General features: G+C 54.6%; 13 protein-coding genes, 3 long non-coding RNA genes and 1 other non-coding gene across 36 annotated transcripts; 9 read left to right on the forward strand and 8 right to left on the reverse strand.

The window, feature by feature from the left end:
• The first annotated feature begins 3,002 nt into the window (after window positions 1-3,002).
• Window positions 3,003-3,635, forward strand: LOC121658566. The gene is made up of 2 exons (XR_006014005.1): window positions 3,003-3,178; window positions 3,282-3,635. It is a non-coding gene; the product is annotated as an uncharacterized LOC121658566 (long non-coding RNA).
• Window positions 3,636-6,961: 3,326 nt separating this feature from the next.
• On the reverse strand, window positions 6,962-8,499 carry LOC121658565. Its single transcript, XR_006014004.1, has 2 exons — window positions 7,758-8,499; window positions 6,962-7,198 (listed from the first exon to the last, which is right to left on the reverse strand). It is a non-coding gene; the product is annotated as an uncharacterized LOC121658565 (long non-coding RNA).
• Window positions 8,500-31,220: 22,721 nt separating this feature from the next.
• Window positions 31,221-33,045, forward strand: ID3 (inhibitor of DNA binding 3, HLH protein). Its single transcript, XM_042015787.1, has 3 exons — window positions 31,221-31,753; window positions 31,944-32,015; window positions 32,498-33,045. The coding sequence occupies exons 1-2, from the start codon at window positions 31,433-31,435 to the stop codon at window positions 31,998-32,000; spliced, it is 378 nt and encodes a 125-aa protein (XP_041871721.1). The 5' UTR covers window positions 31,221-31,432; the 3' UTR covers window positions 32,001-32,015; window positions 32,498-33,045.
• Window positions 33,046-39,500: 6,455 nt separating this feature from the next.
• LOC121658643 (transcription factor E2F2-like) lies at window positions 39,501-48,067 on the forward strand. 2 transcript variants are annotated; one of them, XM_042015786.1, is made up of 6 exons: window positions 39,501-40,113; window positions 45,074-45,161; window positions 45,520-45,739; window positions 45,853-46,011; window positions 46,167-46,281; window positions 46,520-48,067. In XM_042015786.1, exons 1-6 carry the CDS (start codon window positions 39,832-39,834, stop codon window positions 47,003-47,005), a joined length of 1,350 nt encoding a protein of 449 aa, XP_041871720.1. In that variant the 5' UTR covers window positions 39,501-39,831; the 3' UTR covers window positions 47,006-48,067. The 2 variants fall into 2 exon arrangements, with proteins under 2 accessions (XP_041871720.1, XP_041871718.1); XM_042015784.1 differs by lacking the exon at window positions 39,501-40,113 and adding an exon at window positions 44,044-44,257.
• Window positions 48,068-50,284: 2,217 nt separating this feature from the next.
• Window positions 50,285-68,033, forward strand: ASAP3 (ArfGAP with SH3 domain, ankyrin repeat and PH domain 3). 3 transcript variants are annotated; one of them, XM_042015451.1, is made up of 26 exons: window positions 50,285-50,497; window positions 54,389-54,461; window positions 55,018-55,163; window positions 56,680-56,754; window positions 57,039-57,088; window positions 57,346-57,472; window positions 59,488-59,573; window positions 60,357-60,432; window positions 60,563-60,649; window positions 60,909-61,018; window positions 61,270-61,339; window positions 61,923-62,010; window positions 62,540-62,588; window positions 62,677-62,864; window positions 62,979-63,112; window positions 63,510-63,604; window positions 63,872-64,052; window positions 64,426-64,511; window positions 64,623-64,738; window positions 64,827-64,894; window positions 65,061-65,168; window positions 65,289-65,532; window positions 65,620-65,893; window positions 66,379-66,523; window positions 66,673-66,795; window positions 67,072-68,033. In XM_042015451.1, exons 1-26 carry the CDS (start codon window positions 50,375-50,377, stop codon window positions 67,144-67,146), a joined length of 2,997 nt encoding a protein of 998 aa, XP_041871385.1. In that variant the 5' UTR covers window positions 50,285-50,374; the 3' UTR covers window positions 67,147-68,033. The 3 variants fall into 3 exon arrangements, with proteins under 3 accessions (XP_041871385.1, XP_041871383.1, XP_041871384.1); XM_042015449.1 differs by having other exon boundaries at window positions 50,319-50,497; window positions 65,361-65,532; XM_042015450.1 differs by lacking the exons at window positions 50,285-50,497; window positions 54,389-54,461 and having other exon boundaries at window positions 55,140-55,163; window positions 59,469-59,573.
• A 965-nt stretch (window positions 68,034-68,998) lies between these two features.
• On the forward strand, window positions 68,999-75,820 carry TCEA3 (transcription elongation factor A3). 2 transcript variants are annotated; one of them, XM_042015452.1, is made up of 14 exons: window positions 68,999-69,203; window positions 70,672-70,734; window positions 70,811-70,931; window positions 71,254-71,419; window positions 71,683-71,751; window positions 71,954-72,022; window positions 72,149-72,223; window positions 72,494-72,571; window positions 72,690-72,844; window positions 73,139-73,195; window positions 74,072-74,226; window positions 74,721-74,867; window positions 74,952-75,023; window positions 75,161-75,820. In XM_042015452.1, the coding sequence occupies exons 1-14, from the start codon at window positions 69,135-69,137 to the stop codon at window positions 75,167-75,169; spliced, it is 1,305 nt and encodes a 434-aa protein (XP_041871386.1). In that variant the 5' UTR covers window positions 68,999-69,134; the 3' UTR covers window positions 75,170-75,820. The 2 variants fall into 2 exon arrangements, with proteins under 2 accessions (XP_041871386.1, XP_041871387.1); XM_042015453.1 differs by having other exon boundaries at window positions 69,000-69,203; window positions 70,826-70,931.
• A 15,170-nt stretch (window positions 75,821-90,990) lies between these two features.
• On the forward strand, window positions 90,991-103,771 carry OPRD1 (opioid receptor delta 1). Its single transcript, XM_042015808.1, has 3 exons — window positions 90,991-91,695; window positions 98,582-98,931; window positions 99,651-103,771. Exons 1-3 carry the CDS (start codon window positions 91,442-91,444, stop codon window positions 100,181-100,183), a joined length of 1,137 nt encoding a protein of 378 aa, XP_041871742.1. The 5' UTR covers window positions 90,991-91,441; the 3' UTR covers window positions 100,184-103,771.
• A 3,727-nt stretch (window positions 103,772-107,498) lies between these two features.
• Window positions 107,499-115,878, reverse strand: RCC1 (regulator of chromosome condensation 1). Of its 4 annotated transcripts, XM_042015804.1 has the most exons (11): window positions 115,849-115,878; window positions 115,492-115,550; window positions 112,622-112,699; window positions 112,332-112,519; window positions 111,601-111,780; window positions 111,423-111,519; window positions 110,720-110,842; window positions 110,375-110,530; window positions 110,008-110,127; window positions 109,461-109,613; window positions 107,499-108,904 (listed from the first exon to the last, which is right to left on the reverse strand). In XM_042015804.1, the coding sequence occupies exons 2-11, from the start codon at window positions 115,523-115,525 to the stop codon at window positions 108,729-108,731; spliced, it is 1,305 nt and encodes a 434-aa protein (XP_041871738.1). In that variant the 5' UTR covers window positions 115,526-115,550; window positions 115,849-115,878; the 3' UTR covers window positions 107,499-108,728. The 4 variants fall into 4 exon arrangements, with proteins under 4 accessions (XP_041871738.1, XP_041871741.1, XP_041871737.1 ...); XM_042015807.1 differs by lacking the exons at window positions 115,492-115,550; window positions 115,849-115,878 and adding an exon at window positions 113,283-113,370; XM_042015803.1 differs by lacking the exons at window positions 115,492-115,550; window positions 115,849-115,878 and adding an exon at window positions 113,076-113,229.
• PHACTR4 (phosphatase and actin regulator 4) lies at window positions 114,873-182,343 on the reverse strand. Of its 6 annotated transcripts, none has more exons than XM_042015797.1 (17): window positions 182,325-182,343; window positions 158,647-158,693; window positions 131,485-131,661; window positions 130,987-131,067; window positions 127,889-128,053; window positions 127,401-127,760; window positions 123,672-124,242; window positions 122,838-123,061; window positions 122,272-122,422; window positions 121,644-121,699; window positions 120,675-120,736; window positions 119,757-119,894; window positions 118,769-118,845; window positions 116,558-118,179; window positions 116,294-116,343; window positions 115,849-115,888; window positions 114,873-115,550 (listed from the first exon to the last, which is right to left on the reverse strand). In XM_042015797.1, the coding sequence occupies exons 2-14, from the start codon at window positions 158,660-158,662 to the stop codon at window positions 118,164-118,166; spliced, it is 2,094 nt and encodes a 697-aa protein (XP_041871731.1). In that variant the 5' UTR covers window positions 158,663-158,693; window positions 182,325-182,343; the 3' UTR covers window positions 114,873-115,550; window positions 115,849-115,888; window positions 116,294-116,343; window positions 116,558-118,163. The 6 variants fall into 6 exon arrangements, with proteins under 6 accessions (XP_041871731.1, XP_041871735.1, XP_041871734.1 ...); XM_042015801.1 differs by lacking the exon at window positions 182,325-182,343 and adding an exon at window positions 181,894-182,071; XM_042015800.1 differs by lacking the exon at window positions 182,325-182,343 and adding an exon at window positions 181,692-181,711.
• On the reverse strand, window positions 115,992-116,196 carry LOC121658661. Its single transcript, XR_006014020.1, has one exon. It is a non-coding gene; the product is annotated as a small nucleolar RNA SNORA73 family (small nucleolar RNA).
• Window positions 182,344-185,526: 3,183 nt separating the features above from the next.
• Window positions 185,527-212,694, reverse strand: LOC121658485 (sestrin-2-like). The gene is given in 21 exon segments (XM_042015444.1): window positions 185,527-186,568; window positions 186,647-186,791; window positions 187,207-187,397; window positions 188,159-188,179; window positions 188,181-188,275; window positions 188,445-188,595; window positions 189,344-189,553; window positions 189,831-190,013; window positions 190,381-190,575; window positions 190,714-190,898; window positions 190,901-190,947; window positions 191,374-191,438; window positions 201,629-201,730; window positions 202,187-202,322; window positions 207,367-207,498; window positions 208,255-208,341; window positions 208,743-208,900; window positions 209,816-209,968; window positions 210,535-210,589; window positions 211,395-211,459; window positions 212,577-212,694. Coding segments are annotated over 21 exon segments (2,544 nt in total). The 5' UTR covers window positions 212,658-212,694; the 3' UTR covers window positions 185,527-186,481.
• A 6,236-nt stretch (window positions 212,695-218,930) lies between these two features.
• LOC121658581 (digestive cysteine proteinase 1-like) lies at window positions 218,931-224,720 on the reverse strand. The gene is made up of 11 exons (XM_042015659.1): window positions 224,541-224,720; window positions 223,426-223,485; window positions 223,088-223,180; window positions 222,827-222,999; window positions 221,878-222,121; window positions 221,614-221,806; window positions 221,322-221,515; window positions 220,620-220,711; window positions 220,374-220,535; window positions 219,608-219,797; window positions 218,931-219,298 (listed from the first exon to the last, which is right to left on the reverse strand). Exons 1-11 carry the CDS (start codon window positions 224,590-224,592, stop codon window positions 219,111-219,113), a joined length of 1,641 nt encoding a protein of 546 aa, XP_041871593.1. The 5' UTR covers window positions 224,593-224,720; the 3' UTR covers window positions 218,931-219,110.
• Window positions 224,721-224,843: 123 nt separating this feature from the next.
• Window positions 224,844-234,428, forward strand: FGR (FGR proto-oncogene, Src family tyrosine kinase). Of its 8 annotated transcripts, XM_042015657.1 has the most exons (14): window positions 225,644-225,837; window positions 227,187-227,342; window positions 229,696-229,756; window positions 230,007-230,259; window positions 230,354-230,456; window positions 230,733-230,831; window positions 230,987-231,090; window positions 231,161-231,310; window positions 231,733-231,897; window positions 232,812-232,991; window positions 233,099-233,175; window positions 233,253-233,406; window positions 233,836-233,967; window positions 234,124-234,428. In XM_042015657.1, exons 4-14 carry the CDS (start codon window positions 230,019-230,021, stop codon window positions 234,330-234,332), a joined length of 1,614 nt encoding a protein of 537 aa, XP_041871591.1. In that variant the 5' UTR covers window positions 225,644-225,837; window positions 227,187-227,342; window positions 229,696-229,756; window positions 230,007-230,018; the 3' UTR covers window positions 234,333-234,428. The 8 variants fall into 8 exon arrangements, with proteins under 8 accessions (XP_041871592.1, XP_041871587.1, XP_041871591.1 ...); XM_042015658.1 differs by lacking the exons at window positions 225,644-225,837; window positions 227,187-227,342 and adding an exon at window positions 224,844-224,870; XM_042015652.1 differs by having other exon boundaries at window positions 229,696-230,259.
• Window positions 234,429-240,491: 6,063 nt separating this feature from the next.
• LOC121658442 lies at window positions 240,492-252,314 on the forward strand. The gene is made up of 4 exons (XM_042015358.1): window positions 240,492-240,722; window positions 241,217-241,337; window positions 242,114-242,533; window positions 252,227-252,314. Exons 1-4 carry the CDS (start codon window positions 240,575-240,577, stop codon window positions 252,312-252,314), a joined length of 777 nt encoding a protein of 258 aa, XP_041871292.1. The 5' UTR covers window positions 240,492-240,574.
• A 1,710-nt stretch (window positions 252,315-254,024) lies between these two features.
• Window positions 254,025-255,480, reverse strand: LOC121658634. Its single transcript, XR_006014018.1, has 2 exons — window positions 254,509-255,480; window positions 254,025-254,407 (listed from the first exon to the last, which is right to left on the reverse strand). It is a non-coding gene; the product is annotated as an uncharacterized LOC121658634 (long non-coding RNA).
• Window positions 255,481-255,528: 48 nt separating this feature from the next.
• On the reverse strand, window positions 255,529-257,769 carry LOC121658633. The gene is made up of 2 exons (XM_042015773.1): window positions 256,727-257,769; window positions 255,529-255,950 (listed from the first exon to the last, which is right to left on the reverse strand). Exons 1-2 carry the CDS (start codon window positions 257,330-257,332, stop codon window positions 255,843-255,845), a joined length of 714 nt encoding a protein of 237 aa, XP_041871707.1. The 5' UTR covers window positions 257,333-257,769; the 3' UTR covers window positions 255,529-255,842.
• On the forward strand, window positions 257,433-273,714 carry LOC121658443 (BLOC-1-related complex subunit 6-like). Its single transcript, XM_042015359.1, has 3 exons — window positions 257,433-257,603; window positions 257,694-257,815; window positions 273,198-273,714. Exons 1-3 carry the CDS (start codon window positions 257,433-257,435, stop codon window positions 273,712-273,714), a joined length of 810 nt encoding a protein of 269 aa, XP_041871293.1.
• The last annotated feature ends 2,367 nt before the right edge of the window (window positions 273,715-276,081 follow it).

Consider the following 276,081-nt stretch of genomic DNA (forward strand, 5'->3'; position numbering starts at 1 on the left):
GGGCCAGTCACGATGGGGTGTTTCTGCCACTCGTTCCCAGTTAAACTCACTTCAGCTTCCAGTACAGTCAGCTGCTGGGATCCTCCTGTCACCCCAGAAATAGAAATGGGTTCTGCTCCCACATACCTTGATGGCATCAGAGTACATTGAGCACCGGTGTCAACCAAAGCCGTGTATCTTTGTGGGTCAGATGTGCCAGGCCATCGGACCCACACAGTCCAAAAGACCCGATTCTCCCTTTCCTCTACCTGGCTAGAGGCAGGGCCCCTCTATTCCTGGTCATGTTGCATGTTGCTCCCTTCCGGTGAATACGTTCCTGAGGTCCCTTCAAGAGGATCGGTCATATTATCATTCTGGTACCGTCTGGAGTTCTGTGTGCGGGAGACTGGAGCAATGTTGACTCTAGATGCGCTTCTTGTGGTAGTTGTCCCTCTTTTTAGTTCACGTACCCGAGCTGCTAAGGAGGAGGTGGGTTTTCCATGCCACTTACTCATGTCTTCTCCATGTTCCTGAAGGAAAAACCAGAGGTTACCTCGTGGGGTGTATCCTCTCTCCCTGGTTGGGGGTCGCCGGCTCCTAATAGCAGAGACTCTTGTTGGTTCTGGTGGGATGTGGTAAATCTCTTCCTTAAGTTCCTTTTTCAGTTTCTGATGGCCTTCTTCAATCAAGCTCCGGACTTGCTCAGCCAAAAGACTTGTTTCCACGGATGAGACATGGGTGCGAAACGGGGCTGTGACGGTGTCCTCGTAAATCCTTAGTTTGTTCACCAAGACGCCCACCCTGTCCTCGCCTTCCCTCCATTGCAGCGTTGCCAGGTAACGGGAGTATATCTCTGGTCCAAGGCGTGCGAACCTCAGCCACATCTGTGACGTGCACTGGACACCATCTGGGCTCTTAGGAAATCTCTCATCTTCTGAGAAAATGATCTCCAGCACAGCCAATTCCCTCAGGCACCGGATACCTTGTTCCATTGTGCTCCATTTTCCTTGGTGCACCTGGAGGTCTTCTTTACAAAGGTACCTGTCCCTTACACTTGTAAGCAGTCGCCGCCAGAGGCTGAGGGTTTCTTGGGTTCTCCCGATCCCCTGGTCAATGACCACATCCCGGGACAGAGATCCCAGCTGCCTGGCCTCACTTCCGTCCAGAATGGTGTCATTGGCTGCAGCGTCCCAGATGCGGAGCAGCCAGGTCAGGATAGACTCGTTCGTCTGGCGGGTGAATTCCCTCCGCAGGTCTCGCAGCTCACCCAGGGATAGCGACCGAGTGATGATCTCTGGCTCTGCCTCTTCTGCTGGGTGCGAAGGTCCTGCTGCATCCTCGTCAGTCACTATGCGGACTGATTTGCTTTTTGATTTCTTCTTCTGCACGGGGGCAACTGCAATCGGTTTAGGCTGTTCTGGTTCAGTGATGGTTTGCGTGGGGACGCTGACAGTGCTTTTGGTTCCCTTCTCCTCTGTGTCAGTCTGCGTGGACATGGACGCTGTTGTCTTGTGTCTGGGTTCTTTCTCCTCTGTGTCAGTCTGCGTGGACATGGACGCTGTTGTCTTGCGTCTGGGTTCTTTCTCCTCTGTGTCAGTCTGCGTGGACATGGACGCTGTTGTTTTGCATTTGGTTTCTTTCTCCTCTGTGTCAGTCTGCGTAGACATGGACGCTGTTGTCTTGCATCTGGGTTCTTTCTCCTCGGTGACAGTCTGCGTGGACATGGACGCTGTTGCTTTGCATTTGGTTCCTTTCTCCTCTGTGTCAGTCTGTGTAGGCATGGTGTTTGTTGCTCTGCTCTTTTTCCCTCCCTCATCCTGAGGATGCTGTGCCATAGCTCTGATTCTAAGCATGGTGTACATGGTGCAGGCTGTACAGAGAAGACAAAGCAGAACTGACAGCAAGTTTATGCCGTCTTTGACATCCAGAGGGAATTCAATATTTTCAAAAACTGCTGTGCCTGGCCTGAAAGGCTGGAAGAAACCACTCTCTACTCCTCCCACCAGGGGCTGGGTGCGATTGTTGAGGAGATCCCAGACATAGGAGCCCAGACTAGGACAGCCAAACAAAACTGAGTATATACTCCGAATGGTATTCATCGCCTCACAGGTTATTATGCTGTAAACATAATAAACCATTAAAGCAATTCTCATACCATTCCCTGGTTTTAACAGGAGTAATACTACAGGCAGGTAGTTCCCCATGTGAGGAAAAATATAGAGAGCAAGATACAGTACCCACGTAGACAAGCTGAGCACCATGGTGAATAGGTTTCCGTTAACACAAAATTGTAATTCTGACTTTCTCTCAGAGCTGCCCCATGTTGGGCGCCAAATAATGTGCTAGTTTGAAAACAAACCAGTGGGAGGCACCAAGTCAGAATAACAATTTAATGGAAATTAAAGAAAAGGAGGAAAAAAAGGTAAAAGAAAACACTGTCAAACTGACAGAGTCAAGGTACAACCTGACACCCTGTTAGGCAGGGTGGTGGTAGCAGTCTGGTAGAATGGTGGCTGCAGTCCTCTGAAGCAGTGATCCTGTAGTGAAACAGTCTGCTCTTCCTCTGGAAGTCCAGTGGTGGCTGTGTAGCTCCTGTCCTCTGGAAATCCAGTGGGAAGCCCGGTGTCTCTGGTGTTCAGCCTCAGCTTATATCCACGATGGGACGCTTGGTTCCTCCCTCTGGGTGGAGCATCTCACAATGGGGTAACGAGTCATGAGGCAGAGTGTTGATTAGGCTCATTAACAGAAGATAGTCCGGAGGGAGTTATCTCTGAGTCAGGTGGCAGGACAATGATGGGCAATTAACAGCAAGATAGTCTGGGGGGAAGGAGGCAAGGAAACACTGCCCCACCTGATTTTAACAGCTGATGGGGATGGTAATAGAATACACTGCAACCCAGGACAGATCTCTGCTACAGCTTTTTCATGTTTAAGGCACTTAGCATCTATTTCTACTAAAAGTTAAAAATCTGTATTTCTATTTCATTTTGGTGTGGCTTCATGGATGTCAGCTTGTCCAAAGGTTTTAATTCACACCTAATGCTTTGGCTTCCCTCTGGGCCTGAGGGAACTTCTTTAACAAGAAGGTTAGAAACAAAGTTAGAAAGGTAAAAATGGGGAGAAAAACAAAGGTATAAAGTTTCAAAGTTACAAACAAAGGCAGAAAGGGACAAATCTAGAAAGTTAGAAACAAACAAAGGTAGAAAGTTAGAAAGGTAGCAACAAAAATGGTAGGAACGTAGAAAGGTAGAAAAGCAAAAATAGAGTTAGAAATGTAGAAAGTCAGAAAAGTAGAAACAAAGATAGAAAGTCAGAGATGTAGAAAGTTAGAAACTACCAAAGGTAAAAATGAACAAAGGTAAAAAGAGGGAAAACTTAGAAAGGTGGTACAAAGTCATAAAAGTAGAAACGAAAAAGGTAGAAAGGCAGAAGGTCAGAATGGTAGAAATGAACAAATGTAGAAAGGTAGAAAGGTAGAAACGCAGAAATGAACAAAGGTAGAAATGTAGAAAGTTAGAAATGAAGAAAGATGGAAAGACAGAAAGTTCAAATGGTAGAAACAAACAAACATGTCAAGTTAGAAATTGAGAAAGGTAGAAAGCAACAAAGGTAGAAAAATAGAAAGGTAGAGAGTCAGAACCAAACAAAGGTAGAAAGTTAAAAAGGTAGAAATGAACAAAGGGAGGAAGTTGGAGAGGCAGAAAGTGCAGAGGCTGGCAGCAGCCATCCCAGCCTTACCGAGAGCCCTGAGTGGGAGAGCAACTTGTTCCATTGATCTTCACTTTGCTAAGCGCCTTCTGCTCTCTCGGGAAAGATGCAGAGCAGGCAAATGGCTACAGGTAGGAGCACCAGGTGTGACTGTTCTTCCTTCACCTCCCAGAAAGCTGGGGGGTTTCATGTTTGAGTCAGTGGCCTAGAAGGGGCAGAAAGTCTGCCCTGACAAGTGTGTGGGCATGGATCTGTTTTGTCTTTCCCTGTGCCCATTCCCAAAACTCTCTTAAAACTTTCCCAAAATAGAAACGCAGAAATACTGGGGCTTGTGTAATAAAGAGAGATCCTGCCTGAAGAAACAGTGGTCTCTGTTTGGTTTTTTCCAAGCTGCTACAGAAACCAACAAAGGTAGAAAGGTAAAAATGAACAAAGGAAGGAAGGTGAAAAAGGCAGTTCAAAATCTGTTTATGGCCCCATGAAAAAGAAAGTTGCTTTGAGCTGAAAACCTAAGGAGGCTTTAGGCCCCTCCCTGCAGGCACAAATTCCCTCTCTCTGCTTCTTCTTTTTCTGGAGCTGCATTTTGGAGCAGCCCAAGCTCAGGGATCAATCAGGGAATAAAGAGGATTTTTTCCCTTCACCTCTGCTTCCCCAGTCTCCTGTGGCCAGGGACATTTAACAGCCCCCATTTAAAGAGCTCTGACCTGCAGACAGCAGGAAAAAGCTGCTTTTTCCTCTGCTGATCCTCAGATGTGTTTTCAGTCCCTGCTAGGTGACTCCCTAATTCCAGCCCTGTAACAAAAGGCCCATTTTAAACCCAATATTCCTATTTCAGGCAGAGCTGGGGGGATTTTTGCTGAACTTGAAGTTCCTGGAAGCCTTTGGCACTTTGCTTTCAGTGATCCTGGATCCAGCCCAGCAAGAGCTGCCCCAGATCTGGGGCAAGGTGGAAAGAAGGGAACAGATTAAGACCCTAATCTTGATTCCATCACGGATTTTTTCATCACCAGTCCTGGTGAATCACTTTCACTTTTATTATTCCTCCTGTCCCATTCTCCATCTGGGAGATAAGATCTTCTTCCCTGGGCTTTTTTTTAAATTTAAGGTAGATTGCCCTGACACCTTCTGAGGGAGGATGGATTGACAGCTGAATGGATTTTAGTAGATGAAACAGCTTTAAAAAGCCAGAAAAAATCTGTTTATGGCCCCATGAAAAAGAAAGTTGGTTTGAGCTGAAAACCTAAGGAGGCTTTAGGCTCTGTAAAGTCCTGAATTAATGAGAGTTTCTGTTCTATTCCTAATTTTCAAAGCTTTTGCTTTTAAAGACAAAGTCCATATTAATGTTTTGTTCCAGCCATTACCTGGCCTCGAAATCTGGGACCTCAGCCGTGCTGTTCCCTAACCCCAGGGATTACCCAGCCCTTCTTTCCCTTGCATCCTAAATACCACACAAAAAAAGGGCTGAAGGGCTCATTTCAATTTTCTCTGCAGTGGTTTTATCTCAAAACTTCCTCGAGTGTTTCTCCATTTCTCTTTGAATCCGGGGGCGAGGGGAGCAGCTCCTTTGGAGCTGTGATTTTCCCAGATTTCCCAGGCTTTACGGGAAGGGGAGGAACCCAAGCTCGTTTCCCTCAGTCAGGAATTTTGCTGTGGGAATTCAGCTGCTCTCCAGGCAGTTCTTCTGTCAAACCACTAATCAGCTCGGAAAAGTTGATTAATCCACATAGGGGCTGTGGAGAGAAGGATACAAAGGAACTTTTCCATCATTTTGGGGCTTGAAGAGGGACTGAATTTCCCTCAAAGCTGGGAAGGGCCTGAGGACGATAAAGCAAAGGAGCAGCTTCATCTCTCCCTGGCAGAGAGCTCTGGGCTCCATTATGGATACAAATCAATCCCAGCAGGATTTCAAAGGGTTTCTTTAGGATGTCAGGTCCCTCTTTATCAGATCCCTGCTGGGATTCAGGGCCTGCCTGGTCACGGGGTGCTTTGATAAGGGCTGGATTTAAATCCCAGATCTGAGAGCAGACATGAAAGTTCCCTGGGTTTCTAAGGGTTGAAAAGCTCGAGCTGGCTTCGCTGCAGAGCTGAAAAGTCAGGATAAGAGAGAGCAAGGAGTGGCCAGCAGGCTCAGGCTCCTGATCACGCCCCTGGGACCCATGGGATCCATAGGATCCGTGGCCTCTGGCACGCTGCTCCAGCACCCTGCAGGGTGACTGACAGCCGGGCAGGGGAAGGAGCCACCAGCAGCTCTGCGATGTGCACCATCATTCACCTTGCACGTGGCCTAAACAGCCACCAAGCACCGATGGACTGACTGAGCCGAAAATATCGGCGAGATCTCAGTTTGCACTCCAAATTCCCTGCAGCCTGTTCCCTTCCTGATCCATCCCTTGAAGCAGCAAGAGTGGAATTCCTCCCGTGGTTGCACTTTCCCTCCTGTTTTCCACTCAACAAGAAAAAGCAGCCACGTGAACAGGAGTAAAAGCCCCAAACCCACAAAAAAGCACACATTCTCAGCATCACTAATCCCTGCCAAATTGCCAGGAACCTTCCAAAACTACATCCAAGCTTGGAAACAGGGATCCAGTTGTTTGTTTAAGCAGCTATTGATCCAGTCTCTTCCAGCTAATTAAACTATTCACTATTTAAACTCATTAAACTGCTCATCCTGCTCCTGGCAGCCAGAGGTAAAGAAGAAATTGTGTCTAGATTAAATGGTGATGGTGAATGTGCCCATGCCAGTCCTTGGAGAGGTTGGAATTGCATCCCTGTTCCTCTGCTCTCTTTTCCTTCCTTTTTCCTGCAGTGATTCCCACCCGGATTCCTCAGCTCCAGCTCTCTGAGCAGCCTCACGGGGAGCATTTCATCCCCTTGGAGCCAACTCCATTTGTTGCATCCTTCATGCCTCAACCACCCCTAAAAGCAGGGAAGTGCTGATGGGCAGTGCAGCTGCTTCCACTCGGGAATGTTTCCAGTGGAACAGGGAGGGAATTCTGAGAAGCTTCCACCCACTGCACGTTATTGCTGGATAAAAGGTGAGGCAGCAAAGGATCAACAAAGGGAGATTTCAGCAAGACAAAGTCCAGACAGAGAGGCTGCAAGTGTTGCTGGGGCTGCTAAGCTGGGAAAACTGCAAGGTCAGGCTGTGGGAACATGGATTATACTGAGGTCTGGAACTGGTGTTGGGAACAGAGGGAGAAGGAGAAGGAGAAGGAGAAGGAGAAGGAGAAGGAGAAGGAGGAGAAAGGGCCCAAAGTAACTGCACAGCGAATTTCCTTACCATGAGCCAGGCTCATTCCCTGAGCTGACCGATATCTCTGAGCTCCCCTTCATGGCACAGCCCTGCCAGTAAAGAACAGAAGTTCCTGCCGCTCCCACTGGAATTCTGTAGCGTGCCTGGCATTCCATACGTTCTGCTGCCTGAGAATTCCTGCAGCCATCCTTGGGAAGAGCAGTTCACTGCCACAGGAGGAACAAGAGGAAAGCAGTTGCCACTCTCGGGTTCTGTGCTCTGTAAAAAGTAAAACCAGATCAAGATCAAAGCTCCATAAAGCTGGAACCATCTCCAGCCTCGGGACAGCCCTTCTGTGGGAAAAGCGTGGATGGGCAATTAGGAAGGAGATCATCATGCAAATGGGCAAGGGGGGGGAATTAAATTCTGCTGCTTTCTGATTGAGGCCTGCTTCAATTTGCAGCCTTTATAATATCAGTTTAATGGGACTTTTTGTGCTTTAAAGAGGTTTTTATTAACTGGGGGTTGTCCCTGCCTGGACTGAGGCACAGCACAATGAGTCTCCTGCCTCCTGAAGCCGTGTCATTATCCCAGCATCTGAAATTAAAAACCAGCACTCTGGGAAACCTCTCTACTCTGAGGAGAAGTGTGAGGAGTGTTTGGGTCTGTGGAGAGCCTGGAACAGCTCTGAGAGACACCAAACATCCTGTGGGTCCCAATGAACAGCAAAACATTCCAGCAGCTCCTTCCAACACTGCCCTTGTAGGGAACTCTGTCACCCCAGTGGGTATTTGTGGGAGTAAGGAAGAAATCCCACTGATGACCTCAGTGTGATCACCTCTGGTTCGTCTGGGGATAAATCTCCTTTATCCTTCTGGGAGAATAAAGGAATCCAATGCTGCCTTAATCCCCTGCTCCTTAGAGTCTGGATTTCCAGAATCCATCTCCTGGCCCAGCATGGGAAGGGTTGTCCAGCACTGGAACAGCTGCCCAGGGCAGTGGTGGAGTCACCAACCCTGGAAGTGCTCATAAAATACATGGATATGGCACTTGAGTGTTCATAAAATACATGGGGAAATACACAGATAAATATATGGATAATCCATGGATAAATATGTATGGATAAATACATGATACTTGAGGTCATGGGTTGATGTGACCATGGTGGTGGTTGATGTTTGGACTTGATGATGCTAAAGGCCTTTGCCAGCCTCAACAACCCCAGGATTCCATGATTTTCTGCCTTTTTCTCCTGCTCTGGGGCTGAGAAACTCCTTGAGCAGAGCAGCAGTGGGAGCAGGGAGCCACAGGCTGCACATCAGAGCTCTGCAGGCACTTTTAATCCACCTCTCTTCATGTTCATGGAAGATGGCACAGGAAATCTCTCAGCCCCAAAGCATCTCCCCAGCTCTGCACATCCAGGACAAATCCGAGGTGAATGATCCCCTCTAAGCTCCTTCCAGAGCCATTCCAGCGGCAATCAGAGGCAGCAGTTCCTAGAGAAACGGCTCCTATCCAATTTAGGAGCCTTCCCTTGGGGAGGAGACATCCATTTCCCCTTCTACCTGTCATTCTTCTTCATTTATATTATGACACACGTGGCAGGGGGTGGTGCCCAGGGTGGAGCCACATGACACCCACGGCAGGGGGCTGTGGCAGAGCCGCGTGATGTGGGCCAGGGGGGCAGCGACACATGGGTGGGGAGGTGGGAGCCTGTGACAAATGGGGGGGGGAGGGGGGTAGAGCTTAGGATGAGTGATAGGTATGGATAATAACAATTATGGCTAATTGTTATTATCCAACTATCTAATTCAATTTGTGCTCCAGCTGGGAGTAGCTATGTAATGATTAATCAATTCAATTAGTTACTCCCATGTGGAGCACTAATTAGGGAAACTATATACTATATATAAACAGAAGAAAAAATAATAGAGTCTACTGCTGCACCAAATTTTAATGCTCCCTGAGAGTAAAAATTTTATATGTAGAACTTTTTTTTTTTTTACTCCCAGGGAGCATTAAAAGTTCTACTGCTGCTTTTTTAAAATTTAAGCTATAAATAAAAATAAAGTTTATTTCTAACATAAAAGTTAGAAATAAAGTTAAAGAGAAAGAGGAAAGTAAAGCTAAAGAGTTAGAGGGAAAGAGAAAAGCAAAGCTAAAGAGTTAGAGAGAGAAAGTAAAGTTAGAGAGAAAGAGAAAAGTAGAGAAGCACAGGAATAAAGACAAACAGAGGAACAAAGAAACCATTAAAGAGAAAAATAGAGAAAGACAGAAACAGTTAAAGAGAAAAAGAGAGAGACAAAGCAATAAGGAGAAAGAGAGAAGCAAAGAAATGGAGTCAAACAAGGAAATAGTTAAAGAGAAATAGGAAAATAAACCTAGAGAGAAACATAATTGGAGAGAGTGAGAAGAAGAGAAACTGAGAGACAGAGGTAGAAACAGTGAGAAAAAGAAAGACACAGAAATAACAATAGACAGGGAAAAGTAAAGTGAGGAATAGACTAAAAAGTAAAGCAAAGCAAGAAATACAGTGAAAAAATGACTAAACCACACCAAAGAAAGACAGGCGCCGAAGGGGGGGGGGGGGGCCGGGGGGCCTGGATGTCTTCATTAGGGTTTATTCAACTTCATTGAATGGATTTTTGTATTTACACTCTAGCACAATATACAGAAACAACAATGTATACAAATAAAGTACAAATACAATCCATATACACACTGGTAAAAGTCCAATTTTCATACAGAGCAATACACGGAAATGCAGCAGCAAACACAAATACAGACCAATACAGAGCAACACAAGCCAAATACATATCAATACAATAGAACAATTTTTCTATTTCTGGAAAACTTGCTACATTTTGTTTTATTGTTAGAGGAAACCCAAAACAACAGCACCACAGGGAGAACATAACAGTCATCCACCACACACACCTCTTTCAGGTTCCACACAACCCCACCATTGCTCTCATCTCGACCACTCTCCTCACCCTGGCCCCTTGGGAACGGGGTTCCCTGGAGCCTCCAAATCATCCTGCCTGACAAAACCCCGGCCCCAGCACGGTCCGCACCCAAACTTTGGCAATGAACATCGCCTCGCAGACCAGCCGGGACTGAGGAAAAAAAAAACCCAGCCAGGGGGGAAGAAAAAAAAAAAAAAGCCCAGCTGGGATTTTTTTATTCTAAATTTAAAAATGTGTTGAAAAACCTGAAAGGCAAAAACCAAACACACAAGGTTAGAACCATTCCACACACACACTCTCACAGGCAGACACAACCACATCGGCAGACACAGCCTCTCACACACAGATACAGACAGTCACACGCTCTTCAGCTTACACGCTGACTGCAGCCATTCATCAAAACACTCCACCGATGAAGATACTTTGATACATCTTCCCTGGCTGCCACTCCTCGACGTCGAACCATAGATTCCAGGAAAAATCGGTAGCATCGGTGACCGTGGAGATCCAAAGCTGCCTCAGGACCTGCAGGAAAATGTGAAGCGGTCAGAGAGTGGCCCGTGGCTAGGAGTTATCCCCACACCAGGCCCATAAATTTTCTGCCCAAAACCCCATAGAAAATAGATGAACCCTTAAGTTTTATGACTGTTCTACCTAACTGTGACTCTACGTGCCAGGGCAGGGCGGCTCCGACCCTAAGCGGCACACGGACAGGCAGCGCCCCAAATTAAGGAAAGATGGCACAAGGGCTCGAGATGAGTCTCTGGAAGATTAATTCTCGAGTGCAATACACTTAGAGGCAATGGAACCTACTGAAATACTGCAGTCACGGAGGGAGGGTCCGATACCCTCCCTAGAGAAGTCCAAGGGAATGGTATGTGAAAAGAAGCCAGTACCAAAACTGAGAAGGAAGATGGATGAGAACATCTTGTGTACTTCCTCCGGTCTCAAGAAGTAAAAAGGTAAAGATGCCAGAATAAGCCCCATCTGGGAAAGTAGGCAAGTAGAGTACAGCCAATATGGCCCAGAACAATGCAAAAAAAAAATCACTGACATGCAACAAAGCCCTGTGACACAGAGGACAATGGACACTACAGAACAAAGACACAACCTACAGAACACAGACACAAGTTGAAACTGCCCAGCAGTTTCACCTGATGGACCCAAGATTCCTACTGCAAGATGAGCCAGAGGCTGATGATGCCAAAGGAAAGAAAGCTCTACAGTAATAGCACATGATGGCAAAACATAAGTCCTTACAAGAAGTTAGTACCAGAGCTGTTAAGAGGATGCTCAAGAAGCTCAGTAGGCCTAGAGAAGAAGGCAACAACGGCTAGGGGACCGGGGCGATCGCTCTGGACCCAAAGGCGAGCTCCTCAGGCAAAAAGATCCGCAATGACATCGAGACTCAGAGAAGGCCGATGACATGAAGCTCGTGAGAACACGGAGACGGGTCGGAACCGTCCTGCCCGGCAAAAGGTCAGGCGATGCTGAGGAGAAACCCTCTCCCTTTACTTCCAAGGGGCCTATCCCGCTACAGCCCTCTCCTCTAAGCTAACTTCAAATTGCCTCCTGCAATTCCAAAGGGTTTTCCCTTGTCCCCACCACCGGTCCCAACACCTAGCTTTTGGAAGACGAGCCGACAAAATCCATCCTCAATGGAAATGAACACACGGGCGCCATGGATGTTGATACAGTCCCCAGGGTCTGTTTCGGTGGCTGCAAAAATTCAGAAAAAAAATTCAGACCGCAATGAGACGTCCCAAAAGCGACCCCTTCCGCAAGGCCTCCCTCCCTCCTAAGGGCCGAGGCTCATCGCTTACCTGCCGCTTCCAAACTTCGGCTCCGCAGCTGCTCATGGTACCTAAGACAACAAAACAGAAAACATCACTGTGGCCCTCGAGAATATTAATCCCCGGGGGGTCCTCCGCACCTGTACCCCGGCTCACCTCAAATCTTCATCCGATTCCAGAGGCGGCCCGGAAAATACCTGCAAAGCAAAAAGGTACATGCTTAGCACACCGCCACATACCGCTCACCTATTACTTGCCCCACTTAAAGGCCAACTCACCTGATTGTCTCTATTTCTTGGCATGTCCAAGGCAGCAGCAACAGCACCTGCAAAGAAACAAAGCAAAAAAACGTCCTGAAAGACTTTGAAATCACAACCTCCCCCCTCCAATTAAAGTACACTGCACCTATACCTTAAGCTTGCACCCACCTGGCTGCCAGCATCCCAGACTGGGACATCTTGCCAGTGGACCACCTAAAATGCACAAAAAATAACAGATGCTTAGAGCTGCACCAGAAATTGATAACTGAGCAAGAAAAACTAGTTCAGTCCACCGGTCACTGCCTACCTCCCTCACTTGACCTTGATGGCTGAGATCTGGCTTGACCTCCTAAAAATCAAGACAAAGAACAATGCTGTAACACAGCCACCATTTACACTTGCCCCACAAACACAAATGGTGACTGACCTTCCTGTGGGAACCCCCTCACCCGGTCCAGGGCGCTCTGCCACAGATTTAATCCCTCCGCATCTGAAAGAAAGTTATGACAAAAGTCAAAGTGCTGCATGAGAACTTAACAGCTCCAGCCATCTTGTGTCAACCTAGGAATATCATCTAGAGGCCAAACTACAGCCTACATCACAAATTACACATTCCCAGGCCTTGTCCTATTACACCCATATGCCAGACCATGCAGCAGGGCAGAGCAGCTCCGGGCCAAATTCATGCAGACACCTGTGACACAGGCAAGGACAAAGGAGGGGATGCGATGAAGAGAAAACCCTCGGCGAGAAGAACGATTGCAAGGACCGAGAGAACGAGGAATGAGATGACCTAGGCAAGACCGACGGTGAGCCGACGAGGCTCGAAGAACCCTGGCAGAAGAAGGACTTATTCTGAGAACCACAAAGACGGATGCCCAAGAATCATACAGTCAGAACCCTCTACCACACTTCACATTCTGACAAGTCCTAATCCGCTATAATGGATCGTTGCGGCATACAGCTGTGAATACAGCTCAGAACAAGACCGTAAAAGACATCCAACTCGACGCTTCTAAAGAGAGATGCAATTCTGATGCGCCTCCAAGCTCTCGCATCAAAGGATCGATGGTATCGGCACCAGGCCGAGGAGCACCAAGAGCAGAGATGCTAAGAATAACACCCAGCATTTCCAATAAGCACCTCAAAGGGCTAAGGCAAAAGACCTGCAACAGCAGATGCCCAAAAGACACAGAACATACAATAGAAAAGTGACACACACTGGGACTGCTCTGCTCACCTCGGCATTGTGATCAAAAGTGAGACTTGCCCTTTAGGTGGCCTAAGGGGCTCGTTCCTGGACATTCCTGCCTTCAAAGCTGACTCAAAAATCCCTCCCGGCGAGGCCCGACCCGGCACCCTGCTTTCATCCCCTCTGTGGGTCGTAACCCTCGACTTATCTCTCGGACGTCCGGGATGTGAATCCGCCTCAGGTGCAAAATAAGGCTACCTCGCTGTCCGGGAAGTTCCTGCCATCGCCTAGTCGGCTACAATGAAGAAAACCAAACATCAGTACATGAACTTAGTGGCACGTCAGCCAAAGCCTGACAATTCTGCTACTCACCATCTCCTAAGAAGGCCGGGGTCCTCTGGCAGCACACTTCGGCCACGCTCTGAGGCAGACGCCATCATTGCGGGGTATGCCTGGGTTAAGAAGGGACAAGGTGCTGTGGAATTGCTTGAACTTGAGGGGACCCTCGCTCCTCCTGCCTCCCTCCCCGACTCGCCACAACTGCTCCGCCATTGCCAAAGGTCACCCGCAAGGCACCTTGGAACAGAAAATGTAAAGGCTTCATTGCAGAGTCCCATAACACTTTGGGAGGGCTCACAAGGGCAGCGAGCCGGCTCTGTCGGCCGGTTGGTGAGGGGATTTGGCATAATACAAGTGGACTGCCTAAAACACGCAAATGACAATGGCTACTTAAAGTTTAGAGTACCGGCACTCAGCACCCGAGCAATAACAACTTTTTCCTTCCACTGGTCACCACTTACCTCACTCACTTCACCTTGACTGCTGCTATCCAGCTTTACCTTCTAAAAATAAAGACAGAGAACAGTGCTATAACATAGCCATCATTTACGCTTGCCCAGCACAGACAAACAGTGACTGACCTTCCTGCAGGAACCCCCTCACCCGGTATGGGGTGCTCTGCCACAGATTTAATCCATCTGCATCTGAAAGAAAGTGATGACAAAAGTCAAAGGGATGCATGAGAATTTCACGGCTCCAACCATCTCATGTCAATCTAGGAATATCATCTAGAGCCCAGCTACAACCTACATTACAAATTTCAAGTCCCCAGGCCTTGTTCTATTACGCCTACATGCCAGACTATGCAGGAGGGCAGAGCAGCTCCGGGCCAAACCCGTGCAAGCACCCGTGACACAGGAGATGACAAATGAGGAGACATGACAAGGACAGAAAACTCTGCAAAAAGAACGACTGCAAGCACATCGAAGGGCTAAGGCAGAAGACACAAGACATCCAAAAGACACAGAACGTAACAATAGACAGGTGACAACACGCACCAGGATTGCTCTGCCCTGCGCACCTCGGCATTGTGATCAAAAGCAAGACTTTCACTTCATGGGGCCTAAGGGGCACCTTCTTGGGTATCCCCACCTCCAAAGCTGACTCAAAAATCTCAACTTGACACCCCGCTTTCACCCCTGCTGTGGATCGCAGGCCTCGACTTATCTCTAGGATGTTTGGGGACGTGAATCTGCCTCAGGTGCAAAAGAAGGCCACCTCGCCATACAAGAAGCTCCTACCACCACCGGGCTGTTGTCTCCTAGTCGGCTAAAATGAAGGAAACCAAACAAACATCAGTGCATAAGCTTAGTGGCACGCAGACCAAAACCAAAAATTCTGCTACTCACTATCTCCTAAGAAGGCCGGGGTCCTCAGGCCACATGCTTTGGTCGTACTCCGAGGCTGACACTGTCGTCGCAGGGTATACCTGGATTAAAAGGAGACAAGGTGAAGTGGCATTGCTGAAACTTGAGTGGACCCTCACTCCTCCTCCCTCTCTCCCTGACTCGCCGCAACTCCTCGGCCATTGCCGAAGGCTGCACAAAAAGGACCTTCGAATGGAAAAGGTGAAGACATCATCACAGAGTCCCATACTACTTCCAGAGGGCTCACGAGGGTGGCAAGCTGGGACTGTCGGCCAGTTGGTTGGGAGAATAAAAGCAGACTGCCTAAAACACAAATGACAATGGATGCCACAAGCTGTACCAGAACTCGGCGCCCAAGGAATAACAACTGCTTCTTTCCACCCGTCACTGCTTACCTTGCTCACTTCACCTTGACTGCTGCTATCCAGCTTTACCTCCTAAAAACAGAGACAAAGAACAACGCTCTAACACAGCCACCATTTACGCTTGCCCTGCAAACACAAACAGCAACTGACCTTCCTGCGGGAACCCCCTCACCCAGTCTGGGGTGCTCTGCCACAGATTTCATCCATCTGCATCTGCAAGAAAGTGATGACAAAAGTCAAAGTGCTGCATGAGAACTTAACAGCTCCAGCCATCTTGTGTCAACCTAGGAATACCATCTAGAGGTCAAACTACACCCTACATTACAAATTTCATGTCCCCAGGCCCTGTCCTATTACACCTATAGGCCAGACTATGCAGCAGGGCAGAGCAGCTCCAGGCCAAACCCATGCAGGCACCCGTGACACAGCAGATGATAAATGAGGAGAGAAAACTCTCGGTGAGAAGAGTGACCGCAAGCACATCGAAGGGCTAACGCAGAAGGCATGAGACACGAGATGCCCAAAGGACAGAGAATGCACAAGAGACAAGTGACATGACACGCACCGGGACTCCTCTGCTCTGCACACATCAGCATTGTAATCAAAAGTGAGACTTTCCCTTTATGGGGCCTAAGGGGCCCCTTCTTGGGTATCCCAACTCCATAGCTGACTCAAAAATCCCTCCCAGCAAGTCCCAACCCAGCACCCCGCTTTCATTCCCTCTCTGGGTCACAGCCATCAACTTGTCTCTCGGACAGCTGGAGATGCGAATCCGCCTCGGGTACAAAAGAAGACTGCCTCACCGTCTGGGAAGCTCCTCCCGTCGCTGGGCTGTCCTCTCTTAGTCGGCTACAATAAAGAAAACCAAAGAAACATCACTGCACAAACTTAGTGGCACCTCGGCTAAAACCCATCAATTCTGCCACTCACCGTCTCCTAAGAAGGCCGGGGTTCTCGGGCCAGACTCCGAAGCCAACGCTGTCAACGCAGGGTATACCTGAGTTAAGAGGAGACAAGGTGATGCAGCACTGCTGGAACTTGAGTGGACCCTTGTTCCTCCCTCCCTCCCCAACTCACTGCAACTGCTCAGCCATTGCCCAAGGCTACCCTGACAGCACTTTCACATGGAAAAGGTAAAGGCTTTGTCACAGAGTCCCATAACACTCCCAGAGGGCTCACGAGGGCGGCGAGCTGGGTCCATCAGCCAATCGGCAAGGGGGCTCAGCATAATACAAGGGGACTCCCTAAAACACAAATGACAATGGATGCTACGAGCTGTACCAGAATTTGACATCCAAGGAATAACAACTTTTCCTTTCCACCGGTCACCGCTTACCTCGCTCACTTCACCTTGACTGCTGCTATCCAGCTTTACCTCCTAAAAACAGAGACAAAGAACAACGCTCTAACACAGCCACCATTTACACTTGCCCTGCCAACACAAACGGCAACTGACCTTCCTGCGGGAACCCCCTCACCCAGTCTGGGGCGCTCTGCCACAGATTTCATCCGTCTGCATCTGAAAGAAAGTGATGACAAAAGTCAAAGTGCTGCATGAGAACTTAACAGCTCCAGCCATCTTGTGTCAAAATATCATCTAGAGGTCAAATTACACCCTACATTACAAATTTCAAGTCCCCAGGCCTCGTTCTATTACACCTATATGCCAGACTATGCAGCAGGACAGAGCAGCTCTGGGCCAAACCCATGTAGGCACCCATGACACAGCAGATGACAAACGAGGGGATGTAACGAGGAGAGAAAGCTCTCGGCAAAAAGCATGACCACAAGCACATTGAGGGGCTAAGGGAAAGATATAGGACACAAGATACCCAAAAGACACAGAATATACAATAGACAAGTGACACAACATGCACTGGGACTGCTCTGCCCTGTGCACCTCAGCATTGTGATCAAATGTGAGACTTTCCCTTTATGTGGGCTAAGGGGCCGCTTCTTGCATATCCCCGTCTCTAAAGCTGACTCAAAAATCCCTCCCGGTGAGCCCTGACTTGATACCCCACTTTCATCCCCTTGACTTATCTCTCGGACATCTGGGGATGTGAATCTGCCTCGGGTGCAAAAGAAGGCCGCCTTGCCGTCCTAGAAGCTCTTACCATCGCCGGGCTGTTGTCTCTTAGTCAGCTACAATAATGAAAACCAAACATCAGTACAGGAACTTAGGGGCACATCAGCCAAAACCCCGACAATTCTGCTACTCACCATCTCCTAAGAAGGCCCCGGTCCTCAGGCCGCACACTTTGGCTGCGCTCCGAGGCCGACGCCATCAACGCAGGATATACCTGGGTAAAGAGGAGATGAGGTGATGTGGCATTGCTGAAACTTGAGTGGACCCCTGCTCCTCCTCCCTCCCAGACTCGCAGCAACTCCTCGGCCATTGCTGAAGGCTACCTGGATGGTACCTTCACATGGAAAAGGTAAAGGATTCATGGCAGAGTCCCGTAATACTTCCGGAGGGCTCACGAGGGTGGCGAACCGGGTCCGTCATCCTGCCAGTGAGGGGGTTCGGAATAATACAAGTGGACCGCCTACAACACACAAATGAAAATGGATGCTTAGAGCTGTACCAGAACCTGGCACCCAAGGAATAACAACTTTTTCCTTCCACCGGTCACCACCTACCTTGCTTACTTGACCTTGACGGATAAGATCCAGCTTTACCTTCTAAAAATAAGGACAAAGAACAATGCTGTAACATAGCCACCATTTACACTCACCCCGCAAACACAAATGGTGACTGACCTTCCTGTGGGAACCCCCTCACCTGGTGCTCTGCCAAGAATTTAATCCATCTGCATCTGAAAGAAAGTTATGACAAAAGTCAAAGTGCTGCATAATAACTTCACAGCTCCAGCCATCCTGTGTCAATCTAGGAATATTGCCTAGAGCCCAAACTACACCCTACATCACAAATTTCAAAGCCTTGGGCCTTGTTCTCTTACACCTACATGCCAGACTATGCAGCAGGGCAGAGCAGCTCCGGGCCAAATACACATGACACGGAAATGACAAACAAGGAGATGCAATGAAGAGAGAAAACTCTTGGCAAGAAGAATGATCACAAGGACCGAGAGAATGCTGAGTGAGATGACCTAGGCAAGGCCGACGGTGAGCCGATGAGGCTCAAAGAACCCTGGCAGAAGAAGTGCTTATTCCAAGAACCACAAAGATGGATGCCTGAGAATCATACAGTCAGAACCCTCTACCACACTTCACATTCTGACAAGTCCTAATCCGCTCTAATGGATCATTGCGGTGCACAGCTGTGAATACAGCTCAGAACAATACCGTAAAAGACCTCTGACTCAACGCTTCCAAAGAGAGACACAATTCCGAGGCACATCCAAGCTTGTCAGTCAAAGGATTGATGGTACCAGCACCCGGCTGGGGAATGCAGAGATGCTAAGGATGACACCCGGCATTCCCGATAAGCTGGCCCCTCAAAGGGCTAAGATATAAGACACAAGATGCCCAAAAGACAAAAAACATGCAATACACAAGTGACATGACACGCACCAGGACTGCTCTGTCCGCCTCGGCATTGTGATCAAAAGTGAGACTTTCCCTTTTTGTGGGCTAAGGGGCCCCTTCTTGGACATCCCTGTCTCCAAAGCTGACTCAAAGATCCCTCTTGGCAAGTCCTGACCCAGCACCTTGCTTTCATCCCCTCTGTGGGTCATAACCCTCGACTTATCTCTCGGACATCTGGGGATGTGAATCTGCCTCGGGTGCAACAGAAGGCCACCTCGCTGTTTGGGAAGTTCCTCCTGTCTTGGTCAGCTACAATAATGAAAACCAAACATCAGTACACAAACTTAGTGGCACATCGGCCAAAACCCGACAATTCTGCTACTCACCATCTCCTAAGAAGGCCCCGGTCCTCAGGCTGCACGCTTTGGCCACGCTCCGAGGCCGACGCCATCATCACAGGATATACCTGGGTTAAGGTGAGACGAGGTGATGTGGCATTGCTGAAACTTGAGTGGACCCCCGCTTTTCCTCCCTCCCCGACTCACTGCAACTTCTCAGCCATTGCCAAAGGTTACCCAGACAGCACCTGCAAGTGGAAAAGGTAAAGGCTTCATGGCAGAGTCCTGTAATACTTCTGGAGGGCTCACAAGGCCGGCAAACCAGGTCCATCATCCTGTCGGTGAGGGGGTTCGGCGTAATACAAGTGGACCGCCTACAACACACAAATGACAGTGAATGCTTTAAGCTTAGAGTACCAGAACTTGGCACCCAAGGAATAACAACCATTTCAGTCCACCCATCACTGCTTACCTTGCTCACTTCACCTTGACAGCTGAGATCCAGCTTTACCTCCTAAAAATAAGGACAAAGAACAATGCTGTAACATAGCCACCATTTACAGTTGCCCCACAAACACAAATGGTGACTGACCTTCCTGTGGGAACCCCCTCACCCAGTCCAGGGCGCTCTGCCACGGATTTAACCCGTCTGCAGTTGAAAGAAAGTTATGACAAAAGTCAAAGGGCTGCATGATGACACAAGATGGCTGGAGTTGTTAATCTAGGAATATTACCTAGAGCCCAAATTACACCCTACATTACAAATTTCAAGCCCCTGGGCCTTGTTCTATTACACCTATATGCTGGACTATGCAGCAGGGCAGAGCAGCTCCAGGCCAAACCCATGCAGGCACCCGTGACACAGGAGATGACAAACGAAGAGACAAAACTCTCGGCGAGAAGAATAACCACAAGCACATCGAAGGGCTAAGGCAAAAGACCCGCAACACGAGATGCCCCAAAGATACGGAACGCACGATAGACAAGTGACACAACATCCACTAGGGCTGCTCTGCCCTGCGCACCTCGGCATTGTGATCAAATGCGAGACTTTCCCTTTATGGGGCCCTTCTTGGATATCCCCATCTCCAAAGCTGACTCAAAAATCCCTCCTGGCAAGTCCTAACCTGACACCCCGCTTTCATTCCCTCCATGGGTCATAGCCCTGGACTTATCTCTTGGATGTCTGGGGATGTGAATCTGCCTCAGGCGCAAAAGACGACCACCTCTTACCATCTGGGAAGTTCCTGCCAGGCTGTTTTCTCTTAGTCGGCCACAATAAAGAAAACCAAATATCAGTACATGAATTCAGTGGCACATTGGCCAAACCCCAACAATTCTGCTACTCACTATCTCCTAAGAGGGCCCGGGTCCTCGGGCCGCATGCTTTGGCCATGCTCCGAGGCCGACGCCATCAATGCAGGGTATACCTGGGTAAAGAGGAGATGCGGTGATGTGGCATTGCTGAAACTTGAGTGGACCCTCGCTCCTCCTCCCCCCTCCCTCCCCGATTTGCCACAACTCCTCAGCTGTTACTGAAGGCTACCCGGATGGCACTAATTATTAAATCTCTCCCAGGAATTTCCACTCCGCTACCCTACTATGATCCCGTCTCTGAGTCAAAGCCCCCAACTTATCTTTCGGATGGCAACATGAATCCTCTTTGGATGCAAAATGAGTTCTCCTTGGCAGGTCCTGTGATAGCTAGGTTAGCCTCTCAGTCAGCTAAGATAAAGAAAACTAAAATCAATGCCCAAGTTGAGCAGCATAGGGGCTAAGTCCCAGCAATTCAGCTACTCACCCTCTCTTAAGTGCACCCAGGTCCTCGAGTCTCTAGCTTTGTCCCGAGTCAAATGCTATGGCTGTTATTTCAGCACACGCCTGGGTTAGCAAGGGACAAACTTACATGGTGTTTCTATGAGCGTGGTACATGCATTTGTGTGCTTTAAGACATGTAAATGGATCTGGTGTACCTGAGGGAAAGCCTTGGGGGGCCCCAAATGGACACCTTTTTCCCCATCGTGCAGCTTTCAAAACCCCTCCTGGCACTTCCTAAACCGGTCACCCTGCTCACGCTCCCTCTCCTGGATGCGACCCACAGCTTACCTACCGGAAAGCTCAGTTTTGGATGTCATCTTCGACACAGGGCAAGTCCCTTTGATAACATGATGAATGTGCTGAATAAATTTGAAGCTTTGTACTCAATGCAACCTGGAAGTTATGATACTCCAAAAAAAAAAAAACCAAAAACAAAAACTACACCAAAATTATAAAAGCACCTTACCACCCTTGAACACTCAACCCAAAATCATGAGCTTAAATACTCCCTGTGTTGCATGCTATCCTCTTCATGGTGTCTTCAAAGCCTCTAGTGCTTTAAAGGTCAAAAGCATCTACTAGAGGAAGGAGGAGGGGGGAAAAAAAAAAAAAAAAAAAAAGGCAAAAAAAAAAAAAGCTGAGATAAGCTAAAAGACCCCCTTCACTGAAGTGAGAGGAGACCTCTTATCCCAGTCAACCCCAGAGAGTGAATAAATGGCTGCAGCAAAGGCTGGGGTTAATGTACCCCTGGCCAGGCCCGCCTCTATTTCCCACGATGCCCAGGAAAAGGGAGGAGGCAAATACCACAAGGTATAAAAGCCCTCAGAGGAGCTGCTGCTGTTTGGCTCCTCTGGCTGAAATTCAAGGCAAGTAAAGGGCTTAATAGAGAAGAAAACTCTTCAGAGAAATGATGATGCTTTTTTTTTTTGCCTTTACTTCGAGCTAAATGGCAGATAACTGGTAAGAAATAAGACTTTGTGTTTTGATAGTATAGCTAAGTTGGATAATTGGTTGTTAACTGGCATAGCTATTCTTTAGTGATTACTAAGTAGTATCCCATATGTGGCTAATTAGGGTGGAGAAGAATAGCAATGATACGAATGGTGTAACTCTCTTTGGGACATCTAATTAGGGCTATATGCATTATAAATAAAAATAAGAAAAATTATTAACAGACTCCTGGGTGGCGTTAGGTTATGTATGTCCCGGGCTTGCTCCTGTGTGATATTTGCTACTGGGGTGTGGGTAGGCGTGCCCTGAAATGCAGATTTAAACCCCTAAAATGCTCAAAAAGGGAGAGCTTCCTTCAACTGAACCCTTTAAAATGAGGGAACAGAGGGTCTTTACCTCTACTTAAAGTGATACAATGGCAAATAAATGGCTTCTCCTCTTTAATTTAACTCCCTAAAATATTGGAAAAAGATGGGGTTTTCCTCACTTTAAATCTCTTAAATGATGGAAAAAGGGGGATTTTCCCCTCAATTCAAATGCTTAAAAAGGAGGGACAACTGGACTTTGCCCTCAATTTAAGCCTTAGGTCAATGAAAATGGGGGGTGTAATTCAAACCCATAATATAGCATCATCAAGGTTTTCCCTTTCCATTTAAACTGAAAAATAGTGGAAAATGGGGATTCCCTGTCAGTTGATACCATTAAAAGCATAGAAAAGGCAGGGCTTCCTTTAATTGTTGCCATTAAAATTGCAAGGGAAGGGAATTCCCCCTCAATTTCAACACAGACAGTTATGGAAAAGGAATTTTTTTTCCTCAATTTAAGCCCCTTTTCTCCTCATCACCCCTTTCTTTTCTGGGGACTGTGGGGAGGGACCGACAAGATGAAAGGGGGGAGTTGAAAGTTTCTCCCTGGGACCCCACACGCTGCCCCGCCTGCTCAGGTGCTGCCCCTTGGCAACAAGGGCTTTTCCCTGGGCGTTTTCTTGAAGCGATGCTCCGTGGCCCCTGCTGGATGCTCCAACCATTGTTCCTGAGGGGACGCTCGGGATGCCCCCGGTGGCCCCTCTGGACCAGCAGCTCCGTACGCAGGTGTGCCCGGGTAACCCTCTGAAAGCGGCTGGTCGCGTCTGGAGCTGCCGCACCTCGGAGCGAGGGGTGAGGTGGAGAAAGGTCCTGCCGGTCGTTCCCTCCCCTACATGGCCCGCTGTCTGCTCCTGAACCACCAGGGTGGCCGGGCTTTCCTTTCCGTGGAAAAGAACTGGTCTTCTCATCCGGGTGCCCGTGGCCAAAACGGGGATCCTGCCTCCAAAATTCCCTATGTCCTAGGTTTATAACTACTGAGGAAATTGCCCACAGATTGTAAGCGATCACTGGTAATTTTTCCTCCACGATCATTACCGAATTGTGTTTCTGTTGAAGTGTTTGATGCTTCCCTTCGGGGGCCAGGGGTTTGACTGGGTTTTTTTATGGCTAATCGTGACAGGCTTAGACTGAACCCGAGTGCCCCTGTCGCTGGTCCACCCTGAACTTCAGTGAAATATTGATATAGTTTATAAATACTCCCTTTGCCTGCTACTCAATCTTTCCCTGTACATCCAGGAAGCAGGCTTACTCCATCCTTTTTTCTCAGCTGCAACTCTCCGGCCCAAATGCCTAACCCTAACCCTGTGGTTGTAGCTGGTGGGGGTTCTGGGGGGTCGGTAGGTTGGGGGGAACACACCCATGGGTGCTGTTTGGGGGAGGTGAGCCTGTGGTCTGCCACAGGGGAGGATATTGGGGGCTGAGCCTCGCTTGGTGATAGGGGGTGGACTGGGTGGAGCTGGGTGGTCCACGAGGCCCCTGGGGTTGCTGATTATTGTTGGGGCAGAGGCATGTGGCTGCAGTCCGGAGGCGGGGGAGCTGTGTCTGTGGAGGCCATGTCCATGTGTCCGTGTCTACGCGTTTGTGTGTCCATGTATGCCGTGTCTGTGTGTCCGTTTGTCTGCGGGTCCGCGTCCGTGTGTCCGTGGGCGCCGTCGGGCGGCGGCTGCAGTGCCGCGCTGTCCCACCAGGTGGCAGTGCCGGGCAGCAGCGGCGCAGCGAGTGCGTGCCTACACGGCACTTACGGTACGAGCTGTACATACGGTACGTGCGTGCGCACACAAAACATAGCACGTACCCGTCCAGGTGGGGGTGGCACACGGGGGCAGAAGGGATGAGTGTGGGCGTGTTCAGGGACATACAGGTCACCTACATACATGGACGGGGCCGTACGGCTTCCATATATACCCGTACGTGTATCCACAGGTGCTACATGCTGTGACCTCTGGCTCCCACACCCTTGCTGGGTGCTGGATGTTCCCCCAACTCCGTGGATGGGAGCACAGAGGGTGCCATCACATCTCCATATCACAGGCGCCGAGCCCGGCATGGGACTTGTCCCCAGTCCCGCAGCGGGGACACACACTGGGACATTTTTGTAGAAAGTGAAGTTCCCTGGGTCAACAGAGAGTGAAAAAATGAACTAAAAGCAGTGAGAAAGAGAGCACAGGTCAGCTTCTGGCACCTGGAACTACAGCTGCTGCGGCAGCCGGCTCTGTAGAGGGAGCTGGGGAGAGGAACAGGGGACAAGGGACCCTTGCCTTCAGCCTTGCACTCCAGCATCCTCGTCATACCAAAGAATAGTGCTGGACAGGGCATCTGTCGTGGGGTTTCATGGCAGGGGATGACTGGGATGGGGGTGCCCAAATGTAAGGCTTTGTGAGTTGTTCCCCCGGAACCCCTGCACCCCTCTCCCCGGCTGCTGGAGTCAGGGGATGGGATAAGGAGAGGAGCCAAAGGATGGAGAAAACCGGTGGAGACTGGGGCTGGACCACATCGTTCCAGGCCTGGATTTTGGCTTTCATTCCCAGCCAGAGGGTAGAAGCTGCTTTTAAGACCCTGAGTGGGGAAACCGAGGCAGGGACAGTCTCAGCACTGGGATTTGGGAACAGGGATCCCCAGTTTGGTGACTCCTCAGGGCTCCTTGGATTGCATGGCCACAGCTCCAGTGGATTTGGAGGAACACTGAGGGGATAAGCCCCATGTCCCCCCTTTCCTGCAGAGGCCTGCAGGGATGTGGCTTGAGGAGAGGAGATGAAAGAGCCCTTCCTCACCCTGCCACTGCCCCTCCTGTGGCATCTGCTCTGGGCGGATGGAAACTGTGTGTCAGAGGAAGTTGGGGGAGACACCCAGGTGTCTTCTCCCAGTGCCTGTGCCAAGCCCGACCTACCCTGTTCCCTGGCACACCTGGGATGAGTTGGGCCCATCCCCATGGAGTGGGTTCCCAGCAGAGGGAGGGCACAAGCCTCACCCCCTCACCTTTGCTCCCCACTCCTGCTTAAACCCGGCACGGCCACACAGCCCAAAGGCCACTGGGGGGAAACAAGCTGGGGAGCCCCATCCACAAACTACAGCACTGACACCGTCCCTGCCTCGGTTTCCTTACTCAGGGTCTGAAGAGTGGCTTCTCATCCCACACTGGGGCTGGAAAGGCACAATCTAGGACTGGAATTATTTGGTTCAGTCTGAACTTTCACCAGCATCCCAACCCCCTGGGGAGGCTTGGATCCCATTCTGAGATATTGGGGTGGCAGGAGCCAGATGAGTGGGGAGGTTAGAGAGGGGAGGTTGGGGAGGGAATGCTGGCAAGATATTTATACTGAGGGTACAGAGGGAGGGATCTGTGGGGCTCTTTGCTGAGCAAAGAAAATAACAATTTGGGCAGGTTTGAAAAGCGCCGAAACCACGACAGGAAACCCAAATTGTACAAATGCAGATGTGAGTGGAAAAAGCTCTTGAGCTGGTAGCTCCGGCTTTCACCTCCACTAAAAATAAACCTGCCTTATTAGGGGCAGATGGGGGCCGAGATAAAACATCTCTCCCCCCAACCCCGCCATGTTTTTCCATGGAGGAGTTGTTCCGTGTGATGCTGTGCAATGTGGCTTTCTGAGGGTAGTGGGGATGGATGGCTTGGCCAGGGGCTTATACTGGGTTTTGGAGAGGATCTGGGGTGTTTAAGGGTTTTGAGGGTGCGTGTCAGGTTTTCTGGAGAAGGGTTATTGGTGTGATTTAGGGCTGGGGAACGCAGGGTGGGGGCTGTGATGAGTTGTAACGGTCTCTGAGTGTAATAAGGCAGCCTGGCAAAGCCACATCCTGCAGCACAGCAGGACCTGCAGGGAGGAATTTGGGGTGCTGCGAAAGGGAGGGGGTGGGGGGGCGCTGCAGGGAGCAGCAAAATTCTTCCTGGGACCCCTGCATAACATAGGCTAGGCTCCTCTTCTCCATGTCTGTTTCCCCTCTTGGGACCGTGCCGGGGCTGCAGTACCCCACGTTTGGGGGGAGGCTGTGGCAAAGGCGGTGCCAGGTTTGGGTGCGCACTGCCCCCCTGCTGCCGCACCCCAGCCCTGGGAGGATATTGTGGGAGGTGGGAGTTGCTTTGCTGTCACGCTGGCAGTGGCAGCGGGGCCCTGGCTCCTCTGAGACAGCCCAGTGTCTCTGCACCTGCAGCAGCCAGGGGGGCAAGCAGGGTTGTTCACACCTGCAGCCTTTGCACCCCCAGCCCCATCTTCCTCCTCCTTTTGCAGGGATGCAACTTGGATGGATGCAATTTGGAGAGGGAGGAATCAAAAAGGTGGAGGGAAAATGGAGCAGAACAAGGGGTGGGGCTGAGCACCAAATTGTGAGTGTACCTACAGTAGTGGCACAGCACCTCAGCACCCACCCTGCTGGGGGCACCCATGTGGACTCCCCCCCCCTCACTGGGGCCTGGGTTATGGGGAACACGTGGCACGAGCAGATCATCAGTCTTGGGCGCCTTGGGGTAACATGAGGATGTGATGCTCCAGTTCCTCCAAAATACTGAGGGTGCCCCAAAAGGGTCACGGGAGGGAAGAGACCGCTCAGGGTGCAGATGGGACTCGGGGAGGCTGCTGCTGTGTCAGGGGTGGGGAGGGGAAGTGGGGGGCTCTGTCCAGCCTTGGGGGGAGGTGGTGAGAACGGTGGCCGGGGCAGGGGGGTCAGCGCAGGAAGCACCGGGGGTGGCCGCTGCTCCTGCCTCCCCCAGATGCTCCCGTGAGATAGGGCAGCAGGAAGCAGCTGTGGGGAATCCCAGTGCTGGGAACAGCTGCTACTGCCTGCTCAACACTGCCTGGGCCTGCGTGACCCCCAGCCCTGCTGTGTCCCCCCGCTCTGGGTAACTACCCGGAGACGTTCCGAGTGTCCCAGCCTCTCCTCCGCAGGGAATGGAGGTGTCCAGGGTTTGCCTTGAAGAAGCAGCTCTGACCCATCATGGGAATACGTGGTTCCTTCTGGCTCTGAAGGTGATGGAGACGTGGCTCTGCTCCTGACTGGGCTTCGTATGGGAGGAAATGCGGGGAAACTGAGATATAGGCAGTGACCGAGCAGCTTGGCCGCAGCCAATGCCATGGTTCCTGGTTCCCCTCCAGAGGGATGAGAGCGTTCCTCTCCCTCCCCTGAGTACTCTGGAACAAGGTAATGCCTCATGGGGTTCACTCTGGTCCCTAACGATCACCAGCAGGGAGTGTCCTGGGTGCTGCCTCCAGGCTGGGTTGGGATGGGACACTCAGGCCGAGGTGGGGTCCCTGGGGCTAATCCCCTGCACAAACAGCCGCACATTCCCCAGGGCCGGATCAAGTCTCCTGGTGACAGGGGTGGGGGGGCACCTCACTCCTGCTTTTTGGGTGCACATTTCCAGCGGTGCCACTCCGTTTCCCCCCCTAATTCTCTGCGATTTGTCTGCTCATCCAGCCCCGTTCGTGGCCCATTATGGAACCTCTGGCATTGTCTGGCTCTAGCCTGTGGTGGGTGAGGGGGGTAAACTGAGTCACAGAGCAGATGGGTGGCTGGGGCCGGGCTCCTTTCTGCGTGGGCTGCGGACGCTTCCGTCCGTCTGTCCATCCAAGTCTGCCAGCTCCAATTTATAATCCCCATTGATCCTGAAACACCCCAAATCTGGGACATCACAGCTCAAGATACGGGTGTTACTGTGGCTACAGGGAGGGTTTGCCAAACTTCACGGGGACCTTTCAGCACATTCTCTGTGTGACCAATGCCCCAGCACGAATTGGGGTGTTGAGAGAGCTGCCACCCAGTGTTCAGCAGGATCACCAAATGCCACTGGGACTGCCTCCCCATGCCAAACATGGCCTTGGGAATAAGGTGGGAAAGAGATCTCAGAGCCCTTTTAAGAAGCTAGAATCCCTTTTTTCCCATTGAGCATCCATCTAGATTTCTTCTCCGGCACCAAAACTCCCTCGGATCACTGCTGTGCCATGCCATGTGGGTGCCCAGTCTGCAGGGCTGGCTTGAAGCATCTCCAAAAATCAATGAATTAATCTCTGAGCTCTTGTTCGCATGTTGTGCTGAGCCGGGGCACAGCCAGCCAGGTCCCCCAGCTTCCCTTGCTCTTGAAGGATCCTGAGGGTCTCCAAAGATCCCTGGTAAGTGGGATTTATACCTCAGCCCCATCTGAAAGTGAATCCAGATGACTCCTGGGGAAGAACCCTTCCCTTTGTAGCTGCCTTGGGCACCCTGCCACATCTCTGTTCCTCCCCTCTCCCATCCAATTCCCTTCCCCACAGCCAGCGCTTCCAGGCAGCCTCCAGCTTCCAAAACTCACGAAATTCCCCCCAAAACGCTGGTGGTGTTTCCCTGGGACACAGGGACCCTCACGCTTGCCCTCCCTGCCCCGCAGCAGCCAGGCCGAATCTGGCCCTTTCCGCTCCATGTTACATCCTGCACATCCTGCCACCTGTACCGACTTATTTCAGGGAAAAAAAAAATCAACCCAAGCCCAAGCGGTAGATTATTTTGGGGTGGGGGGAAGGAGCTGCTTGTGAGCCACCCCCGCAAGTTGCGAGGACCTCTGCAGGTATTTGCTGTGTGGGCAAATCCCCTGGGATTTACAGCCCGTTCCCAGGAAAGGGGGGAAGGTGGTGGGGAGCAATGGCTGAGCTGTAGGGGGGTACATGGTCACCCCTCCCCCAGGGGACTTGGGGAAGCTTTGTATCATTTTGGGGTGCTTGCCGAGGTGGATAATCTCAGGTCTTGCTTTTTCTCCTACTTGTTTTAGTTTTCGTTTTAATAAAACACCCAGTGTGGGCCCTTTCACCATGAAATCATCATGCTCCAGAGCATTCCCACTCCCTTCCTCCCCCATTTTCTCTCCTCCACGCCGAGAAATCCGCTCCCCCTGCAGCCGCTGCGTGAAGACACCCCAAACCCAGAGCTGCCAGTGTGACAGCACCCTAAAAGCGACCCCCCAGGTCAAAAGTGACCCATCCGGGGGGGTGGGGGGTCGTGACACAAACTTGGGGTGATCGGATAAAAACATCCCTGTGCTCCCAGCCCTCTCACGCACTCGGGGTACCCAGGATTGGAATGAATCCCTCCGGAATATGGCGGCAGCGTGGCCGTGGTGGTGCGGGGGGGCGCGGGGGGAGGAGGTTGCCTTGGCCACGCATCCCTCTGTGAATGCATGACGTGCGCAGGGCTGGCGCCAGGCTGTCTGGGGCCGGGAGTTAGATCAACACAGCTGGAGGGCCCGGGCCACAGCTGGGCAAAGGCAGCGGGTCCCGCCGCCCAGGCAGAGCCTGTGGGAACCGCCGCCAACAAAACCCCCCTGCAAACAAAAGCTCCCCCCCGAGTCCCTCTGAAGCCTTTCAGGCGCCCCCAGCCGCCCCCCCATCCCTTGGGAAATGAGAGGGGGTGTATGGGAATAAGCAGAGGCTGTACGCTGCTGTTTTGTGTTGAGGGGAAGTCGTAAGAAGGATTCAGGTGGTGGTCTGAAAAGAGTTTTTAAATGTTTTGTAAGCATTTTTAAAATGTGCGTTAATTTCATTAAGTTTTACATTTATTATTTCTTTTTAAAAGATGTTTAATTATTTTTTAACTTTATTTTGTTCTTATTTTTTGGGGAGGGGGGTTTGGTTGTTGGCTCTTGCCCCAAAACAGGTTAATGAGAGCAATTATGCCTCTTCCCTAGCCGCCATCCTTTACACGGAGGTAGTTTCCCAGGAAATTCCTAATGGGGGGGGGGAGCGTTGGTTGGCAGAGAAAAGGTACAAAAATAATCCAACCTCAGAAAGCAACAGACCCCACATTCAAGGGTTTTTTGGGGGGGGGGCTGTTGAGCAGTTCGTGGCTTGGGGGAGATGTGGGGAGGAGGGGTGTCCTCCAGCCTGCAGTCCCCAGACCCCTTTGAGGGCGTGGAAATAAACCCCAGCACTACCGAACCGGGATTTGGGCAGATCTAGAATAAATCGCTGCCGTGGGCAGGAGTAATTTGGTCCAGGTGCCGGTACCCCCACCCCCCTGCACCCCTCATTAGCTGGGACCCCCGGGCCGAGCAGGGTCCCAGGGTGCCCTCCCCCTCTCAGCTGTAACATTCCCTTCCTGCACTTCCGTAACTAAGCCCCAATAACACCCCCCATAACTAAATCCCATAGAAGTCAATATTTGGGGCAGAGAGATTTTTCCCCTTGGGCTCATACAGATTCACAATCTGGGTGTTGTGGGGCTGTCACTTCTGCGGGACCCCTCCACGTGGCACCCGCTACAGTGACACCCACTTGGGGACCCCAGATTGCTCCAGCTTTGGGCTTTTTCTATGGGCGTTCTCTGATTCCGTAAGTTTTGAGGCAGCGATGGGTCGGGAGGGCAGTTTTCTTCATCCTCGCCCCCCCCCCCCCTCCCCCGCCCCCCCATCACTTCTACTGGGATAACCCCTTTGCCTATAAATCTCCTCTCCCCCCTCCAGAATAAAAAACCCTCCAGGCCTCTTGCAGGCGCTGACCTAAATCTGGTTTCTCCATCGTAACCTCAGTTTTACCGCAATTAATTTTTTTCTGCTGGTCACAAGATAATTCCTGACGCCAGAAAGTCTGGAGGTCAGATGAGAAGCGGATTGAGGAACAGGGCGGCACTAATTTCCTTAAAACAGGGAGGTGGGGAGGGGGGAAACCCCATCGTCCCGTCCAAAAATAGGGGGAATTCACTGCAAAAGGGGGGGGGGGGGGAAGACAGTTTGGGGGTGCTGGGGTTGGGGTGTCGAAGGGGTTTAGGGGAGGATAGTCCCCAAGAGGTTTGGGGGTCCGGCCATGGGGAGGGGGACCTGCGCGGTCGTGTCATCCCCCGTCGGGCCGCTCTGGCCATCAAGGGTCAGTTTGGGGGGCTGGGGGGAGCGGGAGGGCTGAGGTAGAGGGCGTTTAAGGCTTCATTTAGGTGTAGGGGCGGGGTTTGATGTTCATTCACGTTCGGGGGCGGGGTTTAGGGATTTGTTTACATAAAAGGGACGAGATTAATGGTTATTTTACACAAAAGTGGGTTATGTAGTTCATAATTTGCATGCAGTGGGCGCGGTCAAGTCGCGCTGCCTATATAAAGCCGGCGCGGGGCCCCGTCGCCTCCCCAGTCTGCCAGCGAGGTCCGAAGGTTTGGCGTGTGAGGTGTGGCAGTCAAGGCTCTCAAGAAGCTGCCCGCTTTGGCGGTGCTGGTGCTCGGAGGTCCCAGCAAGGCCCCCGGTGCCGCGATAGCCTCTGAGCCTCCTAGGCACCCCCCGTTCTGTATCTCCGGATCTGTTCTGAGCCCACCATGAAAGCTATCAGCCCGGTGCGCTCCGTCCGGAGCTGCTACGAGGCCGTTTGCTGCCTCTCGGAGCAGAGTTTGGCCATCGCCCGGGGCAGCCACAACAAGAGCCCGGCCTTGGAAGAGCCCATGAACTTGCTCTACGATATGAACGACTGCTATTCCAAATTGCGGGAGCTGGTGCCGGGCATCCCTCAAGGCACCAAGGTGAGCCAGGTGGAGATCCTGCAGCACGTCATAGACTACATTTTCGACCTCCAGATCGTGCTGGAGGAGGGGTCCAAGGGCCGCGACCCCTCCTCCGAGGCCACCCTACTCTCCCTCAAGGTAAGGGTTGCTTCGGGCTGGGGGGGGGGGATGGGTACGTCGATTTGGGGAGGGTGTGTTAGGTTGGAGGTGATAATACGTCGAGATATGGGGTTGCTGCAGGGTCCCCGAGTGTGTTGGTGCGGAATGGGGAGGAACGGGGACCAGCAGCCGCCGGGGTGATCTTAAGCCCTGTCCACTCTCTCCGCAGGCGGCTGAACTCGCCTCAGAGCTCCCCACCGAAGACGAGAGAAGTTTGTGTCACTAACGCCGCCGCCATCAGGTGAGTGTCGCCCCCAATCACCACCATCCACAGCCCGCTCCTCCCCATATGTCCGTACCCCAGGTGGCCTCCCGGGCCCCCCTCCCGCCCCTCAGCATCAAAATCCCCAGGGACCGATCCCCAGCAACCCATGCTCCCCTCTCCCCAATTCCCCCTCGCACCCCAATTTCCCACCACCCGCACCCCAGTCCACCTCCCCCAACCCACCACCGATACCGATCCCAATAACGCAAACGCGTGCTTCCTCTTTCTGCAATCCCCCCCCAAGTCTCCCACCTGCACTCCAGTCCCCCACCAGCACCAACCCACCCCCAGTATCCCCAACCGGGGGCCACATACCGGCCCCGAGCAACTTTGTTTCCCGGCTCCCACCCCCTCTTCCCAAATGTCCATCCCCAACCCCACTTATCACCACACTAATTACCACTATTATTCTTTTTCCTCCCTCCCCCTCTCTTCTCTCCTCTCCCGGTGCCAATTAGCAAACAGGCAGCGAGTGTCGGTTCCTGGTTCGTTATCAGCCGGAGGTAAATAGCAGCTTCCTCCGTGGCGCCGGGCTGTCTGTGACCTACCGGCCCCGGCATCGCCTCCCCCGGGCCCGGGCACCGCGAGCGGGGAGCGGCTGGTTCCGACCCCCCCAGCCTTCCACCGCCAGCATCCCACCCACGGAGCTCAGCATCCCAGCTTTGGACCCGAACTCACATGAGATATTTTTAATGATAGACTGACGATGAAGAGAAGGTTGTCTGTATATTTTTGGATTATAGCAGCGAGTCCTTTTTTTTTAAAGGTGTTTAATGGAATGGTGGGGTGGGGATTAGGGGGTTTTGGGGAGGGGGGGACAAACATCCTCGAGTATGAACCAAACTCTCTGGGGCCGCGGCCTCGTGTATTGTGGAGCTCTATACTAGAGTATCTTTTTGTACCTTTTGTGCAGGAAGGTGAATTTCTGCGAATGTGCCTTGTACTTGCTTTATAAACTTTTTATAAAAGTTACCATTTTTACATAATAAAAATCAGATCATTTTGATTTTTTTTCCCTCATCAGTGGGGTGGAGGGAGTTGGGGTGCACCCCTGGGTGGGAAAACAAACCCCTGGGGGGTGGGAGCCTCCCAAACTCTGATGGGAACTTCTAGGGTTACTGTAGGAATCTCCGTAATTGTGTAATAGCGTTGAAATGTCAGCTCAGGTATGGGAGGAATTAACCCTGGGCTGCCGGCTCCTGGCCGAGGTGGCTGCCAGCTATTTTGGGTGCTGCTGTGCTTATCTGATGTGGAAGGAGTGAAGACGGTGCTGAGCCCCGGGGACCATCTGGAGGTGTAGCTGGAGCCCTGAAAAGGACGGGAAAACATGCTTTTTCCACTTTTAGCCTTGTGAAAATGGGCTACTGGGTGCCCTGAGGTTGGACTTGAGCTTCTACCGGGCTGGAAGGGGTGATGCTGCTCCCCCAGGATACACCCCATAGGAGTAGAGGCGTTTCTGGGCTGCTTCTGCTGCCCCAGGTGATATCCAGAGAGCAGTCCCTGCCTGGCCTGTTCTCCCTGGGGTCAACACCCCAGGAAAGGGGTGTTTGGAGCAGAAATGCTTTTCCCTCCCCTTGGGTAATGCTGCGGTTTCCCTTTGGCCCGGGAGCAGATGTGACCCGCGGCTGGCTCAGCTGTGGAGCCAGATCATGCTCCCTGGGGAAGGTGCTGGCCTGCCTGGGATGAAGTTAAATTAACTTCACCCCCACCTGTAGCAGCATCCTCTTTATCCCCTGTAGCTGGGCTCTGGTTTTGCTGCCATGGGCTTGGCCAGGCATGATGTGGGTCCTGCCCTGTGGCGTTGGGGTGTTCCCAGGGTGCTCCAGCATCTAGGGGAGCTGGGTTAGGGACTGCAAAGTGGGAAAAGGAAGAAGAGGAGGGAGAAGACACGGGGGTCTTGGAGCACAGAGTGATACAAACCTTCCCCCACGCACACCTGCTTCAGCCTCTATCCCCAGGACAGCCAACAGGAGCTTGGGGTGCAGCTGGCACCTGCCAAATGCCCCCTGTCCATGGGCATTTCCACAGGGAAAAGCAGCATGCGGAGCTTCCAAAAAGCATCACCTGGTCCAACTGGATCACCAGCCCCTGGGAACTTTCCTCCCTCCTCCCAGCTCGGCGTCCCTGGGCTCCCCAGGGCAGGGTACCCTCAGGCACTCCCGGGTGGAGTGGGATGCAGCAACAGGGGCTGTCCAGGCACGGTGGGAGGCAGGTGATGGTGTCCCTCCGGAAACCACTGCATCTGGGAACGGAGCTGCTGTCATGCTGACAAGCTAAAAGTAGGCTTTTGCCATTTCCAATGGCTTTTGGCTCTGGAGGAAAAGGCAAAGGGTGGGTTAGGGGTGAGTGTCCCCACGTTCACCCCGGTGTCATGGTCCTCCAGCTGTGCCAGTGCTGATGTGCCAAAGGGATTTGAGTGGGACGGGTGGGAAAAGCACCCTGGGAATGAGCCAGGGGACGGGAATGTGTCTCGGTAGCTGGAAGGTGGGGCTTCTTGCAGTGTGAGCACTCCAGGTCCTAATGGGTCCCCCATCAGGGATGATGGTGGTGGAAATCCTGGACTCGTGGGAGCATTAATGAGCCTACTTTGGGGCTGGGGTTACTGGGAGAAGTGGGGCTAGGCACTGGTGGGGTGGGAGAAACCAGTCCTGCTGTGGCTTTTTGGACGGAAACAGCACTGGGGAGGTGGAGGGGGACTCCAGCCCCCGGGGAGTGGAGGTGACCCCTGTCCCGCCTCAGGGATGAGGGCAGGGGATTCCCGACGCCGGGGGCTGCGCCATTTGGCAGGGCGTAGGTTTGGCTCTAGCTCCCAGGAAGCCTCCCAGGGCCGTTACCTCCTCCCTCGTGGCGGATGGATCCCAGCACCTTGCCCGGAACAGCCACCCCGACATTCCCAGACTCTGGCACAAGCCTTGCTCAGACCCCACCGGCTCCCTGGACTGGGCTGTGGCTTGTTGCCAGTGCTTTCTTTGAAACCCCTGATTTAAAAATAAATTTTTTTAAAAAAGAAAAAAATAGGGAAACCCTCACAACTAAAAGTAACTGCTGGGGCTTGGATTTACCTCGGGGGATTGATGGGATTTACCCCGGGGGGAAGATTTACCCCATGCAGCAGATTTACCCTGGCTGTTGTGGGATGCCGATGCTTTCCAGGAAAACCCTGATTTAAAAAAAATTAAAAATAAAGAAAACGGGGAAAACACACAGCTAAAAATAGCCGCCGGGGCCGAGATTTACCTCGGGGGGAACAGCTGGAACGAGAAAAATGCTCCTGGCCGAGCAAGCCCGGCTTTACTTTTACCACCCCAGCTACACTGCAGGGGTGCAGAAAAGAGGGTGAGGAGGGCAAAAACGAACACAGGGGGGAATGGTGAAGGTCGAGCGCGGCCCCGCCGCGGTGCCGGTGGCCCCTGGGCTGGCTCGTTCGCCTCTTGGCAAGCGCCGGAGTCTGATGCAATCGCTGCGCTGACGGAGGCGGCGGTTCCCACCTGTATTTGCCATTGTGTGCCCGGAGCTGTTTGCAGGTGTTTGCTGGCGCCGCGCTGTCTGAGCCGCACTTCCCTCCACCTCCTCCTCCTCCTCCTCCACCTCCTCCTCCTCCTCCTCCCGCTGCTGCCCTGGCCAAGGCCTGGCCCCCCTCGGCCCCCCCGCCCGGCTCTCCGCCAGCCGCCGCTGACACAGATGCTGCGCGCACACGCGTGACCTTGGCCAGGCGCGCTCACGCGTGGAAGAAGGGGGTTCTGGCCGCTGACCGTGGGTGCATACACGCACATGTGTACTTACACACATGGCTACACCGACACGTGTGGTATGTGCATATTCACATGTGTGTGCATGTATGCACACACGGCTGTGTGCGTTTGCACACACCTGTGTGCACTTACACGCGTGTTTACAAACTGACACACGTCTGTGCATGCTCACACGTGCAGATACGCATGCACGACTGTGTTCAGTTGCAAACACCTATGTGCACTCCCACACGTGTATACAGACGCTGACACACGTGTCCGGGCACACTCACACGTGTGCATGCATTTACACCTGTGCCCATGTGTATTTACAACATGCCTCCAGGCACTGACACACGTCTGTGTCACACTTAAAATGCATGCACACTTACGTATGTGTGCATATATGCATGCATGCCTGTGTGCACTTAGACACCTATGTGTACTTACACACGTGCCTACACTGACATGTGTCTGTGCACACACACGCGTGCATGTATGCACAGGAGGGCTCATCCTACAAACCAACCTGTGTAGGGGCTCAGCACCCCCTTGGCTGGAACTCCCAGAGATGCTATGGAATTGGAGGAGGCTATTCCTGCCCCCTCCCCACCCCTATGGAGACTACCCTCTGTCGTGGAAGCCACCTCGCATGTTCCTGTCAGCCCTTGCCTTCCCTCTCCCACAGGTGACATCGGGGCTTTGTCCCATGGTGGGACAGAGGCTTCACACACGTCCCAAAATCTGCCGGGGACGATGTGGGGTGGAGCCGGAGCGGTGAGGGCTCCGCAGCCGCGGCTCGCTGCTGCCGTCTCCAGGGCAGAGGAAGAAGAGCCCGGCTCACCGGGAAGGTTCTCCCCTCGGGAAGAGCTGGGATTTCAGATTTCCTCTGCTGCAGCCTTGGAAACGACCAAGGCTTCCTCCGATGCCTACCCCGGGAAGAATTGGGATCTCCTCTGATGTTCCCCTTGGGAAGGACCAGGACCTTCTCTGGTGCCTTTCCAGAAAGGACTGGGACCTCCTCTGTTGCCCCCGTTCCAGGCACAGGGATGTGTGGCATTGGGCCGTGGGGGCTGCTGGCCACCTGTGCTTGCCTAGTGGCCCATCGCATGCTCTCGGGACAGTTGTTCCCCCCACTCTGGGCAGAGCCATAGGCCACCAGCACCCCTTGTACCCCCTCTCTCCTGGGAATGTTCCTGGGGGAGGAACATTAGGGGATGTGGTCTCATTTGGGGCCCACAGCCCAGCTTCAGCCCCCTGCTTCTGGGATATAGTCAACCTCCTCCTTGTGCTCCGCATCATGATGAGGTCCCTCATCTCCAAGCTGAATATCCAAAAGATTTTCCAGATCCTGAGGTAAGCGAGGGTGGGGGTGCTGTACCCCAAAGCCTCTGGTGGTGCCATCTTGGTCTGAGCAGAAATGCAGTGGCCCAGGTGTGGTGCCACTATCTCATGTGCTGAATCTGCACTGGGAAAAGCAACATCATTGCTTGTTCTTCACCATCACCTCTTCACCCTGGTTTGGGAGTGCAGTTCAGACCCTCCCAAGACCCTCGGGGGGAAGCTAGGAGGGGTCTCCTGGCTCCTCCCCCCCACCATGGCCAGCACAGTGATGGGATCTCTCATCTTGCCCCAGGGTGAGGGGGCTGGTCAAGGGGCTGGTTGGGATGCTTCAGGCCATCCACAAGGTCATCCCAGACCTCTGCAACATCACAGAACGAGATGATCTCTAAGGTCCTTTCCAATCCAAACCCCTCTGGCTTGTAGGGTGGAAGCTGGTGCATGGCCCACCCTTCTGGACACCTTGGTGTCACAGGAAGATACAAGTCTGTGTCTTCTGATATGGTAGAGGACTTTGCTGGTGGAAAGCCGTGGCTGGAAAGCCTGTAAAAGGCTAATTGAGCAAATATTAGGTAGCAGAAAGATGCCCTTGACTCCTCCCTCAGCTGTTCCTCAGCACAGCTGAGTGGGTGAGAGCCAATAAGTTTTCCCACCTTCTGGGTCAACCCTTACCCCAGTGAGGTCACACTGATGACATGTGGGGACATCACCTCTGCTTTGTCCAAACCGCAGGAGTTGAGGACACAACCTGCCAGGCCCTTGCCATACCCTTATGTCCTTATCCCAAGGGTCACCCGCTGGAGCGAGCCCGAGGCAGCCAGTCGACACAGATTTATCCACCCTGCCAGGCACGGCCTTCTCTTTGTGCACTGGGATGGAGACGGCAGTTGTCTTCCTCCCACAGAGGGGAAGAAGAAGGCCTAGGCGGGTTGATTTGCCAAGCTCAGCCACACTCCTGGCACAAGGGCCGCACCACCCAGCTGGGGTGGCATCACTGCTGCCAGGTCTTTTGTTCTGCCTCAAAGCTCTTGCACGGTGGGAGGCAAATGTCTATCCTGGATCCAAGGCTCCTGGCACATTTCTGGGCGTCCCTCCCAGCTGAGTCGGAGTCTGGAGGTCTGGTGTCCTTCCTCATCCGCAGCAGAGGCCATGCCCAGCATGTGTGTCCATCTGTCTGTATTCCAGGAGGCTTCTTTGCACAAAAGTCCATCTCTGCGCATGATTATCCTTATCCCAGACCTGGGCATGGAGTTGGCTCTTCCTGGAGAGGAGAATGATGGAGAGAAGAGCAATGAAGAGGAATGAATGGATGGAGGCAACCAGGTGATGGAGAGGAATCAGGGAACGGAGAGGAACCAGGGGATGGAGAAGAACCAGGGGATGGAGAGGAAGGACATGATGGAGAGGGACCAGGGGACGAAGAGGAACCAACCGCTGTGACTTGGTGGCCTCGGCAGGATTAAACCCTGGCTTGTCTCAGTGGCTGTGGTGGCCTTTTACTGGTGCCAGTGATGGTCAGAATTGCCCTCCCTCGGGTGTTTGCAATTGCCTCTGTGATTCCTGCTATTGCTGCACTCTGAAATATCCCATAGGCCAGCTTGGGTGCCCTTCATCCCCATCTTCTCCCTCCACTTTGCCAGAAAGACCTGATGCACTCCAAGGAGATGCGGGTGGGACGCATGGGGAACAATGGACAGCAGGTTGAATGAACTATGAGTGAACCAGGGGCCAAAACTCCTCATGCTGAGCCCCTCTGAGACCACTGCCCTCCCCCGACAGCACTGTCCCCTGTCTGCAGGGTGGGGAGGTGCCAGACAGCCTCTGACTGCTGGACCCCAAAATTTTGGTTTTAAATACATGCAGCCCCCTCTCCCCTGCCCTGGGTTGCTGTAACTGGGGATGGGGGAACGATGGGAAGGGTGGGATGAGGATGGGAAGATGAGGATTGGGCGTCGATGGAGATGACGATCAGGAATGCGGGATGAGGGGGTTGGACGGTCGAAGCCCCCAGGCTGGAGCCCACCAGATTAATTGGGGCCCGGCGCGCGCCGGTATCGTCTAAAAAATAAATAAATAGCGGAAAATGTGTGCTAGTCCCGATCCCCAACCCGAATGCCCTCCTCCCCCAAAACGAGCACCCCTCCCCCCAGCAAGTGGTCTCAGAAGGCCCCTCCCCGTATTTGCATAAATGACCCCGCCCTCCGCGGCCGCTTTAAGGCCCCTCCCGGCGCGGCGCCACCGGCCGCAGAGAGGGGGCGGGACCACGGCAGCGGCAGCCAATCAGCGCGCGGCATTTTCCGCGGGAAATCCGAATTTCGCGGCACGGGTTTTGGCGCTTAAAAAAAAAACCGGAAAAAAAAAAAAAAAAAAAAAAAGGAGCGCTCGGGGCCGGGCGCGATCGGGCGGGAGCGGAGCCGGGCGCGGGGGTCCCGGCCCAGGCGGGGCGGCGCTCCGGCCGCCCCGGCCCCATACGGCCCCAGTGCGGCCGATTTTTGGGGCCAAAAGCGATTTTTCCTACGGTTTTGGCGGCATCGCCGTCGCGTTCTTCTCTGCAGGTTTTTCAGGGGGAATTTGGGGACCGGCCGGTGGCATCGTCCGCCGGAACGCCTCCCCGCTCCCCCAAAATGCCACGGCTGAGATTGTGACCCCCTCCCGGCTACGGAATCGCGGGGTGCTCCTGCCCCCTCCCCCGGGCCGGGCTTCTCGGAAAGGACTTTGCAATGCTGCGGCTCCCCAGGGGAGTGTCCCCCGCCCCGGGGAGGGGGGGCACCGCCCTCCCGCACCCCCCTCCCCACCACCCGAAGAAGGCCATGTCGGTGATGGGCTCCTGTGATCCGGGGGCTTCCAGCTTGGGCAGCCCCCCGTTGTCCACCGGCTGTTTCTCCCAGGTCTACACGCCAGCGGCTGTCAGCGTTCCCGGTTCCCGGGGCGGGTCTTTCTGTGACACCCCCCAAGGCTCCGAGCTCAGGACCCTCTGCTCAGCCTCGGCGGGACGGCTGCCGGTAAGACGTCTGCATCCCATTTCTTCCTCGGGCATCGCTTCGGGGGCACGGGAGGCTGGGGGTCGTGCTGGGTGGGGAGCAAGGAGTGGGTGACCCCAGCATGTACAGCCCCCTCCCTTCCAAATTTTGCAGTTTATATTGGAGTTTGCACCCTCTAATGCGTCTTTCTGGGGGTGGGGGAGGGTGAAATCAGAAGTCGCAGTGAAATGGCTCAGATGTTTCTCAACTTCCCCTCGCCCCTGCGTGCCCGCGGCTCCGGCTTCCGCTTCTCGGCCTTTTTCGGCCTTTTTTCCTCTCTTCAGCTTGCAAAAAGTCCCGGTTGCGCCTCAAAACCCGGTCAGCAATCCCAGGCCCTTTGAGAAGCCCTTTTTGTGGTGGGGAAATGAGGAATGGGTACAGGCAGAGCTCCTGCCTCCTCTGGGTGGGGGGCAGCAGCCCTGTCCCCTGGCTCTCCCCACTTTAAAGCTGTGACCCCTGGGGTGACCCGTCACTCGGGAGGTGGGGGGACAAGGGACAGGGGTGCTACAGCGTCGCTTTCCAAGCTTGGTTTCTGCCCGTGGTTACAGTGGGACTCGCAATGGCTGTTTTTTGCGGGGAGGGTCTCATCCTCCGTGGACCACTCCAAGGTTTTGTAGCTCGGACCCTGATGCTGGGAGTTGTGCAGGGGCTTGTTGTCCCGTATCTCTGCCGCCAAGCCGCGGGGTCACGGCTGTGTTTACAAAGCCCAGCACTAAGCTACAAAGCTACCTCTAAACAGAGAAACTGAGGAGCAAGTCGAGTGCTGGTCCCGCGCCCAGTGTCAGGGCACACAGGAGACTCTGCCCAGCCTGTCCCTGCTCCCGGAGGGCCCCCTCCGAGTCCTCGGCCCGTCGGCCCCGCTGGCAGCTGGCATTTAATTCCTGCCTGCTCCAGCCTGGGCACACATCCAGCCCTCACTGTGAGCCTCTGTTCTCCCGGGTCCTGGGAGGGATCCCAGACCCCGCTAACACCGATTTAGTTTTCCCAAAGCTTGATTTATTTATTTATTCCAGCCCCCGCCCCCTCTTTCCCCAATCCCTGATGCTTGGTGCCCGCTGGGGACATTGCCGCGGCGGGGGGAGAGGGAGTGTCTTTGCTTCCCCCTTTATGCTGTGTCTGGGGGGCCGTTTGGAGTCCCATCCCGGGGGACTTCGGGACCACCTGTCTCCTCTCCAGCCTCTTTGTCTCTGAACCGAGTGAGATGCCACATCCTGCACTGCCGGGGGCTGTTGTTTAAGGAGACATCATCGTTGCTGCCCCTTCCCTTAAAAACACCCCACAAGACTCCCAGTACCATTTCCGTGGATCTGCAGAGCTGGTTTTGGGCTAATGGCCCCTTTGTCGTCATCATCATCATCATCATCACCCGCTCCAGGAGGTGCTCAGGGTACTCCTGAGCCATTGTGTGACAATGGCTTCCTTCCTGCCACTTGTGTGACACTTGGGGACACAAAGTCCTTGTCCTTCAGTGACACCTGGGATCAAGAGGTTTTGGCCTAATGGCCTCTTTGTCATCACCACCATCATCATCATCATCACCCACACAAGGAGATATTCCGGGTGCTCCTGCCCACAGTTGTCCCTTGAACAGGGTCTGGGGGGCTCATGTGACAACTGGGGACATGACGTGCTCCTCCATTCCCCTTGATGGATTGCGAGAGGCGTGTCCCCCCCCCCCATCCCCATCTCATTCCCTGATGCCACTATCCCATTCGCGGTGCTGAAGATACTATTTCCAGCCCCGGTGTGGCCCTTGCAGTCCTGACAGCTGGGGTTCCTGCTGCACACATCCTGTTCATGGCACAACCTTTGTGTGCAGAGCCGAGGGAATCAGATAATGAGCGTTTCCTCCCAATTCCCAAGCAGGGCAATTGCGGCCGCTCCCACCAGCTTTTTGCCACATGAGTGATCTGGGATCACACGGAGGAGCCTATCCCTCCACGGGAAAGAAAGATGGGTTGTCTCTCATGGTCCAAAAAAGCCTTACATTTACCATACTCTCCAATTTGAGAGTTCTGGAGTAGTTAAATGAGTTTTCCTCCATGGAAAATGTGTATTTTGGAGTGGTTTTAGCCCATGCCAATCCCATCGTCAGTGTTCGCCCATCTGTAGGGTCTGTGGAGTCTCTATAGGGGCTTAGGGCTATGCAAGAGCACTGAAGAGAGAGGTGTTTCTGCTGTGGGACCCCAGCTCCCCACCCTGAACAAGGGCGTCCAGAGTCCGCTGTGGTTCTGTACGAGCTGGCAGGGCTGAGATGGCTGTGCAAAGAGCACCCAAGAGTGGCAGCCCCTGTGGGTGCTGGGTTGGCGGGAGAACCTGCTCGGCAGTACCCCAGATTCTACAGGGGTGACGTAATCCCATCCCACCCTGATCCCATCAAAGGGTTTTCTGCATGAGCAGAAGGGGGGATTTTTGCGGGAGGGATAGGTGGGGAAGTGGTGATTGTGCTGCTGCCCTTGGAGGGGCTTTTTTGGCTATGGCTTTTAAAGCCACCAACTCCTCTCTACTGGGGAACATCTCCTGGGATGGGGCTCTTGGAGGGGGTGCAGATGTCGGCTGCACCTCAGAGTAGGGAGCAGTACCTGGGGTGAGGGTGCTGCCTTCCTCCTCAGCACAGGGTAGTCTCCCTGTCCCCCAAATCTGGGATCAGCCTCCATTCCCCTGTCCCCATCTCGTGCCCTACTAGCCCTCAGCCCCCCCAAGGCAGTGGGGGCTGCACCTAAGGGGTGCAGCAGCCCCTTGGCACAAGCAAGCAGCAGGATCCTGGAGTGCCCCTTGGCTCCCTGCGAGTTCCGAGTGCCCAACTCCAGGCGCTGCGTTCCCACGCCCCCGTGGGGGCGGTGGGGCTGGCAAAAGGGGGAGCTGGGGGGAGCCTCATAAAGGGCCGGGCAGAGCCCGGGCAAGCCCGGAGAAGGCAGCGAATGCTGTTGAAAGGGAAGGTTGGCAGGAGAAGCCCCCCGCGGGGGGGCTGAGGGATGCTCTGATGCTTGGGCTGGGCGCAGGGTGTAGCCCCTGGCGCCAGGGTTAGGCTCAGGGCTGCTTGGCAGGCAGAGCTGGCAGGGGGCCCAGGCTGCCCCCTCACTGCCTTACACCCCCCCGAAATTTTGGGGTCAAGCCTCATTTCCCACCCCCGCCATCATATCGGGGTGTAGATGGTGTGTTCCCACATCCTGGGGAGCCATGGCTGGGGGCTGGCAAGTGGCATGGGGTGGTTCTGCCATGTCTTGGGGGGGGTCTTTGGGTTCGTTCCCTGCTCCCCTACCTGCTCTGGTTCATCCCACCCCCCCTCAGTGCTGGCGGGGTGCTGGGAGCCCCTCGCTGTGCCCCACTCAGCTGTTGTGTGCCTAATCCTGCCCGGCTGGGGGGATGGCAGCTGGGTCACAGGAGGGAGCCCCTTGTCCATTGTCCCTTCCTGGTGGGTCCCAGAACTCAGGGTCCTGCCCCTGTCTGAGCCCACCAAGCCCCTACCCCCCAAAACTGCACCTGGGCGAGCAGGGGTCCCTCTTTATCTCCTCCTGCACATGGGGAGGGGAGATTCGGGGGGTTTGGAGGTGTCTGGAAACACCAGGACCTGCTGTGGGTTGCTCTGTGCCTCAGTTTCCCCGTTGCTTGGGGCAGGTGGGGTGCAGCTGACCTCCCCAACAGTGACGGGAACATACATTGGCCATGGCCATCCATGCCGGAGAAGCAAGGGATACCAGTTCGGGGGGGCAGGGTGTTGGCCCCCCTCCCGTGCTGGCAGATGGATGGGGTCTTATCTGAGGCAGGTGTTTCCCATGTGCTCGGAATTAACCATTATCATGCCGGCAGCTCCGGGGCAGATCTGGGGGCACGAGGCTGGGATTGGAGGCATGTTCACTGGGAAAAACCTGCTCGGGGAAGGGCGGGAGGGAACAGATTCCCACAGGAGCTCGGGACCAACCTGGCTCCCTGGGGGGGCGGAAAACAGCCCCTGGCGCCTCTCCCGCCAGCCCGCTCGTGTGGGAGCTACGCCGAGGTGCCCAGCCCTTCCCCGCAAAGTGCATTGTGCTCCCGAGGGAGCCGCCGTCGGAGCCGGCACAGGGACCTGGGCATCATGCGGGATGCGCTGGGGGGGACCCTGTGGGACAGCCCGGCCTGGGAGCAGGTACTGGGGGAGGTCGGGATGGGGCTGGGGGGCTGCTTTCTACTGCCGAACCGAAACACCCTGTGCGTGTTTGTGGGTGTGGAAGGGTCCTGGGGGATTTGTTTGCATTGGTGGGGGGGTTGGTGACACCCTCCAGTTCTCCTCTGAATTTACTCTGCTGGGTCCCTTCTGCCCAAGTGCTGCTCGGGGCTCCTTGGGCGGGATTTCAAGGAGCTGCTTGCCTTGGTGAGAGGACAGCAGGTGCAGGGATGTTTGTCTCCCCTCCCCTCACCCCAGTTTCCCTCCAGCTGGGTGCATGTGTCCAGGGCACCCAGGGGCCCCGGGGGGGCTGAACCCGGCTGGTCCCAGGTGTGCTGGTGGCAGCTGGGTGCCCTCGGCTGCCTCAACCATGACCCGGGTAGAAGGGGGGAAGTGAAATCCTGCACCCCCGTGAGCCAGCTGGCAGGATGGGAGGGTGAGGATCTGGCTTCGGAGCCACCGTGTTCCCAGGGGTCAGCCCCATTGAGCCCTGCCAGGAGCTGGGGGTGAGAGGAAATCCCGGTGGGTTGGTTCTCTGTGACTGCCGGGGTGGGCAGGAAGCCATGGGGCATGGGACCCCGCGTCTCCTCTCTGTCCGGTTCTCCCAGTGGCTTCTCACACTGCTTGGTGCTGCTGTGCCCCTTCCCAAAAGGGGTATTGCAACTGGATGAGCCTCTTGCAGGATTCCCCCACCCCAGGATGTGGCACCCAGGGCTCGGCTGATGACCCTGGGGGCTCTGGGGACCTCAGAGGGGTGTCTGGCTTGGCCACAATGCAGGGTTTTCTCTCGTGCTCCAGGCCAAGAGGAAGCTGGACCTGGAGGGCCCCGAATTTCGCACGCCCAAGGGGAAGGGCTGGACACTGGCACAGGTCCCCAGCCCCAGGAGTAAGTGATGGGGGGTGAGATGGGGCAGGGGAAGCTGGGGGGAGCAGACCCCACTTCTCTTCCCTCTTAGAACCATGTCCCCTCTAGCACTACCTCATGTCACCTTCATCCCACATCCTACACTAAGGAGAGGATGGGGGGAGTCTCTCATGTCCAGCCCAGTGATACCTCCATCCCATGGCCCTGGCTAAGGAGAGGATGGGGAGGTCTCTTGTCTCCAACCCTGTGTAACCTCTGTCCCACATCCCACACTAAAGAAAGGAAAATGTGGTCTTTCATGTCTAGCCCCATGTCACCTCCATCCCACATCCCAAACTAAGAAGAGGATGGGGGGGGGGGGTCTCTTGTTTCCCCACAGCCCCCAAGTCTCCTGGGGAGAAGACTCGCTACGACACCTCACTGGGGCTGCTCACCAAAAAATTCATCCGTTTGCTGAACGAGTCTCCCGACGGTGTTGTGGATCTGAACCGGGCTGCCGAGGTGCTGGAGGTCCAGAAACGTCGCATCTACGACATCACCAACGTGCTAGAGGGCATCCAGCTCATCCGCAAGAAATCCAAGAACCACATCCAGTGGATGTAAGTGGTGCTGGGCAGCTGAAAATGGGACACAGAGCAGGGTGGGGGACAGGTGGCTTGGGGACAACATAGGGTGTGCTGTGCCATCGCTCAGATGCCATCTCCATTGGCAGGGGGACAGGGATCTTTGAGGACACAGCGATGATGGTGAAGCAACAAATGCTGCGGGGGGAACTCGCCGAACTGGCTAGGACAGAGAGGACACTGGACCAGCTCATGCAGGACTGCGCCGTGCAGATCCGGCAGATGGCTGACAACGAGACCAACCAGAGATATCCTTGCTGAGGGAGATGGGAGGGAGGGCAGGGTCTTGGGGACCCCTTCTCCTCCCGTTGGATTCCCTTGGGCTTGGGGGGTGTTTGGAGGGATGCAGGGGTTGATGTCCTGCTTGCAGCTCCTCCTTTTCCTATGCCTCGTTCCTGTCCACGCTGGCATACGTCACTTACCAGGACCTCCGTGCCATCAGCAGCTTCCAGGAGCAGACGGTGATTGCCGTGAAGGCTCCCCCTGAGACGCAGCTGGAGGTGCCAGACTTCAGCCAGGTGTGTGTCGCTGCTGCTGGACCCATGCCACACTTGATGGGTCCCTCTGGGGCATCCCAAGGACACAGCCCAGCATGACCCTGGGTGGTTTCAGGGTGTCTCCACGGGGCTTTTTGACCCTGAGCTGGTCCTTCAAGAGTTGCAATGCCCCAACTGGATCCCTCATGGGTTGGGGGTAGTGGAGTGGGATATGGGTGACCTTCTGGGTGCCCCCCTGAGCCTTACTCTGCCCTCCCAGGAGAACTTCCAGCTCCACCTGAAGAGCACCAATGGCCCCATCGAGGTGTACCTCTGCCCGGAGGAGATCACGGACGAAAGCCCCACCAAGGACCACCCTGTCCCCTCTGCTGCCACCTCCCTGCAGGACCGCCCCGTACCCCTTTCCCCGCCAAACAGCTCCCCTTCAGCCTCACAGCCACCCCACACCGTCTCCCAGAGCTGGGGAGGCACAGGAACTCCTCTCTCAGCCCCATCTCTACCTCTCCCCATCCCGGGGGGACCCAGCTCACTGCTGGAGGTGGAGCCTGGGCTCCTGGGCTCCCCCGCCCACCTTCTACAGCAGACAGAGGACCAGCTGCCCTGCACCCCCTCCCACCTGGACTTGGGACCCTTCGTCACCTTCTCGCCCCCCCTGGAACAGGATGACTATCTCTGGGGGCTTGAGGACGAGGGTGTCACAGACCTCTTTGAGACATATGACCTGGGGGACCTGCTGAAGCACTGAGTGTCCCCCCAGTCCCCATTGCCTTTGTCCCCTCTGGCCACTTGTGTCCTGAGCACACGGGGTCTGTGTGGGGTGACTGGAGAGAGTGGGGTGTGTTGGGGAGTGCTGGGTTTTCTGAGGATGGGGGGGAGGGGGGGACTTGTGTTGCTCACCCAGTGTGGCTTCTCTGCACTCTCCTGGGTTGGTTGTCACCTCACTGGGCTCTGGGAGTGCCCTGGGATCCATCCGGGACCCATCCCAGCATCCCCCCATAAATCCATGGGGCACTGATGCTTCCCACCATAACCCCCCACCACCCTGGGGATGCTGGTGGACTGGGAGTGCCTTTAGGTGCCCCAGATGGGTTAGGGGCACCCCTGGGTGGCAGAGAAACCTCTGCCTAGAATGGCCTGTGTCATGTTTCAGGGTCACTCCAGTTGCTCCCCAGTTAAACTGGTTCTTCATGGTCATGACAGGTCATTTCCAGTGGCATTTTCCCCACCATGGCTGGAATATCCTTGAAAAAACATGCAGGCAGCAAAGCCAAAGTCACCTTTGGGTGAGGGAAGGATGAAGCTCATGTGGCTCTGGCAAATCCCTGGCCAGGACACGGAGCCGCATTCCCTGAGGGGCTGCAGCCCCTCCGTCCCAGTCCACACCAGCTCCCTCCAGCCTCTTGGAGCTACTGGTACTGGGAGTATCAAAACTGGAATGTACTGGGAAGAGGTATGTCTGGAGGAGGCAATGTATTGCAGAGAGGGGCTTGGAAAACAGCTTGGGACAAGCCCTGGGACACAGGGTGGGATAGGGCTTTTAATTGTGCCATTCTTTGTGAAATATCTGTAATTATTGCACTGTATTTATCTGCGTGCCACCCCCCCCCCCCCTTTGGTGTGGGCCTGGCAGGGCCGGGAGGGGTTGGATTTGTCAGTGGGTGTATTTAAGTTGTCCTTCCTTGGGTTGTTGGTGCTTCTGTAGGTTGGCTCAGAGATGGTGTGGGTGAGAGTGTGTTTTGGCCCGGAAAAACTTGCGGCGCTTGGTGTTTTCTGCCCAGGAGGGGTTGAAATAAAATAAAATTTTGGAGTTGTAAAGGGCTGTTTTCCTCTAAGCAGCAAAATGCTGGAATGGTTTGGGAGGAGGGAGGAGCTGGGCTGGTTTTGCTCCTGTTTTCAGGGTAAAATAGCCTGTTTTGCGGCTTTTTAACGGGCCAGCGTGCTCTGTAGGCACTTGTGGAGAAGGGGTTTGAGATGATGCTTTGGCTGGAGTGAGGAGAACAGGTCTGACCTGTTTGGTCTCTGATTGGTGATTTCCAGCCCAAATCTGGCTGGGATGAGCCTTTGCCTGAGCTAGAGCCCCTTCAACCAGAAGTGTGGGAAAAGCCCCAGGGCTGGGGGTCAGCTCCCTATGGATCTTGGGGCTGGACAGGCTTGTGCACCCCGATTTGGGGGCTGCAGAGAAAGATCCTGGAGGAGCTGTGTCCATATAAGGTCCTTCCCCATGTGTTACCTGTCATGCTGTGACCTGGGGATGCCACCACTGCTGGACACGCAGGTGGTCGGTGGTACCAGCTGATGTCCTGTGCCATGTGGTGGTGGGGGGTGGTACCCAGTGATGGCTGGTGGTACCTGATGTTCATTGGGACCGAGTGATACCCGGTGGTACTCAGTGACGTCTGATCGTACTTGGTGGTGCCTGGCGGTACCTGGTGATGTCTCGTACCTGGGATCATGGCACATGTTGGCGTGGCGTAGTTCGTCTGGTGGTGTGGAGGAAGAGGAGGAGGAGGAGGAGGAGAGCCCCGGGCCAGGAGAGCCGGGCGAGGGGCACAGAGTCCCCCTCCCCCGTGGGGATGAGTGTCCGGCAGCAACGGGGCTGTGTCCCCGGGCCGTTTGCCCCCGCAGTCCCCAGGCCAGCCAGGAGGTGGCAGGGCCACACCAGCCAAGGGACCGGAGGGACCCCTCGGGGCAGCTGAGAGAAGCGGGAGTATCGGGGGATGCCTGTCTGCTGAGGGGCTCTTATCCCAAATCCCTCCTGCTCCAGTCCTACCTGGGCTGCAGCCTTTTTAACCCTCTGTCTGCCAGAGCCCTGCCGACGAGATGTCCCGGGAGCTCGGCAGATGTTGAGTCCCCCCAAACTGGGGGAGGTCACCCCAAACCGAGGGCTTCCCTGCCTGCCGGTGCCTGAGGGGTGGAACCTTTCAAGCGTAGTCGTTCACCCAAGGCTTGTGATGGCTCCTCCTGTACCCCAGTCCCCCTCAGCATCCCAGTAACAGTGGGTTAGAGGAGGGCTTGGGCTGGCCCTGGTTAGGCGCAGACCTGAGTTTTAGTGAGCCCCACTCCTGGCTCAGTAAAAGGGTCAAGGGTCTGCCACCCCCTGATGCACCGTGGGTAAGGGATGCAAGGGGCATGGAGGGGGGTCTGCAAAGCCCCCTTGCACCATGTTGGCCTCTCTCATGGCAAACCAGCCCCAATGAGGCTGTTTGCCCCTTTCTGTTCCAGTTTGTCACCAGCCCCAGCCCTGTAGTGGGACGTACTCAGTGTCTGTTCAACCTCATTGCTTGGTCCTGGGGTGTCCAAGCTCCCTCATCCCCCGGGAAGAGCAAATAAGCAGGAATGGCGCACCAAATTCCGTTTAAAGGTGGGACGAATGAGGGGACAGCAGAGGGAGCAAAGAGGTCGCCTCCAGCGGGACAAAAAGCCAAGGGCTCCAGTAATTATCCCCTGTCCAAGGATTGTCCCCTCGGGGTCCTAGGAAGGGCAGGCTGGGGGTGACCTCCAGTTCAACCGGTGTTTGGGGCGGACTGGGCATCATTGTGGGTGTCTCCATCTCCTACCAAGATGGGGAGGGGTGGTTGCTGGGGGTCCCTGGAAGAGGTGGGTACTGGAATGCTGGGCTGAGGTGGGTTCCGGGCTGAGGTGGGTGCTGGGGTCCCTGAGTGCTTGGGAAAGGTGGGTGTTGGCGTCAGGGGCGTGCTGGTGCCTGGAGAATGTGGGTATTGGGGTTAGGGAGACGCTGGGTGCCTGGAAAAGGTGGGTGCCAGGTACCGAGGCAAGGCTGGGGGTGCAGATCCAACCAGACCCTAGGGTTTTCCCTTCGTCCTACCACAGCACGGGGGAACCCCCGCACCCCCCACGTCCCCTTACTCTGGGGGAGTACCGCGGCTCTTCGCCTTTAACGCGGGGACGGGCGGGGCCGCCGCGTGACGGCGGAGGGGCGGAGGGGCGGGAGCGGCTCCCGGTGCGGCGCGGGGCGCTGAGCCGGGCCGAGCCGGGCCGAGCCGGGCCGAGCCGGGCCGAGCCGGCACCCCGGGGCGCTCCGCAAGGGAGGCCCCCGCGCTCCCCCTGCCCCCTCCCGGTGCCCCCTCCCGGTGCCCCCCCTGCCCCCCGCACCATGCCCGAGCAGCTCAGCGTGGCCGAGTTCTTGGCCGTGACCGGCGAGGATCTCAGTTCCCCGGCCGCCGCCTTCGCTTCCAAGATGCAGAAGTGCCGGGCGGCCGTGGGGGCTCTGGAGGAGGTGAGCGGGGCCGGGGGGGGGGGGGGGGGGGGGGGTGCGCCGCGAAGCCAAGGTGGAAGGGCCGGGGCAGCCCGCCTGGGAGCGCCTCTGCGCCAATAGGTGCTAGTCCCTTGGTGCTTGTGCCTCCCTCCGGCTTCTGTTTTTTGAGGCCCACCCTTTCACCCCGAGACTGCGCTGGTCATCCTAAGTGGGTGGTTTGGGACCCTCGGGTGGGGGGAGGGGGGGGCGTTTGCATCTTCTGAGCAGCCCTAGCGTGGTTTTATGGGGGGCTAAGCCTGTGGAAATGGGCAAAGGCTTCTTTAAAGCCTGGTGTCCCCCGGGGCCAGGACATACCCCCCAGGACCCCGAAGCCAGGGCGGCCTATTTCCCTATTTCTAGGGCCAGGACATCGCCACCTGCCCCTTCTGGAGATCAAGGCATCCCTCCCCGGGGCCAGGGCATCCTTCTTTCCCACCGGGACCAGCACACCACCCCTGTCCCAGGGCCCAGGACATGTCCCCAGAGAATCAGCCCCACGTTTCCATCCACTATCGAGCTCCTGTGCTGGAGCCAGCCCCGATGGAATGTGGTGTCCCTGGGGGGTCTCCTCCTTGATTAAAGCCAGGGGAGTATTTTTAGCCTCCCCCCAAAATCCTCGGCAGCTTTCATGGGAAGGGCGGAGGTGGTGGGGTGCCTTCGTCCCCCTTCTCACGCCTGGAATAAAGGCAGTTTCCAGCTGGTCCTGTGGCCTTTGCCAACTCCTCTTAGCTCAGGAATGGCTTTGAAGGAGAGCCAGGGCTAGCAGGGAGTGGGGGGGCCCCAGGTGCCAGAGCTGCTGGGATACCTGGGGGCAGTGGGATGGGTGTCCTGGGCCTGGAAATCTGGGAACACACCATGGAGCATCCTGGTCCCCATCAGCACATGCTGGTCACTGCCATGGATCTTCCTCCCAGTCAGAAAGGGGGAGGCAGCTCCAGCCAGGAGGGAGTAGCAGGAATTTTGTTTGGCTGCTTGGAGAGGCTGTGGTTAAGGGACGCAGGGATGGGGGGGGAGACGCATCCCTTGGGAATGACAGGGGGGGTCTCTGGGATTGGCTTAGTAAAGCTGCAGCAAGCACGAGACGGAGCTGGGAATCATGACTGCTGTTGTATGTGCCATGGAGGGCACAGGGCTGAACCCCCTATCCCACTGGAGGCTCTGGGGAGGGGGCCAAACCACTGCCAGACCTTTGGCATCCTTATGTCCCAGCGCAAGGGTAGGAGGGAAATCCAACCAAACCAGCTCCACGCTATCCTTGGAGCCCCAACGGGTTGATAGCATGAGGCAAGGGGGATAATCAGTGGCAGATTTGGGGATCACTGGGGCATGGGAGAGACACTCTGTGACCAAACCGAGCCATGGTCTTTCCTGTTACCACCCCACGTCCTGGGTGGTGGCTTGGCGAGCAGGAGGGAGCGAAGGATGCCAGTCGTACTAGCAGCAGTCAGTGACTGCTGGGTGGGAAGGGATGACTGTATCTCATCAGGACCCTGGGACAGAGCATGGCCACACGCACCCAAGGTGGGAGCAGGTCCCAAATTGGGGGCAGGAGCGAGCAGGGAAAGGACTGGAGATTGCTGCTCAACATTGAGGAGACATCCTGATGTTGGCCGGAGCTACTGTGTGCCTCAGTTTACCTCCTGAGATTAAAGAGGGCTCTCCCCTCCCACGGGGTTTGTGTGACTTCAGAATCCTTGGGGCTGCTGTGGAGACAGAACCTGAGGTCTCTGGAGTGGGCTTGGAAGGTCAAATCCAGCCCTTGGTGGTTGGTGCTGGGTGCTGTTGGAGGAGAGGGGGAGTGCATGATCCTCGCATGTCAGAGGGGACTGGGCACCTCTGGGCTGGGGAAGGGTGACGTGGCAGAGGCTGCCAGCAGATGAGCTCCCGGGTCACCCTGTCACCAGGGCAGTGCCACATCTTGCTCCTGGCCTGGCAGCTTGGCACCCCGGCTCTGGCACCCATGGTGGCTCCTTTGCTGGATAGCACAAGCTGGCAGCGGCGGGGAAGGTAGAAGAATGGCCTCCATTGAGCATCCTGCCTGGGGTCCCCAGGCTGCGAGTCTGGCTAGCTGTGGTGCAGGTGTGCATTCATCCCTTCCTCCGTCCCATGGGGAATTCCTCCTGCTCCTGTCTCTGTTGTGCTCAGCTGCCCCCTGACCAGAAGCCCTTGAGCTGGGCCCGGGGGATGATGGGTGCCACCGCGGGCTCCAGACATCTCTGCCCTTCTGCTGCTGAGCAGCCAAGGCTCCTGTTCCCGGCAGCCAGCCTGGTACATCGGGGACGCAGCTGCAGGCAGCACCGGACAGTGATTCTCTCTGCATTTACCACCCACATACTTGTCTCTGCTTGCCCTGTGCCCACTGGTCGACTCGTGGACCCCTTCCTGAAAGCCCTTGTGTCCTTCCCTGGATCATCCCTGCTCTGTACCAGCCCTGCATTCTGCATCCTGCAGCTGTGAGCTGGCACCAGGATGAGCTGCTCTGTCCTGGGCACTTGAAGGAGTTTCTTCCCACACTTGACCAGTGGTGCTTTCAAAGCATCTCGTGCTGCCTCAGTTTCCCCTTCCCAAGATTCTGCCAGGGTTGCAAGCCTGGAGCATCCAGACATCCAGCCCTGGCTTCCCCCAGAGGCAGGGAATATCTCTGCTCTGGAGAGTTTGGTGCACCTGGATTTGACACAGAGAAGGGCCGTGGGGGGCTTTGGTGCACCCCTACGTTCTCCCCACCGTAGATGCATTGCAAGACTCCCCTGAGCAGGGGGTTTGGCTCCCACCTCAGCCCCAGTCCCCTCCCAGCCAGCTCATCCTGGCAGCATCCCATCCCACGAGGAGAGCAGTGCTGAAGCCAGGCTGACCCTGCTGTCAGGAAATCAGCCTTGACATAAGCCTGAAAACCTTCGACAGAGCTCAAGCAGAGAGAGAGTCTCTTTATTGTAATTCCTCCGAGGTTTCATCCCTGCCCTTTTTTGCTGTTCACGCCCTCTAAATATTTCCAGCCTGTTATCATGGCTCTGGTACCTGCAGCCAAGCCACCCTTAACCCTTTCCTGATGCTGGGGCTGGTGCGTGCTCAGATCCTCGGGCTGGGAGCACCCCAGCCCCCTGCCCTTGGGTTGAGTGGGGCTGAGTTTGTCGTAGTGCTTGGGTGGGGTAGAATTTGTCGTGGTGCTCAGTGGGCAAATCAGGGCTGTACAGGTAGGAAGAGATGGGGGGATGGGAAGAGCTCTAAACCAGAGCAGGATGTGGCCCATGGGGCTGCAGGGAGGCTCATGGTGTTGGGGACCATGGGTAAGACCCTGCATGAGCTGGGGGGGCTTTGAAAGCCACATTCCTCCTTGTGGGATTGTTGTGGTTTAGCACACAACCGGCACAAGGGTTTATGGGATTTAGGTCCCCATCAGCAGGAGGTGGGTCCTATCTTTGGCTCTGTGGGGAGCTGGGCACCCTCACACATCACGCCTGGTTCTGAGCCATGGGGATGGGCTGATGTGCTACGTGATGCTTCAACCCCTCCCTTGTTGAAAGTCCCTGCAAGCGCCAGCGAGGCATTTTCTGTGGTTAATAGAAGCTGCTGGGATCCAAAGAGCCTCTCACCTCCTGCTACTGTCTTGCTCAAACCCTCCTCCCTGGGGCCAGCCAAAGTCCTGCCTGGCAGCAAAGCCACGGGGACCACAGTCCTGGCAGGGGACCGGCTGGACGCTGTGGCTCCAGCATCCCCAGGATGCCTGCAGCTCCTTTCCCAGGCCTGGGAGCTTGGATGCTGCCCCACACATCTGCACAGCAGAGCTGCAGCCTTTCCAAGGGCCAGCTGGGCTGGGGGAGTGGCAGCCGTGCTTGGCTAATGAACTCCATTTGTTTTCTCTCTTTGCTTTTGCAGAGCCTGGATGGGGACCAAGCTGTGCTCCAGAGGATCAGGAAATATGTGAAAGCTATTCACATCTCTGGGCTCAGTGAGTTGGGCTCTGGGAGGTGATGGGCATTCGCAGAGCATGGGGCTGGGGGGGTTGTGATGGTCCCATCTTCCACCAACAATGGTCACACGGGTAGCAGGGTGGCCAAGGGTGCTGGTGAGCCTGGGGCTGCTTGCTACTTGGGTGCTACCAGCCAGCCAGCTGGGCAACATGCTAAGGTGCCAAAAATTGTCTTAAAATGATATAAAAAGGGAAATGGAGAGCCTTAGGAAGGTTGTTTTGGACATTCCAGTGCTGTCCTGCCGCAGGATCAGCCCAGCTTTGCTACAGAGGGATGGGGAGGTGGGCGCTGGCTGCTGATGGGACCTCATGATGTGACCTAGCAATGTACTTAGATGCCAAAAACTGTCTGAAATATATATAAAAAAGAAAATCGAGAACCTTAGGGAGGTTGTTTTGGGACACTGCTGCTGTCCTGCATCAGGATCAGCCCAGCTCTGTTACAAAGGGATGGAGAGATGGTGGGAGCTCACGGTGTGACCATGATGTGTCATGGCCATGACCCCGTGTCCCTCTCCGGTGTGTCCCCATACAGGCCACGTGGAGAACGAGGAGCAGTATAGCGAGGCCCTGGAGAACTTTGGCAACAACCACCTCTCCCAGAACAACCATGAGCTCTCCACCGGCTTCCTAAACCTGGCCGTCTTCACCCGCGAGGTCACTGCACTCTTCAAGAACCTGGTATGCTGTCCCAAATCTACTTGGATTTGGAATCCCCCACCAACCAGTGCAGCTCTCCTCCTTCCAGTTTAGCTGCCCTCCATCACATGCAGCAATTCCTACCTCCCACCCTGGGCTCAGAGACACATTCCCAGTGCTCTCAGACCATCTGATACCCCCGTTACTAGATTTATAGCTTGCTCCCAGCTCCCTGAGGCCATTGACACTGGGATCTGATGGGAAGCTGGGGCTGCTATTTTCATTTTTTCCCTTTTTTCTCGCTTTCTGTTTTTTTCTCACATCAATTGCATCTCTGATCTCGCTTGCCAAGAGTAAATCAAAGCCACGCTGGGCTGCACAGTGGGGCCATGGGGAGCAGGCAGAGGCAGCTGTGAGCCGAGCCACGAATGGCTCAGATGGAAAACTCAGCTCATGAATGGAGCTGGGTCCATGCATGCCCAGCAGCAAGTCCCTGGGCGGTCCCATGTGGCCCCCTCTTTGTTCACTTTCAAATCCCCCTCTCCAAAGGGTGTTTTTGGCCCCTGTCTCTGCTTAAGGAGGAAATTGATTTCTGCTGCCCTTCCCCCAGCAAGAATTTCAGATTTTTGGCGTCTTCCTCTTCCAGTTACCCCAATCTGGGCCTCCCTGCTCCTCCCCTTCCCCATCCTGGCTGTCATAGCCTGCTGGACTCCTGTGCTCCAGTAGGGCTCTGCAGAACTGTCCTGATGGAGGAGTTGGACAGCTCTGAGGGTCCCCACCTCCTGCCCCCCATGCTGCTGAGTGAGGTTCTGTGCCAAGACCCTCAACCAGATCCAAAAAGCTGTTTTTCCCCTCCTAGAGTCTCCCTGGTGCTGTCCCATTATCCCTGGTTTGGGGGTGGTCCTGTGCCCTGGGGCTGGGTTTCTTTCCAGGTGCTGCGGAGGACTAAAACCCTTTAAAAGAAATCTGGGTGCACTGGGGAGGTCCCATGGGGGTGCTGGAGCTGTTCTCACAGCTCTAAAATGGGGTGCTGCTCCATGGGGTGCACGGAGGGATGCCAGGACAGCAGTGGCCTCCCATGTCCCCACCTCATGGACCCCTGCCCAACACTGGTAGGGATGGTGGTGGCTGCGTTGCTGTCCCCAAACCCCAGCAAAGGGAGACATTTTGGGAAGCCCCTTTTGGGAAGCCCCTTTGACATGGGTGAGCTCTTTGTATCACAGGACCGTGGAGGGGCTGGTCGTGTCGCTGGGTGCTGGGGACAGGGGTGGGGATAGGGACGAAGTGCCAGTGGAGGGAGATAGCTTTGGTTTTGGCAGCTGTAGTGCTGATGTGGTTTGTGGGAAGGGCCACATTTGTCAGACATCTTGCAGCCAGCTCCAACAAGCCGCAGCCTGCCCTCTGCCAGGAGCCTGGATTCAGCCCTACTTCCAGCCTCTTTAACCCTTCCTGGGGCAGTGATAGAGTTGGGGGGAGGTCCCTGACACTGAGAAGGACCTGGAGCTCCAGCTTCCTGACTTCCCCCACCATGGGGTGACCCTATCTCTACCTTCTACAGGTGCAGAACCTGAATAACATCGTGTCCTTCCCCCTGGACAGCCTGTTGAAGGGGCAGCTGAAGGATGGCCGCCTGGTGAGTCCTGTTCCCAGGGTCACTCATTTGGCAACGTTCTGCAGCGAGACCCCTGGTATGTACTCAGCTCATGCCTGTGGCCAGGAGAAGGAAGGAGCCAGTACCAGGGGCTGGAAGGAAGCAGTGAGGGTTGGGAGTGACAGAAATAAGGGGTGAAGACCTGATAGGGACACCCCTCACCCCCAAGGGGTGCAGCAATGCAGAGCAAGACTCTCGGCCCCTTCAGTGCCACTGGCTCTTTCGCTTTCCCTGACAGCTGCCACCCCCTCTTTCCTTTGCCACAGGATTCAAAGAAGCAGATTGAAAAGGCCTGGAAGGATTATGAGACCAAAGTGTAAGGAACATGCTGCCTCTGGCAAAATCTACTTAATTCCACTCTGCACAAAGGTGTTTTGTCCCCGGGGTGGAGCCGGGCACTGATGGTGCCAGTTTGTCATGGGGCGGGTTCTGGTCCAGCTTTTCCCAAAGGGGAAAGGGAGAGGGGCTGGAGAGGGCCTGCAGATGTTGTTCCTGATCCCATCCCCACCGTAGCCTCCCACATGGGACACCCCTCAGAGCAAGGTCCCAACCCGCCGCCATCCCATTCCACAGGGGGAAGATGGAGAAGGAGAAGGAGCGAGCCCGCTTGGCTGGGGTCATCCAGGCCGAGCCAGCAGCCACGGAGGTGGCCGAGGACATGCAGAAGGAGCGGCGGCTCTTCCAGCTCCACATGTGCGAGGTGAGGGCTGTGCCAGGGGGATCGGGGACTGTTCCCCCCGGAACTGAGTCCCAGGGGGACGTGGGGGACCGCTCTGCTGAAAGTTGTGTAGGGCATCGGAGCCTGTCCCCATATTCAACACCGAAGCAGCCCCACCTGTGTGCTGTGGAGGACCCTTGCCTGTCCCCATCCCATTGTGTCCCTGCATGGTCCCAGCTCAGGGATCCCCATCCCATCCCCATATTGCGGGCCCTGTGGGATGCGGCTCCAAATGACACCCATGGTGCCCCACAATGGTGGCCTGGGGGTTCCTGCCATGTGCCCCCAGCCCCGCTCCTACCCCTTCCTTGGGTGGCGTTTGGGTAAAAAGTGAGCTTTTTGGCTAACATCCCTGAGGCTGGCTTTGTGGTTTTCCCCCATCCTCAAAACTGCTCCTGGCTTTGGTGAGGGGGTCACGAGTCACCCCAGATCCTTGGCAGTTCTGGGTCCTTGCAGTCCATGCTCAGGAGGTGACGTGGGAATAAGCGAAGGACGGAGACTCAATTTCAGAGCCCTACAGCAAGGAGGAGCCCAGCTGTCCTGGCTCCAGACACTCAGCAGCCTCATACACCTCAAGGGTGACAGAGCAGGGAACAAGTCCATAGTGGGTTGTTGCAGAGGTCTCCCATGTTCCCTACGGCCAGATCCCGGTGCTGCCCCATGCCCGCCCAGCAAAGAACAGGGGTTCTGGGGAGGAGGCTGCGCCTGCCTCAGAGCTGGGACCCAGCCAGATGAGTCACTCCCTTGAATAGCTCCACAGCACATGGAGAGGTGGGAGCTGGAGCAGGGCATGTGCACCCGTGTTTCTGCATGCATGAGAGCTGCTGCTGACCCTGGAAACGGGGGGGACAGTCCTTCTGGGGAGCTGGGGGCCATGTGATGCACATGAGTTTCTAGGAAAGTGGGTTTTGCTGCTTCCTGGGCTGGGAGCAGGGTCCTGTTTGACCCCATTGGGTGGTTGGGTCTCCCCGTCGTGGGCCATCTCACACCCTCAGGGCTATGGGAGCAGTCGGACGTGGGCCATGGGGTGCTGGGAGCATCCCTTTGTTCATGGGTCCCAGCCAGCACTGGCTGGGACACTCTGCTGCCACTGTCACTGTGGGATGTGGGTGGCAGGGCAGGGACATCCCATGCGAGCCAGGCACATGTGGCCTTTTCTAGGTGGGACATGGTTCAGGGGTACAGTCGTGCTCCCTGACATTGACTTGGCATCTCCAGCTTGCACGGAGCAGTTTAACAACCCTCCCCAGCCCACTGACCCCTCAGGGTGTCCAGAGTGCCTGGGGCATGGGAAGACTCCATTCCAGGAGCTCTGTTCCACCCTGGAAAGCCCCCAGAGCTCAGGGCTGCTTCCCCCCTTCCCTCACTCCCCACTCAATACCATTCCAGCAGCTGGAGAGGAGCTTGCAGGGGGAAAACTCTTCCCCTCCTTATTTTGCTTAGGGTGAGCGAGGCTCTGTGTCTATCCTTCCCTGCCTGCAGCTGATGGATGGGTTTGATGCATAAAGCTGAAATTCCCCATCCCACGGGGCATCTCAGCAGACCTCCGGTGCTGGTGTGCTGCAGGTGCTCACTTCTTAGAATCTGGTTTTTTGGGAATAAAAGGGCCATCTCTTAAAAAACATTTGGCCTTTTTTGTTGTGCTTTTTTTTTTCCTTCACAAGCTGCCTTGGAGTTTCGGTTATTTATTAACTCCAGAAGTAATGAGCAGCAGGAGGAGCATGCTTGGCTGGAAATCCTGGAGGCCTGCCTCAGTCCTTGAACTTTCCAGGTCTTGGAGGACTTCCAGAGCCAGGTTTTTTGAGGGTGGTCCCCAGCGAGCTGCCTTCAGATCCAACATCATGACTCGACTTCTTGAAACCCAGCCAGTGTTTTAACTTTCCTCCCCGTGCTGGGAAAGGAAGCAAGCGCTGGGCAGGCTTTTGCTCTTTCCTCTGGGATATTTTCAATTGGTCCTTGTCTCTTGTCACCTAACCAGGTGTCTTCTCCCCCTCCAGTACCTGCTAAAAGCCAGCGAGTCTCAGATGAAGCAGGGACCAGATGTCCTGCAGAGCCTCATCAAGTTTTTCCACGCTCAGCACAAGTAGGTGCCACCTTGGTCAAGATGGTTCATCCCTGGGGCTGGTTGTCACCCGTGGGTGACACGAGGGTCTGGGGTCTTCTACTCTCATCCCAGATCCATGAAGCTGTTGATGGAGATACTGGGCAGAGCCCATCACTTTCCAGTTTTCTCTGGGGAGTTGAAATGTGCTTTGTTGGCTAGAGGAGCTGTAAATGTGTCCATGGGGCTAGGGGAGGGACACTGGCTTGAGATATATCTGATGATTTGGTTTCTGGATGGATTTCCAGGGATGAGCTCAGCTGAGCAGCTCTGGCATTAGCCATGGGGCTCGTAACAAGGGTGTTTGGAGTGAGGATCACCATCCCCTTGTCTTTCCCGTTGCTCCGTGAGGCTGGAATAGCAGTGTGTGGGAGTCATCATCTCCTCCAGCTCTCAAGTGGGGAAACAGAGGCAGGTTGAGACAGTCACTCTGGTTAAAAGCATGTCTTTGACTGGGCCTGTGACCCAGGGACCCCCCAGATTGCAGCTTTTGGCAGCACTGCTCCCCAGTGAGTTGAGCTGGGATTGAACAAGAGGCCAATCCTGCATCCCAAACTCCCCAAATACTTGGGGTATCCAGACCCCATGGGCTGGGCTTGGCCTTTGCTGCGCTCTCTCCAGATCCCCGTAGCCAGGGAGCCACAAAGCAAGCGCAGCTTTCCAGGGAGGGGATCGCCATGATCTCCTGCCACATTTTCTCTAAAACCCCTCTTTTTTCCTCCATCCTCCCCATCTGCATCTTAATCACCCTCAACAAACACCCAGTTTCTTCCAAGACGGCTGGAAGGCTGCCCAGAACCTCTACCCCTTCATTGAGAAGCTCGCTGTGTCCCTCCACGCGGTAAGGCCTTCACACTGCCATCCAATGCCCCTCAGACATGTCTCCCAGGGTGCCACCCCCCTGTCCCCGTGCCAGCCCCTGAGAACACCTGCGCTCAGCGCAGCACTGAGGGCAGCTGCTCCCTTTCCAGCTCCACCAAGCACAGGAGGAGGAGGTGAAGCAGCTCACGCAGACCCGCGACTCCCTCCGCAACCTCCTGCAGCTGGAGAACAAGGAGGTGAGACCCCCAGGATGGGCAGGGTAGAGCTGAGAAGGAGCATGGGGAGGGTCCCCTAGGGTTAGTTCGGGGATGGGGAGCAGAAGGGAGAGGATAGCTGTGTTAACCTCTCCAGGGACCTGGTGACGTTTGGATGCTGTGAGGGCATGGGGGTGTCTGGCATCCTGCCAGGCACACGGCACCCACGTAAGGACAAGGTCGCTTGGGGCAGCAACCGCCTCTGTGCCTCTCACTTTGCTTTTTAATTGTCTTTTTTCAGGAAAACTTGAGCAGGAAGAACTCTGGTAGTGGCTACAGTATCCACCAGCACCAAGGCAACAAGCAGTACGGGTCGGAGAAGTCAGGATTCCTGTACAAGAAGAGCGATGGGTGAGGATGAGAGTTATCCTGGAGAGCTCCCGGCTTCAACCCAATGCTCATGTTAATGTTAATGCTCATGGGAGGCCCCAGAGCTGGAATCCAGCTCACAGGACATTTAGCGTTCTGTCAGTTAGAGAAAGCAAAACCCCATGTCCAGAACACCATGAGGCCTCTGCTGAGGGCTGCCATGGCTGGTTTGGGATGTGGATGTGGGTGATGGCAGCTGTGCAATCCTCACTCCTCCTCTTCCTCCTTCTCAGGATCCGCAAAGTGTGGCAGAAGAGGAAGTGTGGTGTGAAGTATGGCTGCCTGACCATCTCCCACAGCACGGTGGGGACCGTGGGGGCTGCAGCCCTGACCTTTCTTTGTGCACCCTTTGGGACTTGGTGTCCATTGGATTTCAGGTTTAGTTTTGCCCAAAGTGGTCACAAATCTGCCTGGCTTAAAATTCAATACAGGATGGGACTGGATGGTCTAAAGAAGGCCCCCCATGTCTGACAGGGGTCCAAAGGAGGTCCCCCATGTCTGATAGGGGTCCATGGGAGAGGAGGGTGGGCTTGGTTGGGGCAGTGAGATGGATGATGAGGGTCCAGACAAGCCCAAAGGGGATGGGGCTGGTTGGGAGGAGAGGGATGCCCCCTGGTGTTGGAGGCTGGAAACTGCAGCAGGAACAGAGGGACATCTTGGATCCATGATCTCCTGCAAAGTGTTCCTGTTCTTCTAAAATGGGTCAGACAGGGTCCTGTGGGAAGAGATGGGATGTCTCAATCGTTACAGGGTCTGATTTGCATGGTTATCCCAAGAGAAACCATCTGCGGTGGTGGTTGTACCACCACAGTTTCCATTGGAGAGGGTGATGCCCATCCCATCCCTTCCTGGTCCTTTAACCCACGTCGGTCCTCTCACCCTGCAGATAAACCGTCCCCCTGTGAAGCTGAACCTTCTCACCTGCCAGGTGCGGCCCCATGCCGAGGAGAAGAAATGCTTTGACCTGGTGACACGTGAGTGCCTGCGGCGAGGTGCTGTGGCTGGGGTGAGGTGTTTGACCTGGAGGTGGAGGCTGTGGTGGGACCTCTCCCTTTTTGGAGTGGGTTTTCCCTCTGAAACACTTTGGCACCCTCTTGAAATGCTTTTAGTCTTGTTCTGGGTGTCTTCCTGGCTGTCTTTGCAGATGAAGGACTGATCTCTCCAAGGGGATCTAGAAAGCTGAGACAAAAAGAGGGTGTGACAAGGCTCAGGTGATGGAAGAGTGATGCGCAGTGATTTAACTTGGAATTAAGCAGCTCCTTTGAAGAGATTTCAGCTGATTCCTGCTGTCCTGGGCATCCCTAGATCATAGAACACTAGAATGGTTTGGGTTGGAAGCAACCTTAAAGATTGTCTTGCTCCACCCCCCCACCATGGGCAGGGACACCTTCCACTAGACCAGATTGCTCCAAGCTCTGTCCAAGCTGGCTTGAACAATTCAAGGGATGTTGCAGACACAGCTTCTCCCCTTTCACCTTCTCTCCCCTCTCCCCATCCCTGCAGACAACAGGACGTATCACTTCCAAGCGGAGGATGAGCAGGAGTGTGTTGTGTAAGTGCCACAGCCCATCCCTCCTCCTTGACGTGCCAGATCCTGCTCTGCCTTCCCCATCCTCCTCTTCCTCCTCCGTCCTGCCCAGGTGGGTCTCAGTGCTGCAGAACAGCAAGGACGAAGCCCTGAGCAATGCCTTCAAGGGGGATGGGGGCGGTGGCGGGGCGGCGGCAGGCACCGGGGTGGACGGCAGCGTGCAGGAGCTCACCAGGTTGGTCATCAGCGAGGTGAAGAACATGCCAGGAAACAAGCAGTGCTGTGACTGTGGCGCCCCAGGTATGTTACGGCCTGGGGTGTCCCCCTGCCCTGGGTGTGGGTCAGCTGTCATGGGGGTCACAGCATCTTGGGAGGCTGGGTGTGGTGCTGAGGCCCTCGCCGCTCCCACTGCAGATCCCACATGGCTCTCTACCAACCTTGGCATCCTGACGTGCATCGAGTGCTCGGGTATCCATCGGGAGCTGGGTGTGCATTATTCCCGTATCCAGTCCCTCACTCTGGATGTTCTCAGCACCTCTGAGCTGCTGGTAAGCTGCTCCCTGAGTCTGGAGGTCTCCTGGCCCCGGGAATCACCCTCTGCATCTCCCAAACCTCCTGGGACACAGGGTTCATTCCTTCTCCTCCATCCCATCTGTCTCCAGTTTGCTCCAGGGCTCGCAAACTTGCCTCAGTTTCCCCAGCACAGTGATCTGGGCAAGGGAGGCTCTGCAAAGCCATTTGCTGAGCAGGGGGCTGCTGGCAGCTCCGCAGGATTTTCTCCCTCCTAAAACAGATTTCCCTTGCCCCAAGAGAGCATCATCCTGGCAGAGATGCTGCTCTGGGAAAGTCCTGGGTGGATCCAATGGATTCCTTCCTTCTGGGATGGGATCTGGCTGGAGCAGGGTGAGTGTGGAGGGCTCGTGTCTCTCTGTTCTCTCTCCCTAGCTGGCTGTTAGCATCGGGAACACTCGCTTCAATGAGATCATGGAGGCCACGCTACCCACACAGGACTGTCCCAAGCCCTTGGCCAGCAGTAATATGTGAGTCGGGGACTTGGGTGTGCTGGGAAGAAGAGGAGGAGGCGGAATTGGAGTGCATGGTGTGTGCCCTGTCCTTGTCCCCATGCTGCCACTGCCCATAGGCTCTAAGACAGCCCTGGGATGAGGCATCCTGGTGTCACTGCCAGATTGTGGTGGGGATCTGCACCTCTTTGGAGGTTTACCCTTGATCCTGAGGCTTGAGGAGGAGGCAGGAGCACAGGGCTCCACCCCTCAGCTCCATGCCCATCCAAGCCCCCCTTCCGGCAGGGCTGCACGCAAGGAATATATCATGGCCAAGTACATGGAGCGACGCTACGTGCAGAAAAGCGGCCGGGACAACCCCCACAGCCTCTGGGAAGCCATTCGAGCCCGTGACCTCTTGGCCCTTCTCCAGGCCTTTGCCGAGGGGCATGACCTGACCAAGCCCCTGGCCAGCCCTGAGGGTCAGGTGAGCCCTGCAGGGAATGGATTTTCCCTCTCTGGGTGCCTGTGCTCAGGGTTTTCCTGGGGTTTGGGCAGGGGTGTGCTGGTGGGAAGATGAGCATCCTCAGGTCCAGCTTTCTTCTCTCCTACTTGTAGAAGATGAAGCATTGTTGAGGCCAGCTCTCCTCTCCCTTCCATATCTTGGGAGATGAAGCATCCTTGGGTTCAGCTCTCCTTTCCCTTCCATCTCGGGGGAGATGAGCATACATGTGTCCAGCACTCCTTTTCTCTCCATTCAGAGAGGAAGATGAGCATTCTTGGATCTGGTACTTCTTTTCACTTCTTCCTGAGGAAGATGAGCATTCTCAGGGTCATCTCTCCCTCCCATCTCTTGGCAGGATGCAGGCGAGCTGGCACTGCACGTGGCCGTGCGCCATGCCGACAGATCATCCCTTCCCTTGGTGGACTTCATCATCCAGAATGGGTGTGTCCCCAAGTGCTCCCGGTGTTCCCTGCCCCTCTCCCTCACGGGAGGAATGTACAAGATGCTTGTGTGTTCTCGAGCCTTGACTTTCCTGCTGTTGGCCTTGCACAGGGGAACACTGGACCGGGTGACACAGGACGGGAACACGGCCTTGCACTATGGTGCGCTCTACAACCAGCCCAACTGCCTCAAGCTGCTCCTGAAGGGCAAAGCTGCCTTCACCATAGGTGTGAGGTTGGGATGGGGGTTTTGGTGTTCTTCGGTGGGATGGTAGGGCTGAAACCTGGATTTTTCCCCCTTTTGTCCCTTGGGCAGTGAACACGGCAGGCGAGACGGCTCTGGACGTGGCGAGGAGGCTGAAGCACAGTGAGTGTGAGGAGCTGGTAAGTGGGATGGAGGAATGGGAGAGAAGCTCAGCATGGGGAGAGGGGACCAAAGCGCCTGAGGAGGGCTGGCATGAAGGTGGGGGGCTTCTGGGATGTGTCCCTCCAGTGCCCTATGGGCTGCCCCATCCTGAGATTCCGCTGACCTGCCCCATCCCTCTGGCAGCTGGAGCAGGTGCAAGCAGGGAAGCTCTCCCTGCAAATCCATGTGGATTATGACTGGGAGCCCCCATCAGAGTTCCCCTATGACAGCGAGGATGAGCTGGAGGAGAAGGTACCTGTGGGATGGTGGTGGGGGCCCTCCACATCCCCAGTGAGGGGGCTGGGAGAGTGCAGACCCTTTTGGGGGGCTGGTGGCAGCGGGACATCCCTGGAGCTGTGTGTGTACCCCCAGGTGAGCCCCCTCCAGCGCTCCTTCAAGGGCACGTCACCACTGCCCGCCAACCCACTGCCCGCCTGCCCCCAGACCCGCTGGAGCTGCATGGGGATGGACATCACCAACAAGACCTACGAGAGCATCCTGGTGCCCTCACGCCCTGCACCCCGCCGGGCCCACAGCGAGGAGATCCCCCCGCCGTTGCCCCTCAAAAACCCTACGCGGGGTAGCTCTCGCCCCAAACCCAGCCACAGCCCCACCGGTAAGCCGGAGTGGGGGGTCATCATGGTGGGGCTGTGCCTTCCCCTGAAGACCAAGTTTATTGTCCCCATTGCATGTGTTCCCCCAGAGCGCCCTGAACTGCCCCGGCAGGCGTCAGAGCCCCACTTCTCTGGGGCAACAGAGGCACTGGCACCACGCAGCCTGCCTTGTGCCAGCAGCACGGGTGCCCTGGATGGCACCCCCAGCACCTGCAGCCCCACTGAGAGCCAGCGGGCAGCGTACTGGGAGACCCGCTCCGAGACGGACACTAGCAGCAGTCGGCGGGGGCCAGAGCTGAGTCCCCCACCCGGGCAGCTCCTGCCAGGCAACCTGGCCCCCGACATCCCCCCTGTCAAGTTCAGGTAGGGACCCTGCTCCAGACAGGGGTTGCACTTGGTGTTGGGGGGCCATTGCATGGTGCTGGTGGGTTGGCTTCAACCCCTGCCACCCCCACGGGCATGGGGAATCCCTGTGGAGCAAAGGGGTCCCCACCCTCTGGGGTCTCCAGAGAAGTTGGTGGTGACCCTGGGATGCAGGAGGAGACAAGGGCAGCTGAGGGGATGCTGGGTTGTCCTTGGAGATAATGATGCAGATTATTTGGGAGGACACCAAGATCCTCTGCAAGTTACCATATATATTTTTTCTTTCTTGGGGAAACTGTGGTGGGATGGGCTCATTTGAGGGAGTTTGGGTGCTGGGGACCTTTTCCGTCAGCATCCGGGGGCTGTGGGTGGGATCCAGGTCCCATGGAGGAAGCCCTGACCCCCCGAGACCTCGCAGGAAGGAGGACAGGGCGGAGGAAGGCACCTGCAGAGGGGGGTGACACTGTTCCCCATGTCACCCACAGCTCAGAGAGCACCCGCTCGTACCGGCGCATCAGCGGCATGGTGGGCAAAGTGGGGTTGGCCGGGTCCCCCCAGAGCCCTGGTGGCCCCGAGGACCCTGCTCTCAGCAAGGTGCCCCCTGTGCCCATGCCCAGGAGATTTGCTCCGGTAGGTGCAAATCCTCCTCTCTGCATCCCCAAGCATCCCAGCTCCTCTTATCATGGGGTGGCAGACGGAATGATCGGGGGTTGTATCCCTGTTGCTGCCCTTTGGGTGGCCTTGGGGGGTTCTGTCACCCCCTTTTCATCCCATTTCAGGCCAAGGGGAGGCAGAAGCGGGTGAAAGCAGTGGCTGACTGCAAGGGGGACAAGGCGCGAGATCTGACCTTCTCCAAGGGGGAGGTCATCGTGGTGACACGAGAGGAGGACGAGCAGATCTGGGTGAGTCACCATGGCACGGACAGGTGCTGGGATCCAAATCCTGGTCCTTTTCCCACTCCGGTTCTCTTCTGAAGGAGGCTGAGTTCTTCTGGGGGGGCATGGATGGGGGACTCTTGCCCCATGTGTGCATGGAGGACAGCTGGGAGGGCTCCACTGATGTGTCACCACAGCTTTGCCTCTCTAAGTCCCTGTTGGAATTGGGCAGGGGAGAAGTTTTGGGGCTGATATCTCAAGATAAGACTCCCACCCTCCTGAACCCTCTTTCTGCACCCCCAGGTCGGCTTCATCGAGGGCGATGGCTCCCGCACCGGCGTCTTCCCTGCCAGCTTCGTCCACCTCTTGCAAGACTGACCGGGTGGGGGTGGCCCATTTGTCACTGTCCCATTGGCTGGGACTAGAGGCAGCTCCCTGCTGGGGACTTGCTAGAGCCAGGCCACAAGGGACATGTGCCCAGGATCCTGGCATGGGACCACTGCTCTCCAAGGGGGCCCAGAGACCCCCTGCATTGGGAAAACCATCCATGGATGGTGGCGGTGGGGAGCTGAGGGGCAGAGAACAGACATGCTCGCTGCACTGGTGGGCTGAGGTTTCTGTGCCAGCCCCTGCTCCCACTGCTCTTCTGTCCTTCCTGTGGACTCTGCCCATCCCTTGGGTTTTCTTCTTCCTTCTCTGCAAGGAATTTGGGATGGGGGAGCTGTATTCGGTGTCCCCTACCCTCTGCCAGGTAGTCATGAAGCATCCTCCTCATCCTGGGGGCAGCCATGGACCCCCAGCCTCCTTCTGTACCCCAACTGTGAAGCCTTTGGGATAGGCAAGAAATGGGGGGGCGGGGGGGGAGTGGGGTGTGTTTGTGTCCATCCCCCACCCTGGCTTCCAGGAGCGGCCTGGACTGGTGGGGCTTGGGGATGCTCCAAAGCTTCTCCAAAACTGGTATCAAAATGCCATTCCCTGATTTGGAAGGGGATGGATGTTTCAGGTGGTACCACAGGGCCCCTGCCACGTCCTTCATCTGGGATGGGTGCTGGATCGCCGCCCCGGCACTGGGCGGGGCTCTCAGATGGGCTTTTGCAGCTTTTTCTAGGACCAGCATATGCCTGTACCAGTGTCCTTTGTGACTCGCCTGCCTCTATACCCCCTCAACTTACCCCTCTCATTTCTGTGTCAAATGTTTCATCTCAAAAAAGTCCTTTTTTTAATGTTTTCTGTCTCCAATTTATAATAAACCATCATTTTTTTAAGCACCTGGGAGTGTGTGGGGGGCACAGCCCCTGCCCTGGGACCCAGCCCACAGCCCCTGGCAGTCTGCAGCATGGTGATGCTGCTGCTTTGTGTCCCTGAGGCTCCCAGTCACTGGCATCTGTGATCACCCTTGGGGCAGCCATGTGGGGCTGGGCTGGTACATGGGCATCTTCCCAGTGTGCTGGGATGGATCCAGAGCAGGATGCTTGTCCTACAGCCACCCCTTTTGGGTGCTGGAGCAGGGACAAGCAAGAATGGCAAGGTTGTTGTCACCTACACATCCCACTGGCCTGTGCCCCATTGCTGCCCATCCAGCCAGGCCTGAGGGGCTCCTGGCTCCCACCTCAGGCAGGCACACCATCAGCCAGCAAGGCTCTGCTGTGCTTCAAAGACTGCAGGACATGTTGGCATGTCATTTGTCATCGCACAATCATGGAATGTTGGAAGGGGCCTTAAAGATCATTCCTTCCATCCCCTGCCGTAGTGGGAACACCTTCCACTAGACCAGGTTGCTCCAAGCCTGTCCAACCTGACCTTGGACGTTTCCAGGGATGGGGTATTCAATGTATGGAGTACTCCAGTATAAGAGCTATTCCTATATACTGGAATCCCACGTATATTGGAATATTCCAATACATGGAGGATAAAAATTATTCCCCCGGGGTCTTGCTGCTGCAGGACACCAACTTTGGGAAGAACAGAGCTTGCGACACACTGCACTGGACCCGTGCCCCCCAGGATTCCCTGTCTAAGCCATCCCGATGGCACAGCCCCATCCCGGGCCCCGTCCCTCGGCACGCCGGGCTCCCCGTGGCCGCCACAGCCGCGTGTCCCGGAGCGCCCCGACGCGCACCTCCCCCGCTCCTGCAATCGTGGCTCTCGGCTATATTTAGCCCTCCCCCGTGCTATTTCGCTTTCCTGGCAGGAGTTTATAACTGGCCGGGACAGCCCCACCTCCTTTCTGCTTTCTCTCCCTTCCCTTCCCTTTCCCCCTTCTCCCCTCCTCTCTGCTCCCTCCCACCCGGCTGCCCAGGGCCCCCCATGCCAGCAGTGCCCAGCTGTGCCCGCAGCCACCATCCTGCTCCGCTGGAGCCCCCGGCATGGGGCCCGCTGAGGAGCTGGTCCGGATTGCCAAGAAATTGGATAAGATGGTGGCCAGGAAGAGCACGGTAAGGTGGCCGAGCTCCTCGGGGCATGTGTGCATATTTACACACATATGTATTTTCACATGTGCATATTTACACACATGCTTATTTACATGCATGTTTGAGTGTTGTTGCGCGGCTTGGGAAAAGGAGGGGGTTTGCTCTTCACACCCCTCATGTTGTCCCTGGAGGGGCTGAGTGGGTTTAAGGGGTGCTGCCTATGTCCCCCAAGCCCAGCCTCAGGACATCATAGTCAGCACCCAGGGGATTTAATTTTGCCTCTAATTTGGGGCTCTCCTGCACCCCGTTGCTCCCAGACATTGGGATTTGGGGATGGGGGGGCGGGTTTGTCCCATGGGTGGCAGCTCTAGACACCGCTCGGCAGTGCCGGACTGTGCGCAACAGGTGTTTGGCCCCCGGCCTGTCCACCAACACCCCATCAGTGCCAGGGCCAGAGGCTCGTATACAAGCAAGGAAAAGCTCTGGGGTGGGGGACATAACACCCCCAACGCCCCCAGCACAGCTGTGCCTGTTGCACAAGTGCTGCAAAGGGAGGGGAGGGCATCAGTTGCTGCTTCATGGGTGGTTTTGGTAGCTGTGTGCTGGGGGAAGCTGGGATCCAGCCCTGCCGCCCTTGTGCCAAGTGAGAATCCATCCGGGGATCCTGGTGAGCCAGTTACATGTGCCAAGCCCAGCCCTCAGAGTTAATATTTGACCGTTTCCACTGGCCTTTGCCCCGACAAGGTGCAGGCTCCTGGCTGGGGGGCAGCACTGCTGTCTCCCTGGATCTGGTGGCATTTTGGGATGCCAGTGCTTGGTATCAAACCAGATCCCATGGCTCTGCTTGCTGCCAGGAATTACCCAGGGGTCAAGGGACAGGGGTGCTCCACAGCTTTCCTGCTGCACTTTGGGATGGGACAGAGCCAGGATCCAGCTAGAGCACGGGAATGTCCCTGCACCCATCAAACCAGGGGGGTCTGATCCAGCCCCTCAAGGTGGGACTCCATGGAGCTGGGTCCCAGTGGCGGGGGATACCTGGGAGCTGGTGTCTGCTGCTGGGGCTCTAAATATACCAAGGACGAGGAGGAGGAAGAGAGGGAGGAGGAGGAAGGCTCCATGCTGGACTATCTTTAGCCCAGCTGCCGCCGCAGGATGCAATGCTGGGGCTTGTGTCCCATGGACCTTCACACTCCTGGGTGGAGGACACTGGGGTGTCCCCCAGCTCTCCCTAGCTCCCACCAGCCCAGGTTTTTCTTGTGGATGGGGTTTTCCCAAGTTTTAAGAAAAGCTTCTGCTACCCAGCTGGAGATGTGACCTGGTGCTGGGATGGTCCAGCAGGATTTGGGTGTGGGACTTTTCTGTCCGTGTGTTGACACAGAGGGTCAGGCATTCCCAGGGAGCAGCCCAGGGCTGCTTTGGGTTCTCCTGTCATGCCTTTCCTGGTGTTGCCTGGAGCCTCCTCAAGGGCTCCTGTGGCTTCTCCCTGCTGCAGGAAGGGGCACTGGATCTGCTCAAATCCCTCACCGGCTACACCATGACCATCCAGCTGCTCCAGGTGAGGGGGTTTGGGTGGGGGGACACCCCATGGGGTAGTTCATCCTGTGTCCTGTGCCAGCCAGCACATCCCTAAGGACGTGTGTACCCAGACCACACGGATCGGAGTGGCTGTGAACTCAGTGCGGAAACACTGCTCAGATGAAGAGGTGGTGGCCTCAGCCAAAATCCTCATCAAAAACTGGAAGCGGCTTCTGGGTGAGTGATGCCGGGGGAAGGCAAGAACCCCCAAAAGCCTCAATCCTCCCTGGGCCATCCCCGCACCTCAAGCCCCAATGCTTTCTGGGGGGATGGAGTGGGATCAGTCCAGAGCTGGGATGTGCAGACTCCCATAACCTGTAACCCAGATGCATGGGTTTGGATTTTCCAAGGGCTTGTTTTCACTCTGGGATAGAGTGGTGTAAATCAGCGTGTGCCCCACCAAGGGCTGAGCATCTCCACAATCATTCCCCACCCCAGGATGCAGCTCTGCAGGTACCCTGTCCTGGTTTGGGCTGTGACACCCAAATCCTTCCCCCAGAGTCTACCACCACAAAGAAGGAGAAGGACTCAGATGGGAAGAAGGAGAAGGACACAGATGGAGACAGGGAGAAGAAGAAGGGGCTGGATGTTTCCAGCTGCCCCAGTGAAGGGCTGAAGCACGGCAAGGATACGGCTGAGAAGCACAGGGAGAAGCACAAGGAGAGGTGAGGGCTCCTGCCTGCTGTCGGGGGGCACGAGATCAATGAGACCAACCTCTGCTTGGTCCTTAAGAATTTATCCATCTCTGTCTACCCATGGATGCTGGCAGCACCTCTGGAGACCAAACTGCCTCTGGGACAGCACCAGGGCAGTTTTTGGAGGAGGGAGAAGTGGCAGTTTTTTATTTTCCCTTCTCTAAAGCTAATTATTCCTTGGATGAGGTCCGTTTGGACAGTGCTCATCTGACCCCTGCTCTCTCTGTCCCTAGGAAGCCCAGCAAGCCTGACTCTCATGCCACTGCCACCCAGGGCCACTCTGCCGATTCCAACCTGGAGAGGTACCTGCCAAAGGCTGCCCTGACCCTCACGCCAGGCTGTGCCAGGCACTGCCAGCCCAGGAGAGGCTTTGCTGGCAGCCTGGGGATGGTGGGCTTAGGGAAGGGGAATGCAGATGGACAGACTCCAGCTCACAGACTCCAGCCAGAGTATGCTGGGGTTGCTGAGAGCTTCTCTCCCTTCCTTTGGGCCTCCGTGGTGAAGAGAGTCCAGTGATGGCCAGAGCCCCATTGCGTCCTCCAAGAAATCACCTCTGGATGGCAAGAAAGAGAGGTGGGTGCTGGGCTGGGTGAAGATGGGAGAGGCCAGACCCCAGCCCCTCACTGGACTGTGGTTGGGGGTGTGGACCCACCATCTGGTCCCAATCACTGCCCTCTGACATGGGGTTTGTCCTGCCAGGAGAGCCTCTGCTGACTCCAGGTCGTCAACCATCTCCTCCTCTTCCTCCCCACAGAAGAGACTGTCAGGGGAGAGGTAAGGAGGGGGTGTCCCTGGGCAGCCTGGGGATGCTTCTAGGGCCCCCTTGGGGATGCCCTGACCGTGGAGGGGGTGAGAAGAAGTGGCTGGGAGCCCTGATCCTGCCACAGCACTGGGATATTCCCTGGGAGAAGCAAATCCTCCCCTGGGGAGATTCCTGTTAGCTCCCAAGCGCTCTCATCGATGTGCTGGTTTCTGAGGTCCTGCCACCACTCCCTGCCCCCTCTCTGGTGTCATCCCCACTGTCCCGTTCTGTGCCACTCCCAGGAGAGCCTCTGTGGGCACCAGCCTCTCTCCAGCTCCCACTGGCTCCCAGAGAAACTCCGGTGACAGCAAGGAGGAAAGGTAGGAGAGAGGAGGAAAGGTAGGAGAGACCCACTCCATTTCCAAGGGACCCCGGCAGGTCCCTGTGGCTGTGCCAGGACCCTGCCACCTGCCCGTCCCTCTCCATGTGCCCCTGCAGAGCCAACAGCAGCAAGGCCAAACCTGAGATGCCACGAACCCCCACCAGCCCTTCCTTCTCTCCCAGCCCCTGCTTCCTGGCCCCCTGCTATCTCACGGGGGACTCGGTGCGGGACAAATGCATCGAGATGCTGACGGCTGCACTCCGCATGGATGGTGAGCAGTTCTGGGGGTGCTGGACCCCAGACTGGGCTGTCTCTCCTATGGGACAGTCCTAGCGGGAGCATTCAGCCCCAAAAGGAAAGAAAAGGAGGTTGGTAGGGTCTCTGATAAGGGGGATGGACATGAGAATGCATCTTTGTAAGGTTCCAGATGGATAAAAATAGGTATTTTAGGGATGGAGTGTCTGGGGCGAGTACAGTGGGAGAGGTGAGATTTTTTGGAGGAGGTACAGTGAGACCTGGCTGGTTTCACACCTGAAAGTCACCCCTTAACCTCTCTACCCTTTAGATGACTACAAGGAGTTCAGTGTCAACTGCGAGAAGATGGCATCGGAGATTGAAGACCATATCCTTTGGGGGGCTAGGGGTCCCCAGGCTCCATCTGCGGGGGGGGGGGGGGCGTATGTGGGCTCAAGAGTGGTACTGGGGACCGGACAGGGTGACAGGGACAAGGACAGACGGTGACAGGCTCTGCTGTGCTCGTTGCCTGCAGAGGGAGCCCAGACCACAGTTAGAGGATGCTGAGGCTGAGGCTGGAGCTGATGCTGAGCAAAGCATCCCCTGAGCACCCGCCTTAGTGCGGGGGTCTGTGTGTTCCCCCCAGGCCCCTCTGGTCGGGGACCTGCCTTCATTCCCGGGGAAATAAATCCAAACCCAGCCAAAGCTTTTTCCTTGAGCCTGCTGTAGGTGCCTGTATCTCCTGCCAGACCCAGTCTGTCACAACATCCAGGCTGTGCCATGCTGGCAGGGATGGAGCCACTTTTGCCTACCCCCAGCTCAAGGCTTGAGGTTCTCCTGGCAGCCCCCTGAGACTGGAACCAACCCCAGGGTGGTTCCCCTCCTGGGTGCACTTTTTGGTGCATCCCAGACTCTGTGCCCAAAGCTGCTACATCAACCTGTCCATATCCCTGTTCTTTGGGAGGAGGGAGTAGACCGAGTCCTCTGCACCGTGAACTTTTGTCCCAGCACAGGGCTTGGTGACAGTCCCTGAGGTGACAGCCTCACCTGGATGTTAGACATTCCAAGGCAATGCAAAGTCATTTTCCTCTCCACATCTCAAGCTGTGCTTCATCCTCCTAAAGCCAAGGATGAGGACGCTTCCCACAGGGAGGAAAAGCCCCACTGAGATCAGCCACCTCCACATGACCATTGGCCCTGGTGACAGCACCACCCAAGCTGGCATCTCCTCACCTTGCCCCCTTGATTCCTTGACAGACCCCACATATCTTCCAGGAGCTGAAGAGCACAGACATGAAGTATCGCAACCGGGTGCGGAGCAGGATCAGCAACCTGAAGGACCCCAAGAACCCTGGTCTGCGGAGGAACGTGCTGTGCGGGGCCATTGAGCCTGGCCTCATCGCCCGCATGACTGCTGAGGTGGGAAGTGAGGTGGTGGTGCCCATGGATCTCATCCATGCTGCCTCCGTGCTGCCCAAGTGCTGGGTCTGGTGCTGTCCACAGTGGGGTTGTCCCAGCGCGTCCCCGTCCCACCCCGGTGCCGGATGAGGCACAGAGAGCATTGGGAGAAAGCTGGCAGCACTGCCAGGTCCCCTCAGAGCCCTACAGACCCCCAGCGCATCACAGATCTGGCTGTGGGATGTCACACTGGCAGGAATCAGGCTGGAGAGTCCCCATTTGTCCTCCTCAACCAGGGTCCACAAATCAGGGTCCTCAGAAGCCCAGTTTCAGGGAGACAGATCCCTGGAGGTAGCAGTTTTAGTTTGAGGATGGAGTGATTTTTTTGCCTGGGTGGGTCTGAGCCCTCCAGCAAACAGAGAACAGGATTAATCCTGGTTTGGGAGAGGATGGGGTACTTGGCTGTGAGCAGAGCCATGGCCACACTGACCCATCCGGGCCAATGCTGGTGGCAGGAGATGGCCAGTGATGAGCTGAAGAAGCTGCGGAATGCCATGACCCAGGAGGCCATCCGGGAGCACCAGATGGCCAAGACAGGCGGCACCGTCACCGACCTCTTCCAGTGCGGCAAATGCAGGAAGAAGAACTGCACGTACAACCAGGTCAGGCCTGGTCCCCAGGGGACCCTGGTTTGGGGCACACCAGAAGGGTCTCTGCTGAGCTGGTGTGCTGCTGCTCCACCCCAGGTACAGACGCGCAGCGCCGACGAGCCCATGACAACATTCGTGCTGTGCAACGAGTGTGGGAACCGCTGGAAGGTCTGTAACCATCTGGGGAGAGGCTCTGGGCAACCCGACCCTTTCCTAGCCTTCAGAGGTGGCAGAGCCCCCTGAAGTCGGGCTTTGGGGACTGGGTGAGGGCTCACCACCTGCCCTGGGCTCTGCTTCTCCTGCAGTTCTGCTGACGCTGCCGGCGATTGGGCTGGAGGGAACGTGGTGCAAGACAAGATGCTGTGACACCATACTGGGCAGCTGGGGTGGGGAGGAGGGTGGCAGGGTGGCACCAGTCCCTAAACCCCAGCTCTTTGTTCCCTTGCATTGGGCTCCCTCGAACATCCTGGGGAGCCGGCCTCCTGCGAAGTCAAGTTGGCTCGAGAAGGTCCATGCGAATTCAGTGGTTCTTCCCTGCAAATACCTGCCCTTTGATTGGGGTGTGCTGGGATCCCACTGGGATCAGACTCATTCCTGGAAAGGGAGACTGGTACGACCTGGGCAGCATGTCCTTCCCTGAGAGAAATCTGGACTTGGATGATTTGGGAGCAGGAGAGACATTGCCCCATGGACATGGGGCTATGCCTGGGAGCTGAGGGTGGGAGAGGGCCAGGTTTTAACCCAAACACTTTCTTCCTCACCTAAGTGCACACAGAGGGAGGACATGGAGGGGACAGGATGGTTGCTCCAGATGCTGTTGGGATGCCGCCGTGTCCCTCTGCTCTGTGACAAATGGACCATCATCCTGGCTTCAAGGCACTGTGTCCCAGAAAAAATAGGAAGGATGGCAGGGAGAGGAGTGAGGAAAAACCCCTCCAGCCAGAGTAATAAAGGTGTGAACTATCTCTGCAGCACAGACTGTTTCCTAAGGTGGGTCTGGGACCTCTGTCTCAAGTTTATAGCTCCCCAGCTCGAGCCTCCAGGTCCTCCAAGATCCCTCACCAAATTCCGACACGTATCTCAAATCCATCAGCCCCAGCCTGGGATATAATCATGGCTTGATGCTCATCTGTCACCTGACTGGTGATTAAAGACCTTAAGGCTGGAACAGTTCCCTGGCTTGGTCTGGATGCTGCAGGCTGCCCCATGGCAGGGCAGAACTTCCACCAACGGCTGGAAGGATTTTCCAGGTACAAGGCATCAGGGACCAGCTGGGAGACATCCCTTTGGCTACAGGAGTTCTGGGATGGAGCCTTGTGGCACCAAGCCCATCCCTCGTTACCACCAGCCTCTTCCAGTGGCAGTGAGGTCTGATGGGGACACCGGAAGGTCATGGTGACCATGGGTGACCATGGATGGGGGTGAGGGTGCTGTTCTCATGCTTGTGTGAGCCAAAGTGTGAGAGCAGAGAAGGATGGTGAAGCTGTTAATTAACCTATCATTAATGTTTTAATCTTGGGCTGAGGTGTGAATTTTTTCACAGGCAGTGCCATTTGCAGCCAGACTTGGGTGCTAAACCCTCTGTGTTTGGGGATCCTCACCACCCCTGAGCCCCCTGAGAGAGCTCTCTGGGCTGTGGTGCTCGTTAGAATGCTGAAGTGATTAATGAGCCTCCAAGGCAATTATTTATGCTTGTGACAGTGCGTGTGGCTGCAATTAAGGAATATAGCGGATTGTAGGGGATGAATAAAACATCAGTGTGACCTTGAGCTGTGAGGGGAGCACAGCAAGGGCAGGACTGGGACTCCCAGCTGCCCCCAGGATGCCTCAGGGCACGTTTGCCTGGGACAAGGTTGAAACGGGGGGATTTGGATCTATATTTTTTTGCAGTTCAGTCTAATAAAAGTGTTTAAGTGATACCAGAGGGAGCCGGACTCCACACATGTTACGATGGATCTCCTAGCATCCCTCTGTGTCCTTCTGTCCCCCTGTGGATGTCCCCAGAGAAAATGTCACCCTCTGCCCCCTCCCCAGGTTCCCTGGGAAATCCCAGAGGAGGAAGGGGAGAGGCCAACTGGGGAGCTGGGAGAGCAGAGGCTCCACTGACATCCATGAAAGGGTGTCCCCCCCGCACCCAGGGAGAGCTTTTCCACTTGCCTGGGCTGGAGGAACTTATGGTCCTGAGGAATGCTCCAGCCTCTGGAGGGGTGCAGTGTGTGTCCCCCTGCAGCACAGTGGGTGCCACTGGGGCAGGGGACAGTGAGGGGCTCTCTGGTATGCAGCTCTTTACAGGCTCCATTCCCCAGGCTGAGCCTCTGACCTGCTCCACAGGAAGGGCACAGACACGTGTGTGTGTGTGTGTGTGTGTGTGTGTGTGTGTATTTAAAAAATCCACTTCCCAAACTTTCAGTCCCAAACTGGGGACTGAGCCCCCCAGGATATCCTGCCATCCCCTCCCCACCCCTCAGCTCCAGAGGTCCCTGGAGCTTTCCCCTCTCTCCTCCCCAAATGATGGTCCCCTCCTCCCCTCCACATCCCCCAGCCTGGCGAGGAAGAGGAGCAGGGAAGATCCCTTGCAGCTGCCCCTCCTGCCAGCACTCAGCTCTCTCTTGAACTTTGGGGAAGTGGGCACTTCAGTTCTCATTTCTCATCAGTGCTGGAGAGGTGGAACCATGGCTGCACCAGCAAATGCTAATACTGGTTCTCCCCTGCTTTCTGCAGGCAGGAGGTTCAGACAAGAGCCCTCAGGGCCTCTGTCACAGCTCCAGCCCCACCTGGGGCTGGTCGTGACCATGCAACGATGGAGAGGCCCTTACGGTCCCTGCCAGGGGTTGATTTACCCACCCTGAAGCTCCAGGTTTGGATGCTCCAAAGCTTCACCAGAGGTTGGTGCCCTCCCTGCCTCTCCCTGCCTGTCTCTGCACGAATCACAGAATCATTTCAGTTGGAAAAGACCCCCAAGATCATTGAGTCCAACTGCACTCCCACTACTGCCAAGCCTGCCACTGACCCCCTGTCCCCAGTGCCACATCGACACATCTTTTAAATCCCTCCAGGGATGGTGACTCCAATGAGATGCTCAGTCTTCTATCTGATGGAGTTTTTATACTCAACCTCCAACCTGCAACACTTTAAATAACCCCACAGAGTGTCCAACCCCAGCCAGGCTTCCCCGTGAGAGGACAGCCACTACAGATGCCACCAGACCATATCCCTTCCCCAGGGACTGCCCTCAGCCACCTCAGGGACACCCTGTTCCACAGAATCTGGCACATGGCCAGTTTTACTTTGCAATCCTGGCTTGCCCAGGGGTCACCCCCCCCATACTCCAGGCCCCCCCGGCTGGCCCACGGCACAGGGCTTGGCGGCGGCCCTTCTCCCCCGCATTTTTCCAGCCTTGAGAAAAAAATCAGCACTTTGCTGTTCTGTGGTTTCCTTGGCAACCCCATTTCCCCATTCTCTCACTTTATGCATCTATAACTCCCCTGGCCCCGGTCACCAACCCCCAAAGCACAGTGGCAGGACTCTGTGCACAGGGATGGAGCGGAAGGTGGCGTATCCTGTCCATCACCAGGATGGCTGATCCTGGAGGGACCCTCAGCCAGGGATTCCCAAGCACTTGGGCTTCTTGGAAAGGAAGTAGCTGGTGGTGGTTCGTGTCTCTGAACTGAATTAAAGCAGTTTTGGAGCCGGTCTTTACCTCTCTGTGTGGGTCCCAGTGCTCCTGCTGTGCACAGGTTGCCCTGAGCAGCTGTGGCTGCCCCATCCCTGCAGGTGTCCAAGGCCAGCTTGGACAGGGCTTGGAGCAACCTGGGGTAGTGGAAGGTGTCCCTGCCCGTGGCAAGGGGTGGAACTGGATGAGCTTTAAGGTCCCTTCCAACCCAAACCATTCCATGATTCCATGACTGGCAGCCTCTGTGACAAACTGAGCAGATTCCCCTGCCCATTCCCATGCTTACTTCCAATCAACAGGTAATGATCCCTTAGGCACAGGCGCTCGCTGCCTCCTCAGATCTCAAACCCACATGCAATATTTATCTGGTGAAAGCCACAGGCTCTCAACATGACTCACTTTGCTGTAGTCAGTAGAGAGGATTCAGATCTCCTGGGAAAACTACCCATCACTCCCACCTCCACATCATGACTGCTCTCACAGGTGATGTCATGGGGTGATGCTCAGCATGGTGGGCACAGGGCAAGGAGACAGCCCTGCTTCCTTTAGAAAGCAGGAAAACACAGCACTGGGTGGTTTAGGGGAGGCAGAAATGATGCAGAGGGTGCTGTAGGGGTCGGGGGTAGTCCAGAAAACTCCCTGTCCCTTGGTGACCTGGGAAAGGTGCCCGATGTGCCTCCCAATACTTGGACTCCAACAGCTCTTCCCCAAATCCCAGAAGGCTGGTCAGTACCCCAAAAGCCAAGCAGATCCTGCACCAGCCTGGGACTTGATGTTAAGTGAAGGCAAGAGCTTAGAGAACCTAAATTTTTTAGGGAAACCTCAGCTGCTGCACTTACTTTGAGCTGTGGCTCAGCCAAAGCCTTCCAAACTCCGAGCTTTTTATTCAGCTTTTTGTTTTAATAAACCCCTAAGCATTGGTTTTCCTAAGCACAAGGTGCTGCCTCTGCTACAGGAGCAGGGGAAGATGGGGGATGCAGGACTTTGGGTCTGGATTCCTTAGGGGCGGTTGTCAAAGGATGCAGTGGAGTGGTGGTCTCGAAACACCTGGAGGAACCAGGCAGGGGTATCTGGCAGGACACTCCAGGCTCTGAATGACACACAAACAACACTGAAATAGGAGGAAAAAACTGCTGAGCCTCCCAGTTCTGGTTCCAGGCCCAGGCTGGGATACAAATGGAATTTCCTTTCTCTTTCATTGTTCTGCCTTGATGTGAGTGATTCAACTGCTTTGGAGCAGCTCTGAAAAAATTAGTGATTGCCCAGGACAGCCACATGATCCAGCGTGGATCTTCAAGCAAGCCAAAATACTCTGAGCAAAGCCATGGATTTGAGCTGACTGGGTATTTGCTTTGGTGTGTTTTTCCTGAAAAAAAAAAAAGGAAAATCAGTTTTCATCTGCAGTGTTTGCAGTCCATTGGAAGGAAATGATTTGTCAAGGTGTATGGCTGTGATTCTGCAGCCCAGGCACTGTGATGATTAAAAGCATCAAATGAGCCCAAACTGGACCCAGGCCTTTATTTCTAAAGTGAAATGTGTTGCATGGAAAATTACAGAGTATACTTTTCCTAAAGAAAAACCCTGTGCCCTTTTGTTTCCTGGCCAGAGAGGTTTGCTGAGTCTGCAGAGCACTTTGATCTCAGCCTTCCTAAGATCACAGTGCTTGTCTTTAGCTGAATAGGCAGAGAACTGAGCAAAGATCCCCCATTAAAAGCAAAAATGTCTCCACGAAATACAATTTTTCCTCACTTTCAGCTGGAATCATGCACACTCTTCCCTCTTACAGACAGGATGGAGGAGACACCAGGGAAAAACTCCAATAAATGCTGTAAAACCCCCCAACTCCCTCAAACCGCACAAATTCCCATCCCCTGTGCTTCCCACATCAGTAGGTTGACCTAAATATTGCAGAGAAAAAAAAACACGTTGGCTTTTTTGCCTGACACTTTTTTTCCTCCCTGCCAGGAGCTCTCGGGCGCTCGGCAATTAGGAGCCGCAGATTAATCTTGAGTGATTTAATGAAGTGCCGGGTGGCTGGAGGACAGAGCTGGTGAGCAGGGAGGGTTTGCTCTACAGATTAACATGGTTTAGGACAGGTTTAGTGCAGGTAGAGCACCCAAGGTGATGGGAAGAGGAGGGGCCTGGGGGGCTCAATGGGATATTCAGGCTCATCCCCATTCCATGATCCTCTGCATCCAAAGGCGTGGACTGGGCAGGGCTTGTGTTGCAGAGGAAAAATGTTCTTTGCACATTTTCTAACCCTGATTTGCTTGTAATGTCCCCAAGGTATCTTTCCACCTGCTTTGCACCAGCCCAGAGTCTTCCAGCCCCATGTCAATTATTTATTGGGGAAAAATGCCCCAGGAGGGCAGGTTGGACAGGTCCCAAGCTCTTCCCCCAGCCATATCTGTGTCCCCTTCCACAGTCACAGAATCACAGAGTTGTTAGAGTGTGAGGGGACCTTAAAAGCTCATCCAGTTCCACCCCCTGCCATGGCAGGGACACCTTTTGCTAGACCAGGTTGCTCCAAGCCCTGTCCAAGCTGGCCTTGGACACTTGCAGGGATGGGGCAGCCACAGCTGCTCTGGGCACCCTGTGCCAGGGCCTCCCCCCCCTCACAGGGAAGGATTTCTTCCCAATATCCCATCTAACCCTGCCCTCTGGCTGTGGAAAGCCATTCCCCCTTGTCCTGTCACTCCAGACCCTTGTAAATAGTCCCTCTCCACCTTTCTTGTCAGCTCCTTCAGGCACTGGAAGGCCACAGTTAGGTGACCTCAAAGCCTCTTTTCCAGGCTGAACAATCCCAACTGTCTCAGCTCTTTGCCTTTTCTCCAAGGTCCCCGGAAGCCGAGGGCCACATTCTTCCAACAAACCGCCTTGTCTTTCCAAAATGGGGATATAAATAGCTCGTCCTGTAACGATGCCATTACCCAGGAGCTGTGCCACCGCCGGCCACTCGCAGCAAGCCCATTACCCACAGCAGCCAATTTATTCCCGACTCTGGTAGGGTCAGCAACCATCAGGGAAGCAAATGCTAATTAATAGCACTGTGCAGAGCAGCCTGCCTGGGCATGGCATGTAATTAGTGAACCAACTGCACCCGCCACAGTGCTGGGGCTGTGGGGAAAGGGGCGACAGAGCAGCCATGGAGGAGGCACCTGCTGCAGCTCCTGGCTGTAACTCAGGATGAGGGCACTAATTGCACTGGGAGATGCGTGTCATGCTGCCATCAGCGAGGCTGTGACACTCCATGTGTCCTCGCATCCCTCTGATCCCTACACCACCCTCCCTGGTTCAGCACCCATCCCTGCTGCTCCCTCAACGTGCTCCCTCTGCCCAGCCATTTTGCAGGTAAATGTGACATTTCCTCGTGGCAGAAGAGATGTTTGGAATGTAAAAACTCCTGGCGGTGGGAGATGCAGAGCCCAGGGAGGAATCGTGCTAATGCCCTGACATCTCTGCCGTGGTGAGTCATCCAGGCCCTCCGAGGGCTGTGCTTGGATACGGAGAAGGTAGAAGCACAAGGCAAGAGGAAAAATTGCTTCGCTCAGAAGACGTCTTGGTTACAGCAAGGAATAGAAATTGTCCCTTTGGCACCTACCCCCAGCTCTGGTCCCACAGCCTCAGGAAAAAGGGGATGTTGTTCTGTTGGGTGGGCAAGAAGGGCCTCATTTATGAGAGAAATGGGAACGCTTAGCCTAGAACACTCTAGTTGTTAATGGAGTGCAATTATTAGTAGAAGGGAGGAGGATGGGTCTTTCCATCAGGCTGATGGGAAAAATCCACTCTGGGATTGGGAATTAGGTTGGACCATCACCTTGAAGGTGGTTACAGGCAAACACTGCCTTCCTTCATCCCTGGCAACATTGCTGCTCCAGTGCTCCCAGTCATCCTGCCACATCCATATGGATGTGTTGCTTCTCAGTGGGGACAGGAGGGCAGCTCCTGGGAACTGTGGCCACCCCCAAACAAGTTTTGCTCCCTACTGTGCCATGGGAGGGCAAGCCAAGAAGGGCAAGTTAAAAACCCAAAAAATAAAAAAAAATCCTTTAAATCAACAAAATTTTATCTAAGCCAACACCTCCCTGAGCCAGGGCTGCTCCTGACGTGGCTCTGCCTCTGCCAAACCTGACAGCAGGAAGGGATTTACACATCAAACATCCTCTCCCTCAAACTGCTGAAGCTGAAACCTTGAGAGAGAGGAAAAAATCTGTTTCCAGCTGTTTTCCTCTCCATATAAGCAAGTATCTATTGGCAGAGCATTTCCTTCTGCCTAAGGCTTTCATTGGACATCAGTTATTTAATATTGCTCTTTTAAATCCTTGTGTTTGGCTCCCAGCTGCTTCACCCATCTTGGAGCAGGGATGTTGGCACTTTGTGTTTAGAAAATATATATCTATATTTAGATAGGCAGACAGATAGCTGTGGAAGAAGAGCTGTTCCAATCATTAAATCACCACTTTCAATTTTTCCTTATTACTAGTCTTCATTTAACCACAGGCCGGGCTGGCCAAGTGCTCCTTGGGGACAGCCCAGCTGAGCCCAGCAGGTTTGCAGCTCTAAAAGGGGTCTTAAGAAAAAAAAAATTACCTCAATCTGATAATCAGAGAGGAAATCTTCCCTGAAAATGTCTTCCCAAAGCAGAGGCATTCAGGAAGGAAACAATGACGTGGCTGGAGTCTGCCCTGGCTTCCTGCTAGGCAGGAAGAGTGGGAGAGGGTGGGAGGAAGATCCAGCACGTGTACAAGATACAGGGGGTGAAAGAGGGGGTTTTGTGCCTTTCAGAAGAAGAAAGAAAAGAGGGAGAGAAATCACCTTCTCTGATCAGCTGTCTGAGGTTCTGCAGGCTGGAGAGGCTGGAGGAGGAGGAGCTGCCTTTGAAGCTGGGAGAGGCTGAGCACAGCAGCCTTTGCTGTCGCTACTCCTCTTCCTCCAGCTCTTTCCTGTTCCCTGTCCTCATCCTGGATTGGGAGCCCAACCCCAGGATGGGCAAAGCATCCAACACTGGGGTGTCAGTGGCGCTCTCGTGGCAGGGTACAAACAGAGCCAGAGATTTCCTCTAAGACCCAGCACTGCTGGGTTTCAACTCCTTTTCCTGATGCCTCTTGCTTTTCCCTGGGTAACACCATGACCATGGAAGAGCTGTGCCATCCCACCCGCCCTCCAGAGGCTCCCAGTGCTGGTTGATGGACTGGAAACGCTGGCAGAGTTTCTGCCCCATGGCTTGGCATTGCCCCTGGCAGCAGGGAGGGAAGCAGGTGGCCGTCTTGGAAAAATACAGCATTGGGCAGCCACCATCTGTGTCCCTGTGGATGGAGGGCATGCTGCCCTCCCTGGGTGCTCTCCTAGGAGCAGCCAGGACAGACGGGAGCAGGCACCTGATGGTATCATGCTGGGAACTGAAGCAAAGCAAGATCCCCAGTGCTGATAAAGGGCTGGAGGAGGAATCCCTGGAGGCAGCTGCATCAGGGGCGGCATCACCAGGAATGCCCATCACCAACAAACAAGTGATGCTGTTGGCTTTTCTGCTGGAGATCCAGCTCAGACAAGTCAGGGATGAGCTGGGTGTAAAGCAGGCAGCTGGTGACCAAAGAGCTTTGCTCTGTCTCTGGCCACAGCTGCATCCAGCCTGGCTCTGGCCGATCTCAGCTCCTGAGCCCTTCAGAGCTTGATCAAACTGTCAAGGAAAAATCCTGAGGATTACTGAGCTTTTTGGAATGAGCCCTGCCCCAGTGCTGAGCCGTCCATCACACCTCCTGACATCCAGGACCAAAGCCATGCAGGTGAGGGATGCTGCAGCCAGATTCCCTGAACAACTCCTGCCTTCAGGACCTGCTGAGCATCTTCAAAACCTCCCAGGATCCTGTCGTAAACCTGAGCATCACTTCGGGACCTGCTGACTGTGAGCCCACACTGTGAGGGGACACGCTGGTCCCTGTGCTGCCCCACAGCCAGGCAGCTGCCCCGCCCAAACCAAGCACAGGATATGGAGAGCTCCAAGATAACCAGGAAAGAGCCTTAATCACATGTTTAAAACACCCTGTAACCACTACTGCTCCCATGCCATTGCTTCCCTGGCCTCCACATCTTGGGTCCTGGCAGAGAATGACTGGCACAAAAACAAAAAGCTGGTGGGAGCTGACGCTCTTTCTGCAGTGCCTGATGCCTCCAGATCCGAATCGGTCAAATCTCAATCCTTCAGCCCCAAACCAAAACTGATTCAAACCTTCCTGTGATTTTCCACCAAGTTTCCACTGAAAGGAGGTTTCCTGTCCTCTCCCAGCCCCAAACCAAATCACCCCACGGACTTTTGCAGGAGCATGAAGAAGTGGAGGGAAGACCCGGGGTCTGAGTCCAGAGCAAGAGGCACATAAGCTGCGCTCTCCGATTTGGCACAGTTAGAGAGAAGCAGGATTGCAGCTGACCTGGATTCCCAACATCAAAGACAAGACCCGCTATCTCCCCAACATCTCCAGAGCCCTCCAAGGAGGTCAATCAAAAAGCTGAACAGCCACGTATCCATCCCATCCTGGCACTGGCACCCAGGCCTGCGGGTGATGGCAGGACCATCCCCCCTGCTCTGTGGCTTGGAGCTAAAAAGCTGCAGAAAATGTAACACTTACATGCTGAGAAGGAAACCTGTCTCCTCCACGAACAGGATGGTTGAAGGTGGCCCGAGGGGTTTAACCCCCATCTGGCATGGGTCTAACCCCCATCGTGCTGGTACAGTAACAGACACTGGCAAATCTCCTGTCAGACTCACAGGAGACAGACAAACAGACCTTAACCCTTGGGAAACCCAGCCCTACCACTCCTCTCTGTCCCGTGGTAGTGCTACATGTGTGTCTGTCCATGTGCACAGGGTCCTTGGCCCCCCATCATGTCACGACCAGCCCCAGGCACCAGGACACATGGTCCCCATGTCTCAGTCTCAAAGGACCTGCTCCCAGGAAAACCCAGCCCCTCGGTGAGCCCAGGGGTCACATTGACACCAATTCCTTCCACCAGCAGCAAAAAGCTTTATTTTTGCAGCCCAGCTCTGTCTGGGAGCAGCATCCCGCCCTGGATCCCCCCCTTCCCACGATGGTTCATTTATGAGATGACTCACAGGCTGTTAATGCTCCCGACGCGCATCGGATGGAAGCAGCGCTGCCACCTCTGAGCGCCAGCTGAGGGGGGCACAGTTCAGGCTTCCAGCTCCCCAAAATCCAGGGAGACACTGCCAGTTCCCAATCAGGGCTCCACTGTCAGACAAAGGCAGCACAGAGGGGGGCAGTGGGGTGGTGAAAACACCTAAATAAGCAACAATCAGGGGAAAAGGCTCCCGTGGGTATTGAGTTCCCTGGGGATGGGGTGTGATGCCCGTCCTTCCTTTGCTGCCAGCACAGCCTGGTGCCCACGAGCCATTCGCTATTGGTGTCCCCGTCCCTGTCACTGCCACGAGGCCAGGCACAAGCCTGAGTGAAGGAAAAGGGCTCATTAACCCCTCCAAATAAATAACCATCTTTTTGGAGGCATTTTTCATGGAAAAGGATGAACCAGCAGATGCATTCACCCTGTATTTGTAAGGAGCCCCGCTGCCCCCAGCCTTGGGTAGGAGCAGCGGGCATGGGGCAGGCTGGCACTGTCACCAGCTCAAGCCCAGCAGTGGGACAGCTCCTTTCATGTCCCAATAACATCTCAGGGATGGCATCACCCTCAAGAGATCACCGACCTCTGGGAGAGGGATTGTTTCCTGCAAGGGGGTGAGCAGAGATTTTTCCATCCAGCCTCTGGACTCAACCCAGACTCTGGCCATCGCAGTGTGCAAACACCCTGCCCTCAGAGACAGCCTCTCCACACACAATGCTGAGGAAATAAAGCTGCAAACCCCCCACCTCACATGCAGCCACGCAGAATGGTGAGGCAGAGAAGGATCTCATCTAATTTTAACTCCCCTGACGGATGGGCTTTGTTCTTTGCAACAGCTGCCCCGCAAGGTATGAAAACACTCAGATATGTTGACATGGGAAAACAAAACACACAAATCAGCCCATTTTCCTCTTCAAGGCCGATTTATCTGGAGCTGTCAGTGGAGGAAGGGAAAGTGATGAGCCCTGGGGAGATGGGGGAGCAGCCTGGACTTGCAGCTCGGTGGTTACCAGTGCAGTTGGGCTGATGCTCATCAAGCACCTGGTCCATTCTCTCCCAAGCCCCAAAACAGCTCAGTTCTACAGAAAACAAAGTGACGTTTTCTGCTGCAATTCCCCAAGATTCTGCACATGTCCTGGCTCATCCTTAAAAATGAGGGGAGCTAGATGCCAATGCCCCTCCCCCCCCCCCCAAAGTGGTTCACCACAAGCTGAGCTCCATCCTGGTGCCCCCATCGTGCTGACTACTTGGTTTTCTGAGTTGAGATGGGTGGGATCAGACCCTGGAGAATGGTGACAGCAGCTCAGGGGGAGGAGGGGAGGCTGGTAAATCCCTCTGCAAGGGTTGGTGCATCACTTCTATAAGGGGAAGGATGGAAGGATGGCAGGATAGAAGGATGGATGGATGGATGGATGGATGGATGGATGGATGGACGGATGGATGGTGCAAACACAGCCCTGCTCTTTTCACATGTTGTTTTCTGGGAGGTGCACCACTTGCCTGGATTTCCAGCTTTGTGGGAGCCTACATGCCATCTCCAGTTTCCCATCTTTGACCTGGAAAATCCCATCCGCTCAGCCTGATGAGGCTCCACCTTTTTGCACTGGCTCTGCTCTGCCCAGGTCTCCCAGGTTAGCCCAGATCTCTCCCACACCATGATCCCTCTCCCAGTTCCTGTTACACATCCTCCTATGGACAACACTGGGACCAGGATGCAGCACTGATGGTGGCATTTCAGCCAAACCCCATCCCCAGGATTGATTGCAGATGCTGAGCTCCAGGTTGCGCAGTATTTGCTCTAAAAACAAAACCCTGCACAAAAAAAATCCTGCTTGTGTAGCATTGGGAGGCAAGAGAGCAGCACAGGGACTGCAAGGGAAGCAGGAGAGCCCACGGTCTGACACTGAGGGCTGCTCCTCTTGCCAAAAAGCACCCTCACCCCAACTGAAAGCCAATGCACCTGGTGTTCCCAGCACTGCTTCTTCAGACTTGGGGCAAAAATCCATTAAAAATGGAACACTTTCGTCCCTGGAAGTGTCCAAGGCCTGGCTGGGTGGAGCTTGGAGCAACCTGGTCTAGTGGCAGGGAGTGGAATTAGATGGGTTTTAAGGTCCCTTCCCACCTAAATCATTCCGTGATTCTATGAAGATAGACACTATGGAGGGGGAATAAGAAATGGAGTTTCCCCTCTCTGCATCACAACTCTGAAATGTCACAGGCAGGACTCAAGCTGGCTGCCAAACTGGAAATTATATCAAATTATCAAAATAGTTTTAGATATTTGTATTTTAGATATCTGTATATTTCTATCATAGTTCTATACCTGGCAGAGCTGCCCTGGCTCCCACCTCAGCACAGGACACAGCCGTCCCAGCGCCATCAGAGCTCCAGTGCAAGGCTCTCCCTAACAGTATCACGGCAAGGTGAGGGGCACTTAGAGAGTCTCAGCGTCCTTCTGAATTCCCAAAAATATTCATGGAGAACTCATCTCCCCTGTTTCCTCCTCCATTAACCTCCAGAGATTGCCATGGATTTTGACTGGAGTCCCGTCAGAGCAGATTCACAGCACATGCACATTATTTTTATGTCCATTTTAATTAAAACAAATAAATTCCAGAGAAGAGGGTCTTCTCACCGTGAAATACACTGTCAAGTTTGCAGCTTCTGAGTAAATCAAAGCACTGCCATTAGTGGCTCCAGCTGTAAATCCCCTTGGATGGACCTCAGCTCAGCAAGCAAAGGAGCAACATGAATTGTGCTCCTCGACAGCCTCAGCATTGCTCTCACCACCTCAGTTTGATATATTATTTCTTTTTCAGGGTGTGGGGGAGAAATTAAGAGCTAAGGCATTGCCACAGAGAATTTCCTAAGAGAAGCAATCCTTGCAGGAGAGCAGGACTTGATCCAAGACCACAGAATCACAAAGTGGTTTAGACTGGAAGGGAGCTTAAAGCTCATCCAGTTCCAACCCCTGCCATGAGTGGGGACACCTTCCACTATCCCTGGCTGCTCCAAGCTCCATCCACCCTGGCCTTGGAGACTTCCAAGGATGGGGCAGCCACAGCTTCTCTGGGCACCCTGCGCCAGGGCCTCGCCACCCTCCCAGGGAAGATAAAGTGGCATCGATCAAACTCAGGATGCAGACAGAATTCCCAGCACCAGTTCTGGGGGTCAGGACCTGCCAGACCCACCAGGCTCCATACACTGCAACAGGGTGATGGTCTCCCCTCCAACATGCCTCCTCTGCCTCAGTTTCCCCAATTTTGAGAACTCCATCTATGGCAGCAGCTGGAGCAGCAATAGCTGAGAGCAGGCAGATGAACACAGAAGCCCTTTAAAGATTTTCCATTTGCTTTATGTGTCCACTGCGTTTATTTTTAACATTCCAGCTGAAAAAAATTTATAAAGAAATGCTGTAGCTGAGCTGAGAGGACGTGTTTGCTGGAACCTGCCAGGATGATGAGCCTTTTGCAGATAACCCATTGGAAAAGGGTCAGTGTGAGGGCTCTGGCCATGCCGGGAGCCAAGTGAAGGGATGAGTTCTCTTCCAGAGAGCTCCTCAGCCACGCTAAAAGCTATTTTACACTCCCCAACCTGATGTTTCCTTCCCGCTGGGAGAGATCAGCAGCCGGCCTGAGTCAGTGCTGGGCACAGCAGATACTCAACACCTTGCTCTGGGTCTGGGACACTGTTTTCAGCCAGGAAGGTGTTTAAATCCTGTATTCTGGACCACACACAGATGCAGGACATCCCCCTCTGTCCTGCCTGGGCTTGTAAAACCATTGCAGGAAGGGGAACACCCTCCAGGTAAGGAGACTGATGCATCTGAAACGCACGACCAAGATACTCTTATTAAATCTATCCCTGTGCTCCCAATTCCTGCCTTTACCCATCCCACCAGCCCTGTGGGACAAAGCCAGGACCATGGCCACCTCACACCATGAGGACAGAAACCCACAGCACATTGTTCCTGCCTCCCTGCTCAGGGGCCCTGGAGCTGGTTACCATCTGAACCACGGGATGAATGAAAAGCCATTAATTCCCTCCTGGGCGTTTTTATGAGGCTCTTGACGAAATGTCTGGATGCTTCAGCACTGCAGGAGTTTGATGCTGGCAGAGCTCTGCGCAGACTGAATACCCCATCTCCAGGATTGAACAAGCTGCTGGCCTCTCCGCCATGTCCTGTGTCCCCTGCTCAGTCCCTCTGGAGCCAAATGTACCCAAAATTGTAGCAAATCATCCTCTCTCTCTGAGCCACTTCTGTCCCAGGGCACAGGACAATGAATTAATCCATTCCCAAAGCAAATAGGAGCTGGGGACACCCCAAATGTGGGTACCCACAGCCTCCACATCCAGTGGGGCTCCAGGAAAAATAAGGCTCCTGCCTCTCAGCTTTGCAGACCCTGAAAAGGGGGAGCCTTGCCAGAGGAAGGTGGTCCTGCCCCATGGCTGGCAAGGATCCTTGGAAAGGGGAGGGTGACCCTCAACATCCCACAAAGCCCAGCTCTGCTAAGCAGGTGCTGCTGCTGGGTCTGTGTTTGCATCTTCACTCTGCAGCATCTCCCTAAATCCCTTAGCCTGCAGCAGCATTTCTCTTAAGCCCCCCCGGAATCCTCTTCAGCACCACCCCCAGCATCCCTACTTATTCCCTCCCAAGAATTCCTCCTAAATCCCCCCAACATTGCTCCCCAAATCCCTCCTCAGCATTCCCGCATCTTTCTCCCCCCAGCACCCTGTCAATTCCTTCCCTCATCCCACAATATCCCTCTTGAATTGCCCTGCAACGTCCTCCCAAGACATTCTCAGCACCCCCAAACCCATCCAGCACCCTCTAACCCGACAACACATGGTGGGGAGAGTGAAGGAGAGGAAGAAAAAGCAGAGGGCAAGGGGGAACTGGAGACACCCCGGCTTTGCTTTGTGGACAAGGGGGCTGTTTGTCCCCCTGCTTTCTTACAGACAAAGAAAACCCAAAACAGTCGTAGCGCCGGGATCGATCGCACTTCCCCTCCAGTTCGGGAACCCCCAAATGCTCGGGGCCGCCCCCGAAGCCTTTGCCGGCTCCGGGGATGGGCGACAGGCAGGGACGGGGGGGAGGCAGGAACCGGGAGGAGCTGGGGGGAGAGACAGGGATTGGGGGTTGGTAAGACAAGCAGGGAGGGGAGGTAGAGGCAGGCATGGGGGAGAGGGGGTGCAGGTAAGGAACTGGGTGCTAGGAAAGGAGGCAGCGACTGGGGAGAGCGCGGGTCAGGCAGGGGCTGAGAAGACAAGAACCGGGAAGGAAGGCTGGCAGGGATGGGGAGAGAGAGCGACAGGCTTGGGGGAGGGGAGGGGAGGGCAGGGGAGGGGGGGGCGCAAGGAGGGATCTGTGGGGGAGGACGGGAGGAATGGAAGCATGGGACGAGGCAGGCAGGGATGGGGGGAAAAAGGGACCCTGGAGGGAAGACAAGGACCTGCCAAGTGTGGAAAGGCAGGCAGGGTTCGAGGTGGAGGAAGGCGGGGACGGGGGGGACAGGTAGGGAGCAAGGGGGAGAATAGCAGGCAGGGATCTGGGGAGCAGGCAGGGAGAGGGAGGGGTGCAGGCGGGGGGGGGGCTGGGGGCGGGCGGGCGAGCAGGGCCGCCCCCAGCCCCACGTGGCGTGGGGGACACGCGGGTTTATAAAGCGTTCCCGGCCCGCGCGGGTGCGGGAGGCGGCGGCGTCACCGGCCGGGAGCGGGGCTCGAACCCGCAGCGCTCGGATGCGCCCGGCGGTTCCAGCGGGGCCACGGCCGCCCGCGGGCCATGGAGCTGCCTACGGATGTGACCATGGATGTGCCCGCGGAACTGCCATCCGTGCTGCCCACGGCCGCTGCCACCCCCTGGGGCAACGGCACCGCCTGGGTCCCCCTGCCCGAACACGGGGTCAACGACACGGGCCCGCAGCGGGCCAAGAACGCTACATCCATCCTCATCGCCATCGTCATCACTGCGCTCTACTCCGTGGTGTGCGTGGTGGGGCTGCTGGGCAACGTCCTGGTCATGTACGGCATCGTCAGGTGAGAGCTGGGCACCCCGGCCGCTGCCCACGAGGGGTGGGGTGTGTGCAGGGAGCGAGGGGGCACTTGGGGTGAGTGGGCACCCAAGTGCGAGAGCACCGATGGAGCCAAGGTGTGCCAGGGGTGAGCGTGCAGCACATGGAAGGTGTGGGATGTAGCACTGAGTGAGTGTGCACCAGGAGTGGGTGTGCACCAGGATCGTCTGTGCACCAGGAGGGAGTTTGCACTAAGAGAAAGTGTGCCCAGGAGTGAGTGTGTGCCGTGTGCCAACCAGCAGAAGTAAGTGTGCACCAGGTAAGAGTCTGCACTGGGTGTGAGTTTGCCCCAGGTGTGAGTGTGCTCCGAGAGTGAGCCGGCAGCAGGAGCAGGGTTGGGTATGCATCGGCTGCTTGTGCCCAGGCAGCATCGAGCCGGGCGTGATGTGTGTGGAGCAGTGCGTGTGCAAGCTGTGCAAGTGAGGGAGGGCAGGGAGGGGCCGCAGGTGCTGGGCGAGGGGTGAGAGCAGAGGCCATGTGTGCTTGGAGCAGCTCGGGTGGTGCAAGGGAGCTGTGTTTGGGGGGCACGGACAGACACAAGCGGGTGCCCCTTGTCTTTTGTGAGGAAGAGAAGCCGCAGGGCTGGTCACGCTGCGGGCTGGGAGCTGCCCTGTTTGCAGGGTGGGTCCAGACCCCCGCCTCAGCCAGGGGCTGGTGGGTTCCCACTGCTGCCACCCCACTCCATCAGTGGGAATTACCCACCCAGCCCATTCCCAGTTCCTCCTTGTGCCGGCACCTCCTGCAGCTGCCTGACGTCTGTTTTTCTCTAGCAAAGAGCAGAAACTGCATGGCCCAGCCCCATCTCCCACAACAGCTGAGCTGTCCTCTGGTCCCCTTAATGTGGGAGAGACCCACTTGGGCTCCATCCAAGACCTTGGCACCTGTGGTGAGGCTTTCCCTGGGCAGAGAGGGGGTCTGCGGGATCTCTGCACCCCAAGACAAGCAATGTGACCCAAATATCCCCCATTTTAAAGATGGGGCATGGCAAGATGCTGCTGTATCCAGCCTGGCACTTGTGCTAAGGTACAAAATCTCATCAGTCCCTTTGTGTGAGACACTGGTTGGTCCTGCCTGGATAAGATGGGTTGACATGAAAAATGGGACTGATGCCTTTTCCTGGTCTTAAAATCAAGAGTCATACACGGTTAGAAGGGAAAAGGGATTTTACCTTGGTATTTATTTTAAGGATCCTCAGGTGCACACGTCCGGGTCAAATGCACCAAAATGCACACTGCAAAATGCACCCCTAAAAGATCTGGTATAACATAGATTTTACTAATTAGCATATCTATCAGAAATTCCCTAATGAGAGGCTCGAGTGAGCCCCCCTCCCCAAGGAGCCTTCCCCTGGATGGTTCTATCTTGGTTTACAGAATGTGTTCTGGAGAGGACCTTGGGCTCTGGGGCACACTGATCCCCAGCTACAAAGCTTCTAAAATGTTTAGTCTCTCAGCTTGACAAACAAGTCCAAGAATGGAGGCAAAAAGCACTAAGAATACAGAAGTTGTAAAAAAGATATAACAGGGGTATACAAGAAAAGGCAAAAAAATCTTCATGGCATCAGGGCCATGAAGTCAAATCTTGCAGAGCACAGGAGCAGTGCCAGCAGTGAGGGCTGACAGAGCCCCTCCACAGCCCTGCCAGCAGCAAAGGATGGAGCTGTACTCGCAGTCACACTCTGTGAGGGCACAGACCCCTACACCTCCCGCCTGGCAAGAGGGAGCAGAAGGGTCTCACTGCGTGCCTGGGCTTCGCAGCCACCCCCTCTGCACTGGAGGGGGCTTGATCCTGGTGGCCCAGAACTTGTGGGGTAATCCCAATTCCCATTGCTAATCCCAATTCCCATTGCCTCAGGTGGTGCTGTAACCCCAGCTTGGCCAAAACCCTGGAACCAAACCAGAGCTGGTGGCTGGATTTAAACAAACCCCCCAGAATTCACATTTTTTTAACCATTTCCACCCTCCTTTCCCCATGCCTTTCAGTCCATAGCTATTGTTACAGGAGGTCAGCACAGCCCGGCACTGTCTGTGCACAAATAATTATGGTGACTCACCGGAGGGAAGGAAACCATCCTGAAACGTGTCCATGAGCCACCCCGGAGTGCTCATCACCCTGGTATCAGGCTCTGCTGTCCCTGCTCCCCATTCTCTGCAGGGCTCTGCTGTGTGTTTTTAACCATCCAAGAGGGTGGGCAATGGGGAAGGGGATGGGGGAGTCACTCACGGACCCGACCTGACCCCTAATGGGATTTTTCATCCACTCAAAGTGGCATTAAAAATGAGCCCTGGTCTGAAAAAGCAAATGGAGGTAATTGCAGCAGAGACAGATGCCATGAGTGATGTCAGGGTGAGGGATGAGTGTTCTTAGACCCCCTCCAGGTGGTTCTGCTCAGAGAGGAGGGGGAAGGCATTTTAAAGAGAGTGATTTCATGTGCAAACAACATCCTCCCTATTATACTCCCTGCATAACCACACATTAGCCAGGCTTTAGCAAGCCTGACAGATCCACAGATCCCATCACCACAGCTTCTGGCCCCCATTTTCCAGCTGATGATGGAATTAAGCACAGAATCACAGAGTGATTTGGGTTGGAAGTGACCTTATAGACCATCTTGTTCCACTATCCTGCCATAGGCAGGGGTGCTTTCCACTAGACCAGGTGGCTCCAAGCCCTATCCAAGCTGGCCTTGAACACTTCCAGGGATGGGCAATATCTCCCATGAAATGAGCAAATATCCTCCTCCAAGCTCCTGGAACAGGAGGGGCTGCGGAGACATGTGCCTTCGCCCCTTCCATGGCCAGAGCCACATGGAGTTTCCCAGGGGTCCTTGTCAGAGTTCCTCCATGTCGTCAGGGTTTAGGCCAGGACTAGGGGAGACCTGTGTCCATGCAAGAAAGGACTGTGAGATGGGATTGGCTCGGATTTGGACATCACTGCCAGGGAGATTCTGGGTGTTTGCCTTGTGGTCTTCTCCCAGAGCCACCTCCCAGTGCCCTTGGGATCCAGGCAGTCTGCAAGAACAGCTGGAGCACATCCTAGGGGTCAGGGACCTCAGGGACTACACTGAGTTTGCCACGAAGTCCATGAGTGCCAGGAGCTGGCAAATGCAGACACAGGACCCTGGTGCGTAGCTCTGTGAATGGGCACACCGCGAGCCGAGCACAGCCAAACCGCAAATAAATCCCTCTCCAGAGGAGCCAAACCCACCCGCACAGCACATCCAGCACCCACCCCACCTCAGCTCTGACCAGCACTGCCATTGCCACTGCATTCTCAGATGCTTTTAAAAATACCCATGGAAGCAATTTGCAGCTTTGAGCTCGGGGCTGCAAGTGCCCTCATGCCCACCAAGCCCATCAGCCCCCCACCAGCTCCCGCACAGGCTGCAAGGACACCTGGGCGCAGGCTTTGTCAAGCCAGGCTCTTTCAGGCAGCAGCTTTTAGCAGCTCCGGGAGTTTTTCTTTCACTTATTATTCACTTTTCTTTCACTTATTTATTTTCCAAGAGGTTTGGAGAGGGGGTCCCTACCTGGGAGTCGAGACTGGAATGCGGAGCTGCCCTGTGCTTGCCCCATCTCCTCCCATCTCTTCTCTCCATCAACACCTCCCACATTGTTCCGTTCAAGTGCATAACTTCCCAATCAAGGCACTCACTTAATTGCAATGGGTTTGGCAGCCTGGGGAGCTCCATCAGCAGCAGTGGATGGTTTGCTCTAATGTGGGCAATAAACCTCTTTCCTGGAGCAGCAGCTTCATTTGCAGCTCAGGAGGGTCATCAGGATGGACGCCCCACCCTGTGCAGGGGGTTGAAACCTCAGAACAAGCCTGGAGGGGGATGCATCTTGCCCAAAACCCCAGTGCTGGAGGCTGAATTGCCATCCTTATTATCCCAGTCATCCCCACCACCATCCCAAGTCATCCCCATTATCCCAGTCAACTCCATCATCCCAGTTATGTTCTTCATCATCCAAGTTATCCCCATCTTCATCCCAGTTATCCCCATCATTGCAGTCAAATGCATCATCAGAGTCAACCCATCATCCCAGACATCCACCCAACATCCCAGCCATTTCCATCATCATCCCAATCATCTCCTTTATCCCAGTCACTGCTTTGCCCTCACCAGCCCCATCCTGCCTGGGGATGGGTGACAGCTCCAGCCCTCCAGTCCCCCACCCCTCACAGGGGGTTGGGAAGTGCTTACCCAGCACAGTCAAGCACATCTGGCAGACTGTGGAAGGAATAACTGGTTTTTTACTCAAAAGACATGTGAATCTACCTGAACTGACTGTTTGTTCACATAGGAGAGGCAAAACCTGACAATACCACAAATTCTCAGCTTTTTGTTTAACCTGGAAGGAAACTTTTCTGCAAAAGCGCTTGGAAAATAACACTAAAGAGAACTGAAAAGGACTTTTCAAGGACAAGACATTTCTAATGCCATATTTAAATTTAAAAAAAAAAAAAGCTCAGCTCGAATATTTCCGCCCTTGGGCAACGGGCTGCCATTTGCAGCCATGGTGAAGGAGACGGGAATGCTCTTGGAGCTGGGAGCTGGGTTAAACTGCTATTTTCTATTTTCTCCCAGAGAAAAATTAGTTTTTCAGCTCCAGTTCCCAGTTCTATCAACAGTGGTATCTGGTGGGTCTCTGTCCCCACCAATACACTCTACTGACCCTGCTGAGATGGAGAAAGAATAAAGGGAAGAGATTGGGTACCACCAGCAATCCCAGGAGCCTCTTTCCCACACCAGCCTGCATTCCTGGACTCCAGCCAGGGCAGGCCCACCTGAGATGGGAGCTACTCAATCCCCCCACTTCAATTTGCTCCATGTAACCCTGACATGTGATGAGCTGTGCCAATTATCACAGAATCCTGGAATGGTTTAGATTGGAAGGGACCTTAAAGCCCGTCTAATTCCACCCCCTGCCATGGGCAGGGACACCTTCCACTAGACCAGCTTGCTCCAAGCCCCATCTCGCCTCGGACACTTGCAGGGATGGGGCAGCCACAGCCTCTCTGGGCAGCCTGTGCCAAGGCCTCACCACCCTCATATCTGATCTAAACCTGCCCTCTGTTAGTTTAAAACTGTCTCACCTCTATCACACACATTAGAAGTCACTTTCTATCTATTTCATAAGTACTCCAAGGAAAACAATCTTTTCATCCCAGCAACAAAGGGGTCATCTCCCTTCTCCGTGCCCTACCCCAGTGCTGCTACAGGCAGGTTAGCCATGCACAGAGATGGTTCTGTGCAAACTGACCCTGTTATTAATTAATTAGGGTGCATCTAAAGAAACTTGGGGCTGGGGAGGATGCTCTGAGCAATGGAGATTCGCTGGAAGGGAGCCCAGGAAGAGTTGGAGCTGATAGTGTAGCCCTGCAAAGAGCAGGGTCTTCCACAGAGCTGCTCCCACCCCACACGTGTTGCCCTTTGGGGGTGCCCAGCAGATCCCTCAGTATCTATTTCAAAGCCACCACGCCATTCAAAGCATCCCTTTGACCAACACTTGCAGGACTGGATGCTCCTGGGACGGACACACACCCACACCCACACCCACACACATCCCTGCTGCTCTGGCATCCGCCGTAACTTTGCCTCATCCCTTCAGGAAAGGTTTGGACATGAGGGACCAGGAGTTTCTCTTGCCATGGTGTGACAAGAACCAGAAGCAGAGCCAGCCCTTCCCAAATGCCCTGGGGGACACAGCCAGGCTTCCCCAAAGGCTCTGGAGCTCCAGGCTGGCTAATTGGGCTGCTTCCAGATGGCCTGTTTCCGGGGATAATCGATCCAATTTCTGCAAGCAAACTTGACAGGGAAGCAGGCTGGATAATCACAATTTACTGGGCAGAAAATCAGATGAAGGAGGGTTGAGGGGATAAAGGACATTTTGCAACTGGTTCAGAGAAATGGAGCAAATCAAACTCATTGGAGAATTGACTCCTCTGGAAAGTTCTTTATTCCTTTGAACAAAAGCAGGTGTGGAATGAGTGTCACCTCCCTGGTCAGGCGAAGGAAAACCACTGTGGCAGGGGGCAAGCCATGCTCTGCAGGTCCCAGCACAGCACATACGAACGTCATCCCCTGCTCAGATACCAGGATGTGGTGTGTGGCTCCCTGCCCATGGCTGGCAAGTGGAATGAGATGAGCTTTAAGGTCCCTCCCAACCCAAATCACTTTGGGATTCTGTGATTTTATGAATTCAACACACAAGAACACAAGTATAGAATCATAGAATGGCTTGGGTTAAAAGGGACCTTAAAGCTCATCTCATTCCACCCCCTGCCATGGGCAGGGACACCTTCCACTAGACCGGGTTGCTCCAAGCCCCATCCAACCTGGCCTTGGACACTTGCACGGATGGGGCAGCCACAGCTTCTCTGGGCACCCTGTGCCAGGGCCTCACCACCCTCACAGGGAAGGATTTCTTCCCAATATCCCATCTAATATCCTGTCACTCCAGGCTCTTGTAAAGAGTCTCTCCCCATGTTTCTTGTGAGGTCCTTCAGGGACTGGAAGGCCACAATTGGGCCACCTCGAAGCTTCTCTTCCCCAGGCTGAACAATCCCAATTCTCTCAGCCTTTCCTCGTAGCAGAGGTGTTTCATCCCTCTAGCCATCTTGGTGGCCTCCCCTGGACTTGCTCCAACAGCTCCATGTCCTTCCTCAATGTGCTCCCTGGTGCACCTGGAAAGTTGCTGAGCACGTTGGTGCTGCAGAAAGGCGTGTCACAACACGTACTTTTGCCTACCAAGGCTGGTGTCACTTTGTGAGCAGCCAGGCTGTGCCCCCTCCTCATCACGTCAAGTGTCCTGACCACCTGTAACATCTCCCTTCTCGGCCACCCCCAGGTACACCAAGATGAAGACAGCCACCAACATCTACATCTTCAACCTGGCGCTGGCCGATGCACTGGCCACCAGCACACTGCCCTTCCAGAGCGCCAAGTACCTCATGGAGACCTGGCCCTTTGGGGAGCTGCTCTGCAAGGTTGTGCTCTCCATTGACTACTACAACATGTTCACCAGCATCTTCACCCTCACCATGATGAGCGTGGACCGCTACATCGCTGTGTGCCACCCAGTCAAGGCCCTGGACTTCCGCACGCCAGCCAAAGCCAAGATCATCAATGTCTGCATCTGGGTGCTTTCCTCCCTCATTGGGGTGCCCATCATGGTCATGGCAGTCACCAAGTCAAAAGGCAAGTGGCTCTGGGGACACATTCCCCTCCTCTCCCATTGGTCCATCCCAGGGGTGACCTGGCAAACTTGACCTCTGGTCCTGTAGCAGATTTGTGGTCAGTGGTGGGCACCTCTCCATGACACCATAAATGTTCCCTGTCTTGGAAAAAGCATTGTGGTGCTGTTTCCTGTCTTGGAAACTGTCCCAGAAATTGTCCTCCCCTCCCCTTAAGGGCAGGGATGCCAAAACTTTCCCCATCTCCAGTCCAACCAGTGCCTCTCCCCAGCTCCTGGAGTGCAAATCATCTGCCTATAAACACCCCCAGGGATGCTGCAAAGTTTCCAAGTGGCCCACACTAAGATCTGCAGCTCCTGTGTGGGGATGCTGGCCCTTGGCTGCTAGGGAAAGCTCTGGGCATCTTGAGGAAGCAGACAGATTTCAGTGGAGGGTGACATGGGGATGTGTCCACCATGGGGGCTGAGAGAAGGCAGGATTGGCCTTGAATGGCCCAGGAGGCTCTGCAGGGAAAAGGTTCCAGGGTCACTGCATCCACTGCATCCCCTCAGCGTCTTGTGGGCAGGGGTCTGATGGCACAGAGCTCCTGGGGAACCTCTGCCAAGAGCAGGCAGGTAAGAATGCATCTCCCTGGGGCTTTAACAAGTCATGACTGAGCAGAAGGCAGAATATTCTCAGCAGACACTCCACCAGCTCCCTCTTTGACCCTCCTCTCTCCTACAGATGGGATGGTCCTGTGTACTCTCCAGTTTCCTGATCCTCCCATATACTGGGACACCGTGACCAAGATCTGTGTCTTCATCTTTGCCTTCCTGGTCCCCATTTTGGTCATCACCATCTGCTACGGGCTGATGATTCTTCGCCTGAAGAGCGTCCGGCTCCTCTCAGGCTCTAAGGAGAAGGACCGCAACCTACGGCGCATCACGCGCATGGTGCTGGTGGTGGTGGCAGCCTTCATCATCTGCTGGACACCCATCCACATCTTTGTCATCATCTGGACGCTGGTGGACATAGACAAGAAGAACCCCTACGTGGTGGCCAGCCTGCACTTCTGCATTGCCCTGGGCTACACCAACAGCAGCCTCAACCCTGTCCTCTATGCTTTCCTGGATGAAAACTTCAAGAGGTGCTTCCGAGAGTTCTGCCTGCCTTTCCGAGCCCGTGTGGACCAGAACAGCTTCTCCCGTGCCAGGAACACCACGCGGGAGCATGTCTCCACCTGCACCCCTTCTGAAGCCCGCAACAAGCCAGCATGACTAGAAGTGGGCAGCCCCCAGCGGGGCTGCCGGGGACACGGAGGAGACGAGCTGCGCTCAGAAGTCACCCAGGTCACCACCACAGAGTTCTAGCAGAATGGTGGCCTGGCCGCTGCTCGGTAACACTGCTGGGTTTGCATACAGACTGACTGCAAAAACTTTTTCGTCCTGGGAAAGGAGAGTGGGAGAATTGGGACTCACCGAATGATGCAGGGAGAGGACCAGAAAAAGAGGCAACTTGGGCAAAGATGCTCCACTGCTGCTACCACCTCAACCAACAAAACCCAGCAAGGGCTGTCACCCTCCGACACGTGGCTCTTGGCAGAGCCCAGGGCACCAGGACTGCAATGTCCACATGCTTCTCCTCCTGAATGGGCCAGGATGACACCACAGCCCATGGCGAGAGTGGAAACACTCCCATGGCAGAAGGGAACTGTGCCAGGAAGTGATCACTGGATCACAGAATCATTCAGGTTGGAAAAGCCCTTCGAGATAGATCATCAAGTTCAACCGCTCTCCCACAACTACCAAGGCCACCACTAGCCCACGTCCCCGAGTGCCACATGCACACAGTGATGGTTAAATCCCTCCAGTGATGGTTACTCCACCACTGCCCTGGACAGCTGTGCCAGGGCTGGACAGCCCTTTCAGTGAAGAAATGTTCCCTAATATCCAACCTAATCCTCCCCTGGAATGACTTGAGGCCATTTCCTCTACCGCATCATGGGACCTTATTCCATCCCACTCTGAGCTGTGTCCAAAAGACGACCAGAGATGGGAAGAGAAACTTATGCCACTTCAGAGATACTGTTTTCAAAAAGCTCCAGATCCATTGTAAAAATTCTCCCGGAGTCCTTCAAACTGGGACTGCTCCTGGAGAAAACTGTCTACTGTTAATGTCATTACTGTGTTATTTAGAGACCTCTGAGTGCAGCTAAGGCTGCCCTGGACATGGATGTGATGAATATGGATATGGGCAGGGTATGGAGCAGGCCACATCTGAAGCTGACCCCATATCCGTGTGCCAATACCAAATTCCCTACGCCCAGCATCCATCAGGGTGACAGGGAACTGATGAAGTCATTAAGCCCAAGAAGAACCTCATTAAGGGAGTAATTTGTAGGAACTGGAGTTGTTTCTTGCAGTGCTAAAGTAATTAGAATGGAATAACAGGCTGCACCAAGGACTTTCCCTCCCCTGCCCACCAGGGGAAGGATGAAGGACAGCACTGCCCAGCTTTCCATAGCAGAGACAAAAAGGATAGGATGGGGTTGCGGGGTTTTTTTAGAAGATGACAAAGATTTCACCTCCCTTTCACAATTCCCCAAGCAGAGACAGAGGTTGTGCAGGCACCAAGAAAGCACCCACAAGAGGCAGAGATTTGGGTATTTCAACTCTCATCTGGATGGAACAGCGTCCCTCCAAAGGGATGGCTGAACTCCAACTCCCAATGCATCCTGCAAGAATCACTGTCCAGGGACCTCTTGACCACATTATCTGCAGCTGAACAATGACTGGGGGGTTCTCCCACTCCCTGAATCTCCCCTCCAGCCCTGCACCACATTAATGAGCCACCACTTTTCCTTTCCCTCATCTTCCCGCTGTCATTCCCAGGCACTCAGACAGCCCAAGGAGAAGCATGCTTGGAGGAAGCAGTAATAGCATTGAGAGAACAAATTGATACAGCTGGAGGAAGCAGGCAAGTACCCAGATGCACCTGGGGCTAACGGGCTGGATGCAGAGCTTGGCTTGTGTCTGGTTTCTCCAGTTGTATCAATTTAAGCTAATAAAAGCCATTACCTCTCCTCACCAGCCCCACCTTTCTCCAGAACTGTGGAAATTGCAGCCCTCCTCGTTAGAAAGACAGAGCCTGCAAGGCAGTCAAAACCAATTTCTCTTTCAAAGGAATCAAATAGGGCGAAATTGCCCATTAGGGTCTCAAATCAATTGCGCCGATGCACGTGAATGATCCTCCCCATCTGCCTGCACCGTGTCAATGTGCCACAAGCAAAAGCCTCTTGCTCAGTGCTGCATCCCCCTGGACATCTCCAGCTCATGACCGGGGCTCTTCAGAATCCCTTTGTAGGCATGAATGGATTCCTGGACTACTGGCATGGCCGTGCTTGGGCTCCTCACCCCCTGCTACCACAAGCCCAGCTGCCCATGGAGCATCAGATAAGGGAAAGCACGATCAGTTCCAGGGCAGGAACTGGGGGAAATCCCTAGGGTTACATAAAGCTGAGCTTCAGCTCTGTGAGAAGAGGGACTAAGGTATCCAGAAGGAGTTGGAGACCATCCTTCAGCTCTCCACTTCTACCCACCCTGGGGCAGAACCCTCAGCAGCATGTGGTGGGTTTGGAGCTGGTTGATGACAGAGACCTGGCCATAGTCACACATTTCAGGGTGTCCCAGCAGGCTGGGTGCTCCTCCAGGGGTGGGATGTCCCATGCTGTAAAGCAGGACCTTTTGGAGTTCACTCCAAGCTCCAGCATGAAGCTGAATTCCAGCTTGATGTCTCAAGCTGTGGAGTACCCCTAAAACATGTGATGACCCCATACCAGTGATGTCTTCAAGCTGTCTTAGCCAGTGCCTCAGTGTCCCGTAAAAACCAACCCCATGTTCAAGGCTGGGAATGGAACAACGGAGAGCAGTGTTTCCCACAGCAGCACAGGGAGGAATGGGGGACACAGGCGAAGTGAACCCCAGCATCAGGGATGGAGCATCCTTGCCCTGGCAGAGTCCCATCGAGGACGTGACATTGGGGGGGCAAGAATCCCCCCCCACCATGAGTGCTGGGAGCTGCAGGTTGACTTGGGGCTTCATGAGCAACTTGGCCACCCCACAAAGCTCAGCCCCTGCTTTTCCCATCTCCACAGGGCCTTTGTTTTCATCTGCTGAATTCCCAGCCTGCTGGAAAGCGTGACTGCCATGGCCTTAAAGTGGGTTAGAAGGCTTCAAGTCATTAGTTTTTAAAATGCCACCATGCTTGGGCAGAGCTTGGAGCCCAGGGCACAGCAAAGAGTGTAGCTTTCCTGAGCTTCAGGCTTGCTGACTTAAAGAAAGATAGAATATTGCTGGGAAAAATAGGTGGCAAGCAGCATGCCAGAGCATATGGGGTGACATGGACCTTGATCATCCCACTCCAACAGCATCCCAGCAGGGATCTGGGGGATGATCCAGCTTCTTTCCACCTAAAAACCAGCTCCTCCAGCCCCTCATCTGGGCTGGGAAACTGGGGACAAATCCTAGTCCAGGGAAACAGCACTGGGAGATGCTGCCTGCCCAGACTGAGCCATGCTGTAGGCAGGATGCTCAGAGGGAACTCTCTGTGTACTTTTATAAATATATATGTATGTCTGTCTATAGCTGTATGAAATTAAGGTGACCCCAAGGCCTCCCATCATGCCTCCCACTATAGCAGCTGCTCCATGCGTGATGGAGCTGAATATGCCGGATCCACAGCACCTCACAAAGTACTTCAGCCACTATTTCCAGCTCCAGCCCTCGGGATTTTGGCCTTAGAATGGCATTTCTGTACAGGAACCCTGCTTTCTAAAACTTAAAATAATAAAGTAAAATAAAATCGGAGTTAGGAAGCAGTTTCCAGCTGTCTTGTGATTCCCAGGCATTAAAAATGGGCAGGGTCTGGCTCAGGGTGGTCTGAGGACTGATGGAGCTACCTCTAAATTTACTCTTCACTCTTCCCTGTGAGGGGGGGGAGGCCCTGGCACAGGGTGCCCAGAGAAGCTGTGGCTGCCCCGTCCCTGCAAGTGTCCAAGGCCAGGTTGGACAGGGATTGGAGCAACCTGGGGTAGTGGAAGGTGTCCCTGCCCATGGCAGGGGGTGGGACTGGATGAGCTTTATGGTCCCTTCCAACCCAGGCCATTCCATGATTCTAAATTCAAGTTCTAAAAACTCACCTGGACGTGGAAAAACACCTTCGTGAACCCCCAAAGCCTTTTAGCTGAGATTATTTGCAAGCCCTAGTCACCAAAAACCTCTTCTGCCACTGGTCATCAAGATAGAATTTTATTTTAAAAGTCTAGCAGCTCAAATTCTGGCCCAAATTACATTTGTAATTTAAATGTAAGTGTGGATTTAGCAAAAAGCAACAGAAACAGGTGTTGGAGCCTGTAACTTTGCTCTGGCTTAATGAGACTTTGGATTTTAAGGTATTTATCACTTCTGCTGTGTAGGTTTCTGAGTTTCCAAAGAAGAGGAAACCATAAAAGAGCACAGAGTGGATGTGGAAACCAGATTTCCAGCCTGGGGGTGTTGTTTAGCCAGGGCATCACTGCTCCAGCACCACTTGAGGACCCCTCTCCATCACCCAGCACCCTGGGAAAACTGAGCCAGGCACTGACTCCAGTGATTTCACAGCCCAGTTAAACCAGCAGCCAGCCCAGATTAATTATGCAGCAACCTGTGCTGGCACATGGGAGCTGCCACACACCTACCAGCTATTTCCAGGGACCTTTGCAGCCCAAAAACCCGTGTTACTGAAGGAAACATGCTTTTCCCCATTTTTTTTTTTTAATCCACCAAATAATGAACCCTGATGTGTTGGGCTTTATTATTACACGTGTGATTAATTATGATGATGCCGGTTTCTTTGTCTGCAGGTTTAGGCTGACTTTGGAATTGCATTAATATGTGGATGGAAATGAATGGATCTGGCTTTCCTGGGGAGGACAGGAGCGATATCTCCCACCTTCCTCACCCCAGAGCAGCCTGGGGTGGATCCAGGCTCTCAGCCCTACAGAGATTCTTGTCTTGCAATTCATCATTTAACAGGGAAAAAAGAAATCACTATGAATTATTCCTAGAGGATTTGTTTTCTTCTTTCAGGGTTACAAATTCTACTTAATTTATACTGTTTTATTCTCTGAGCAAATGCGACCAGGAGAGACATGCAGGGAGGGGATGGGGGCTGGCTGGGACCCTGTGTGAGCGCTGGGGCTCATCCAGGCAGGGATAGAGCCAGGATCCCCTTCCCCAGCTCCCAGGAGTCGTGTGAGCCATGTGAGACTTTCCTTACTTTTGGCCTGTTGTAATGAGAGAGGAACCAAGACTTCAGCAGTTTGGGGAGGGGGCAGAGACACCTCCACATCACTATTTCAGCCCAATTCTCATCCCAAAGAGACCCAAGACACTCTTCTACCAGAGCACTGCACACGCCAGTTATCCTGGGATATACTGGCCAGGTACCAGCCTTAATGATGGGATTCAGGGAGAGACAGCACAGTGGAATGACCAAACTCTGTCACTTGCAGACCCATCATTAAACCCCGTCGCAGGCAGCTTGGCCATAATTAAGGCTCATTTCCTCTTACAGGCAGGAAAGGAAGAACAAGAAAACAATCTCAGTACCTTCCAAACCCTCCTGAAAGATGCAATCCCCTCCCTGCAGATCTTGCAGCACCACTGCATAGGCAGAATTTTTGTATCTAAAACAGCAACATGTTAAAAAACATGAAAAAAAAAATCCCTCACAAACACACAAACCCCGCAAACAACACTCAAAGTGCTTTTATTCTGGTCTCAAAAGAGCCTCACACCACCAGGCTTCATCCTCCATGGATGCTAAAGCCCTCAAATTCCACTTTCCCAGCTTTTGTCTGTAAATCAAAAGCCTTTTATGCACTTCCAATAGCAATGATGGAGACCACAGTGTGGGATTGGAGCTGCCAACTGGGGATGAGGGAGGGTCTGGAGGTGTCAGCACTGGAAAACCTCCACCGTGGACTGAGGCTGGATCCTGACATAGCCAGGAGTCCATCGGCTCTACAGGACCCAAATTCCTCCTTCCTCATCCTCAAAACACCCCCAATTCACTCTGTGAGCACAAAAACTCGTTAATGAGACATTTCCCTTTCCTCAATTAAGCTGTTTTCCTTCGCCCACCCTCTCCCCCCTCTGTGGGGGCTCATCCTTCCCCCAGTTTCCAGCAGTTTCCCACTGAAGCGTCACTCTGGCTCCCAAGACAATGGTTGATTCATCAGTTCTGAATATTTTAAATCTTACTGTTCTCCCCCAGCCCTTTTCCCCCTGTTTCTTGAAAATACCAACCAGCTCCCCATTCACAAAGACATGTTTTCCCCTTTCCAGGAACAGGACCAGCCCCACAAGGATGGGTACAATCCCATCTCATTTGGGAGTGATCTGGGTTTTCTCTGCACCTGCAGGAGCTGGAGCAGGGAATTGCATTGGCTCCTGGCAGGATCTAACCCTGTGGTGACCACACAGTGGTGCCACCACTGATCCTGTTCCTGTTGCAAGGAATTGCCCAAATGTGGGAGATATAGGTGTAAAAACCTGCCAGTGTTGGGGCTAGGGAGGAACTGGAAGCACCGAGACGTGGGGTCTTGGCTCCCAGCTCCCCGGCAGCTGAGGCTGGTTTTGGATAAATGTTGTTGCTGGGAATCAAGCCCAAGACAGGGAGCAGTTTCTCCATCGGTCTCCAGCAGGTCACATTTCACGGAAGAGCATCAGATGGTAGTGGTCCCCAGGGAGCAGAAGTAGCCATGGGATCAGGGAGCACTTGCCCTTGGCTCAGCCTGCAGTGATGGCAAAACACGGGCTCGATCCCTGGCGATACAACGTTCCCCGTGGGCCCACATCCCAACTTCACGCTCAGAGTCCTTTGCAAGCCCAGGATGGCAACCACCAACACAAACCCACCTGATGGGAGGTGGGTGCCCCCCAGCTAGTGCTGGACCCGCTGAGCCATCCCTGATTGTAAATCCAAGCTTGTCCCACATGGGAGCAGCAGAGCTGCCAACAGCCTGAGGCACTCCCAGTGCCCAAAGCCCATCTCTGCCCAGAGGCTCATTAAGGAACCTGCTCCTGCCCAACGAATTAAGTGTAAACAGGACCTGGGCTCCAGTCACACCAGGATATGGAAATTTGCCCCATGGGTTCCAGTCTCCACACACGTCTGGCTCAGCTCCAGCTGGGAGCACCCAGCAGAGACACGCCAGGATCCTTCCAGCTGTGCCACGGCTTGGTTGTGTCCCTGGAGACCCAAAGACACCGGGGTGCCCCAGCAGACAGGCAGGGAACCAAAGAGAGGGTGACAGAGACGACGGGGACCATCCCCTCTCCCTGTCCCGGTTCTCCCAGCCCCGTAGCCCAACAGCTGCCAGAGCATTCTCCTGCTGCCATCCCGTGGCCATGTCCCCCCCCTGCACAGAACACCCAGACACAGCTGGGACCGACAGCACCCCTAAACGCAGCCACCCATCCCGACTGTCCCGAAGAGCCACAGCAGGTCCCACGGGAGAACTGTCCATCCAAAGCACAGGAAAAGCCTGGGTTTATCAAAACTCAGTTTATTCCAAATGTTAAAAGATGAGTTTTCTGTCCTTTCTGCCTTGATTTATCAACCAAAATACATTTTCTTTTTTAAAAAATCCAACCCCTTCTGAACCATTGTACAATCCCAGAACCCCCCCTCCGCAGCCACAACCCCCACCTCCTATTGCTATAATTTAGCTCTTCGCAGACCCCTCCTCACTCCAGGCACCTGGAAGGCACCTCCTGTAAGGAGAGGATGGGGCAGGCTGGGCGCAGGAAGCAAGACCAGTTGGATCAGGGAGGCGACGGGGAGGAGTCGTCCTGTTGTTTCCAGCGACTCCATGCATAGCTGAGGTCTTTGTGTCTGCTCAGCAAGGCCCTAACAGCAAATGAAGCTCCTTCCTCAGCAAGCGAAAGAGAAAAAAATTAAAGTAACAGTGTTCCCACCCGTGGGATGGATTTGGTTGGGTTTCCAAAGGCAATGGGAAAGAAGGATTGTCCAGGACTGCAAAAAGCAGTGCTGGAGATGGCTGCTCCAGGCCATGGGGAGTGAGGAACCTGCTCCTGGCCTCACTGCCTGGGGGGAGGGGGGTCAGCTAAGATACTTGATGGATGGGAGGCAGGAGCCTCCCTTCCCTTTTCCAGCAGTCACAGTGTGCTAGGCATCAACCAGCAGCATTCTTCCTCAGCAGGCAGAATATCCCCACAGCAGCCACAAGTTCTGGATTAGACAGAGCTCCCTGGGAACATTCCCGTTGGACTGAGATGCCCTTGGAATGGGCTCAGAGGGGTTTGGGGGGGCGGCAGCAGACAAATCCAGGCCAGAGAGGTGTAAGATACTTAGGTCAAGGGGGTGGAGGAGCATCCACATCCGGGGAACAGTGGGACCTCAGGGAGACTGATACCCAAACCTGATTGCAGAGTGAAGAACAAGACCCTTGGCTTTGCTGGGCCGGGAAATGTTAAAAAACCAGACAAGAAGTGGAAATCCATCCAGGCACAGAACTGGGATCAGTTTAGGACCAAGCTGAGCCGGGGAGCCGACAGAGCACCCAGAACCACGGGAAAACAGACAAATGCTTGCAGGGAGAACCCATGGGCACCCCTGCTCCAGCCACGCATGTGCTGCTGGGCCCAGCTCCATGAGCCTCCTGCCCTCCCCAGGAAATCGGCTCCCCAAGCCAGGCAGAAGTTGTGGGGGGTCTGGGGGCGCTGTGATCCTGCTGGGCTTGGCTGCGGCGTGGCTTCATCAGCTCTGCTCCTTGTCACTGACCAGCAGCACGGTGTGCTGCCCACCGCTGGACACAGCCAGTACCCGCCGGTTCTCCAGCTGCTTCCCCGTCATCTCCACGGGGCTCCAGACATCATCCTCCTCCCCAGTGCCCAGCTGGTAGTTAGTGCCCATTCCCCAGGCAAACGCTCGTCCTGCAACAGAGTTGAAGCAAGTTTTGAGTTCCAAGTGGATGCACAATGGGAAGCATTGTGGGAATGGGAAGGGGAGCCAGCACCCAAGGGGACCTCGCACCCAGGCAGTGAGTTTCTGTGTGTCAGAAACACAAGCAAGAGGAAGAGGAGGAGGACTTGCAACTCCAACAGATGTTCCATCACAGAGCCAAGGCACTTTTATCCTTTTTGGGGAGAGAACTAAACCCACAGCCCACTCCAAACCTTCCTTCCTGCAGACACTGCACACAGGCAAATGCAGCCCCAGAGCACAGAGGTCTGCCATCAGCAGAGTCAGAGAAGACACTGTCAGGCCACCAACCCCCTCCTGGTTAACACCACATGACCAACACTGTTGCCACAGGCCCACAAACACATCTGAGCAGCCACTGCCCAGCTGCCCCCAGGTGATGAGCACCAGGACCTGGCTGCAGTCCCAACCCCGCTGGCAGTGTGTGGTGACGGTTTGCAGGGCTGGATGGAGGGATGAGGGGTGAGGAAGGTACAGAAGTCAGTATTCCCAAACCCGGGCACTCACCATCAGTGCTGACAGCATAACCGACTGACGCTCCGCAGGCCACCGAGGTGATGCTGGGGAGCTCCGGGATAACGGTGGGGGTACTCTTCTCCTCTGCCCCTGTCCCAAGGCCCAGCCGGCCATACTCCGCCCTGCCCAGGCTGTAGGCTTTACCTGGAGCACAGTGGATACATGGGAGAGGTGACTTGAGGGGGGCAGAAGCTGCAGCAGGGCCACAGCTGGACCCTCTTCCCAGGCCCGAGTCCTGAAGGAGCATCACTCCTCCATACCACACCCTGAGACCCAACCAGAAGGGGGAGGGTGGGATAGAGACCCTTGAGCTCCCCAAAATCAATAACGTGGATAGGTGCAAGAGCAGAGTTCACAACTAAGTCGAGGTTCCTGTAGTCAGCTTCCCTTTGCTGCCTTGTTGCCTTGAACACTGAAGGCTTGGAGGGCTCCAGCACATCACCCTAATCCCAACAGCTCCTTGGCCAGGATGAGAGCCATGGGATCTCCCCATCCTGCTCTGTGTGACTCCCAGCCCACCTGTCACACTGTTACTCACCCTCGGAGTCTACGCAGACTGTGTGGTGCTGCCCGCCAGAGAACCCAACCCAAGACTTGGTGGAGTTCTTGAAGCACGTGAGGTTCTGCGGGGAGAAGCAGGGCTCGGTGTCCTGGGTCCCTGCAGGGTGGGACGCACAAACCCGGGCGGATCAGGTCCACGGGCACGGACAGCCCAGGCCAAGCTTCGGCACTGAGCCATCCGCCCTGGGGCTCACCCTGCCAGAGACCAATATAGCCCCTCCAGCCCCATTTCCAGCTCCAGTGTGTCCAGTGTTTAGAATTTGGGGCACCCCAGCAGCTTTCCCCACCAGACCAGGGCAGCACTAGACTGGCAGGAAATCTGAAGGGACACAGGTGAAGCTCACCCAGCTGGTGGTAGTTGGAGAGACCAAATCCATAGATGTGTCCCTCACGCGTGACGGCGAAGGTGAAATATGCCCCACAGAAAGCGTCCTGGAAGCGCATTTTGCCTCTTCTCCCTTTGCCTCTGACAGGGACAAGCTGGGGTACCAGCAGCCGCTCTGGGAGCAGAAGACAAGGTGTTATACAAGGACTAAGGATTTACACCCTCTCCCTGCGTCTAAGGATCTGGCTCACTGCGTTTACATCACTGATTACACATGAGCATCAGGGACTGGGTCCCTTTGTTCCTCTGCAAAGGGCAGAACTAGAGCCAAAGGATGCACCTCAGAGAACCAAATCTAACTCACGCAGCCCTTTTCGTCCTCCTCGGTTGGCAAAGAATGCTGGCACCCTGCCCAGCTGGCCCTGTTCCCCGCAGCCGCACGTGAACAGGTCGCCGTCCACTGTCAGCATCACCAAGTGGTCATTCCCTGGGAGACGAAGGAAAGGGAAATGAGGGAGAAATCTTCAGCAAGCCCTGGGGGCTGAGATCCCACAGGTAAAGCCCAGTTGTCCCAGCTTGCGGGGTTTACTGCACCGGATACCCTGACACCAATTGTGCCACCACCTAAAACTCCAGGATCTCCCTCTTCCCAATTCCCAGGAATTCAAAGCAGTTTTTCTGGGAAGGTGTAAGGACACAGGTGTGCCCCAACTTCCCCTGGGCCCTGGACAAGCTCCCTGGCTGCTGTGCTCAGCCTCCCCAGGCCTCATTAGAGGGCAAGTGCTCTGGCCCCACAGGGTCACAGTTCAGGCCACTCTTGGAAGGCATTCCATCCACATCAGACTGGTCAAATATTAACTCAGTATGTGAATCCGGTAGGGCTAAAACATCTGTTTGGACTAAAAGGTCTGTTCTCTGGAGAGTCAGAGATGAGCAAGTACATCCTTGTACTGGGCTCGGAGCAAGTCAAGGGGGAGGAAAAGGTCATGGATCTTCTGGCCCTTCCTCAAGGGTTGCAACAGCCTTGTGTACCTGCCTGACCCTGCACACCCCAGGGCCTTGCTCACCTGAAACTATTTTTACAACAGGTGCCTCGAGCTGGAGCAACAGAGGAATGGAGCTTGTCTTCATGGGCTCCAGCAAGCCAATCACTCCATTGTTATCCTGAGGGGAGAGAAACACAGGGATGAGCCACAGGAGCAGCAGCCACCAGTGGAGCTTCCAGCATCTGAGGAATCAGCGTACCCGGAAGGAGCCCCAGACAAAGACCCTGCCATCCTCAGTCAGCGCGGCCGTGTGGCTGTCCCCTGCTGACACCTGCACCACCTTCTCCTGCAGCTCCACTGGCCCTGGAGAGGTCTCAGACCCTTCAGCCGAGGTGTCACGTCCCAGGGCACCTTCATCGTTGCAGCCAAAGGTGTAGATCTGCAGATAGGGTGCAAGTGGTCAGGATGGGGCCCAGAGGGGCAACAGGCTGAGTATGAAGTAAGGGGACAGAGACTCACCAGACTAAATTATCACAGAATCATGGAAAGGTTTGGGTTGGAAGGGACCTTAAAGCTCATCTCAGTCCATCCCCTGCCAGGTATACCTTCCACTAGACCAGGTTGCTTGAAACACCATCCAACCTGGCCTGGTACGCTTCCAGGGATAGGGCAGCCACAGCTTCTCTGTGCCAGGGCCTCACAACCCTCACAAGGAAGAATTTCTTCCCAATATTGCACCTAAAATGGCAGTGTCGCCCATCTATTCTCTGTCAGTGTAAAGCCATTCCCCCTTGTCCTGTCACTCCATGCTCTTGTCCAAAGTCCCTCTCCAATTCTCTTGCAGGTTCCCTTCAGGTCCTCCTTTTGACCCCCTAAAATTTTGTGATCCATGTGAGACTATGCTCACTCCCAGAGCTGGAACAAGATGTAGGCAGAGCAGTGATTCCGACCCCCTGCTCCAGAACACACCCCAGAACTCCCTGCACTCACCTTTCCTGTCTGGCTGAGGCACACCGTGTGCATCCCTCCAGCTTCCACCTGCACCACCATCTCCGGCAGCGTGACCAGAGCTGGCTTCTTCCTCTCCATGATGTCCTCACCCAGGCCCAGCTGGCCGACATTACCCTGGCCCAGTGTCAGCACCAGCCCAGGCTGTGAGCGGTGTGATGGGTGGCTGACTGTGGGGTGGGAGGGGGAGAAAGAACATGTGGGGGTACAAGATTCCTGGTAAAGATCACCCCTGGGAAAGTGGAAGAAAAATTCCCAAGGCTTTTTCCTACCTTTAACCTTCTTCCTCTCAGGAGACTCTTCTTCTGGCACCGGGTTTTTTGCACTGCGTTTCCCCGGCATCTTGGAATCTAAACACCAAAAAGAGCCTGTCAGGAGTCACCCACTGGGCTGTCACTGTTTGGGGTGTCCCCTCGCACGTTAAAAAACCACCTGACGGAGTGGTGACTGAGTTGGTATTTAAACATCGATCCCTGCTCCTACTCTGGGAAAATGGAAAGTTTTCCCTTGTTTCATCCATGCTCCCTACCTCATGCGGACGTGAACCCCTCCAGATTTCAGGTCCAGGCAAGCGAGAGGGAAGGGAAAAAGAAAGGAGAAGAGGGAAAAGGGGGAAAGGAAAGGGAAGAATCCGAGCCGAGCCGCGTCCGCACTCCCCGTTCCACATGGCCCGAGCACCGCCCCCGCCCCTTCCCGCCGTTCGAATTCCCCGCGGCGCCGCCTCACGTGGGGCCGCACAGGCCGCGGCTCCGACCGGCCGCTTCTCCCGCCGCCTGCAGCTGTCTCTGCGGGCCGCTCGGCTGCGCCGAGGGCGGCCCGGGGCTCGCCGGGACCGCCGCGCCTGTGTCCGCGCCCGTGTCCTCATCGCCCTCCCCCCAGGCCGGCCGATCCCTCCCGCCGCTTTCCCGAGCCGACCCCGCCGCGCTCCCTCACCGCCCGCCAGCGCCGCCGCGCTCCGCTCTGCGCATGCGCGGGGCCGCGCGCAAGGGCTCCGCGTGGCGCAGCGCCCCCTGCCGGCCGGCGGCCCCCGGCCAGGTCACTCCTCCCCGCAGGTAGGGCGGGACAGGAGGGACAGGAGGGACAGGCGGGACAGGAGGGACGGGAGGGACAGGAGGGACAGGCGGGACAGGAGGGACAGGAGGGACAGGAGGGACAGGGCGGGACAGGACAGGGCGGGACAGGAGGGACAGGAGGGACAGGAGGGACAGGCGGGACAGGAGGGACAGGAGGGACAGGAGGGACAGGAGGGACAGGCGGGACAGGAGGGACAGGCGGGACAGGAGGGACAGGGCGGGACAGGAGGACAGGGCGGGACAGGAGGACAGGGCGGGACAGGAGGACAGGGCGGGACAGAACAGGCGAGGCAGGATGGAGCAGGGACACAGGACAGCTAATGCAGAACAACGGGACAGAAAGACAGGACAGGCAACACAGGGCAGGGCTGACAGGTGCCACCCTTGGCCAGAACGCTGGCCCCCGGGCAATAAATCCGTGTCAGTAACTTGCCCTGCTGCTTTTAACATCCAGAGATGCCTCCAGCCTGTAAGGCCGCAGCCAGCCGTGATGGAACAGAGCTGCTGCAAAAAAATGGCAATTTAACTCACAGAATGATGATAACAGACTACTGCAATCCAGCAAGTCTGAGCTCCCACCTTTTCCAGAAATCTGCTGCTGCTTAATGTGGAAAATCCATTTCCTCTTGAAACAGGAACCAGACTAAACTTCTTGGATTAACTGGAGGTCAGTTAACTTCCGAGTTTCCCCTTCATCACACGGGATGAATCGCCCTTATTCCACTGATTAATTCTGCTCCAGCTAACATGTAAATCCAGCCCCCAGGACAGTCCAGACCAGAGGATTGCATTTGGCCATAAATGGCCCTAATTTACTCATAAAATCAAGCTCCTATTTGTATTTTGGTTGATACACCAGCCTCATCTGCTTATTTACAGACCCTGATCCCAAGGGATCACCCACATCCCAGGTGATTGGAAAACCTTCCAGGAGAGGCACAACCACAGTGTGTTTATCCCAGGTTTGTGTTGGGACGTTTTTGATGAGCAGATACACATGCATCCCCTGATCCTGTCCCTGGGGAATTTTATGGTCAAGGACAGGACATCCTGCCAACTGCCAGTACCCATTTCACCCAATTCACACCAGAACCTCCCACAAACCCACCCATCAGCATCACTCCCCTTACAAAAGGGTGCCAACAAGGGATGTGTGATCCCTCACCCTGCTTCCTCCCCAAGCCACACCCAAGGTACACCCCAGCAGACTTCATTAACCCTTCTCACTTTAGAGAACATGAAGGGTTTTGTGCCATGACATAATCCAAACCTGAAGGTATGTTCTGCTCCCAGTACAGCCCAGAGCGTCACAGTGCATTTCTACACCCTTCATTTCTTTGAGATGGGTCAGCGGCACACAAGAATCACACTGCTACACAAGGAAGAGGCACCACCAGGAGCACGAAGTTTTTCGTAATATTCCAATCACTCACCAAAAACACACACCAAGCCAAAGCAAATTCAGTTTATTGAGTTGTCTACTGTAGCCAGATACGGATTTAGATACCAACAGAAGAGTACGGCTGTATTTCAGGGCTTGAATACGAACTGCTGCTCCCACCCACGTCCTATAACCCATCCACTTTCAGTATCACCTCCCCTGTAACATCCTGGCCCCACGAGGTCGAACAGATGGGAAGGTTGTCAAGTTAGTCCACAGGAGAACACATGCCTTCATCCCCCTTCCCATGCATCCCCAGTTTAAAGCAGTCCAAAAGCAGCTAGTTCTTGCTGGGCCAGCCAACCCCAAGTCTGCCCTTGACTTTCCAGGTGCCTTTCAACCAATCCCACATCCCATGGATTGGCTTTCCTTCCCGTGCAGCTTACCAACAACGTACGCAACTCCAGGCCCTGCTCCAAAAAATCCAGGAGTGCACATCCCACCAAGGGAGCACGGACACACATAGCAGTTTCTCGTGTTCCCAACACAAGCTTTGAAAGGCCACTACATTCACGTAACCCCTGGTTCCATCCCGTTTTGATCCCTGTGACTACATTTTGATTACACACAGCGCACCAACAGGACTTAGGCAGCCACCTCATTTGGGCAGACTCTTTAATATACTCACCCTCTCCCACTAAAGGCGCATTTTTCTTTGTCATTTTGTCCCAGCAGTTTCTGCAGTATCTTAGAAAAGAAAGATTTTTTTTTTAAATTATTTTCTCACATCCTACATTAAACAAATGAATAATTTTATTCAACTTAAAGCCCTATCTCCAGCAAGTTTTTTTTTCTTTGTGCTAAGATTCATGACCAGTTTTTTTTCCTCTTTAAAGATCACCTATATTATCTGGAGTAGTATCACTGAAAGCCGATTCAACTTTTTTATAAGCATCTTCGAATTGCAGATTTAACTTATTTGAAGTGTTTAGTTTTAAAGAAAAGAGTGAAACTACACACATTACATTTTAAACGCAGTTATTACCTTCAAAAATCCTGCTCCGCTCAAATTTTCAATTTTGGGACTGGAAATATAAAAAAAAAGGTACTTTAAGGATTTGCTCAGGAGCTTCTCCTTTTCAGTCTCCCTCCCCGCTCCGCACGTGTCCCCCGTCCCACCCCGCGCGTCAGTGTTTCCTGCATGGTTTGTCTCCTCTGTCACGGCCCAAGGGCTCAGAGAAGCAGTAGGAATATGCAGGCTGCAGGCTCGGGGCCCGGCTTGCTCTCCAACGTCGTGGAAGGGGACTGTACGTCATGGGCCCGAGGGCCTGCGCTCCCGTGCGCCACACGGACAGAGCCGAGAGAGAGCGACTTCTCCGGATATCCACGTCGGACCTTGTTTAAAATAGTTTATAACCACCTCGACCGCCAAGCCCTCATGCGTCCCCGCTCCGCCGACCATACGGCGTGGCCACACAACGGATACTCACGGTGGAGCGAGCTGGGCGAACCAAGGCAAACGAACAGGCTTTGGTGGAACCTGCAGGAAAAGCGAACGGCTGTGGGGGCGGCTGAGGTGGCGTGGGGTGACCCCGCAAAGGCCACAGCCACGTGTAACCCACAGCATATTTTTTGCGTTAAAAGGGGGATGCAGCGGGCATCCTCCGACAGCGCCGCGCTGCGCGGCCACTAAAACCTCACGCCGCAGCAAGCTAAGGGGTAAAAAGGGTTCAAGTCGAGTGAGCCACACTTACCACCTCCAGCGCTCCTCAGGGAGAAAGAGGCCCGACTGCCCCGCGCGGCGGTATTTATAGAGCGCGGGGCGGTGCTAAAGTGCGCGTGCGCTGCCGGGTAAGGGGCGGGGCCAAACCGTCTATGGGCATGCGCGCCGGGGCCAAGGCGCGGCGAAAGGGGCGGGGCCAGCAGCGCCTGCGCACTGGATGGAAGGGCGGCTGGCGCACGCGCAGTGGGAAAGGCGCGAAAAGCCGCGGCCTCAGGGGGGGTGGCGCCATGGCTGATCCGCCCCCTCAGGAGCCGCTGGTCCCGGCCCTACTGAGATCAGTTGAAAGGACACGACCACACACGAGCAGGGTTTAAAAAAAAAAAAGATCTAAAATACTTTTATTTAATAATTAAAATCTGTTGCTGAGGAGACTGATATACAATGTAATGGCGGCTGCACAGGGGATGCTGTGAGGGAAGAGCCCCCAGGGGGCGCCGGGCCAGGGCCCGCATGTTGCCACACTGGGCTATGAACAAGGCAAAGTTCTTCTCTCCCTTCCCCCCTCTCCCACCCCAGTGGCATGCTCACATGGTTTCGGTTTGGTGTATAATACAGCAGTGGCCCATACCAGATTTTTTTTTTAAAACCCACATTTAGGACGAATTTTTCTCTCAAAAGAGAAATACCATCTTTTTAAGGTCACTTCTTAAACCTATTCTTCCCCTCCTTTCAACCCACACAGTGAAATTTTCAAGTTTCCAGTAGGTTTAGCTGTAAAAATGCGAAAAAGGCAAGCTTCAACCCTGATTTGGGAGAGTAAAAAAGATCTGAGAGAAAGCCACAATAAAAAGGACTGACTACTCTCACACAGTTTTCTCAAATTAAAAAGTTTTTTAAAGGCAACAGTCATTTTTCCTGGTTCTGTAATTTGTTAAACAAGCCTAGATATCTCAAGATCTGTTATTAAGATCACAGCAAGTGTGAGAGAGTGCAGAGCAAATGTTTTATACATCTATTGTTTTTCTTTTTTTTTTTTTTTTTTACAAAAAGATGCAGCATATGTTAATATCTATACAATTCCCTTCCAGGACAACAAACTGTTGGTCAGTAGTGATTCAGGGCATTAAGGACATGACAGAAACAAGCAAACCCTCCCCCCAAAATAACGAGTCCCATGTCAGTTGTCTGCCAGGGTTCTCTGTACATAGCTAATATACACACACGTGCTTCCGAGCACACGCTCTCCTCAGCTTCCCAACACTAGAGCTGCCTTTTTTTTTTTTTTCTCCCTTCCTCATGGAAAGGAGAAGGAAATGAGGAATTGCACTCCCAAGACAAGTCTGTACAACTGGGGAAGGAAGGGGTCGTTCCCCTGGGCACAGTCTCCTGGCAGAGTCATATTGCTGAGCCACACGAGGTATAGTGTCAGTTCCAGCCTGATGGCATGAGAGATGTGTTTGTTCCAGTGAAATGCTACATTCAGACAGGATTCCCCTTCCCCGGCCGAAAGCCCTTTTCCAGGTATGTTTGGAAGGCAAATCTTGGAAGAGCCGAGGTTCCAACCCTCACTGTACTGCCTAGGACAGGAATGCAGAGAACTTCCAGGCCTCCCGGTTTCTTGCTCCCTCCTTGGAATATTAAGGTCGATGGTACCTGAAAGCCAAGTGAAAAATCTGAGTGTTATCCTTGGAACTCAGGTTAAATGGTTACTTGGGCACTACAGATGGCCAAAGAGAGTAAATTGAATTGTCTCAGAACTCTCAGCCCTCAGGGAAGCTGTTAACATCAAACAATTTCACCTCCTGTGCTCTGCACTCAACTTTGCCACATAGAGCTGGAACAAAAAGAATCACTTGGGCCATGATCCAGAGGTGACTACACAGATAACATCCAAGGTAACTCATTAGCAAGGTGTTTCATGGCTGTGGCTGCAGCTCTCTAGCCCCAGAAAAGCTCACTCCAGCTGCAGCTTCACACTGGTTTCAGACACACCTCAAACCTGCCACTGGTCACTCTGACCAGTGGATGGAAGCCCCAGTTGAAGGAAAAACAACCCGCTTTGTTGTTGTGAAGCTACTGCTTCAGTCACCCCCCAGGTCCGAGACAAAAAGGGGCATTCAATCTCCAACTGCCGCACAAATAATTCTTCTAAGGTTTTAGTGTTTTGCCCCTGAGCACTGTCCTTGCAGCACAGCTCTGACAGCTCCAACAAGAATGAAACTCTTAAGTAGCACATTCTCACCTGGTGAACTGCTTGCTCTCCTCATGCACTTCCATTTCACAGCTCTTAAACTCATTCAGCTCTTTCCTGATGGCCGCCTGCACAAAGAGGGAGATTTTTTTGTAAAGGAAGGGCCCATATTGCAGCAGCCACTCCAGCTTTCCGAGTCCATTAACACCAAGCTGAATTTGATCTGCCCCTCCACGATAAGGGCTGGGCAGTCCCCAGAGGGGGCTGGGGAGGACAAGGACAGATGGCTCCCTGCCAGCTTCTTGAGCTGGAACGGAACTGCATTGCTATGACCAACACCCAGTATCCTTGGTGTGTCCAGAAAAGGGAATGCGGCTGGGGAAGGGGCTGGAGTAGCAGGAGTGGCTGAGCTGGGGGGGCTCAGCCTGGAGAAAAGGAGGCTCCAGAGGACCTTCCCGCTCTCTACAACTCCCTGACAGGAAGGTCAAGACAGGTGGGGGTCAGTTGCTTCTCCCAGGTAACAAGTGACAGGACAAGGGGAAACAGCCTCAAGTTGAGCCACAGAAGTTTAGATGGCTCTAGTTTGCCCTTTTTAGGAAAAATTTCTTCATGGAAAGGGCTGTGGTAGAATCACCATCCCTGGAAGCGTTCAAAAATGCGCAGATGGGGCACGTGGGGACATGGCTTAGTGGTGATCATGGTGGTGCTGGGTAAACAGTTGGACTCCATGATCTTCAAGGGCTTTTCGAACCTTAACCTTAATTCCATGATTTTATGATTCTTACATCACTCAGAAGCTGAGACAGAAGGCATGCTGGCCTTCAGACTGTGCCCACCTGGGCTCCACCTTGCCATGAGGCAGCAGGAAGCAGAGCTGGGACAGCGCATGCAGGTGAAGGGACACTGGTGGGGTGGCAGAGGGAAAGATGAAGAGGTGAAGCCAGAGGAACAGAGCAAATCTCCTTGGCTCACAGCTTTTTGCATGGGACACCCTGGTCTGGCTCTCCTTGCCATCTGGGGACAGGACACTCTCAGTTACCTTGTCAGCTGGTGTCAGCTTTGTCCACGGCTTATCTGCTCGTCGGTCATAGTCTTGAGCATCTGTTACTTCCACATATTCATTAAACCTCAGGATCTTCCTGGCCTGCAGCTCTGCCACTGTAGGCCTTTGGCTAAGCTAAACACCAGCAAAAACAAAGGAGGTTAGCCTGAGCATTGTCCACAAAGCAGATCCAGGACTAAGCAAAACTGAAACCAGTTCCCTCACTGGGCCTTAACCACAGACACTACCAGATCCTGCTCGCAGCCTGCAAAGGAATAGGTAAACCTCTTACAGACTGGATACTCCCATTTGGATCACAAAGCCAGGCTAGGGCGCAATCTGGGCCACACTGCCATAGAGAAGGACAGTGAGGGGTTCGGGAACAGCCACTACAAGGGTGAGCCCTGCGTGACACCCCTAAACACAGCTTCAGCAAGGGCAATACTCACGCTTCACACCCACAGGCCCCGGGGAAGCTTTTCCCAGCCATGAGTAACAATCACAAGCAACTTGGTCGTAACAGTGACAAGCAGCTGTTACTCTGCTCAGCTCCCACACTGCTGTTACTTTAGAAATGGATTTTAGGGAGCCTGGTGTGAAGTCGTGGCTGCTGAAGAGCTGTGTTAAAGCAGCCAGGCCAGCAAACCTTTCAAGTGTCAGGTGCCAAATTTAGTTCTCATCTCGCTTGTTACACTTTCTGCCAGCTCAGATCTGTCACTAACAAACATGGCCCTCGTGCCAACGGCTCACCGTGGGTGACAGTCCACATTCCAAAGTCACTGCACTCCGAGGGCACTGGGGACACTTACACAAGAGCCCTGTGACCTCCTGCACAGCACAGTACCTACAGCGTGGTCATTGCCACCATGCCCAGCAGCCCTGCCAGGTGGCCGTCACCGTGGGAGCCAGCAGTACCTTTCTGGTGAGCCGGCGCTTGATCTCGCGCTTCTCAGCTTGACGGTCAGCTTCATTTTTTGCTGCCAAGGGGAAAAAAAAAAAACAACATTTTTCATGTAAGCATCAGGCTTTGAAAAGTGCTTTCTAGGCTTGAACAAAGGAGAGTATTGAGCTGGATCAGATTATCTACAGATCTAAAGGCTTAGGACAGGCAGAGAGTGCAATACAACTCAATATCCTGTGTCACCTCCTGAACTGGCAGGGGCAAATATGCCCCTTACACAGCACCAGTGAGTCATTCTCATGTCCAAGATTAATGGCCATATCGCCAAAATACATCCAAGCCACTGTGCAGCTCACTCCTTCCCAAGGCTATTATAGTTTAAAAGAAAATAACAGCACGGATAAATATTTTAAATGGAAGCTTCCTGAACTGACATTCCCATTTCCTCGAGATGTTTATTTAAAACTTTTCCAGAACAAGATATGGCCAAGAGAAACAGTCCTGACTTTGTGATGCACTGCTGCTTTTGAGATCATGCAAGGCAACGCTGTAATGTCTGGAACACAAATGAAAGTCCAGCCCAAACAAAAACACCTTTAACAGTTCTTGCTGTGTAACAGCAGAGTCTGAACCAGCCCACACACTCTTCCCTGGCAGGCATGGGACTGCTATTCTGTCCATTATCATATGATCCCAGAATGGGTTTGGTTGGAAGAGACCTCAATGATCACCCTGTTCCACCCCCTGCCATGGGCAGGGACACCTACCACTATCCCAGGTTGCTCCAAACTCCATCCAACCTGGCCTTGGACACTTGCAGGGATGGGGCAGCCACAGCTTCTCTGGGAAACCTGTCCCAAGGACCTCACCACCCTTACAGGGAAGGATTTCTTCCTAACATCTAATCTAAATCTCTTTCAATTTAAAACCATCCCCACCTGATAAAGTAAGATGTTAAAGGCAAGATGTTAAAGGCTACTCACGCTGAAGAATGTTCCTCTGTTCCAGTTCTTCTGCAGTCGGTCTCTGACTCAGTCGCCTGAAGAAAAGTGTGACAAGTGCAGAATGTTGTATCTGGTCACTCATCAGTAGCAGATGAAGGATAAAACTGCCTGGTTTCAGTGCATTAGACAGCCTCCTCCACACTCCTCACTCACCACTGAGGACCACTGCTACCCTGTTTTACACTCTGCTTTTCTCAAACAGCTGCTTGGCCACTGGCAAGCTTTGGGAAGGGCTCTCCAGCTCAGAAGCAGCTTTGCAGGGAGCTCAGCAGAGCCTGGACTGTCACCAGCCCCAGCTTCATCCACCACCAGCACCCACCCTGCATCCATCCACACCTTTCTACACCATCTGTGTTTTACATGTCTGTAATCCTTGAGATCTTCCCCTCCCAGGTTTGGGATATAGTTCCAGCTCCAGGAGGAACTCCCAACCTTTCCAACAGAGGAGGAACAGCAACACTCAACCTCCCAGCCCTGCTCCAGCTGCTGTGCCCAACCACCCACCCTATTCCAGCACAAGCTGCTTGGACAAGGGACCAACTTTGCCCAGTCCCACCCCGCAGACACTTATGCCGGCGGCTCAGCTGAACATCATCATTATCTGTACCTGATCAGCGTTGTCCCAATCTGGTGACGGATCTCGTTCCACTCCTCCTTGCTCTTCCGAGGGAAGACGATCTTCTCCTCCTGTGGCGCAGCTGTGTTCCCCAGCTTTATAGCGAGCGTATCTTTCCTCTTCACTTTGTTGGCCAGCGTGCCTGTGGGGAGGGAGAGCAACGGGATGCAGCTCAAGGCTGCCGAGCCTGCCACAGCAGTCCCAGCCCTGTGCCCCTGGCAGTTGTGATGTCCCTGAGGGAGAGCTGTCCTCTCTCCTTGCTCTTCCCAAGCTCTGCACTGCACAGCAGCAGCAGCCAGCACTCTTGTGTAACACCACATGCTCACCTAATGCTGTCCTACCTGAAGGGCTGGGACAGCACAGGCTGGCACAGAAGCCATCTGCAACTGAAGGGGTGCACTCAGCAGGTTTGGCTGCAGAGCCTTGGAAAAAGCGAGGCAGAGGACATGTGCTACATCATGCAACCAAGAACCAGTGCTTTGATCCAGATCTCAGTGCTGCCAGGCATGAGTTCAGCAGAGCAATAAAAAAAGCCAGCTGTAATGTCAAAGCCTTACTGTTATGGCTTTCATCTTCTTCCTCATCCTCATCATCTTTATACAGGATGGGCCCCTCCGAGTCAGAGTCGCTCATCCCTTCGTCTCCTTCCTGCTCCTCCGGGAGGACCTGGGGTACCAGTTTGGGGATGACTGTGACAGATGGCACATCTCCAATATACACACGAGGACCTGAATTCTGCTCCTCTTCCTGGTCATCTTCTTCCTCTTCCTCATCGTCTGGACTAACAAGAAGCACACTATTACACCTCTGAATGAACACATGGCACAGGGGCTGGGGAATATCCCTAAAATCAATACCTCCTTATCTCTCTTCAGGGAAGTCCAGAAACCAGAGGTGCAAGAGCCACCACAGGATTCTGCACTGTCCCCTCTTTTCAAAGCACAGGGAGCTCTGGCTGAGGAAATGACAGAGGCAGGTTCTGCAGAACCAAACAGCCCTCTGACCCCACTACTTCGTGACATGGAGATTCAGCTCTGCTATAACACAAGACAGTCCTTTTCCCACTTATGTTTAGCAAAATGAAAGGCTAAGGAAGGCCACAGATGGATGGAATCTGGGACCTTGTTTGGTCTTGGTGCAGTTACAGACAGTCCAGGCCTGGATTCCTGGCATCAGCCTGTGCTTATAATCTGGAACTCATTTCCCTTTGTGAGCAATAAAATCCCAAACCCAGGGGTAATTTCATGGGGAAGATGCTCTGGCTCTCAAGAGGCTGAAACACAGATTTGGCCAATAGGGAAAATGGTTTCAGCAGAGACCTAAGCCCTGCTCAGAGCCATCCCCACCACCACAGCACTGCAGGAGTTGGGAGAGCCAGCACACATACTCACACTTTGAGCATCTCAATGGTGACAGGCAGGGACCTCGTCCTGCCCAGGGTGCTGTTGTCTTCTCCGAAGCCATCATTCTCAAAGAGCAGCGAGTGAGCCCTGTGGGACCCCTCGGGAGGTGGGGTGACAGGCAGAGGGCTGGCCAGAGCCTGCTGGATACGAATGTGCAGTGGGATTTGGGGCAGGCGAGGCAGCACGTGGGGTTCGCCAAACCCTTGCTCTGCTGTCCTCTTCGACACTTCCACGGACCTGAAGTCTTCAGGAGGAGGAGGAGTCTCCTTGGGCAGGTCCAGAGAGCACGGGGGGTCTAGGATAGGGGTGGAGGTGGGCAGGGCCACACGTGGAGGTTCAGGGGGTACATGGGTGGGCAGCGGCGGCGAGGGTGGTGGATAAGCTGAGGTCACGTGCAGTGGAAGCGGTGCGGGGCGATTCACTGTCACTGTCCTGTCATTTGGGGGCTTGGATGTGACAGCCTCTGACACGTTGTTAGGCAGGAGGCCTCTCTTAGGGGGGAGAGGAGGGGAAGGCTTGGATAAGGCTGTACCACTGGTCATTACTTGGGAAAGTTCAGCTGAAAATAAAAACCACAAAAGCCACAATGTTTAACAGGGTATTTTTCCAGATATCCTTCACCAGTGTGGAAAAAGCACAGCAATGCACTCAAGAGCCTTGGACTAAGCAGTCTCTGCTGTTTTTTACTGGAATGTCATACCAGAAATACCCAGGTTGCAAGGCTCTAGTTTGCCCTTCCTGCAGCAAAGGTAAGACTTGGGGGAGCAGCCAAAAACAAGCAGGCTGAGACAGGTTTGTGCATCCCGCTGCTTCAGAGAAAGAGGCATGGCACCGGCCCTTGAATGACAGCACAGGAGCCTGCCTAGGAATGCAGTTATATGGGCACTTTATGGCTGTATTTACAGCATGAAAGGAATCCAAGACATCCAGGACACCCCAGATTCCAGTTGTGTTAACGGCTCCCCTGCACATTAAAGAACTTCTTGGGAATTCTCAGAAAGTCTTAAAGTCTTTTTTTTTTGCTTAGAGCTGCAGGCAGCAGTGTGCTCCCCCCACTACTATTCCCCCATCAGACCCAATCTAAGAACACCCCACTGCCAGCAACTCCTCAGGATGAGGTTCTGCTTTACTCCCTCTGAACTCTGCTCCTTAAGCCCCATACAAACTCATCTGCCACTACAAAGTAACTAGAAAAACTTCCAAAAATACCTAAAACCATTTAGTCTAAATATTTGTTGTTTGATGGAGGAAAGAGAAAGAAATGGAGACATGAAAAATGCCTGCAGTGGGCAGTCACAGGATCTTCAAACCCCTCTGTTCCTAGGGAAATTGCACCAGTAAAGACTGCTCTTGCTTTAGGAGTTTTCAGCTTTTAACATCCATGTATCCATGGCTTCTGGGGCTGGTAGAGGCTTTGCTGCACATTTCCCTGGAGCGGGTGATGGTGACACATGGGTGTCTCCAGAATAGAGCTGGAGGAATCCACGGCGCAGACGCCACAAGAGGGTGCTGCAAGTGGGAGAGTTTTCAGAGATAAGGCCACATAACTGGAGAGAGGTGGGCACATTTTTGAGATGTTTAGCATTTTTAGACTTTCCCCTTGTAGATTAAGGGCCAGATTGTGCAAAACACAGAGTGCCCTCAGCTCCCGGGCAAGGGACTCCAGTGTCTCCTGAGCAGTGCTCCAAGCCTGGCAGGACCAGGCTTGAGGCACCTCTGGATAAGAGCAGAATTTGAAAGGGAGTGAGGAGCTGGCAGAAGGAAGAAAGAAAGGGCCTGGGTGGTGCTTGAAGCACCCTCCCGAGCCAGCCCGCTGCCCTCCAATGCAACAGGCCCAATTTCCAGGCTGGCACAGCCCTTGTGACGTACGAGCATGGGTAGACCTGGTGCTCCCACACATGCTGTGTTGCCTGTGGCTCCTGAAACCTGCTGGAAGCACCAAGCCCCGAGGGTGCCACCAAGCTTTGGGAAAGCAGACAGCACGCTGTTCCCTCCTTGCTCGTTCAAGTTGATGCCGATTAAATTCCCACTCCCCAAATATTTCCTGAGATTTATTTTCAGCTGTTGCTTGAGGGGATAGACAAAGGGGTGACCTGCACAGTAATACCCTCCCCAGCCTCAGGCTGTAACAGCAGCACAAAAGGACACCCCTGCAGTCAGAGCAGGCATCAAAGACGGGTGGAGAGCTCACAAAGCCAATTCCACTCCTGCCACTCATCCACAGTGACAACACAAGGCTCACACAGCAACACCACAGCTCCAGCTCCATCCTACTGGACCAGAGGCCTGTGGAGCCTCCTCTAAATCTGCCTTCTTATCCAGGAGACAAAAGAGAACTGCCTGTTCTCTCCTCCCCCACACACTCCACAGGTGCTCTGAGCCCAGCCCATGCTGTTGGGAAGAGGCAGGATGGCTCCGAACAGATGTTGGATACACTGCTGTTTCCAGCCACGTTTTTTTGTTCCACAAGTACCTCCTGCAATTATCGCTGGGGCATTTCAAATGCCACCTGCAGTGTGTGCAAGCAGCTTAAAGAAAACAAAAAGGTATTTTATGGAGTGCTCAAGCATGGTCAGGCTAATCAAGCTGGTCTGACACACGGGGATTGTTAACACCATACCAAGGTCACTTGCAAAACCTGCCAGAACAAGGTGAGCCCCAAGCAGAGCAGAGCCATCCATCCACACTGAAAGCAGTGGCCCAGGCTACTTCAGATCCAGCACTTGCACATCCAGCACTGCCTCTCAAACCACACCTGGGTAACACCTCCAGTTTCTGTGATAACAGTGCAGACCTGTCAGACTGAGCTTCCCAGGAGCCTCCCTCCTGATCTGTGCTAACCTCTGCTAACCCTGTCCAACGAGTAGGAGGTGTCTGTGCAAGAATTGCCTGAAACGCCAACAGGCCATCACTGCATGGAAGTCATCCCAACTCTCAATGTTGCATCTTTAAGATCCCCAGAACTCCCACAGAGAACAGAGACTAAATGAGCTTTAAGAAACTCTCACCAAATCTTCTGCTTAGAAAAGTTACAGAGATAAAAACATTGAATTCTCTAAATTGCAGGATTCAGTTCAAATTACAGTTGAGCTGATTTATCCATGGGACAAGACTCGTATGTCAATAGCCCAGCCACAGATCTTAGAGGAGGTGCCTGAGTATAACCACGGAAGTCTGAATTATCCCTGCCAGCTCCTGGTCTCTGCTGTAAGTGGAAACCACATGGCCTGGCAGTGACAACCACGACAGACATTGTTTGGTGTGATGTGGATTTTTTGGGTTTGTTTGTTGGTTTCGTTCTTTTTTTCCAAGAGCAGCTGAAAGAAGGAATCGTCACTAACCACAGTCTCACAAAGCAAAACCTCATCCATCATTCTCCAATCCCAGCTGAATCCCAGCCCCCAGTGAGGCATCAACATTCAGACACTGTCTTAGATTTGACAGAGAACAGGCAGGCAGGGATTCCTTCCTGCAGGTAGCTGTTGGGAACAGATTGGACAGCTCATGGCAGAAGACTCCAGCAATTACTATGTTCCCAGAATACGCATGTCCTCACTAAACACTGGCAGATCTGAGTCCAAACGGGACTGTTTTCAGGAAAGATGGTCAGACATTCATGACGCAACTAAAAATCTTCCCTTATGAAGGGAAGAGTGTCTTGGAGCAGTGGCTCCAGAACATCTCAGGGTACAAAAACCAGCTTATGGGGTCACTCACCTATTAATGAGTTGCTATTTCTGTTGACGGGTTTGGGAGGAGGGACGGGAGGCTGTTTGGCAGGAGCTGTGCTGGTTGTACTGGTGGGAACAGTAGTGTTGGCACTGGCAGGAGCAGGGAGCAGAGTCCTGGGAGCTGGGGAAGGGGCAGCTACAGAATTGACTGTCTTTGCTGCTGTGGGGGCTGTGCTGAAGGGGGCAGTTCTTGCAGTGCTGCTGGCAGGCGTTGCATCCTTTGCCTGTGCTTCGTTCGCCTCCTGGGAAGTGGAGGGAGGTCTTTTTGGAGGAAGCAGAGGTTGTCTGGGAACATGTGGCTCCTGAGGTGGTTCCAGTTCGGGCCCAGGGTGGCTGCTGGAGGAGCCTGCAAAGGGAGGCAGCTCAGTTTAAGGCACCGGAGGGCCTAGTGAAGATGGGAAGGATCAGATGAGAATTCAAAACTGATTCCAGGAGAACGTGAAGCCCTGATTTTGCGCACATCTGGTTTCTTACCTTGCCTCTTCTTTGGTTCCTCCACTGGAACAGGCTTCCTAAGGCTGGATGGCTTTGTGGCCTCTTCCTCCTGGCTGGGCAGGTCACAGACCCCAGGGCCCCCAATGGGGATGGTGTGGCCGTTCTTCAGTGCAGGTGGGTTCAGCTTCTCTGGCTCTTCACCGTCTGCAAGGGGACGGGAGGAGAGAAGCAAAGAGAAAACACTCAGAAGGCAGGAGAGAGGAGAGGTGGCTGAGCTGACTGAACCACCATGGAGCCACACCAGCTTCTCTCTGGCTTCTGAAACAGCTGGTCTTCAGTCACCTTCTGCACACGACAGCACAGCAACCCAAACAGCTGGAGCTCAGAGCCCTTGATGTCATTATCAATGAGTAAATCACACAGCACTGTATGCCATCAAGGGCTTTTCTTCTCCCTGTCCTACCCTTCCTCCTGTATTTCACATTAGTGTGCCCAGTGCTGTGCTGCAGCACAGGGAAGTTGTAACTGAAGTCATAAACCTCCAGCAGCTTTTGTATCCACCCTCCATCACGGAGCAGTCACCAACTCCCTGTTGCAATGCAGATTCCAACATGAGCCAAGTCATCTACTGCACATGCAATAATAGACTTTCATAAAGTCTTCAGATTAGTGGAAGCACCTCTGTTTTCCTTGTTTCTACCCTGAATTTGGCACAAAAACCACTGCTCAACCCAAAACATCAGTAAGGCAGATTTCCTCACTTTACCTTTGTTTTAATCAGATGTAATGACAGCTCTAGAATTTGATGTAGCTCACTTTGACTATTTCTGCTTTACAAATTCTAGCATGGAGTTTCCCAGTGTTAGAAGCAAGATCTCTTTTTGGAAAAAACCCATCCAATCCAACCCATGCTTTTGAGGGTCCTTAAACTCCTAATCCCCATGAGGAAATACTGCACCATTCTCTGTAATTGCCCTGACAGGACAAATTTTTGATAGTATTACTCTCAAAAAAAGACTTGGCATATACCTATAAAGGGAAATTGCCCATTTTGACTGATTCTCAACTCAAGAAAACTCAAATAAATACATCACCCATTTGATTAAAAATCCTTTTCGGTTCAGTCTGCTGTCTCTGAAGGAATTGAAGTGTGTGGCACCCCAGGCCCTCTAGGTGCTAGACCCCAGCACACTCTGCTGCTCTGATTTTTGATAATTTATTCCATTGCCCTCCTCACCTTTCCTCTCCTAAGTATTAACCCCCCCTTCCCTAACTTGCTGTTATTCAGAAGCTTCCCAGGATTTCTTTTCCACAAGAAACAGCCTTGGCTCCTGTGAGCAGCTGGTAGACGGTGCTGCCTCACTCACTCACTGCCCTTCCCTGAAATGCAGGAGGCACCAACAGCAACAAGAGGGAGTTTCCTCCCCAGCCAGGGCTGAAACTCAAGGGACAAGCCAGAAATTTTTATGGCAGCAACTGCCTCTGGTTATCCAGAGTTTTCAGCAAGGGAGACAGGAACAGTATGATCCAGCTTTCATTACCACTCAACCTTGCCTGCACTTCTCTGGCAGGGAGCTGCAGCTCCTGATGGCCTCTCACACCACCTCACTATTCTCAACTTCAGCTCCAGTGACCTTCTTCAAGGTCAAGAGAATCCAATGCCACCTTCTTTCCTTACTCTGAGCCCAGTACCCACATCCTGGAGCCCACAGCCTGCTGACCCTGCCCCCCCCAAGAACAGCAAAGCCTCCTCTCCCCGCTTCTCCTCCACTTAGACCTCTTTCACCTCTACTCCTCTCTTCCTCATCTCAAAGGGTTTCCAGCATCTTTCCCCCTAAGAACTCACCTAAGAAAATTAACTGACCTTGTACAAGCAGGTTTTAAAACTGCAAACAAATACAATAACCCACCCTTGCATCTTATGACTGCCCAAGTATCTTAAACTCCCAGAGGGATTTAGATAATGCACCTCTAATCTACCCCTCCTGCCAACACTGACTGCTCACTCATGCCAGGGGTTTGCACTTTGTCCAGATTATACCCATCTTCCGTTTCTAAAACCAGAGCAGGTGTCTCAAAGAAGAAAATTCCACTTCTTAGCCAGGCTTCTGTTACACCTGTACAGCATGGAAGATCTCTGCCTCCTCTGCCCTTTCTAGTTGGAAGTTTGGTACCCAAAGTCTTTGATCTCTCTTCCAGTTTCACCCCTGTGACCTCCCACCCTTCTGTACCTGGTGAGCTCTGCAGTGAGGCACTGACACCCTCAGGCAGGTGTCGATGGCATCACTCCAGCACAGCTGTGTTAAGACTTTCGCTCAGTTTTGCCTTCAGTGGTTTGGTCTGAAGGCCACTTCACCTCCAGTTTTCCACTTAGAATCAAACTTGTGCTAGGCCACGACTGTCTCTGCAGTGTGTGTCCTGAGGTGCAGCTACACGTTGCTCTAAGCCAAGGGCCACACTCCCGCCCATGGGAGATGGGGGGGCTGCTATCTCCCCACACCTTCCTGCCCCCTCCCTTGGACCACATCACACAAATCCCAGCCAGGTGACTGGATGGTGATCTGACAACTTATTTTGGCAGCATGATCCCAACTTGGAGACATCAAAGATGAAAGAAAAGGGGATAAGACTTCTTAGACAGCACCACAAACTTTAATAAGCCTAGTGGTGACTATGACACCATACCAGGAAGCATCTCTTGGAAGAAATGCCCCTACCCAAGCAGCTCAGAATTCATCCATTTCTGATTCTTCTCCCAAACTGAGCCCCAGGGGCAGCACCTCTCCAATTTGGAACAGCAGGAGATGATGAGTGACAGTGTGACAGCAGAGGCTGGCAGGACAGCACAAGGGATCTGGAGCAGAACACAGAGAGGGACAGGATGGGAAGTGACCACAGCAGAGCCTCCCTCCCTGCAGGAAGGTGTCCCAGATAGGCACTGCACTTCCTCCCTGAGCAGGCTGCCTTCCTCCCAGGTGGGAAAACAGACAAGAGAGAGCACTGAAAAGGGTAAGCCAGACAGGAACCATTTTAGCAGAAAGCCCTTAAATTTGTCTCCCAAGAGTGAGGTTTGGCCAGAGGAGGCCAGAGGAAGGATCAGCTACACAGACACAGGAGAAGTTCGTTTGCAGACTCACCCTGCTCAGGCTCTTCCAACAGAACCCCTCTTTTCACCAGCTCCTCTCTTGGCTTTCGCATAGAAATCTTTCGTTCTAAAACTGACATTAAATTGAAAAAAATCACTCAGAAAAAGGGAAGCTTGAAGTTCAAGAAGATTTTTTTTTTCTTTTAAAGAGATTCTCTTGAGGAAATAAAAGGGCTTCAAATTTCACTGGTTTTACATGGATTAAGAGAGAGGAGGAACTGCATGTTCAGACCTGCATTTCACACTGCACTGCTGATCATGGAGCAAATCCTCCCTCCTCACAGCTGCTTGGGGAGCTTCCTTGAAAGAAAGGAATTAATCTGTCTGAAACTACAGCTCCATGGAAAGATATTTCTGGAGAGATTGCAGGTGCCAACCCATCACCAAAGTCTCATTTTGGTTCTTAACACAGCAGGACTCAGGCTTGTGACAGCAAGCCCTTCTCAGATGGATGGAGGAAGGGATACCCACACAGCCCCTGTTACTTTACCTTCTGAAGTCTCCTTAAATTTGTCACTGCTTTTCTTTTTCCTCCACTTCCAGGGTTTGAAAATCTTGCCAAAGCTTGAGAACTTGCTTTTCCTCTTTGTTGGAGGTGTGGTGTCACCTGATTCCAAAACATCTACCCCCATGCTGGCATCACCTGGAGCGTGATCCACCTCTTCAGCTGCAAAGAAGGAAAAGAATAAAGAATTACTTCTGTGCTCCAAGTAACAGCTCTCATCTCCCACCAAGCCACCCCACACTGGGAAATGGTGGCACATGTTCATGCAAAGAAGGGAACAAGATTCTGTCTGTGGCTCCACTGAGCCCTCACATCAGCTTGGGGAGACACAAGTGGGGTTCCCAATATAAACAGGGCAAAGGGAAACTGATAAGGGCCTTCCTGATGAGACAAAGGTTACAGAATCCCAGAATCGTTAAGGCTGGAAAAGACCTCCAAGATGATTGAATCCAATCTGTGACCAATCCCCACCTTGTCACCAGCCCAGAGCACTGAGTGCCACGTCCAGTCGTTCCTTGGACGCCTCCAGGGATGGAGGACTCCACCACTGCCCTGGACAGCCTGTGCCAGGGACTGACAACTCTTTCCATGAAGAAATTCCTCCTGATGTCCAACCTGAACCTTCCCTGGCACAACTTGACGCTGTTTCCTCCTGTTCTGTTCCTTGTGCTCTAGGGGCAGAGCCTGACCCACACCTGGCTGCACCTGCCTGTCAGGGAGTTGGGGAGAGTGAGAAGGTCCCCCTGAGCCGCCTCCTCGCCAGGCGGAGTCCCCCCTGCTCCCTCAGACACATATTAATTTAATTTTGCAGTGTCACAGCTTCACCCATGAACACAAAACACTTCCCTAAGTTTTCTCATCTTCATTTAGAAGCAACTGGTGCTGGACACAAGTCATTACATGAAACAAACACCTTCCAGCCCACTGAGCTGATGTTCACAACTGTCTGCACCCCGAAATCACCAGACCCATTCCAGCAGCTGGAAGTGCCAGATTTTCCCCTCTCTGATTTTCCATCTATAAATAAGGGCAGCAAAGCTGGCCAAGAGCAACAGCTCCACAGGAAAGCGACACAATACAGGCCTGTGCTCCACCTACTGCACCGGAGTCTCTGGAGAACAACACAAGAAGGACACGGAGGCGGGAAGGGACATGCACAAAAACCAAACCAAAGCAAAAAGCCCCACCCCCAAGTCAAAGAAACCACTTTTGAAGCAGAACCAGAGCACAAAACATGAATCCAGGGTCTGTTGATCCTGCCTTGCCTGATGTTGCTGTTTTGGGGTATTTGATGGAACACAGAGGAGCACTTACAACGAGCATAATCTAGCACTGCCTGCAAAAAAATAAATCGGTGTGCATGAGCTAAGTGAAGCCAGCTGGTGCCCACTCCATTGCAGAATTTCCAGAGCCAGAATCCCTCAGCTTCAGGACTAGAGACAGAAGCACTGCAGAGCTCCATGGAAAAATCCTATGGAGAAGAGAGACATCCCTCAGCCCCCATCACGTCCAGCAGGCTGGAGTGTCCTGATACAAACGGCACTCAAGTGTCTTCTTTTGGAGCCCCCTAATCAGACATTGTGGAGCTTGGGAGCACAACAGACCTTTCAGTCAATCTCAGACAAGCCTGTGTGATGTGCCTGCAGAACAGGCAAGGCCCCATAGGTAACAGGAAAGCTCAGCCAAGAATCCCATCTCCTGAGACAAAGAGATTGGGAAAAGAATTTTAGGGGAAAGCTGCTTCACACATAGGACAAAGAGCAAATAATGTATCTTCTGTATCCTACAAACCTCCACTGAGGATACAGGCCCTGATGTGAAAAAGTAGATTCCTGTCAGCATAGGGAAGAGCATGTTCAGGACACAGACGAAAAAACACAAAAAAATGCATTGTTTGGTGCAGCTTCACCTGCAACCCTGTAGTGCTTCCCAGCATGAGATTTCAGATCCCAGGAAGCATGAAGCACAGGTAGCCACAGCCATGGGCTCCTGAGCAGCCTCAGGCCATGGGGCTGGGGACAGACTACCACTGTGTCACTGCAGGACAGACAGACCCCAGGTTTTCAGTCTGAGCACAAATGGAATGGAAGATCACTGAAACATAGGGAAGAAAAGAACAACAGAGGAAACCAGAGAGCGTTTGAGCCACTGTTTGGTTGTTGGATGTACTTTTGTTTAAATCAGCCCCATAACAGTAAGTCCCTCACTGTCTACCAGTCAAAACCTGATGTCAGCCAACATTTATTTGAAAAAGCAAGATCAATTCAGCATTTGAGATGCTTTTAAATAAAAAAAACAACAACCCTGACTTCATAACAGGAGATAAATTGGGTGGAAAATAACATACACCATGTCAGCACTGATCTGTGATTTTCTGCAGGGATGGAGGGAGGGATGGATGGAAGTGGGGCAGAGAGGGGGAGATGTGGAAGGCATTTCAAGCTCCCAGAAACCCAAGAGGAATTGTCTGCATGTTTAGAGGCACTTTCTTCAGAGACCAGAGCATTAGCCCTGGAGTTGTATATGCAATTTTAACAAGCAGTATTCACTGTGCTCAACAGAGCATTCCCAAACCTCACCAGGCAGGCACAAGCACTTGCCAAGTGCAGGCTGTAGACTGAATTTGAATCCCAAGTGTCATCAAAGGCATTTCCCTCACCTTTCCAAGGAGAACAGTGCTGAACATAGCAGTACCAAGCTTGCCTTATATCTACCCTTTCCCCGAGCTGCTCTGAGGAATGTCACTTACGTGCTGCCTACCACCCAAGATGTCAGAGTGCTGCACTAAGCAAAGTAAGTTATTAAGAGAAAACCATCAGGTCCAGGGATTAATGAAGAGCCCTTAGCACGCTGAGATGTCTCCATTTCCAGTTAGAGGGAGAACAACAAGCATTCCCCTGCCACAGTCCCCTCCGAGCAGCCAGGGAGGAGCAGAGGACATGAACGGATGAGCCGCAACTACAGGAGACACAGGATACCTCCAAAGGAGGAGCAGCTAACAGCAGAGAGGGTGGGGAGAGCCCACATGTGACTTTACTCCTGGCAGAACCTCCTCCAGCAGCTCCTGCAGCCCAGGTCCAGCTGTCAAAGCAAATACCATCCCAGGGTGGAGTCTCACTGCCAGAACAGCAACCATGCAGGTGAACATAGGAGGTTTCACAAGACCTTCACATCAAGAGCAAATCACTCAGTCCTGCTTCTTCGCCTCACTGCTCCCTCGGCCGTGTTACAACTGCTCGTAGGATCCTGCCAAGAGTCAGGTGTTGTCCAACACAGAAACACTTGGTTTTGTTGGTTTACAATCAGTGTGATCAGTTCCGTGCCCAAAAACAGCCAGGCAAGAGGGGGAGACAGGCACACTAGAACACAAATCTGTCCAAATCCTTTCCACCACCTTTTTGCTCTGTGTAGAATAAAACTTGACATGTTACTATACATTCTGAGACCATTCCAGCCCACTGGTCACACTGATGCCAGGGAAGCAATTCCTTCCCTGATCCCCACTGGGATTCGTTCTGTCCTGTTGTGCAGATGACAGGAGAGCCTGTCCTACCTTTCCACAGCACTCTTCCTTTTCCCATCCCTAATTATCACAGGGACATAGACATTTAAAGCAGTCTGCTGTGAAGCAATTATGAAACTGAGGACTAATGAGCAGGTGGATCAGCAGCTGGAGGTGAGATTTACAGATCTGCATTCAAATAACCTTATTGTTCAGTGATTGTTCAAGTTAGATAGTGCTCACACTCCCTCCAAAATGAACCTTCCCTTCCATTCACAGCCCATTTCTAGCTCAAATCTCCACAAAATGCTACAGAGGACATTTCTTCCTTAGGAAGGCAGAGAATTCACCTTGCTGAGGCTGTGCCTCCTCCTGCTCTGCTCTACAAGGTACAGGAGGGTCCTTAAGCTGCTTTGCAATGCAAGGGGGAAACCCTTCCTTATCCGAGTCATGCACTGGGAAACCGGGAAAGAACCACAGCACAGTGCCCAGGGAACGAAATGGGGCAAAGAAAAGAGGAACCAAACTTTGAGGGAAGGGAGGGAAGCATCAGGAATCTGATGCCTTCACCCGACCTGTCCCTTTCTCAGCAGCAGCAAGAGACCAGCCTCACCCTCACCATGGTGCCAGGCTGGAAAACCCATTTTAAATACATGGAAAAGGTTAAATGAGGTTACACAGCCCTGGGTGAAGCCAGCAGAGTCCTCATGAGAAGGTAAAGAGATTCCCAGCTGGCAGGTCCCTAAAGTGACCCCATGCCAAAGCAGGGCCTTGTTTAACCCTTCTGGAAGTGTAGTCCACGCTTTGGAAAAGTGACCCTGGAGGTGGGAGAGCCCCACAGAACCCACCCTGACAGCTGGATGCTGTGGCTTAATGTTCCAACAGAGCCCCAGCTGAGGAAAAACCAGGAATAAAATATCTGCTGCCACTTCAGCACGTTGCCTGATGCTCCCGGGGGAGATGGCCTGGAACACTTGGAGCTCAGAATCCAGCTGGTCCAGGGACAGCGTGATGCCCCAGCTGCTTCCCAGCCAGAGCCTCCTGCCATTTCATATCCGCTCTCCCAAACACTTAAGCTGTTCTGATCTCATTTTATCCAAACAAGCAGGTGAATTTGAGCTGTTTAAAACAGCAGATTTGTGTTAACCCAAAATGTTTAGACTGAAATAATCTAGGGAAACGTCACAAAATTGGCACAGCCTGAACACACAAGAAGGCAAGAAAGCTCCAGCAGTGCCAAGCAGCTTGGGATGCAATTCTCTATCGGTTTGCCTGGCCAGCTGGTCCTTCCAACCCTCCCCTGCAGACATGTTTTTGCTCATGCCTTGCAGTTAAATGTCATGCAGAAAAAAGCTCTTTTCCCACTGCGTCTTGTGGAGTTGCACGACCCCAGTCTTTTTTTTTTTCCAAAACAGAGAACCCACAATTGGTCTCTCACACCCTCAGCAAGTGGCTGTGGTGATGTGTCACCTTTTCCCAAAGGTCCTGTCAGGCTTGAGGCTGCCATTCCCATTAAACAGGGTGAAGCTTTCACTTCCACCACTGCTCTCAGTGGGTCAAACTGGCACAACCAGGATCCATGGGGTCAATTAAAAACCCCACACGTAGTCACACCATGGCCACGCACACACGACACCCCAGCAGGCAGCTCCCAGCTGGCCCTTAGGAGCCCCACCTATAAATGTCACAGTTTAATGGTCACACCATGGGCCAGAGAGAGAAAGCCACCATGTGAGCAAGGAGAGTTAATCCCCATCTTCAGGGATCAAGCCCCAAAACACCCTTTTGTAGAGCCAAGCACTGCCAGCCTGGAAACAGGCACAGCAGGGACGTCAGGGACCAACAGGAATAACTAAAAAGCATTTCTTCCGTTAAGGATCATTTCTCATGTGGAAGATACCTGCAATGGTTACATGGAATAGTGGCACCTCTGATGCACAGCATTAAAGAATCAAACCCAACCTGGATCTAGTGCAGGGCATTCCAGAATTAATCCCGGTGAGTTTTTAAACTGTTTTAACTCAGGCCACACATCCTCAAAAGTCACCCTGGCTATGGAGAAATGTTGTTTTTAAGCTAAAAATCACTTCAGATCCAAGTCTGAGACCACAACAAAGCAAGGCTGAAGGCTGTGAAGAAATCAAAGGATTGCATCTCAGATAATGACAGTTCATATCATCTTGAATATACCTAGGAGAAACACTACTGATTTTCAATGTCCATGAGGAAAATGGCACAATCCTTTAAGGATGTAGGGTCAGTGAGCCCCAGGACAGGACAGCAGAACGGAGCTGCTTTTCTCCCCCAACCACTTCTGCAGACATCCAAAGGCTGGTGGTGCAGTCTAACTCTTAAGAGAAGCCAGGTATCACCCTCCTCGCACTACAGTGGGCTCTTTGCCCCAGTCCTTTTCTGAGATGGTAAATTCTGGTACACCTTCATGAAGAGACCTCTTCATGAGGAAACATCCCTATTTTGATGTGTAAACAGACTTGCACAGTGTGTAAACTGTGAGCTTGGGCCAGATTCCTTCCACAAACCAGAGTTCACCCGATCCATCTCTTCTTGTAGGAGTTACTACGGGATTTCCACAAATCCCAGGAGTTTCTGTTCATAAGGAGCTTGCTGGGCATTTCTGTCTTTGGGCAAATGAAGTACTTCAGTGCCACAGCAGCAACTCTGCTTAATCACCCTTATTTCCCTAGGGAACGCACCTCCCTGAAGTTCTGCCATCGAACAAGCCCACAAGGTGCATCGGGAAGTTCTGCTGGGAATGTGGCTGCTCATTACACACCTCAGGTACCTGGAATACATCAGTACCTGTGGCTCCAGCAGGACCATGGCAGCCCTGAGCTAGCACCGAGGAACTGCCACAAACCTGCTCGTTGCCACCACAGTGCGGATGCACAGGCTGGAGAGCAACGCAACTCCCTCCTTTCCCACCCTGCTGTGTCCAGCAGGGCAGTCAAGAATCCCAGAAACTTCCAAATGGTAACAACTCAAAAAGCAAACACTCTTTTGAGGGAAATGCTGTTAAAAGTATCCAAAAAGCACTTTAGGTAAATGTTTCTAAGCTTCCCTAAAACAGCTTTAAAAACTTGGTGTGCGTTTTCCTGAATCATCCAGGGAAGACGTGAATCCTGATCTTAAAGGAATAAAAAGTTGTGGTCACAAAAGCCTCAAATAGTCCCAGCCCTTGGCTTCCCTCTGTTTTTTATGTTTCTAATCACCATAATCTTCACAGGACTCTCCTTAACAGCATCCTGCCACAGTTAACGCAAGAACCATCTCTTCAAGTTCCAGATTTAATCAGTAGGAACTGTGAGAGCGGTGCCATGAAAAAAGACTTCAGAGAGCAAATGAGCAGTTGAGGAAGCACCAGGTCTGCTGGCCCCAGTCTCCAGAAAGCACATCATTACACCAAGCCCACTTCCCTGGAAATTACCAGTGTTCTTGGTGTTTGATAAAAGAGCCCAAGATTGACCAGGCCACCTTCTAACAGTGAATAAATCCAAGCAGAAGAACTTTTAATCTCCACTGTATGAAGACAACTGAAGTTTTACTTCTCCCTTCCACTCTCTCCATCACTTTACTTTTAGCAACTCTTGAACAAGACTAGCTGGAGTGAACTGGTGGTGAGGAAGAGAATCTCTCGTTTCATCTGAGCCCTTGGAAATGCTTGATAGGCTCAAAGATATAAAAGTGAAAAATAATGAAAATAATAGACTGTATCTTGAGGGTACTCTGTGTGCCAATGTCAATTTCTTCTCTAAAAATCAGGTAATTCCATTTTACAGATGAGGGTGAGCAACTGAGCCCAGCCAGCTGACAGCAAGTGGGAATGAGAGAAAGGCAACAGCGGGATGTGGGAAGTCTCCTCCTAGCCAGTGCCTCCCCAGTTCCAGTGCTGGGAACAGCACCCATGACAGACCTGGAATAACACTGACACACACAGAGTGCTCGGGAAGTGGGGCTGCACCTAGAGCTTAACACAGTTGTGCTGTCTCCAGCCTGTTACTGAGATACCTCACAGTGGAGAGGGAAAACAAACAGGGAGATGATTGCCAAGCCCCTCTTCCCCCAAAACTGCTATAGCTGCCCCAAAAGCTGGGTGACATCACACACAAGGAGGCAATTCTTGGTGGCTTTGGTCCAGGCTCACTCTCAGGGCTGACTCCTGCCCCATGCAGGTGAACTTTCCCACTATCCAAGTGCTTTGCTAAGGTAGTATCCCTGAATCCATGCCAGTCAGAGGCTGTCCCTTAAAACAGCAGCTTGGAGCCTGTCTGAAGATCAGAGAACACATTGCACAGCGATTGCATGGAAAATAAGTAAGAGAAAGGAAGGAAATGGAGTTATTTCTCTGGTTTCTCTCCCCAGCTGGGCACAGGTTACACAAGTCCCACATTCCACTCCTCCCAACTCCTCCGTTTCACCTGCAATGCTGCCCTGCCACAGCCCCGAAGTTCCCTCGTTCGTCTCCCCTGCCCTCCATTACTCACCAAAAGCACCCGGATTTACCGGCCTCGAGAAGTGCGGCTGCCCCATGAGATTCTGTTCAGAGCAGCTCTCCGGGAAGAGGCGGGAGGGGGAGAGAGGAAAAGTCTACGCTGAGAACACTTCAATCCTTTAAAACAATAAAGCCACACTTCGGATGAGGAAAGAGCCTGGCGAGTGAGGCAGCTCCCAACTCTCATGCCACGGCTCCGGTGTCTGATGGTCCAGCACAGGTCCTGCTCTCCCTGTCCCCCATGGCTGGGCACTTGATTCTCATAAATAGGTGTCCGTGCCAGCTCCCTTCACGCAGGAATGCCTGTCATTCCAGAGCCGAGCTGGCTAGGGCCGAAGCTCAGGAAGGGGAGGAGACAGCCAGCCACGATCCAGCCACTTAGCTGCACAATCCAAATTATCAACACCCCTCGCTCCTTCCTCACATCCAGTTTAGCAAGAAGAGAGAAAAGCTGGGAGCGAGGACAAGGAGAGCAGTGTTATTCTCAGGGATGGGCTTGGAGAATCCATGCACGGCAACACACCACGGGATTTCACCTCCCAAAATGGGATTAAGGAATTTACAGCCTACCTGTGCCAGCTAAACAAACCAAGGCAGTCAGGGATGAGACAGCCGTTCTCTAAGTGCTGTGGGAGCTGCACTACCCCTTCAAAGAGAGCCTGAGCTGATATGCATCTAGCCAAATATATAATAAAAATACAATTTCATAGCAATTCCCCTCTCTGCTAAAGTTACCAGGAAGCATGTCTTCTCGCTTAACTTAAATTTAACAAGGAAAGTAAAAGTTTAGTTTCTATTCATGTGTCACAGCTTGATGGTTAAGGTAACAAACATCCCCCTCAATCATCTGCCTCACAATAAAAGACCTCCAAAGTTTAAATATGTCCACTTGGATTCCTTAATTTATCATTAAAATTTGGGTTAGGACTTCTGTGAACCTGCAGCTTGTTTTCTCTGTACACCCTACAAGAGAGGAGCAGGAAAATCTTTAAGCATCCAGAAGCTTAATCTTAGTTCAGGGAAAAAGGAAAATCAATTTTCAAAAATATACAGGAATTTCCTGCAGCATAAAAGGGATTAAAATCAGGAACCTGACCCCACATGACACATCTAGGTTGGTTTTTCCCCAGTGTAGGAGAAGTTTTAAACAACAGGATTTGCTGCAGCACTTGGTGTCCCTGTCCTTGTCGGGCCAACAACAGGAGGACTTCAATACGACTGAGTACTACCCAGGCAGCAACCCCAATAGGAAAATCTTCTATTCTGGGAAACAACCAGATCCAAGATTGTCGATTTGGGCTGGTGCAGATGGGAACAATCAATGCTGCACATTGCCCACAGCAAATGCCATGGGATTGCAGTTCCCAGCCCCATGGATGGGGGATGCAGCACTACAAAAACATATCCCAAAAACAGGGCAAGGGGTAGTTCTGAAGTTCTGTAACACCTCACCTGAGCCACAAACACACCACGAGGACCTTGGTGCTCTTGGTTCCCCCACTAACCTACTAAATGTACCACTGGGCAACTTGCAAATCCACTCCTCGTTCAAAGCAGAGCCGTAAAAACATAGGAGGAAGGAGAACACTTGTGCACCTTCTCCACCTGCACCGTGCTTGCCCTCAGTTCCTGGTGCCAGGCAGGTGACCCTCATCCCACAGACAGCCAGAGCAGGTGGAGGAGCTGGAGATCAGCAGAGCTGTGGAGGAGGACAGCAAATACCACTGTCCTCCCTCACGCAGGGCACATGGACATTCCTGGAAGTGTTGCTCCTCCCCAACTCCCACCATGGACATCTCCATGCTCAGGCTCTCACTGTAGGCAATGAACATCCCAATTGCCAGGAATGCTCCTCCTCACTGAAGACTTTTGCTTTGAAGCAAGGAAAAAGCCGTTTTTAAAGCCATTTATATTCACTGCCATCTGGTAGAGACCCATAAAGGTCAGAGATAAAGGCAGGAAGATTTCCCCATGTCTGTAAATCAACTGCCCAGCTTGGAAGGAGGTCTGGAAAAAACATCCCTGCATTTGGGAATGCTACAGAATGCTGCCTCTAGACCTGCCTGGCTTCTAAGGAATTAAAGTCACTGCCTTTTCTAAGGCATTTGCTGTGAATTCAGAGTGCACAAAAGCTCTGTTGCAGAACAGATGACATGTAGTAAATTGTTAAAGCACAGCAGCACAATCATATCCTGACCCTTTATTTCTACATTAGTAAAACATGAAACATTAGCCTAAATTTCAATAAAAGATATTTAAATAAATGGATTTAAATTCACAGCGGCTGCAGCCCGAGAGACGCATGACAGTTACTCAGGCACTGGTCCTGCACAAGGAACCCATGAGGCTGTGAAATAAAGTCCTTTACATTTCTGTATCCTTCATCAGGCCTCAAACACCAGCACAGAGACACTAACAAGATTTGGCAATGGTTGTACCAGAAGTGTTAATATTTCCTCCTGAAAGGCAGGGCTGTGGTGCCCAAGGAGCAAAGAGATACAAATCTGTGCTTCAAATTGCAACTAGCTGTGGACTTAGGCATCATTCAGGAGTACCAGCCACAACTCTCTCTTTTGGGGGAGAAAGCAAAACCCCACCAGAAAACAGCTGACAACGTGCACAAAAGAGCAGAAACCCAGAAGTAACACCAGCATCATTGTTTTCAAGGGTACTCCTGGCCAGGAAAACCTCTCAGTCCGTTCTTCAGCTCCACCTCTAGAAGGAAAGGTGCAAATTCTGTCCCAGGAAACAGAACTCCAAAGAATGTCTCTGCCTCAACTGCAGCCTGAGGTCAGAGCATGAGAACAGCTCCTAAGAAACCCTCTGCTTTCAGAGGGCTTTGTTTCACCACTGGGGAAAAATACAGGACAAAGGAACCCGCCCTTGTCCCACAGGACATCCAGGACAAAGGAAAACCCACATTTCAAGAAAGGAAGAGTAATAAATGTCCAAAATTCCCATAATAATGAGAAAGGCCATCTGACTTTGCCGTACAGCAACCAGAAGAAACCAGAGCAACTGTTTTACTCCTCAGGGACAGGTGAAGACCTTTCTAAGATTAAAAACTTGGAATAGCAAAGAGCTTTCTAAAGGAGAGCAAAATGGGAAACAGCTGATTGTCCCTTCAGCATTTTCTTTTAAAATATAGTAACCAAGAAACCCCAGTTTCATGAAAATTTTACACGATTTCAGGAGAGGCAGATGGCTGAAATAAAAAAAGATAGGCAGCAAACACTCAAACATGGGGTACATGGCCTTCCTCTGAAGTTTCATTTCCTCTCCATCCAGCCCAGCATCCCATTAAACCCCTGGCATTTCCATGTTAATAATCTGTTTATATACATTGTAAAAGGAACTCTTCTGGATTGTTTCACTTTAAAATCTAATGAAAGCCACAATGAGCCCAATATTAGCTCCTCTAATAAAGCCAGTGTTGTTCACATTTCAGTTCACACCGACATGAAATGCTACATTCACCCGTGGTGACTCAGACATTTGTGTTCCATGATTCAGCCACAGGAACATTAAAAAGGACTCCAGCATTATCCCATCCCTGCCGACGACGGAGCTATTTAAAACCAGTGATACTGGGCGTTTTCCTTCAGAGTTCATCACCAAAAAGTCAGCAGGAGCTACAGGGCCTTTAAGGCTCTTTCACTGCAGGAGATGCACCCACTAAAATCCTCACGTGGGGACCACCTCACCAGGAGGGCTGGCAGGGAGGAGAAAAAGTGGCAGCACCACAACTCTGGAGGTGTTTCATTCCAATCATGGAATGGTGGTTTAAAGTCCACCCCCTGCCATGGGCAGGGACACCTTTCACTATCCCAGGTTGCTCCAAGCCCTGTCCAACCTGGCCAGGAACACACTTCCAGGGAGAGGCAGCCACAGCTTCTCTGGGAAATGCATTCCATTCCCTCACCACTCTCACAGGGAAGAGCTTCTCCCCAATATCCGATCTAACCCTACTCTCTGTCAGTTTGAAGCCATTCCCCCTTGTCCTGTCACCCCAGGCCCTTGTAAATAGTCTCTCTCCACCTTTCCTGCAGGCTCCCTTCAGGTACTGAAAGGCCACAACTAGGTCACCCTGAAGCGTCTCTCCTCCAGGCTGAACAACCCCAGCTCCCTCAGCCTTTCCTCACAGGAGAGGTACTCCAGCCCTCTAATCAACTTGGTTTCACCACAGTTTTTGTTTTCAGTTTTGGAAGAAAAAGAAAATGAAAAAAATCTTGTATGTATGCATAACAGCTCTGGCTGCCTACAGAGATGCCCCTTTTCTGAGCTGTGCTCCAACACTGAGCATGTGGAGCCATTAGCGAGGGCAGCAGAGCAGGGGGAACAGGCAGCAGAGGCCAGGGAGTCACTCTGAACAAACGAACACAATGTGACGCTTTTCCTCTCTCCTCACATGGAACGAAAAGCCGGTGTGGAAGTGGAAAATTGGTTATTTATAAGGCAGCTGGCATCACATTGTTTGGGCCCTGCAGACTTTGATGGTTCAGATGAGACAAACGTGAGCTAACTGCTCCTGCACCACATGATTTCCTTCATGCTTCCTGTGACATTTCCAAGAGGGAAACTCCTATTTCCCAGAGCATTCCAGTCCCCGTGTCCCCGCCAGTTAGTCAGCACGGTGCTCCACCTCAGACAGCAAAGGGCAGCAGGTCCAGCACATCAGGGACTCTTGGCACCACCACCAATGTGCTGGTGTCAGGGAAGGTGAGCGTGCCATGTCCCACAGCAGTCCAGATGTTGACCACGATGGAGCACAGCTGGAGGAAGAGATTGCTCTGCCAAGGAGCCGACTGACAGCACTTCCAGCCCCACCTTTGGGAAGGTGAGGCCATGCTCCTGGAAAGGCCTGCAGTCACAGCAGGTAGCAGGAACAAGGAATTGCTCCATTGTCACAGGGAATGGGCTTAAAAAATTGTAAATTAAACTGGGCTTTGGGCCCATAGGAGCTTAGGGCAAAAATATCCCCCAGCCTTGTTTTCCAGTGGAAATACAACTTCCATTGGAAGCAGGTTTTAGCCAGTACTGGAAAAGTCTCACCATCAATGCCTCCCCACCACTCCCTGCAATTACAACACAGGCCAAGTATTTTCTTGTTTACTAGTGAGGGAATGCTGAGGAATGTAATCTTGACAAAATTAAAGATTCAGTCACATCTTGGCTAACTTGACTAACCCTAACTTGATCACTATGGTGATTCATGGCTTTGCCATCTCCAGGCAAGGGAAACTCCAAAGCTGTTGAACAACTTTTTGGAGCACCTTGAAGCAGCATTAAAAGAAAGTCTGGTCAGAAGCCAAAGGAAGCATACATATAGGATACATTCCAACAAAGCATCAGGCATTAGCAAAGCATCAGCGTATTCCCAACAGGGAAGCATTCAGAGGCAGGATACCCATCTGCCACTTCCAGCTATATTATTAGGAACACGTTAAGCAAAAACACGGAGAAGAAAATTACATTAATTATTGCATTGTTTAGAGAAGAATCAGGAATGACATTTACCTTAACTCTTGTTTAACCCTCTCCTGCAGCAAAAACGCAAGATACTCAGAGAAAAATGTATAAACTGACATCATCTGAGGCTCCCCACTTCCAAACATGAGGATGAAGAAAATCAAAATATATTCCCCTCCTTCCAAAGCACTGCCCAGCACAAGCTTTTAGGGCTGGCCCAGCACAGCACACAGTGCTCTTCCCAAGCAAGAGGCTGCTGCACAGTCACATCCACCACAAACAGCCTTACAGGACAAACCTAACTCATAAGACTTTACAGCTTTGTGCAGACAATATCCAAAATAAACAAGTCCTCCAGCAGAGTAAGTACATCGATGTCACTTACAAAACCAATGGGACAAAGTTTGTTAAGCACAACACTGGAAACTGCAAGCTAACAGCAAGAATATCAGTAAATGTGAAACCTCTAAATTCAGATTAAATTGCAGTTAACCTTAAGGGGTAGAACTATATTTGACTCTAAGCCAGTCTTCAGTGTATAGGTCAAGGTCCACACACTCGTGATCCCAAATTTCTCTTCCTACCTCTAATCCTTCAAGATGCCAAACTTCAGCTGCAAGCCTCTCTGCCCACACAGTAACTGAAAAGAAAGGCAGCAAGATTTCTCTGTAAAAGTTGTTTCCTCTTCCAAACGTTTCACAAAAATCTTAGTAAACGCATTTGCTCTTCATACCCAAAGCTGACCACCTTTGTTCTGCCAACCCAATGGGCTTGCAGCAGCCGCACCACACCAATAATCCAAATTATCCTTCAACACCTCCAGCTCTCCAGTCTGATGTTACGTTTTTTCCAAATTACTGCACAAGCCAGGCAATGCCAGGGCATCCTACCACCCCTCACTCGCCTGGCTCTGGTCAGGGAGACTTACAAAAGCGCCTTGGTTTAGTTTTTGGGGAACACCCAATTTCCCCACCGCACCTGCTCTGCTTTAATTATTGACTAGGCGAGGAGCTCCTGATTAAAATGCAAGGCAAGCCTGGCACACAACCTCAGCTTCTGATCATCTCCCACAGATACAGTTGGAAGAGAAACCCAAATTCCCTGCCATAGTTCAGGAATCAAAACAAAGGGTGGATCAGTTTCAGTTGGGGCACTTAAATTCAGCAAGGAAAATACTTTTTGTGCCCTTGCAACTGAAAACTCTCATAAAATTTGAAATTTTAAACCACAGCTTTAGGTCCACACACAGAGAGAAGGTTTAAAAGCTTCCTTTCAATTGTACTGTGTTTTTACAAGCCATTTCTGCCAGAGTAAATCTAACAGGTAATTACAGGTCTGACCTCCTTCTGTTGCACAAATATGCCTTTGGAAACAATGTGGATAAATATTTGCCCAATACAAGAAGACAACTCCAAGAGGAACCATTCCAGTTTATCAACTCTGTGATTCATGTTGATACAAGCTTTATTCTCTATTTAAGGAACAAGATAACGCTTAGGAAGTGCATCTGGCCAAATTATGTTTCATAGATCTACCATGGGCCACCCTAAACAGTGGCATGGCCAGACCTCAGGTCACACCCAGACAAGAGCCATCAGCAAGACAGGGAGTGAACCTCAACGTCAACTCCAAATATTGACTCTTGCTCAACCACCAAGGTATCTCTGAGCAGCAGCAAGGCTGAAGATGGAAACATGATGAGTAAGGCATTGCTAATGTGAATAAAGCAGTGCTGGGGTTGTGCTGTGTAACATCCCCTTCTTCCCCTTTGGAACTGGGGAGAGAATTATGGAGGCCCAGAGCAGCTGAAAGCAAAACGAGAGCACTCCACCAGCCTCCTTAGGCTCATCCTGAAATCCCAATCCCAGATGCTCCTGTTTTCTGCCAGTACCAAGAGAACTTGGGAAAACACGATGGTGGCAGCCACAGGCACAAAGAGCTGCCCAGGAACAAGGCACAAAAATCAGACAGGATGATTGTGTCCCAAACCATACCGACCTTGGGTCCCCAAACCGAACACTGTTTACGCATCACACTGACTCACATGAGTGCAGGGACAATGCCATGGGAATTGTTTACAGTGTCAAGGTCGTTTCATATAATTAAAGGAAATGTCAAGAGATGAGATAACACCAACAGTTCTGATGGTACAGCTAATCCTAACCTTGTAGGAAGCTGTTTCTCCCCGAGTTGCTCCCCCTCTTGCAGACACAACCCTTCAGAGATTCCCAGATTCCTCATTTCACCTCATTCCCTTCATCCTGTGTCTGTAGAGGACCTGCAGCAGCCTTATTTAGGAGCAAACAGCACCACACCAAAACAGCAGCTGAAAACCATTTGCAAGACTCTCAAATAATGCTCCCCCCTCTCCTCCCAGTGGCAGGGCTGGACATGGGGCTGCCGTCAGAGCACTGCCACAGGCACTGCTGCCAGCAGGAAATGGGGTTCAATTCACAGAATCACAGAAGAGTTGGGGTTAGAAGGGACCTCTGGCTGGACCCAGTCCAACCCCCTGCCAAGGCAGGGTCACCCAAAGCAGGTAACAGAGGAATGCATACAGGTGGGTTTGGAATGTTTCCAGAGAGGGAGACTCCTGGCCCTCCCTGGGCAGCTGTTCCAGGGCTCTGCCACTCTCATGGAAAGAAGTTCTTCTTCATGTTGGGGTGGAACTTGTGTTTTAGTTTATGGCCATTGCTCCTTGTTCTCTCCCTGGGCACCACTGAACAGAGTCTGGCACCATCCTCTGGTTCCCCTTGGAGATATTTCATAGACTCAGAATGTTAAGGGGTTGGAATGGACCTCAGAGATCATCTAGTCCCAATCCCCCTGCCCTGGGCAGGGACACCTCCCACTATCCCAGGTTGCTCATTGATGAGATGCCCTCTCAGCCTTCTCTTCTCCAGTCTAACCAGGCCCAGCTCCTGCAGTCTCTGCTCATCAGAGGGATGCTCCAGACCACTTATATCTCTGCGGCCTCCGCTGGACCCTCTCCAGTAGCTTCTTGTCTTTCTCACACTGTGAGAACCAGAACCAAACACAATGAATTAAAGCAGGGCACCAAGAGCTGTGAGCACAGCCCAGCACAGCCACCACAGACCATCAAGGATGGGCTGTGAAACAGCAGCTCAAACCCACCCGTTGAACAGCCTCAAGCTCAGCAAGAATGAGCTCCTCAAATATTTACTCACCCTCCCAGACAAATTCTGCAGCATAAGAATTATAGCACAGGACTGTTTCAAGTATGTCAGCTAACAAGCTTCCAGCCAGCCTAATGGCAGCTGCAGTCCCACCTTCACTCAGATGCAGATAACTCCCACACCAGCAGGATAGACAGAGGAGGATTCACCCCTTTCCTGCCCAGGGCAGTCTTTGGGAGCCTCACACCTGAGTTAAACACTTTGAGATACAGGCTGCAATCAAAGAATGATGTGATGGCAGAGATTAAGCAGCCAAAGAGCTCCACTCTACGTCCCATGGCTCCGTGAGACACTTCCCAGTGCTCAAAGAGGGAACACTGTTGATTAGGGAGAAAGATCTTAAAGGTAAGTATCAGTAAAAACTTCCCACCGTGGCATCCACCAAAATCTCCCTCCTCGTAATCCAGAACACACCAGCCTGAGCAGCACCAAAACTCAGGTTCAAGGGTTTTCAGATTGCAGGAAGAATGAGCAAGATCTACAAGAAGTTCAAAGAGAAGTCACTGGGAAAACCAGTGGAAAACATCTGGATTAACTAATTTATCAAGGGTCTGTGCCTCCTCTATCAGCCTGTGTTCCAGGAATGAAAAGTGGCTCCAGTAAGTGTACTCTTCAAGAGCAGTTATAGCAAGGATACCTTAGAGCAAGCGTATGGTGTGCAAAAATTATGGTGTATAAACACAAATATTAAAACTGTTTTCCTGTGCACTTTAGGTTTGAAATCAGGAATTTTTTCTTGTGCTGAATTCCCATCTCAAAAAGCTTGTGGAAAGTGCTGACTCCTTCGCTGTAAGAATTACCCCCTGAGGTCCCTGGAATTACAGGCTAGTGTGATGCCATCTAAATCCATCACCTTATCAACAGCAGGGCTGGCTGGCCTCTGGGCACTTAAACTGGTCCAAAATCCCAGGTGGCCCCTTGGCTACACCAGCCCCCACATCCTCTGGCTGCCTTCTTTGAGACAGCCCAAACACTTTGTCATTAGCAACCCCTGAAGCTCATTTCTGCAGTAAATGAGCTCCTTGGATCTTCCAGAACAATTCTCACCCTCCTCAAGGGAACAGAAAAGAATAAAATAAAACCTTTAATAACAGAAATTTCCTGTATTTATGGAAATTTCTGGTTTGGCACAAAAACATCTGCTCATTCAGTGGGTGTTATAAAAATCACTTCCATACTCTGGTGATGCTGAAACCAAGAGGCCTGATTTAGTGGTAATTGAGCAGAGAAAAACATTTTCCATGACTTTGAAACCCTGCAACAAATTCTAGTTCTCACTGGGATACAGAACTTCACCTCTCCACTGTACGTGGTCGTCTTGAATCCCTGTGCTTTGTGCTGCTGCAACCACTGCTGGAGCTTGACCTGGCAGTGACAACGCCACTGTTCCAGCTCATCCAAACCCTGCAGGGAAGTCAGGCCAGTACAACCTGGAGGTCTGTGCCCAACAGGAAAATAACCTCACCTGTAATGACCACAGCCAGTGACTGAACATGCACTATGGCTCTTCTCTCCTTCTTACAGGATCATTTTGGTTCCAGAGCTTTCCTGACACTGGACCTTGCAATTTATCCAACTCCTTAAAACCAAGCTCGAGATAATCCCTTTTAAGCACCCCACCAGCTACTTGCATTTAGAACAATCACCACAGGCTATCACAGATGCAAAATGAGACTTTCAAGCCAGAACTAATTATTCTCTGCAAATATGATGGCCCAGAACAGCCGCCATCACAGAAACTCACTCAATGGCAGATCGTTGATGCCAGGAATGTGTGACACAGAGAAGTCTCCTCATAAACTTGTCCTTGTTCTTCAGCTCTTTTCCTAAACATCTATTTACAGATGGGCTTAAGGGATTCTTGCTGTGGAGAAGTGAATGGCTTCAGAAGGCCACAGGGTGTTCATTATCAAACTCATTTAAAAAAATAACCCATCAGTGCTGCAACAAACTGTCCCAGACACCACCTCCCAACATTAACTCTAGGAAGCTTGATCAATACTTTATCCTGAAAAGAAAAGTAAGAAAAAGCCCTGAACAGGGCAAGGGTTCCAGACTGACTCACATAATCCCATTAGAGTTATCCAGAGCACTCAGTTTGCTCAGTATCTGAGAGATAACAGGATTAACTTCATGTTCAACATCATTTCAGCCTAATAATTGTGGAATCACTCCTACAGCTGTAAAATCATTGATTCAGCAGGGGATTCCCATCATCCCCCACCAGTTCCAGCCTTGAAAGCCCCTTCATTAGCGTCAGCATCTTAAGTTAATTACTTGGAGAGATTTTCCTTTCCTCTCCCAAAGCAAAATTTGACTTAACCCCTGCAAAGTACAATGCTCAGGCAGAACAAACTCTTGCCTTCCCTGCAGGAAGGGACCCTGTTTACTTTCCTAATCACCACTTCAGTTTCCAAGATTTAATGTTAAGACCGAAGAGCTGGAGGGGGGGAGGGCAGGCTTTTCATCATTTTGGTTGAATTTCAACTAAAATCATGGCAGAGGCTGGTTATAGCTCTCTCAAAGATCAAGGTTCAGCCCCAGATCCCTGCCTAACTCTGTATTCCTGGGGAGAAGAGGTTGATCTGCTCTCTAAGAGCAGAGCTACGGCCAGCCGGGATCACCATGGAGCCTCCAGGAGTGATTTTCCTTGCCAAGCCATGACTTGCTGCTCACCTCACCTTGGAAACGAGTCCCTCAGTGCAGCAGGGCTGGGAAGGGAAAGCATACAAAGCAAACAGTACCCAGAGCTGCTTCCGACCCCCCGGGGGAACACACTCAGGAACCAGGACGTGTTTCTATAGGGAATTTTTTTATGGAGTGCAGAACACTGTTAAATTCTACCTTTCAAGTGCAGCAGGAGGCTGTGCTACACCAATTAGGCCAGTGTTGTTATGCTGGCACTAAGCCCGACATGGTGCCAAATCAGACCCCACTGCACTGCCTGTGGAAGTCAATGTCCACAGCCCCTGCTCGGCTGCACCGTCATGGGTTGTCTCTTTTACCCCCCCAAAAAAAGGGGAGAGAGGGGAGGGGGGGGAAAATCTCGTACAGAAAAGCAATTCACAAAATTCTAGAATGGTTTGAGTTGAAAGGGACCTTCAAACTCATCTCATTCCACCCCCTGCCACAGTCCACTATCCCAGGTCGCTCCAAGCCCTGTCCAACCTGGCCTTGAAAACTTCCAGGGATCTAGGGGCAGCCACCGCTCTCTGAGAATTCCTTCCCAAGATCCCATCCATCGCTGGCACTGGGAGCCATTCCCGGTGTCCTGTCCCTCCAGGCCTTGTCCCCCGTCCCTCCGCAGCTCCTCCGGGAGCCCCTTTGAGCCGGGCCCCCCTCGGGCCGGGCCCGCGCGCCCTCTGGCGGCCACGCGCAGCTCTGCGGCCCCTCACGCTCCCCGGACGTTCCGGGGGCTCCGGGGCGGTCGAGGCCGAACCTCGGACATGGAGGGGCTGCGGTGTGTCCAGAGACGGGAAACGGACCTGAGGAGGGCTCTGCAGTAGCAGAAGCGGCTGAGGGGGCCTGGAGAAAAGGAGGCTCGGGGGGGGATCTTCTTGCTCTCTCCAGCTTCCTGGCAGGAGGGCGCAGGCCGGGGGGGGTCGGGCTCTGCCCCCATAGAACAAGGAACAGAACAGGAGGAAACAGCGTCAAATTGTGCCAGGGAAGGTTTAGACTGGATATTGGGGAAAATTCTTCATCAAAGGGTTGTCGGTCCCTGGCACAGGCTGCCCAGGGCAGTGGTAGCGTCCCCATCCCTGCAGGGATTTAAAAGCCGTGTGGATGTGGCACTTGAGGACAAGGGTCAGCAGTGGCCTTGGCAGCGCTGAGGGAATGGCTGGACTTGAGGATCTTGGCGGGCTTTTCCAAACTGAAGGATTTTGTGATTCTATGGTAACAAAACTGCACAGCTGAGTTACACCAGTGCACAAAGCTCTACCTTACAGAGCCTTAAGACTAGAATCTGCAAAAATCAGCTCAGCACCTGCAGAGCCTGAGCACCCGCAGGCTCTGAACAGATCTATACATGGAATTTAGCAATTCCTACAAATGTTCTTCATGTGCCAGGGAATACAAATTTTTCATAACCCGGACAGTAAATCCTTTTGAAATCTTAAAATCTCTGCTTCACAAAATGAGACAAACCCAGGCTGGGTTGAAGAGCCATGTTCTCTCTAAGCAAGTCATGGTTATCCACTCATCCCATCACAGCTGGATGGGCCCAACCTGTAAAAAAGCCACCTCTAATCTCTGGTTTCCTGTTTGTTTCAGGAGACAAAAGACACCTTCAGCAATCAGAGCCAGGGCTCCTTTCCAAGACCAAGCAGATAAAGTGGTGATGTCAGCAGTGACAACATCCAAGTGTTCACACTGGGACTGCACCTCAGGACCAGCCTGAGGGCCTGGGAGTAGCTTTGTCCAGCCAACAGCTCAGCTAACATTATTTACAGCTCACAAAGGCAGCAAGATAATGAGAACATTCAGTATTTTGTTTTTAAAAGGCCGGGTTTGCCACTCAGCCTGGACACATTGCTGCTGTATGAAGAAACAGTAATAACAAAAATCACATTAATACTAAACCTGCTCATCTCTGGTTCCAGGCAGGCTCCTCTTCTACTCCCAACCCCAATAAAATCAGCTACTAAAATCCCTGGACAGAATTTACAGGCAACATTCCAGGAGCAAGGTGAATTTAAGGTCCAACAAGTTAAAAAAGAAAACTAGAAACTCTGGAAACCTACTGCCCTGCTCTACGCCCTACTTACTGAGCCACAGGAACTCCACACTCACTGTTTCACAGCAAGTCACCCTGAATTACCCAGAGGATTGATTGCATGTCTCCTATAAGGTCTTATCTCTTCGCACAAGAAATGATTGTTCAATTCTGTCATGAAGCACTTCAGCAAATGACACTTCTCACTCAACATCAACCTTTGCCACTATCTTGCTCCAACCAGCCTGGAGGCCAAATCATCTCCATCCCAACACATCCACAGCTGAGCCAGGAAACCACAAAACCAGCAGAATTAACCTCTGCTTTCCCCCAGTCAGGGATATGGGTACAAACTACAAGACCACTTACCACAACAGCTTCAAAAGTCACTCAAAATGGGGTGTCACAGAATTATGAGGTATCTGGCAGGTCAGCAAATAATCTCTGTAAAACACTTGGCTTGTAGCTCAAGAGGGAAAGGCAGCAGGAGTTCAGACACTGCCTCAAGTTGTTCAGGGAGGAATTATCGGGTATTAATTTTCAGAAATGCCACGCTAACTAGATGGATGGCTGAGCTGAACCACTTGCAAATACAGCAGGCAGAAGAACAGTACCGACATGCCATCGAGTGCCCCAAGCACCCTGACAGCACTCAGTACATTAATTACACTAAGAACTAGAACAAATTTAAGAACAAAAGGCTGTCAGGATAATGTCCCAAAGTATTTTGCTAACCTGTCAAGTGCACTCGACTTCTTTACAGTAATGCTCTCAGGTAGGTAAGGAAATGCTCTATGCTGCACCTTGTTTAAAAGTCGAATGGTCTCTGCTGAGATCAGTTCCAACCTCTGGTAACCTGCCTAAGGAATAGTAGGAATTTGCCTTTCTACTTGCTTGCAAATTAGTGCCCATCAACTGTAATTAAGGATTTGATCTCAGGCACTTTGGCCACTTCAGTTCTTCTGCTGTGTCACACAGAGCAGTGTTAGTGCTGCACACACAACATGCAGCATCTGAGGGGAATCACAGCTTCTGTGTCTTCCCGGAAGAAAAACCCGTTCTTTTGTTCTGGAACAGACATTATGAAGATATTTCCATTGGCTACTTAGCAGCGACTGTTCTTCTCCAGCAGACCTGAGCTGGTGACAGCAAAGCTCCCAACCCCGCAGTGCTCTGCACATCAAACCCAGCGCACATTGCTGGCACTGACTGCCAGCTTCAGCAGCCTGGCTTAAATTGAGACCTTAGAGCCCCTTCCAGTGCCTAAAGGGGCTCCAAGAGAGCTGGAGAGGGACTTGGGACAAGAGCCTGGAGTGACAGAACAAGGGGGAATGGCTTCCCATTGACAGAGGGCAGGGTTAGATGGGATATGGGGAAGGAATTCTTTCCTGTGAGGGTGGTGAAGCCCTGGGGTGCCCAGAGAAGCTGTGGCTGCCCCATCCGTGCAAGTGTCCAAGGCCAGGTTGGACAGGGCTTGGAGCAACCTGGGATAGTGAAAGGTGTCCCTGCCCATGTCAGGGGGTGGAACGGGATGAGCTTTACAGTCCCTCCCAACTCAAACCATTCCATGATTCTATAATGGTTCCCATAATGGTTTTGAATCTCTGAGCATCTGAAGGTATAGCTCTGATTTTTTGGGGATAAAGATGGGAGTCAAGCAGCCAGCCATGCATCCTGCTGGGAAAAAGCAGCAGAGCAGGTGGGATAAGAACCAAGTATTCATGTTTTCAGCCCTTTGCTCTACTCAGACTATATTTGGAGTCCAAGCCTCCAGAAGCAGCAGATTCATATCACACTGGTTTCTTTCTGAGGCATGTAACCCAAGAGTCAGCTTAGATGCTAAAACAAATTACTTCTGCGTTTGCACAAAGGTGAAGGACTTGAAGAGTATTTCCTATTTTTAGGAGGAAAAGAATTGGGAAAGAAGTAGCACAGCAGGAGATAAAGGGGATGAAAGTCTGCATGGAATAACGCGGTAGCTGCAGAAGATTCTTAAAGCATCCATAAACTTAGTACTTCAGGAGCTTTCTGAAAAAGCAGCTTTGGGTAACAGCCTCTGTGTGCAAAGGCTACTTCACTAATTTCCCCAAATGTTTCACAGTTATCCCACAGACATTTAGACCTTTAAGGGACTTAAAGGTTCATATGTGAATACCTGCAGAGGAAGTGTGTAAGCATAGGCAGAAACTGTCAACAGAGTGCAAAGTACAGGAGGTCAAAGGACCCAACAGCAAACACTTTCCATGAAAAGGCATTCCATGCTCCCTCTGAACGTGTTCATTAATGATTGCTCGTTACTGGGCAAGCGAACTGCAGCTCTGCTCCCACCTTAGGTCGATCTAACATGGCAGCAGAGCTTTCAAGGAACCATGGGCATAAGGCGAGACTTGCCCTGCCAAGCACAAAGCTTCCACTTCAATATTTTGCTTTTTAGATCTCACAGACTTACAGACAGATGAAATACTAGATAGAACACAATCCCCTGACAAAGAAAAAAGTCCAGACCTAGCTCAGATCATGGTAAGGTGAGTGAGTGGTCTTTGGGAGGGGCCTGGGCAATGTCAGCACAGGCAGTAGATGAACAGCAGAAACAGGCTCCGAAAATAGAGTGAGTTCACCTGCGCCACAGGGAGGATCTGAAGAAGGGAAAGGTATTCCAGAGACATTTCCCTTCAACAGATCACTTGTGTAGGTGGGACCTTGAGGAAGCTTGGCCTGGCAGCATGTGTATATTTAGATTTCATTTATTCCCCTCCCTAATCTCCATCCTCCCACCGGCACCTGCCCCACCAGCTCCTCCGGGGCAGTGCTGTCCCTCCAGCAGGGACCACGCGGGGCTGGCGCAACACCTCTCATCTCCTCAGAACAGTGCAGGTTCCCCCACTTCAGAACCTCCTCCATCTCCATGTCACTGCAACCTGAGCAGTCTGTACATTCCTAAAGCAAATGCCAGTGACACAGGCACAGCCTACAGGGAAGGAATTCCGTTTTAAGTCCAGCATTAGTGACAAACAAGGACATGTGAGGCTGCCCTGGCAACAACACACACACCCCAAATTTACTGCAGAGAGCTGATCTAAAATTGTAGAATCCCAGAATGGTTTGGGTTGGAAGGGACCTTAAAGCTCACTCATTCAATTCCACTCCCCTCCAACAGGCAGGGACACCTTCCACTAGACCAGGTTGCTCCAAGCACCATCCAAATCGGCCTGGAACACTTCCAGGAGTGGGGTAGCCACAGCTGCTCTGGGAAATGCATTCCAGTCCCTCACCACCCTCACAGGGAAGAATTTCTTCCTAATATCCAATCCAAACCCATCCTCCTTCAGTTTAAGGCCACATGTGGCAACTTAACCTACAGTCCCTTGCTCAGGGCCACATCCCAAGGTTTGCTGGAAGTTTCTGTGGATTCTTCTCTATACTTAACTCAAGGCAGGGTCATGAGCAAATTTTAAGCTGCATACCTGTTCTAGAATACCATGTATGGACAGCTCTGAAACTTCACTGCAGCTGCCTGGAGACCTGGCTTCCACTTGTCCTCAGGGATGAGCATGAATTAAAATCTGAAGACAACAGCAAATTTCATTTTTAATTAGCCAGGGCAGTCAGCCAAGGAAGGCTCCCCCACCCACCCATGGCTGGTGAAGCCTGACAGCTCAAAAGGATTTATGCTTCCCTGTGCATTCCCAGTGGCCATTCCAAGCACACCAGCTCAAACAAGTGCCAGCCATGCAGCATCGTGAGTGCAGTCAATATCCAACCACGGGAGGACAGCAATGCATCCAAAGCACCAGGCTTGAAGGGAACAAAGGACACGGACTTGGACTTCAGCTCCATCTTACCTCATCTCTGGGATCAACCCAGGAGTCCTGAGCTTAGCAGCACTTGGAGAATGAATATCCTTAAAAGCAAAGGAATTTTAAGGAAATTACAATAAAAGATTAATCGGTTTATTCTGTCTTTACTATGGGGCTCTTGGCTTCCAGCACGAAGGAGGTAACACGTAAAGCTTCACAACCAGCCACGGGGGGTGTCTGTGCATGCAAAGACCCAGTACAGATATTCCATCCTAAACTGGCACTGCTCAAGTTGTTCAGAGGGAAAGGGGAGGTAACTTTACTTAAGTTGGCAAAATGCAAACAGAACATACAGCTTTTGACATCCCAGGCCACCAGCATTCCTCAAATCAGGGGCTCTCAAACCCTCAACAGGCTCCAGCCCTGTGTCTCACTGATCTAGCCAAAAAATGGGGTTCAACTGCACATGAGAAGGGACACAAAGCTTTGTGATGTGAACAGAGGTGGCTGGTGGCAGTCCCAGCACAGGCTGAGTCCTGGTGAGTAAGCAGAGCTAACTGATCACAGAATGGTTTGGGATGGGGAGGGACCTTGAACATCTTGTTCCATTCCCTGCTGTGGGCAGGGACACATTCCACTAGACCAGGCTGCTCAGAGCCTCATCCAACTTGGCCTTGATGTTGCTCAAAGCCATCTCAGTAATTCAAGCTCTAGAGACTGAAAAATGGCCCTGGCTCCACTGTGCTCTGCCCCAGGGCTGAGTAGGAGCTGCCATCTCCACAGCCACTCCTCCAGCCTCAGCTGCCAGTGCCACACTCACTTCACCTTCCACCTCCTCCACAAGTCACCATTTGGAATTAATTTGCCATGAGCAAATCAGAAGGGAAAGCAAGCACCACAGATTAAATGTGCACCTTTACAGCCTGACAAAGAGAGGGCAACAGCAGTTCTTGCCACCAGGACTACAAGCACATTATGTTTCTATGCAGGAACTCTTGGCTCGCAGATGCCAGGTCACTGGGCTCCAACACACCAGCTCTGTATGAAGCCAAAAACTGGCCTTAATCTGCCTTACCAAGCACACTGCCCTGCTGACAAGTACATCCATTCCCAGAGTTTTCAGCATGGCATCACCTGACTGCATACAATAACCTAGAAATATCATTTATGAGTTAGAAGTCACCAACTGCAGTATCACAGTCCAGAAGATGTGAGGTCAATATGCTGCATGGATAATGGTTTCCCACAGTGCAGGTAAGAGCTTTCATGCAAATCTCATGTCAATAGCAGGGAAAAAATGGGCATTTAACTCCTTTCTTGGAGCCATTTTAGGCAAACAGATAGAAGAGCTCTTCAAGGCAATCACTAAGCCAAAAATCTGTGCATTTTAGTTACAACCATATCCTTGCATCAGTTAAGCCTACCAGTGATGAATTTGCTTGCCTCAGGGCAAGCACTACACACTGCCTAAAGCAAGAGATTTAAATTTTAATTTAAAAAAATTTAATTTAAAAAAAATCCTCTATCTTCTGCAGGACAGAGCAGCCTAAAGGAATAAATACAGAACCACAGGAATAACCAGGAGCTGATCCTCCTTTATGCCTTGCCATGTGCCTTGTTCAAACCAGCGCATGGCTTCTGGCCTCTTCCCTATTAAGAAAGGGGATGTTACTCGTTTTTAAGAACTTGGGATAGCCAAGAGACCTGTATTACAGGTTTCACAGATGGGAGATTCCAAAAACGATCTTCCATATGAACAGAGCTTCAATTAGATCTGGTCCACACCACGGTACAAGTGCAGCTGATGCATCTGCAAAACTACATTATTTTCTTAGCACCTTCTACACTTGAAATGAAGACACCAAGTTTAAAGTAATCAGGTTTTTTATGATGCTTAATGACCAAGGAGGACAGGTCAGGTCCATAATCTGTGGCAAGATATCCAAGACCGTACTCACCAGCGTTCTCTTCCATTCCTCTTGCACACCAGTGTCTGCAGTAATTCCTACAAAAACAGGAAACAAAGTCAACACACAAATTAAAATTCCAAGTGTGAACAAAGCTCAGATTTAGTTTCATTTCTCTATCAGCTCTGCTCAGCCTACACAAAACCAGCATGGAGGGAACCTAGAGCAGAACTCCTGCCCCAAACTAGGAAGAGTGAGACATTGTCACCCCACTTTGAAGATATCAGAAGCTTCTAATCACACACATGCTGTGATGGAAAGAAAAGAGAAACAAAATTAAGGTGTCATAATCACAAAGCAGCAATATTTGTTCCCAGGGAAAACATTCCACATCTGCCTCTTCAGGAAGGGATGTGCCTGCTGTAAAAGGGAACAGCCTACTGCTTATCTAGCAAAGGCAGCACAGCACGTGCACAGGAAGTATTTCAGATGCCACACAGCATCTGAAAATGCTGAAAACTTTTGAACATATTGGGGGGGGGGGGGGGAGAGGGGAGGAGGAACCAGGATTTTAATAGAAAAGCCAGTTTTTCTCTGGAGAAAGTTCCGAAATGAAGTGCCAGAGGAACGAAGTTTGGGGAAATCATTATGTGTCCTGATTTTGACAGATTCCGTAGCACAGTAAAAACAGGCTCCATCTTTTAGAAAACGGGAGGTTCTGTCCTCAAAATCTTGCAGGTCAAACTTAGACAACCACAACTGGACATGTCAGCAGGAACAGGATGGGGTGACTGGGGAAGAACTAAAATAAAGTTGTTCCAGTGCCAAGGAGTCAAAGCCAGCCTTTATCCATAGCCCACTTCAGCCTAGCCTTTTCCCCATGAAGCCCAGGCAAACTCATCACCTTTGCCCTCAGCAGCAAAGCACAGTTTGGTGGCTTTAATTTAACGTCAGATCAGCTGATCATCTTCATGTGACAACTTGCTGACTGTGCAGCATGTGCTCATGTTCAAGAGCACTGGAGCATCCCAGGGCTGCAGTGTCAGCGGAGACAACCACAACACACCACCCATGGAAGCTCTGGCCAGGGGGGCTTTTCAGCTTTGCTTTGCTCAGCTGTGTGGGGAAAATGCTTCTTTGGATCAGACAACCACGCTCCAGGCTACTTCTCTCTGCTGTAGCTCGAATTCCATCGCAGTGATGTTCTTGGAATGGGCGGGGGGGGCGGGGCGGGGGGGGAGGAACACCTCAACAGAGCCACTAAACCCTCAAAGCATAATTGGTGATCACAGGTTCAAACGGCTCAGAAAAGGTAACAAGTATCTGTACAGGCTTCTGTGCAGCAAGTGAGTGGATCAAGATCAGAAGGTTTTGATTTCAGAGGTAGACAGCCACAAGTTGCTTATGAAACACTCTCAGAATCCCTACAGCCTGATCCATTAACACTGTTAAAACACAGCTTTCACACGCATTTGGATGCATGGTTTGGCGCATCCACGTGCTGCATCAAGGACACGGTTTGTGAGAACTTGAATGAATGAACTGCAGAATCACTTAGGCTAGAAAAGCCCCCTAAGATGACTGAGTCCAACCATTAACCAGCGCCGCCAAGGCAACCACTAACCCATGTCCCCAAGTGCCACATCCACATGTTTTTGAACGCTTCGCTTCCAGGAATGGTGGCTTCCAGAACGGTGACTAAGCAGCCTGTGCCACGGCTTGACAACCCTTTTGGTGAAGAAATTTTCCCTGACGTCCAACCTGAACCTCCCCTGGCACAACTTGAGGTTGTTTCCTCTTGTCCAGTCCCTTACTCCCTGGGAACAGAGCCTGACTCTCATCTGGCTCCAAACTCCCGTCAGGGAATGCTCCCCCACTGAAGGCAGAAGAGCCACCCTCCCTGCCTGCCGTTTCAGCAAGCCCTTCTGGGAAAGGAAAGCAGAAGGGAAACAGAAACAGCCAACTCAAAGCCTACTTGAACCTCAGCACAGATGACAGCAATGCTCCCACTCCCCCAGAGCCACCAGGGAGTTGGGTTTCATTTATCTTTCAAGGGCATTCCTGCACAGGCTGTGCTGAGCTTTGCATACTACAAGGGGCACATTTGTGCCTGGAATACTAATCCTGGCAGCCTGTCACTGCTGGACACTCACTGCGCACACTAGAGACATCTGTCACTGCCTGACAGCACAGCTGGAAGCACCTCAATCCGTGCTGGGAGGATCTTTCTGAGCAGAACACCAAATTCACAATATCTGGTTATTAACAGAACAAGCATATAAGGCACACTGGGGAAAAAAAAAAGCGATGCCAGGGTGGAGGAAGAAGGAGCAAAGTCCACACACTCCCGCAGCATTGCCACAGGCTGCCAAAGCAGGAGCGCACGGCTCTGCCTGCACGAAGGAACAGGCTCTTCTCACCAAAGAAATGGATTAAGCAGTGCAGATCCTGCTGCCAGCATTAACTAGGACTGGATAATTGGAAAGCTGTATTCTGGAATTGGTGGTTTGAGATAACCTACCCCCCAGAACAGAAATTTGCTTTTATCCCCTGCTACCACAGGTTTCCCAGATACCTAATCCTGAGAAGACCTGGATTTTTTATTTCCTCTAGCATGACATGCCACAGTTCCTCTGAATATTCATGTCCTCTGAGTGTTTCCACATTCCCTGGGCCCGAGAGCTGTGTGAAATCCCTGTGTTTCTGAGAGCCCTGTTCCCGGCACAGCTGAGAAACTTTCAGCGCCCAGGACACTCCCCCGCCCCTCGCTACTCTGGCCATCCACAGCAGCAGAACCACGGTCTTTGTCTGCCTCGAGACTTCAAACACTTCACAGCTTTTCCCCCAGCTCTTTGTACCACTCTAAGAATATATTCCTGTTCCACTGACCCGGCTCTGAACTCCCGGCAGCAAGGTGATGGCTTTTTTCCAGCTAGGCAGCTAATCCACACACAATAGAAAACGACTGCTCTGCAGCCATGCTGGAGTATTTTCCACAGTTTTCCACCCTATTTCTTCAGTCTTAACACACTCCCTGCTGCACAGGGAATTTTGTCTTTCCCAGGTCTGCCCATGTGCTCAGCTCTGTCACATCCTCCCACTGCAACACAAACCAGCCCAATTCCAGCCTTTGGACCTCCTCCCATGCCTCCCACCCATTCCCTGCACCAGCACCGATCCAGCTGCTCTGGAACAGTCAAAGCTGACCCAGATGCAGACCACACACGGCCAGAGGAGTGGGCTGGGAAGGACAGGACCTCGACAGCCCCAGTTCAAACTACCACGAAGCTGGCACACCAAGGTGCCGCTGTTTGTTCCAGCCTTGCATGGGCAATCCATGAGCTTTACTGATTATCCCTTTACAGCTTCCCCCTTTCCTCACGGTCTCATTTTCAGCAATCCTTCCCCGGACCTCTGCAACATTAAGCATTCAGCTTCCTTCAGAATGAAGCTCATTAGCTGGACCCCTCTGTCCTCACTGCTCATCTCCTCCAGTAACATGAACAACTTCCTTCAAAAAACTATAACATGCTTCCAAAAGTCCAGCTAACGCCTAAGCCAATGTTGGTTGTTTTTCCCCAACTGAACTAGAAAAATGACAACTCTTCCAAGCAGAAGTGGCACATTACTTCTCCACAGTGGCTACCAACAGGCATGCCTTAGGCATGGAAAGGCAGTCTCCATGCTGGCTCAGCTCTAAATCACCATTCCATAGGGACACGACAGCAGCTGGGCAGCTACTACAGGGCTTTTACTATAACGAGACAAAAAACCCAAGGCTGTCTTGGAAAAAAAAGTATGTGGGAGAGAGAAAGGATGCTCTTGTAACAGTTTGGAACTATAGCCATCAGCTGGAGGAAAAGGGAAGGGTTAACACACACCCATAGCTTGAGGAACATGGTCCTGCATTAATACAGACCATGACCCATGAAATTAAACAAGCTCACCTGACAACTCCCAGATGATTATTCATTTTGACCTCATATGGTGCTAGTAACAGCCAATAAACAAATATTATTATGCCACTTCAGCCCTTTGCTTTACACCACTTAAAAAATTACATTACTACAGCAGCACCCAGAAGGGTCCCGCTGGGGCAGATGACAAGAGGCATGCAAAGGGTTGATGCTGCCCACAACAGCTCACCATCATAACAAGAAAAAGTGGACACCAGGAATAAGGCCAGCTGAGAGATGTAGGCCAGGCACAGAGCAGCCTACTCTTCATCACACAGGGAATGTCCTGAGTCTTCCTTCCTGATTTGCCAAACACCGCTCTAATAGCTGATCCAAGCCATCACGACTCTCCCCAGCTGCAAATGTTTCTCAAGGGCCAGACTCACAAATGCTCCCCAACTGCCCCAGGGATCTGGCTGCCCTTTCCTTTTTATAAATGCAGTTTCAAAAATAAAATCAACATTTTATTCTCTCACCAATCAATTACTCCTTCCAGGAAGACAGATGAGCGGATTTTTGCAAAGCTCAGATAACTCCACCTAATGCCATGGGTCTGTTGGCCATGAAGCCCCATCAGGTCCTCTGGGGAAGGGCTAAAGAAACTCATTTTATCTGCCAGTGGTGAGATTAAGAGCATGGTAAACAATATTAGAATTCTGTTCTACAAAGCAGAATACCTCCACAGCACCAAACTGTTCTCTCAAGGGACAGATTACAGCACCGGTGCACAACTGGAGTTTAACTATTACAAGGGAAATTCTTAAAAAGCCTAAACAGATCAACTGTGCCAAATGCCCTAGTACAGATTACAAGACAAGGTGTAAAGGTATAATTAACCTCTTGTTGGACAGAGTGGTACAAAGGGGAAGAGATGCACAAGCCCCTTTTCAAGTCAGTGGATGCCAAAAAGCTCATTTATTTTTCTGACTTTGTTTAAAAACAAACCAGTTCCACCTAAAAATCTTGGTTTGCTCATCTCCTTCAGTTATATGGTTTGAACATCATTTGCTGGTTTCTACAAATTGCTGGAACTACAAATGCTGGTTTCAAAATCCTCTGAGCAGCCTCAGCTGACCCAGTTTGTTCTGCATTAATCACACACTGAGCAGTGGAGGGGTCACTTGGAGGGAAATCAGAATATTCCCCCTCAGTAAAACCACACAGATTAAACCCAGTTGTTCTGCAGCCTAATCTGGCAACGTGTCAATTAACGGGGTGCACCACTAATTAACAGCTAGGCAGTTTCCCTCTCTTTCCAAGGATCCCAACACTTCAGGCATTTTTGCACTGGTTGGGAAGCAATGACTTTGAGCAGGAACACAGCAGCTGGCTGGCACGAGGAATGGGTTTTGTGGAAGAAGTGGAAAAATCAGACAACAGTATAACTCTACGTGCAATTTAAATAGAAACTGGAATAACCAGGATTGAAAACCTCAATACAGTTGATATGAAACCAGTGGCTTTTTGTCACAGATTTAACATTTGATAAGTGGCTCCCCATGCACACAGCAAATGTTTTCCAGCAGCTCAGCAGCTGCCTGTGGGTGGCACAGTAATATAACATTACCGGAGAGGAACTGGAAAGGGAAAGGAGCTGCATCTTCCGGGGCTGCGCCACGGGGAAGGTGAGTGGCTTTTTCCAACATTTGGGCAAAAGTAAACCTTAAAAACACTCACGGACATGCTGTGCAGAACACTGGAGTCGGACTCCAGACCCCACACCATTACTGCTCTGCTACTGACCAGCAAAGAATCTCTGCAGTTGGAAAAGATCTCCAGGATCACTGAGTCCAACCTGTGACCAATCACCACCTTGTTAACCAGATCAGAGCACTGAGTGCCACGTCCAGCTGTTCCTTGAGCACCTGCAGGGATGATGAACACTGGACAAGTAACGCAGTACTTGTGCAACAGACAAGGTCCTTTGTTTATCTACACCTCAGTTTCCCCCTTCTTTGGTAAAGCAATTCAAACCCAAATTACAACTTGCCATACTCCATTTCCTATAAACTTTCACCTTATGTAGGCCTCCACAGTAGCACCTGGACACTTTATTCATCTCACAAACCAAACACAGTAAGTTCTTCCATACTTCTATTTGAAACAGACCATACGAAGTCTGAAAAAGCCACTCTAGCCTCTCCCAGGTGTTTCAGTTCACTGAAGGAGCCGTATTTACCAAACCTTGAACAAAAAGCCAGCAGCCTACAGGAAAGTGCAGCACATACGAACACAGCACGACATCTGCGCCAGCCCCCAGTGACAAATGCTACTTCTATTTAGCTCTCAGTATGGGAAACACCTCTAATTCGCCTCCAGACCTGTTGACAGCTGATCCACCACTCTGGAGGTGCAGATACACGCAGGGCAAAAATTGCAGTATGAACAGAGCAAACCAGCTTCTCTCTTCACTGTCCTTGAAGCGGCTGAAGGGCTTGTCTGGGACCAAAATTATCTTCCTGATAAAAGCAGAGGGTAAAATTAAAGCAGAATGGTCCATTCATGCAGGGGACAGATGCTCTTATTACTGTGGAAGCTGACATAGGAGTAGGAGGATCCAAAGGGAGGGAGCAAGGCATGGCTATTCCTTGATCAACTGCTTGATATAATGAAACCCAGGAGATTAAAGTAGTTCTGGACACCCGTAAGACCAACACACCCCACTTGATCTATTGATACATACGAATGCTCAAAACACATTAACAGATTCTTGTACTGAAGAATGCAATTCCTATAGCTCGCTGTTACCCAGAAAAGTTTGGGCACGGCAAATGAAGGGGAAAAGGAAGGGAACTGTAGAAAGTAGTTTCTATAGAGCATCCCAGTTATCCAGGACCCGACGCATTTTTGCACAATGGGGCTTAAGAAAAGGAACCAGCTCCATCAGCATCTGCTTCAGCAAAGCAAAAAACAATGAATATTTGAAGTTCAGAGCTAAATTGCCCAAAATCTAAGCTGTACTTTCTGTTTCTCCCTCTTTCCAAAACGCAGAAGATGACAAACTGAATTCTTGACTACACAAATCCGTATTAGGATAAACTTTATTGCTGCTGAAGCCACTGGGGCATCCCCAGTTAGTTACAAAAACACCAGCTGGGCCTCTGCAAACCCAGGCCACAGCCCAATCACAAGGCCTATATAAATTAATTAGTGCAGTAATTGAAAGCACAGGGGAGATGGGGAAATGCCTCCAGTACAATCCACCTTTCAGAGAAGGTTATATAAGTGTAAAGGGAAAACAACCAGGAGTGTGGTCCGTATTTCTCAGACCTATGAATGTTAAGAACAGGAAGTTTGGAGATGCCTTTTTTTCCTGTAAAGGTTATAAAACAGTGCACAACTTGTTAAACATTGAGCATCTAATATTCAAACCCAAAAATAAGCTTGAATGCCTTAACCGACCCAAAATGCTGGTCACCAGTAGAAGGGTTTCTCATCCAGATCCTTTCCAGCTTCTCATATTGCCACAAAGAAATGAATACCAGGGTTTTTTTAAAAGAGAAAAAAAAAAAAAAACATGTCAGACACAGAGCTGTAGAAGGTTCCCCTTCCAAAAGCAACTGAGATCAGCTTGCAGCCCTGTGAAATCCTAGCCCCAACAGCACCACACTGGTTTCAGCTCTGGAACTGGCACATTTCCCTCATGTCTTTCTGCACAACTGATTTCAGGACAATAGGGCTTGTCAGAAATTAAAATTCCTTTGTGGTCTGCAAATATCTGCTCACACAACAGTGCACTCTTGTACCACACATCACAGGCAATTTCCATTCATGTGGCTGTCCCATCCCTGGAAGTATCCAAGGCCAGGTTGGACAAGGCTTGGAGCAACCTGGGGTAGTGGAAGGTGTCCCTTCCTGGGACAGGATGAGTTTTAAGATTCCTTCCAACCCAAACCATCCCAGAATTCTATGGTTTATACCTGATGAATGCTAAGCAAACACAAGCTCAGTCCTCTGCTTGTGCCTGTCTGCCATGAAGGATCCAAATGAGCTTGTTTGGATATATCCAAGCAAACCTCTCATCCTGGAACCACTGTTACGGGGAACAGCTGAGGACTGTGGGTTGCATATATCATCTGGGCTATAACAGTCTGTCAGTTCTGTAACACACCCCCAAAAAGCACAAAATAACAGGGTTACTTATTTACCTCTGGCTTCTGGGGTAAAATTCAAACCATCTCTGCCTTCATTTTGTGGTTTTCATTTTCATCAAACTTTGAATAAAAACTAAGCAGCTGAGTAAGTACTCATTCAGTGCTGTGGTCATGCCCCTGTAATTATGATTCGATAGACAATCTCATTTGCAACCACCATTTCCTCCCCCAAATGAGGCCACTTTTAGTCTCAGCCACTGCAGAGCCAGTTTGAAAAGTCTCTCTTTTCACCTCTACTTAAGAAGCGAGAGGAATGAGCTTAACCACCATCAAAGCACTAAAATGAATTTGTTAGAAAGCTCACCTGAACTCCCAAAAATTCTGCAGCAGCAGAGCTGAATTTGCAATCCTGCCATATGGGTCCTTCCCAAAGCACTCTGAATGCCCAACTGCTTCCTGGGATAAACAGCCCACAGGGTTTGTGCAATCAGATAAAACTCCGTGCCTTCCCTGCTGCACGTTCCAGCACAAACCAGGCACCTCTAACCAAATTCCACACTCAAAGGCAACGCAAAGCTCCCACTTGAAAAAATGTGAGATGCAGGAAACCTGTGCTGTGTAGGTGTCATTATCAACTTACAGAGTCAACACTTTTTAACTGGGAACAGCTCAGCTATTTGAAATTAAAGCTCTTTCTGAATGGACACCCCAGAATTACATCACTGAGTCTATAGGAGCATTAAATTTCACCTTTTGAGGCAGATTTTGCCAAGCAGTTCAGGTGGTTTGAAATTCAGCTGTAGCCTTATTTTTTTCTTTCACAGACTCACTAGCATAATTGCTAATTATTTCTGATTAAGATATCAAATTTCCTCAAAGAAGCCTTCCCCAGGCAATTTTCTCAAAAAGCTCCAGCATTAATAAAAAGGTGCCCAGGCTTTAACTAGGACAACAGAGAAATTAATTCCCATTACTGATCTGGCAAAGTCTTTTTAGCATAAGCACAGGCAGCAAGACATCCCCTTGTGAAAATAAGCCCATAAAGTTTCTGAATGAGAACATTTCCTTAAAAAAAAAAAAAGACAATATTTTATAGTTCTCATGGTTATGCACAAAGTTTATGAAGCAGCAACACTGATTGCCTGGGGATGGTGCTTAGTGCAGCCATCTGACCTACTGGGTCCCAAGTGGATTTTAATCTCAGGGGGAAGTTGTGCCTTTCCTAGTGCTCTTCCAAATGTTTTCAGATCGGGACACAGAATCATGGAATGGTTTGGGTCAGAAGGGCCTTTAAAGATCATCTAACTCCAACCTTCCTGCCACAGGCAGGCACACCTTCCACTAGACCAGGTTGCTCAGCACATGACCACTCATCTTTTAGGTTTTGGTCTGATAGATTCCTCCAAATGATCTTAAATTAAATCTTAAGTGGGATAATCTTAAAGACAGTAATCTCCTGGAACTTCCCCAAGAACAGGAATGTTTCAGCTCTGTTCTCTTATCGCCACTCTAACCTTCCATTAGAAGTGACATTTTCCAGCCAACACATTTGAGCATTAAGAGCTCAACAAAACTATCAGGGCTTCTTTCCAGCCACAAAAGGACCTTCCACAGTAACAATGGTTAAAAAAAACACCCAACTGAAGCGACAAATCGCTCCTCATGCCCTGCAGGCAGGCGAGCTGACCTGGGCCAGGAAGGCAACCAGGGAAAACTGCTCTCCTCCAACTGCGCAAATTAAACCAGGGAAACCTTTGTAACACCAAGGAGCAGAGAGGACTTTAAAATTACAGAAAACATCAATGTCTCAAACATTCTCAAGGCACAGGAGCTGAGGAAATGCCTTGGGATGGGCTGTATTTAACAGGAAGGTTGCTGGAGCTGGCTCTGCATACCTGGCATGAGGAGCCCCTGGTTCACAAGCATCCTCCACAAGACATACCTTAGACAGGAGCACTCCAGGTACATCCAGTAGCTCCCAGCCCTTCCCCGTACAGGAACCAGCACACCCGAGTGGTTTGATCACCTTGAATCAATCCACCTAAGAGCTATTGAGAATTACAAACACCTCCCAAAGTTATATAATAGGAATCCACTATGACAGAGCCTGCGAGGAGCTTCAGAAGAGAATTAAAATCCAATGACAAAAAAAAAAAAAAATCCTTAAAAAATAAGCAGCTTGAACTGTAAGCTGACACCTTCTGGTGACTTCTCTTGTATACCAGACTCAGCCTGTCTGTTGCATTCAGCTGCTGTGCCCTTGGACATCACAGCAGGTTTGTTTTGTGACCCCATTCCCCAGCACAGTTACTAACCAGCCAGGAACTGCTAGTTTGCTCAGCAAACAGGACCTTTTGATAGGTGCCAGAACCAAGAACAGTTAAAAATGTACCCCCCCCCACTCCCTCCACCTACATCAGCATTCCAGGTAAATTCTAAACAAGGTTTCTGGAAAGGGAATTAATTGTATCAGAGCAGTAAAACAGATGAAAAATAGTCAAATTGAAGGAGAATGTCATCACAAAACATAGTATGGAAAAGGCATATTAAGGAAAAACATTAAAACTAGCAGGACCTAAATTCATACTGAGCCATATAAACAAAACAAAAAGTACTTTGCAAGGTTTTTAAGACTTCAAAGGTAGCTGTGAGTGAGCCCAGGAGTTTGAAACCTGCACAGGTACCAGGCAAGCACTGGTATAACCCAACAGCATTTCTGGAAATGTAAAAATACACTGGAATCGGGAAATACACTGGAAAAATGTAAAAATACACTGGAATACACTGGAAAACTTGCTCATTTTAAATGGAAAATCAGTCAGCAGTGACAGGTCTACTAAAGGGAAACTCGGGTCTGCAGTAAAAATGGTATTGAGGAATAGTTGTTTTGTTGTAAAAAGGAACTGAAGCTTGATCCAACCTGACCCAGCTTCACCCAGTAAATAATGATGCTTGCAGCAATCTGAAGGATTGAGAGGTGACCTTCCCCTCTGACATAACTCCAAGTTGGATGGATGATATCATTCATTTGAAGGCCACAGAGTGTATTTATCAGCCAGCCTTGGGGTTTGCCTATAAATGGAGATTTACTGACTTAATCTGAGGAATACTTCAATTCACAAAGAGGTGCCCACAAAACACAGGGTTTAGATACACAACCTCTACCCCAGAGCACAGGAACTGTGAAACACCCACACACCGAACACAAACTACAGCAGCTTTCAGAGGGACTTCAGCCCACAGATTTGCACCCTCCCATCCCAACAGCCAGGAGCAACACACAGAAGGCTGCAGGAGCTCTGCCAACTCTCAGGAATTTAATTCATTGCAAATTTATTTGCTGGAACCTGTACCTGCACCTCTCTGCAGCCTCTCCTGCTCTTCTGGATGGGTCAGGGAGCTCCAGGGAAAGGCAGCCCATGAACTCAGACCACTCAGCTGTAACACAGTCCTACTGCTATCCCAGTTTCAGCAGCCAAAGGGTCTGTGGTCATGCCCCTGTAATTATGACTTGATAAACAATTTCATTTGCAACCACCACCAAGACTGGTTTCAGCTGCCCTCTCCATCACTACAGCTTCCTTTCGGCTTTGGGTTAGGTCTGCTATTAACTATCCTGCTGCAGAGTCAGCTTTGAGTAGCTTTTACCACAGAAGTAACTAATGAGGTCTCCAATTGCTTTATTTCCAGCAAAGAGAGCCCACTACAAAGAACCAAAGCACCCCAACTTTCCCGATGTCTTGCAAAAATATAACTTTGTCGTGTATTTGGGATAAAAGTCAGCTTTTAATTAGGAAAAAGCAACCTGGTCTAATGGAAGGGGTCCCCCTGCAGGTGTCCAGCAGGCAGATTGAAACTAGATGGTCTTTAAGGTTCCTTCTATTCCAGGCCGTTCCATCATTCTATGACCTATGTGAGCCAATGGAAAAAAAATAGTCTTCCCACAAAAATTAACAGGCCTGAAAGCCCCCAGTAACAAGCGCCCCCGATCTCATCGAGCTCAGCACAGCCCTTCCACAACTGCAACGTCACAGCTCTTTCAGGTTAGTCTGACATGAAAACTAAACTGGAGAAACAGCTCATCCTGAAAATTTCCTCAAGGGAGCAATTCCAGGCAGGCACCAGGTGAGGGGATGGCAGGCACAGCAGCACCTGCACTGGAACCCCAAAACACCCCTGTGCAGAAGGCAATGAAAGCTGTGGTTCCACGGGCTCTGCCCTCCTCCTCTCCACTGGCACCAGAGATCTCACGGAGCAGCTGACCCCAGCCAAAACCAGCCTGCTGCAGAAGCAGCTGGTTTGGATCCAGCTCAGTTCCTCAATTTGTTTGTCACATGGGCCACAACCAGTCGGTGGAGAATAAGGGAAGGCAGTGAATACACAGGACCTGCTAGGCAGCTACAGCACTTTTGGATGTTTACACAGCTGCAGCCCCACACACAGCTCCAGTGTCTGTTCTCACAGCCAAGGGCTAGGACTGGGCTTGGGAGGCAGAGTCAGGCTTCCCAGCACCCAACAGGCTTGAAAAATCTGACATGAATCATAGTTCTTGCCTCCTCTATTTCTTCTCCCATTGCAAACACCACAGGGAAGGTGCCACCCTTATCTCTCCATGCTGGTTGAGCCAGGTTGATCACCAGGCCATGAGTACCTATCCTACATAATCTCAGAGTATCTGTGACAAACCAAGATTGTTTACTCACATTTACAAGATTGAGTTCTCTGCTACAAAACTATCCTTAAACTCCTCCAATACACCTAGAAGCAAAAACCTAAAGCACCAACTGATCCCAAAGCACCAGGATTTGTCAGCCCTAGGTTTTGAAAAAAGCAGGACCTTGCTGATCATAACCCAAGGGCAGGCACTACCCAGGAATTCCAGTTTAACCAGTTCCACACTTTCTACCTCTCATTCCTCCTACTGTATTGGAACAACAGACAGCAACAAAACCCTGCCCCTATCTATACCGGAATAAACAAATCACGGCAATGAAAAGCCACCTGCTCCCCCCACACAGTTAAAGGCATTTCCAAATTCCAGCTCTCTCTCAGCCAGCCCAGATGGACACACCAGGCACACAGACACCCGCTTGGCTTCCAGCACAGCCTTTGTGCTGCTGAGACACAAAGCCCGATGGCAGAGGCTGCCTCCACCAGAGCTGTTTTGTTAAAGGATCACGACATAAATCAGCAATCCTCCAGCCACAAAAACAGCTCAGACTCACTCCGAGCCCAATTAAATTGCAATCTGCTAAAACACACAAGTACACTCTGGCTTTTGGGGACCATGTCCACTGGCAGATCACATCCTGAGATCTGATTAATGCATCACTTGCCCCACATGTCCCCAGATGACTAAATTTAACATGCAATGGCTCAGTCATCACCAGAGATTTTCACTTTCTTGCACACCCTGCTCCCATCCAGGGCGATGCTGCAGGGAGGAAATAACCCCTTTGCAAAGGAAGTGATAGCCCTGAGAGCAGGCAATAAAACACTAAAATGGAGCCTGAATTCTGCCTTGCTCACTCCTGCCAGACCTGCCCTGTAATCCCTCAAGTGTGGTGGCATTTAAGGTGGCCTTAGATTCGCAGCAGGAACAGGACTGTTCTAGGCAAACGGAGGCCTGAACCAGAGACTGCTGAATACTCACTCAGATACTGCTGCCTTTGCCAAGACAAAAGCAGTGCAAGAGGCTGTTCCTGCAGTGCACACTGAGCTCCACGAGCACCAGACACCAACATCTCCTTCCCTGCTCCCCCCTCCTTGTGGTTCCTGTGCTGTTTGGCAAGTCTGGCCATCTGCAGAACACTTCCATTAGGAGCTGGCTACCCACAGGATGGATTCCTGCCGTGGTTAATCATTGCCCCAAGCACACCTAATGCAGATCTGGTGTCCCACAGCTCCTTGCCCCTGCAGGAGCTGTGGGCTGGCTCAGACCTCCTATCCACACAGCACTGCCCTGGTGCAACCCCAAGCACAAGGGGAAGAGTTTCTGAGCACAGTGATCATGTTGCCCAAGACCAATTCTCCTCAAGTGTATGGGGATCTCTATCCACAAGATCCATTCATCCCATCAGAACAGCTCAGGAACTGCATCTGTCAACTTTTGGCTCTCAACTTGGCTTTCTTTGAAGACAAATGCTAATATCCTTGAAAAAAAATCCAAATCTGATCCAGATTCATCACTGGTATGAATCACACAGCATTATTAATTCTCCTGCCCATCAAAAGAGAACTGTCTCACCTTGCGAAACAATTGTGGTGCTTGCCCAGGCTCACAGAAATCTGTCCCATCTGCTAAAAATCTGGGTGCACTAAATGAGACTATTTGACAAGCACTCCACTGAAAGGCAGCAAACATTTCACCCCACCACGGCTACTTCAAACCCAGACGGTGATTACAGGCAGCTCAGCTAGGTTCCTATCAGCCAGCACAAACACAGCCTCCCAAGAAAGAATTCTTTTTGAAGACAGAGCTTGTAGGGACACTGAATTCCAGGATCAAGCCTGCAACTGTGAGAAAGCTTCACAAAATCAAGCTTGGAAGATCTCGCACTCCAAACTGCTACAATCAAAAGCAGGGAACAAAGTGTTCCTGCCTTCAACACTAAAAGAAATGGCAAATAAACCAGGACTTCCACTTTACCTGCACACAGTGTGCCTAATATGCAAAGCTTCTCTGATCTCCAACACCAAGGGACACCCACAATAAAGCGGGAGCTACTTACTATGGAGGAGGAGACAGGAATAGCACCCGCAGAGCTGAGCAGTGCTGGCATCCACCAAGCCCAGTTCCTCATGCACTACATCGCCAAATGCTTTAATGCTGCATTTTGAACAGCAGGTTAACCCCATACATGATTCACCTCAGGGACATGGGCAAAAGTCAGCCTTCTGCTGCTGCTGAGCCCCACGCACAGGAAGTTAAACACAACAATTTTTAGCCAACATCTCCAACAGACTCTCGGCAATGGACACGTTCCCCTCCTGTTTAGTGGAGATACAAATCCATTCCCAACAGATTCCCGTTTCAACTCCCCTAGTTGTCACAAGCAAGTCACACGCCACATCAGAACCAGAATTTTGGGCGAGGAAGCTTTATTTGCTTTTAAAGTGCTCACGCTCAAAGAGGGGAAGGATGAAGAGGGTATGATCAACGCAGGCAAGCATTAAACTGTCACTCTTCCCCAAAAGCAACCGTAACACCAGCTTCAGATGAGGTTTTATTGAAGCCAAACTCAGCAGCAGCACTGTCAGCCATCCCAAAGGACTCTCATCCCACTGAGGGACCCAACAGCTAGTGCCCTTCTCCAGGATTGGTGTTCTGTTCCAAGTTCAAGAACTCAACATATTTTATAGGACACCAGAGCAAGGTGACATGTGGCTCTAAATCCACACAAAACCACTACCCACCACATTATCAAACCCCTTGATGCTGGCATTAAGAATGAAAGCTGCTTCCTGCAGCAAAGTCACCTTGGAAATACCAAAGAATTTGAGCTTTCAGTCCAACAGGACTAAACCACAGTTGTAAAGAGTGTCCCAGTAACTTAGAGGCAACAGATAATATCAAACCCTGAGGGAAGGGTTTGTGGAGAACACAGGAAGACACAAGTCTACAATCACAGGTTCAATTATCTTAAATGATAATCAAAAGGTAGTAAGATAAGGAGCATCGACATAAGGAATCCTACCCTGCATTTACTCAGCAGTGCAGCCACACATCACAGGACAAAGCAATGCTCATGCTCATAATATTAAAAACAGTAATACTATTAAAATGAAAGAGCTGTTTCAGTACTCATTACACGCACCAGAAACACAGAACAGCCTTCAATATTATCCCCTATGAAACAACTCAGCTCAGCAGAACACAGGAATGAATCGGCCACAACATTCATGCGAACCCGCAATGGACTAAGAGCAAACTCCACCTGCTCATTAAAGATTTCACTGCTATAGAAACTATGATTAAATACACAGAGCCATGAATCAGCCACATGAAACAAAGGTACACCTCGGCAGGCACAGCAGCACCCAGCACACCGATATTTCAGCTGCCACCAGCCCCCCAAAACTGTGGCATTGTGCAGAAAAACAGCTTTATCCAGACATTTCAGCTCCCACAAATATTTCATCTTTCTTACCTTTGGGGTTGGTTGTTTTAGGGGCTCTCTTGGTTTTGGCAGTGCTTAAAGCTGCACATGCCCCTTACAGGAACAGCAAACAGGCTCCAAATCCATTTTGCCACAACTGGATAAAGCACCTAAAACCAAAGCCCTGATGCTTCTGGACCAGCTGCGTCCCTGCACTGCAACTCCAATCAAGCCCACAGAAAAGCAGTAGGAAGATGGCAGGGCTTACCAGCAGTTCCTCAGTCTAGTCTCTGAACAAAGTGGATTTAAAAGAGGTTTAATTTTCCCAGAGGCTAATGCTCTCAAATCTAAATAAATCCTCCAAAAGAAGAGATTATCCATAAATTTACTAGTTAGAAATGTTAGTGTACCCAGTGTTTATGCAAGGACTGCTGCTCTCCATGCAAGAGTATCACCTATACAATTCCATATTAAAGGAGAAATGGATTTCTGGTAGTTTCTCCCCCACCTCCCTTTCCATGCTGAAATGTAGCACAGCAGCGTTACAAATCCCACTTCCCAAGAGCAGCAGAAATTTACTGCAAGGCAAACTTTTTTCTATTTCACTGAAAAAAGCTCTTAAAAATCCCCCCTTGCAAAAGAACTTAATACAAAAAGCAAGATCCACAGGCAGAAAAGCCCAGCGCGAAACCTGAATAAGCATTTAAATTAAAAAACTGCAGAGTTAAAACTTAAAATTACACATTCACAAAATACAGGACAAGGTGAAAATCAAGAAACAACTCCTTGAACGCAGTTGATGCTGGACTTACCCAACATACCTGCTATTCAAACACTTCCTCCTGTTATTCATATTCCATTTACTAAAGGGCCCACCTACACACCATGCGACACGGAGCAGGATGGGACTAGACCAGTAGAACCTGGCTGCTAATTATGGCCCTTAAGGCTGAGATTAATTAATTTGTCCCTCTAGCTATAAACAGGAGGATGACTACACCCTCACTAAGCACAGGTAATTTTGGAGAGGATAGACAGAAGGATGAAACAAGGAAAAAGTGACTTGCCTGACATCAAACACCACAGCAGCAACATCGCTGGGAGCTAAAGCAGGCCTCCTGTCCACCTAAGCATCCTTATTTTCCCTGGACTCACAGTTGGTAAGGAGAGAGAACACAGTCATTAAAACACAGATTGAAGGCTTCATTTGGAGGCTAGAAGCAGATGTGGAATAATACTGATTAGTGTAATCACTAGTGTCACGTTGATTTTGGGGATCCAGCAGCCTCACAACAATCCATCCCACTTCCCCAGCCTGATGCACTCACACAGGTTTTGGCAGGTGACCAGACTGCAGCACATTCAGGATACCTCACACAGCCAGCTTAATAAATTCAACCTGAAAATTCCCCCCTTTCTTTCCTCCAGATGCATTTTGTGTAAGCCCACCAACACCCCCAGAGAAACTGGATACTTAACAATGCCAAATAACAGCCTTGCTGGCTGATGGACAGAAGAACCCAGCCTGACCTTAGGTATCAGCAACTGAGCAGTCCCTGCATGAACGAAGTTTTCCAGTCCAGGAAAGTTCTTCCCTGCAAACTGTTTATCCTCATAGTCAGGAAAAAAATCCTGTATTTATAAAAGACAAGTGAAATAGAATAATAATAGCAAAACCCCACTTTTTATAATGTTAGGTCCCAGGTAAGACTTTTTCTCAAGTTTCCCTTGCTGCTCTGGCACTGCTGGCCCTCATTAACTGCCTTTACCTCGATCTGAACAGGTACAGAAAAGCCAAGTGGCCTGAAGCCATTACTAACTCCAAAACTGCTGGAAAACAGTATGAGCCAAGAGAACTGGACACACTCATCTGACAATTTCACCCAGAAGTAGATACTGCTTTAGGAAGGTGCAGTTGAGCCAGGAGAAATCCCATTTACAGACATCTGCAATCACAGGGCTTCTGTCCATAATTGTGGGTCTGTTAAAAACTGATTTGGAAGTAGAAGATGAAAAATTCTATGACCTTGCCCCCCTCTGGCCCTGATCCACAGGCAGGAAGAACAGGATACAGAGCAAGTCAGGAGCAGGATATAAGCACTAATTTAACTCTTAGCACAAGGTAAATGAAGCTTCCATGGCCCTACAGGGAACATGCCACTTCTCACCTGCTACTAATCAAAAAATGTAAGTGAAGAAGACTTTGCTTCTAATTATTTGTTCTCCTCTGGCATCACACGAACACCCTTTACAAGGGAACAAATCTAGTGGGAGTTGGACTCCATGACCCTGATGGGTCCCTTCCAACTCAGCATATTCTGTGATTCTGTAACAGCTCTTTTCCTGCTTCTCCTGTTTCCCACATAGCAGTAAATTACACCTGGTTTGCAACAGACACTAAACTTAATATTGCCAAAAATAAAAGCCAAAATTTGCTAGCACAAATCTGACAGCTTGTCACCATTTCAGTAATTATCCTCCTTCTCAGTCTCAGCTGATAAAGATAACCTCATCAGCACAAGGTCATCCATCCAGGAACACGGAGCAAATATTCTGTGGATCCATCCTGATTTCCACTGTCAACATTGCAGCAGAGCAGCTTTAAAAATGCATTCCCACAGAACCTGAGGCAGCCAGCAAAGACCAGCTCAAACCCTCCTGACCTTGCTTCTATCCCTGCACAAACGCAGTCTCCCCTGCACTGGGATCCGAAGGCTGGCAGGTGTCAGCTGTACCTGCAAACCTGCTTCCTGCGGATCTTGGCACTGCAGCAAACCAGCAGAAACTTTTAGACAGCTCTGGAGAGGAGAGGAATCAATAACACACCAGCAGCAGCACTTTTGTGCATCTGCAGGGGAGCTCTTGCCAGCACAGAAATAACATTGACCAAATCCCCCTTCCAGGAGGCACAGTGAGAACAGCCAATCCCACCGACCTACAGCAGTGAGTTCAGTTGGTGACAGACATCCCTGATTTGATTTTGAGTAGGAGAGAAGGATTAGTCAAAAGAACACAGCCTTCAAAGGCATGTGAGTACAGCCAAAGTCCCCTGAAAACAGGCACAGTGACATGCTCTGTTTAAAGCTCAAATACTCCAAAGGCAACAACCTTTGGCTTTATCCCCCATCCATAAACACCTCTGGAAGCTTCACCTCCATGAGCACAGCCTGAGACACAGCTTGTGATCCCAGCCCCAAGGCCACATCCAGCAATAACCTCTCTTTTTGCTAAGTCACCCTCTGCAACACAGTGTTCATGCACTGAGAGGTCTGAACGTGGCCCACCACTAAACACTGTGCAGACACCAGCCAAGTCAGTGCCTCCCAAACTTGGATCAGAGTTTACAAATCAAGGCTTTTCTGTACGATTAGGGCCAAATTTTCTTTGTTTGCACCCATAAAAGCTAAGGGAGAGAACTGAGGAGAGAAAAGCACGTTAAGAGAGGTTCACCGTTCCCACAGACAAGTGTGAGGTGATGAAGGAAGCCCATATGGGGAAGCCTCTGGTTTAAACCAATGGTGGGGATTAATCTTGATGGATTTTGGACAACTAAGTCTGTGGCAACGCAGCTCTAATTAAGGGGTTAATTCTTGGGGATTGGTTAACTAAAGGAAAACCTTTAGGTACTGGCAGCCAAGAGATTCCTGCTTTTAGCAGCAGCTTTCTGGAGCTAAAAGCTCTAGAAAAGTGAAAAGGTTCAAACCCTCGGGTCTAACAGCACTTAAACTTTACCGAAGTCCAATGATCTTTCCCAAAAGTGTTTCAAAAAGACAGACTGTCTGTTTAGCACAGAAGTGCCAGGCTTGCACAAACCGACCTCATCAGTATGCACCTTGTTTTGCCCCATGACACTCAGCAGCTGTGGCTAATGAGTCCTTGATAATGAATTTCCCATCACGCCTGCCGAACTTCCCCATGCAGCTGGTAGGTGAGCAATTCCTAACTGTGCTTTGGAATCAGTATGCCAAAAGCACAAACACAAAAGAATAAAGTTAACAATCTGTTTACCCCTTCCCCCACTCCTCCAAAGCTGCTGCCAGCCAAAGGCTGGGGGAAAAGAAATAATAAATCTATTTTCAGGGGTCAGCAGAGAGAAACCATTCAGACTGCTCTCAATTTTCATATCTTTGCCACCAGTGCTTCGTGTTAGTTCTCTCAACTCATTCAAGTTAGGAGATGAGGCCTGTTCTTTTGGCTAATAGCATTTAAAGCCTCTCTCTGGAGATAATTAGTCCTCCCTCCCCCATCCCATCCTCAGCAGAAAGAGCAGAGAGTCACCAATAAACAAAGAAATTCAGGCAGCGACAACCAGGGTATAGCTGGGACCAAAGCTGCCTCTCACCTCCCTATCTCAGCACAGCTGAGAATCAAAAACAAGTGACACCACAAGCAATAGAATGAACAACACAAGAATTTTCAGGTTAAGGGCTTTGTCATTTTGAAATCAGGAAAACAGCAATTCCTCATCTACAAGGAGCAAAATACCAATGTGTCACTGCTAGATGTTCTGCCTGGTCACCTTCCAACCCTGACGGATCGTCCTGAGTCATTCAAAACCAGCAGATAAGAGCAAGAATTGGGAAATCTGCAGCCCTTTACCTCTGATTCCAGGCCTGTCACCCAGCTACTGGCAAATCACAGCAACCTCCACACCTCAGCTCTTACTGAGGCACAGCAAGTCCTCCGGGGAGAGAAAAAAAATTAAGGGCAGTCACCATTGGGAAAGCCCCTCTGCTGAAGACTGACAAAATTCTGTATGTCTGTCTGCCAACTCCTCACATGGAACCTGCCCTTGAATTCAGGGGCACAGTTTGGAAGGAGTTAACCTTCCAGCCATGGGGATGAGCAGCCATGCTGGCTGCTGCATTCCTTGCCTAACCATGACCCCACTGCGCAGGGAAGAACTGGGACTAGTTATCACCCCAGCACTGACACGTCAGCAAGAGCGACTAATTAACTGATAAAAATAGATCTCTGAAACGGCTTTTTTCCCCTCGACACAAAGCTGAGGCCCAACGCTGCCGCAGTTGCACATCCATTAGTCTTCCACGGGCTCCAAACTTGCCAGCAAAAAATAAAAGCATTCCCACACTCAGAAAAATAAACCCACGTGGCACTTGTATGCCAAAAATCACTGTTAAAGAGAAGTAGGGAACTGATTATGAATTACCCGGGGCATCTCCACTCCCACCTTAATGGATGCTGGAGCAACATGACGTCTTTGCCCCCAACAGCCCTACCAGCTTCCCTGCAGCCCAGAGTTCCAGTTTTGCCTGAAAAATGACGTTTTGAGGTAATCCAAGTGATCCCAAGGATATTGGCAGCTTTCTTCACTCATTGCATCACTGAGACCAGCCAGAAAAACCCAGTTGTGCTTTAAGTCCCCCCACCCCCTGCCAGACACAGGTTTTGTACAGCTTGTAACTGAATATTCATCACCAGCTAATAAACCTGCAGGAACCACAGTCTCGGCGATTTTTAATACATATAATGCTCCAACACATGCCAAGCACAATGAAATTTGATCAAAATAGAAGCCATTTGTTTAAATACAAATGATTTGGCTCTCAAAACTGTCATCAAATTAAACTGGAAATCAAATTAACCAGTGATTGAATGAAGTAGAAGGCTGTATAATCACAGATCACTGATCCAGCAGCATGGAAACAAGGATGCAATCACATTCCCCTTGTTTGTGGCACTGCCCTGTGCTCCCAACAGGACTCCTGCTCCATCTCCCAGGACCTGAGTATGCTCCGTGCCTCAGACACAGCTCATTTCTTGGTAATCCAGAAAGAAAACGGTCCTTGCAAAAACACTCTGATACATTATCAGATAAGAGCATCACCTGTGAAAGGACACACTGACACATTTGAAACCACCTTGACTTGGCACAGAACAGCACAGTCATTTCCAGCACTGTTTGCAAGAGCAGGTTTAAACCTACTCTGAATGAGAGAGGGGTTTTGTTGCCATCACTGTCCAGATACTCAGCTTCAGTTGTTGTAACTGTGCCAGCCTTGTCCCTCACAATCGGCCTCACTCTGGCTCTATTTTGCCCTTTTTTGCAGTCTTCACAAATAGGAATTTAAACCATCTAAGTTTACGATTTAGGTGTTGTTTACTCTTAAAAGCAATTTGGATTCATTTAAAAGGTCTGTTTGAAGAGCATCAGGCATTCCTGAGGAAATCGCAGCAGCGAGAGGAATCTAATTACACCCCCTTGCCACTTCTATAGCACATGAAACTAACTCAGCTGAACATCCTTTACCCACCCCAAGAGTGGACTATGGAAACGTCATCAATCCCCTTACCTGATTCTGCCCAGGACTTGCTTTTGAAAAACGGGAACATTGGAAAACTTCAAGTTTAACACTCACTCCTGCACAATTCCAGGTTTCTTTAAGCAATAAAGAAGCAATTACAAGGAGAAGAGAAGGCTCCTGGGAGATCTCACTACAGCCTTCCAATACTTGAAAGAAGATTATAAAAAGGAGAGTGACTTTTTACGCAGACAGAAAGCGATAGGACGAGGGGAACAGTTTTAAACTAAGCAAGGAAATTTGGATGGATATGGGGAAGAAATTCTTTCTTGTGAGGGTGGGGAGGCCCTGGCACAGGGTGCCCAGAGAAGCTGTAGCTGCCCCATCCCTGGAAATGTCCAAGGCCAGGCTGGATGGGGCTTGGAGCAACCTGGGAGAGTGGAAGGTGTCCCTGCCCATGGCAGGGGGTGGTACAAGAGGAGCTTTAAAGTCCCTTCCAACCCAAGCCATTCTGGGATTCTTTGACTCCCATTTCTCTTTCTAGGCTTGTAGACGCAGCACTTAAATATTCTAAAGCTTAAGAAGCTTTATAGTTCATTTCATCCTCAGCTGAGCACCTTCTCACATCATTCACTTTTGTTGCAGTATTCCAGCCCCAGAGAAGGGCACCAAGCCCTCACCTACCTCCACCTGGACAAACACAAGCCAATGCAAGGCACAGAGGTAAATAATTCATCTGCATGCAAACAGAGGGAAAGAACAATTAAGCCAGAAAGCACAGCGGGGACGTTTCAAATTTCAGTCAACATTAAGGCAGGAGAGAGCAAACAAAGAAATACCAACGGGCTGCCTCAGAGAGAACTTTGGGGAAGCTGGAAACACTCACAGCAAGGCACAGGAGGGCAGCAGGGACAGAAAACCGGGTTTACTGTAGTCCCAGACCAAGCCGTTCAGAGTTTCCGAATTGTCCTTCGGAGGACAGCAGCGAACAGGGACGGGAACTCCGCTTGTTGCGTTCAGAACCGGCGTGCGCGGTGCGCTCGACCCGCGAGCCGGTTCCCGTGGAGCGTCCCCCGGGACGCCCCCGGCGCGGTCCGCCCGCAGCGCCCGCACAGCCCCAGCCCTTCCGCGGCATCCCCGGGTCCCCCGAGGTGCCCCCGGGTCCCCCCTAGTGACCACCCCCTCCCGCCCCCGTCCCAAAGCGCTGCCCCTGGGCAGGGGGGCTCGGCAGGGCCCAGCCGGGGGTCTCCAGCCCCGTCCTTCCCCCGGCGGGGCTCCCCGGCCGTGCCGGCGCTCGCAGCCCCCGCCCGGCCTCACCTGCCGCCGCCGCCGCCGCCGCCGCCGCCGCTCCCGGGCCGCCCCGCCGGAAGGCGAGCGTGGGACATGCCGGGAGATGTAGTGCGGCCGGGGGGACACGCCCCGGGCGGGAGGACACACCCCCCGGAAAAGGGAAGAGTGGACGCGGGGGGTTTGGGGCTAAGGGACGAGAGGGGATCTGGGGAGGGGGATGATGGGGTGCTGGGCGAGGTTGGAGGGAGACTCTGAGGCCAAGGAATGACTGGTCGGGGGGGGTTGGGGTGAGGTTGCTGGGAGTGTGGGAGTGGGGCTTTGGGTTTGGAGATGGGGGGCTGTGGGGGCTTGCTCTAGGGGGTGATGGGGGTGTAGAAGTGGGGCTTTGGGGTCAGAGCGTGACAGGGGTCATGGAGAACTGGCATGGGGGGTGATGGGGTGTTGGGAGGGCTGGGATGAAGTTTTGGGTTCGGGGTTTGCCCGCAGAAGCCTGAGATGATTCCCTGCGTTACGTCGGAGGTGGATTTAGCCTCTTAACACTCCGGGCAAGGAAAACCTCACCCTGAAGATCTCAGGGCTCCGGAGGGAGCGGCTGGCACGAACACACACACACACACACCCCCCCACAGCCTAGTCCAGGGGAAGGTGTCTCTGCCCAGGGCAGAGGTGGAACGAGATGAGCTTTCAGGTCCCTTCCAACCCAAACCATCCTGGGATTCCGGGATTCCAAGGTTCAGAGCGGGCATGCGGGGCAGGATCGTGGCGGGGCTGATTCCAGCGGCCGGTTCGCAGCTCCCGCCGACTCCCAGCGAGCGGCGCTGCCGAGCCGGGAAAGCCGTGGAGCGGCGGGGAGGAGGCGCTGGCGGGGCCGGGGGCACCGACGGGTCCCGAGCCCAGCCCCGGGCCGGTCCCGCCTGCCCGTTTTCGGAGTGGTTTGGGCTGTAAATCCGGGCAGCTCCGGGCTGTGGAGCCCGTCTGTGCCCTCGATTGTCTCAGCAAGTGTTGGGGACGCCCTTGCACCCACCGCGGTGCTCATCCCCCGGCTGTCTCAGAGCTGGGGGTGCGGGTTGGGCACCCCGATCCCGGGCGGTGACAGCAACTCGGGGACACATCCTGAATTACAGCTGGTCCCAGCCCTGGCCGCACCATCCCTGCTGCGTGGATGCTTCCAAGGACTTAAATGCTCCAGCAGCCATCTGAGGTGCCCAGAAACCCGCACATTCCCCGGGATAAGCCAAATTTATCCCCAGCGAGGACAGGTTGTTGGCTACATCATGACAGCCCCATTATCACCTTAAATCCAAAGCAATCAGCTTTTTACTTGCAAAGGGCTGGGAGCTTGTGGACCCCCACCCTGCCAAGCTCTTCTGCTGTGTCTGCAAGGACGGAGCTCGTTTTGGAGGGGCTTGTGGAGGGACCCCGATTCCCAGCCACCGCTGGCACTCCAAGGACCCCAAGGTGCCCACCAACAGGTAGGTTATGCCAGGGCTGGCACTGGGCACAGAGGGTGCCAGGGCATATTTTGGGCTCCATGGGCCGGATACTTTCTGCTCCTATGAGCTAAGGCAGTGACAGAACTGGGAGCTCTGGTGCTCAACTCTATCGCAGTCCGAGGTGACCACAGCAGAGGCTTTGCTGAGGTAGCTGCTCTCCACTGGGAAGTATGTGATCCCACGGAAACACAGGGCATTGATTGCCCACAGCAGACATGGACACCGGGCAGAGCTGGGACAGAGACCTGTGCCCACCCACCACTCACTTTAGCCAAACGTCCCCCCAGTTCTTGTGCAGCTGCTTTGTCTTAAGCCTCAGCTTATCCCCTCCCATGACAGGGGCTTGGAACAAGATGATATTTAAGGTTCCCCCCCAACCCAAACCATTCCATGGCTCTATGATTATCCATCTCCAGCCCATGCAGTGGATCCAGGTATCTGCTTGCATCTGTAGGAAATGAGCTGTCCACGCTCAGGGCACAGATATTTCTCCTCGTCTCCAGCCCCACATGAACCCCTGCACAGCGAGGGCAGCTCAGCCCCAGTAATGCCAATTTTGCAAAGCACATTGGGCCCCATCAGTCTTTAAGTGCTCCTTCAGCACAGATTATTATTATTACTATTATTATTACTACTATTATTATTATTTCCTGTTGCTTTGATGTGTTTTAAACACCACTAACACATTATGTTTTTAAATTGAGGGCAAGTGGAGTGAAAAACAAATAGCATCTGTTGGGATCACAACTATCAGTGACAGGTAGGGAGATTATTAGCACACCGGCCCTGCAAGATAACAGTGAAAGCTGCTGAGAAATTATACATATGTACACAAATTGCAGGCTTTGGTTATGCCCCAGATGAGGAATTTATTGGTTTATAATTGTGACCAACTGAAAAAACAAAGGGGGTTAAACTGATGCGATGACCCAGGCTATGAGCTAAAGGAGACCCCAGGACTGGCTCAGCTCCCCAAGCCCCCCAGGCCCCCACACAGTGTTCTCTGGTGCTACAGAGTGACACCCTAAAAGTACAGCTGTTATGTCCACCAGGAACTTTGGCACAACCAGCAAAGCCCAGGGAGCCCTGTCCTCCTGCATCAGTTTCCCAGAAAAAGCTGCCCTCAAACCTCTTTCTCCCAAAATAGAGACTCTGCCCTATACATCCCCAGCAAACCCTCACCACGCCTCCCTTCTAGCCCCACTGCCCTCCACATGCTTGCTCAGAGGGGCAGCACGGCAGGTCCTCCATGGCCGCAGGGGCCAGAGGGTTCCAAGCAGCCCCAGAGCCAGGATCCTGCTCCTAAGGCACGCAGGGAAGCACCTCCCGTGCAGAGCTGGCCCCTCCTCAGGGATCTTATCAGCAGCTTCCAGGGGCTCCTGCCCACACCCTGATAAGCGCTGGGCTCCACATCATGGGGCTGGGGTGTCCGCAGTGCTGCTTCACCCACCCAGCACCACAGTGGAATGAGTGTCATGTCCAAATCCTGGCTTTCGAGGAAGATGTTACAGCCAGGAAAGACTGGAAACAATCACCACGGGGAGGGTTTACTGAAGCCAAACCCATCCCCCTCAGGCAAATGGGGAGTACTCAGGCCTCCCACATCCCCCCTTGGACAACTCAGGGATGCTCCCAGGCACTCCTGGAGCAGCAAGACTCCTGCCCTCTATACATGGCATACAGGATCAGCCCCTGGGCTGACCAAGGGGAAAGTGAAAAAGGAAGAAGAGAAAGAATAAAAAAAGAACTATTTTATTTTTTCAAACAAGATTCATAGCAAAGTTACAGAGGCATTTCCATGTCTAGCCAGGAGTTAATATACCCAAAAAATATAGAAATAACTTAACTGGAGCTATGATTCAACAGCCAAACCAAGGGTGGTGATGCTGCTGGCCCTGGATCCTGCTCCCCAACAAACACCTCCCAGGCAACCTGCGCTGCTGGGAATGCTCTTGCATATCCAGATAAAGCCTTGGTCACCCCATCCCACCCTGCCACCCTCACAGCAGGAGAGGGGCTGAGGGAGCCTCATGCCCCAGCACAGCTCCCCACCTCAGCCCCTAAAGCTGAGGCAGTGGAGATGTGCCAGTGGTTGGAAAACAATGCAAAAAGGTGTAAAACACACTCGGGTATTTCTACCCTTTCCCTGCTCCTGCCCTGGCACTTAGGTTAAAGGCACTTCACATCCCAAATCGCAGGGGATGAGGCAGAAAGGTGGGGAGGGTGTGCCTGGGCAGCACCCCCACCAGCAGCTGTCTCCCAGCACGGCAGGACCCAAAAAGCAGGGATGAAGCCCATTATATCCTCCGGCCATCTCTGGCAGGGGGACAGTCCTCTGCAGTGGCAGCCTTGGTGCCAGAAGATGTCAGAGGGCTGCAACACCAGCACTACACCCACAGACATCCCAGTTTGGCTTCATTTGGGCTAACCCCAAAAAGGCACGGAGCAGTGGAGCACGCGCAGCTCTGCCAAGCCCAGGGCAACACTTTAGGGTCTTCCCAGCACTGAGAGCTTCTGGGGGGCTCCCCTTTCCTGGAAGAAAATGCAGGGAAGCTCCCACTTTCCTTCCACAGCTCTAAGCCCATTAAGCAGGGAGACAATACTCCAGACGAATTCTGAGGGTACCAGCTGCCCCCTGGCCTTTCCCACACAGCCAGGGCAGGAGGAGGAGGAGGAGAGAGCAGAGGCAGCTCAGGTCATGTAGCGGGTGACGGCCCTGAGGGCGTAGAGCAGAGCCGCCTGCATCCGTGCCTCCAGTAGCAGCAGGTTGATGTGCACCTATGGCGAGAGCAGGGTAAGGGAACAGGGTCCGCACCCCCAAACACCGTGCCAGGAGGGGAAGGGACAGGGCAGCACCTTCTCCGAGTGTTTGAAGTGCCTCCAGAACTGTGTGTAGATCTGCTTGGTCGTCTTCTCCGGGTAGCAAGCCACTGTCTTGATGTAGATCTTCAAGTTGCGCTCCAGCAGCTGGTTCACCTCCCCGTAGTCGTAGTCGTCATAGCTGGAGAGAGGAGGATGTGTTATTCCAGCCACAAGGCTTGTGCACTCATAGAACCATGGAATGGTTTGTGTTGGAAGGGAGCTTAAAGCCCATCCAGTGCCACCCCCTGCCATGGGCAGGGACACCTTCCACTATCCCAGGATGTTCCAAGCCCCATCAAACCTGGCCTTGGACACTTCCAGGGATGAGGATTCCACCACCTCTCTGGGCAAACTCTGCCAGAGCCTCACCACCTTTATATTTTCTTACTAAATTCTCCTTTCCCAGGGCTGTTCTGAACCTCAGCCAAGCCCACCAACAGCATCACTTTGCCTTGGGGAAGCAGCAGCAACACTCTAACCAAGACCAAATCACTGGACCTCCTCCTGGGCTCTTGCCAAGGCAAAGAAACTCCAGCCACGTTTTGGGGATGTACCGGATGCCAAAGACGCAGTGGACGTAGTTCCAGATGGCCCGGCGCAGCATGGAGGTGTCCACGCCGCAGTGCATGGCGATGGTGTTGTAGGTCAGGTTGTAAACCACCTGGAACTTCTCATCCAGGAGCTGCCCCACATCCGGGTACAGGCGGTTGATCAGCGAGTAGCCGTGGTCCTCCCAGGTGTAATCCTGATGGAGAAAGGATGCTGGGGTAGGGGTCTGGTGGGGAAAAGTGGGGTCCCTCTGTCCTGGTTTCAGGCAGAGTCAGTTTCTTCTCAGCAGCTGTTCCAATGCTGGGTTTTGGATTTGGAATGAGAAGGGTGTTGGTAACACACTGATGGTTTGGGTTTTTTGCTAAGTTGGGTTTACCCTGGGTCAAGGACTTTATTCGTCTTGTTTCAGGCTCAGGAAGCATAGCCAGGACACGTGACCCAAACTGACCACAAAGATATTCCACACCAGAGAACATCATGCCCAGTATATAAACTGGGAGGAGTTACCTGGAAGGGGCCAGTCTGGGTTTGGGAAGACGGCTCTGGCATCGGTCAGCAGACACTGAGCAATTGCATTGTGCATCACTTGTTTTTTCCGTTTTCATTGTCATTATTATCATTTACCATTATTATTGTATTTTACTTTATTTTCAATAATTAAACTGTTCTTACCTCAGCATACAAGTTTAATTTTGATTCTCCTCCCTGGGTTGGGGGGAAGAAAGTGGGGGCTGAGTGAGCAGCTGTGTCGTGTTTCATCTCCAGCTGGGCTTAAACCACGACACCCCCCAAAGCCAGGGACATAAGTGGGGGTCCCCCCCTAAGTTGACACCTCCCCCCAATTCTCAGCACCTGGTTGCTCAGCTCCAGCCCTTCACCCACTCTCCACAATCCTGGGAACAACCCTGAGATAAGCAGGAGCTATCCCCCAGACCTGAGCCACGGCTGAGCACCCACCTGTGCACGGAAGGTGGGGGGGGGCCTGCTCCCCCCTCCGTGTGAAGTCCTTGTATCCAAATTCAGGGTCCTCCAGGAAGCAGCGGATGTTGGACTGCAGGGAGGGATCCAAAATATCTACAAGGCACCACCGCAGTGGCCGTGAGCCCAGACGGGAGCCAGCGCTGCACTGGAGAGCGGATCCTGCTCTCCCTCAGGCAGGTTCTGGTTCCTTCCCCCCTCCTCAGGCTCCCCTGGCCCATGGGGACCTCCTGCCCCCAGACAGTTGCCCCCTGCACCTCCTCACCTGAGGAAGGGACCAGCAAACTCTCTGTCTTCTCCAGCTCGAAGCGTGTTGCCATCTCCTCCTGTGTGACTCCTTCCTCCTCCCACTGGTTTTCCTGCAGCAGCTTCATCCTCTCCATCAGCACCTCCACCTCCTGCATGGTGTCCGTGCCCTGGGGAAGCACAGGGCAGGGTCAACCGTGCCCCTGGTCGACCAGAGGGGCCCCCAAGCCCAGATCTGCGGGCACTTGGGGGACCTGCATGGCTGCTCAAACGAGCATCTCCCTCTGTGTTTGTCCTGCCAAGATTCCAGCAGCTCCTATGACCCATCCCCGGGCCTGGGAGGAGGAGGAAGTCCTGTGTAGGACATGGAAGGTACTGCATGGCTCTAAAGCATCTGCTGTTCCCAGCAAAGGCCACAGAGCTGCTCCAAGAGCTGGGCCCCTCTGCTCTGAAGCCAGGCTGGGAGAGAGGGGGGTGTTCAGCCTGGAGAAGAGAAGGCTCTGGGGAAACCTTAGAGCCCCTTCCAGTGCCCAAAGGGGCTCCAGGAGAGCTGGAGAGGGACTTAGGCAAGAGCCTGGAGGGCCAGGATGAGGGGAAATGGCTTCCCACTGCCAGAGGGCAGGGATAGATGGGATACTGGGAAGGAATTCTTCCCTGTGAGGGTGGGCAGGCCCTGGCACAGGGTGCCCAGAGCAGCTGTGGCTGTCCCATCCCTGCAAGTGTTCAGGGCCAGGCTGGATGGGGCTTGGAGCAACCTGGGATAGTGGAAGGTGTCCCTGCCCATGGCAGGGGGTAGAACAAGATAGGCTCTAAGGTCCCTTCCAATCCAAACCATTCTGTGATTCCCAGGGGAAGCTCCATAAAGCATGCAGCACCCCACGGTGCACTCACACCCCTGCAAGGCAAAGCCCCTCTTACCCCAGAGCCCCCCATGCTGTCATCAGAGGCAGGACTGCTGTCGCTGTGGGGCGAGGGGGGCCAGCAGCTGTTCCCCACATCCTGGTCCTCCTCGGGTTTGATGCCGCAGCCGAAGACAAAGGATGCGAGCGAGTGGTAGTGGGTGAGGAGCACCAGCGCCTGCACCAGCTCCGCCAGCGACCAGCTGTCCTCCCCTGGCTTCAGCAGAGCCTGTGACACACAGCAGGAATTGGAGAGACCCCCCCAGCCCTCAGCTGTACCCTCACCACAGCCCAGTGCCGGGGCAAGCCAAGGGCAGGGATATAGGAGCATGTTTGGGAAGTGCCTCACCCACAGACCTGTTGGGGGCAAGTCGCCCCTTCCCATCCCACTGACTCCCTCAGCCCTGAAAGGGTTAAACCCTGGGAGCTGTGCAAGCAGGAATGTGGCCTGGGGTTAAACAGTTCGTTTTGGGGGGAGGATCTGTGCTGGCAGCATCAGCTCTCACCTCGATGTGCTCCTTGGTGATGAGCCAGGGCCGGTGCGCCAGCAGCTTGTTGATCTCATTGAGGTTCCGGAGTTTTTGGGGGGCACAGTGCAGCCCTTGCAGCCACACAGGGTTGCCCCCTACCTGCAGGAACTCCCCCATGTGCAACCCCACCAGGTAGGAGCACCGGTGCCGGGCTGCTGCCTGCGGGGAGAGCCAGCAGTCAGCCCCTGGCACTGGCCGGGGGACCCCCACCCTGCTCCAAGCCCTTGAAAAAGCCAAGGCAGGGAGCCCACTCCTCCCACATTGCTCCTGGAGGATTTTCCCTGGGGATACAAGTTCCAGACAGGAGGGATTTCCCCCCTCACTATCAATGCCAGTCCCCAGGGGTCCTGGAGGGAGGGTGTTGGGGTACCCTAGGTGGGCACCAACCCCAAAGGGGCTTCCAAGCTTTTGGGACGTCAGATAAGAGAGGGGCCCATCTGTGGAGTCCCAAGTGCCTCCCAAGCAGCAGTGTTGGGACCCCACATAGCCCCCTGTGTCCCCACACCCCAAGGGCCCCACTGCTCACCATGATGGCAATGTAGTGGCGCTTGTGGTAGGGCAGGGGCCCGTCCATGCGCAGCAGGAGGTACTGGGTCTTCCAGAAGCTGCTGAGGTACTGGGGGTGCAGCCCCATGACCATGGCGACGTGGTCCACCCTGCCTGCCGAGACGAAGGCCTCGAGGAGTTGGTGAAGGCTGTTCTCCCCACCTTCCTGCGGGATCTGTGGAATGAGGAGAGGAGGGAAGTGAAGGGCCGTGAGCTGTAGGCCCCTGCTCTTGCCAACATCCCCCTAACCTAAATGGAGACCCCCCAACAAGCAGGATCCAGGCACCCAAGAGCACCAAGATCAGATCCTCACCCTATTGGAAGTGCCCCGCCTCCGGAACGGACACCGCCGGCGGCCCCTGCTGCCCGTCTCCCTGTCCCCAGCCCCAGGGGGCAGGGGGTGTTTGGGGGTCTCCATGACAGATCCCACACAGCCCGTCCAGCTCAGCCCATGGGTTGGGTTGTTTGTCTGGGCTCTGGAGCGCAGGGGAGGAGATGGGGGTCAGCCCCCCCAGCGCGGTGACGAAACCACGGCGCTATCTCTGCCGGAGGAGGAACATCTGGGAGAGTGAACGTGGGTGCTCAGATAGGGCTCAGGTGCCCTGGGGATTTCAAGGTAGAATTTTGAGGGGGGCCTTGAGGCAAGGGTGGAGGTCTTTGCATCGCAGGAGAAACACAGACGTGTTTGGATGAGTGGGGAAACTGAGGCACAGGCAGGGTAGGCAAACACCAGGGTGAAACACAGCTGTTCCCCCAACCTCCAGAACGACTCCCCCACAATGCCACAAGGATCTGCCCGGGCTGGTGACCCCTCTCCACCTCTTCCTCCTTCCCCAGCATCCCACCCCCACCAGCCACTAAGAACTGGGGGGATTGGGAATCCTTCCTGTCCCCCCACCCGCAGCAGGGAAGGGTGAAGGAGACCCCCAGCAGGGAGAAGACCCCCACCCACGTCCATCCCCATCGCTTTACCTCTCCCAGGGGAATGAAGGTGCTGGGGCCCGTTGCCTGTTCCCGGGGAGCCTTGATTCCTCTTTCCTAGGAAGGAAGGAAGGAGCAGCCGGGAGTCACCGGAGCCACGGAATGTCCCCGTCAGCGTCACCGGAAGGGGTGACTCAGGCAGAGACACCCGGCACGGGCCACGGGGCCATCGCCCCCACACCCCTCGCGTCAGGCCGGCAGCGCTGATGAAACCGCGCCGGGATGTTGCTCCGCTCCCGGGCGGGTGTGACACAGCGGGACAGCGGCCCCACGGGTCAGGAGCCGTGACACCACTCCCGAGCCGTGGGAAAACAGGGAGAAACGGGATGCGGGGGTCCCGGGCAGTGGGGATAAGGAGTAGCAAAGCCACAGCACTGTTCCTCCACAGGAACAGGTTACGATCACCAGCAAAGACACGGCGCCCGGGCGTCCCACTAACCTGTCCCTGGGCACAAAATGCTACTAAACGTCACCATTTCCCCCCACCCCTCTCCAAATTAATTAACACAGTTAATCCAGAAATGAGCCCTTACTTACAGGGGCTCCCCCTGCTCCAAGCACGGGGTTCAGGTCCTTTCTGCCCCACACTCCTCAGGGCTGGAAGTGGGCAGCTGTGCTCCCACAGCACCCAGTTAGTTACTGGGTGAACTGGATGAGCTGCTCCCACAGACCCATAAAGAGGGACATAATGGCGTAATTCAAACCCCTGTGGAGGCGGAAGGTGCAGCCTGGCACCCTCTCCTAAGCAGGAAAGGGGTGTAGGATGGCACGAAGTGACCAGAGCAGCTGTCAGTGCAGCCACGCACTCCCCATGCGCCGGGCAGCGGGACAGGGCACCGAGACAGAGCCAGGGCAAAGCCAGGAGTGCCCTCATCCAATGGCTCCCATGGCATGCTCCTGCCTTGAGTCACCATGGAAGCACTGGGGTGACAGCGGGATCAGGCTCCTGCTGCTGAGTTGGCTCCTTTGTTCCGTGCTGACTCAGGGTTTGAGGAGAAGGAACTGTCTGACGGCCCAAGAGACTCCCTGGCAGGGGGACAGCAGCAGACCCTGGCAAGGCAAATCCATGGGACAGACAGCAGGACTTCCAGCCGGCTGGAATTCCAACCCCCCAGCCCAGCCACTGCTTTACAGTGGCATCTCAGGGTGACCTTGGAAGGTGCTTTTAATCATTCCTGCAAGAGGCTCCTAGTGTTTTGCTGAATTAAGGAATCCTTGGGGCGCTGTGCTTAACCCTTGCTGTGCCACCACCGGATAAGATATCCCCTCCTGCTTCCACCAATGGGGAATCAGAACCATGGAATAGTTCAGGTTGGAAAAGCCCTCTGAGACCGTAAAGTCCAGCTGTTACCCCAGCACTGGCAAAGCCACCACTAACCCTCGTCCCCAAATGCCACATCCACATGTCTTTTAAATCCCTCCACTAACCCTCGTCCCCAAATGCCACATCCACATGTCTTTTAAATCCCTCCAGGGATGTGGACTCCACAACTTCTCTGCGCAGCCTGTGCCAGGACTAGACAACCCTTTCAGTGAAGAACTTTAATATCCAACCTCAACCTTCCCTGGTGCAACTTGAGGCTGTTTCCTCTTGTCCTATCAAACTGAGGGGAAACTGAGGCACTGAGATGCTGTGACTGGGACCAGACACACAACCGGCTCCCAGCTCCAGCTGGCACAAAGCAGGCTGAGGGTCTCAACAGAGGTACCAGGGGAATGAGATAATTCCCCAGGAGCAGGAAGATGGGTGTGCTGAGTACTAATCCCACTGGTGCCAGTGCTTAGTCAGGTGTGGGGAAACCATCCCAGATAAGGTGAGGTTAAATAAACACCATCAGAGCCACCCAGCAGAGTGGATTGTGCCTCCTAACCGTGTTCCTGCCAAAAACTGGTCCTGGGGACAATAGCAGCATCAGGGCCACCACCAGTTTCACCCCAGCCTGCTCCAAAGCACCGATTTCAGGCTTTGGCTCACGTCAGAACAGGTGCCAGAGTGAGTTCCCTGCTGTTCTCTGCTGCCTGGGGTCTGTTCCATCCACTGTCCCAGCATTTCTAGCTTCCAGCACTCCTCTGGAGTAACCATCCTGCTGTGACAACTCCCTCCAAGCAAAGTCCCAAGCTGCAAAGCAATCCCGCTGTCACTAAGGAGATCTGGTGGAAGGGGAATGCAGGAGCAAGAGAAAAAAAAGCTTTTTTTTTTTTTTGAGGGGGGAAAAGAGGTCTTGCCAACAGAGGCAACTCCCAGCTTTTCAGGATACTCAGGATGTTGGTGGACTGATGTTGTAGACTGATCTGGTTGCTTGGGAAGGTCAAGGAGATCCTGCAAAACTCCATGGACACCCCAGGACCCCAGTTTTCCACACTGGACTTTTCCACACAATGCATAAGCCCTGGGCGACACCAGATGCTTTCCAGATGTCTTGGTTAACGGGGACATCCGAGATCCCATACCCAGCCTGGGAACAGCAGCACGAGCCAAACAACAGGACAGAGACCCTGAAGCACCCAATCTCCTGTCAGCCCCGACAGGCACATCCCATCACACCCGTGCCTCACTTCCCTTTGTGCCCGGCCATTCCTGTAAGCTCTGCCCGGCTCCCACATACAGCCCAGCTCCTGGAAGCTTCGGGGACCCCAAGGTCTCCCCTTCCAGGCGCCCAAAGTTCCCCCTGCCTGCCCAGGGCCGCCCCATGCCCAGGACACTGCAGGAGCTCCCAGCACCCAGCCTGCTCCTCAACACCCCTGGTTTTAGCCTCGCTGCAAAGTGGATGAGCCAAAGGATTGTTCCTGCACCCCGGCCGGTTTCTGGACATGTCCCGGCTTCTCCCCTCCCTGCAGCCAGCCGGGGCCGGGTGATCCCGGGCAGAGGGGAGACAGCGGCCGCGGGTCAAGGGCACACCCCCAGCGCTTCCCCGAGGGACTCCCGTGGGGGCTGCACCCCGCGTGCCCCGGGGATGGGGCGATGCAGCCCGGGAGCCCTTACCTGGCCGCCCCGCCGGGCCCCGCAGGCCCGGTGCTCCTCCGGCCCCGCGGGGCTGCACGGCGAGCCGGCCACCAGCATCACGGCGGGGCTGGGCGGTGGGGATAGCCCCGGGTACCGCCGGAGGCCCCGGACACCCCCGGACACCCCCGCGCTCCGCAGCAGCCCCGGGCCCGCGCCCGCCACGCTTACATAGCGCGGGGCGGTGGGACACGCCCCCGCCCGCCCCGGCCAATGGGAGCTCGCGGGCGTGACCACCACGCAACAATCCGACCAATGGCAGTGCGGGGGGCGTGGTCAGCACGCAGACATCAGGTCTACCCAGCGCCAGTCGCACTTTACCGACCATTGAACACTGGGAGTACTGGAAATGTGTCCCCGGGCTAAAGGGAAAAGAAAGCTGAGGGAAACCCTCTCTGTTCCGCTCAGGTGAGGCCCCGCCTGCCGTGCGGGGCCAGCTTTGGGCCACCAATATCAAAAGGATACGGAGCTGCTGGAGCGACCCCAGAGGAGGCCACAGAGATACTCCGAAGAGCTGGAACCCCTCTGCTCTGAAGCCAGGCTGGGAGAGCTGAGGGTGTTCAGCCTGGAGAAGAGAAGGCTCTGGGGAAACCTCAGAGCCCCTTCCAGTGTCCAAAGGGGTTCCAAGAGAGCTGGAGAGGGACCTGGGACAAGGTCCTGAAGTGCCAGGTCAAGGGGGCATGGCTTCCCACTGCCAGAGAGCAGGGTTAGATGAGATATTGGGAAGGAATTCTTTCCTGTGAGGGTGGGGAGGCCCTGGCACAGGGTGCCCAGAGCAGCTGTGGCTGCCCCGTCCCTGGAGGTGTCCTAGGCCAGGCTGGATGGGGCTTGGAGCAGCCTGGGATAGTGGAAGGTGTCCCTGCCCATTGAAGGGGGGCAGAACGACATGAGCTTTAAGATTCCTTCCAACCAAAACGGTCTGGGATTCTGATTCTTTTGCTGGGTTTGGTGTTTCTCCAAAGGGACAGGAGAAAAAAAAAAGGTTGAAAAGAAGAAAAATAATAAAGAAAAAGAAAAAAAGGTGAAAAGAAGGGAAACCCCCCCCCCCCCCCCCACAACCATGGGCTGTCCCAGACACAGAGCTGGTGCCAATCTGGTGCTGCCTGACAGCCCGACATGGCAAAGTCCAACAAACAGGAGTCGCTGCACAAACAACTCAGGATTTGCCTGGCAACAGCCTCCTCTGGCTCCGGGCTGAGCTCCTGCCAGCGAAGGGAACGTCAGTGCTCCTTACCACCGCAAGGCCTCACAGCCCACGGCTGGAACAGCCACGATCAGCACAGCCCCAGCCCCAGCCTCTGCAGGGAGGGAGGACATAGCCAGTTTCAAACGTGCCTGGTCATTGCTCCTTGTCCCCTTCCTGGGGCTATTTTTAGAGTGTTTTGCAAACATGGCCCTGTGCTGAGGCTGTGGGGTCTGGGTGGCTCTGGCCACCTCAAGGTTTCTGCTTCTGTATTTCCATTTCTGTAATTTCAGAGGCACGGTTCGGGCGTTTAATTTCATCTGATCCAAGGGAACGTGGCCCCGCCCTGCCGTGGGGTCAGAGGTGCTGTTTAGTCTGTCACCCCAGTCCAGCTCCATCACCTGCTCCTTTGGCACTGTCACAGCCCACAGAGCTGCTGAACACAGCTGCTGAACACAGAGCAGAGGTGCTGCTGGTCACCAGCCAGCCCTGGGGCCGCCCAGAGAAGTTGTGGCTGCCCCATCCCTGGAAGTGTCCAAGGCCAGGTTGGATGGGGCTTGGAGCAACCTGGGATAGTGGAAGGCGACCCTGCCCATGGCAGGGGGTGGAACGAGATGAGCTTTAAGGTTTCTTCCAACCCAAACCATTCCATGATGATTCTACAATTCCACCCTGAGGCCATGAGCTCTGTGTTGGCTCTGGCTGAACACGTCAGCCTGGAGGGGAAAATCCATCTCTTCCTTTGCATCAGTGGAGGCAACACAGAGCAAGCAGAGGGCGGGGGGCAGAGGGAGGGGGGAAGGCTGTCTCTGTTCTTCCCTTTCTGCCCCCCTCAAAAAGCACTGGATATTAGAGGGACAGGGCTGTGGGTGTGCATCAGGCAATGATCCAGCTGGAGAGATGGGCTGGCGATGCTGCCAAATATTTAATACAAAAATATCCCATCAGAAGACACAAAGAGCTGTGCCAGGAGGACATTTGTCCCACAGATGACTCCTGCATGTTGAGCAGGGACAGAAGGGGCCAATCACGGCTAGCTGGGCAGAGAGCTCCAGGTTTCGGAGCAGCACGGGATCCCCCATCTGCTCCTCACCCCTCGTCAGCCCACCCGGCAAGTGCCAGGTAACCTGCAGTCCCAGCACTTTCCTGGCTGGCTCCTGATGCTCCTGCTCACGTAGCAGCCGGCTCGGGCTGTCAGCAGCATCTCCCTCCTCTCACAGCAGCCTGGTACAGGGAGTGTCCAGCCACCACAGCTGAGCTGCCAGGGGCTCAGACCCTCCCATGATGGGAGCCAGGAGCTGGCGATGCTGGGCAGTGCAAAACAGCTTCAGCATTCCATAGAATCATGGAATTGCTCAGTTCAGAAAAGCCCTCTAAGATCATCAAGTCTAACTATTAGCCCAGCACTGCCAAGGCCACCACTAACCCATGTCCCCAAGTGTGCCACATCCACATGGCTTTTAACTCTCTCCAGGGATTTAAAAAACCGCAACAGTAGGCAATTATTTTGGAATTGACAGTGTCCTGGTTACCATCCTGCTGACTGGACAAGTCTGGTGCTCCAGGAAAGCTAAACAGCAAGGGAAGTCAAATTGCTCAAGGTGTGTTACCTCAGAGGAAGGTCGGCTGCGGACAACTCCTGCCTCTTTCACTAGCTGGTGGTTTTGGGCAGCCCAGATTCTGAGGACCAAGGGAAGCAGCACAGACCATACAGGGACACTCTGAGGGAACACCTGGGGCAGGTAAGACATGGAATACTGTTTCAGTATTTCCTTTCCTTACATGCTCTGCTAGAAGATCAGGAGCTGGACTGTCACTGTGGCTGGTCACCCCATTACAGATTCCAGTGGGAAAACCCACTGGCATTAGGGCTTTGTGGGCTGGAAGAAGGAAGCCCACAGCATTTGTGGGGTGGAGAAGGGAATTAGAATTATGGAATCATTTAGGTTGGAAAAGATCTTTAAGAGCATCGAGTCCAACTGTTCCCCCAGCGCTGGGGGCTACCACCTAACCCTCGTCCCCAAATGTCACATCCACATGGCTTTCAAATTCCTCCAGGGACGGGGACTCTACAACTTCCCTGGGCAGCCTGTGCCAGGGCTGGACAGCCCTTTCCATGGAAGAATTTTCCCTGATGTCCAATCTAAACCTTCCCTGGCACACCTTGAGGCTGTTTCCTCTCATTTCCTCTGCAGCTGAACTGTTTCAGAGGCGTGGAGGGAAGGTGACTCCCAAGGTGATCCTGGCCCACAGGAGCTGCCAGCGCTCCATCAGGATTTCTGCCCTGCAGGCAGATGGATGTGGCTTCAGCAACATAAACATTACAAACTATGGTTTGTACTGGTTTGTACTGGTCAGTGGTCCTCATTGCTCTGGGAGTAGCAGCAGGAGGGAGCTGCTATCCCCATGTGCTCCAGGAGCAGGAACTGGAGATGAGTAAGGGTCACAGCTAAAACCCCTTTGGACTCCCGGACCTCTGGAGATTTCTTTGGAAAAAGACAAGGGGCAGCTGAGCTTTCTTCATGGAAATCTCATGGGAAAAGGGAAAACCTCCATGCCAAAAGAGCAGGTCTCTCTCTCCCCTTGCCGAGATCAGGAATAAATCTTGTCGGATACAGCCGGATGGGTCCTGGGAAGCTGGATGTAACCAAGTAACCAGGATCCTAGCAACAGGCTTGATGGGAGGATTTAAAGATAGAAAGAAAAGTAGGAACAAAGCAAACAATGGGAAAATACCATCTCCTTCCCATAACTCCCAACCCCAGAGCAGGAGATAAATCAGCTCCAGGCAGGGAAAGGTGCTTTGGTTGTTTTGGTTTTTACCCTTTTCAAAGCAAACAAAGTATCAGCCACAGATGAGGATTTTTAAAACCACTTTTACAGGTGTCATTTGTACAAATCAAAGCATCCCTTGAAAATCTCATTATTACAAACATACAAAGAAACGATGTTGGTGCTACAAATCAGCTACGCGACGGCAGGAGCAATTTATCACGATTAAAAACCCAACTGAACAGTATTTACAGGGCCTTTCTCCCTCTTTTTATTTCTGTATGTTGAGGGAAGCAAAAAAAGCAAAAGCCCACAGTTAAAAAAACTCCCACCAATGCACTTCATTTTCTAAAAGTATAAAATTGGGTGAGTTTTTCCTGCTGCCACACTCAGGCAAAGTGTAACAATTTCTGATTTTGCTTGTTTTCACATCAAAAGTCCCTTAGAAAAGCCAAAAAGAAATGCATGGCAGTGTCAAATGAAACATGCTCCTTCCGTGCCAGAAGCCAACATCATCCCACGAAAGTGCCTTTGAGTAAAATCAACTTTAGAAACAAATAAGAAACAAAAGGATGAAAAAAATAATCACAAGCTCTAGTTAAAAGCTTCATCAAAGCCCTGATGGAGCAGCCATCCTGCAGCAAAAGCATGAGTTCTCTTACCTACCTTCAGCCCCTGCTTGGGGGTCTCCAAGCCCTGAGATGTTTCTCCACTCCCTGACCAGAGTTCGGGATGTCGAGGAGCTCCTGCCAGCCTGGAGTTGTGTGGTGCTCCCCCTCCAAGTGCTTTTATCCATCACCACCACCTCAAAAGAGGTGTTTGGGGGGACCTACCCCAGCTGGCCTGGCTGTAAGGGTCAGTGGTGGCCATGCTGTTTCAGGGCAGCACACCCCTGGTACAGGGAACGCTCATAGCCCTTTGATCCTGCTGGTTTGGAATCAGCAGTGAGAAAAATCCCTGGAGTGCCCCAAAAAACACTCCCTGGCTCGGGTCGCTGCCTGAGTAAGTGCTTTCCTGGAGCCAACCTGGCCCCTGCATCTGGAAGGGGCAGGGAAAGGGGGAAGAGAGGGAATATCCGAGCCTTGAACTCTTTGCATAAAGAAATGGAGTAAGAAACACTTGATCACACCAAGCTGCAGAAATCATCGAAATCCCAGATGTCACCACGTAACCAGGGCACTGGGGGTGGAATTCTGGGTGGGTTGGGGGCTGTATCATTCCACTCTGGCTCCCAACCCAAAAGCTCTCATCAGAAAAACAAGGAAAGGCAATTTGGTTTGCCAAGTTGACAGAGAAAAGAAGAAAAAACAAAACATAAAAATTTTCCAAGATAAATACATGGCCCCCATTTTGGAAGCATCTCCAAAAAGCTGGATCAACCATTGTCAGCAGTGGCACAACCTTCCAGGAACATCTGTTGGGCTGGTGAGTTCGCAGCTCTCTTTTGAAGAGGAAACAGTTCAAGGAAAAAAAATCCAGCTCCCACCACACGCAGCTCCCATTTTATCTGCAGAACAACTGGCCACAGCAATTGCCACACAGCAGCAGGTTGGGAACCAGCAAGGAGCCACTAAGCAGCAGGTTCCTGTTTGCTCATGGAAAGGGCTGGCAGTGGTAGCAACTGGTTAGGAAAAGATTTCTTCCAGAAAACAGTACTTCAGGGGGGATTTAGGAAGGCTGGGACCTCTCCCCATGGATCGAAACCGGCCACGCTCAAGCATGCTGTCGGAAGTAACACCCATCAGGAATTCCCGTGGAGTCCACAGCACGGGGCTAGCGACAACACAGAGGGTTTGGCTTCCAGCGATCCAGCAGGCCTCCCAGACTCCTTGGCTAATGCTGAGGAAAGCTCCCAGGTTGGGGGTTTGGCTTTAAGGGGAGGTTATTGCTCCTGACTTCTCAGGCTTTTTGCCTTTTGACAGGGCAGCTGCTTGCTTCAGGAGTTCTCTGTTCTTGGCCTGGAAATGGGGAAAATGGGTATTTAACGGCATGGATCATCATTAGCTCTTGGGATCCCTGTGTAGGAGCTGCTGACATCCTGCGCGCAGGTGGAAAGGGGGGCAGATGCTGAGCTCACCTCAAACCACCTACAGAGGGCTCTCCCATCCCAGCCCCACAGGAAAAGACAAAGACAAAATAATAAAACCCATGAGCCCGCTCAAAAAATTAATCATATGAACAGTTCAAGGCACCTACAATACACTGAGAGATCTGAACTTTGATTTTGCAATCACTGAAGGTTTCCAAAGACTCAACCAATACCAGCAGAAATAAAATGTCTGGACACCAGAGAGTTCAGGGCAGTCCCAGCCTGAGCTGAGCACAGACATGGAAAGCTGCAAGAGAGGGAGGTGGCTGGGGCACACCTGCTCCTGGATCTGATGCTCCTTTCCCTTCAGAAACAGCACATCCAGCCCTCTCCTCACCACATACCGACATTCCAGCCTTCAGAAGGATGTGCATTGTGAAGGGATTCTCACCGACACTCTGACAGCAGCTGGAGGCTCCAAACCTGCCCTCCACCGGGATACTTCCCTAGAGTGTGTGTGGATGGAGGAGGGGCTGTTTCCTCAGGGGCAATAGAAGCCTTTTGTCTCATCCCCTCCCGCCTCTCATTGCTGGGGCTTTAGATCTTTATATACCCAGAGTAATTAAAGGGTGCAAAGTTCATTTCTGTGTCTGATTTCTTCCCCTTTGACCTGATCCCTTTGGTGGCTCGAGCTATTAATGCTGATAGTCTACTGTGTTTCCACAGCCATGACAAGAATCCTGCTCTCCCTGCTTCTATCAGCTCAGGGACTTCTTTATTTGGACTAGAGATACAGGGCTAAAAGAACTGCCAATTGTTCCTTTGTTCTCTCTGGTTACTGCTCACACAAATCACAAGGAGGTGATTTAGAGGTGCAGAGAGCTGACAAAGGTTCTGCAGACTGGAGAAACAGGTTCAAACCTGATTTCGACAGTAAGTAAAATGAGTTTGATGGTTCCCATCTAGTCCATAAGGGATACAACATAGCACTTTACAACACAGTAAGTGTGAGCCTGAGTAGAGAGCAGCAAGGTAGGTGTAAACAGTGGTTGGGATGCAGTGCAGAGCTGAGGAGGTGCTTGCCTGGCAGCACAGAGGCTGTAGGACAGGGCTGAGAAGCATTAGCAGGGCTCTGTGTGCAGGAGCTCACGGGGTGTTGTGATCAGGCGTGTCCTCAGTCCCTCCTGGACACAGCTCAGGAATGTCCTTGGTCACTCCTGGATACAGCACAGCTCAGCAAATTAAACCAAAAATGCTGTCACCTGTAACTGTTCCATGACCTCCTTGTGTGTCTTCTCCATTTGGTTCATCTTTGCCCTCATCTGTGATTCCTGGTACTGCAGGTCGGCTTTCAGCTCTGTGATCTGTGCAGAAACCAGGAAGGAGCAAGTGAGCTTGAAGAGGCAATGACTTCCCTCACCACAGACCCCCCTGCCATGGAAAATGCCTCTAAAGAAGGTTGTGACCGCTGGCTGAGGTCACAGACATGCTGGGGGTGCTGGGGGACCGCAACGAGACCAGAACTGTGTCACTCAGAGCACAGAGCAACAGGAAGGGCCAGCACTGTATTTTCTCCAAGCAACAGCATGTTTATTCCCAGTCTTCCCCACACACAGAGGTCTCCAAGAGAGTGGTCAGGAAATGACCCCTTATGAAATGAGATCTCCTGGGTGGGTCCAGAGAACCTCTTTGGCTTTGGAAAGGAGGCAGCCTGGAAACACCCAGACATGTTAACTCCAAGATGAAAAGCCAGGCTGTGTCAGAGTGTGATCTGTGAGAACATGTCAGCCTGCTGGGGGGAAGCAAGCCAAGGACTGTACCTTCTTCTCCTTCTCCAAAATCATCTGATCCTTCTGGTGAAGCATCTTTTTTAAAGTAGCCACTTCCTCCTTCAGCTGGGCAATGATGACAAAGTGGTCAGTGCCAGGGGAGTCCAGGGCGAGGTCTGGAGAAAAACTGCAGCAAAGAACAGGGAGAGGCTCTCAACAAAACCCTCCTCTTCAGTGAGGCAGGGAAACTCCCACGGATGCACTCAAAGGAGAATGGGAATCATTTCATGATCATTCATGATCCTTTTTCAAACCAAAGAGCTGAAGACAGCAATCAGAGAGATAATTAAACTTTATGCATCCCTTTGGAAATCTCTTTGCTCACAAGCAGTCCTTGGATGCACTGCAAAACTTCCCACTGAATGTAAACAAGCATTCTGGCAAGGAGGGGACATGAAAGAGAAACAAATAACCTCCAAGTTCAACAAACAGAGCAAAAACCAGATAAATTGTCCTGAGCAGGAAAAGGGGTAAAAAACATACTGGACCTTGTAATAATTTGATTCTGCCACGATAAAGCAATTTAGGTAGAAGCTTCATTATTTCAGAGTAGGAAAAACTCTCCAGGAAAACAGAGAAATAGCTGAGCACATCACCTGTACACCACCAGGTATTCTAAATCTAAGCAAACATCTGCAGAGTTACCTGTGCACGAGTCACTGCTGCACTGGTAAATCACAAACCTCCCTACGAGACACCCAGTGACCCAGGCAGGCACGTGCAGTCCTGTGCTACAGGAATATGCCAGATCATAAGATACAACAAGCTACAGGCCCAGGGAGCCCACCCGATTTTTCCCTGCCTTCTGTTCCATCCCTAAAACTGATTTTTATCTCCTCATGCTAAGTGGGCAGCACCTCCCAGCCACACACACCTGCAACTGCTGTATAAAAACCGAACAGTAATAAGACAACAAAGCTTCACCTAGAAGAAGTCTGAACCCAAAATTCTGCTTCTCTCGAGGATGTTTCTACCTCTGAACTTCCGAGTCCCCCACCTGTACCCTAAGGCAGAAAGTACTTGCTGCTCACTTCACATGGGGTCTCCTCTAGCACCTGGAAATGATCCATTTTCTAATTAAAAGCACCACAGTCTGCTTTGATGGGACTCATTAGTAAGGATGTGGCAGGAGAAAAGGCTCTTTCCCCCACTGTGCTGGGGATCTACAGAGGGAAACTAAGCAGAGGCAGCTTCCCAGATCTGAGAGTCAGAGGATGGCCCTGAGGCACTGGGAGAGAAAACCCGGCAAAGGAAAACTCAGAACTGAGGGTCTGCAGGAGACCGCAGCAGAAGCGCCCTGCATGGCTAAAACATGCTGACAGCAGAGCCCACAGTAAGATGTGGCAGCTCTCTGGGCACACTGGATCCAGCTCTGTGCTAGGCAGAGAGGTTCATACCCACACACAAGCACAGAACAACTCCATTTTAAAACTTTCCCAAATAGTTTTCCCAAGTGGAGGCTGTGCAAGATGATGGTGGGTGCTCCAGCACCTTCCTGTGTGCAAGCACATTACTAACAGCAGCTTTAATTTCCCACTCAGTGCAAATATGCCGGGGAGGAGAGAAAGAAATTAAAAAAAAAAAAACAAACAGCCAACAGCCTCCACAGAGAAAAAAAGGCTTCCTCACGGATTCCCTCTGGCTGAAAACAATCCCTTGACACACCATTCCCAGGCACGCTTCCCTCCTGCCATGCCCTGGGGTGATAAAGAGTGCCAGGAGATGTCCCCATTTCCCAGAGCAGCTCCAGCAGGAAAAATTCCCTGCCTGGCAGCTCCTGCTGCCCAGCACATTGCAAAGCCAGGAAGGTGAGAGCCAGCCCTGCCACCCAGTGGGGAGAAGGAAGGGACAGGATGGTCACCAGCCTTGCACAGAGCACCCGTCCCCAGGGCTCCGAGGGTTCTGCATCTGCCAGCGGGGAACAGCCGGCTTGAGATCTCCTCCTGGGGGTATAAAATACCAGGCAGGTATTTTCCTGTTCAGTTGCTGCAAAATGCCCCCTCAAATGTATTAAGGTGCATTAAAGAAGCAGATTTTTTTTTTTCTTCTTTTGTATTTTTAAAAAGACTGACAAATCAGCAATGAAAGGTTCCTCTGTCTTTAACCCCATGTTACAGAAGCAGCCTAAGACTCCAAAATTCGAAGGAAAACTGCCAAATGGAAGTCATTCCTTTCCTTTAACAAACAGATCAAGAATTAAAACAACCAAACAAAAAAAAAAAAAGCCATTTCCTCTACAAATAAACTCAAGATCCAGCCCCTTGGGATAGGTCAGGGGGACATGAGCTCTCCATGTTTGAACAGCCTGAAATGCACACCGCTAATTAAAGGAAATTATGAGCTCCCGTTGTTTTCAGCAGAGACAGAGGACAAAAATGGAGCTGTTCCCAAGGCACTTGCCTCTCTCTATTGACTGGAACAGAAATCAAATGGACTGCCTTAAACTCCACACCTGTTAAATGGCTGAAATTAGGCAAAGCAAATGCCAAGCTTAAAGATTCTGCTGTTCAAGTCAGGCTGGTGTGAAGAGGCACAGACCAGGCACTGAATGACCATCCACATTTTACCTTAGACAAAAACCACCTGCAGAGCTGCCTCCAGCTCTGGGCCACCAACATCAGAAGGATACGGAGCTGCTGGAGCAACCCCAGAGGAGGCCACAGAGATGCTCCGAAGAGCTGGAACCCCTCTGCTCTGAAGCCAGGCTGGGAGAGCTGAGAATGTTCAGCCTGGAGAAGAGAAGGCTCTGGGGAAACCTTAGAGCCTGTTCCAGTGCCTAAAGGGGCTCCAAGAGAGCTGGAGACGGACCTGTAACAAGGGCCTGAAGTGCCAGGACAAGGTGGGGTGGCTTCCCACTGCCAGAGGGCAGGGTTAGATGGGATACTGGGAAGAAATTCTTTCCTGTGAGGGTGGTGAGGCTCTGGCACAGGGTGCCCAGAGCAGCTGTAGCTGCCCCATCCCTGGAATTGTTCAAGGCCAGGTCAGACAGGGCTTGGAGCAACCTGGGATAGTGGAAGGTGTCCCTGCCCATTGGAGGGGGTGGAATGTGATGAGCTTTAAGGTCCCTTCCAATCCAAACCATTCTGAAATTCTATGAAAAACATCCTCCACACAGTGCAGTACAGCCCAAGTCACAGAGCTTTAAATTGTGCCAAGACTTTCCTATGCAAATGAGAATCTTTTTACAAATGAACTTTGCTGCTGAGCATCCTGAGGCACCGCTGCTCTCCCCTTGCCAGCAGTGCTGTCGCTGCCTGGTGTTACAAGCACAATTTAGCACCTTGTCTGCAGTGACAGGAGAAGGGACCGCAGTGCGCTCGTCTGCAGAGTCAGAACACTTCGCCAGCATTGGCACAAGAGGATGGGGACACCAAGACTGCCCAAATCAGGACCAGCCCAGCTCCAGGGGCTGGAGGTGAAGCCAGCATGCTGGGCAGCACAGGACCGAGGGGCACTGGCAGCACAGCAGGATTAATAAGGCCAGGTCTGCTGCAAGATGTGCTGCGAGTCACTGGGAGGGAAAACGACTCCCAGTGCAGCAGCACCAGAGCTGTTTCCTCCTCCCAGAACTCATCCAGAACAAACCATTCAACACCACCCTTTAAATGACTGTTGGAAATCATCCTGTCCACATATCATAGCCATTGTGAGCAACAACCACTCTGAAACACATAAACAAAAACACACAGAGGGAATTCAGTACGACACAGTAAAGGAATTTCTACCATATCCAAGAAGAAGCAATCATTTCAGATAAGCTGGACCCTGACTGAAGGTGTTGCCGAAGTAACTGAGCTCAGACATGCCCAAATTTTGCCCAGCTGAGGGCTACACCAGAGGTTTTGGCTGAAGCCAGGAGACAGAGTACAGGAAGTTGGGGTTGATCTCAGCAGAGAGGAGGTGCTGGTTGCGTCACTTTTACTCCAGACTCTGCTGCTGCTGCAAACACCCTTGTGCTGCAGCAGACCTTAACTCCATGCTCAGGCTGTGCCCCAGACACCAAGGTGACTCTGGGAGGGACAATCTGGTAGTTGTACAAAAGGGGAGGGTTTGGGGGGTTCACCCTCATAAAAGAACCCTCAGCAACTCCAAACCCACACTTAAGGAACCCCCATTATTATTCCACTCAAGACATGCAGTCATGCGTCTGTTTAAGGCAGCTGGAGCTTGCCTTTTCTGCTGCACGTTGCTGAAGCTCTTTAGTTGCTAAATTTACACTTGGTTTGTTACGGAACTCATCAAAAAAAGCCTGTGGCAAGGCCTACAGCCTTGTCAGGAGCCAGACTGGCAACATCTGACATGAGAGCAAAAGGAAGGCCCTTGATTCCTTCACTACATGCTCCTGTTTTCCAAACAAATGGCTGACCAACCCAGAGAACAGGACATTTTGCTTTTTGGGTATTTTCAAGCCAGCAGGGCTGTTACAATGAGGTGTGAGATCTCAGCCCAGGATTTACTGAGGAGATAAAAACACCTGGTGCTGTCCTACAGCCCGGAGCAGCCGCTTCTCTAGAGGGAAAGCTGTACCAGGTACTGATGGGCTGCACCAGTTCTACCAGGGCCCTGTTTCCATCCTCTCCTCTGGCTCCACCAGCACTCAAGGCAGCTGAATTCTAACCCCTCTGCACTCAGCCACAGCTCCTAAGTCACAATTAGTCCTTAAATTTTTCCAGCTTTTAATTGAAAATGCTGTTCAGATGATAAAAGGTCTTTCAGACCACTCTGTGGGAGCCACTGCCCTATAAAATTATTAAAGTTCTATTTCATAGAATCATAGAATCCCAGAATGGTTTGGGTTGGAAGGGACCTTAAAGCTCATGTTGTTCCGCTCCCTGCCATGGGCAGGGTCACCTTCCACTAGAGCAGGCTGCCCCCAGCCCCATCCAACCTGGCCAAGAACACTTCCAGGGATGGGGCATTTCCCATGGGAACACTTCACAGTGACAAGGTGTCAACAGTATCTGTAGGAGAGATCTGTGATCTCAGAGACATTCAAGGCAGGTAGTGAATAATTAATTACCAGTGGCTTTAATGAACCCTTTGGCACTAACTATGCTCTGGTCCATGCTCCCAAATCCCTGCTGTCTAGAAAGAGATCCATTGAGAGGGAGAGTGCCCGTGTATGAGGCAGTTCCCAGGGAGGGAGGGGAGAAAACAACAGGTGATCTCACTTCAGGATGTCAATGCCTTGAGCAACAGGACAATGGTGGGCCCCGAGAGTCTGTTGGGAAGCAGCCCACTGCGCCAACGTGGACGGGGCCCTCTGGATAAGGGGGCAAAGCATCTCGGGAGAGGAAGGAACGCTGAGAATCAGAGAGGAAAGGCAGGAATGAAAATATGCATGTACAAGACCATAAAAATACAAATCCATCTCTATCTCCTGTTTCTGCTAGTGACTCCCATTCTGCTGCACAGGCGGCTGGCATCAACATGATTCAGTACCAAGTGTGACAGCAGAATGGGGCCGGATGCTTTCCTAAAATCAGAGAATCATGGAATGGTTTGGGCTGGAACGAATCTTAAAGACCATCTTGTTCCATCCCCCTGCCATGGGAGGGGACACCTTCCACTAAACCAAGTTGCTCCATGCCCCATCCAACCTGGCCTTGGACACCTCCAGGATGGGGAGTCCACAGCCTTTCAAGCAAAGCTGTTTGATTGCTTGTCTCTCTTCTCCTGTCCTCTGAGGTTCTCCCTCTCCCTGCAGATCAGTCTGACAGACCTCAAAGCACAAAACCTGCAGACCTCACCAGCCCCTCTCTCCCTGTGACTGCAGAGAGAGGATAAAGTTGGTCTGGCTGCAGTTCTCCTGACTGTTGGGGAGTTCAGCCAAACATCAGTTTCCATTCGAGCAGGTACAGGTGCTCAGTACTCTTTTCCTCTTCAAACCTATGTCTAGATTCCAGGTAGCACTGGGCTGCCAGGTTCTAGGGCAGCCCCTTGAGGTCTCAAAGCCCAAGGCCCCTGCTCTAGCATAAGGTATTCACACACAACTCTGTCTTATATAAACTCAGCAAACAAAGCCACCCGCCCACAATTTCCCCATGTAACAGGCTCACCTGTCACCATTGGCAGATATGGCATCAAACTTGGCTTTCTTCTTTGGGATTTCGTTCTGAATGGAAGACGTGGATAAGGTTTTCTGGCTAGAAAAATGAGGAAATTGTATGTCAGAACCTGAATGACTTTCAGTCTAAGACAGAGAGGCAGATAAATATTCCCACCCACTTTGATCCTATTAAAACAGTATTTCCCAGGGCTAAAATGATAAAAAAATCATTCCTTGAAGAGTAGCTGGAGACTAAAAATAAACAGAAAACAATGAGTCAGAGCAGCACGTAGGTGAAGAACTCCTGCTTAAAATCTGCATTTTAATCATTAAATTTTACAAATGCAACTCTGCTTTTATTGTGTACAAGTTCAGTAAGTTGGATCACTAAGAAGCGCAAGGCTGCACCAAGCACAGTGAGGTTTGCAAACAAGCAAAGCGTGACTTAGCCAGATCCTCCTGAACTCAGACCCTGTCCAAAGCCCTCCCCAAGGTTACCTGTTATAGTGGCTGCCACTGCTGAGCCTACTGAACTGCTCCTTCTCCTGCAGGCTGGCTCGGGAAGAACTGCTCAGGTGTTTGCACTGTTCTTTGGTCTTCTGCAGGACCCGTTTATAGGACAACGTGCACAACCAGCACAGCAGCTTTCCATCCACCTGGAAGGGGAGACAGAAAGAAGTTTTGGTCTTTCTTCCTGCCCACAAAGCAAATACAGAAAAGACAAGAAGCAGTTTCAAGGTTAGGGTCACATATGAACAAGCAGGGACTCAAAAAGAATCTTCTGAATGGACAGGCAGCCACTGGAGACCAAAACAGCAAGGGTGTCTGCTCCAGGAGGCTCAGCAGGGCAGGGATTATCAGTGTAGCATCCCAAACAACAGATCTTTACACTTTGCCTGGGAAAGACACACCTCCTACAGAGCACTCAGGGTGTTTAAGCAAAGGGTGTACAGAAGCCACAGAAGGCGTTTCCTGGTGGAGGTATGACACTTGTAGCTCCTCAGGCTATGGAACAAATATCACTCCCCATCCCTCTCCCCAAATAGCACCTCACACTTCATTCAGAGGTCTCTGCTCCTCTGCCAGCTCTTGGGCCAAAGTCAAGAGATCTTTCTCAGAAGGTCTGGCAGAGGCACATAGGGGTTCAAAGACCAAACAGCTCTAAACCAGGGCAAAGCTCAACTCTAGAAAATCACTTCATAACCAAGAGACATGGATCATGGAATGGTTTGGGTTGAAAAGGACCTTAAAGCTCAGTTAGTCCCACCCCCTGCCATGGGCAGGGACACCTTCCACTATCCCAGGGTGCTCCAAGCCCCTTCCAGCCTGGCCCTGAACACTTGCAGGGATAAGGCAGCCACAGCTTCTCTGGGCACCCTGTGCCAGGGCCTCACCACCCTCACAGGGAAGAATTTCTTCCCAGTATCCCATCTAACCCTTGCCATCTGGCAGCAGGAAGCCATTCCCCCTTGTCCTATCAGAAATGCTGCAGAAGATGTAAAGAAGATGAACAGAGGATCACAGTGACCAGCCCTTTTAACTTTTCAGCCTTCTTTTACACAAATACTGACCTTCTTCCTGTCATCCTTCCGGTCAAATGCACACTGCTGCTTGCACTGCTCACACGAGTGAGGAGGGCCATACTTCTTCTCTGAGTTGGTGCAACGCTGACACTTGTTTCCAATAAATGCTGCTATGATGTTGCAGTACTGGCAGGGTTTTGGCTTTAAAAAACAAGAACAACTGCTACAGCCTTCTAACTACAATAGTACACCGCTCCTTCCCATTCTCCCCATAATTTCAAACTTCTATTTCCTTATTCTAAGCAGAGTATAATGCTGATCCAGGACACAAAACTCCATTTGGATCCCTGGTCTCCAGCTAACTGTATTTAGCCATGGCACTCAGACCATTTATCAGGTGCCGTGAAATCTTTAGAAAAATGTCTAATACCAAAATAGAACCAATCAAAATCTCTATTTCAGATTTCAGGCAAGCAGGAAATAAAGATTTATCACTGCTTCCTGCAGCAATCTCAGTCTGTGTAAGCACACTCTTGTTTCTACTGGGTATCGAACAGATCATTTCCTGGCCTCAAACGATGCAAAGCTCTTTTTTGTGCTAAAAGAAGAAGAGAAAGTCAAAGCTTCACGCTTGAGTGACCCATATTATTGACCAGTCATGCTCTTACAGCCAAGCCAGTCCATAAACTGCTCTTGGATTTCAGCAGGATAAAGACAAGAGAGATGAAAGGAAAAGAAGGTGGAGAGGCTGAGCCCCGCTCACTTACTGTGCCATAGAGCTTCACATTCTGAGCACACTTCTTGCATATCGTGTTGGTTTTGCTGTTAAGAAGGACACATCATTTTATTAACGCATTCCAACAGATGAAACAAATGAAACCCTTGTTTAGGATGCCTGGTTCAGATCCCAGGATCCCTGGTTAGGATCCCAGCCTCCCCTCGGCTCTGTCTCTGGTGATGAGGCTGGATTCAACCTCCCTAGGGACTCAGATACCAAAGTGCTTTTCCTATCCCCATCTGACTGAGAATAAATGGCCAAAAAACAGCATGCCCAGATGACACCAGTTTTTTGTCCGTACATACACAGGATTTGATCACTGACTAACTGGCAGCACGAGTGATTCAGCATCAGGGCAGGCTCCATTCTGGAGGTCAAGGCAGGAGAGGACAGAAGTATATTTGTCCAACAAACACAGGAAGGAACACCCCACACAACGGCCACATACAGCTCTGGGACTAGCAATCCTCCCTCTGACAGTTACACAACTTGTCAAAATGCAAAAAGACAAGAGCCCAGCTAAAGGACACACAGCAGGAAATAAATGTTGGATACCAGACATCGGGTAAGAGGAAAACTCATGGGAAGATGAACCCAGATCCTTCCCTGGAAGATGCATCTGAGCTCTGACTGAAAAAAAACCCCAAGCAAAAGGTGTAATCCAAGTGCACTGCAGATACTCCAACTCACCCAGCAGACCTTTGGAGGCGGCCAAAGGTCCCCCCAAGTCTTCCACAGCAACAATCTACAGGTTAAGGCTCAGTCACTGATGGTGTGGAAGCATTATGGTTCCCCAGGTGTGACTGTTCTACACGAAACATGGATCTCCCCATTTCAGCAAGCATTTACCTTTCCTGTTGGAATTCAGTCCTGCAGTAAGTGCATTTAACAATGGGATGAGCAATCCGGCACTCCTGCAACAACAGAAGTGTTCCATGAGGTGCAGTGCTGCTCCCCAAATCCCAGATCTCCTGTTGTCCTCCACTCCCACCACATCCACATACATGCAAACACTTCCTCCCTGTACAGTCATGCTGAGAGAAGAGGAAGGGTGATGGGGATGGCATGTGTCACAGGTGAGCCAGGCATGAACTGAGATCCATCACCAGGGCTCATTTGTGCTTCACACCCACAGAGCAGGGTCAAGGGGTGGCCCCAGCTCCCGGGGCAGGAACACACAGCTTTGCCTCAGGTATTCACCAGTTTCCTGTACCTCTCGTCGCACTCCCATCCCAGCTTTGCCAACATTCACCTGCTTTGTCCCAGCTTCAGTGATCCCAGGCTACTCCAGTTCCTGCCCCTTGTTTCTTATTTCATCCCTGATCTTGTTCTTCCCCGTCCCCTCAGCCTGTCCCCAAAACCCACCTTACTCCTTCAAGATACCATCAGACCTCCCATAAATAAGCCCAGATCCTCCCAGGCCTTCGCTAAGGAACAGCTCCCACCTTCCCTCTATTCCCCACAACAACCCCATGACTTCCACTCCAACACCCTCCAAACACCCCCAGCACCTCCAAACTGCCTCCAGTGCCTCAGGTACTCCTGACAAACAGCTTCCCTGAGAAGCCCTTCAACACACTCCCCTAACAGCCCCCAGGCTTTATCCCCGTGCCTCAGCCTCTCAAAACCCCCCCAAAGCTCCCAGGCCCTCATCCACACCCTCCCACTGCCCACCCACAGACCCCAAATAGACACCTCAAGGCCCCAGTCTTCATAAATACTCCCAGGATCTCCCCACAAACAGCCCCCCAATTATCTTCAGTCCTAAGAGCCCCCAGAGCCCCTAAAACAGTCCCTTGCTTGCCCTCCCTCACAAACAATGCTCCAGGAGGCCCTTTACCCCTCAGACACCCCCCAAATCCCCTCACAGCCCACGCCCTCAAATCTCCTCATAGATCACCCCCCATTTCCCTCACAGCCCCCCTCAGACTCCTCTCCCATCAGTCTCCTCCCAAACTGCCCCCCATAAGATCCTTCACAGACCTTCCCTCCTCGCCCCCTCACAACCCGCTCCCAGCCCCTCTCCTGGACCTTGCAGAGCTGCTGGCCCTGGCTGAGCGCCTCGAAGGGGAAGCGCTGGTGGCACTTGGTGCAGGCGTACAGCGCCGCCATCCCGCCGCCCCGCTGACAGGCGCGGCCCGCCGGCCCGCCCGCCCGGCCCGCGCGGCCCCGCCCCCTCCCGCCGTCCATTGGCGGCGCGCCGCATCAGTCACGCCTCGGCCGCTTCTTATTGGCGAGCGGGCCGTCACTCACAGCGGCGGGGCGGGGCGCGCCGGGGAAGCGTGAACGTCACGGGAGGGCCGCGGTGACGCAGCCGCTCGGCCCCGCGTGACGCGGCGCGCGGGGGAGGTCGCGCGAGATCGCGCGTGGAGACGGTGGGGGGGAGGGGGCGGGGACTGGGAAAAGGGGCGGGGCTGGACTGGACAGGGCCGGACGGGACAGGGCAGGGCTGGACAGGGCCGGGGGAACAGACAGGACAGGACTGGACAGGGCCGGACGGGACTGGACAGGACAGGACAGGACAGGGCAGGGCCGGACAGGACAGGACAGGACAGGGCCGGACCGGACCGGACCGCACCGGGCCGGACAGGACAGGGCCGGACAGGACAGGACAGGGCCGGGGGAACGGACAGGACAGGACAGGGCCGGACCGGACCGGACAGGACAGGACTGGGGGAACGGACAGGGCAGGACAGGACAGGACAGGACAGGGCCGGACAGGACAGGACAGGGCCGGACAGGACAGGACAGGACCGGACAGGGCCGGACAGGACAGGACCGGACAGGACAGGGCCGGGCCGGACAGTACAGAGCCGGGGGAACGGACAGGAGAGGGCAGGACTGGGCAGGGCCGGACAGGACAGGGCAGGACGGGGCAGGGCCGGACAGGACAGGACAGGGCCGGGGAACGGACAGGACAGGACTGGACAGGACTGGACAGGACTGGGGGAACGGACAGGACAGGGCCGGGGGAACGGACAGGACAGGACAGGACAGGGCCGGACAGGACAGGACAGGGCCGGACAGGACAGGATGGGGCCGGACAGGACAGGGCCGGGGGAACGGACAGAACAGGACTGGGGGAACGGACAGGGCAGGACAGGACAGGGCCGGAAGGAGGCTGAGCTGGGTCGAGGAAAGAGCTGAGGGGAGGTTGAAGGGGGTGGTGGCAGGGCTGAACCAGGACAAGGTGAACAGGAGATCCATGGCTGGCCTATGTTAGGGGAGGGGAGTTGGATTAGGGCTGGGGAGGAGGAGGATGGGAGGCTGGATTAGGGCTGGGCTGGGGAGATGAGCTGCTGCAGGGAGGGAAGGTCTCTGCGGAGATGGGTGAAGGAGGGTCAGGACTGGGGAAAGGAAGGAAGAGAGCAGAGGAGTGTGGGGAGGAGGAGGAGGTGTGTCCGCCTTGAGAATGGCGGTGAGGAGGAACAGAGCCACCTGCTCTGGGGAGGGCTGGAGACACCAGCAGGGCAGGGGCAGTGGGAGTATTGTGGCTGGAGGCTTGAGAGAAAGAGAATAGGAGGAAGAGGAAGGGAAAATGAGGCAGGAGGTTGTGTCTGCAGGGAAAGGAAAACCTTCACGTGAACCTGCTTCCCCTTTGCTCTGACTCCAGCAGCTGCTCATCCACAAGTCCCAGACACAGCCATGGCTGATTTCACGGGTGGATCGACCTCTAATGGGGAGCAGGGTCAGAGCAAACTGCAGCTCCCTGTGCTTACACTGCAGCCTGGGAGCAGCTCCAGGTGGGAACACAGGAAAGATTTGGCCCCGTTTCATTTTGGGAATGAGGTTGGACTCAAGTTGCTGCAGCAGGGACAGATCATACACTGTACACGTGCACTAATTGCTCCTTTTTTCATCAATTAGTTGTCATTTTGTACAACGTGACACAGAACAGGTGCTTTGAGAAATGGGGGAAATTAAGGCATTTTGGTGTTAAAAGTTCACTGTAAATCCAAGATGGAATGAGCAAAAGGCAGTAACTGCTCACAGTTGTGTGATCTGCTCCGTTTGCTTGACATTCCCGTGCTCCTGCACCCTTCCCTCTTTCTCAGACCTTAAGGGATACCTTGAAATCTTTGGGAAACTTCTATCCTTACCTTTTTTGCTACACTAGATGACAGAGTATTCCCACTCCTGGCTGGTGCAAGTGGTGAAGCTGAAATCTGAGCTGCTCAGGCTTTCCCAAGAAGGACCGGGGGAGTGTCTTGGGTTTTTAGCTTGGCTGCGTGGGTGTGCATAATGAACCGGAATTCTGCTGTGCTTGGCTACCTCGGGGACTCGTTCTAATCACCGGGCAAATGTGCTGTGTGTAGGAGAAATACTTAATTTCATGACATTAGTTGCATTGTGCTGGATGCTGGGTTGTGATTGGGAAATGTCCGTCGGTGGGAAGCAGGAGGCAGAGCTTGGCAGAGGCGGCGGATGGCTGGGAACAAACCCCTCCTCGCCGTTCAGGGGCTGCAGTGCTCCAGGGGAGGGTTTTGCGGGATGAGGAGGTGGAAGACTGGGGATGCTCAGATTTTGGGGCTTGACAGCGCACCTGGAGAAGGGAAACGCTGCCTGCAATCTGTTACAGTAAATCATGGAATCCTGAAATGGTTTGAGTTGGAAGGGACCTTAAAGCTCCTCTTGTCCCACCTCCTGCCATGGGCAGGGACACCTTCCACTAGACCAGGTTGCTCCAAGCCTCGTCCAAGCTGGCCTTGGACACTTGCAGGGATGGGGCAGCCACAGCTTCTCTGGGCACCCTGTGCCAGGGCATAACCACCCTCACAGGGAAGAATTTCTTCCTAACATAAAATCTAACCCTGCCCTCTTTTCGTTTGAATCCATTCCCCTTTATCCTATCAATTAAAATCTACAAGTCAGGGTGTTGGGGGTACGGAGTGGCAAATACCTGGGGCTGAAGGAAAAGGAATGGTTCCGTTTGAGAACATGAGCAACAAACCTGCCAGAGCAGTCACGGGCGCCAAGGGAGAAACATTTGGCTGAGGAAGAGCATTTGTAAAGCTGCTACTGAAGGAAGTGTGAGAAGAAACGCTTGGAAAGCCACTGCCTCGGTGATTTTCCAGCAGAGACGCATTGGCAGCAAAGCAGTTTCAAGCCTTCAGAGTTTAGAAGGCTGTTCAGCTATATCAGATGCACCCTTTCGCTATGGAATGGTTTGGGTTGGAAGGAATCGTAAAGGTTGTCTCGCCCTAACGCCCTGCCATGGGCAGGGACATCTTTTTGTGCCGCAAAAACCTCTGGTTACTGTGTAAGACAGCAAAAGCCTCCCCTGGATCATGGTCTTCACCATCCTAAAATCTCAGGGTTTTATGTAAAGCATGTCCTTCCCCTTCATGGACCACCTGGCTCTGTCCTGGGGAGACCGAGACCCCCAGGAGCCCCTTCCCCCTGGCATAGGAGTACTACTGTGAGCTCTCCATCAGCCCCTCTGGGTCGCCTGGAGCGTTTGGGAGCCACGAGGTTGCCAAAGCAAGTTTGATTCAGCTGCTGTTCCTTGACACCGTCTGTGGTTCTCTGTAAATCACTAACAGATAATAATTTCATATTCTGGCTCTGCGTGTCCCCTGCTCGCTGAATAATTACCTTGTTTTGTGTGAGCCATGAGAGGTTTTCACAGATAATTCATCCAGCAGGGAAAGGCAGCCAGATTTTGGGCTGGAGCACATTTTCTGGCCACCTGGCATTGCTGCACAGAGGTCTGTGCCGGAGCGCAGCTGCCTCCGGAGGGAAATGCTGTATCCAGGACAGCCGAGGGCAGGGCGAAAACCCAAACCCAGATGAAATCCCAGCCGCCCTTCCTCGGAGAATAATTTAGCTTGGCAAACTCAGCCCACCCTGGGTTTCTGGATGTGTGGACAGATTGATCCCACAGATCTGGATGCTCTCACCCACAGAGGAGCTGTTTCACTGGAAACAGAATTCCTCCCAGGAGCTGTTTGTGGTGGTGAGCTTCATCTCACTCCCCATGTCCTGCCTGGCCTTAGGTGGTTGGGTTGGAGCCCAGCATGGACCTAAGATTGCCCCAAGGTTGCCATCCCTATCCCGGGGTTGAGTTGATGCAGGGCAGGAGGAGGAAGGGTCATCCCTGTGCCAGCTTATCTCGGCAGCTCCCAAACTCAGGGTACTTGCTGGCATCGCTGTGCTGAGGGGCTCCAGTCACAGAATCTCAGAATCACTGAGGTTGGAAAAGACCTCTGAGATCATTGAGTCCACCCTTTGACTGATCCCCACCTTGTCACACAGACCAGTGCCATGTCCAGTCATTCCTTGGACTCCTCCAGGGATGGGGTCTCCACCACATCCCTGGACAGCCTCTTCCAATGCCTGACCACCCTTTCAATGAAGAATGAGACGTCACAGCCCTGTCCTACAGCCTCCACAACCCTGATGGAGAGCAGTGTCCTTACCTTTAACATGGGTCATGAGGAGCATCAGCACCTCCATCTCGTCATAAACCGGGATATTGTTGAGGTAGAAGCCACAATTCCAGTCACTCACCTGGGTGGTGATGACTGACAACCATTTGGTGAGCATCTTCATGGATCAATTCCTAAAGAAGCATCAGGAGAGCATCAGGCTGGACTAACAAGCTGTTTGGAGGCTCAGGAAATCCTGGGAGGTGGCCAAGCAGGCTCCCACCTCCAGCATGAGCCACCACTGGCTTGGACAGCCTCGAAAGGGGACAGTGTGCAGGCAGACATCACCTATGCCCAGCCTAAGTGCCCGGGCACCAAGCTCTTGGTTGGCAGATGCCAAAAAGGGGCAGCTGAACAAGGAGGAGGCCCTGAAGGAGAGGAGACCATGACAAACACCTAACAGAGGATGGGGGCAGGACTGGAAGCTAACCACTGAGGGCTACCACCAGTCCACCCCATAGACTAAGAGGGAGATGGGGTTCTCAAGGTGGAATATGGAAGGTGGGTCCCAAATCCTCTCAGCTTCCACCCTGAACAGTGCTCATTTCCTTAAACACCAACCTCAGCTGATGTTTCACCACCAAGGTATCAAATTTGGGGGGATTTTCTGCAAGGTGTCTCTTCCAAAGGAAACCTTAAATGCAGAGCTTCAGGCCAGCTTTGCTTCCAATAAATAGCAGGGTTCAGAGTGGCTGTGCTTTGCTGTGCTCTGCAAAACTTGGAGCCACTCTGAGGTATGGGTGTCCAGGGAAGTCTGGAGGTCACAGCTCAGCCGGGCTGGGAGCCAGAGCCTACATCTGGCTCTGCAAACAGCAAACCTCCCTTCAGGTATGTCCTTTCTTATTTTTTCCTCTTTCAAATATAATAAACAGATATTTTTTTTTAAGTTCCCAGCCATCCAAACTACCCACACTCAGGACCGCAATATCCCTAATGCCATGAATGCAAAATTTCAGTAAATGCTTCCTGGGGATGCAAAACCTCCAACTCTCAAAGCCACCTTCGTGTTCAGCAGCAAATTCAGGACATCACCTATCCAAAGGGAGCCTGAAAGTCACGGTTCCCTGAAAGTCAAAGCATGTTTTATTGACTGCAGTCAAGAGAATCAAAGAGACCTGGACTCCCACGGAATAAACCACATTATTCCTGTGCGGTGATCATTCCTCTCCCAGACGTGAATTCCAGCCAGCCTCCCTGCCGGGAATGATTAAAAACCCCTTCAGCAATCAGCAAATTGTCAAATAAGCAGGTGAACAAGAGAAAGAAAACAAGGGAATATGATGACCTGCCACCACTGATGAGAGCAGTTGTGTCACCTGGAGGGAAGTGCAGCTCCCTAAGTGCTGCCAGTGGTCTGCTGTACAAAATTGGGGTGTAGTCATGGGGGATGTCACTTCTCAACTATCAAAACCCCATTTTGGGGGAAGGTAGAGCCTGTGCAGATGCAGCTACAAGTCAGGGATGACTTTTCCCCTCTTCTAGGTTTCCCTTCCCACCCTGTTTTAGTATCCTCATGCACTGATCCTGCTCTCCAGGATGGCTTGAGCCCAAACTAAGAGCACACAGCTGAGCCACGGCCACGGCGTGAAAGGGGAGCACCCCCAGAGAGTGAAGGTGCCTGGCTGGTGGCACTGGCAAACACCCTGATGATGACGTCCCCACCTGCAGCCACAACAGGCACTTTGGCTGTGGGGCAGAGGGTGGAGGCCTTCCCCCTCCCCAACACTCCACGCCAGGAATTTCTCATCTCAGCAGAAATCCCTGAGGTTGTTTGTGCTCCACCTCAGAGCTGGAAAAGCTGCTCCCCTCGCCCCGGGTGTCTGGGACTGGCAGACTAGGATCCCACGGGACCAAGAAAACCAGCCTGGGGACAGGGACCTGTACAGGATGTGTCACTGGGGCACAGGGGCACAGCTGTGTGGGCAGCAATTGAATCCCTCCTGTAGAAGCCATCCAGTATTTTTCCAGCGTCTTTATTGGCAAGCCCAGTGCTGTGTCCCTGTCCTGCCCCATGTCCAGCACTGAATGAGCCTGTCCCATTGTGTCCCTGGCTTCCTGACGGTTCCACTGAAGGGGCTGATCCAGGCCTGAGTACCGAGAGTGTCGCCCAGAGCCCTCCCTGCAGAGACAGGGTGGCTCAGGCCAGGATGGGGTAGGTGGCCTCAGTGGCCACACCACAATTGTTGTCCTTCATGGCCATGAGGATGTAGCCATCATTGCCCCAATACGTGGACCAGGAGTTCTTGATGAGCCAATAGGTCTCTCCCTGCAGGACTCCGTAGCCCACAGCCAGCACTGCGTGGTCCAGCGATCCCGGCGTGTTGTCTGCAGGGAATGACATGGGAGAGGGTTCACTTGAAGACCATCCCTGTCTGGAGACTATCCCTGTCTGGTGAGCATCCTTGTCCAGAGACCATTCCTTTCTGGAGACCACCCCTGTCTGGAGAAGATCCCTGCCCAGAGAACATCCCAGTCTGGACAGCATCCCTGTTCCCAGGGCTACTCTCAGTGCTGCAGAGGACTTCAGGGCTCATCCCCTCCACCCCTCCCTTGACCACAAGGATGGGACCTGGGTGCTCTGACATTTCCTTGGGCACCCAGGTCCTCCCGTGCCCCGCGTGCTGCTTGTCTCACCGCACTTGGGCTCGTAGTAGATGCCGTTGGAGTAGAAGGAGAAGGTCTTGTGCGAGGCGTCGATGCTGACGGCCACGGGGCCGTGCTTGTAGATGGCAGCTTTGACTGCTGTGATGTTGCCCGAGGTGACATTGACGTAGCCCGTGATCTTGGCCAGCATCTCAGACTGGTTGTAGTGGCACAAGCCATTCTACAGAGCCAGGGGACACACACTGTCACCAGGACCCCTAGGATCCCTCGCTGGGACCCCGCCCACTCTGCCTGACCCTGTGGATGCAGGGAGTGATCTGGAATTTGGGCTGTGAGAGCATCCTGGCTCTGACCCCGCTGTCCTCCCAAGCCCGGGGTGGTGGGCATGTTTTCCCAGTTGCTCAAGGACACAATGCGGAGAGCTGGCTCTGCACCCAAAGCCCTGGAGGGCTGTTGCCTGCATCTTGCTGTCACATCCCTGTCCCCAGGCGGCTTTGCTCCATCCCTGGGTAGCCCGGGGTATGGAGTGACCCATGGCACCACGCATGGGTGGAGGAGTCTTGTCCCTGTTTTGCAAGAAGAGAAACTGAGGGACGCGGTGACAAAACCACCTGGCCGAGCCCTGGGGCTTGACTTTGATGGTACTTTGAACCACGGAAGCCTGGTGCCTTGGGGACGAGGTGACATCCTCATCTCCAGAGCCTCTTTGTGCCTCTGACACATCCAGGTGGGTCTCACTATGTCTTAAAGCCACAAGGTGTTGGGAAGGCCATCAGGGACAAGGGGCCACCCTCACCTGTCCCTTGTAGGTGCCATAGGACTCAGTGCTGGCGATGCCCCCGTGCTTTTTGATCCACTCGTACGCTCTCCACTCCTCGCCCCCATCGCAGGCGTAGTTCCCAAAGCCCCAGGAGCAGTCAATGAGGACTTGTTGGGACAGGGGGGTCAGCACGCCGGTCTGCAGGGGGGACATGGTGAAGGGATGGGAATGGGCACCCTCCAGATGCCCCATCCATGCCGTGGGGCACAGCCCTGCTCCCACCTTGAGGAAGAGGGCACCTTCCATGGCTCCTGTTGTAGCGAAGCTCCAGCACGACCCGCAGACGGCCTGATCCTTCACGGGGGTGACAGCACCTGAGGACAATGGGGCAGGGGATGAGAAACCGGGTTGACACCGAGGGATGGTGGCAGGTGGAAGGGAAACTGAGGCAGGAGTTGAGTTCCAGAGGCAGCACAGCCAGGTCTTGAAGTGGGGGAATGCACCAGCAAACCTGGGACCCCTGCCCTTGGCTAGGGGCAAGCTCTGGGGGTTTCATTCCCAGCTGATGGAGACATGGGGGAAGCCAGATGTTGCTTCAGATATCACATCTGTCCCTGGGGCACCAGAGTGAATTCAGGGCCAAGTGCTGACTCAGCTGCCTTTAATCATAGAAACGCAGAATGGTTTGGGTTGGAAGGGAGCTCAAATACCTTCTCATTCCACCCCCTGCCATGGGCAGGTGACACCTTCCACTAGACCAGGTTGCTCCAAGCCCCATCCATCCTGGCCTTGGACAGCCCCAGATTCTCCATACAGCCTGTTCCAATGTCTCACCAACCTCATAGATGTGCAGGGACAGCACAGCCCCACAGGCTCCTCCGTGTAGTGATGGAGAGCAGGGGAGCTCTGTGGGACTCAGCGCTGGCCCTGGTGAGGAGCACTCACTCCCAAAGCCCCCCGGTGTCCCTCTGACCCCGCACGTACCGTACATGCGCCAGTCGAGGCTCTCGGGCAGGATGATGCCAGTGTAGAGCTCCGTGGGGAAGGGCAGCCCATTGTTGGGGATCCCGCTGTGACGGCGGCCCCGCAGGGCTGCCAGCTCCTGGGGCGTGCGGTCGGCCAGGTGGTTCAGGGACAGCGTGTAGGAGAGTGCGGCGCGGTTCCGCGAGTGCACAAACCTGCCACCACAGTGGGGACAGCCCCAGCTGGCACTGCCACCACCTCCTCGGTGTGAGCAGCACCCCCAGAGGGTCGTCATCCCCCCGCCTGCCTGTACCTCATGTTGTGCACGAAGATGCTCTGCCTGTGCTCCAGCTCCCGCACGGAGCTGTAGCGCCGCCCCATCTGCCGGCGGTAGTCATGGAAAACCTGGTGTGCCCAGGGCTGGTGCTGTCCCACCAGGTCCTCCATGGGGTTTGCCAGCACACGATGCTCTGCCACGTTCCCTGGCAGCACCCCACACTTGGTCTCTGGGGACCGAAGAGAGGACACCGTCAGCCCAAGCCCCGCGGGCAGGACGGGGGGACCCTCCCGGGCTCACCATTGATGGGGAGGTCGAAGACGGAGGGGGGGTAGCTGTTGTCGAAGTCAGTGTAGGCAATTTCGTATTTGTCGTAGTGGGAGCCCAGCAAGCTGTTGTACCCCCGCATTTCATAGTGCACGGGGGCCACCCCACAGCTGGAGTTGGTCACCCACAGGGTGTAGACATTCTTCTTCTGTGCCCAGCGGGTGACATTCTGCCACACAGCGCAGTACCGGCCCTCGTAGTACTCCTCCCGCAGGAACTGGGGGGGGGACAGGGCCTCAGGGAGGGGACCCCAACCTCCCCCAGGCACCCTGCTGCCCATCCAGCCCCTTTGCACAGCCCAGTGCACACACCAGGCTCTCTGGCTGCATCCAGTGGCTCCATGGCCATTAGCACACAGCCATGCATGGGATGGAAACGGGGGCAAGGATTTGGGCAGACCCCCCTGTCTGGCTCAGCAGTGCCCTGGGGACACTCCACTGTGCACAGCACTCTGTGCACCCATAGCAGGGGTTCTGGCTGCACTAATTTTCTCCAAAAACCTCAAACGATTCCAGGTTTTTCCTGCTTGTTTCCAAGCTCTTGCCATGCAGGCATGTGTCCAGCTCAGTGACAACCTGCTGTCCCCACTGCTCACGTGCTGTGCCCAGCCCTGACGCAGGCTGGGGCCGGCGGGAGCTGAGCCGCCATGCAGGGACTTGCCCAATCCATGCCGAAACGCCAGCGTTTGTGTGGGATGTGACACGTCCCAACACGGCTGCTGGGGTTGGGAAAGGAGCCAGGAGTCTGGCCCCAAGCCGGGTGGGGAAGTGACCCTCCCTGCGCCCTGGGGTGTGGGCACGTGTCCTGGCCTGTCCCAGCACCCTGCAGCCCTCGGACAGAGAGGAGCATCTCCCAGCACCCTGTCCCACAGCCTGGAGATGCTTCGGGGGGCAAGTCAGTTCCAGGCTCTGATGCTTCCCACCTTAAAGCCCCTCATGCTGGGGAAGACGCTCTGAGCCATGACCACATCCTCCTTGGAGCCGGGCAGCTGGAAGCACTTCCTGGTGTTCACCTCCTTCTCAGTCGTCTCTGGTGTGATCTTGTACCTCATCCCATAGGGCTTCACTGCTGCCAGCTGGAAGGTTATCACCTGCCCTGTGCCAGGGAAAGGGAAACTGAGGCACAGGAGTCCTGCTGGTGCAGGGATGGACGCAGCTGAAGCAGCTGGGTGCCCACCTCCTACCTCCGTAGTACTGGATCCGGCTCTTGTTCCCTGTCAGGTTGTACCAGGCTTCAAAGGGCTCCTCGATCTCGGCGTAGGGCAGCTTAATGACCCCTGTGAGCCCCCGGCACAGGACACAGGTCAGCCCCAAAACCTCAGCACCCCAACATCCCTTCCTGAGCCCCCCAGAGTTTGCGGACCCACAGCCAAGCAAGCCATTGCCCCCATGGGTGAAGGGTCAGGAAGGGGCACTCGGCTGTTGGAACTTGCCCCAACTTGGCACTGGGACAGCCTGGTCCTGCCCGGTGCTGAGCATCCTCTCCTCTCCCCCAGCACAGGGGGCTGCGGGATCCCATTACCTCGGACGTGGTAGATGGAGCCGAACTGAGGGGGTGGGCGGGAGAGCCCATAGTCCTGTCCTGAAAGGCAGAGAGGGGCAGGGTGAGGGGGGCTGTGTGTCCCCCCAGCTGAGATGGGGATGGGAGGCTGCTGGGCCAGTGCTCCCCTTCCTTGCAGCTGGGGGCTTCCCTGCTTGGCCAAAAGATCTTCCTGAGCTCATCCAAAGGCACATCCAAGGGACACCGAGGCACTGACACCCTCCCAGGGTCAGCACTGTTGCACCCCCAGGGAGCCTCAGTTCCCGGGTGACTGTTGGGGTAATGGTCCAGTGTCACCCCAAGCACTGGCCTTGGATGGTATTTCCAACGTGGGACTCAGCCAAGCTGTCCCCAACACACAGGCCATGGTTGAGGGGTGCCAGGGACCTGACTGGTTCCGCCTGGCTTCTTTCAGTGACCTCCCCAACCTCCCTCCGGGCTCCCAGCTTATGCAACCTCACGCCAACACAACTGCTGAGAACGAGCCCTTCCCTCTCTCAGCATCTTCCTCCTTGCCCGGAACGACTGGCAGCACGTGCCCGGCCCCAGACAGCACCTGCCCAGCCCGGGACAGCCGGGAGCAGACCTGCCCCCCAACCCTCGGGGAGGCAGGGACGAGCAGACCCCCCCTGCACCCCAGGCTGTGCCAGGGGTACCCATCACACGCCGTCTCTGGGCACCCTCAGACGGTGTCAGGGTCCAGCAACGGGTCCAGCCACCTCCCAACCCTGCTCGGTTTTATGAGCGCCCAGAAAGGGGGTCCCACGGGGGCATGGTCGCCCTGCCACCCCTGTCCCCTCCCGCTTGGCTGCCCTGCCTGCTTGGGTTAAACCCCTTGAGTTAAAGCCTCAATTTAGTCTTATTTTCACGTCCCCAGCCCCACCAAGCCCTCAAGGCACATCCCCCCTGCCCACCCACCCCAGCTGTGTCTTGGAGGAACTGTAAATTTTGGGACCCGACAAGCAATAAAACCACTTCCCCAGTCTCCAACCTGCCCTGCAGTGCAGCGGGAGGAGATCTGGTGGGGTGCCGCCATCTCTCTCCCATGCCCGGGGTGTCCCCAGCAGGGACAGTGCCAGGGTGGGGGTCAGACTCACCCCGGACGGCGATGCAGAGTGCAGAGGCCACGAGCCAGCGGAGAACACCCATCCCGGCCGCCCCGGCTAGCCCGGCACCGGCTGCTCAACTTTAAGCCGGAGCCAGCGGCGGCGAAACCCGGCGGAGCCAATGCAGAAGTTCGGGCCCTCCCTGGAGGAGGGAAAGAACCGGCATCATGTGGTGCCTGGCGGGGGAACGGGCACCCCGGGGTGCTCGGCTGGGAGAGCGAGTCTCGGCAGGGCCCCCGTGCAAGGAGATGGAGCAATGCCGGGTGCTGCGGGGGATGGGAGGTGCAGGATGAGCCCCAAAACGCCTCAAGCAGCGTTTGGGTGGGTGCACCAGATGGATCTGTGGGGGACCCCCCCAAGCTGGGGTCAGCCAGACTTCCTTCCCTTTAAGGATGGGTTGTCACACCTGGTCTGCACCTGGAAGGGAGAAATGGGCAGTGGGGCGTTCGGGGCTGTGTCTCTCCTCCTGGGGTGGGAGGGCAGAGCTCCTTGAGGTCTTTTCAAGCAGCCCCGATGCCGGGGTGATGGGCAGGAGGCAGCAGAGGGTCTACAGGGTGGCATTATCGAGCCAGATCCTGAGACTGGGAGCACTGGGAACTCTTTGCTGGGGGTCTGAGCCAGCCCTGGGGCACGGGGGGACGGCTGTGTGTGTCCTGCCACCAGATGGGCAACTTGCTCCTGTCCCTTGCAGGACCACAGCGCTCTGTGCCCAATTTGATGTCCCTTTGCTGTCCCCTGCCCGGGACTCTCCCTCGGGGAGCTCAGGGAGGCACTGTCAGGCTTTGGGGACGGGTGCAGGCAGCCCCCACCGTGGCACAGGCTGGATCCGCACACGCCCCGTAAATCCCAGCGGGCAGAGCCTGGGAATCCACGCCAGTGTCCCCTTGCGTTACTGGGGACCAGAGGCCCCCTGATGCCTGTTCCCCTCTGTACCACCTCCACGGGCAGGCTGTGGTCCCCAGCGAGCGTGCCGAGGTGATCCGAGGCTGGTCCGGAGGGTGATCCAGCAGCCACCCCGGCTGGGCTGGCTGGTACAATGAAGCGCTGCTGCGAGCGCGGGGAGGAAGGGGGGGCGAGGGGAGGGGAAGCTCTTGCTCGGCTGCCAGAGCCGCCGAAGAGACAGGGGAAGCTCACGGCCGGGCGCTCCCGCTCTCCCACGGCTCCCGCCCCGACACCCCCGGCGCTGGGCGAAGCGGGGGCTGCCGTGGCTGCCCAGCCGGTGGTCCCGCCGGGAGCCCCGTGGAGCGGGGGGTCCATGCCAGCCGGAGCAGGAGGGTGACGGTAGGAGGTACGTGTGCGGTGTGTGGTGTAGGGTGGTGGGGGACTCACCCCTGTAATAGCGAGGGGGTCTCTTAATCCCTTTGCCGTGGTCTGCTGAGAGATGCCCCCTCCATGTCTGGGGTGGCTCTGGGTGCCAGATGGGACGGGCACTGAGCTGTGGGGACAGAGGGTCCCGTGACACTGGTGGGGTCTGTTGGGGGGCCTGGCCTCACTGCACCCTCACTGCTTCCCTGGGAAATGCCTGGGGGTGGGAGCAGACCCCCGTCCTCGCCATCCTGGGGGCAGCAGGTTAGCGGGGGGCTGCCGTGTGTGTGAAGATCTGGGGGCACCCACCGGCCGCAGCTCACCATCCCGGCACTGATCGGGGTGACACCATGTCGGGGACCCTGCGGAGCATGCGGTGCCCTCACCCGTGCCGGACCCACACGCTGGGGAGGGGACAGGCCACGGCACCCTGGGGGACACACACACACCTGTGCCCTCCGTCCCTGCAGGTGCCCATGGGGTGCCAGCCCAGCCAGCGCTCCGGGGCAACGTTGGAGGCTCAGCTCTCCGTGGCTGGGGCTGGGGGGAGCTGTGGGGGGCTCAGGCCCTGGCCGGAGCGGATGCTCCCCCCACTCCCTGCAGCTCTGCTTCGTCCCTGATCCTTGGTGTGTCCCAAGGAGGGACAGGAACTCGCTGCTTCCTGCCCTGCACAATTCCCTCCCCACCCCGCTCCTCCCGGGACATTGTATTTGGAGCCCTGGCTGGCTCACTCCCTCCGCCCCTGCAGCCCCTTGGATCCGGGAATTGCTCTTCTTCCAGCGGAAATCCTGCTTTCCCAACCAGCGATGGGGCTGGAAAGCTGGGGAAGGGGGGCTTCCTCTCTCCTGAGCATCTCCTGCCAGGGATGGGGGCGAGGGGACCCCCCTGTCATGGACCTGGTGGCTGACCAGTGGGCTTGTGGAGAAGATCACTTTTGGGGGTGTCAGGTTCTTCATTTTTCACCCCAGGGAATAGCCCTGCTTGTGGGCATGCGGGGTATGGGTGTCATCCCTCCTTGCACCCTTTGTTCTCAAGGAACCTGCTCCCACTGGGAGCCACAGGGGACTCACCAGGCCCTGGGTGAGCTGGGAGGACTGGAGCTCGAGCAGGGCTCCATCTCCAGGTATCCTCTGGGTGGGCTTGGGGCTGGGGGCAGTGGGGAAGGGGCAGGTACACGCCACCATCTGCCACCGTGCTGGAACAAGGAGCAGACAGGGGAGACAGATGTGGCCTCTTATCCCCTCCCCGGGTCTGTGGGGTCCTGGGCATGGGATGGGGACACAGCTCCAGGTCCTGTCCCCTAGTGAGCCACCTTCCCCTTCTGCGCTGCAGCTGCCTCATGCCTCGGTTTTCCTGCTGGGACCAGGGAGCTCCAGAGCCACAGGCTGACAGAGGAACCTCGGCGGCACCAGGCTGGGCTGTGCTGTGCAGCCCTCTCAGTTCCTCTTCCGAGGGAGTGGGAGCCAGATCACCACGGGGGAGTGCAGGGTGAGGGTGTGGGACAAGGCATGGGGGGATTCAGAATGGCCAGGGGGCTGCAGCCCTGCTGTGATCCCTGCCTGACCTTCCCAGCTGCCACTATCCCCAGGGCTTGAGGTCCTGTCAGTCCTGTCGCCCCTTGGTGGCCACAGCACCATCCTCTTCCTCCCCCTCTTGCCCCGCACCGTGCTCCTGCTGTTTCCTCTTCCCACTGCGTAGGTGCCGTGTGAGTTCCTCTGGTAGCTGCCTCCTGCCCAGGGGGTCATGGCCCCCTCAGCCTGGCAAATGCCACCGTGGCTTGTCTCCACGGCACAGGGTGTGACATTCCCAGCACCCCCATATTGCTCTGTGTGGCTGCATCCCCCCAGAGCCTGAGTTCTCCACTGCTATTGTTCCCATGAGGGGAATGAAGGCAGGGCATGGAGGTGACCCCAGGGGTACCTCAGCGCTGTAGATGACATGCGGGGTGACAATGGTGTGTGCAGGGGACGTTGTGCCCTGTCTAGGAGCTGGGGACGGGGCTGAGGCTGAGCTGCCCCGTGTCCCAGGGGTCTGGGGAGCAGATGGATGGGCAGTCAGGGATGTGGCTGCTCCGTGCCCAGCCATGCCCGGAGGGATGGGGGTGATGAATTGGCCGGGTCTCAGTGCGGGGCGGGACCTGGCAGCTCGGCCAGGACTGGTGCTGGTGGAGCCAGGGCAGGAAGGGCTCAGTTGCCATCTGCTCCCCAGCTCCAGCAGCTCCTTTTTGGGAAAGCTGGAGCCAGACACCAGCGCGCAATCATCGGACACGGCACCGGCTGCGTCCCCTCCCCAAGGACGGTGTGTGAGGGATGGCTCTGGGCCACCCTGGGAGGAGCACAGGGGGCTTTTGGGTGTGCAGGGGAGGGGAAGCCTGGGTTCAGTGCTGCTGCACAGCACCTAAACCCTCAATGCTGTGATACTGGGAGGTTGCACTTGCCTGGAAGATGCTCCATACCATCCCCGTCCCCATCCCTGCTGGCATCTGTGGTATCTCCATTGCCTGCTCAGCACTGAAATTCAGCAAAATGGGAAGTTTCTGAATGTGGCGGGTGGGTGATTCTCACCCAGGCGGGACAGAGTTTGTGAGAGCCAGGGTTGTTCATCAGTTTAAATAGCCACCAATTATCATCAGGAATAAAATCCCCAACCAGCCGAGTTTGCTCAGGTTTGGCAATGCTACCCTGTCAGCAATGGCTGTGGCCTTGCCACACCACCAGTGTTGAAAGCAGAGGTGGAAGGGGAGAGCTGGGCTCTTTCCACCCCTACTGAGAGAGAGGAAAGGGAATCAATGACCATGATGGGGAAAACTTGCCTGAAACATCTCATCCACCCCAAAACCTTTGTCTCCTCCTGCTCACTGGAGTGCAGAGGACAGGACACCCTCCTGCTCCTTCCCTCTGCTCTCAGCTGGAGACAGAGTGACCTCTGGCATATTGCAGACTGGATTGCTCTGCTCGGAGCAAACTGGGCAGACTGGTGTGGGTGGGTGCCCGGCAGCCAGGGCAATGACAGGGCTGGGGATGGACGTCTCCTTGCAGCCATGACAGGAGAGGTCCGATTTCCCCATCCTCCTCCTCCTCCTCTGTGACACCTTCTCGCCACATGCGGCCGGAAGAGCCTGTCCTGACCACAGCGATGTGAGCGGGGACCTTCCACCCCAAAACACCCACTGCCGTCAAGCAGAGGGTGTGGGGATGGGGACGCTTCGGGGGCTCCTTCCCACCTGGCCTGGCTGTTCTTCAGCCTCGGGGACACAGATGCCCTGGAGGGACGTGAGCAGTGTGGTGAGGACGAAGTGAGAGAAAAACCCACTTGAGGATGTGGTTTCAGCCCCCACCGGGGTGTTGCAGCCCTGGGAGGAGTGTTGCAGCTTTGTGGGGGTGTTTCAGATCACGCAGATCATTTCAGCTCATGCAGGGGAGTTGCAGCCTGCGAGGGGGTGTTGTAGCCCATGCAGGGGTGTTACGGCTCATGCAGGGTATTACAGCCTGTGCATGGGTGCTTCAGTCTGTGCAGGGGTGTTGTAACTTGTGCAGGGGTGTTACAGCCGATGCAAGGGGTGTTGCAGTCCACGTCGTTGGTGTTGCAGCCTGTGCAGAGGTGTTATGGCCCATGGCAGGGGTGTTGCATCCTGTTACAGGGAGTTTCAACCTATTCAGGGGTATTTTAGCCCTTGGCAGAAGTGTTTCAGCATGTGCAGGGGTGTTCCAGCCCCGGAAGGGGTATTTCAGTCCACCCGGGGGTGTTGCAGCCTGTACAGGGGTATTTGATCCCATGGAGGGGTGTTACAGCCCATGCAAGGGTGTTGCCCCCCACCTGACATCCTCCCTGGTGTCCACAGGTGCCTCTTCTCCTCCCCGAAGTGACATGGAGCAGCTGAAGTGACCTGAGGAGCCGTCGCAGTGAGTGGAGCTGCCATGGAGCACCCACGGGTGCCGCGGGGACATGGGGAGCACAGCCCTCCTCGCAGTGGGTCCCTGCTACTGGCAGTGCCCATGGGGACCCCAGTGTCCAGTGTGGTCCAGCGTGCTGAGCTGGGGGGTGGCAGGACCTCCTGGGGCCAGAGGGGCGCACCCCAGTGCCTCTACCCATGCGTGCACACACGTGTGCCCTGCCGGGGGGCGTGGGGCTCACGGACCCTCTGTCCCACAGGCGGTGCCCAGGATGGGCTGTGTGCCCTGCAAAGAGAAGGGGGCTGGCAAAGGGCAGGCAGGGGGCGAGGGGGGCTCTCTCCAGCCCCCTGCCTCCCAGTACGACCCCGATCCCACGCAGCCAGAGGCCATCTTCACCCGCATCCCTGACTTCAACAACTTCCAGGGGCCAGCGGTGCCCTTGGCCCCGTCCTTCGCGGAGCCAGGGGGCTTCACCTCCAACGTGCTGCAGACGTGGAGCGGGGGCATCACAGGTCAGCAGGGTGGCTAGATGATGGGGAGGGGTGTCCAGCTGCACCCCTGGGCTGTGGACTCTGGGGTCACTTTGGTCCCCTCCATGTGCCACAGGCAGGGGGGTGACGCTGTTCATCGCCCTGTATGACTACGAGGCCAGGACGGAGGATGACCTGACATTCCAGAAAGGGGAGAAATTCCACATCATCAACAACACGTGAGCCTCCCCGGACCTCCTGCACCCCCAGCACCCACTTACCACCCCGGGGAGGTGCCTTTGTGCTTGGGTACCCACCGCAGGACCCAGGCTGAGGAGCCTGGCTCTGCCTGGCTCCATTGCTCAGTACCAGGGCCACGAGTCACGGGTGGTTTCAGCAGAGATGGGTGGGGGAGAGTGGGGTCTGGCAGGGCCGTGTGCAGGGTGAGGAGGCACGTGGTGGATGGGTCTGTCTATCTGTCCCTCCTCCTCCACATTCTCTGTTTCTCTGCCCAGGGAGGGGGACTGGTGGGAGGCCAGGTCGCTGAGCTCGGGTGCCACGGGCTACATCCCCAGCAACTATGTGGCCCCTGTGGACTCCATCCAGGCAGAAGAGTGAGTAGGGGGGGAAAGGGATGGAGACAAACCCCAACCCCACCTGCCTCAGGCCCAGGTGTCCTTGTGAGCCCCGGCAGTGCCACGGTGCTGGCAGGAGGTTCCATGGTCCCCTCGGCGGTGCCTTCGTGGTGCTGAGCCCATCACCATGGCAGGTGGTACTTCGGGAAGATCGGGCGCAAAGATGCAGAACGGCAGCTCCTGTGCCACGGCAACTCCAGGGGCACCTTCCTCATTCGGGAGAGTGAGACGACGAAAGGTAGAGGGACAGGGGTGGAGACACTGGGGGTTGTGCCCCACGTCCCTCCCTGACCAGTATCCCCTCGTAGGTGCCTACTCCCTCTCCATCCGGGACTGGGATGAGGCCAAGGGAGACCATGTGAAGCACTATAAGATTCGGAAACTGGACAACGGGGGGTACTACATCACCACCCGTGCCCAGTTCAGCACCGTCCAGCAGCTGGTCCAGCACTATATAGGTAGGGTGGGGTGGGGGGCACAAGGGGGCAATAGGAGGGGTGGGGAAAGCTCAGAAGACCTTTTGGTAAGAGACTGGGCTGACGGGGTTGAACTGGGGAAGGAGGGGGCTGCTCTGGTGGTGGCATTGGGGGACTCCCTGAGGGTCTCCCCTTTTCCATGTCCAGGGTGCAGGGGGTTCCCACTGTCTCCAGTGGGTGGGCATCACCCACTCCCTGGGTGTAGCTGGGGGGACTGGGGGTCCAGCCCAGCCGAGGGGTTGTGGGGCTGTCCCTAGGGGAAGGTGGAGGGGGGTGCATTTATGTGTTGGGGGTGACTGGGTGATACAGGAGCCTTGGCAATGCCTGGGGTGGTGGGAGTGGGGCAAAGGGCTGGTGGGGGTCTGTGCCCACACTGACTCCTGTCCCCCTGCCCGGTGCTGCAGAGCGGGCAGCTGGGCTGTGCTGCCGCCTGGGCGTGCCGTGCCACAAGGGAACCCCCAAACTGGCCGACCTCTCAGTCAAAACCAAAGACGTGTGGGAGATCCCCCGCGAGTCCCTCCAGCTCCTCAAGAAGCTGGGAAATGGGCAGTTCGGGGAAGTCTGGATGGGTAGGGTCTGATGGGCAAGCCAGGGTGAGAGGCAGGGGGGGTGCGGGGGTACCCCCAGGCCTGGCACTCCACCAGGAAAAGCTCCTGCCTGCCAGGACAGGCTGAGAGACACCGATTTGCTGGCATGAGGAATTACCCCATGTCCTGCTCTGGGTTCACAAAGGGTACCCCAGATGCCCCATGTCACCTCTGCATGGGCAAGCAGACCCCCATTGCAGATGGGACCACAAGACCAGGCCAGGGGGTCCCACCTTCACCATCCTCTTCCTCTGGCATCCCCTGCTTCCTCCACTCATGCATGCTGCCTTCATCCCATCACATCGCCTCCCTCCTCCTCCCTGCCTGCCCCCCATCCCCCGCAGAGTACAACGACGGGTTGTGCCATCTGCTCACCCACCCATGCCCTGCTGTGAAGCCCCAGACCCTGGGATTAGCTAAGGACGCCTGGGAGATAGCGCGGGAATCCATCACCCTCGACAAGAAACTTGGCATGGGATGTTTCGGAGACGTGTGGATGGGTAAGGTGGGGGAGCACAGGGGGCAGGAGAAGCCTTGTTCTGTCCTGGCAGGGAGCATCACAGAGTGCCAGGTGGTACCCACTTGTGTGGGGGAGATGGAAACTTGGCACAGAGTCCACGAAGGGTTTGGGAATGGGGTGAGGTTGGTCTTGGGAGAGGAGCTCACGAGTGCCTTGGGGTGAGGGGAACTCCTTGTCCTGGGTGGGATGCAGTGGGATCCTGATCCCCGCCAAGGGATCCCTTCCTTGCCCTGTCCTGATTTCTTGCCCATCCATCCATCCATCCATCCATCCATTCACACAAGCATGCAAGCAGGCACCCACACACCCCTCCATCCTGGCCCCACCAGGGCTGGCTGTCCCCTGGGCTCGTGGTGACTCTGTGTCCCCAACCCAGGCACATGGAATGGCACCACGAAGGTGGCGGTGAAGACGCTGAAGCCGGGGACCATGTCCCCTGAGGCCTTCCTGGAGGAGGCTCAGATCATGAAGCGGCTGCGCCATGATAAGCTGGTGCAGCTCTACGCTGTGGTGTCGGAGGAGCCCATCTACATCGTCACCGAGTTCATGAGCCAGGGTGAGCGGGGGGCACCTGCTTGGGCATGGTGCCAGGGCAGGGGGGCTCACAGGGGAGGGCACCCTTGGGTTTTGGGGGTCTTTGATGGGGACCCCTTCTGCCTGCAGGCAGCTTGTTGGATTTCCTGAAGGATGGGGACGGTCGCTACCTGAAGCTGCCCCAGCTGGTGGACATGGCTGCCCAGGTACCGGGGGGCTGGTACAGGGTGGGGGTGCCCCCCAGGGGTGTACTGGGGGTGTTCACTGCTCCATCCCCCCTCAGATTGCAGCGGGCATGGCGTACATTGAGCGGATGAACTACATCCACCGGGATCTCCGTGCTGCCAACATCCTGGTGGGAGACAACCTCGTGTGCAAGATCGCTGACTTCGGCCTCGCTCGCCTCATTGAGGACGACGAGTACACGGCGCGGCAGGGTAGGAACCTCTGCACTGCGTCCTCCCTGTTGTGTCCCACCCTTAGCCTGAGGATGGTCACCCCCAAGGCTGGGTGACGTGGGCAGTGGGTGCCCCAAATTATGGTGCACCAGGGAATGATGGACACCCCAAATTATGGGTATTTTGAGTGACAGATGCCCCAGGTGATGGGTACCCCAGTGCAGGGTGCCTCGGGTGCTGGGTGTCCCAGGTGTGGGCTGCCCCAGGCAGAGGGTTTCATGGCTGCTGGGTCCCCCTAGTGCAGGGTGCCCCCCGTTCAGGGTACCCTGGGTGCAGGATGCCCTCAGTACAGGGTGCTTCAGGTGACGGTCCCAGGTGTGGGATGTCCCCAGATGTGGGTGCCCCAGGTGCAGGGTACCCTGGGTACAGGTGCAGCCCCAGCCGTGGCTCAGCTGACTCCCCTTGCAGGTGCCAAGTTCCCCATCAAGTGGACGGCTCCAGAGGCTGCCCTTTTCGGGAGGTTCACCATCAAGTCGGACGTCTGGTCCTTTGGCATCCTCCTGACCGAGCTGGTGACCAAAGGCCGGGTGCCCTACCCAGGTACGGCCCACTGGGGCAGGGGCACCCTTGGGGTGAGCCGGGCAGGGCACAGACAGGGGCTGACTCTCCTCAGCAAGGCTTGTCCCATGCCTCAGTTTCCCCACTGGCCTGTCCCGTGGGGGTGCTGTCGCTGAGCGGGAGGTCCTTGTCATACAGGGATGAACAACCGAGAGGTGCTGGAGCAGGTGGAGCGGGGGTACCGCATGCAGTGCCCGGGGAGCTGCCCTCAGTCCCTGCATGAGGTGATGGTGCAGTGCTGGAAGAGGGAGCCCGAGGAACGCCCCACCTTCGAGTACCTCCAGTCCTTCCTCGAGGACTATTTCACTGCCACCGAGCCCCAGTACCAGCCTGGGGACAACCAGTGACCCAGCGCTGGCACCCCCAGGAAGCTCTGGGGTGGCTTTGGGGTGAATCTCCTCTTTTCTTTAGGAGGTTGTTGCTTCCTTCGTCTGTGCCCCCCCCAAAAACGCCTATGAGGGGTGCTCAGGGTGCCCAGGGAGGACACAGGGCTTTGCACAAGGTTGTTTGACTCAGAGAGGAGACAGAACTGTGCCCCCCAGGCCCGCCCTTCCCCCACTCCCTTTATTGCCTTCACACCCAGCTCTGAACCTGAGAAGGGCTTTGGCTGCAAGGAGGAGTGTGGGTAACCCCCGTGAATCCCCCAGACACCCCCAGACCCTCAGTAGCAGAGGGCTTGGGGGGAACTCCCCATGCCAACCCCAATCTCTTCTGGGAGCACAGCTGGGTGGGGTTCGGCCCCCCAAAATCCTGGCACTGACCTGTGGGAGGTCATCTCAACCCTCCCGCCCTTTATATCTCCTTTAATTTATAAGATTTTATATGCCTCCCCCCAGCAGCCACCGCCCCCACCAAGAGGTCCCTGTATTTGGGGGACCCCCTCGTCCTCTGCCTTATCTCCTCTGCTTTATAGAAGAGCCAAGTCCTGAAAGCCATACACCTCTGCGTGCACTGGGGGACAGGGGGGCCTGAGGGGGGCACACGAGGAGTCCTGGGGGGCCCAGGCAGGGTGGGGGCAGCTCTGCCCCAGGGGCTGTTCCCTCCTGCCCCGAGGGGGCAGGAGGAGGGTACGGGATGGGGTCAGCCCCACAGCGCTTGGGGCGGTCCCGGCTGCAGCAGGAATTAAGGGGGGTCTGGGGGGCACAGTCAGCGTGTCGGTGTGACTGTAATGGCTCTGGGGGAGGAGGGGGCCACCCTGTCTGCTGCCCCTCCAGGCACTCCCATTCTCGAGTCCCAGCCCTGTGCCCCATGGCCAGTAGCGCCCCTGCACCCCCAGGGCAGGGCTGTGGGTGGACAGTGCCGGGGGGGGCGGAAGGGAAGGGCAGGGGAGGGATTTGTTGTTTATTTTTTTTTAGTGAAGTCTGTAAATACAGAGAAATAAAACCTTTCTAACAAACTGGGGGCAGCCCAGGTCCTTCTGCCCCTGCCCCGCCCCAAAAGAGACAGGCTGCCCCGGGTGGGCATGAGCACTGGGGGGGTGCTTAGAGCTGGGGGGACAACACCGAGTTACAGGATTTGGGGTGGGAGCACCCATCCCCATGGTGGGGGCTCCCAGGTTCAGCCAAGCCAGGACTGAGTTATGCCCCCTCACCCGCTCCAGCCCCAGGGCATGGGTTTGGGGGGTCTCCTCAATGCGAGTGAGCAGAGAAAGTCCCCCCTGCCCCCAAGTCCATGTGGGGAGGGGACACACCAACTTCCTTTGTGACTAAAAGCCTGGAAACGCTGGGTCGGGAAGCATTTGGGTTTGCAAAGCTGCCCTCATGCAGAACACCCCGCAGCCCCCCAGCACTCCCCGAGAAGGGACTGTCCCTTCCTGCCAGCTGTGACAGGGAGGGGTCCCGTGCTTGCAGGCTGGGGAGGAAGAGGTTAATTTTCCTTGCAGCTTGGCCTCCCCAGCAGGGCCCAGCTGTGCCGGTAACGAACTCCTCAGCACTGATGGGAAGGAGGGACTGGCCCCCACCCCAGCCAGGGGGGGCTCAGGCTGTGGGGAAGACGCTGGGCATGTGGGGAGGAGGGCACGGGGCCAATGCCAGTGGATGTGGGGACATACCAGGGGCTTAGGGGATATGCTGAGGTGTTTGGGGACATACCAGAGGCTTTGGGGACATACCAGGAGGCTTGGGAACATGCCACCATCCCTGGGTACCACCAGGCATCTTCACAGCTCCTGCTCCACCCCAGCCGAGGGCCCTGTCCCCAGCAGTGGCGGTGGCAGGAGTGGGTCAGGACCCATGTGGATTTGCCACGTTCTTTTCCACGTGGCTGTGCCACCATAATCCCTGTGACGCCATGGTCACTCACCAGAGGGTGTCCCCCATTTTGCTGTCGTGACTGTGTCAGCTCTCGGGGATAGAGTGGGGCCTGAGGCTGCAGGTACCTGTGTGAAGGGGCTGAAGGGGGGAAGGGGAGACCGCTGTCCTGGTTCCCATCCTTCTGTCCTCTCCCAGCACTGGTGCCCGCAGAAGGGGTGAGGGGCTTAAAGGATTTTGCTGCGGGGTGACCACAGGCTGGGTAGGGGAGGGACATCGATTTTATGTTAATGCTGGGCGGTATTGATCAGGGGTGGAGGGACAACTGCGGGTTGGCACAGCCACCCCCCGCGCCCGGGGTCACCCCTCACAGAGCTCCTGCAGCTCCCAGCAGGGTCCACCCTGGGGCCAGAAGAGATGGGGAGGTGGGGAAAGAGGTTGGGACCCCTCCAAAGGTGCTGCAGGCTCATTTTTGCTTCAGAGCTTGGGTTGGGGGCTTGCAGGGAAGAGCAAAGCTCAGAGCTGGGGGCTCTGCTCTGGCCCCTTCCCCTCCCGGCTGGTTGCTCCCTGCAGCACCACAGGCAGCGCTGCAGCTGCAGCAGCTCCAGAGGGGAGAGGGAGCAGCTCAGCACCGCTTCCCCTGCCCTGCACCCGCGGGTTAATCCACCGCCATCAGCTCTCCCCGATGCTCCGCAGCACCCGCGTCCCCATGGTGCCGAGCCCTGCTCGCCCCGCTCCTGCCCGCACACCCTGCCCAGCCCATGTGGCCCCGCTCTGCCTGGCTGCTCTGCCAGCGCCGGGCCAGCCCGGGCCACGCGTGGCGGGGGGGTCTGGAGCCAGCGAGCCCACCCGGTGCCGGGACACAGCAGTGGCGATGCTGCAGATGGCCGGCGCTGCAGACCCTGGCACGAAGCACCCGCAGCGCTCCCACTCTGCCCGGGGGCCCCCTCGCCCCGAGATGCTGCTGGGGACCCCCGTGACCGGGAAGGAGCCATCCCCACCCACAGCAGGGCGGGGGTTTGTCCCTGTGGCCCCTGGCCTCAGCTCCCCAGGGACTGGCAGAACCTGCAGAGCTCCTGGGTCGTGGATCGGAGCCACGTTTCCGAGGCAGCAACGGCCAGACAACAGTGGAAAATGGCCAAAAATGTGGATTTAGACTTGACCAAGCTTGAGCCTGCTGGTCCAGGCCTTCAGGCACTGTCCCCTCAGAGGGCAAACTGAGGCACAGATGGATTTATCTGCAATCACCCAGCAGCTCAGCACCAGTCACTGTGAGGGGACACCTTTTTCCATGGAAAAACAACAGATAATTGGGAAGAGCTGTGCACTGACAACAGCAGCATCTGTGACAGCAACGAGGGAGCAGCAGGATTTGGGGACGGAGGTTTTCTGGGCGTGGGAATGGTCAGGTGACAGCGCAAACACAGGCGATGGGGAGGGGGCACAGTGGGAGCCTTGCTCTGCTGGCCACAGGGCTGCTCGGAAGTGGTTTTATTGGGAGAAATCGGGAATTGTTTTGCTGCTGCTCCGGGGCAGCCCGGTGCTGGAATTCGGGGATGGATTGGGCTCTTCTGCCGCAGTTACTTTTATGGAGGCAAAATCTGAGTGCCCTAACTCTCCACAGCCGTTGCAGGGGCAGGATCCTCCCTCCCCTCTCCCCCGCCCCCCAACCCCATCAGGGCCTCTGGACTGCGCTCCCCGCAACGGCAACTCCCAGTATGCCAGCAAAGCATCAAACACCTTTCTCTGCCCTCCTCGCCCCTCTATCCCCATGCCCCCAGATCTCCCCCACAGCACCCCACTGCCTCCTAATCCCCTGCTCCCACCCCGGGGAGCTGGTGGCTTTCGGGGTGTCAGCTGCCACCACCCCCCCAGCCCAGCCAGCCACAGCTTTCTGGGGACAAACCCAGGCAGGTCACCCTCGTCCTGGTCACAGGGGTGGCTTCGACCCCCGGGTTTGGGGAGGGGGGGCGGGTTGCGGGGACACGGACTGAGCCGGGGACAGCGGTGGCAAAGCAGCCACTAGATGGTAGCGTAAGTCCACGCCAACGCTGCTGACACAGCACTTGGCTGGGAGACGGAACAAGGGTGCCCGGGTGACCCGGGTGGCCCCGGGGACCCGCCTCCACCACCCACCCCCGCAGCTGAAAAGAAATCCTGGCAGGGCTGAGCACTCGCAGAGCTGTGACGCGAGTGGCATGGGCACAGCTCACCCGCCCCAGTGTCCACTGCCATGGCTGGGAGCCACCTGTACCCACGGGGACAAGTGGGGGACCCCGCTCCCAAACCCACCGCATCCATCTCTAGCCCAAACCCAGACTCCAAACACAACCCCCAAACCACCACAGGGCACAAGCCTGACTTGAGAGGGAACAAACCCAGGCCTGGGGACAATCAGGATGACCCGCAAGATGCCCAGTTTAGCATGGGGGTGTGGAGCACCCACGGAAGTCTGGCAGGGCCGGGTGGGGGTGTCCATCCCACTGTGAAGTGCCTCATTTAACTCCTCCTCCTCCTCCAGCCCTGCCTGGGGCTCCACGCCAGACTGATATATATATTTTATGATAACTATAGAGATGCACTTCAAACCTGACAAAGGACTTTGACAGTTTTAAGCATCTCTTTGATTAATACATGACCTTTTAATGCTTTGGATTAAATTAATAAATATTTTACATTCTAACCCATTCTGCTTGCCATGTCATGCTTTTTGCACGACCTCTCTCTCTTCCCTGCCCTGTCCCTCTGTCCCTCTCCCCCCCCCCCCCCCGTCCCTGCACAGGTACAGTGATCCACAGCCTTGCAATATTCATGGGGCGCAGAGCCCTGCAAAGCAAGAAGGGAGGGATCCTCCTCGGTGGCTTTTTTTTGGAAATGTCCCTAAAAATAGCAAGAAAATTCAAAGCTGACATTCAGGGCGAGGGGACGAGGAAGCCTGCAAAGTTGCTCACTCAGCCACCAGCAATTGCAGTGATCCTGTCTGCGTGTGCAGATTCCTCTGCTGACCGGGCTGGAGCCCAGGCCTCCACTCTGCTCTGCTTCCAGGGGCGATGCATCCTTATCCGGGCTGTGCAGAGTCCAGCCAGTCCCACACCCAGCCCTTCTGATCCCGATGGGGTGCGTGGAGGGGACAGATCTGACACCTTTCCAGCTGCAATAGGTCCCAGCTGAAAGACAACTCCCAGCATGACCCCAGCTCACCAGTTCATCCCAGTTTAGCAGCGAAGCTGGGGTGACCAGCGTGTATCTGGAGTTCAGATTCCTTCCTTGCTTCCTGTTGATCCAAAAACACATGAAACCCCAACCTGCCCCACACAGGCGAGGCAAAGGGCTGCTGTAAAGCCAGGTGCTGTGTCTCTCCCTGCACCCATGTGTTATTCCATCTATGACTCACGTGTTATTAGCAGCCAAGCAATATTCCCAATTCCCTGGAGTTAACCCTTCACTCGTCACTCACAAAAACACGATGTCATAACAAACATCACCGGTATTATCTACTTTAATTATATTGTATCTACCCTGCTCCGGGAACATTAACAGCGACGGCGACTTGGTTCTGGGGAGATGCTCCGTGGAGCTGTGGGGAGGGAGGTTACGAGGTGCTCAGGAAGTTGGAGAGCAGCTCCCTGCTCTGCCACCACTGTCCCGAGGGGCCTTGTTCACCACCTTCCCTCCTGGCATTCCCTTTGGGACATGGCCAAGAGGGGACGCAAAAAAATTGGAGGAGCAGGGTATCAGCAAACAGAAGGGATATTTCCAGGCCTCAGATAGAGCTTTTGATTAAAAAAAAAAAAAAAAAAAAAATAGTTAAAAGTGGGGGGGAAAGGAAAAAAGGACATGCTTGGCTCCATGGGCACACTTGGCTCCATGGGCATACTTGGCTCCATGGGGGTTTTGAGGGCGCAGGGGTGCTGAGTTGGAGAGAGTGACGAAGTGCACCCCAGATTGTCGGGGGGGGCTGCAGAGGGGGGTGTGTGTCCCCAAATCCTGCATCCCTAAGGAGGGGGTGCGCAGTGCGGGTGCAACCCGGGAGAGGGCAGCAATGCCCCGCGCATCCCACTGGGACCTCGGGGAGGGGGGGCAGCCTGGGGGGGGGGGGGGGTTACCCTCCCCCCGGGATATCCCCCCCAAAACATCCCCTCTCTGGAAGTGTCCCCCCCCTCCCAGGGCGGCGCTCAACGGCCGCGCGCCCGTTGCGCCCCTCCCTGCGCGCTTCGCAGCGACTGGGAGGAGAAAAAAGGGGGGGGGAAGGAAGGAGGGGAAAAAAAAGAGGGGGGGAAAGGAAGGACTACAAGGCCCGGCATGCCCCGGCGGTGCTGCACGGCTCCCCGGGGTGCCGGATGCTGGCCGTGCCGCTGACAGCGGAGAGAAGCGGAGCCGCGGTCCCCGCCGCGCACGGAGAGAGGAGCGAGGGGCTGGGCGCGCCTGGCCGCCGGCTCTGCTCCCCCCCTTTTATCCCAGCCCCCACAAAGCCGGGAGCGGCAGAAGGCAAGAGAGAGGGAGGAGGTGGTGGAGGAGGAGGAGGAGGAGGAGGAGGAGGAGGAGGGAGGAGGAGGAGGAGGAAGGGGGGAGGCAGCGGCAAGCCAGGGCTCTGCTGCGCTGTGTCTTTCTTTGCTTTCCGCAGGCGGCGAGCGGCGGAGGCGCAGAGGGGAGGTCGGTTCCCCTCCGCCTCCCGCTCCGCTGCCTTTTGTGTGTGTGTGAGAGGCGAAGGGGGGGGGCGACAAAAAAGGAGGGAAAAAAAAGGGGGAAAAAAAAGGTGAAAAAAAGGGGGAGAAAAAAAAAAAAGGAGAAAAAAGGGAGAAAAATAAGCTAAGCGGTAGAGGGGAGAGAAAATCCCGGAAAAAATAAAATAGAGGGGTGGAGGGGGGGGGAGAGGGAAGGAGGAAAGAGCAGGCAGGGGACGGAGGAGGGGGCGGGCTGGCAGGAGCGGAGTTGCCTGGGGAGAATGTGAGCAGGAGGCGCTGGAAATGCTCTCGTTGAAGGTGGCGAGCGGTGCCGAGGGCTCCGGGACCCCCGCGGCCGGTCAGGACGCAGCCCCGGCGGGCGGCAGGAGCCTCCCCAAGCGGGCGGGCTCCGAGGGGCGCGGAGCGCAGGAGCCGGCGGGTGAGTACCGGGGACCCCCGCCTTTGTGTGGGACTGGGAGGGGGGAGGACACACGGGACACCCCCTTTGGGCAGAGCGGGGTGGGGGGGGAGGAGGCGGCGTGTCGCGTGTATGTGTCCCCCCCTCGCCGTCCCCTCCGCTGAAGTTGCGCGGCGAGTTGGTGCCAAATTGCCGGAGTTTAATGGCACTTGTGGTGGGGAGGGGCGTGCGGGCGTGGGGGGGGCCCGGGGCGAGCCCCCCATGGCGGGGGGCTGCCATCTCCACGAGTTCGGCCGCGTCCCCCTGGACACCCCCCCACCTCTACCCCCCCGGGTGCGAGCGGTGAGTGACAGCTGTCAGAGCCGGCTCCGGCCACTAGAAGGCAGAGCCTGTCAACAGCGCGGGGGGCTAGGGGGGCTCCCCGGGGAACGTGGGGGACCCCCCGGGGCACAGCATCCCACCCCTTCCTCTGGCAGGCTGTCTCCGGGGAGCGGTGGGCCGCCCCGCGGGGGCACTCCCGGGAGGGTGCGGGGTGAGGGGCGTGCGGGAGGCTTCCCCCAGCCCCGCCGGTGAAGTTGCGTGGTCCGTGGCGCGGGGCTCGGCGAGCGGTTGTTACTCCGGTGCCTGTCATCCCCCCTCTGATTTGTTTTTATCGATCAGCTGATTTAAAACCCCCCCGCGCGGCCCCTCGGTGCTTGCGACAGGGACCGCGGGGGACCGCGATGGCTTTGGCGGGGGCTGGAGTCACCCCACGGGGTCACGCTGACGCCAGACTCTCTGTGTTTGGTGTCCCCAAGGCCGACGCAGGTGGAGACACCTGAGTCCCCGCTTGTTTACGTGCTGGGGGGACGACGTGGCTGTGCCCAGGACCAGGTGGCCTCGTGCATCCAGCCCCTCTGCCCGTGGCTGCCAGGAGAGCCCCCCAAAAGCAGCGGGGTGAGCTCATTGTGTGCCACAGCGCGCGGTGGAGTCACTCCAGATTTATCCTGGCGTGACAGAGAGCAGAAGCGAACCCCCGGGGTGACGGGCACGGATCCTGCCCCGCTCGCTTTCCCACCCTGGTGCCGGCGTGGTCTGAGTCGGGGGCGCGTGGTCCAAATTGGGGCCCCGTGGTCTGAATTGGGGCCCCCCTCCCAAGCCTCTCCCCCTTTCCTCGCCCCCCCAGGTGTCCCCTTACACTGGCTTCTCCTGCTGGGCTGTGGAATTTGCAGGGGAGGGTGGTGGTGGTGGTGGTGGTGGGGAGCGGGGGGTGGAAGAGGAGGGCGGAGGGGGGGGCTGGAGAAGGGATGGCGCGGCGCCAAATTCCGCTCTGCCATGTCTCTGTAACCTGAATAGGCCAACTCCATCCCCGGTGCGAGTCCCCCGGGGCTCTGCCGCGCTCCGATGCAGTCAGGCGGGAGGTGGCTTTCGCTCGGCTGTTGGCGTGTCCCCCCTCTACACCCCGCCAGCCCCAGTCCGGTTCCCTCCCGGACAGCGGCCGGAGCCACCGCGCGCCCGCCGGGAGCCGGTCGGGCAGGAGGTGGAGATGGTTTGGGGGAGAGGGGTTGGCACTGTGGCGGGGACGGGGTAGCCAAGGACATGCCGGGAGCGGGGCGGCCGGCGGAGGAGAAGTCATGGAAGCCCATGGAAGGTTACGGGAAGGGGGGGGGGGCCCCCCCCCCGGCGCTGCCCTGGCCTCCTTAGAGGAGGCAGCAGAGACCCGGGGCAGGCTATTTCTGCTGAGATCCCGAGGAAAGCTCTGGGAGAATTGTGGGCTTCTATAAATAGTGTGTGTCAGCCGAGTGGAAACAGGGCCTTGAAATGCTCCTGCTATTCTCCCGAGTGCTTGGAACCAGCTCTTGGTAAACAGGGCAGCGGTGGGGAGGGCTGTTTCCTTCTTCCGGGCTCGGTAACAGGAGCGGGAGGGATGGGGGGGGATTTTTGCCTGGTGATATGGCAGCGTTCCCCCCCTGGGGCCAGCCGGCTGGATGCTGGGCTGTGGCCGGGCTGCCCGGATGCGGGATGGCCCCTGAATGCGTCGCAGATGTGTGTCCTCCCCCCGCTGCCGTCCCCTCCCCAGCCCCACCGCCCGCCAAACTTCGTGGCTGGGATGTGCCGTGTGGTCCGGACATGGTCCTTGGGGAGCCAGTGATGCTGGGGGAGGTTTGTGGGATGTGAGGGCTCAGCTGGCCGGGAGATGCTCAGCACACCCCCTCCTCTGGCCGGCATAGAGGTGTGTGGGGTCACAGCCCCATTCCCTCTCTCCCCACCGCGTGTCCATCCATCCGTCCATCCCGGCTGGACTTGTTCCCGCTCTGCCTCAGGGCACATGCTGAGCGATGCCTTGGCCCCGTGTGCGTGCTGGAGGGCAAGGATTTGATCCCGTGGGACCTTCCCAGGCATGTCTGGACACCCAGGGTGCTGGGGACTTTGTTCCTCAGGGGGCTCTGCATGTGGAGGGGACATGGTGACATGTTCCCAGCGTGTTTGCTTGGCTCTGGGGCACATCCTGGCAGCCCCAGTGCTGTGGTGAGTGTTCAGCTTCCCACGAGGACCCTAGCATCATGCTCTTGTCATCTCCCCTCGCACCCACACCCCAGTATTCACCCTGTGCTGCAGACAGTGGCTCGAAAGCTGCCTTGTTATTATTTTCCTTAAAAATAACACAAAAGGGAAATAACTGGGCTGTGCTCACCTCCCCACTGGGAGTTTTTAGGGTGATGTACAGTGGGCTGCATGGTGGGAGGGATCCAGTGCACTTCTGGTGGGATTTGGTGTTGGATTCGGAGTTCACCAGGGTGTCACAGGGCTGGGGGGCCCACCCCGTCCCTATGTGCTGCCTGCCCGGGTGCTCGGTGCCGGCACAGTGGAGTGTGTTCTCGGCGTGGGTGGGAAGGGGCGAGCGCCAGTCCGGTGGGGTTTTTTTTCCTTCTCCATCTTTCTTTTTTTTTTTTTCTTTCCCTTTTTTCTTTCTTTTTTTTCCCTCCCTCTCTGTGGGTTGAGCGTTGGGGCGACAGACAGGGAAAGTCTGAGCAATGGTCTCCGTGCTGGTGCTGTCTTCAATCACCGCGTCCCAGAATCCCTCGCTCTGGGCCTTCTAGGCACAAGGGCTTACAGCGAAAATCGGCAGCTGCAGCTGCGAGTGAAAGCACAAGAGCCCGGCTGGGTCTTTGGCATCGGCAGGAGAGCAAAAAAAAAAGCTGGGGGAGGCGAGGAGGGAAGGGAAAAGGCGGGGGGAAATGTGCCCTGTGGTTTTTTTCCAGGCTTGCCACCGAGGGTTGTGTTTCAGAGCATCGGTTCCCGGGCGCGGGAAGAGGCGGGAGGATGGGGGGTGCGGAGCGATGCCTCCGGGGAGCTCATTAAAATCTGTCGGCTCCCCCCTTTCGCCGGCCGAGAGAGGCTGGATATGGAGGGAAGGAGGGAGGGACGTGCTGGGAAGGAACATGCCGGCAAACCGGCTGCCCGGTGGGGACAGTTGCCGGCCCAGGCAGGAACGCTGCCCCGGGGGCTCACCTGTCGGAGCACGTCGGCCGCGGCGTGCCAGCGAGGCCGTGACAGGGGCTGGCGTGTGCCGGGGACTCCCTCGGCGCTGCGAGAAACCCCCTGGATGCTGCGCCAGGCTCAGAGGGGTGATGAGCTGTCCTGGTGCCGGGGTGGTGGTGGGTAGGTTATGGGTATTCAGGCGATGCCGGGGGTCAGTGGGGTGCAAGCAGGAAGGGGTGTGTGAGTGGGAGGTGTCAGCACGTGCATGGGCAGCATCGAGAGTGTTGGCTGTGCAGGCAGGGTTTGATGTGCGGGTAGGGTGTGCGGACAGGGTTTGGTGCACAGGCAGAGACTGGCATGCAGGAAGGGTTTGGTGTGCAGGTAGAGTTTGGTGTGCGGGCAGGGTTTGGTGTGCAGGTAGTTTGGTGTACAAGACAGAGGGTGCAGGCAGGGATTGGTGTACTGGCAGGGTTTGGTGTGCACAGGTAGGGTTTGGTGTGCTCGCAGAGATTGATGTATTGGGGTGAGGTTGGCTTGGACATCCTGAGTGCTAAGGTGGGTCTGGGTAGGTGTTGGCAGGGGACATGCCACCCTGGCAGAAACACCTCCTTCCCCTCCCCAGTGAAGGGGACTGACAGTGTTGGGGATCCCCCTTCCCATTCCAAATCCCATGGCTTGCCGGAGGGAGAGTGTTGGTGCAGCCTGGCCTGGCACAGTGTGGGGAGACAAGGAAGAGGCAGAATGTGGTATTGATCCTCTCAGAGGGAGAGTGAAGCAGTTCTGGCATCCTCCAGCTCCAATCCTCTGCCCTTCCCACAGCTCAACAAGCTCCAGGCAGAGAGAGCAGCATGCCATGCCATGCCATCCCATGCCATGCCATGCCATGCCATCCCATCCCATCCCATCCCATCCCATCCCATCCCATCCCATCCCCGTGCTGCCGCCTCCAGGGCCCCAAGCCCCACGCACACTCTCCCTTCTTCTCTCTTCCCTCTTCCCTCTTTCCTCTTCCCTCTTCGCCTCCTGCTGACTTCAGCGCATCGGCTTGGGCTCAGCGCCTGAACATTCCTCGCAAAACCTGGGCCTAAAATATCTGGAGGAGGATGGAGCGCCTTGGGCGAGGGAGATGAGCTCCTCAGCTGCAGGAAAGAGGGAGGCTGCCGGGCTGGAGGCAGCAGGGACGCTCTGCTCCCTGCCAGCTGCCAGCCCCGCTGGCCCCCCGGGAAAACGCCAGGAATAAATCTTGCCTGGTGAAGTCAGTGGTTTGGTTTGGTTTGGTTTGGTTTGGTTTGGTTTGGTTTGGTTTGGATGTGCCCGGGCAGAAGCAGGGGCAGTGGGGAGCACGGCACTCTGTGGAGCACCAGATGAGTGTCACAGGGAGCAGGGATGGCGTTGGGAGTGGGGTGACAGAAGGGCAGGGTGTCATGGAGTGTGGTGACAAAAAACCAGCGTGACAGGGAGAGCAGGATCACAGGGGAACAGGGTAGCAGGGTGACAGTGGATCAGGGTGGCAGGGAATGGGATGAAGGGGGAGCAGGAGAACAGGGTGCCATGGGAGAGCAGTGGCAGAGAGCAGGGTGGCAGGGAATTAGGGTGACAGCGGAGCAGGGTGACAGTGGAGCAGGGTGATAGAGGAGCAAGGTGGCAGTGGAACGGGACGGAAAGGTGACAAGGGAGCAGGGTGGCAGGAGAGTGAGCTGGGCTGGGGTGGCTGAGGAGGGACAATAACTGCTGGGAGGGAGGTGCTACGCGGGAGCTGTGTGAGAACCAGTTTGCGAGGTCCAGATTGGCAGCAGATCCTGAACCAGGAGGAGCTGAGCATCCATACGGCCCCTGCCGAGATCAGACGCGACGACAGCGACTCGGTTTGGGGGAAGAAATTGGAGGCGGGGGAAGCTTTTTTGCTGAAATGAAATTTGAACCCCGAAGTGGGAGGGAAGTGGAGGTGGGGGGCACGGCTCTCTCCACATGGTTATTACTGCTGTTTTCCACCCAGCTGAAAGGAGAATGTAGCTTAATATGGACCCACGGGGAGGAGAAGCACTCGGGAACGGGGATTTGGCAGAAGGGAGCTGGGAAACAGCGAGAGGAACGTAGAGGTGAGAGTGGCCAGGGCTTTGCCCAGGGAGGAGAGGACAGAGCCGGGCTGGAACAAGGCGCTATTGTTCTTGGCGAGCAGGGGGCCGGCCGCGGCCCCCCCAGACCCGCAGAGCTGGCGCGGATGTGGGGAAGGTTTTTGGGACCGGTTTTTCCCGGCGGATTGCTGGCTGGGGAGTGGGAAGAGCTCACTGTGCTGGGGTGCACCGAAGGGAGCTCGCAAAACACCCAGGGAGGCAAAGGGAGACTCTCGCGTTTGATGGGGAGGTGACAGCAGGTGAGAGGACGGGGTGAGGAGGGGGAATTTCGGATCAGTGAGCGGGAGTGGGGGTGGTGGGGCAGGGGCTTGGTGGCCAGAGGACAGTGTGGGGATGGGGCAAAACCCAGTGTCCTTCATTTTGCCAGCACAGCAGCTCCTGCTTGATGTGTGTGTGGGGCTGGGGAGGTCAAAATGGAGGGTCTGGGGACCTTGCTGGCCTGGGGACCTCTGTCACCCCATGATTCACGTCCTGCCACGATCCCCTCTTGGCTGTTGGCATCTCTCCAGTGGTCCCCACTGAGCCCTGCTATCCCACATGTCCCTTTGGTCCTTTGCCCCAGCACCCGACATCGCCGCCTTCGGCACTTCGCTGCTGCTGTTGATGTCATGTGCCACGTTGCCACAGCCACCGGCTGTCCCCTGGGCCATGACAGTGCTTGGGGACACCCCAGGGTGCCAGTGAGCAGGAATGTGGGGAACCAGCAAGCTCATGGGGCTGGAGGAAGAGGAGGAGGAGGAGCGGAATGGAGGGATGTGCAATCCCATGGGCTCTGGGAGCTGTGGCCGGGGAGGGGACGACGAGGCAGGGGCCAGGCTCAGGGCAAAGCTGAGCTTACCCCAGCCCTTCCTGGGCTCCCCATGCCTTGGCCCTCCCAGCCCAGCTGGGAAAGAAAGACCCCCCTGCAGCACATCCCTGGCATTTGCTCCCCATCCCCCCAGTTCCCACCTCTCTGATGCTTCCAACGCAGTGATGCCCTAAAGGCAGCAGAAGCACCTTCGCAAGTGCACACTAAATATTTGAACATGCTTGGGTGCTCTGGCACTGCTGCTGCTCTCGCTCTTCCCCGTGCTCTTCCCTGGTCTCGCTGGACTCCCCAAATTTAGTGGGTACCCCTCCTTTCCTTTGGTGGGGGCTCCTCCTTTCCTTCCAGAGAGGGGTGTGATATTTGCTCGGCAGCTCTTGCTCAGAATTATTTGCTCCAACCAAGGCAGTGCTTGGCATCACCGTGTCACCCCGGGTGTGTGTCATCGTGTGTCCCCCCCTCCCCAGCCCACCCGCTGCCAGCCCTGGCTGCACGTGGTGGTACCACAGTATCCGCGCGACGCCCGCCTCCCCATCCTTCATCCCTCCTCTTCCTCCCAGCCTCAGCACCCTGCAGCCGGGCTGGGTGCCCAATGGGGCGGGAAGGGGGGGAGCAGTGTTCCCCTCCCCTCCCCGGCATTCCTTGGGAGTGAAACACAAGAGCTGGCAGGGCACTCCTGCTTTCTCTGGCCTCCGCTCCTCCGGTGCCTGAACAAAGCCCTCCTGCCTCTCCCAGGAACCTGGGGTTTGAAACAGGAGAGACGGCTGGTGCTGCGTGGCAATGCCCTCCTCGCGTGTATTTTGGGTTCTGTGGTGGGTGGGGGACAGAGGTGGGCAGAGTCCCCATGGGGGGCAGCTCTGGACAAGGTACCCCAGGGTGCCCACAAGCACTATGCCTGCCTTAAGAACTGTTGGCATCCTCCCCAACCTGGGTTTTGCTTCCCCACCATCTCACTGCCATCATATTGCCATGGAAACTGAGCCCTGAGGAGTACCAGTTCAACTCCAGTTTGCCCCCAGTTTGGTCCTAGTTTGGCCCCAGCTCTCTTCCCAACCCATCTGTGACAACACGAGTTGGTGTATCCTTCATCCCACCATCCAGGATGATGTATCCCACAGGGAATGTGCGCTCCGTCCCCCTTCCTAATGTCCAACACGCCCCCTCCTCACCACGCAAAGCCCCCCCCACCCTCCCCACCACCCCCGGTGAAACAGGCCCCTGTTGGAGCGCAGTCCCCGACAGCGAAGGTTATTTTAATGGATGCATTACTTTAAACGAACCCTCCGCCATCTGTTCCACCCCCTAATTACGCATGCAAAAAAAAGCCCATCTCACAGCCAGCGCAGGAGAAAGTAAAGATATAAGTGATTTAAATGCATGTATCCACAGCTCCGCCAGCAGCTGGGCTGGGCTGCGCTCCTCGGCTGCCTGGCGAGCTGGGCAACTTGGAGGCAAGAAGGCAAAAGGGATGGTTCTCCTGGATCTGGCAGCGCCAACAGCTCAGGAGGGCAGCCATGGTGCTGGGTGGATGGTGTGCGCAGCAGGCTTTGGAGCACGGTGGCTGTATCCATCCATCCCTCCATCCATCCCTCCATCCATCCCTCCCTCCATCCTGCCATGGCCTCTCCCCGTCACCCCCTGAAGGTTAGCGCTGCCCGCCGGCTGCCAGCCTCGGTGTGGCGGCGGCTGAGCCTTCAAAGCGCGGGGACACGCGACCGTCCCCAGGCTGCCGCTGTGCATGGCGGGGGCTTGGGGGAGAGCACCCCCCAGCTTGGCCAGGCTCCTTGTCCTGACGCTGTTCGGAGGTGACTGAAGGGGCAGGGGGTCCCATGGGGATGAGGATGGGTGTGCCTGGCCTCCGGGTGACACTGGGTGCTTGTTCTCTGGGAGAGAGGCTGAGGAGGGAGGCTTTCCCCCCACGCTGTTTTTCCCAAGCAGTAGCTCTGTTTCTATGAGCCATCCCAAGATCCAGGGGATCTTGGGCCCTGAGTGCTCCCAGATGATGTTCAACCCTGGGGGCCTGTCCTTTGGGACAGCAGAAGGTGAGAGTGGAGTGGGGAGACTGAATGAGACCCGCTTGGAGGGGCAGAGCTCATAGGTGATGAAAAAAACCCGTTTTTACATCAATCTCCTGCTTTGCAGAGTCCCAGCAGGGACAGGGAGGTGACAACAGTTTAGGTGGCTGCGTCCATCCCCTGTCCAGGGCGAAACAGGGGGGAACCCTGTATCCAGGGCTGCCCCACTGTGACTCAGTTTCCCCCATCCCCAGTACAAACCACCCACAGGGATGGGATGGGTGACTGGCGTGGCTTTGGGTGACCCCACGGTGACAACGCAGGACCATGACCACCACAGCAGGGCCACCGCCTGGCGCCGGAGCCGACAGCAGTCCTGGGTGCCCGTTGTCCCCCCCTCTCCCTCCGTCTCCTTCCCTCCGTGCCTGACTGCAGCAGATGCGCCAGCTCTGCAGGAAGAGGGAATTAAGTTGGGCTGGAGGAATTTTAAAGATTGCTGCAGGCCTGAGGGTCTTAGATCCCCCCGCGGAGATGGGCAGTCATGCAGAATTAATCCTATCGGCAGCCTGGCTCGGCTTCAGCCGGTGCAGAGCTCCGGGAGAGCGCGCGGGAGCGCGGGGGGCGATGCTGGGGGCGGCTGAGCCAGCCCCGGCGCCTCTCAGCGTCGATGGGAAATTAATAATGAAAAATTAAAAGCCCCAATTCAGCCTTTCACCCCCCTCCTTCCTTCTCCCCATCAGCCTGGAGGTGGGACTCGTAGGGGGGAAGGAGGTGGGTGGATTCTGCAAAGCTTAAGGAAAACCTGTTTGCCGTAGCCAACAGAGCCCGTGGTGGGAGAAAATGCTGGGGCCACATCCTGCTCCCGGTGCACGGAGCTGTGGCACAGCTGGGGCTCAGCCGTGCGCCACAGGGGGCTGGCTGGGCCTGGCATGGGGACACCCCTTTGCTGCCATCGCCCAGCTCCATCTGCAGTGAGGTCACGCAGAGGCAGGAGCAGGCTGGGGTGACAGCGAGCACGTTGGGGTGACAAGAAGGAGGTTGAGGTGGCAAGAGGGAGGTGGGGTTGCAGGAGGGAGGTTGTGACAGGAGCTGGTTGGAGGGGCAGTAGGAAGGTTGAGGTGGCAGGAGGCAGGATGGGAAGGTAAGAGCAGGTTGAAGTGGCAGGAGGCAGGTTGGGGTGCTGTGCCAGCGCAGGGGACACAGGGACACACCAGACATCCCCACGTGCTGCACCAGCTGCCCGCCACATCCAAGGGGACGCCAGGGTGACATCTGGGTGCCCCGTGGCTCTGCCAGCCCCACAGGCAGCCTTGTCCCTATCGTCCCTCCTGGCTGCCGGGGCCGTGGTGCCACCGTGCCAGTGGGCTCGGTGGCTTCGTGACGCCGGGCAGGGCGGCCCGCAAGGGCTCTGCAGCTGCTGCCGAACCCTCTGCTCCTCCAGTTTATAAATAATGCAGCACCGAGGCGTGTTGGCAGTGCCCGCACACGCCTGCAGCCCTGGCATGGCGGCGGCGCTTTGGGGGTGAGCGACGGGTGCTCTCACCCCGGCTGGGCGACACCGAGCCATGCCATCCCGGCGGGGAGGTGGCAAACCCTGGTGGGTCCCCCGCTCCCCTTGCTCCCCAGCCTGTCCCCCAGCCCCACATGGCCGGGGTGGGTGGTGGCGGTGGTGGGTGCCCGCGGTGACCCCACGCGTGGGGACGTCCCCAAGCCTCACGACAGTGGCGCGGAAGGCGACGCGCAGCTTGCGGGGTTGCCATGGCGATGTGCTGGCGCTAACGAACCCGAGTAAACATTAACGAGGGAGAGCCCCACGCGGGTGGGTGCGAGCGTGGGGACCCAGGCGTCCTGCGGGGCTGGGTGCTGGGGTGGGGACACATCGTCCCCGTGTGGGGTGCACCGGGAGATTCTCCCCAGGTGGTCCCTTCCAGGTGCTGTGTGAGGCTGGGGTTTAATCGTCAGCTGGGACCTACTGGGAGCTCTGGGTGCTGGGTGAGGTCCTTGGGGGCAGGATGTCAGTCCCCTTCTCACTTCGGGGGCACCCAGAGTGGGGAGGTCCCCACCTTGAGGTCCCAGGGGTCCTGCCGTGCCCCGGCACTGCTACCCCGCTCTGGCCACCGTCACCCTCTTTGCAGCGCCCGTGGGTGCTGGCTCGGAAGGGGATGAGTCCCCAGGGTGCCCCCGGGCGCTGGTGGGGACCTCGGGGTATTCCTGGCAGCAGCTGCCACCGCCGCTGCAGTTGTCACCGTGACTCAATCCCCGCGTTCCTCCTTCCCCATGGCCACGCCGGCACAGGGACCCACACCGTACTTTGGGTGGGGGTCAGGGTGGGGGCAGCCCCCACGCCGGCACCTCTACCGTGCCCGAGGTCCCCTCCAACATTTAATGGTGCTGCAGCTCATTAAACGGAGGTGCAGGTGCCCCCGGTACCTTCATCCTCCCGGAGGGCTCTTAATGAGCGGCTGCTAACGAGCGCCCGCGCTCCCCTTCCAGCCCCGGCAAGAGGCTGATTGGCGAGAGGCACCCGCGGGCTCCTTTCAGGGGCTTCGAGGGGTCCAGCGACCCCTTTGCCGTGCTGTAGACGTGGCCTTTGCACCGTGCACGAGGGTCCCACGTCACCGACACTGCACAGGTGTCACACCCATCCTCAGCTTCTCAGTGTGTGCATCATGGGCACCTGGTGCCCTGTGCCTCAGTTCCCGCCCCCCCTCTCCCCCCATCCCCGGGACACAGGGCCTTGGGGATGGGCACCAGTGCTCACAGACGTGCAGAGGTGTGGGTTGAGGCTGCTGTTGGTCCTGCCAGCCCCATTTTTGTCCCCAGAGTCACACTGTACAAAGCCACCCAACCCCTGGGAAGACCTGCTTGGGTCTGTCTGCATGGGGGACTCCAGGGGGTTTGGCAGAGGGGCTGTGAGGGTCCTGTGCACCCCAGAAACAACCCAGTGGCACTGAGGGTGCCGGGCAGTGGGTGCTCAGAGGAGGTGGGCTGGGGGATGCCTGGCTCAGGGGGACTCTTAAGCTCGTCCCCCTCTTTTGGAGGCTGTAGTGGGGAGAGCCCATCCTGCAAAGAGCCATCGACCCACACCAGGGCTGGGTCCCCCAGCTCCCCACCGAAGGGAGCCCTAATCCTCGGTGACACGGTGCCCAGCTCCATGGTGGCTAATTGCAGTGTCCCCAGCTGAGGATTACAGTTTAAAGCAGGAAAGGAGCAGCAGGAGCAGATGAGCTCCTGAGCAACAAAGCTCCTGTTCCCCTGCAAAGCGACTTTTATTAGGGGTATAATTAAAAGCTGACGGGAGGGGAAAATCATGGGGACGGTCAGGGTGAGGGATGAAGCCACCTGAAGGTCCCTGTGTCCCCCCAGGCGTCCCACTCGCCAGCTGCCCTCTCTGACCACAGCGTTTCTGGCAGGGCAGGAGGCAGCGAGGTGCTGGGCTGGCAGAGGAAATCCAAACTCGGCCCCTATGAAAGGGGCTTTGTGTGCCCAAGAAGGAGCAGCCCTCCTCCTTCTTCTCCTTCTCCTCCTCCTTCTTCTCCTCCTCCTCCTCTTCTTCCTCCTCCTCTTCTCCTGGCCACGGGGCCACTTTCCTGCTTGGGGGTGGCCTCAACGTGGGTGCCAGAGGAAAACTGAGGCACAGGGCAGCATGGCAACCCTGTGGCCTCCTGCCCTGCTCAGACTCCTGAGATTTTCCCCATTACTTGTACCCATGGCTGGGGGTGAGGAAGTCCCTGGGGGTGTGCTGGGGACCCCCATGGGTGCCCCAACTGGTGCCATCCCTGCAGAGTCCCTCAGATAGGTGCTCTGTACCAGGGCTGGCCAAGGCACTGGCAGTGGAGGAGGAGCTGCAGGGACAGACAGACACGAGGACAGAGGGACATCTTCCCCTGTCCCCTTAATGCCACCTGGATTGCCCTTTCCCAACAGCACCACCTACCTCAGTTTCCCTTTCCCCCCTCATGAGTACTGTGCCTGCCCTCTGGCACGACAGGACCCCAGATCACCCGGGGGGAGTTGAACCCTCCTTGGTGACCCCAGCTGCCCCCGCAGACATGGCTGATGTCCCCTGGGAAGGGAACACTTTGTGGCACCCAGTGTTTGGCACCTTTCTGGGTTTCCGCTCGCAGGAACATCGCTCCGGTGCCAGTCCGGTCCTGTGGCAGGGAGGAGGGTGGGTGCAGGCAGGGACCCCCAGCTGGGAGCTGGGCACCGGCCACCTTGGCCTGGCCCAGCCCCAGCCCCAGTGGGCAGTGGGGGGCTTGTTCTTTGCCTGGACAGGAAGATGAATGAATTCCATTATGGGATCGCGATTTTATTCCACGTGTCAGGGAGCCTGAGATTAACTTGCTCACCAGGCTGTGACAAACCCAGACACCCGCGTGCGCACACTCAGGCGCGGGGGCTTCGCACACTTGCCGGGCACGGAGCTGCTGAGACCCTGCCATGCCCACCCAGGGCAAGCAAAGCTGTGCCCATCCACACTGATTCCAGCTGGGAGCCCTTTGGCAGCTGGGGAGGTGGCAAAGACCAAGGCAGGGATCTGGCAGTGCCACTGTGTTCTCCCATGTCCTAAAGGTCCTTTGGCCGCCCAAGGACTTGTATTTTGCAGACAGGCGAGGGGCGAAGCATGATCCCAGCACAGCTCTGGGAGGCCATGTGCTGCCAAGTGACAGGCTGGGAGGGAGGAAGGAAGTGGGACATGGGGGTTTGGGGGCCTTCATGATAGCTGATGACACTGGGGACTTGACAAGACCAATGGGCTGCTCTTATCTCACCTCAGCCAGGTGGTTGCCCACTTTAGGAGGACATGAGGGCTGCGCAGTTGTGTCAGGGCTGTGCTGTGCTGTGCTGTGCTGTGCTGTGCCGTGCTGTGCCGTGCCGTGGCGCGGGGCCGGCTGCTCTCCCCTCACCACCCCCCTGCGCGGGCGCAGGCAGCTGGCTCTGTTTGCTGGAGGCTTTGCACATTCCAGTTCGTGGGTCACTCGCCTTCGAAACCTCTCCAGGGACAGAGGCAGTTGGGAGCCGTAACAAACAACCCAAGGGCTCCAGTGACGCCCGCGCCCGACGCTGCCTGCCAGCTCTGGGGTGGGGGGGCTCAGGAGACGGCCCCCTGCTCCCCTGGGGTGCTGGAAGGCAGCTCTGGGGTGGTGCTGGGAGGTCCCAGTACAAGCAACCAGGAAGGAGGGACACGCCGAGCAGGTTTCCTTGCAGGAGGTGGGAGTGATCACTTTTTGGGGAGCAGTGGAGAGCGCAGGAGGAATGCTGTGGTCACCTCTGCATTGGGGATGGGGGTATGGAGTGGGGATGGGGGTATGGCAGTGGGGCATCATCCATGATCCATATGGGAAGGGGTGGTGGAGTTGGCCAGGCACGGTACGGGCAACATGGGCAGCAAGCATGAGGTGGCTCAGGGCTGGTTGTGGTGTCCTGGAATGTGCATTGGAGCCATCCCGAGGAGTTCCTGGGTCCGGTGGGGTGGTGGGAGTGTGGTGGGAGCGCAGCGTGGCTTGGGGAGGCTGGGCGGTGCAGGGAAGGTCAGCCTTGGCCAGATGCAGCCACTCCACCCTCCTCCAGTGCTTTGCACATTAATGCAAATGCACTGGCCTGAGTGGTTCATTAGCAGCATGTGGAATGGAATAATGCATCCGCATCCCATTAGCCTAATGAAAAAAAGGGAGCCGGCACCTGGAACAAAGCTGCCGACTCTTGGCTAGTGCTCTGGCTCGGCCATGCTGGGCCGTGGGGGCCCCCCTTCCCCTCCCCTCTCCTCCCCTCCCTTCCCGTCCCTTCCCCTCCCTTCCCTCTGCTGCCCCAGCCATTGCCTGCCCAGCCCTCTGAGCATCCCTGCGCCCAGCGCTGCCGAAGGGGACCCCATCCCCAGGGTGTCACCATGGATCCCATTCCCAGGATGTCACCACGGCAGGGTGCAGCCCCAGGAGGACTTCAGGGTGGTCCCAGCATCACCCCTCAGCATCCCAGGGTGGGAGAGGGATCCAAGCCAGTAGTGCCACAGAGGTGTCCACACAGATGTCCCCACGTCCCTGGGGCTGGCAGTGCAGAGCCTGAAGGATTCGGGTGCACCCCAGGGTGGGCAGAGCCGGTCGCAGCATCATCCTTCTGCATCCCCGGGTGGGAGGGGGTCCAAGCTGGGAGTGCCGCAGTGGCGCTGGCCGGGTGTCGAGATGTCCCCATGTCCCTGGGGCCGGGAGCGCGGAGCCTGAAGGATTAGAGGAAACATTGCCAAACAAACCAGGCTGTGCCGGAACCAATTAGCCTCCAGCAGGCAGAGTTTCAGATGCTGTTATTTCTGCCTCTTCTCTTTTCTCTCCCTCCTTCTGTCTCCCTCTTTCCCCCTCCCCGGCCCTCCCCAGCCCCTCCTGCCCGCCCCCAGCATCCCTGCTCTCGCCATTCCTCTCCGTGTCGGAGCTTGTTTTGGGCACTGGCTCTGGAGTGAGTCATGCCGCGCGTAGGGGATTTTAAAAGCTTTCTGCTGTCGCTGGGAAGCCGGTTTGGGCTGCTCCGACACTGGGGGTGGAGCGCCATGCCTCGCAGACAATCCTCGTCTGGGGAACCCAAAAAAATCCCCCACCCCGATGCCCCGAACCCCTGGGATCCCAGGGCCCCCCCTTTGCGGGGGTCGGCTCGGTCACCCCAGCCAGCCAGCGGTTGAGTCACAGGCGAAACTTTCGAGCCGTTGGAGCTTCCTCCGCCGGGCCCCTCTCCGAGGAAGTGGTCTGCCGGGGCGTCGAGCCCGGCGGGGCGGTTGCCCCGTCCCGGTGGGTGCAGCACGCAGGCGCGGGCGGCCGGCGCTGGAGCTCGAAGCGTGGGAGATTTTTTTTTCCACCCCCCGTTTCCCTCCCTCCTTCCCTCCACTGCCGCCTCCGCCGGCCCTGATGCCAAACCCGGGGTGGGGGCCCTCCGGCACGACCCTCCCGCCAGTCCGCAGCTGGCCGCGGTCCCCCCCTTCATCCTCCTCCTCCTCCTCCTCCTTGCCTTGAGCTGTGCTGCTGAGGGACTGCAGCTCCCGTGGATCAGGAGGAGATTTAGGTCAAGCGCTCGACTGAGTCGAAACAGCCATCTGTGTGCGGAGGAAACCGGCCACCCAGAGCCCCCGGCGCGGCTGGCCCGGCATCGCCCAGGGTCCCGGCACCGCCGGCACCCCCGGACCCTGCGCCTGGGCACACAGCCTGCCTTTGTCTCCAGCAAGGGAAAAAACCCACCCAACGAATAAATAAATGGGGAAAAAAATCCCCCTTCCTGCCGATCCGTCACCCCCGGCTGTGCCGTGGGCACCGCCGGGAAGTTTGGCACGGAGCGGCCGCGGCAGCGCTCCAAGGTCGCCCTGACACGCGGTGGGAAGGTGTGTGCCGGCGTGAACCGGGCAGGGATGCGGGAGCGAGGGCCGGAGCCGGCTGCGGGCGCCCGCGGAGCAGGCAGGGCGGGAGGTGCAGGCAGGAGGGAGGCCCTGGCTGCCTGCCCGGAGCCCGGACTCCTGGGTTCCTGCAGGAACAGGGTGGAGCGGGAGGAGGATGGGGAGCTGGTGTCATCCCGGCCGCGGCGGGAGCGTTTCCCTCCCCGGGAGAGCGAGGAGCTCCGCATGAAGCTGCGGCCGCCGTGCCTCAGTTTCCCCGGATGATGAAGTGGAGCAGCCCAGTGCTGGCAGTGCAGCCGGGCACCCCGGCGACGTGGGGACCCCTAGATGCCCCCTGGCACCCCGCACCGGGGCGGAGGTGACCGCGGCCCCTCCTGCTCTCCACCTGCCGGCTTCGCCTTGCTTTCTCCATTTCCTTCCGGAGCCTTTTCTCGCCCGCCGGTGTCTGTGCCGCTGCGCCTGTGCGCACGCTGGGCGCAGGGAGAGGAAACGCCGCCGGTGCCGTGGGAGGGCTGGCCCCGGATGGGCCTCCCAGGCCCGGGCGGTTTGGCACACCCCAGCCGTGTGACGAGTTGTGCCTGGTCTTAGGCCGGAGGCCGGCCGGGCGCGGGGATGCTCCCCGGCACCTCGCCCTGCTCGCTGCCCGCCCGGAGCCGGGCCCGCGCCCCGCCGGGCCCCTCGGGAGCCCATCGATCCGCCCGCCGGGCCTGGTAAGGAGCTTTGTCCGGCTGCGCAGCCAGTTTGCACAGTAATCCCGCCTTGGTCGGGGGGATTATGCGTGGGGTGAGCTGTGGGGGGCCCGGAGCACCCAGGCAGACGGGGTTTGGAGGTCAAGGTTTCCCGTGGTGCAGTGGGTTCTGGCCAGGAGAGTGACGGGGACATCCTTGTGCTCAAGCGGGTCACACAGGGACCACAACGTTTGCCCCCAGCCACGGGGCAAAGCAGGCAGGAGCTCGGCGTCCCTGCAGAGCCCTGTGCCAAGCCAAGCCAGAGCTGTGGCCGGTGCTTCCCTCTGGGATGGTGTGGAGCATGCCTGCATCCTTCTCCAGCATCCTTCCCTCCCAGTGTGGCAGCAGCAGGCATGTGCAGGCAGCGGCGAGGCAAGAGCTGCCAGGAGGTGCGGGTCTCATCCTGGGTCCCTTCCCAAGGTCCCATTCCAGGGTCCCATCCCAGCTTCCCCACAGCGCTGGGTCCCTGGGCAGGCTCGGAGGGGGCTGATGGATGCTGGGAGCTCAGCGGTTCTTTATGGTCTCAGAGGGCTCCATTAATTCTTTAAATATCCAGCCTTTCCAGGTGGGTTTTGTTGAAAATTAATTTCCGGAGCTATTTTAATTTTGCTGTATTTAATTTGCTGTTTATTTTAATTAATTAACGCCGGGAAAATCTCTTCTCCCCAGCATACTGCAGCCGTCTGGGGTGGCTGCACCCGGGAGGTGAGAGCAAGGGGGTGTCATGGGTGTGAGGGGCACTGACAGGGAGGGTGCCCAGCCCCCACGGTGCCCACCTGGCTCCATCCCACCTGCCCCAGGTGATAGGGTTGGCATGGGAAGGCAGCGAGCCGGGTCTCTTCCCAGCTCCATCCCTACTCCTGGGCACATCACAGGGTTTGCTGCTGGCTCCGTGGGATGTTTGTCACATCTCCTGGTGGGAGATGGCTCAGGTGGTGCTTGCAACCACCTTTCTCCTCCTCCTCCCACCGATGGCCAGGGACCTGAGGGGGTGCATCCATGAGGATACAGTGCCATGCTGTGCCATGCCATGTGCCAAGCAGGACAGTCTTGGTTTAATAGCCCAGCATGGAGCTGTTCAGAACCACACCCGCACAGAGCAATGCGGGGCTGAGCCCAACCTCCCGCTCCCATCCCCGCATCCCTCCCAGTGCTCCATCCTCGATGCTGGCCAGACCCCAGCGAGGGGGTCCCTGTGGGGCAGGCGGGCAAGGAGAGAGGGAAGGGATGGAGCCGCCTTCCTCCAGATCAAGGCCTCTGGTCTCTCGCCTGTCTAGACGCTGCCACACACACCTAATGCGGTTCTTGGCAGGAGCCGCGGCTGCTCTCTCGAGGTTAATTGCTGCGCACAGAGCTCTGCAGACAGATAACCCAGCTCCATGCTGCCCCCGGACCCCTGCCTCAGCCAGCCCTGCCTTGGCTGCAGTCCCCAGATGATGCTCGGATTCCCCCAGGATGCTCACACCCCCCCAGGGAGCGGCAGACCGGGGGTGCAGAGGGGGTGATGCTGTGCCCGGTGGGTGGTTTGGGCTGCAGCACTGAGCAATGGGGGGGGGTTTCCCGGTTTTGGGGAGCAGGCAGGGATGGAGGAGAGGTTCTTGGCAAGGGGTGACAGTGGCCACGGGGGCTTTGGGGCGGGAGAAGGAGAAGAGAAGGGCCCCACCAGCCCGGGGCTGCCGCCATCCTCTGCCTGCTCTTGGCAAAGCGTCTGGGCCAGATAAGGAAAGCGCGGCGGGGGGAGCCGGACAAAGGCTCAGCCTTATTCAGCCTGCGTGGCCAGACCCAGGCTCTGGAACGGGAGCTGGAGAGAGATGCGGCGAGGACTGGGGTGGGAAGAGCCATTTCATCCTCCAGCCCCAACATCTGGTGAAAAGAGGGGATGGGAGAAGAGAATGCTGGGCAGGCTGCAGGGGTGAGCCCCAGGGCTCGGCCACATCCGGACGCCCTGGGATGGGCTGGATGAGGCCATTCCCAGCAACTCCTCTTGCAGAGCACCTTCCTGGGAGCAAACACTGCCGTAATGATACGCTTGGAGCCACTGGCACCCCAATCCTCATCCCTGCTTGGGCCCATCCATAGGGACCAGCTTCCCTGTGGACAAATTTGTGCTTTGCCAGGGCTGGTGCCGGCTCCCAGGTGCCATCACCAAAGCAGGGTGGTGTAGAGCAGGGCTGGTAAGTGGTACATTCCAAGGCTGGAATCACATCGGGTCCCTGGAGGGATCCCCAAAGCACGACATCCCCTCACCTCACACATGGCTGGGGCTGGCGATGGGGTCTGGGCTCGGTCCCATGTCCCAGGGCTGTGTGGGGGTGATCCCCAGCCCTGGGACCAGCCCCACACGGGATCCACGGGGAACTGGGTGAAGATTTCAGTCCAAGCTGTGTTTTGGTTTGGGGTTTCGTCATGATTTCATGGCAGGGGATTTCCGCTCGTAACCAAAGACAAGAACAAAAAAAAAAAGGAAAAAGCTGAAACCAAAGAAAAAAACCCCAACCCTGCCTTGAATTTTTGCCAGCAAAATGGGATGTTTCCATTCTTGTTTTGGCTTTTGGCAGCCCCAAACTGCAGCCAGTGGAAGAAAATATCCATGTGGAAATGCTGCTGGCCTCCTCCAGCAGTGCAACGGCCAGGCTGGAGCTCCTGCCCCATGGCCATGCCGTGTTGGGGGATTTTGGGTGCAGAGGGAGGAGAAGGAGCATGGCCCCTCCAGAGCATGTCACCGTGCTCCCTTCCCTGTGCTCTTTGCAGAGGACATTGCCATGAGAACGGGCTTGTTGTTTTGTGGGGAGCATTGAGACAGAGCAGGCGAGCGTTTGCAAGGACACCAGTGGCACGCCGAGCTCGCGCTTCCCACTTGTCCTTGCAGCGGGTCGCTCTCTCCTCCCCAGCTGGCAGCAGAGCCATGTTCGGCTCCAGCATGTGCTGTGCCATGCCATCCTCCCTCCGGGCATTGCCTTCCCTCCCGGCATCACCCAGCCTCCTCCCGCTTCACCCCTTAGGCTTTGGGGGACCCTCTGTGGGGCTACAGTGCTGTGGATGCCAGGGAAGAGAGGAGCGGCCACTGCAATGCTTAAATGAGGTTGAGTTTTTTTCCACACATCCCCCCTTCCATCCATGCTAGGAAGAATTACAGTCGCCCAGGCATCTGTTCTGGCAGAGTCGAGCTAAAGAGCTTGTCCTGGGCTTGGCAAACCAGCCGGCGCAGCCGACAGCTTTTCCAAGGGCAGCCTTGGATGTGGAGCAGCAGGTTGACATTGCAGGGAGAGGAGTCTTGTGCTGCAGGCACCGGTGCTGTGCCCCTCAGCTCCTGCTTGGATGGGTTTTGGCAGGGAGTTCTGCAGGGAGGATGCTGAAAACCCCCTTCCCAAAAAGCAGCATCCTCCAGCAGGTCTTTGTCTGGAGCCGGGAAGAGGGCGAATGGTGCCAGCACATCCCAGGGTCCTCGTCCCTGCACAGGGAGGACAGCAAGTGTCACCCTGCAAGGGACCACCGCCAAAAAAAGCCCTGCTAAATTCTTGAAGCTGGAGAGGCTCCTCTGTGTCCCCAGGCTGTGCAGCATCCCTGACACTGCCACCCCTCCCCATTTGCCACACCTTGAATATCACCCACAGTCCTCCAGAACACCGTGGATGGTTTCAGTGGTGGCACCAGGAGATGCCAGGAGCGTGGCTGCCCCCTGTGCCAGCAGCACCGGGCACAGGCCGTATCCATGCCCTGAACCATCAGCAGTCGAGGCAGGGGGAGGCGAGCTGGAGAGGCTTGGCAGGGAGGTGTGGGAGCCCTGCCGGAACGCTGGGCTCGGAGCTGGAGCGTGTCAGGCACAGATGGGATCGTTAGTGGTGGTAAAAATTATCCAGCCCCTCTTAAAAACCCAGGCACAGCAACCTGACCCTGCAGCTCCAGTGGTGGCAATTCCCACTGGAGCAGTGCCGGTGTTTGCTTCCCCTGCCATTACCATCCATCCCTGAGATCTGGGGCCACAGCTGCCCATCATATGCCGCATGTTCCCAATGCCCCGTCCCCCCTGCAGTGCCAGGGTGATGGATCTCTCCTTCCCCCTGCCCCAGGGACAAGCACCCTGACCTCACACCCACCCCAGTGCCACCGCTGCTGGGCAAACCCCATCCCTGCGGGTGCTCCCACCCTTTATGCCATTTCCTATTTCTTTTTTAATGCACCCAGGTCTCCTGTTTGCTTTTTTAACTGCAGTAACCACAAGAGGGAAGTTTCAGAGCAGTACAAGCCTGTCTCCACCAGGAAGGGAGAGCCACCACCACTCTGTGCCCATCACCGCAGCACTGCGCCCGGGGGCTTCGCCGCCATGGTCCAGCGGCTGGTGGCTGTTGTGCTTTCCATCCCCCTCTTTCTGCCGCTCATCCCCAGCTCCTTTTCTCTTGGAAGTGAGGAATTTGAGGCTGGTCTGGCGTTGCCAAAGGGCCTCAGGCCCCCCCAGCGCCAATCGATCGCTCCGCGCGCTCCTGCTCCCTGTTTTTTCTGTTTGTTTGCAGCCGCTTGAGGGCTCTTGTGATGAATCCAGCCTGGACAGAATTCAACAACAGCTGAAACGCAGCCCGGGGTGGGGGTGGGAGTGGGAGGGCAGCAGGGCCGGCCCACACTGGAATGTGAAATGGGGCAGCAGGCAGTGCTGGGATGGCAGGATGGGATTGCTCCAGATCCCACTCCAGGGGTGTGGAGGGACAGGGAGCACTGCCAGCACCGTTCCAAAACTGTGGGTGCTGTAGGTTGGCAGCGTGGGGACCTGCTCGGTTGAACGGGGTGAGCAACTGGGGTGTCTTCCCGTGTCTCCCTGCTGCCCATGGCTGCTGCTGGGAGCTGGGCAGCAGGGAGAAGGGCTGGTCCCACTGGTTGGGCTGCGGGATCACACCTCTGAGGGGCCAGGCATCTGTGCCAGCTCCACCGCCCACCCTGCCATGCCAGGTGCTGTCCATCCCTGAGCATCCACAGGGACTGGCCACCTGGCCTACCCGCCATCACTGTAAAATGGCGGATTTTAATAAAAAAGGAAACATTCCCCAAAACTCCAGTGCAAGGAGGGGGGTGAGCACCACCCTGTGCCCCCAGCACGCTGCTGCCAGCTTTGCCAGTGAGCCATGTCAGCAAAGTGGGGGGCGCAGGCACATGGGGGGCACAGGAGAGGAAGAGGAGTCTCAGAGGGAATCTTCCCCGGCCAGGATGATGCCGGTTGGCGTGGCCGCCGTGGTGCTCGGTGCCGGGGTTGGCTGTGATTTTGCAGCTGTGGCTCCAGGAGGGAACAGGACGCGGCTGCGCCGGCGTGCGAGGGTGCGCGCAGGCGGGAGGGATAATTAGTTCCTACTATAGCACTTCTCAGTCAAAGTGCTTTTTAAAAGCCTCCATTCATTAGTCTTCACGGCTCCCCCGAGGTGCCGTGTCCTGGTTCTCTTCCCCCCTCCAACTCCCCACCTTCCCTGGAGTGATTGGGGATCCTGGGCTGGGGAAGGGGAGGTTGATGTTGCTGTCGAGGCTGGGTCCTTGTAAAACCTGCAGATGGGGTGTCAGTAGTGGGGACCGTCTCAGTGTCCCCCTTCCCAGTGGGCTGGTGGGGTCTCATGGCCGCATGAGCATTGTTGGGAAGTTTCCATGGAGGCTGAGCTGTGCCGGGTTTGCAGCACCAGGGAAGAGAGTGGGGTAGCAGGGAAGGGCTGTGGGTCCAGTGGGTGCCACCGCCAACCCGCCACCCTCACCAGCATGCCAGGGAGCAGCGCAGTGGTCCCAGTTCCCAAATTACCCAGTGTGTGCTGGGCTCCCAGGGGTCACCAGCTGGAAGGACAGAGGGTGGTGGAAGATGCCAGGGGGTGCCAGTGCTGCTCAGCCCCCAAACCTGAGCATCCCATGGGTGCAGGCATGGGGGTACCCAGACGTGTGCCCCCGGTGAGGTGGCAGGGCCGGAGGGGCGCAGAGGCAGGCAGGCTGGCAGTGGGCCTCCGCTGCAAACCCTAACCTTATTTTCCGAGGTCCGACGCCAGTTTCCATGGAAACAGCCGGGAGCAGAAACGGGAACCAGAATCCAGAAATGCGAAGCCTTGAGCTCCAGTTCGCCTTCCTGGATTCCTGCTCCCTGTGACCCCAGCTGGGTGCTGGCACCCACACTGCTCCCACTGTGTGTCGGGGTGCAGGGCTGCCCCGTCTGGGCACCCCCTGGGGTTGGGGTGCTCCTCTGTCCTTGCATGCCGCAGCATCTGTGGGCATGGTGTGTGGGGATGGGCATGGTGTTCCAGCAGGGATGTGCAGGGGGCACTGTGGGAAGGGGACATTGCAGGCAGGGGACATTGCTGGCAGCCCCATGCACAGACAAGTTCAAACAACACCTGCACACATCTGTGTGTCAAGGGGTGCACAGGGGTGGGCGTGATGAGCCCACGAGCTCTTGCATGCACATGCACTTTATAGGTGTAGGGGGGCTGTAGGCACAGTATGGATCAATATGTGGTCTCTGTATTACTGGTTAGCACTGGGAAGACCCCAGTCCCGGGGTGTTCATCTGCCCTGGTGTCTCCATCCCCAGGATGCAGAGGGGACAGGGGACCCCACAGCCTGGAGAGGGGCAGCAGCAGCTGTCGTTGCACGCAGGGGCCTGGGTGCTGCCCCAATTCCGGGTGTATGTGCGCGACTGTGGGGGAGCCCTGCTCAGCCTCCTGGCGCTGGGAGTCCCCTGGGCTCTTCCGGGCAGCTCCTGCCAAAGTGGAGCCTCATGGGACACATCTGTGTCCTGCAAAATCAAGCTCCAAGCCCTGTGCTGTGCTGTGTCCATCCATCCTATGCCATGCCGTGTCCATCCAACCTGTGCCAGTTCCTCGTGCCATGTCCATCCAACCCGTGCCATGCGTTGCTGATCTATCCTGCACCTTCCCTGCTACCCACCGGCCTCCTGCAGTCCCTCAGGTGTGCAGTGACGTGCCCCATTCCTTTGTGAGCTTGTAGCAGCCACCATCAGTTTCCACAGCATGGGACATCGGTGTGCCCCAGCACCTCCTGGCCAGTGACAGGGATCACTCAGTGCCATCCCAGTGCCAGCTGGCCCCATCCTCCCCGCAGCACCCCGCCGCTCCCCACGTGCCCATTTCACCAAGGTGCCAGCAGGCTGGGATACACTGGAGCAGCTCACGGCTACCAGATCCTGTCCCCATCCCTCTGTCCTGTCCCCCGTCCCCATGCCACACCTCGGGGGTGATGGTGGCACCGCCGTGACGCCTGTCCCCCCTCGGCAGCGCGTGGAGCCAGGGGCGCGGATGCTCTGTAATACATCATTTACCGACGGACAGGTATTAAGATACATTATGGATAACTCACGGAGAGAGACGCTATTAATAATACAGACACATACAGAGGGAAGAAAGTGCACACTTGATTTCCATGTTGCTACCAGGAGTTGTGAGGCTGGCTCTGGCTGCCTCTTCCCACACGTGACTGCAACACAGTGGGTAGCTGACAGCCCAGAGAGCCTGGCTTGGGGCCAGGAAAAAGCAGAAAACACAATGTCTGTGCATATCCTCTCTCTTAAAATAACACTCCAACACCGTCTGAGACGAATTAAAATAAGATCAGGAGCGGTCTCGCGAAGAGAGGAAGACGAAGAGGGAAAAGCCAGGCAGGGGAATGGCCGGAGCTGGGCGGCTTCAGTCCTTGGCGCAGATGGAGACGGGGTGTTTTGGAGGGTTAGAGTTGAAAATAATTGAAGGGGGGAAAAAAAACAAAAACAAAGGAGAAAGAGAAGGCGAAGAGGGAGAAGTAAATCCCGTTTTTGGGAGGGGAGCGATGGCGGCGGCGCTGGCTGTCCGGCACATGGCTGTCCTTTGGAGGGGAGCCGGGCAGGGCGGGGGATGCAAGCGCAGGCTGCATGATGGAGAGCATCAGGAATTTCCTGCAGCTGAGGAACACACCAAATACCAGAATGCAAGAGCGAGCAGAGGAGAGCAGGGTGCCGGGAGGGAAAGGGGAGGAGGAGGAGGGGGGATGCAGAGGGCTGGAGATAACCCGTGGGGAGAGCAGTAAGGGCAGGGGGCAGCGTGTGGGGCTGACCTGGGGCTTTGGGGCTTTTTCCAGCTCTTTCCCTGGATTTTTTTGCTGCTTGTCTGCACCACATGGTGCCTCATGTGCGTGAGCGGGTGTTTGGGGCATTTGGGGAGTTTTATGTCTTTCCTCCCTTCTTTCCCCCCTTCTTCCCCCTGGTTATCAGTAATCAGTGATAGCTGGACACAGGGGTCCCACAGCCCTCTGCCTGCCCCCTGGGGCAGGATCCGGGCTCGGGGAGCCAAGAGCAGCCTGGAGAACAGGCACATCCCTGAAGAACGGTGTCCCAGGAGCGCGGGGGCCCTTTGGGGGGACCCTCCGTGTAGGCAGCGAGGCCGAAGGCTGCCCCAGGAACCACGGCGGCACCTCCCACACGCACAGCGAGTTTGCCAGGGACTCTGTGACCATGCTCCTGCTTTTCCCTGGGCCAGGCTGGGTTAAACACAACAACCCAAGCCTCCTGAGGCTGGTCTTGCATCCAGGTGCAGCCCGACCTCTCCCTCCTCCTCCTCCTCCTCGGCCACCCCCAGCCCCCCCCTGCATCCCGCTCCTGGCTGCATCCAGCCCCGGCTCCCCCGGGGATACTAGGGGGCCAGAGGGGAGGGGGGATCAGAGGGGGCATCTTGCAGTGCTGGATCCAGGTAGCCAGAAGGTCGCACTGAAAATCTGGAAGTGGAGTTTGGAGCTCAGCAGAGCGGTGAAATCCGTCTGGCTTTAGGGCAGACAGGAGGAGGAGGAGGAGGGTGGAAGATGCAGCGAAAGGAGCAGGAGGGAGAGGGGCTGCGTGCCGCCATTTGGGGTGCGGGGTGTCCCCAGGTTAGTGCCGTGTCCCAGCTGGGGCTGTGCCAACATCACTGCGGAGCAGATTGGGGATATTTGGGAGACAGAGGGTGATGAAGAGGAGGCAGAAGAGCCTGAGTGAGTGCTGGAGCCCATCCAGCCGAAGCCGAAGTCTTTGCAGCCCCTCACCGGGTGCCTCCCGTTTCCACCGATCCAGACCACGGAGTCCCTGCCATCGCGGGGTGAGCGGTGACCCACACCTGCCGGGGCCACCCGGGACCGGGATGCTGGGAAAGGGCCGAGCTCATTAGCAGGCTCCAACCTCCCCGCACAGGGGGTCAGGGAGCAGCAGCCGGGGGCACGGGGAGAGGCTGGAGTGGCTTTGTGTGGGCTGGCGGCTCCCACCATCCTGCTCAATGGACCCCGGGAGCTATTCCAGTTCCTGGGAGTCTGGGGCTGCAGTGCTGTCCAAAGGGGATCTGACAGGAGGGTGCTGGGGGCTCCTCCCACCCAGTGTTGCACCCACTGTGTTTGTTCCTTCCCCTCCCCGCCAAATCCCCCTATTGCCTTCAGTGCAGACCGGGCCATCCCCGGCCACTGCCCTGTCCCTCCCTGCCCACGTGGAGCAGGGTCTCTCGGCCGGTTTCGTGCCAGGAATCCCTCCAGCATCCCTTTGATCTCCAGCCTGGAGGGGTGAGAGGGCACGAGAGACCCTGCCGAGGTGCAGAGACAGGACTGCAGCCCGGGGGGGGCTCTGGCACCCTGGGACCCCTCCCTGGGCAATGAACCTGGGGACAAGGGGCTGTCATGCCCAGTGTCAACCTGCCTGGGTGGGAGATGCAAAGCCTGTGCTCCCCCCAAAGGTGGGCCATTTCTTCTTAGGCATCAGCTAATTGCCCCTCTCTGCAATCAAGGGGAGGGGGGAGATCCTTTCTCCAGGTGTGTCCCCCAAATCTTCCAGGTGTGCCTGCCCGGCATGGGGCAGGGTCCCCCATCATTTTGGGTGGGTGCTCACAGGCGTCACGGCATCTTCACTTGCACCACGGGTCCAGGGTTGGGGGTCGAGGGGCCCCAAATCTGCCCTGGCAGGAGACACTCAGGGTGCTGGTACCTCAGGATGGGGACAAGGTGGCATTTCGCCTCCCAGCAGATCGCAGGGTGTCCCACTCCCCCATGTCCCTCTGCCCAGCCTGCCCCCCCCTCCCTGCACATGCCTTTGCGCGGGGGCTGGAGGCAGGCAGTGGGGGGGGGGGGGTGGGAATACTGGCTGGAGCGAGTCTGAACCTGGCATCTGTCGAATGTCACCTTACCCAGACAGTCTGTGCTTCCCTGTCTCCATATCAACCGTTCTGCTCCAGCCACCTGCGGGGGGGTGGCAGGGAGCGTCTTTGGGAGGAGGAGATCTCGCCACTCCCCTCACTCCCTGCAGCCTCCCTTTCCTTCGCTGCTGCCCCCGGGATGCCAGAGCCTGGGCTATAAATCATGGGCGATGCTCGTCCAGCCTGGGAGCTGGGGGTGACCCCGGCGCTCGCGGCTTAGTGACCCCACATCGCACTGTCTGGTTCCATCGTGCCTCAGTTTCCCCTCCCCGGTGCAGCTGCAGCGCAGGAGGGATGCTGAGGCTTGTTCCACCCCAGCCGCGGCGGTGAGGGCCTCTTCCAAGGGCTCGGCATTTTCCTTGGACTTGTCCCTCTTCCCTGCGACCAGATGTTCTCACCCTCCTCCCTGCAGCGGGGTCCGGGCCAGAGCTGGGACGGCAACCGCCTGCCAGCACCCCCGCTCCTGCCCCGCACCTGGACAGCGGCTGGGGACAGGGGACAAGGGACACTTCATAGCGTCCTCCCATAGCTGTGTCTCGGCTCCCAGGGGTCTTTAGTACCAATCCTGCCCGCCTCAGCTGAGTTGTGGCAGTGCCAAAGGCAGCGGGGAGCTGAGCCCAATGTGGGGCAGTGTGTGGGGCAGGGGGTAGTGGCACCAGGGCTTGGTGTTGTGGGGATGCTGGAGCCTTTGGGGGATGCTGGAATGTTTGGGGAGATGCTGGAGTATTTGGGGGGATTTTGGAGTATTTGGGGGGATGCTGGAACATTGGAGGGATGTTGGAGTACGTGGGGTGGGGATACTGAAGTACTGGATTGATGCTGGAGGACTTGGAGAAATGCTGGAGCATTAAAGAGACTGCTGGAACTTTTGGGGTGGTGCTTTAGCATTTGGAGCGTGGGGGCGGTGCTGGAGCATTTTAGGGGGTGCTGGAGCATTTGGGGAGGTGTTGGAGGACGCAGGGAGATGCTGGAGCATTGAGATCAGGGCTGGGCACCCGTGTGCGGGCAGGGCCCTCGCGGTGCGTGGCATGTGCCGAGACACGGGATGGGATGCCAGGGTGTACGGGTGGCGTTTGTGGGGCTGCATGGGTGCTTCCATGGGGTTCATGGATGCTGCTCCTGGGCCATGTGGATGCTGCTCATGGTCGCGGTGCCTTGGGAAGGCTCGGGGCATACAGCAGGCGGGGCGGATACACAGCAGCCGACGACGGACACAAGCACCGCTCCCTCCTCTCCCAGCCATGCGCAGCGGCTCCTGCAAGTGTGTAATTTCACCACAGTGCCTAAACGAGGGACAGAAGTAAATTGACCTTTTCACCCGTTTTCCTACCAGGGGGATTATAGCCTGTTTCCTGTTAAATCTCTCCAAGAACTGGCTCCATCCTGCTCATGGAGTGGGGCGGGGAGGGAGGGACAGACACCCAGCCAAAGTGGGGGCTTTAATTTCCCTCCTCATCCCCCTGCACCGCGCCTTTTCCACCCCATCCCATCGCTCCACCACCTCTCATCTCATTAAAGTCTTCGGGGTGATTTCACCAACCCCGGGCTAAACCAACGTGGAAAAAATTGCTGGGAGGAAGGAACCGAAGGCGGAGAGTGATAAATATTGAAAGGGTGGGATTTCGATGTAGGCTGCAACAGCTGTGCCGGTTACAGTGTCACACTATCTCTCCACAGGTTTACTGACCCATTTCCATTCACACGGCTGCCAGTATCTTAGCAACTGCAACAGTCCCCCAAGAACAGGCATATTGCCTGCTATTAGTGACTGCTGCAACTGTGTCAAGGTTAGCTCTCTCCCTCCAAGCCCTGCCGGGTTTGTTTTTTGCCCAAAGCCAGCACAGTCTGTTCGGTGACATGTCCCCCGGCAACCATCCTGGGTGTTGGGTGTTCATCCCTGCCATGGAAAATGCCAGTGGGCCTGGAGCGGTTGGTGGGATGGTGATTGTGCAGTTGGGTGATGGATGGGATGAGGGGTTAGGTGATGGGATGGTTCAGGATGTGGGTTTGGGTGGTGGGATGCAGCAGAATGTGGGGTAGGGTGCGCTGGGAGATGCTGCAGGGTGTCGGTGATGGGGTGGGGTGCATTGTGTGTCCCCAAAAATAGAAGTGTTGCCATCTGGTTGGGTGTCACTGTCACCCCTGTGCAACTCTGAGCCCTGAGAAATCATCTGGAGAGGGTTGGGGGCTGCGCTGATCCTGCTTGGGGTGTCACCCTGCCAGGTTTGCTTTTCACCCAAAGCCACCATGGGCTCTTTGGTGACATTCCCCTGGCAACTGTCCTGAGTGTTGGGTGTTCATCCCTGCCATGAAAAATTATGGATGGGATGTGGGGTGGGGTGGTGGGGGGGATGGAATGGTGGAGCTCAGCATGCTGGGAGATGCTGCAGGCTGTTGGGGATGGTGCAGGGGCACAGTGTGTCCCCAGAAATAGGAGTCTTGTCATCCAGCTGAGTGTCAGTATCATCCCAGCCTCGGGAAGTCACCCAGAGGGGGTTGGGGGCTGCACTGATCCCGCTTGAGTGTCACAAGCTGGATTGGCCTCATCCTGTGCCCTCAGGGGCTCAGGCCTTGGCTGGGCATGGGCAGGGGATGGCACATGTCCCTGGGGTCCGCGGTGGCACCGGGGGCTCGGAGGACGAGACTCGTCTGTCCTGGCGAGGCCAGGCACCACGAGGCTGACACAGCAGTGCCACACAGATGACATCCACTGTCACCATCTCTGTTCCCACAGCACCCGGCCCTGAGGGGAGGTGCAAATGGGAGAACAGATTTGTGGTCCCTTGGTGTCCCCAAAAATGTGCGATATTGGGGTGACTGAACCCACACAGCAGGGAGAGGGCGAGCAGCTGGTGCATCCCCAAAACACCCCATGCAGGGAGGGAAACTGAGGCACGGAGCCCCCACCCCGGCAGGCAGAGCCCCCCTCACCCAGCTCCCGGGGGCGGAGGAGCAGCGGGGCGGGTGCTGGGGTGGGCAGGGTGCATCCCGATGCCCCATCCCGGCCATCTCCCCCGGCAGCGCTGCAGACAGCAGGCTCCACACCGGCACGGCCGCGGGGACGGCTGCGAGGGAAGCCACAAAAATGATTTAAGGGGCTGGCGGGATTGATTTATTAAGAACAATTAAAAGCGCTAAATACGCTTAGCTCAGCCAGACACCGAGCAGGGAGCCTGGGGGGGAGAGACCTGTCTGCCGGATCCAGAGGGCGCGGCTGGCAGCAGGATACTGGTGGCAGTGGTGGAGGACGGGGTGGCATTGGGCTGGGCTGGGACAGCTGGGGAAGGAGAGGGGTGCTGGTGGAGAGGCGATGGAGTGGGGTGCAGCACCCTGGGGCTGGGTTTGCATCCAGGGTGGATTTGGGCTCAGGGATGGGTTTGCATCTAGGGATAAATTATCATTCCAGGGTGGATTTTCACCCAGGTGTGGGTTTGCACCCTGCAGTGGGATGAATTTGCACCCGGGGATGGGTTTGCATCCAGGGATGAATAGTCACCCAGGGAGGTTTGTATCTAGGCGTGGGTTTGTATCTGGGGAGGCCTTTGTACCGGGGGGGGGGGGGTTCACCATGCTATGGGTATGCACCCTGCAGTGGAACGAATTTGCATCCAGGGGAGTGTTTGCACCCCAGCTGCAAGGGATGGAAGGGATGTCAGGGACCGGAAGGACCCCAGGCAGTGCTGCACTGAGGAGCTGTTTAGAGCCAGGGCCAGCTGCAGGGTGCCCCGGAGGAGCAGCGAGCCATTCTGGGCAGGGTGTTGCTGTCCCAGTCTGGCAGTGCTGCCCTGGGAGCTTTGGCAAAGGGGTTCCCCACCAATGGGCACCCACGAGGCTGACACGTGTGTGGGTCCAAGGAGCTCATGGAGCAGAAATCCCGGGGTGTTGTGACATCTGCAGACCTGCATCCCTCACAGGAAATCCCAGCCGAAAGTCCTTGGAGGCTGGGAGAGTCCTTGGACGTGTCCAGACCTGCCCAGCCCAGCTCCTCCCGGGCACCAGCGGCGGCTGTGAGGGGACGGGGAGAGCTGGGGTCTCTGCTGGGCTCCCCGGTGCTGTCACCCTGCAGGATGAGCTTCAGCCAGCAGTTCTGTGTCCCTGTGTGCTGCTGGGGCGTTGGGATACCAAGAATGGGGGCAGGGCTGTGCCCTGCATTCTTCCAGCCCCAGTGGCTGCCTGCAGTGGGAGCACTGGTTTTGTACCCATCTTCCAGCACCGTGCAGGATCCATCCCCTTCACTGGGCTCGACAGGCTGGCTGTGCTTTGGGATGGCAGTGGGGATCATGGGGATGGCTCAGGGACACTGGGATGACGAGCCATGCTGCCTCCCTCCCCTTAACCCCTCCCAGGGCTGTCAGGGAGGTGGGGGTCAGGTTTTCAGGTTTGGGTTCAGATCCCTCACACAGACCCCCCACAACCTCCTCCAGTCGCCCCACCTTGGGGCTGGATGTGCCCACGTCCCCATCAACATTTGGGTCCCTGTGCCATGAGCCACGCTGGGCACATCCTGCTCACCAAAACCCACAGTACCGGAGGGGGCCCCTGCCCTGGCCCCCCGGATGGGAGCCCCGGGAGTCAGGAGGTGCTGGGAAAGGTGCTGAATGGGAACAAAAGGTCCGCGGAGCGGCTGGCAGGGGCGAGCGGAGCCGGAGGCTTTCTGCTGACCCCGCTCCGGCGGCCCCGGCCCCGGCCTCCCCCCGCCACCCCCACCCGCTCCTGCCGACGTCAGCGCTTCCCGGCAGCGCTCCCAGGTCTACCTGGAGCTGGCTGAGAGGTGGAAAAGCCATTTCTGCCTCTGCCCCGGTGCTTACGCCTCTGCCAGCCCTGGCCAAAGCCTCCCGGGGCAGGGTGGGTGCTCATGCCTTGTGCCCAAGCGTCACCGTGGGGCCATGTGTCCTTTTCCCATGAGGATGGAGCCGTGGTGAGGTGTGGAGTGTGGTCTGAGTTGGGTGGTGGCCGTGGTATGGGTGCGGGGTACCCCTCTGTACCCCAATGTGCTCGCTGGGTGTGCCTGTGGGGACAGTGGCTGGGAATAGAGACGGATAGAGGTGGCCAGGGGTAGCGGTGGAGGAGGTGACCAGGAATGGAAGTGGCCAGGGATGAAGGTGACCAGAGATGGAGGCAGCCGTGGATGAAAGCGGCCGGTGATGGAGGTGACCCCGCTCAGTGGCCCTGGCACTGCATTTGCCTCTGTGCTCCTGCTTGTCCAAGTGCAGGCACAACCACGGGCAGCGGGGACAAAGCCAGAGCCCATGGGACAAGTGGGCTGCCCACGATCACCAGCTGGGACACACTGGTGTCCCAGTAGCCTCGCTGGGGGGAGGTGGCTGCAGTGACTCGCCCAGAGCCGTGCAAGCGGGGCGCTGGCAGAGGTGGGACGGCCCCCGGGCACTCGGCCGTGGGTCCTCGGGTGCCTCCGACCCCGCCAGCGCTCCCGGCGCCGGCTGCCCAAGGGTTAACGAGAGTTTGCTGCTCCTGCAGACAATTAGTGACATCTTTGCTGACAACGCCACACTGAGCCTCTGCCGCCTCCCCGGCAGCACCAGCCCGGCCGCCCCCGCGCCCCACGCGGCCCCCGCTCCGCCGCCTGCCTTCGCCACCATGGATGGCCCCGTGGTCCAGCCGGCCCCGCGCCCCGACACCGCGCCCCGACACCTCGCCCGGCGGCGTTCGGCAGCGGCGGCAGGACTGCAATCCCAAGTGGAGCAGCCGGCTCCCCTCGCTGCCCTCTGACCCACTGTTGCTGTGGAAACTGCATCCCACGTAGGATTATGGAGCCGGAATCCGCAGGCTCCAAACTCCCCTCCAAATTCACACGGTCACCGGGGTCCCCCCTCCCGCAGCACCAGCCCCCCTGCCCGCGGCGCCTGCAGGGTGCCCACAGGGTGCCTGATATCCCCAGTGGGGTGGCATCTGGGTACAGGAGGAGGTGGCAGCAGCACTCCTGCGTCCCCTGGTTTGCACCCACTGGCTGGTGACACTGCTGAAGATGTCATGGTGTCACCACGAGGCCATCAGTGACCCCTGACCCATCTGCTCCCTTGTGCCATCGCCTGAGCATCATCTCCCAGTGTGCCATCACTGCATCTCAGGGGGAGAGGGTGGTGTGCTAGCAGGACCCTCACCCTCAAACAGCACCCCAGGAATGGGAGTCCTCACCAAGGACCCATCCCCAGCACCTCTGAGGCATCAGCAGGAGCTGGACACCCACCAGAGCCCCCCACATCTGCAGGGACTGGCAGTGTGAGCCCCCCACGGGGGGGAAGGGGTGGGCACAGGGGAGAGCAGAGCCTGTTTGGGGAGCTCTGTGGGCTGCGCTTGTGTCTCAGCATCTCTCCTGCCACCCGAGGAGGTAGGAGCTGAATTAATCGCGATCAATTAGTGCTGCTTGCAGTCCCTGGCTCCCTCCCTGCACCAGCTTTGTGCCGTCGCACCCAGCGAGGGGGGCCCCGGCGTCCCCCGCAGCACCTGCGTGCCATGGGGGACCGCAGCCCCTCTGGACCTCCAAATGGGGATGGGGAACAAGCAGGGTGTCCCCCAGCCCATGTGGCCACGAGAAACATCCCTGCTGTAAAATTTGGTGGAGGGGACAAGGAGGGGGCCTCGTGAGTCCCTCGAGGTCCTTCTGCCAGGCTGGAACAGGGTGACGGGGGTGTCCAGAGCGAGCGTCCGGATCCTGCAGGATACTGCAGCAAATGCCCTGCAATCTGCAGCCGGATGAATCCCACCTTCCTTCCCCCGCAACGTGCTGCCCTGGGCTACAGCTAATCTATTGTGCGCTGGGCTGCAGCCAGCACAAGCTGCAATACAGTAAATCCTTCTGCAGTATCCTGCAAGGGGACCGAGCCCAGCCGCAGCCACCCGCCGCCGCCAGACAAAGCCGGGGGGCCCCCGCGGGGATGGGGCGCAGGGGACGAGGGCACCAGAGGGTGGCAGGACCCCTGGCGTCGTGCCAGCAAAGATGGGAAAATGAAGCCCTTGAGCAGGGTGGGAAGTTCTCCAGGGAGTTTTGGGTGGTGCTGTGCATTCTCCTGGCCCCCCAAATCTGCAGGTAGGGAGATGCTCAATCCTCTGAGTGTGGGGTTTTCCGTAAAAGGTTGTCACCACTGTGTTCCCCTTTCAGGGTCCCAGTGTGACGCAGGGGTTTCCATGCCCGCCCTCTCCCTGTGCATGGTGCATCCTCCCCTGTGCCTCAGTTTCCCCACTAGTAAAGGGCCACCAAGCCCCTCAGCTCCCTCCCTCAAGCAGGCTCCATCACATTGTGAGCCCCGCTGCCCTTTTCTGGGGGATTTTGCTTGGATACTGTCATTATGGTTATTATTACTATTATTATTATTATTGGGATGTTGGTGGGGCTCTGCGGCTCTGCCGGACCCGTCTTTGGCGAGCAAGGCATCCTTCAAAGGGAAGGCGCTCCGTCACCGCCCCACAGCAGCTGCGTTCTCCTCAATTAGAAGAGGTAATGAAGCAATTTATGGGCATCTACAAAGTGATGTGTGAGTGACAGGCTGTGTACAATCCGCGCCGGGGCTCTGCCGGCAAGTTGTGTTCTTCCAATTTTAATGGAAAGCTCCCCGGCGAGGGGGGAGAGCAAAAATTGGTGTGTCTATAGGTGTGTGTGCTCCGAGGGGACTGGGTCGGTGGTGCCAGTGTGTCGTGGGTGGGTGCAGGGAGACCTGGGTGTTCCAATGCCCATCCCTGGGGAGCCCGAGCCGTGGTGTAACCGGAGCCGGGGGGCAGCTGGGTGGGAGCCGAGCATGGGGCTGGGGCACTACAGGACGCCTGGGTCCTCTGGACTAGTTGGCTGCAGCTCCCTGTTTCCATCAGCACCCCGGGCACTGCCCACCCTGCTCCTGCCTCAGTTTCCCCATCGCTATCCATGTCCCTGCTGCATGGCACTGGCAGACCCCTTCTTCACACCCCCAGCTTTTGGTGGACCACCGTGGCCTCTCAAAGGGGAGGGTGAATTGTGTTTTGGGGTCAAACCCCAGCAGCTTCCAGTGGTGTGGGATGAGAGTCTGCAGTGCTGCCCTGGTGTTTTTGGGTGCCTGGGGGGGTCCCTGGAGCTTGTGGGTGCTGCCATGGGGCATTGTACCCCCC

The sequence above is a fragment of the Corvus kubaryi genome, unplaced genomic scaffold, assembly GCF_017639235.1.
Source record: "Corvus kubaryi isolate FWS band 111438036 unplaced genomic scaffold, C.kubaryi_AGA036_p1.0 split3-37304, whole genome shotgun sequence".
NCBI lineage: Eukaryota > Metazoa > Chordata > Aves > Passeriformes > Corvidae > Corvus > Corvus kubaryi.

Bases quoted from the DNA above. Each gene is read 5' to 3' on its own strand.
- LOC121658443 (XM_042015359.1), top strand. From the start codon at position 257,433: ATGCCCCCTGGCACCCCGCACCGGGGCGGAGGTGACCGCGGCCCCTCC. The intron at 257,604-257,693 runs GTGCCGTGGGAG...GCCTGGTCTTAG, and splicing joins AGGGAGAGGAAACGCCGCCG to GCCGGAGGCCGGCCGGGCGC. The intron at 257,816-273,197 runs GTAAGGAGCTTT...GTCCAAGTGCAG, and splicing joins CGATCCGCCCGCCGGGCCTG to GCACAACCACGGGCAGCGGG.
- FGR (XM_042015653.1), top strand. From the start codon at position 229,800: ATGGGGAGCACAGCCCTCCTCGCAGTGGGTCCCTGCTACTGGCAGTGC. The intron at 230,457-230,732 runs GTGAGCCTCCCC...TTCTCTGCCCAG, and splicing joins TTCCACATCATCAACAACAC to GGAGGGGGACTGGTGGGAGG. The intron at 231,091-231,160 runs GTAGAGGGACAG...ATCCCCTCGTAG, and splicing joins GGAGAGTGAGACGACGAAAG to GTGCCTACTCCCTCTCCATC.
- LOC121658581 (XM_042015659.1), bottom strand. From the start codon at position 224,592: ATGGGTGTTCTCCGCTGGCTCGTGGCCTCTGCACTCTGCATCGCCGTC. The intron at 223,486-224,540 runs GTGAGTCTGACC...TCTGCCTTTCAG, and splicing joins ACTCTGCATCGCCGTCCGGG to GACAGGACTATGGGCTCTCC. The intron at 221,516-221,613 runs GTACAGGCAGGC...CTGTGGTGGCAG, and splicing joins ATCTTCGTGCACAACATGAG to GTTTGTGCACTCGCGGAACC.
- LOC121658643 (XM_042015786.1), top strand. From the start codon at position 39,832: ATGCTGCGGCTCCCCAGGGGAGTGTCCCCCGCCCCGGGGAGGGGGGGC. The intron at 45,740-45,852 runs GTAAGTGGTGCT...CTCCATTGGCAG, and splicing joins AAGAACCACATCCAGTGGAT to GGGGACAGGGATCTTTGAGG. The intron at 46,282-46,519 runs GTGTGTGTCGCT...CTGCCCTCCCAG, and splicing joins AGGTGCCAGACTTCAGCCAG to GAGAACTTCCAGCTCCACCT.
- RCC1 (XM_042015803.1), bottom strand. From the start codon at position 113,214: ATGAGGACACGGGCGCGGACACAGGCGCGGCGGTCCCGGCGAGCCCCG. The intron at 112,700-113,075 runs GTGAGGCGGCGC...TTTGGTGTTTAG, and splicing joins CGCGGCCTGTGCGGCCCCAC to ATTCCAAGATGCCGGGGAAA. The intron at 111,781-112,331 runs GTGAGTGCAGGG...CCCTATCTGCAG, and splicing joins GCCTCAGCCAGACAGGAAAG to ATCTACACCTTTGGCTGCAA.
- ID3 (XM_042015787.1), top strand. From the start codon at position 31,433: ATGAAAGCTATCAGCCCGGTGCGCTCCGTCCGGAGCTGCTACGAGGCC. The intron at 31,754-31,943 runs GTAAGGGTTGCT...CTCTCTCCGCAG, and splicing joins CCACCCTACTCTCCCTCAAG to GCGGCTGAACTCGCCTCAGA.
- PHACTR4 (XM_042015798.1), bottom strand. From the start codon at position 139,549: ATGGGGCAGCCGCACTTCTCGAGGCCGGTAAATCCGGGTGCTTTTG. The intron at 121,700-122,271 runs GTACAGATAATG...ACTTTTCTTCAG, and splicing joins ATTGGGACAACGCTGATCAG to GCGACTGAGTCAGAGACCGA. The intron at 120,737-121,643 runs GTGAGTAGCCTT...TCCCCTTGGCAG, and splicing joins ACAGAGGAACATTCTTCAGC to CAAAAAATGAAGCTGACCGT.
- TCEA3 (XM_042015452.1), top strand. From the start codon at position 69,135: ATGGGGCCCGCTGAGGAGCTGGTCCGGATTGCCAAGAAATTGGATAAG. The intron at 72,023-72,148 runs GTGGGTGCTGGG...TTGTCCTGCCAG, and splicing joins CTGGATGGCAAGAAAGAGAG to GAGAGCCTCTGCTGACTCCA. The intron at 73,196-74,071 runs ATATCCTTTGGG...GACAGACCCCAC, and splicing joins GGCATCGGAGATTGAAGACC to ATATCTTCCAGGAGCTGAAG.
- ASAP3 (XM_042015451.1), top strand. From the start codon at position 50,375: ATGCCCGAGCAGCTCAGCGTGGCCGAGTTCTTGGCCGTGACCGGCGAG. The intron at 57,089-57,345 runs GTAAGGAACATG...CCCATTCCACAG, and splicing joins AAGGATTATGAGACCAAAGT to GGGGAAGATGGAGAAGGAGA. The intron at 59,574-60,356 runs GTAGGTGCCACC...ACAAACACCCAG, and splicing joins TTTTTCCACGCTCAGCACAA to TTTCTTCCAAGACGGCTGGA.
- LOC121658633 (XM_042015773.1), bottom strand. From the start codon at position 257,332: ATGCGGAGCTCCTCGCTCTCCCGGGGAGGGAAACGCTCCCGCCGCGGC. The intron at 255,951-256,726 runs GCAAGGAGGAGG...CTAATCCTTCAG, and splicing joins CCTCAGCAGCACAGCTCAAG to GCTCCGCGCTCCCGGCCCCA.
- OPRD1 (XM_042015808.1), top strand. From the start codon at position 91,442: ATGGAGCTGCCTACGGATGTGACCATGGATGTGCCCGCGGAACTGCCA. The intron at 91,696-98,581 runs GTGAGAGCTGGG...GGCCACCCCCAG, and splicing joins GTCATGTACGGCATCGTCAG to GTACACCAAGATGAAGACAG. The intron at 98,932-99,650 runs GCAAGTGGCTCT...TCTCTCCTACAG, and splicing joins GGCAGTCACCAAGTCAAAAG to ATGGGATGGTCCTGTGTACT.
- LOC121658442 (XM_042015358.1), top strand. From the start codon at position 240,575: ATGCTGGCCGTGCCGCTGACAGCGGAGAGAAGCGGAGCCGCGGTCCCC. The intron at 240,723-241,216 runs GCAAGAGAGAGG...CTCTCGTTGAAG, and splicing joins AAAGCCGGGAGCGGCAGAAG to GTGGCGAGCGGTGCCGAGGG. The intron at 242,534-252,226 runs GTGGTGGTGGTG...CTCCCCTTCCAG, and splicing joins TGTGGAATTTGCAGGGGAGG to CCCCGGCAAGAGGCTGATTG.